This window comes from Colius striatus, chromosome 2 (assembly GCF_028858725.1).
Source record: "Colius striatus isolate bColStr4 chromosome 2, bColStr4.1.hap1, whole genome shotgun sequence".
NCBI lineage: Eukaryota > Metazoa > Chordata > Aves > Coliiformes > Coliidae > Colius > Colius striatus.
In genome coordinates, this window is record NC_084760.1 from 72,433,317 (window position 1) to 72,721,674 (window position 288,358).

The following is a 288,358-nucleotide window of genomic DNA, read 5'->3' on the forward strand; positions in this document are numbered from 1 at the left end:
TGGTCACCTATTTTCATTTCTGGTGACAGAGCTTCATGCCTCTTTACATATAGAAGGTAGACTTGCCCACTATATATCACTAAAGCGTTTCCCTCCTCCAGCTGAGGAATTCTCAGTTGTTCTTCCATAGGGTTGATAAATGAAAGTGGTAACATATTCTGATAATCCTTATTCTCGATATTGATCAGTGATTTTAATGCTTCTGAAACAACACTGTTAGATGACTTTACAATCAGAGTACACAATCTTGCTGGCTTTCTGTCGAGCTTTTCTTGTGCAAGCTGTTTCACTGGGGCTGTTTGGGAACAGTTGACATCCGCGATTACTACATCAGAACTAGAACAGTGTCTTGTTAAGTCTTGGCTAGTTGGTATAAAAGGCTTTTGAAAAATGCCCCTAATAGGGCTGGAAGTCACTTGGATCTTTATTACTGGCCATATATAAGTTACAGTTGGTATTTCTGTAGCTTGCCTTACTTCAGAGATATATTTACGTCTGGCTGACATTAGTTGCTGCACTTTAGGTGGGAAATAAGAAAGCGGTATTGATGTGATTTGGGCTTGAGGTGGTATCTCTAGATCGGGTTTTAAAATCTGTGCCCGAGGTTCTTCAGCAAGCTGAAGAAGTTCAGAGATTCCTGAAACTGATGCTGTGTCTTCTTGGTCAGCTCGAGTTAATAAGACACATCTTTGCAGACAGTACTTTTCAACTGAAGTTTCATTGCTCTGAGCATTAGAAAATCTCAAGAACTTTCCCCTCTCAGAATTGGTCATGTCAACATTTTCTAGCAGGTCAAAATTTCCAGTAGAAAAATCTTCTTTGCTGTTAAATTGCTGATCCTCTCGCATCATCTAGCAGTTGTAGCCATTGGCTTATGTCTTCAGAAAAGCAATATGATTTGACATAATATATTCTGTTTAGACAGACGAGCTACTGTGATCAGGTAGTTGTATAGATTGGTGAGGCTTCCAGAGGAAAGAGAATGCAGAAAGAGTTTCAGTGGGTATCATCTGTCTTCATCTCTTTCCTGATGGGCTTCAGTTAGGCAGCCTGACACACATAAAAGTTGATATAAATGTAACTGTGATTATACATTTGTAAATGCACAGAAAGAGTGTGGGGTTTTTTTCCTAATTAATTCAAATTAAATAGGTTAAAAACTGTAAATATATTTGTGGGTCAAGTATTAACTAAAACTCATCTACCCAGCAGGATTTGTATGCAGTAACAATTTGTGAGATACTTCCATTCTTGAATTAAATTGAGAGTAAGTTTCTGCTCGCTTCAGTAATTATATGCCCAGTAGTGCAAACTGCTGGCAAACAGGATCTATTTTCCTTAGATCAAGTGTTCTCTCATGTAAGGAGATGTAATCTTGGATACAATGCCATTAAAATCTATGCATATTTCTAATAAAAATGGGCTTGATCAAAGACCTTTAGAATCAATTTTGAACTTTTCTAGCAGAATTATTTGACTTCAGCAGTCACTCCTAGTTTTACACTACTCTCGGCTGTAGGAAAGTCAGACCAAGTATCTTTGTCATGGCTCTTAATAAAGATGTATAAAACCTCAAGTTCAGATGCTTATCCAACACATATCAAGACCTTCTTAATTGTAAAATGCTAACTGTAAGTACATACTGGAATTCACAGTAGAAGGACACACGAAATTTAAATGTGTATTATGATAAAGAAAAATAGCTAGATTAAGAAGAAATTGATTTTGAATTAACTGATGTTATTCCAATGGTTATATACTGCTAGGAATAACCTGCTTACCTTAGCACTGTAAGCTTGATTTTGTAGAAAATAAACAAACACACTCATATTACTTGCATGTCAATCATACAACTGTAAAGTGTTTCTTAGCCTTCTTGAATATCAAAAACCACAGTTCTTGCCTCCATAACTGAAGAGGTTCTACTACTTAACTTAAAAAAAGAAATGTAATAAAGACAAGTTCAGTGAGCCTCTGTTTAAGATCATGTAAATTAACCTTTGTGAGTCTTTGTAGCTAGTAAAAATGAATAAACTGAAGAATAAAATGACATTTCCTTCTCACCCAGACTGTACCTCCTGCATTTATGATGCATATATCTAGATGTAATCACATAATTCCAGGAGTCTAATCAAGAATACTTAGAAATAATTATATAAATTGTCAACAAATTATTTGAATAATCAATTATACATATAGGATGAGCGAGACCTTCTGTAAATGCAGAATGCAAATCCTTTTTTTTTTCCTTTTGCTTTCTCTCATGAGTGTTTTTTTCACTTGTGGTCTTAGGGATTCTATCTACAGGCAGCATTGCAATGTGATAAGTCTGGGACAGGTCTCCTGCCCCAGAAAGTCTCTTAATTGCCTCTGCATTAGCCTTTGCACTCTTTCAATTAGCCCTTAGTACAGGTCTGTTAAATATTAATCTTCCGCTGTGCAACCAAAGGAATGGTTCCTCCAGAGCGATTGCTGAGTAATAAGGAATTTACAATTATCTTTCCAGCAATGAGAGTGTTTTCACAATATCCCTAAACAAACACAAAAACAGAATCCCAAGCACATTTGTTTGTATCTTATAAAACAGAAAGCGCCAGGAACCCAGACACACAGTAATTAAACAAATGTAAAAAAAGGAAGAAGAAGGGCTTGTGGCTTCGAGGCAGAGAAATCTTGGTTAACTGTGAAACCAGTTTGAGAAAGACACAAATATGGCTACAGAAGAGAAAGACTCCTTGATTCTCAGAAGCTATAACACTGCTGTGAAGGCTCTGAACTGACCTGTGTAGCAACAGGGCTCATTGACATAGTCTCAAATTTTGCTCTGCAGTCCTACATGTCATTTAAAGACTTTCTAGCCAGCAGTCATTGCAAAACACATCCCAGGAAGAAAAGAAGAAAAGCAAACTAACTTGGCTTTACAAATCTGAACTATTGTGTTACTGTTGGAAGCAAGTTTCCTGAGTTCACAGACTGTCAAGGTGGCTCAGAGAGGAATGAGCTGTCCCATTCTTCTTGTAGGTGCCCAAAAGCTTTGTATCAACACTGTTAAAGCAGTTTAGTTTTCTAAAGAAAACAGACTCAGAAAAAGCACACTTTGTGTCACTGCCACTGAATAGTGCAGAGGACATATTTTTGCCATGTTCATCACAAAGATGCCAAGACCACTTTCAGGACTGCAACTGGGAGAGCAGGGAATGTAACCTAGAATTCTGACAGATTTTCATTGTATTGATGGTGCTAAACTTGTAGCCTGTGAGCTTGGTATCACACTGGAACAATTACTTTGGCCTGTAATCTGTTCCTTGTACCTTCGTTCCTATGAACCACCAAGGAGCTAGTAGCAGGTCCAATAGAATATGTTAGTGGCAGCATGCATCCAGCCACCATCTTCCCAGGGCAATTCAGGAGCACTCCAGGGCATGTGTGTATGTATATGCAGCACAGGTTGCACGTGTATTAGGCCTGCTAGTCCTAGGACTCCAATCCAGGCACATCTGTGGGCACCAGTCATCTTGGGCACATTCAACTCCTCCTTTGCCTTTGGGTGATGTTCTGTTTCTTGTTGGACCAGAAAATTTGGACATCAGTTCTCTATGTTGTCCCTCAGAATTAAAAAAGCAAAAAGCTTAGGTGCTTGACTGTGGTGATTCAAAAATAAGACCACCCTAACAATCCCAAGCATGACTGAGGACTGTGTTAATGCAAGTATTTAATACATTAATAACATCTTCAGCCCTCTGCCATGCACAGCAACCAGTAGACTGACCTTACCTACCAGCACTGCAAGAATCACGGAGTCTCAAATCCATCATTTTATTGACTGCAAACAGCAGCAAATCACACTGATGAAAAATGTATCGTACCTTACAGTTCTGGCAGAGCACATCTTGTTGTACAGCAGTGACTGTACCTGTGTAATGTTATTAGTCCTTGAGTTTAAGGGACAGCTACTGGTGTAATGGATCTCAAGGTCCATGATGCAATTTAAAAAAGAATTACTACATTCATATACCTTAAATTGTCCTTGTTACAGACATAAAAATTGTATAAATAATCTTCCTTTCTTCCTTCACCTTAAAAGTAACTGACTGCAGAACAGAGCTTTATACTTACGAAATAAGTAGAATGGATTCTCTTATTACTTGTAGTTTATGTATATGAATCTTTTCTATTAAAAGTAATCTTACAATCTAAATGTTATGATTGTGACATCATTTTCCTGGTTTCATCAGAGATGAAGACACCAAAGAATCTTAAAAGAACTTACAAAAATACTAAAATTCAATTATTTAAAATAAAAACATGTATGTGAGTATTGCAATTGTGAATGTATAGGAATATTCTGTTCTAATTAGTTTTTCACTTGCAAAACTTTGGTTGAGCATCTTTGTTTGGAATATTTCTTATCACATAGCAACAATTCAGGGGGAATCCAAGGCTATGCCTGAGAAAACCTGGATTTCCTGAAATACAGGTTTGACTTCTACTAGTGTGGCATTGACTATTTTTGCCTGGACTTGTTCTAATGTATAGCCAAAGTGCCTTTCCATATCTTTACCATATCTTAAGATGTAGCATCTGCTTGGATAAGTACAGTTGCTACAACACTAGTTGTGCATGGAGGTGTCACACAGCTCTATGAAGCAGCTAGCCCTTGCTTAATGAAATGTGGGTATGACACAGGTCACTAGATTTGCTACAGGGTTTAACATACATAGTTCCTTCCCTTTTGCAATGGGTGGACTGACAGCACTTGTCAAAATGCTGTAACATTCAAGGAGAGCAGTTTGAACACCTACTAAAATGGAAAAATATTTGGATGTTAGTACTCTGTTGAAACAATTACCTCAGTTTCTCAAATTACAAGAAAACTCTTTGGATGAAGTGCTGTTTTCTGAGAAGCATTGGTATTCAGGTTAGCAGCCTCTAAAGGGATCATGTCTTGCTGACAGCAATCCCTCCTCCAGGAACTGAATGTTGTATGTAAATTGTAATGGAAAATCCCTCTGAGTCAAAGCCTGACTGGCCCTCTGCCCTGCCTCCAAAGGCTATGAGTATGCTCTTTCATAATTTTTGTATCTCCCACAACCCTGCTTCCCTCTTGTAGCTGAGGTTCCTCTTGCTAGCTCGTTAAGCAAGGCTATGACTGGCACAGAAATTTGTGTTAATCTTCACAGCAGAAGGCTGTGTGGTGAAGGGGGGCATCAAATATGATTTACTTACAGCTCAGTGGTGCTTATGAAAGTTTACAAGAGCTGAATAAGCACCTCATCAAATGCATCATTGCACTATATACAGTTCACTGCCTTGCACTAGTCATGCTGTAGAGGACTAATTGCATACAATGTGAGCTAAGGGTCCTTTTTAGCTCAGTTCCTATCTTCAGTGGTGGCCAGAAGTGGAAGCCCAGCAATCACTTGAGAAGCCATGCACATGGTGTAACTTCCTTGAATGTCCCCCACCCTCCAATAGTCAGAGATGCAGAGCCTTCCTGAGCCAGCAATGATTTCTCAGTGGATTTTCTGCTAGCATCATGCCCTGCTGTCTACCACTACCCACATCCACAGCAGCTTCTATCCTGCAGTGGTGCTGTCTGGGTCACATAAAGCCAAAAAACCTCTTAAAGCCCACCGTTTTGGGAAAAAAACTCTAACCTTCCCAGTAAGGTTAGTGTGGGCTGTGCCAGGCCTGGAAGGGTAGAAGAGCAGGCAGTATAGTTACCATGATAGTTGGAGCACAGGTGCCACAGGTGCCACGCCAGAGGAGTCACTGTCAACTGCTGTAAGAACTGGCAGCTGTGGAGAACCTTCCACACCCAGAGGGGAATAAACTCTGGTACTGGACTCCAACTGCTGCTGAGCACGGTGGAGTTTCAACGGCTGCTTTAGCATCAGGTTCTCTTGACTCCAACAGCCACTGCTGCTGTCCACAGGCCCTTAGACTGAGCCCTGCATGGCTGCATCTGCCTCACCAATCCAACCAGCTTTCCTTCTATGCCCACCATTTCTCCCTGCAATGGGGAAGGGCCTTTTTAGCTATCTGCACTGTGGCACCAAAAATTATGTCCCATACAGGGGTCCATTTGGCCTCTGCAGGGCTGCTGCATGGGGTCCTCTCATGCTTTTGCCAGGAGCCACTTTTGCTTGATAACAGGGAGAAGGGGCTGCAGTGCAGGCCCGGAAAAGAGTTCTTGGACTTTTCCCTGGCTCTGGGGTTCAAACCCACCTCCAGCCTGGCTGGGCCAATCTGGTGCCTCTGTGATCACTATTTAAGGATGGAAATATGAAATGCATGGGAGGAGGGGGAAGGGAAAGGCAAGTTGGAGGTGACCATAGAATCATTTCAGCTGGAAGAGACCTTTAAGATCACTGAGGCCAACCTTTGTCCCAGCCCTATCAACCACTAGACCATTTCCCTAAGTGCAATATCCACCCGTCTCTTAAACACTTCCAGGGACAGTGACTCCACCACCTCCCTGGACAGCCCATTCCAATGCCTGACAATCCTTTCAGTAAAGAAATTCCTCCTCATATCCAGCCTGAACCTCCCCTGGAGCAACTTGAGGCCATTTCCTCTTGTTCTATTGCTTGTTACTAGGGAGACCAGACCAACCCCTGCCTCGCTACAACTTTCAGGTAGTTGTAGAGAGTGATCAGGTCTCCCCTCAGCCTTCTTTTCTCCAGGCTAAACAACCCTAGATCCCTCAGCTGTTCCTTATAGGAGACATGCTCCAAATCCTTTGCTAGCTTGGCAGCCTGCCTCTGGATCCTCTCCAGCACCTCAATGTCCTTCTTGTAGAGAGAGACACAAAACTGGACATAGTATTTGAGGTGCGGGCTCACCAGGGCCGAGTATAGGGGAATGATCACCTTCCTACTCCTGCTGGCAACACTGTTCCTGACACAGGCCAGGATGCCATTGGCCTTCTTGGCCACCTGGGCACACTGCTGGCTCATGTTGGTCTGTCAACCAACACTCCCAGGTCCACTCTCTGCCTGGCAGCTTTCCAGCCACTCCTCCCCAAACCTGTAGCACTCCCGGGTGTTGTTGTGGCCCAAGTGCAGGACCTGGCACTTGGCCTTATTGAAACTCAATGAACTGGCCCAGTGATCCAGACTATCTAGATCTCTCTCTAGAGCTTCCCTACCCTCAAGCAGATCGACGCTTCCACCCAGCTTAGTGTCACCTGCAAGCTTGCTAAGAGTGCACTCTATCCCCTCATGTTAAACAGGAGGTACCCCAGTATGGTGCCCTCGGGGACTGGCTGCCACCTGGAATTAACTCCATTTCAACCCATGGAGGTCATTGACAGGACTGAGAGCCACCAGCAGCTCTGGGTGAGTGTGCCTGTATGGGCAGGAGACTGTGTGAGGAGGTGGCCATGGCACAGGCCATGCTGGAGAGCCTGCAGGCCGCAGAGACCCACACAGGAGGTGGAGAGGAGCTGTAGCCCTTGGGATGTCAGAGAGACCCATGCAGGGCTGCTCAGCCTGTGAAGGATCCCGCAGAGGAGCAGGGAGGACCAGTGAGGAGCCCATCTGCCTTGAGGAGAGACAAGTTGCAGGAGCCATCGGGAAAGGACTGACTGAAATCCCCATTCCCTGCCCCCCTGAGCTGTTAAAGGGAAGAGGAGGTAAAGACACTCGGATCAGGGCTCTGAGCCTGGGAAGAGGGGAGGGGTGGGGAGCTATTAAAAAAATAGCTTGACCCTTCACTGTACCAGAACTTCTACCTCTCAGCTGGTGCATATCATAGAATCATAGAATCACAGAATGGTAGGGGTTGGAAGGGACCTTTAGAGATCATCTAGTCCAAACCCCTGCTAAAGCAGATCCACCTTGATCAGATCACAAAGGAACATGTCCACATGGGTTTTCAAAGCCTCCAGAGAATCCTGGATCCTCTCTCCTCAACCGTGGCACTTGGTACCTATCCCCTTGTAATCACTCATGACTTTGCCAACAAAAATATTTTAAGATGAAGGAAGAAGCAAAGAAATGTCAGCGTTTTCTCTTATGGGTTCCTAAGACTCTGTTCTTCTGGTAAGAGGGCTGCAAACCAGAAGGCTATGTTCCTTACTGGCACACAGCTTGGACAGGGGGGAGAAGGTCTCAATGGCAACCCTCTGTCTGCCTTTTTCACATTAATTTAAGAACAGCCTAATCAGAAAATAGTTCAGTGACAGAGCACATCACAGACACTGAGTAGATGGTAGGCTTAATCTTGATGATTTTTTGTGTGTCTGCACAACTGTTTTCTTTATACGCTTAGGCAAAAAATCCAATCTCAGTGTGTTCTGGACCAAGTCCTAGCATATCAAGCACTTGCTAATAATACACCTATGTTTATTTATCTGTTTCAGATGCTGATCTGTGACATATAAATACAACACACTGGAAAGAGATGGCCTCCTTCAGCTTGTGATAAATCCTGTCAGGGAGCAGTACATAGCCTCAAAAGGGAGACATGAAAGATGGGAAAAGGTAAGTACCTGTCCACAGCCTGTACAACCCAAGAGAGTAAGCCCTTGTCCCTTGCAGCACCAGAACAAAGAACAACACACAGACATGATCACAGGCTGCACAGGTCACAGAATAATAAGGAGTCTGCAGTGTTTTATAGGAGTAATGAAGTAGTGTGCCCTTCATGGCATCCTGGGGTGCATTAAGAACAGTGCAGCCAGGAGGCTGAGTGAAGTTCTCCTCCCCCTCTACTCTGCCAGGTGATGCCTCATCTGGAGTCCTGTGTCCAGCTCTGGGCTCCCCAGCTCAAGAGGGACAGGGAACTTATAGAGAGAGTCCAGCAGAGGGCTACTAGAAGACTGAAATATCTTTCTTGGGAGGAAAGGCTGAAAGACCTGGGGCTGTTTTGCCTGGAGAAGACTGAGAGGGGATCTTATCAACTTTTATAGAGGGCAGGTGTCAAGAGAATGAGGCAAGTCTTTTTTTCTGTAGTGCCCAGTGACAAGACAAGAGGTAACAGGCACAATCTCAGGAAGTTCCTCTTGAACATGAGGAGAAACTTCTTTCCTGTTCAGGTGAGGGAGCCCTGGCACAAGCTGCCCAGGGACGGTATGGAGTCTCCTTCTCTGGAGGTTTTCAAGACCCACCTGGACACGCTTCTGCGTGACTTGCTTTAGCTGAGGATTGAATTGTATGATCTCCAGAGGTCCCTTACAACCCCGACCATTCAGTGATTCAGTGAAATGCTGCCAGCCTGCCGCAGAGTGCGACGCTGGAGGACGTCAGCCATGTCGGCTGTGCCTCCGATGGACGCCAGCCCTCCAGCACAGCTCAGTGCGGCTGCACACCGCCCGCACCGCGGATGTCGGGCTTTGTCCTTCACCCTGAGCGCCGCAGCCCCGCGTCCCAGCTGGGAGCCGACGCTGTCCCCGTTCCTGGGCAGTTGTAATTGTCGGGGCTTTGCCAGAAGGTGGCACAAGAGACCTAACGGTCTGCCCCTACTGCCGAGCTAAAATGGACTTCTTCCTTAAAATGTCTGACTGGCTTCTGCCTAGCTCATGCTCTTGAAATCACCGTCAAGTGTATACTCCATAAACAATGAAAGTTCTCCAGATTTCTTAGGGCCTAGTAGTTTCTTTTCACACACACATAGAAAATTATTATATATGGATCAGGCTCTGGCTGGGTAATAGAAGATCAAAAGAAAAAGGTATTGAAATGCCAGCTCTTTTGAGAGCAAGAGAGTGATAGGATCCTGCTGGTGTCAGAAAGGTTTAATTTTCAAACCATCATATGCATCTTATGCACAGAAAAGTCACTCTTTCAGCAATTAAGTAGGAATCAGTGACATAGCTGAAAAGGGCTCTTAAATGTATAACTGCATAAATACAATTGTGTATGCAACCTAGCAGGGTACCAAGCAAAGCAGAGGCTGAAGAAGCTGTATCCAGTGAACCAGAATTAACTGGATGTGATGGTTTGACCCTGGCTGGATACCGAGTGCCCACCATGCCGCCCTATCACTCCTCAGCAAGCCAGGGAGAGGAGAAAATAAGATGGGAGTCTTGTGGGTTGAGATAAAAGCAATTTAACAAGGAAAAAGCAAAGCCGTGCGCGTGAGAAGCGAAGCGAAGCAAAATAAGCTGTTACTCTCTACTTCCCATCAGCAGCGATGTCCGGCCACCTCCCAAGAAGCAGGGCTTTGGTATGGGTAACGGTTGCTTTGGAAGACCAAAATGAACCAGGCCCCCTTTCCTGCTCCTCTACCCCAGTTTATATTACTGAGCTGATGTCATAAGGTATGGAATATCTCCTTGGTCAGCCTGGGTCAGCTGTCCTGGCCATGGCCCCTCCCAAGATCGTGCCCACTAACAGCTATTGGTGAAGGTGGGGAAGGAATGCTGGAGGGACAGCCTTGATGCTGTGCGAGCAGTAGCCACAACATTGATGTGCTATCAATACACATTTTTAGCTACCAACAGAAGGCACAGCACTACAAGAGCTGCTGTGGAAAATCACTACCACCCCAGACCCACTACACTTGATCTCATTGCATCCTCCAAAGCTGAACAGACTGATTACACTTCAATATCTTCCTTTTTAAGTAGGTCTGCTTATTCCAGTTGTTCGCTGATGCTTGCTCCTCATTGACTTTACATGGCTACAGTTGCTAGGGAGCTAGATCCTTCATGGTCAGCAGCTGTGTAATAAAGAGAAAGAAATTACATCTCATACGAGCAGACCCTTGGGTCTGTGTGTCGCTCTGAACTACTGGGTCACAGGAGTTATCACCGGCTTTTCATAGTAGTAAGTCCAATTTATTGTGCTTGAACACAACAGTACAGCATGACTCAGTCACATATAAGAGCATGGACTGAGCTAAGGACTGCTGTTGTAACCTCCCCTGTAGCCTGGGACACAGCAGGGCTTTGCTTTATCTGCATGATATGATTTCTAATCTTAGGAACAAAGCTAGCCATGCAGAAGTCCTGATGACAAAGAAGATCTGGAACAGCAGGGACTTGGGAAAAGGGAGGGAAGGACAACTGAGGGTGAACTGAGTACTACTAGTGCTGGCAGTTTCAGCAGTTCTGCTGTTCCTGCACCCCCAGCTCTTATTAACCCCCTAGAGTCTGTATCTGCCATTCTGGATTATTTCTCACTGAGCTATAGACAACTGTATTCATATACCTGTGCTTAAAGCTTTTATGTCTCCCTGGCATCTGAAAGACTACATACTACAGCATACCAAGAGAGACAACAGTTGTCAGCGTGACATCAAGATTATTCTGGCCTCAGGGAGCACAGCAAGATAAAGGATTTTGAAACAGCTACAAGAGTGAAGATAAAAGTCACATAAAGCTTTGCTGTCCCTCTCTGACTTTGTTCCTCTGTACTTCCACTCAGCTGAAATATAATGACTGTATGCTGGGCTTGGAAACATCACAGGAGCAAGAAGACAGTAAGGTTATGCCCAAGCATAGAGAAGTTTGGGCCTCCCCTCTGAACTTGAAGGCAACTGGCACCAGGGTAATGTTTCCTTGTAACATAATGCCATCTACTGGGACTTGCTCTTAGCAGATGAGGTAGTTCAAATGAACTTGGGATGCGTCCAATAGTGCTGGAAAACACATGCTGCCTCACAGCCATGTTAGTCCAAGCTGAATGCAAGTGCATTTTCAGTTAACAGCAATGTGTGGTTTAATAGAAGCAGTTTTTAGAGATTTTTTTCATTCCTTGCTGCCTAATACATTGCCATGGTGGATGACAGTGTATATAAGTCCTATGCTATGTTCAGGCTGCCTATTCCTTCTATCAGCTTTTCTCTCTGGAGTGAAAAACTGAAGATGTTGTGTCATGATAGGGCAAATGCAACTTACACGGTGATGCTGCCTGAACTACTACAGGTTGCCTGACAACATGCTTCCCCAAGGACTAACTTCTGTTAGAAGTAAAAATAGAGACCACGGTACCTGCATTCAAGGTTGTTTCTTGACTGCAAAGGCTGCCTGTTGCACAGGGACGTGAATGGGCACGTGGCTTTGTCATTGCTGGTATCATCTCAAAAGGGGGACACTGGCACATTGGCTTGGTTCTGCCATATTCCTCCTGATGTGGGGAGGGCAGCACAGGCTGATGTAGGGAGAGATGGCTGTCTATCTTGTCAGAACACCTGAGTTGTTCAAAAGAAGCTAGGTGATATGAGAGAGAGTACTCACTACAAGGGAGCTAGTTCAAGCCATCTTTCGATGCTGTGTGTGATGTGACAGTACAGAATAGTGTTTTACTTGATTGGGGAACCTTTATAATGTTTCATATGAATTAGCAAACCTGGGTGTCATGGTTTGACATTGAGCCATTTCTGGTAATGAGGAAGGAGCTGTAAAGATGGTTCCTGTAAGAAGCTGATTGAAACTCTCCTCAGCTCTGAGCCAGACCCACTTCTGAGGCTGAGCCAATTCGGTACCACCATGATCACTTTTTAAGAAGAAGCCAGAAGAGGAGGGTTCTTCTTGTTCCTTCTTGTTCTGTCCTTCTTTTCCATTTGGTGATGGTGAAAGGAGTTGGAGGAGAGAAAAGTGACCTTGGGGACCCCAAGACAGGAAGAGAGGAAGAGGTGTGCTTTAGCAGAGAACTCCCTGCATCCTGTGGAGAGGACTGATAAAGCAGAGATGTGCTTGCACTTTGTAAAAGACCCTGCATCAGAGGTGGCCATGTTCTATAGGAGGGACCCTGTATCCACAGAAACTGTAACTCTGGGGAAGAACCCACACCAGAGAAGTTCATTTAAGGACAGTGTCCCTAGTGAGGGACCCAATATTGGAGTTGGGGAAGAATGCAAAGAGTTGTTCTCCTCTGAGAGAAGCAGCAGAGACCATCTGTGAGAGACTGACCACATCCCCCATTTCCTATCCCCCGAGTCCTTTAGGGGAGAGGAGGTGGAGATATCGGGAGCAGTGAGCTGGGCCTGGGAAGAAAGGAGGGATGGGGGAGGGAGATCTTAAAGTGCTGGTTGTAATTTTCTCATCATCCTACTCCCTTTTTGCTTTTATTCCATTCTGTTTATTGTAGAACAAACTTTCCTACTTCCCTCTCTAAGTCAAGTACTGGAGTCTGTTTTTTGCCTGGAACTGTAACTGGCAGTGAGCCGTCCCTGCACTTGTCTTATTCCACAAGGTCCTTGGTTATCTTTTTCCCTCTCGTTTCACTGGGGTCTCCGCTATCCTGACGAGGGTGGAGTGGATGGGAGACACCTCGCAAGAGACTGTTGTGGTGCTTGATTGCTTGCTGGGCAAAACTACAACACTGGGAGAAAAATGCAGTTCCATTCTTGTCTCACAGGCTGGAAGTGGCATTTGCCCAGTCATTTATTATATTGTCACCTCTCCTTGTATTTTGCACCTGACCAAATACAGTCAAAGTATTAATGGAATGCAAGTATATTGTGAGTGTCGCTGTGTTATAGTACATAAATGGGGAATTTCAAGGCTTCAGAGACACTTCAGTTAAGTACAAGTCAGATGCTGGGCTCACTGTTGTGTCACTTGTAAGTCAAAGACGTATTTAACAGTATATTTGTCATTCCTGTGTTATCCCTGCAGTGGATAGAGAGTGGTGAGGATAGACCTGCCCAAAAAATTGGTATCTGACTAGCAAGTAGGATTTGCTACTCACTGAGATTCCCAAAGATATGAAACTGGAGGCATGTTTGTGACCTGAGTTAGCTGTTTGAGTTGAGATCACTTATATGATGGTGAGTGTTAAGATGGTGATGCCAGTCTTGTTTGAGTTCAAATCCTATCCTAACATACACCTGCCATGTAACATGAGGACAGATGTGGAGCTGGGAATTTCCCTGAACTGTTCTTGTGGAAGATTTGTTCTTATAGGCTGTGTATGATGACAACAAACTGGGAAGAAACTACCCTGAATACAGGTGTTGTGGTGTTTTTCTATTGTTAGTTCTTTTGGTCATGGGGAGGCATGAGTTTAGGTGCCTTGGATGTTTGGGGTTTAAGTTGAGTTTTTTTGAGTGTCCAACTGTTTCAGGGTGGCTGACTGGTTTATACCACTGCGTATGTTGGCTGCTGTGGCTTGGTTTGTGCCCCATTCATCATGTCTGGTACTTACACAGTGTTGTACAGGATGCAAATCTCTCTTCAATGGGCACATTATGCTGGATCTTGTTTGTTAACAGCCCTCTGGGAAATATGAGCTTTAACTGTTTCATCAGCCTCTTTCCTGCTTTTGAGTGCATGTGTGTTGGCTGGAGACTTAAATTCCCTTTCAAGTGTTGAGGTGGCAGGAGCCTTTGCAAACACACATTTGAGTCCTACTCAGATGGGTCTCTTTGACTGTTTTTTTGATACCTGATGTATCGAGGTATACAAATCTGGTTTGAAACTATAATGGATATGCTGAGATAGACGTTTCTTGACAATGGCCCTTTGACAATGGCAATTGTCTTGTTCTGAGTACCTATGTGATATATTCTTTTCCTTATTTTGGAATATCCTTTCACATTGGTGTGCCTCTGGAGATTCATGTCAGTGGTGACCTGAGTGATGCCTCACATTAACTTGATTGCTAGAGGATGACTGAATAGTCTAATATTCTCTGTAGAGGTTTCAGTCTCTTTCAAAGATAGGGCTTTGAATCTTATTCGTGCCATGTGGTGCCTACCATATTGAGATATACATAACATTTACAGGCAGTATGTGTTAGAAAAAAATATTTCAGTCCTGTAATGGATGTATTACTATTGACTGTGAAGATGATAGTTCTTTAAAATAAAACTAGGGATGACTGTGAATCTTCCTTGAAATATCTTTGCGCCCTGCAAATCCCATGGGAAGCATATGCTTTAGTGACTCATTCTGAGTGCTTCAGGTTGATTCGATCTGTTGTTTCAGGACAGCAAACAATTTGCTTGATAACAGCTTCATGGAGGTTGAACTCATTAAGAAAGAAAATACTCTTATAGCATCCTGTCTGGACCATTCTGTGGTGTGGTTACAGTGACCCTACAGGTATGTATTTGAATTCTGCTATCATCACAAATGTTAAATTAAGCACCTTGTTGCATTTATTAGTGAAGATCTGATATAGAAATGATCCAAAATACTGTTTAACCCATAACAGCATTCAGTGTAAGAATATTATTGGAGGCATGACTACATCTGGCTCATGAGTGAAGACTTAATGTACCTTAGAGAATTAAACTGAGATGTTTGCTCTGGAGAATTTATTCCCTAAGAATGTTGATACCTACCATACACCTTGCTCCTTCCTAGACAAATATGTTTTGAGTATGCTGACACAGATGTTGCAAATATGCTGGGGAAGAAAAATTATCTAGAAAAAGTTAGATAAGTAGAGACGTCCTTTATTTGACGATGTGCACCAGGGACACAGGATCATTCCCAAAGAATGTCCCACAAAGCATCAAAATTAACAGATATTTATACCAATATTCTTTTGTTCTTCTCTATTAAAAGCCTGCATATAATTGTTACGTTAAAGTTGCCCTTTACCTTGACTGGTTATTTGTTAATTTTACACATTACATCAGTCTTACAGATTGGTCCCTTATTGCACAAGTTATAGTTATTTATATACATTTTGAAATCACTTGGCAAACTAACTGATCTAAGCTACTGATTATCTGTTGTTCTGGACAAGAATGGTACTAATTATCTGGTGTTCTGGGTCAGAATGGTACAGCAGTTCAGGACAGTGAGCAGCTTAATGGTTAATATAACGAACTCTTTACTTCAAAGCAGTTACTCCCAACGTTGTTCTTGGATGTTTTATGGCATGCAGGTATATAGATCTGAACAGTCCACCTTGTTATCGCTCTCATCCTCATTATGCCTGACTTCTCATGCATGTTCTTCCCTTTGGGAGCAGCTTCTAATTTTGCTTAGTTATGCTAATTTATGTGTAAATTTACCTAAACCTATTTATTCCGTAAAATCACTTTAATGTTCACGGTTTTATAACTCAGAGCAATGTATTTATTCAGAACACTCCTCATTTTTTTGGTCAAGATCCATGATGAATATATACCTTGGCTACTTCTGTTTTGTGGCCATGCAGGGACAAAGCAATTAATAAATGACATTTCCTAGGCCTAACAGCTAACAGTCAACATTAATGCATGACAGTGTGAACTGCATTCATTAGAGTGCCAGTTTCACAGAATCACAGAATGGTAGGGATTGGAAGGGATCACTAAAGATCATCTAGTCCACTCCCCATGCTCAAGCAGGTCCACCTAGATCAGGTCACACAGTAATGTGTCCAGGTGGGTCTTGAAAACCTACAGAGAAGGAGATTCCACATTCTCCCCGGGCAGCCTGTGCCAGGACTCCCTCACTCTCACAATAAAGAAGTTTTTCCTTACATTTAAGTGGAACATTTTGTGTTCCAGCTTTTGCCCATTACCCCTAATCCTATCACTAGACACTACACAAAAAAAAGGCAGCGCCATCATCTTGACATACACCTTTTAAGTATTACTGAGGTCTCTTCTCAGTCTCTTCTCCAGACTAAACAGCCCCAGCTCCCACAGTCTTTCCTCATAAGGAAGGTGTTCCATACCCCTGATCATCTTGGTGGCCCTGCGCTGGACTCTCTCCAGATGTTCCCCGTCCCTCTTGAGCTGGGGAGCCCAGAACTGGACACAGTATTCCAGATGAGACCTCACCAGGGAAGAGTAGAGGGGGAGAAGAATCTCCCCCTCCCTTCACCTGCTGGCCACACTCTGCTTGATGCATCGCAGAAAGCCATTGGCTTTCTTGGCTATGAGGGCACATTACTGGCTCTTGTTCAGTTTATTATCAACCAGGACTCTCAGGTCTCTCTCTGCACAGCTACTCTTCAGCACTTCGACCCCCAGCCTTTACTGGTGCAGGTACTGGTACTGCTTCCTCCCCAGGTGCAGGACGCTGCACTTGTCCTTGTTGAACCTCATGAGGTTCCTCTCTGCCCAACTCTCAAGCCAGTCGAGATCTCACTGAATGGCAGCACAGCCTTCTGGGGAATCAGCCAGTCCTCCCAGTTTGGCATCATCATTGATCTTGCTGAGGGGACACTCTGTCCTGTCATCTAGGTTGTTGATGAAGATGTTGAACAAGACTGGCCCCAGAACCAATTCCTGTGGAACCCCACTGGCCACAGGCCTCCAACTTGGCTCTGTTGTTCATCACCCTCTGGGCTCTGTCATTCAGCCAGCTCGTGATCCACCTCACCATGCACTCATCCAAGCCACACTGCCTGAGCTTTCTGATGTTATGGGAGACAGTGTCAAAAGCCTTGCTGAAGTCAAGGTAGATGATATCCCCTACTCTCCCCCCATCTAGCCAGTCAGTTATGCCCTCATGGAAGGCTATCAGTTTGGTCAAACAGCACTTCCCCTTAGTGAATCTGTGTTGACTCATTCTGATTTACTTAAGATTTGCAAGCTCTAGGTAATTTTGTTGAGTCATACCAAAGAATATCAAAGATTTTTCTTTAAAGAATGCTGTTTTAATCCTACTGTCAAGTATGGCAGGTATCAGCAAATAGTAAGGCCTAATAGACAGGTGTTCCTTTCTAAACAAACACATTTCTGCAGTATTTGGGACCACTATTCTTTTCCTTAAGTCATTATGAAAGGTACCTATTTCCCACTTCATTTAGGCAGTACTTGCAAATGATGGGATAATATCTACCAAGGATATAGGTGGAAAAAAGTTGGCTTCTAGTATAAATTGTATGTGGTCAGATGTAGTTGTAGAAGCTTATGAGTAAGGCATACCCCATAGCTATTTATTATAGTCTCTCAACTATTAAATCAGCAGAGATTAAGCTGTGCTCTTTTATATGCCATGAGCAGTCCACAGGCTTTGCATTCACTCTTCACCAAGAAGTGAAAGGAGGCAAGCCCCAGCTGCTACAGCAAAGGCAAGAAGGCACAATATTTGTCCACCTGCAGCAGAAGCATCCTGTGGCCATGGGAAATGTGGGAAGGGATTATAGACAGCATGTTGCATGTGGTTTAGGGACTGTCACTCTAGTGGTTCCAGCCATGGAGATTAAATTAGGTCTGAAACAGCACATGGCATGCTACCTTAGTTGTACTGGCTTGTTTGATGTTCTCCATGAGATCTTCTGGAGTCCTTACTGTGGTGCATTAGCTCCCTTCTTAGTAACAGCCATATCTGTCATAGGGAGACAAAAAATACCAACCTTCAATTGTGTGAAACTTTATGTGTGATATGCAGATTGCTCAGATAAAGGGCAGCCTAACTTAAGTGCAGTATCTGTTACTCTTGGCATTTATTTCCTGCAGTTAACTGCTAAACAACAGCTGTCCCACTTTAATTAGCTTTTAAAAAAATACAACAGCTCATTATTTCTATCTTCTGATCAGGCCCATTTTAGAGGATCTCACTTAGCAGCACTTGTGATTCATGCCAAATGGAACTAATTTCCATGACTATTAGGATTATTTGCAGTGTTACGCATAATGCAGCACAGGTTTGCAGTGAACCCTTTCTGAAACCTCATTTTATTGCTAGTGATAGTCTGTATCACAGCAGCACCACGACCATCTGTGGATCTCCCTGCATCTGTGTGAACAGAAGCACTGTATAAAACCAAAAAGGTTAAATGAAAAGATGTACTGCTAACAGAGACCTCTTATTTCTTGTGAGCAGCTTCTCTTTCATGTGTGAACTCTAACTCAAAATTGCATAATGGCACGACCCTTTGTTTTGCCCCTCATGGGACATGCATACATAGATGTATCCCAAATAGAAAAGCCATTTCATTTGCTGGAGGAAGGTGAAATACAAGTCTGCTTGGGTGAGTTGGAAAGAATTTTTCTCTGAAATTTAAAAATGACACAACCTCAAGTTTAACTCTCCCTAACATGTAGCTATTTGTGAGTCAGGACAAAATATATCCACAAAAATAAAAGCATTCAGGGCTACCATTTTAGGACAGCAAATGCCATCTTAGGGCATTCATCTCAGTGTAGATTCTCATGCAGGGCTTAGCTGCCATCAGGACCATTACACTGCAGCTGTCACCAGACAGCTGAGGTGAATGTGACAGAAAGGTTGTATCTAGTCAAAAGTGATGTGTGAAGATATATCATTTTTGCAGCCCTCATTCATTGGTTTGAGGCATGTACTGTGAAGACTTTAATTTCACCTGGAGGCTAAGCACTCTGTGTATTTAAATGATAAGCAAAGCCAGGATTGCAAGTCAACACAGAAAGCAATAAGGAGGTGATTAGCATCATTAAAGGGGTTTACAAACTCAGGCTGAACTTTCTGCAATTTCTTGATGAAACAAATTCACTCCAGTTTCTGTTACATCTTGCAGGTTGCCTCAATCAAGATAATGAGAGGTGGGAATAAGCAGGGATTTATTTGGTCACTATTGTGGCAAGAGAAGGGGCAGTGAGCTGTGGTGCTAAACATGTGTGCTGAATTAAAGGGACTTATGACTTTTTGCTCATGAGAAAGAGAGGAAGGATGCCCTAGCTAACCTATTCCCTTCCAGACTTACTATGATGCACTGTGGCACTGGGACTGAATACAGGCCACAGATTTATAGCTGCAAAGGACATATGGCATTATCTTGGGCAACAAAAGATTTTTCTCATCAGTGTTTTACCTCTGCTTTGTTAGACTTTCACTGTGTTCCCCCTGAGCCTTCTGCTTGTGGTAATAGCCCTCACCAATGCCAGCTTTTCATTACACTTTTGTCCCATACACTAATATGTTACCCAGAGCAATAGCCTGAGCAAGTCTGAGGACTGAAAGAAGATCTAAAATTAAATCCCTGCAGAGAAACTGCCTTTGTTCTTTCCCAGCAAAATGAAATACACATGTATCATTACCAGAAACAAAGGAACCTGTCCTATAGAGAAACGACATTACTGCTGTCCCTGGCTAAGGGGATAGGAGAGGACCAAGTACGGCTCCAGACTGTGGGAGATGCTGGTTTGAAAAGCAGAAGTGACTGTACTTTGCTTTCTGCTTCCTTGCTGGGCAATGAAGGGAACATGAGAGCCAAGTGGCATTACCCTTATCCTTAGGACATCAGACAAAAATCAAGTTTCTCCTTTATTTACATTTCCAATTCATATTTCAGATCCAAAGCTTTTCCATAGCACGTATTCCTTTGTTACAGTGATGTGCATGCTAGGGCAGGTGGACTGCACAGGCAAATAGCTGTTCTGTGATTACCATTCATTTCATACACAATGTTTCTACCAGAAAAGCCATTTTTCAGCAGCTTGGCAGGGAGAGGAAAGGGCCAACAGACAGCTGAGTACAGTCCATTTTTTCCTCTGGCTTAAAAACTACCTCTTAGGAGACCTGCATTTTTTGACAGGAAGTAACTGAAAAAAACCCAAGCATTCACTCTCCCTCCCAGAGCTCTGTAACCATGGCCCAAAAGCACCAGCGTACGACAAGGACACAGCCCCCAGAACTGCCAGTCACCATTGCAGCAGGAGAAATCTGGGCTGTGCCAGCAACATGGCAGCACACCAAGAACCAGGCTTTGACCCACGGACCCGGCCCTGGTATGCCTCACCAGAGCCCACGGAAGGGCCACATGGGGAGGAAGGTGCTGGCAGGTGTAAGGTGGCTGGCTCTGTGTGCAGGTAACTGAGAGTGGAGCTGGGCAGGGCCAGGCTTCTGTCAGTGATGTTTGCTTGGGCCATGGTGGGGGCACAGGCAGAGGCAGGCGCCTCGAGGCCTAACAGCTGCCCCAGGCTGGGGGCTGTTTGGGGCACTGGCTGCTGTGTGCATTTTACACAGCTGGGGGTGAGCAGGTGTACCCAGAGACAGAGGTGACTTGCCTCCTAAATCCATGGGTTTGGTATTCTGAGTGTGTGTGGTAGTGTAGCTGACGCGCTGGAAGACCATTCAGGACAGAATACACTGTAGACTTTTATGAATCTAATTTGCACTGATCTGTGCAAAAAATGAGCCTGTTTTAACTAAAATGTTTGTGTCTCTCACGTTGGACTGTGCAGGCTTCGAATACTAAAGTCCTGTAGCTAAGTTGCCTTCTGATGTCGCTAGCTTTGCTTCCTTCATTTTGCCCAGCACAGTGGATTTCAACTGGGTAGAACCAACTTAGCACTTCCATTTTAGAGGCAAGAAACTGGGTTGGTCTTTGTATTTGAACCAGTAACTGACCTCTACACAAGACTACGTATACCCTATTGCAGAACTTCAGCTTGGTGGTTGCAATTGTTTTCTCTGTTCACAATGGTTGTGGTTGTGGAGTGAGTGGAGCAGCAGTGCTGAAAAATGTGTAAGTTTGACAGGCTTTTCCAGGGAAGAACTTGTGTGGCTGTCTGAACATGCGCTACTGGGATCCAGCAGTACTGATCTGGTCAGTGCCTAAACTGGAAGTTTTCATCTTAGCTTGGTTATAATGCAAGTGATTTGATATACTTTTGTCATTGTTCAGAAGCAACTTCACCTGGTTTTTTTTGCTCTTTGGGTTGTTTCAGAAGAATTGTGAATGTTTTGCTGATATCCAGGAAGCAGAGTGTTTCAAATGAAAATAAATAGTGGGGTATGTTCTGTCCAGTTTCCCCTTCTACCCCTAAGTTTCTACGTATGTTTGATGATTTGAATTATGTAGGAGAACCAGGCGTGAACGGATGTGAATATTAGTTACATTTCCTGCAAAGATACCAACATGGTTGCTTCTTTAATAGCTGTCGTGGTTTGACATGAAGCTTTTTCTGGTAAGGGGGAAGGAGCTCCTGTAAGAAGTTGCTCAAAATTCTCCCCACCTCTGAGCCAGACCCACTTCTGGGGCTGAGCCAATTAGATGCCTCCATGATCACTTTTTAAGAAGCAGCAGGAAGAGGAGGGATCTTCCTGTTCTTCTGCTCTTCTTTTTTTTTCTGGCTGGTGGTGGTGAAAGGAGTTGGAAGATGGGGAGAAGTGACCAAATGGACCCCAAGGTCAGTGAGGGAAAAGAGGAGGAGGTGTGCTGGAGCAGAGACTCCCCTGTATCCTGCAGAGAGAACTGGTGAAGCTGAGATTTGTTTGCATTTTGTTAAAGACTCCACATTGGGGGCAGTGACTGACTTTGCTAAAGACTGCACATTAGGGGCAGTGACTCACTTCATTAAAGATCCTGTACCAGGGGCAGTGACTATGCCCAGAGGAGATTGTGTCCTGTGTGAGGGACCCCATATTCACAGAAGCTGTAGCTGTGGGGAGGAACCCACGCCAAAGAAGTTTATTAAAATTATGCCCAGAGGAGACTGTGTCCTATGGGAGGGACCATGTATCTGCAGAAACTGCAACTGTGGGGAAGAACCCACACCAGAGATATTCATTAAAGACTGCATCCTGTGGGAAGGACCCTGTATCGGAGCAGGGGAAGAATGCAAGGAGTCATCCTCATCTGAGCTGGCTCTGCTGAGAGAGAAGCAGCAGAGCCAATCTGTGAGAGACTGACCACATCCCCCATTCTCTGCTCCCCTGAGCCGTTGAGGGGGGAGGAGGTAGAGATATCGGGATCAGTGAGCTGAGTCCGGGAAGAAAAGAGGGATGGGGGAGGGAGATCTTAAAGTGCTGGTTGTAATTTTCTCATCATCCTCCTCTCTTTTTGCTTTTTGTTCTGTTCTGTTTCTTGTAGGTAGTAGAATAAACTTTCCTTACTTTCCTGTCTAAGTCGAGCACTGGAGTGTGTTTTGCCTGGAACCGTAGTTGGCAGCGAGCCCTTTTGCCCTTGTCTCAATCCACAACATCCTTCGTTATCTTTTTTCCTCCAGTTTCTCTGCGGGCTCTGCCATCCTAATGTGGGTGGGAGTGGATGGGGGTCAGTGAGCAAGAGACTGGCATGGTGCTTCATTGCCGACTGGGCTAAACCACAACAAGTTACCTTCCTAGAAGCTCACCTCATGATAGGAATGTGGCTCTCCATGCAGTGGAGATACTGACAGGTGCTTGGAAATAGAAAAATCTCATCCTTTCTCTCATTTGGCTTTATTGCTTTACATCTGGAGCCTTCTGTATCTTGATTCTGGGGTAGTTTTCTCCTGCCCTTATTGTTACACATTAGAAGATAAGGGAGAACCTTAGTTAATCTGTACAAGTAGAGACTACAGTGCAAACTGAAAATTTCCACATTTTGCACAACGTTTAGAGAACTTGTTGAGGAACTATGAGACCTGGATATTAGTCTTTGTTTAGAACACGGTCATGACTGCATTATTTTAGGCTGTTTGATTTTTTTTTTTGTTTTTTATAAATGGCTTTGAAATCAAATTAAATGTAAAAAGCATTTTCATGGAGACAGGCAAAAGCCCAGAGACTGATGCCACATAGATTGCTTTCCAGCAGTTTTTAATTTGTAGCACCTTCTACCTGGTAGCCCTTTATAACATGGTAAATATGATCAGAAAATGCCTTAGGTCAGAACAGGTCTTTGTAGTGTTATTGCTGCCTTCTAAGAGCTAACAGGTGTAAAACCTTGGTGAAGGAGGGCACTTTGTGAAACTCTTTGATATTGGCCCTAGCCCTGTGGCAGGCCTGTGGAGGTGTGCTGACAGGTAAGCTGCTTAGTGTGGCAGCTGAAAAGTACTGTATAACGCTCTTCTTTGCTTAGGATTGGTCGTCACATAAGATGAAGCAGTATGAAAATACATGGTGCCAGGCTTAGTTGCAACATCACCATTCTTGTCAGGTTTCTTTATGTCAAATTCCCCATAATTTCTCACTGTTACTCCAGGGAGCAGAAACATACTGGAGCAGGACAATCAAAATGTCTTAGCAGATGCAGGATTTGAATTGGAGCTCTAATGAGGAGGGAGGGAGTCATTCCCTCCTGCAGAGCAAAGCAAAAGACCTGTTAAAAGCTACATGACACATTAGGTGATTTACACTTCATGGATTTATTGGCTGTGTAGCTTTTTTTGCTCATCACTCATGATCCTGCTGGTATAAAGTAATTCTGATTAGCTGTAGGTTTGCCTCTGCTGGAAACACCAGTAAATTTGAGGAAAAGAGCTTTATGAGCTATGTACAAGTCTAGAGCAGCTGGCAGAACACTAAAATCTCGTACTATGGGAAGATCAGGAGAGACTGAATAGATGAACCCCTTCATGTAGTTTCAGTGTAAAGCAAAGTGTGCAAGAACATCTTTGGGCCACCTGGGAGTACCTGAATACTTTAGCATGATACACAGTTCTGTTTGTACTGGACATGACATCTTGGTAATTCTTACACGATACAACAAATTGTTTCTTGTTCTGATGTTAGCATTTTGCAATTCCTTTTTCACAGCGTACAAGCATTTCTATTTTATTATTTGAAAGAAGAAACTTCTTGAAGTATTCTTGAGAGAGCTGAAGTGAGCAGTAAAAGCGTGCTCTCTGCTCCCATCTGTCTAATTACAGTCAGATGTCTAATGACTGGTACCATGAGACGTAGTCATTTTTGTTTGGGTTCTGATCTCGTGCTTTTTATGACCTACTGTAGCCCAGAACTGGCACAAATACATACATTAAAGGATGTGCTGTGAATTTATTCAGACTTTTGTCACTAAGTAATTTTGTAAAGGCAAGCCAACCTATAAATTCCAGATGTGAGCTATTGCTCCTTTGAGCTATGACAACACTGAATTTCGGCAATCTCTCAAGTGTTCGTCACAACAAACAATTCCGTAGGGCTCTGCCTCTGGAGGGGGCCATTACTGACTCGAACCTTGCCTGCAGCCACTGCCTTTATTGGAACTCTGACCACTTAACACAACAAACTAATGTTTTGGCCATTGGCCAAACTGCAACCCATATTTCATGGGACTCTTTGCTATAATATGTGGACCCAGAACGGCACTGTGATATCTGACTCTGGCAAGTGAAACCTCTCTGGTGCTTTGTTACTAGTAAGCATTTATGGGTCCTGTGGAAATGCTAATTAGTGTCAGGCCTAATCTTCACACTTCTTTCTTCAGGTCTTGCCTTCCTTAGAGAATCTACTTTTTTCTGAAGGAGACTTATGTGTACAACAGTTGCACAATATCAGGTGGGGAGAAGACCAAGAGGGATCACTTGGGCAGTATCTTTATATTAATTCTTCTCACTTCCAGATGGGAGCTCTTGATTCATTAATTTCATCATTATTAATATATTTCCTGTTCATTTCTCGTACACATTTTAGAAGCCATAATGATAGTAAACCCCTCTTCCATATTATTCATCTAACCAAGTTCAAACTAGGCTAACAAAACATAGTGAAATTGCAAATAAGCAACATTATAGGGTATATAAATAAAACTTGTGATAACTAACTTTTCTGTTTCTGACTTGTAAAATTAAAATGGAACAAGTTCCATCTTGTTTGAGCCTGGACTCCTGGCATTTCTTATTAATGTGATGTATCTTGCCACAGTGTGCAGAAGTCCTGACAATATGGACTTTTAAGTACTAAAGATTGTAATTTTACCATTTTGTTCATTGTTGTGTTTTATTTTTAGATTAATATATTATTTAACCTTGGGTTCCCAGGAAAAAACAGGCCATTGAAAAACATTTTTCCTGTAAAGCATACTTTTCAGTGGCTGTTCTGTTGCTTTAATTTGACTATGTAAGGATAAATAAACCAGTATCTTCAAAGTGTTTCACCCTTACGAAAATTTTAAGTCTCTTCTTCATCTTTTATTGTGTTGCATATATGGCTGTAGTCAAAATAGAAAAATAATTATATTTTGTAGCCTGTATCTTATTTGGCTTACTCCATCAAACATTTTAGTTAAAAAGCTTTCAGGAAACTTGGGGAAGGTTTCGGACGCCAACATGTTGGGACTTAAACCTAATGGTGGAGCGAATACCTGAAAGTGTTTGCTGGAGTCTGCCAAAGCAGCATTACCAAGATTGCAATTGCTGCTGTCAGATCACTAAGCAAAATGTTACTGCTGCTGTTCTGTGGTTGTAGAGCCTCATCTTGCAGTGTTTAGTCGTGTTTCTACTATCATACTCCCAGTATGGGAATGCACCAAAAAGAGAGTTTGAAGAAACCTCAGTCCTTCTAAAACTTGCTGGGATGTGAGACAGACTGGTGCTGGGAATTTTAATGATTCAGCTTTTTCATCCAAGTTCATATTTTTTTCTGTTTTCCTTATGCAAGCCTTCCATATCCATACCCTTTGCACTTATGGTGCAGCTTAGGATTTATCTTGATTTCCTAGTTTGCTCTCTCGCTGGTGTGTGACATGTTTGTTGCCCTGTAACAGGTCGGTTTTTAACTTGGCCTGTGTGAGTGACTTTCATCAAGTCACTGTAAAGAAGAAAGAATGTCAAGCAGCTCCCTTTGTAATATATATATGAATCATTGTGGAGGCATTAATTCTGCAAAGGCATTGTAACAGCAAAAAATGTGAGACATGGAGATAAATTTCACCCTTCAGTTTGAAAACTGACTTCTGCTGTACACGCTTAGGTCAGAGTTGGTAGATCAGTGAGTGGAGTACAGGCTTTTACTCTTTTGCACCGTTTCCTTGCAAGCATTGAAATACAGATCCAAAGAGGTCAAGTTGCAGCATTTGACTGTTTTGGGGGCCCCAGGACATAGCTGGATACACAGTACTTATTTAGAATAACCTTTTTATCCAAGTCAGATGAAAATTATGTTACTAAAAGATTATTCTGATGACAGTTGGATACTTAAAAACAAAATTGGGACCAGATTTTACAAGGTACTAGGGCAGCCACAGTTTGGAAGGCTTTTTTTCCTGTATTATTGTCATGGGTTTGTGTGGAGCTATCATTACAGCTCCTTCTCCTTTACTGGAAACCACTCCATACAAACCCATGACAATTATTTTTTCTTAAAGCCGGTGACATGGCCTTATCCATCTCAGTTTTCTGTGCTTCTAAATCAAAAGACACTTTTGTAGGTTTGAAGGGATTCAGGAGTATATTCTTGGACTGAAAAGGACTGGATATAGACTCTGTTGCTTTACTTGTATGTAAAGTATTTGCTGTGTTGCTAATATAACCAGTGCTATTATATATCTTTTAGTACTTTCTGGAATTATCCTATTGATTTAAGTGGCACATTTGGTTAGAAATGAGTTTGTATGACCAGCTGTGTACCTTTTAAGTGTGGCCCTGCACATATTCTTGGACTCTACACTTACAACAGTTCTACATGAACTCAAATGCTTTAAGCATTTATAAGCCCTTAAAATGAGTTTGTTAAGCTGATTCTGCTACAGAAGACATGAATTTTCTGGTAGCCATAAACCCCTTGGACATGTTTTGTTAGCATTTTGATGTCAAACTGAACATAGTCTTTGGGAATATTATATTACACAAGCAGTAAAATCCATCTAAAGACTTACTGGTTTTGATATTGGCTGTAGCCATAAAAGGGTCACAGGACTGCAACATGACTCTGGTACTGAACTGTCATTTGTGGTTTCATCATTGCATTATCCATTATATGTGTCTTAAAAGCATTTTAAATTGTAGGCTGAACAAGACAATGCAAGGACTGAAGAAAGCTATCCCTCCTTAGTCTCCAAACAGGAAAAGGTTGAGACGTGGGAGCCCTGCAAGGTGAGTTATTGCTGTTCAGTGTACACTTTCAAATTTATGTGTTATTTTGGGGGCACTCTTTCACCATGGGTTGTGAGACTGTAGGAATGGAGTGATTTGGAAGATTTATTGTACTAAAGTCAAACACCTGTTTGAGTTTCTGACTGTACTATTGAAGTCCATAATACAGTTCCATTGACCTGGATTACTTTAGCCTGAAGAAGCATCTTAAAACCTGGGCTACATTAAGCAGAGGTCTCTAAGTGCACCACAATTTTGTGTTGGGGCAACAGGTATACACAGTTCTGGAGTCATTTAACCAGGAACAAACTGTCTCAGCACATTATTAACATGTCATACCCCTCAGCTGTTTTAAAGACTGTACTGTTAGGAAACCAGTATGTGAAAGTGTCTTTTTATTTTTTTGTTACATCACTGAATGGCCAAAGGTGTTAGCAAAGTCCAAGAGCATACCATAGCTGATTTTTCTGTTGCACTTATTCAGCTACTTACATGTACTGTCACTTGGTGGGTTCTTCCAGTGCAGCACATTGCTTGAATACACGGCAGTCAGTGAGAAATGAGTATTGGTACTCAAAATTTAACCAGAAGCTACCAAAGGGCTCTCTTTCAGGATGGAACTGCAAAATTCTGAGTAGGAGAAGCCAACAGCTTTGGGGATCAGTGCCCTTCTTTAGTTGACAAGAGGTATGCCTTGCTTTGGAGATGAATATTAAGTCTGAAAAGAATGTATCCTTTTAACAACATTATACTATTGTAAGTAAACATCACCTCCTATACTCAAAATATGGCCTGTTTTGGATTAGTCAGTCTCATGAAAAGCATTTGTTCATTATATCCTATTGCATATGATTCTGAGTGGAGACGGGGGCCATCCATGTCACCAGCATCACTGGAGTGCAAACCCTGTTGGATATTACCAAAGGCAGAGAATGGGATAAAATCTATTCCTGCTCAGTGTATCAGTCCAGTGGTAGCGGTCTACACTGTAGCTGGGACACTTTTCGGCTGCTGGGATTGATTTTTTTTTTCTGATCTTCGCATGGAATGCATCTGAAGATTTCTGTGCATATCTCTCTAGAGAGAATGCATATTGGAAAGGAAATTTATGAGAATAGATGACATCAGCTGAATTTAAATATGGTGTATTCTGCAAACTACCTTCTTTGTGACACGGTGCATAGTAAGCAGTTGAAGTTGCCCATTGCCTGTAAACAACACTAAGATTTTGTTTCCTATTTCATATGATTATTATGAAGGTGCATATGTGAAAATAATATTGAGTTCTCAGATGCAGATTTTTAGCATGAAGTGTATACTTACTCTTCTGTGAAAATGGGCACTAAAATAATAGAGTAATTGTCTTGCAAAACACATGAGAAATGTGAAAGTGAGGTGCTCTGATACTGTTAGAATAAAATGAGGACTTAAGTAGCTTTGGAATTAAGGTAAAGCTACTCTGAATGGGAATGGATTCTTTCACCTTGTTCTGAACTCATTGCCCCTGTTGCATGTAGTGAAGATACCTGTTTGAGTTTTGTAGGTCAAACAGTGTAGGTCAAAATCTGGGCAGCTATCGTTTACCTCATTGTGACCACTGCTGTCAAAAGCTGCCTTTGTCATAAAACATAGAATAGCTTTAGAAAAGTACATGCTACTGAGGGCAGTGGTTATCCTAGGAATTTTTCCTTTCTCTCAGCTCAGTGTTTAGCTTTGCTATTTAAATGTTAGCTGGTACTTAAGTGTTCTCAGACTACAGGGAACCTAAGTCTCTGTCCATAAAGCATATTAGTTAGCAGTAGATATGGTTAGTTTTTTAGATGGAACTGAGAGGGGCATTTGTGTTCTTTTGTTTAGGACTCATGTGGTCTTAAGAGAATGTGAGGGCAGTCTCTCCAACAGAAAATCCCAGTGACTATGGCAGTCTCCTTGGAAATGACAAATCTAGGGTAGTGCCTGCTTTCCCAGATTCAAACTAGAATCTTACTTTGAATCCACTAGAAAAGGGGATTATGTAGCACAAGCTGCAGTGGTCTGGGTAAGTATTAGTTGTTGATCATTCTTCCTGTTCAGAGAATTGGAATTTGCAGCCTTCTGCTAGTGAAAACAGTGCTTCCTGGCAACAGAGGTTAGTGTAACACGCTATGGGCATCTTAGAAAGATGATCCTCCAAACAACATAATGCTTATCTGAAGTATTAAAATATTTGGAGTCAGCTTCCTAGCTGTAGTGGGGTTTTTTTTTACCTTATTTTGTGTTTTTCCATAGCCTATGTAACCCATACTTCGGTGGAAAGCAGACTAGGCTGTTACACAACATCCATTTACATAGCCAAAATTTCACCTCTCAGCACATACCTTTCTGTCCTTCATGGTAGACTTCTTTGTCCACAACAGCACCTCTTTATGGAAAAAGTTTTCCCCTCGTAAGCATCAATGTCTTTAGGCAGAGATTTGTTAGTATCATTGTTATTTCTTGGAACACGTGAGGGGACCTGGGCTATCTTATGTTACAGACCTTTTCCCTTTTGGTATGTTGAGTGTCCAAAGTCTGTACTGCAATTCAGATCTGGTGCAAGATTGGAAACCTAAATTAATATTAGAGAGTTAGAAGGGCAAGATTCTGGGCTGTGTAGCATACTGCTGTGTACATTAACTCAGGCTGTGTCATCACTTACGGCTATATCCAGAGCAAACTACTTGAGGATCAAAGAAAACAGCCTGTGTGGAGCACTGGAAATGAAAGCATGGGCAACACAAGCACATATACTCTGAGGTGGAACAGGCCAACAAACTACCATGTTCTGTAATAATCAGAGGAGGTAATAAACATGAGGCAAAAAGAAACTGCTCTTCCTTTTAAATAATTCTATCCAAATGTTGAAGTATGAAAATATTCTGTACATTTTTACACTGAAGGTCTAGGCACATGATTTTGTAGGCCAGGAATTATTCTGTAGAAGAATAATTACTCATTAACATAGAAACTGTATCACTGCTGTGTTACAGAAGCAGCTTCTTTCACATGAATTCTATAATGTACAAGAACAAAACTGGAAAACTCCAAGCCATATGAATGTCTCCTTTATTGATATCAGCTTTATAAGCTGAGCCACTCACATAACTTACTGCAGCGTCATATAATCATAGAATCCTAGAGTGGCTTGTAAGGGACCTTGAAAGACCATTTATACCAAACCCCTTGCCATGGACAGGGACATTTTTCATTAGATCAGGTTACTCAAAACCATGTTCCACCTGACCTTGAACACTTCTTGGCATCCACATCTTCTCTGGGTAACCTGTTCCAATGTGTTGCCACCCTCAGTGATAAAAAATTTCTTTTTGGGCAGTCCAGGATACGATTAGCTTTCAGGGCTGCAAGAGCACATGTCCAGCTCATAGAATCATAGAATAGTAGGGGTTGGAAGGGACTTTTAGAGATCATCTAGTCCAACCTCCCTGCTCATGCCCAATTTTTTCATCCATCTGGATCCCCAAGTCCTTGTCTGCAGAGCTGCCCTCAATCCATTCATTGTCCAGCCTGTATTCGTGCTTGGCATTACCCTGACCCATGTGCAGGACGTTGCACTTGGCCTTGTTGAACTTTGTGAGATTTGCATGGACCCAGTCCTCAAGCCTCCCAAGGTCCCTCTGGATGTGGCCTTCTTTCCCTCTAGCAAATCACCTACACCTGTCAGCTTGGTGTCATCTGCAAACTTGCTTAAGGTGCACTCAATCCCACTGTGCATATTGTTGATGAAGATACGAACTGGTACTAGTCCCAGTATGGACCCTTGAGTGACATCACTTGTTACTGGTGTCTATTTGGACATGGACTTGGACTATAACACTTTGGACGTGACTATCCAGCAATTCCTTATCCATCTACCATTTGTCAAACGCATACCTCCCCAGTTTAGTGGTAAGAACGTGGAGAACCATATCAAGGGCCTTACAGCATTCTGGGTAGATGACATACATAGTTCCTCCTCTATCCACTGATGCAATCACCCTGTTAGCAGAAGGCCACCAGATTAGTCAGGCTTCAGGTGCTTCAATTTTATTATTATACACAAAATCTATTTTTCTTCCACCTTTCTACTTTGCTTCCTGCTTACAACCCGAAAAAGTTGGAGCTCAAAGTGGAGAGTGAGGCTTGATGGCCTTGATTTTGCTCAGATTAGACAGACTTTAATTATTTCTGCTAAAAATTAACAGGTTCTGGTAAGCTGTCTTTTTCTTTTAGCATTTTCCTAGTGTTCCAAGACCTACTCTGATAAATACTATTTTTTTCTGATCTGAATAACGGGAAAGTGTTTCCAATAGTAAATGGTCCTGTCCAGACAGGGATGACTTGGAAATGTAGAGATGAATGGAGTTTCCCAATGTGTTCGAGTGTTCACAAGAAAACTGTATCCTGGAGAATGTCATATTTTTGTCTGGCAATGACTTGCTGCTAAGGTTCAGACTTGGAGTATGACAATTTTAGGAGTGTGAATAGTTGCATCTAAACAGTAAAAGAAGACAAGAGTTGTTCCTTGGCTGTACAGCTAAGTGATGCAGTGTGATTGACATCCAAGTGCTTAACCTGTCCTTATCCTCTTTTTTTTCTTTTTTTGGCACCGGGTAGCTATGGCCAGACTGTATTGGACAGTTACCAAGACATTTTGCCTCATGGTGCAGCACCTGGACACTCTCTGGGAGAGTGCAAGTTGCTGTGAGCAAACGTGAAGGACAACCGTGCTCACAAATAATTCAGATATGAGGTACTGTTCAAGCTTGTACCGTGCCCCTGTTCTATTTATAAATATAGTCAGCTTTATAGCCTGAGACTTTTTAATGTGGAAACACAGGATGGGTACAGCCTGGGTGATATAAAGACTGATGTGCCTAGAAGTGAGATTTAAGCTTAATATGTCTAAAGCCTAAAGAAGGTATACAGAAGACCTATGTTCCAACAGTTCCAGCTGTGAAGTTTGTTAGATGCTCACAGTCATGCAGTGCCAATGCTGCTCAGACACTGGAGAACCTTAGCTGGAGGCACTAGGTTGTCTGTTTGTGTTGCTGGGTGTATGTACAGAAGACTGGGAGCTAGGGACTAGTATCCGTGATTCAATGCTAATAGAAACAGACACAAATGGAGACCAACCAGAAAAAATAAGAAAGCATTATGTACTGAAACAAGATTCTTTTATTTCAGTGCAGTACAAAGTAATAGGAGTTGTTTTGCTCTGAATGAAAGTATTAAAACTAAAAAAGGAAGCAGATGAAATACATTCGTGTTGTACTAGGAAACCTTGGATATCAAAGCAGTGAAAAATGATAGCTATGATGATGCAGCATTAAAATAAATATTTATATAACTTTAAACTAATGTATTATTTCCTTGATTTAGTATTATATCACTGCTAATGTAGTTTCCATCAGTACACGATATTACCACTAACAATATTGCCTTGGACATCAGCATTTCAGCCAGTGATTTCCTTACGTTTTCCTTATGTTTAAAATGCACCTCTCTAAAGCCACCTCTCCAAAACCCCAGCAAAACCAAAGTAAGCCTCTTTTTTTCCTTTTCTTTTTTCTTCCAAAAGCATCAATCTGCTCCACTCTGTAATAACACTGTACTTTGGTTACATATAGTAACCAAAGTGTAAACACTGGGCCCAGTTCACAATCATAATACATGAACTCATATATTAAGGTCATGAGTAAGTATTGTATAAAGAAAAAAAAAACCCAAAGATTGCTACATTGTCATCCTGCAGCACCAAACACAATAGCTGCTCAGTTTCAGACTTTTTCAATTACAGCACTATTTTTCAACTTGAATCAGGACAGGCCATCTGGTTTTCTAGTAAATGTAGGTGAGTTACATTTTTAAAGGTATCAAAACATACTGACATAGTGGTTTGCAGCAGAGTCAATAGCCTCATTTACAGACTTAGTGATTTTTTTTCTTTCCATTTTTAAAAAGTAAACATTAATTACACAGGTATTGCTGTGAACCAAGCCCATTGTCTAAAGGAAGCACATTTCTTGCCAAATTACAAGTTTTTACATAAGAACATGATTTTGTAATGGATTTCAATAGCTGCTAAGCTATTTAAATCGTCTTCCTGTTTGCACGTTGTACTAACATAAAAATATGGATAAACATGCAGTAAAATGCTTTTTTTTTAATTTAGAAAATAATGTGTAAAAAAACATTCAGTATCTTATATTAAAGCATTTACACTGCATAGGCATTCATATAAGGATATAGTATAATAAAACTCATCAAATATACAAGCATGCAGCAGTTGCCTTATATTCACAGTTCTAGAAATGACCACACATTGATTTCCTCAAATATAAATTGGATTATCCAAAATACATTTTACAGCCACTCTCCTTTGCAGTGGCAAACTATGTTCTCATGTGCATTGCAGATACTGACCTATATAACAGGCCTAAGCTATGCTGCCGTATTGTACACATCTGTGATAAATACTGTGTTTTGAAATAGGAAGGATAACGAGAAGTTATCCATACTTCTCATAGTAGAACTTGGTGACTACGCAGTGCTTGTGAACTGAACAAAATATATAAGCGTGTTTATTGTATTCTCCTTAGAGAGTAACACTGCAACCTTGCCACATATCTAGCTACTGCATAAGCTGGCCATGCAGTTTTCAAAATAAGTTTAGACAGATTTTTCTATTTGATATTTTATTCCATTAGAAAAGGTATAGTTAGTAAACTTATATAGTACATGTCCTTTCTGCTCTGCAAACTACAAAGAGGACTCCTGCTACTTTTAAGACTGTGTAGGGAAGTACAGTGCAGTGCCAAAGTCACACTCGAGATTTCAAATCTGTTTGCAGAGATGTCTTCTTACTTCCGTTACTCTTTTGAAGGTAGTGGTGTTATATATGATGGTGAGCTTGGACCATCTTAACCGTCACAAGGTGACAGTACCCAAAATTAGACCCCTTCTGTGGCCGAATGCCACCTGGAGGCTAAAATTAGGGTCATGTAGCTTGAAGTTGTCTGTGTTTTTGAACTGCTTGTTATCACCTAGCTTGGCAGGTTAACCTGGTGTATGACGCCAGGACAACAGTGAGCAAAATATCTGGAGGCAAAGCTTGTATTAGTTCTGCAAGTTTTGCAAAATGGGCTCTAGATACAGATTTCAGGGATGTGCTGAGGTGAAATGGGATTGAAGAATATGAATTCAAACCCTTTCTCCATCAAGGCATTTTTCCAATAATGCCTGCATTCTGCCTTTGTCCTGACTCCCTTTGTCTTCGTACATAGTCATTTGTGTGTTTTTAAAGAATACGTGCATGTACTTCCTTCTTCTGAGCACTTCAGGTAAAGCTAGTGGAAGTAACCTTGCAGGATGTTACAGCACCAATGATGCAAGTTGCAGGGATTCATCCCTGCGTACAAAGCAGCAAAGGATTCAGAAAAGGCAAGTAGCATACAGTTTGAAAAGGAAACATTTGCCAATGGAAAAGGGGAATGAGGAAGAGAGAGGGCAGTGGTTGCTGCTCTGTTTAAAACAAAAAGTATAATCCTCTCTGGAATGTTTAAGTTCAGAGAGAAGCATTGCCCTTTGATTTTTATAAAAGTGAGTTTTGGCACTCATGTCATGTGGAAATGAAAAGGCGAGTGGATGGCTTCGGTATGTGCTATCGGAAATTGTTACATTAATGTACTTCTGTGCCACGCCAGGAGTTTACATTTTTTCATCAGAGTCTCTTTATGTATGCATATTTGTATTTTCTAGTACAGCATATGTAGCCCTTTCCAGAAAGAGCTGTACTGTTTCCCGTCAGCTGTATTTAAGAATAGGACAGCAGTGGAACAAGTCATTGTACTAGAGATGCTCCAAGATCTTCTGGCACAGATGCTCATTTTTCCTTTGAGGATGAGTCTCTGTGTGTACATGTGTTGGGAAGCCACAGCTCTGTGTTTGGAATCAGATATAAGGACATTAGGAATCTGAGCTGGATATGGGGGCATCAGAGTACTTTCATTGTATCAACTGGCACTTGGAAAATGGGCTTGAAGTTTATTTTAGTTGGCTTGCTTGCTGCCACAGATGTTGCTTTTCTGCCTTTCTCCACATTTGTTCACTAAAGATCTCTGTGGTAACATCTGAAGACACAGATACCATGAGAAGTGACTATTTTTTATGATTACTTGGCAGTAGGTTCTGTATAAATAATGGAACTCCACTGTTTTTTACCTGCCTTTTAAGCTGTATACATACATAGATGGACATAAGACTTTGAACGCTGAAAGCTTTGTACAGCATATCAAAGCTATTGGTTCACAGATTCTTCACTGCATCTGTCACACTAAGAGCAGCAGTTTACATGTGGGAACTGTCCACAAACATAACAGCATTTTGTTTAAAGTTTTCAACTTCATTATCCTGAGATACTGCACTAGCCTCTCATTTCCAATTCTCAATTATTTATTTAAATTTTACCAAAAATGAGAATGTGTTCTGGTTTTGATCCTGATTTCTTACACATTTTAGTATTTGTACTAGGTTCTTTGAGTTCCTCCCTGAACTTGCCATTCATTTTTCTTTCCACAGAAAAATCCTATGATGTAGTCTGGAATTGTCTTTGAAGAATCTGGAAACTGTTAAAAGCAAATGTCACAGCTGTTTTGAGTATAGTGAGAAGGAGGAGAAGGCAGTCTCCTGAGAAGCCTGACAGGTTGCCACAAAGATAGTACTAACCTGGGAGTCTCAAGTTCCCACAAGTTATGCACCATATTTGGGAATTAATACAAGCTGGCTGCATATGATCTTTGCTTTTTTTTTTAGAAAACTTATCAGTTCGATTTCTAGTAGCAACCTGGGCTATTTCTTGAAAAGAGGAGACAGTGTATTTTCCATTTTTTACCTGCCTCTTCTACCCATCTTAAAAAGTGAAGAAATTAATTTAGTTCCTAAGAATAAGGGTTATTTGATATCCCACATTTTCATGCTGAAGTTAGATGCACATTTCAGTCATTACAAATTTGTAAAGAGTTGTTTACAGTACAATAAAATGAGGCTGATAGAAAGGGTATTTTTACAATGTTTAAAGTTTGCTCAACATTCTCTCCCCTGCTGTTTCTTTCTCTTTCAAATTTTGCATATGTATCTCACCAGATGAACAATTAAGGGAAGCATCTGGAATTGTGTGTTTGACCTCCTATATTACGTTTTTTCCAGTATTACATTAGGTGAGGGATCTCTCAAAGGGCAAAAGCATGTTGAGCAGCAAATAGTTTTCAGAAGCAGCAGGTAACTAAAAATATTTTGTTTACTTTGCTTCTCAGGCAGTGACAAGGGAATACCTGGCCTGGGTTGCTAAAGCAGGAGGCAATGAGAGGACAAGTAAAAGCAGTATAGCCCTCTGACCTTTAGAAAGAAACAGGTATTGCTTCCACAAGCATCCTGCTTTTCTGTCAAGTTTCAAGGAAAACACTGAATTCAGGTACAGCGTCATTTGAAGGGAGTAATGTGGAGTAACTGAACACTGAGAAAATCTACTTGAAAACATTTGTTAGCAAGTCAACCAATAAAATATTGTTCCAGGCAATTCCATTTGAAGAGGTTTTAATTTCATGTGTTATATGCAGTCTTACTTAGACAACATTACTGAAAATAATTCCAGCTTCTAACTTATTTATGAACTTTATAGTTTGCACTTTGGGGGCATTTTTTTTTTTTTTAAGTCACAGAATCACAGAATGGTATGATTACTTTCTCTAATTTAGTTGCCTGACACTTGTGCTTGGTTGTCACCAGTTTATTAGGAGTTCAGTATGACATCTGTTTGACTTGACTATATTTGTATATTGAGAGAACATGTGCAAATGCTTCATACAATGTGAAAATTGCAGCCATGTGCTATGTTGTAAATCCTTGCTTGTATAGCACTAGAAACTAAGATACAAGGAAAGGCCCCACTTCAGATACTGCTTTCCTTCTCAGTATGGGCTACATAGAAATTGATATGGTTATAATCATGCTGATTTCTTTCTGTAATTGTTACAGGTTGCCTCCTCAATTATGAAAACAATCTCTCATATAAAGAAGAGCAAGGTGGATGCATAAATCATACAAGATTTTGCAAGGTAAGGAACAAAATGAGAACATAGTGCATTAATTTTTTCTGATTCAAGTTGGTTTGCCTCTGTAGTTATTTCCACCCCTTTGTTCATGTCTACACTTATTACATTTTTTGCAACGCCCACTATGTGTTCAGGCAACACCACTGTGATAGATGTAATTCATATTGTTCATGTTTATGGCCATGCAACATAAAGGAGCACAAAATCATCCTCTGGAATGTCACAGTTGTTGGCAATTTCATTATCTTTTCCTCTATTCTGTAGCCTGAATCAGCCATCAAACTTATTTCTGTTCTTAAAGGGAAAATGATCATCTTTCTTTTACAGGATTACAAAGATTTATTGAGTCTTCCTGTAAAATTGTAGTGTAGAATCTGTCATGAACAAAATAGAGATAACTCCGTTTTCTATAGCAGAATAATTTTCATCCAAAATGGAATTGGACGTTTAAAATCTAATTTTAACAATGTTTTCAGAAACAGGCCCCAAAAGCTTGATTTTTGTCCTATGTGTATTTTGAATTTTAGGGAAAAAAATCTATCTTTATTGTGTTAATGCAGTTGTAGCATATGGGTACGGAATAGAAATGTGTTTTCATGAAAACCCAATTTAAGTTACTGTGTTGAAGCACTCAATACAGCTGGATTCTTCACTCATATTCTGTGTAAATTCCTGATCTCAAGATAATTCAAACACAATTCTCACAGACTTTTTCTTTAAAGCCAGTGCAGGGCTAATCCAAACAGGAGATGCAATAGAAAGCTTCACTGCATTCTAACACTGGAGTTTATCTACTGACTTCAGCACTCAGAGTGTAAAGCGTGTGAGTTCTTCATTTCTTGTCTAAACTATTTTGAATGAGGTCTCTTTTACATGCTAGTTTGGCAAGCTTCTAAGGCATTTGTGCAAAGTGATGATGCAAGAGCAACCTGATTCAACATTGAGAAATTCATAAATAACATCCAGCAGTAATTAAGGTGAAAAACTACACCTAAGAAAAGCAATTGCTGTACAGTATCAGTTGAGCTACTATACACTGCAGCGTTAAAGGTGGAATATGTTTACTGGTGCCTTTAACCCTGGAGGTATCACTGTGAATTTTAAATATACCAAGCATTCATTCTGGTTTTTATATAGATTCAATTGGATTAACAGTGATTTAAAACAAAAGCATAAATATATATGTAGAGATAGGATAAGAATGGAAGAAAAACTCAGTGCCAGAAATTGCCATCTGGAAACATAGTATACATGTAGTCAGTATTTTTGTATAGAAAAGAATTTTGAAGTCCAAAATAGTTTTCAGGTAACTTACTGCTCTCTATAAGGCCATTCTTAGGAATCAAGTGCGTGCAATTCAAGATGGGGATAATTATAAGGGACTTCAGTTTTAAGAAGTGGAACAGACAGTTGATGTCTTTACCATCTTGAGAAAGTCTGCACTATTTTCAGTAAGTACATACTAAAGTCACAAAAACTCACTATAAATTCTTTGTATTTCTCCTTAGGTTAGGGTTAAATCGCAAGTAACATTCACACAGATCTTAGTTCCATTTTTACATAGGCAAAACTCAACATAACAACAGAATTTAGGTAGTTAGTAGTGTAGTGAATAATGTGTGGGTCTTAACAGCAGCATTTTGGATTTACTTGAAGAAGCGCTTGACTTTGTGTAAAACTTTGTAAAAAACAGCCTCAAATTTTTTTATTTTTTATTTTTTTGGAAAAGGTGAGGAGAAAAAAATCAGAAACTAAATCTGTTTCTATTGTTGTGCTGTGGCACATAATCCATAAATTTCTGTTCCTCAAAGAGAAGGTGAGAGTAGTTGTGGATAGCAGGTCATGCTTTAGGCAGGAAAAAGTGGTAGCTGACCCAAAGCAACTTGAGACTTTACGTGCATGTTGCCACTGTTTGGTTTTTGGATTTCACCCTCTACTTATAGGAATTTCTATGGTTATTCTTTTAATATCAGCCAGGTGTTGTGAAGATTCAGATTTTATTTATTTTTGCACCTTGGCAGGACAGAATAATTCAGTTGTGGACCAGCTGATAATAAAGACAGGAGTAATTTGTGAAATTTACTTCTAGAACGGGGCTTTGTTAAAAATTCTCAGGCTTAGAAGTGCTTGTGGTTTGGACCAACATGTCACATTAAATTTTTGTCTTTTTGTGACTCTAGTTTTAGGTACTAACCTGTAAACATCACAATATGTAGTTTTCTTACTAAAGAAGTTAGCTCTGTGCCTCAGTACTAGATACAAGATTTTTAGCAGGACTTCACACGAGGAACATTTAAACAAAAGCTTGTATGAATAAGGCACTAGTAAATGTTTGCAGCAAACAACAATTAGAGTCTATATTCTTTAAGAATAAAGCTGTTCTATTTAGGAAATTGCCTTTAATATGAGTTACCAATGCCAGTTAGAAGGGGGTTAGAGAAAGTGCATCTTTTGGATTATGTCTGTGAGAAACCACTGAATGCAAATCCGTATTAAGTTTGGAAATGGTCTGTGCAATGGTGATACTCAGGAGAGCTAAAGCAAGAGAAAACTGGTCTAGATGCTGAAGCCACAATCGAGGCTGCTGTGGCAATCTAGTTAAACAGTAATCTGGTATTTTTAATTTCTTACTTGCTGAAGTCCAAGGATGCACTTTATCTATTGGCTAATGTAACAGACCAAAGCCTTCTGTACTACTTTGGAGCTGCTGCCATTCTAAACAGTTATTATAAAATACCAATTCATAACTATACCAAATGAAACCTGAGTCTGCCAGTCTGTTTGTAGGATGACTGACTGCTATTTTGCACTAGAAGTTGTTAAAAAAAACCCAAACTCTTCCATTAATAAAACCATAACATGCTGCCACTTTTAAAATGTACTTTTACATAACAGCTGTTTTGGAGGGGGGAAGTTGAAGGATCAGAATTTGTTTATCAGGCCAATAAGAATGCATTTTTAAAATAATGGATTGGGTTAATATTCATGTTTGTATTTCCATGGGATCTGTCCAGTAAAACTGCTACATCTGAATAATTCATTTGGTATAATAAATGGAAGGTTGGTAACTCCACAGTCTGATTTCATCACTAAATACTGCTTTGTAAACAGATGGCTTAGCTTTATCATCTGACATGTTTCTGTTCCACTCAGACTTCCCATTATTTGTAAAAAGTATAACTTAAAAAAACTTTACACACTTCTAGTATCCATAATGCAGAGGGAAAAAATTACATAGATTCATTCTTGTTCACTGTGGAGTTTTTTTGTTTCCTTTGCATTTTTGTATATTATATAAGGACTTGCTATTAAGTTTCTCTCAAGCTTTAAGATCACCCACCCTGGGGGCTCCAGAAACTTTATAAATATATTAACCATCTTTTAAAAATGTGAGTTTTTTGTTGTGGGGTTTTTTAGCTTTGACTCGTAAGACTAAATTCATTGGTGATATACCTCAGCTGAAATTTTCACCAGAAATTATTCTGGAATAATATTTCTTTTTTTTAAACAGAACAAAAAACCCCAAACAAGTATATTAAGTGCTGGGGAATCTCTCTCCCATAGTTGCTATACATATTCTAAATTATATACAGAAGGAACAAAATACAGAAATTTCTCAAAGATCTTTCATTCACGGCAGCTCAGGAAACTTTTTTCTTATTAGATATTTTTTCTTGTATGAATGTCAGAAGATATACTTTTCTGTTTGTCTTGGGTGAGTCCAATAAATGGCATGTGTTTCTCTGGATATTAGAAAATTTTGATAATAGTTTACCTGGATATTAGAAAATATTGATAATAATTTATGTGATAGTTGGCAACTTTAATATTTGGTTTTATGACATTATTTTCAGTAAGATCATGTAAATCTTGGCATTGCAAAAGAGACAAACATCCTTTGTCAAAAGCGTGCCTTTTGCAGTCATAATTAGTTTTGTAGTGTGTCTCTAGCTGGCAATTTGAAATTGTGCCTGTGTTACCTTATCAGACTTTCCTAAGCTGTGCTTACTTTAAAATAAATTTGAACTTTTTTCTTAACCTTAGAAATGAAACTTGTTAAGATTTAAAATAGTACATTGGAACAGGGTTTTCCTTCCATTTTTGCCCACTGCTTTCAAAGTGTGCCTCCAGTCACATACAGCCAGGTGAGAAAAGTCTGCATTTTGGAAAAAAGTGTAAGAAAATGCAGAATGCATTTTGCTTCCATGGCCATATGTCTTCAACAGAAGCAGAGACATAGCAGTGACACATTTTTATTACAAAACTAAGCCATTTCAGCTCTACATGGAGAAAAATCAGTTGTTAAACATTTATTTGTACTTTTTTTAAAAAGAGGAAATTCATACTTTTACAGAACAATTGCTCCTTGGTGCAACTGAGTTGTGTTTGTAGAGGCACACTATTAACATCAACTGAAACTGTAGCCTAAGTGAAGGCACTAGATTTCTGTTGGTGCTGATATATTCACCTATATGAATGGCATTTTAACAAAAATGCCATTTCACAATTTAAGTAAAAATTAGGAAGGAAAAAGCATCCAGATGCAAAATCAAACAAAATTACTATATGATCATGTAACAATTATTGCATGGTTTTGTATAACCCTTGACCTTCCTAAAAAAGCAGTATGTGATTATTATATATACATTGGTTCGCTAATTGACTCAACACTTGATAAGTATTTAACTTGGGGAAGAAATTTTCTTGAGATCACAAAAAACAAACAAAAAATCCCCTAGTCCTAGGTCTTTGCTATTGATCCAGAGATTTTCCTTGTTCAACGTAATGTGTATAATTGGAAATAACTATTATGTTGAAAGGAATCACATTACTTTGATAAAAAAAATCCATTTATTTGAGAGGATTCAGGGATTGTGAACAATTTGAGGCCAACCTCAATCCCTCAAAACCTCCTCATACTTTTAGAAGAAATGTCATGTAACTCTAATGTATTTTAAGGCTAGTTAGAAGACACGGAAGAGGGATACTCAAACTAAATGCTAAAAACTAGAAAGTATTTGCATGAGTGAGTATTTATCTAAAGGGAATAATTTATATGGGTGAAAGTTTGCTTATTCCTTTATGTTTTGTATTACACTAAACCTACTATCTACTTGTATGTCAATAATAACTGATCTTAGAATGTTTTCATAGCTTGAATCTTCGTTTTGCCTCAACGTTCGTTCTAGACAGGATGGTAATTAAAGTCCTAAAACTGAAACAGAAAGATTGACACATGCTGTTAAATTCAAATGCAGAACATTAAAGTTGACATGGAAGCAGAAAATGACATTCAATGTCAGAAGTACCAAATTTGAAAGTCTTAAATAGTTCAATACAGAGAATATAGTTTAGATAGTTTTTATATAAGTGTGCTTTTTCCTAAAAACACCCCCCCAACCAAACTTTTTTTTTGCTTTTTCTTTAAGTCTTTTGTCTGTAAATATGAAAGAGGGCTACACTCCAATGTAACTCTTCATTGCCATACTAGACAGTAAAACAGTCTTTCTAATTCACATTGCTCATGGCAGTCTTATTTGATGGTGCTTTATTGAGTTTGTGATTAAAGCAGTTTGGGATTTTTGTTGGTTGTAAACTTTTGGCATAATGTGAATACCAGTCCCTTTCAAAAACAGCCTTGAGTTGCTTAATGATGCTTGTGCTGTTCCCCGCATCTGCTTGGTTGATAACAAGACCAGCTCCAGCATTCTGTGTAAAAGCATTTCCTACCCAATCAAAATTACCTACAAATAAAGGCAGGAATATACAGTGAGTTTCTAACATTAAAAAAAGAGAAAAACAGAAAAATAGAGAAAGCAATCCCTCTAGAGGCAATGCAGCATGATATAGTATTGTTTTCCCCAGCACCTACCTGGGCAGAGAATGAAATAAGTTTTCCATACTAGTAGGAAAGAAAAAACTCCATTATGTAGCAGCATGTAGTTTCTAGAAGCTTAACAACTCTAATCCTTCATAAGTGAAAACAGGGTTTTTTATTTATTCAGAACTGAAATGCTTGTCCTTTTGCATCTGTTGTTTTATTACTCCATTTACTTTCCCTCTTCGCTTTTTCAACGACAAGAGTGACAATATTTTTTTTGCCATATAAGCAATGGAAAGTGGGTGGGATTGAGAGTGGTTGCTCCATAATGCTGAGCCAAACCAATAGTTCTTTTACAGCTTATTCATTGCTAGATATTATTTCAGGTAAGAAAACCAGGTTTTTCTGGTTTATGCCAATTATTGCCTTTGAAATCTAAGGTAATGCATGAGCATTTAAAATCCTAGTGATGACAAGGCAAAGAGGATAATCGGATTAATGGAAAACAGGTAGAAACCAACTGTTTCAGTGATTTTTTTTTTTCACTATAACTGTAACTATTTAAGTTGTACATTTATAACAAATGCAGTATTTTGGAGAAAATATGCTGTTACCAGAGGTCGTCTTTTAAAACAATATCTCAGCATATATAAAACATGAAGATTCCTGAGAAATTTGCACTCTTTCTTTGAGCCTCATTTCAGCTACTTCAGTGGGAAAAGTTGAGATTCCTAAAACTATCAAGGATTGTAAATTGAAGCCTCATCATAAAGGAAAATTTTTCCCATACTTTCAAGGAAAAGATGTATCAGATCCCTAACATGCATTTGTATAACTTTCACATGGCTTTGATAATTTCTCTCTTCATTTATATCTAAGGATGTAAGAGCAATAGGAAAGAAAAAAATCCTCCATCTTGGGTAAGAATCTATGCTGTGTAGACAAGTTTAAGTTACTGAAATTTGATCTGGCTCTTGAAAGGAATTTAAATTGGAGTAAAAGAAACTATTTGGAGGGGAGTCACTAAACACTGGGGAGGTGGGAGCAGAATAAACTACACTATTTTAAGTGAAAAATAATATTTGGATAGTTTGAGAGATATGTGTGTGTTTACAGTCCATCAAGATGAGCTTTTTAGCTTAACTCTTGGTTATATGTCTGCCCTACTTAGGACTGTTGATTCTTCGTGTGTGCATGGGCATGCTTTTGGGTTGCAGCCTTTGCCCTCTCTCTCTGTCTCTGCGATTACTGGCTTTCAGCCCTTTGCAGTAAGTCAGGGCGAGGAAGTAAGCAACTGAAGCATCAAACTGCAGCATATTAGAATGCATGCATTTTTTCTCTTTTAACTCTGTAAAATCTCATGAGTAATTTTTTAATTCAGTGGCAGTTTTTGCATGGCTGTGCCTATCATGCACAGCTCAAGCAGTCAGAATTTTTTAAAAAGGTACTTTTTTAAAGGTATTTGACTGATAATGAACTTTTGCTAGGTGCCAAACGGTGCCTTTATTTTGGACCTTTAATCAAAAACACCAATTAGTTATGTATCTAATGTTAGGAGAGTACCTGAAATGGAGTAAGACCTTCAAAAGTTGAGAATGAAGGGCAGGTGTACAGTATTTACCAGAATTTACTGTAGCTTTAGTAATAACATCAGAAATGGAGAACAGTCCATCTTTGTTGGGTTGCAGCAACAAGAGAGTATGTTGATAATCCAGTTTATTCCTAATTCACAATTGTGTTGTATATGTGGTTTTAGTCTGTTTTTAAATACTGAAAGCAAAATGTTGCTTTTGCGAAACTGATTCATAGAGGAAAAGAAAAGGTTTTAAATGGGAAGAGCCTCAAAGCTCAGTCTTCATCCAGGCTCCCAAAGAAATAAACTATTAGTTTAACTTAACATACCATCTATAACTTCCTCATTTGCAAACGGGTGTTATTATGGGCTTTTGGCTACAAACTAGAATTTCTTGAGATGTGGTTACTTACCAATGTATGCAGCTCCATCAGTCACCATATATTTGTTACGATTTAATTTGGGAAAGGAAGTGTTCTTCTGCTCTTTAAGAAAGCATGCACTCTCTTCTTCGAGGTCAAAGAATTTCTGCCATAAAATACAATGGAGTGCAGGTTAATGTGAACTGTTCTGTAGTGGACAGAAAAAACAAGATTTGTTCTTTATTCTTCATTGAAAATGAGTCAGTGCTACAGAACGGCTTCAGTATTTTATAGCCAAGCATTAACTTTAATAAAACACTGCACTTTGTATTTCTTACTCAGTTCCTGTAGTTTGTGATATTTGCTATGCCTTGGCATTCTGAACTATGCAATACAGTGCTGGGTAGTAAAAGCTATGAAGTGAAGAAACAACTCCTCCATCCTTGTGTTCTGCATGATAAGAACCAGAAACTTTTCTTTAGCACATTTCCTCATTCATCAAGGGACACTGGAGTTTCAAGTCTGTGTCAGGATTTGGAGTGGCAGACACACCAAAAGCTGAATTAATACCTTTGTATTACACAGTGGATAATTTTCAACAGGAGACTTATTAATTTCAGAAACTTGGAAACTTCTCAGGATTAAATCTGATATGGAGATATCAAATTGATCAGACAAGAGGAAAATGCAACCGTTTTGCCCTAAAAGGTGAAGTCTGAGTTTAGGGTGTTTAGGTTTTTTTTTTTAATTCCTGTCTGCATCAGTGAGAGACAAAAATGAGACTTCCACTAAGTAGAGAATAACATGATGGAGAAATTAAATATTTATTGCCCGACTGGGAAGCTTGGATTGAGGTGATGGTGTGGATTATCAGAACAATTCACAGTATTACTGATGTGAAATGGCTATACATCTTATCCACTTAAGACATGGATAAATAGATAAATAAATTTTAAAAAAACCCCACCTCCCCAAAACTCTTTGAGCATGCTTGGGGAGTCTGTTTTTCAGAATGCAAAATTTGTTTCTCGAACCGATGCTCTCTCTGATACTAACATTAAAAGAATCCTTTTAGGTTATGGAGATGTCTTTCAGAATAATCTTACTATTTTGAAGACTCAGCTGGAAAATACTAAATTCGTTATTGAAATGTAGTGATCTCTGTGGTAGACTACATTATCAGTTTGATTAAATCAAATTAAGGTGTACACATAGCTCACAGGCAGTTATTTTTTTAGAGCATTCTTTACCTAGCTGATGGTGTAGGTAGGTTTCAAGCTGGTTTGCTGTAAACTGCTTGACTACTTTAAAATATATTGTTACTGATTACCAAGAATGCTTTAGAACTGTATATAAATATTCATTCATAAGAGAATGTCTCTTCTTAATTACCAATCTTGATCATTGTCACAGGTTTGTGTGGAGCCACATATCACCTCGTAACACGGGGAGGGGACTGCAGTGCTGGTCATAGAATCATAGAATGGTAGAGGTTGGAAGGGACCTTTGGAGACCATCTAGTCCAACTCCCCTGCAGAAGCAGGTCCACCTAGATCAGGTCACATAGGAATGCGTCCAGGTGGGTCTTGAAAACCTCCAAGGAAGGAGACTCCACACCCTCCCAGGGCAGCCTGTGCCTGGGCTCTCTCACCCTCACAGTGAAATAGTTTTTTCTTATGTTTAAATGGAACTTTTTGTGTTCCAGCTTCTTTCCATTACCCCTTGTCCTGTCACTAGATACCATCGAAAAAAGGGACGCCCCAACCTCCTGACATCCATCATTTAGATACTTGTAAATATTAATGAGATCCCCCCTCAGTCTCCTCTTATCTAGACTAAACAGCCCCAATTCTCGCAGCCTTTCGCCATAAGGAAGATGCTCCACTTGCCTGATCATCTTGGTGACCCTGCACTGGACTCTCTCCAGAAGTTCTCTGTCCCTCTTGAGCTGGGGAGCCCAGAACTGGACACAGGACTACAGATTAGCCCTCATCAGGGCAGAGTAGAGGGGGAGGAGAACCTCCCTCCACCTGCTGAACACATTCTTCTTGATGAATCTGAGGATGCCATTGGCATTCTTGGTCCCAGTGGGCAGTTCTGAAAACATTCCTCTGCTCTCAGGTGGACTCCACCTCAAGCCCAGCTGGGCCAATCTGGTGCCTTTGCTATCATTATTTAAGAAGGGAAATCTGAGCAGAAAAGGAGGTGTAGGAGTGGTACAAGATTGAGGCAGCTATGTGGACCTCACAGTTAGAGAAGGAGGAAGGAAGGAAGAGCACCAGACCGGAAACCCTTCTGAAATCCCCAATTTCTGCCCCTCTGAGCTGTTCATGGTGGGCTGAGCCGGGAAAGAGGGGAGGGGTGAGGAGAAGGTGATCTTAAAGGGCTGGTTATGCTCTTCATTGTACCACTCTGTGTGGTTTTCTGTTTGTTATATTTTGGGGTTTTAAGTTTTTGAGTGGTGATGGATTAAATTAATTTCTGTTTTCTTCCCCAGGATAAATCAGTCTTGTCTGTTTTGCCTGGGACCACAGATGGCAATTGAGCCCTCCCTGTCCCAAGGCCTTCCAAAGGCCCTTCAGTACTTCTGGCTGGTACGTACGGCCCAATACTTTGTTCCTAGATGGGCCAAAACCAGGACAATCCTTACATTCTTTTTTTTCTTGAAGAACTTTCTACTAAGTTCTGAACAGGCTTATCTGCAATTAGTATTACCAAACCTAGTTAAAATGGTGTAGTTGCAGCCAAAATGATAGTAGCCCAGAGGCTCTTGTTTGTCTAACACTTTGTGCTGTGGACTCTGTTAGAACCTCTCTTCCCTGCTGGAAAATAGATAATAAATTTCTATGTTGTTAAAGGTTGTACCAAAACTGCTTGAAAGGACTCTGTAAAATATCAACACTAGTTGAGGTTCCTGCTGATTCCAGCATTGAGAAGAGTTCATATTCTCATACTGATTAACACCTGCCCCCGCCTCCTCTTGGAAAGATGAAGTTTATTATGGCTGAAGTAAGTTTTTACTGCCTTAGAAATAAATCACAGATTGCAGTTTTTCAGTGCCCAGATACTGGATTGTACTGAAGTGCATTTTATGATTAGTAACTATCACAAAGTTGTTTCCTTAATCAGTGTCTGATTTTCCTGTGTTACCACATGCTTACTTACCTGTGAAAGGCATTGTTATTGTTATAGCTTATTTTTTGTAATAAGTTCAAATTATAGCAAAATTCTAAAGATAGTTTTTTGAATTTTTAAAAATAAAGCACAACATCCCAAACTGTTTGAGTGATTGCTTTATAAAGGGCATTGAAAATTTTATTCTATGTAAAACTGTAGTATCTGTCCTTTAAATGAATTTTATATTGCATTCTCACATCTAAGCTGCATGAGAAATCATACTTTTAGTTACAGGTTTTTAACATCACTAACCCTTACAACATTATACTTTTTAAAAAATTAAACTAAACCATCTTAGCAGATACAGTGTTTACTAGATACTAGGGGTTACTTCTTAGATAACAAGACTGCAACTGTGTGCCCAAGGAACTGCTCTACAAACATGCACTGACCACAGAAGGTAAGTATGTAGCAAGCCGGAGATGGATCTGAATCTTTCTCAAAGGGTCTTGAATTTTTGGATAAAGCCACAAGAAAATTATCATGTTTTTCCTGGTGTAACAAAACAGGAATGGACACAGTTTACAGCCATAGGGTGTCCATCCATGGTACTCCCAGTAACTCTTCACAGCAATGGGGAAGATACTGTGTAACTAATACTAATATTTTAGGGAATAATCTAAAACTGGCAAATAGGTAAATTATTCAATGCTAGGAAATAAAACATAACAAGCTGTCTTCCTGGTGTTATGAGATTTGTCAAAAAATTACATACCTTTATATAAAAAATATGCAAGCACAATAATCATGTAAGCCTAGAATTGTCAAATTGAGACAGGTTTGTCAGACATGCTGAACTGAAAAACTGTACATTAGCATTCTGCTTGTATAGTAACTTTGTAAGACAAAAGTTCAGAATCAGGCAGGAAAAGATAGAAGGCTTGAAAAGGTGACACATTCTCTAGCAACGGCAGAGAAGCCATTAATTCCTTGACAATACAGATACCAGTCGGGAAACCCACTTGCACTCACAAAGAGAATACACAAGTATAGCTTAGATGAACAAGTGGACCAGCTCTGGCATTAAGTAGTATACCTTCAGCAGAAGTAGTGTGTTAATAATACACCACCTTCTGCTAATTTCATTAATCTTTTCATAGAATCATAGAATGGTAGGGGTTGGAAGGGACCTTTAGAGATCATCTAGTCCAACCCCCCTGCAGAAGCAGGGTCACCTAGATCAGGTCGCATAGGAACATGTCCAGGTGGGTCTTGAAGACCTCCAAGGAAGGAGACTCCACAATCCCTCTGGGCAGCCTGTGCCACTGCTCCCTCACCGTGAAATAGTTTTTTCTGATGTTTAAGTGGAACTTTTTGTGTTCCAGCTTCATCCCATTACCCCTTGTGCTGTTGCTAGCTACTACAGAAAAAAGTGATGCCCCAGCCTCCTGACACCTACCCTTTAGATATTTGACAATATTAATAAGATTCTCCTTCAGTCTTCTCTTCTCTAGACTAAACAGCCCCAGTTCCCGCAGCCTTTCGTCATGTGAAAGATGTTTCAGTCCCCTGATCATCTTGGTGGCCCTGCGCTGGACTCTCTCCAGAAGTTTCTCTGGCCCTCTTTAGCTGAGGAGCCCAGAACTGGACACAGGACTCCAGATGAGGCCTCACCAGGGCAGAGTAGAGAGGGAGAAGAACCTCCCTTGACCTGCTGGCTACATTCTTCTTGATGCATCCCAGGATGCCATTGGCCTTCTTGGCCATGAGGGCACATTGCTGGCTCATGGTTAGTTTATCAATCAGGACTCCCAGGTTCTCTCTCTGCAGAGCTGCTTTCCAGCAGGTCAATCCCCAGCCTGTACTGGTGCATGGGATTGTTCCTTCCCAGATGCAGGACTCTGCATTTGTCCTTGTTGAACCTCATGAGGTTCCTCTCTGCCCAACTCTCAAGCCGGTCGAGATCCCACTGAATGGCAGCACAGCCTTCTGGGGAATCCGCCAGTCCTCCCAGTTTGGTGTCATCAGCCAACTTGCTGAGGGTACACTCTGTGCCCTCATCCAGATCGTTGATGAAGATGTTGAACAAGACTGGCCCCAGAACCGATCCCTGTGGAACTCCATTGGCCACAGGCCTCCAACTCGACTTTTCCATCCTTATTTTAGGAATGTAGAGCTTTAAAATTGAATTAGTGCTTAGGAGCAAAGGTTTAGTAGTTAATTCATAACTCTTTGTTTACCTGTAAGTTATTTCTGGCTCTCTGACAATTAGTCAAATGTTCAGTTTTTCCTTCCTCCTACCTTAGCAGGATAACTAAAAAATAGATTAATCTTGAGGCTTATGAACAAGTTGTGCTGTAGCTACATGTCTGTTCCATGCCAGCCTGTCCAGCTCTCCAGTTGTCTAAAGACATATTGTTCTAGTTTATACTTTCTGTGGGCTCTTCAGAAACGTGCAGCTTTTGCTGTTCAGCACTGCACCCAACAGAGCTGGCCTTTTTGTACCGCTCCTTTGAGACTCAGTCTGATCCTTCCTGGAGCATCAGATGCATTTAAAGGGCCAAGCGCACAAAATATAAGGATTACTGCAATTAAGATCCCCCAGATGCACAATGGTGAGCTCTTCATCTTGAGTTCACCTTTTTTGATTCAAGCTTTAATTTCGTGATCACATGTAGATGAGCATACAGGTTACCCCTTGGCATTTGGCTGTGTGCTTGTAATGTTTATTCAGTCCTCAAGCAAAGCTTTTTCTTTGTGACTTCTTCCCAGTCATAGTTTTTTCAGAGTACTTGAATTTGGACTCTCAAAGCAGTTTCAGTCGAATACAATACTTATTAGTGCTTATGTGAACCGGACTCTGAGCGAGATGCCAAGGAATGCATAATGAAGGACTAAGCATTGTCTGACTGCATTGGTAATGTTAATTGCCCAGTATTATGAAAAGTTTTGTGGCAAAAGAGGAAAAAAACCTCTGCTTCTAGATAGAGCATACTGTTACAATTCAGTGTTTCCAAACAGGCAACCGTGCCTTGCGGTCCCTGCCTTCCTGACCTTAACAGCAGACTGGAAAATCAGATGCACAGCAGTTAGCAGCTGTTTCTAATCAGGACACTGCTAGGTGTAACACGTTTGCACTGTCTTGTTTCTAACTATATACTTGGGGTTAGGCAATAACAAAACTTCCATTAGCCTGTTCAGAAACCAGAGGAAATGAGAAGAGATTCCCATCTAACAGAGAAATTATATCTGCACAGCCTTCTCCCAAGGCGGTCGTGTACCTCAGGTTGCTACCACTGCGAAAGATGAGAGCCATTGGCACTCACTGGAGACTTCCCTGCCAAACTGATCCTTCCATAGGTGTAAAAACCCCAAGAAAACAGCCATGAGAAGGCATATCATGGGGATAAAAAGCTGAATAGAAGTAAAAGATTACTGAATATGCTTCGTAGGACTCAAAAATGTTACTGAACATGCTTTGTAGGATGCAGGTATATTATCCCCAAGAGAACAGAAGAAAGGAGAGGAGTAGGGATGGAGATCGGCATTTTTGTCAGAACAATATTGAGGTACCGGGACAGCTTAGCAATTATAAGTATATTTTCAATCAGGATTTGTAACGTGAGGTTTCCTTAAATTTTCCCTGTTCTTGTGTATAAACACATGCAAACATTTCTGCATGACAGTGTTATCTGTATGGAGTTTAGCCTGACTTTATATTTTTTCATACCCAAAGCAGAACCAAAAGGGAGAAGGAGAATTTTCCAGTAACTCAAAAGGATTAAGTTTAGTTTTTACCTTGCTAGCCTATTCCTTTTCCCGCATTTATATGCATAATTTTGTTTCACACAAATCCTGGCCAGAATAGATGAACACAAAAGAAATACATTTTTAAAAAAAGTAGTGCTCTTCTATGTTATGTGAAGTTAAGAGTGTCATGATGCAGCCTGAGGCACAGTTTCAGCCAAAATCAAATAGATACCAGTAAACTCTCAGCCTTGGGTTATTACTCCTACCAAGGCTTACTTAAGGCAATGACTTACCAGTCTGTGAACATGTGATACACAGCACAGAGGTAACTGAGGTGTGTTGTACCTTTACAACTATTTAAATCTGGTTGTACTGGAAATTGTATTTATCTTTTCTAACTACAGAAATTCTAGCTAGACTGTCTACCTAGAACAGATGTCTGGAAGTATTTTTTTTTTCTCTTTAGCATTTAGTTTTTGACAAGATAAATTCTGTATTACAGATATTACCTGCTGTAAACAGATGGGAATGGATGTATATAGAGCATTAGGTGCCACTTAAATAAAAAATAATTTTAAATACACAAATACAATTTTGATGATACAGAACAAGTTAGAAGTTACTTGAAATTGAAATGGCTTAAGCAGTGCCAGCTTTTTGACTCAAAAACATGCTTTTTGCTGATACTTACCTAGAAAACTTGTGGTAACAGTGTACATCACCATAAAAATCCCTATTTCTAGATATGCATAAATACCACTTACTGTGTATAATGCAAATAGTGCTCAGTTTTTACAACTGTTGTTGACTTTAAGAAGCCAAAATTATTTAGTAGACTATTAAGAAATTAAAATAATTCAGCAGCTTGTTTCAGACAGTTATCTGCAAGAAAAACCAAAAAGAAATTGATCCAGGACGTCTGATTTCCAGTATGCCTCAATTTCATAAAAATGAACTGTATCAAACAAAGTAGTACTCACCATACACTCTGCTCTCTAATACAAATGTAACACACATGATATTTCTCACTTTCCTGTATAGAGTGTCTAATAGAGTTGCGTAAGGGTTGTTCTAGTCTTCACAATTCTGCATTTGTACCCTGAATCTCATGTAAAGTCTGTGTTATTTTTTCTGGTACTTTGTACTTGACTAAAGGAAAAAGTAGGTTCTCAGGGAGCTAAACAGAAAAGTTACAGGAATCCAAACAAACACGTTTTTGTGCTGTCAAATTTACTCTTACCAGCCAGTATAAACAAGACGTACCAGTATGGTTCACTCCATTAGCTTTCCTGAGAAAGACCAGATATAATGTTTTACTTGAGCTCTCCACTACACAGCCTGCCTTTTGGCATCAATCTATTTTCCTGTTGTAATTGCTATTAGTCTGTTACTACTAGGAATAAATTCAGTTTATTATATTACATCTCCTATGTTGTTCAATGAAATTTAAAGGCTTTGATACACTTGTGGCTTAGCCCCAGACAATGACTAAGCACCAGACAGCCCCTCGCTCACTACCCCACCACCTCACGTGTGATGGGAAAAGAATCAGAAAAGAAAACAAAACAGGATACTGAGATAAGGACCATGTTACATTTCAAAGCAATATAGATAATACTTACAACTTTCAAACTGCAGCTTGGAACTTCAGTGCAAATAGCTTTCAGAGACGAAACAAAGTTAAAAGTAAGAGGATCTGTGTCTCTGGAGAAACTGATGAGAAGTCGCACTTTAATACTTCGTAAAACTAATGCTTCTCTTATCTTCCCATCCAAATAAGGCCAGTATCTGTGGAGAAAGAATAAAATATATTCAGAGAACTTTCAAAAAAGTAGGGATTTTTATACATCTAAGTCTAGCATCGTAGAGAAAACTAAACACACTTTGCTGTCCATTGAATGTTTTTCTCATTTAAAGGAATTCTCACTAAAGACATCTGCCAGCATTTTTTTTGGTGTCATTCCGGTGTTTACCAAATCTGTCTCTGTGAGAAGAGTGAGGTTTTAAGTGGTTTTGCACATTTTCAATCTCTGCAGGTGCACAGAGAGCTGCCAAAGCCCTTGCACAACACACCTTGTGGCCCATAGCTGGGAGTTATTCCTATGTCACTCTGCAGTACCAGAGAACGAGCAGAATGAGCCACAGCTAGAGGGTGCTGCTAACCCAGCCCAGACAGAGGGACAAGAAAGATTTTCTATTGGTTACCCAAGTAGGGGTAACAGGGATCCCTTCCAGACTTCCATCCTGTTTTCCTCTGCACTGGGACCATACAGGCTAGGGACTGGAAAGACTTCCTTGGGAAAAGAGAGAGCTGCTGTTATGCAGGGTGCCTGCATCCTTCAATAGCAGATGTAGAAGATTGGATCATTTAAGGAGGATGCTACCTGTTCTGCTTTTCCTGATGAGGACTACATAAATCTGCCATGAATGGAAAGGTGGATTCCGTGGTGCTAGTCTCACAATTGCTCATTAGCTTTGTGTTCCTGACCTTTGGTCAAGGCAGGGAGAATGAGATCAAAGAAAATGCATCTTTTCTTTATTCCAGCAGCATCAAGGCATTAGAGACCTAATGAAATCCGAGGTCTACAATGCCAGAAAATAACATACAAGCAAGAACTGGGAGCTGACAAAGTAGAAAAGCTATATCAGCACTTCAAATGTAAGACTAGGATGTATGAAAATTTTTGAAGAATTCACACAAGTGGCTTTCTTGGATCTCCCTAATCCAGGAGACTTCTGAATTCTTCAGATATGAGAACAAAGTAAGGAGGAATACAGAAGATAACATCAAGTGCAGCACTGTGATGGCTCTACGTACCAAGATTCTTTCCAACATAATGGAGAAACTGAGGTTCCTATAGAGCTACCCATCGTTCTTTCACTGTGACAGAAGCTGTACACAATGAGTTTATTGGAAAAAATTGTCTTGTAGACTTGAAACAGCTTATGCTTGATATCAGTCAAATTAGAGGTTTCTTTAAAAAATTTGAACAAAACATCTTTAGTTGTGCAAAACTGGAAAAAGGCACATAACCACATATTTAGTTAGGCTTAACTGTGTTTAAATAAAGTACATGGATAGAATGGTGAGCTTTGCTAATTTCATTGTGAGTTGTATTAAGAAACAGAGGCACTACTAGATACTTGCCTTTTGAGGTGAACGCCTTTGTGGCTCCAGTTTTGGGTCATGAGTGGTTTTTAACGGCCCATATGAACAGGGTGTTAAAAAATTTCTTGGGTTGGTTGTTTTTTAGCAATTCTCAGTAACCAAAACATGATTTAATTCAAATGTAATCTATGCTAAATCTGGAATTTTCATGTGTATATGTATTTCAATAAAATAATGACATCTCCCACATTGTATATGAGAACTCCCAAAGTGTTATCTCTTAATACACACACACACACACACACACACACATACTCTCTCTCTCTCTCTCTCTCTTTCATGTTCAATATCTGTGATACTCATAAGATGCCAGTAGCTGAGGTATCAAGATTGTGAATATAATAGCATAAGAAATAGGATTCATGTATAAGCAGGTCATTGTATTCCTGGGTCCCAGTCACTTGCAGATGGTCAAACTAGACAATTTTTTATCTCCTTCCATAGGCAGATCCAAAGCTTAGGGCCCAGAACTGGAAATATCTTCTTAGGTCCCAATTCTGCTCCCATTTAAGTCAATGGCAGAACTCTCACTGATTTCAATAAGAGCAGAATTGGGCTCCAAGAAATTGGTCCACAGTAGTAACTAATCTCCTGTGGGTTCATTTTGTCCAGCAGTCCTTACTGGCATGAGGGTAACCTGTGAGTCCTGGACATGGACACTCACCGTTTAGCATTGGTGTCAATGACGATGGGCAAGTAGTCCATGACAGCTATGTACACAAACTGTTTTGCATCATCGATAACACTGTATATAGCTTCAATATCCAGGACTCTGTCCTTTGGGCAGAAGAGCTTAGGTGAATTCTGTGAAAGGAAAAGTTCAAATATGGCATTTAAAATATGTGATTGATTTTCCTTTCCCTTCACTCTTCCTGAGATGGCAAGTAGTGTCCTCTATTTTAGTAGAGAATACTGATACCTTCACCTGTCCTGCTAAGAATACTCACAGCTATCAATGAGAGGTATTTGCTTAATTTCCCCTTGAAAGCCTCACCATTTAGAGTAACTGTGGGTCAAATACAGAAGGCACAAACTTTAAAACATCCACTGTCATCAATGAAGTGCTAATTGAAGTTAACATTTCAGAGATTTTTTTTTTTTTTTCAAGGAGTCCCAGGACGGGTTGCTCTTAGACAGAGTAATATCTGTGCTCTTGCCAGATGAGCCTGATCCATCACTTGTGACCAGGAATTAAGTCTACCATGTCAGTTCTGTTTAAACTTCCACACAAAGTCACCGTTTGCTCAGTCATGGCTGCAGGCAGATGCTACAGTTGTGCAAGAAACTTATCTTTAAACCCTGTCTTCAGATCTAAAGTTAATTCTTTGTCTAGCACTAAGCTGGTAAGTGGTAAGCCCAGATTTCATCTTTTCTGGCTTGTATCTAGGGCTGTAAAATGTGTCAGTCAGCAAGGTGAAGCCAGCAGGAGTCATCTGCCTGTGGCAGAGAGGCCCAGGTCTTTCTGCAATTCTGCTTGGGCAGAGAGAGGAAAGAGGAACCACCTGCCAAGTTGATGGGAGGCAACAACACAGTTACTGGGAGCAGAGGTAGCTAAAGGCACTTTATCGAGCTATATCATGTGGCCTTTTCTTTACAACTGGCCCTGCCAGACCACTGCCTTCCTGCTGCTGTATAACCCTCTCGCCTTTGTTATCTGCTGGGGTTGCAGTTGATGTCTAGATTAGTATGAGTTTTTTAGGGACACATCCTGGGGTTCCCTTTATCTTTCAATATGCAGACGGTCACTGTGGTTTCTTAATCACTGACCACTGTTCTTAAGGATTTGCTACAACTAAGTTAGGAAAATATTAGAAAATTAACTGTAGCAGGATTTCAAGACCAGTGTTTCAGATCCATTCCTGAACACGAAGAGAAGCAACCAAAACCTCTTACATTTGATGAGTCAGCCTGGAGGACATTTTGTTGCTAAGCAACACTAAGCCATGACTCTCAAGTATAACAAAAGGTATCAGTGATTGTGTGTTACACTTGTTTTTTATACAGCACATTGAAAGTGCAATGCAGCTTCGAAGAATGAATTTTGACTCAAGAAAAAGCGTAAAGTGATTTTCTTAAATATTTTAATAGATATGATTTATTATCTGAAACTTTTAGGAGGCTGTTGCATTTGAGATTTTATTGTTACACTTGTACTATTTTCTTGAAGTTATAAGTTACAAAACAGCTAAAGAAAGCCATTCTTTTGCGTTGTCTTTTTCAGATGCATTCTATACAAGATCAGAAAGTGAAAAGACATTTGGAAGATAATTAGAAGAAAAACTTCTGTTAAAGCTCTCACTATTACACCTGTGTTTGTGCAATTCCACTTGTTACCCTGTGGCATGGCTGACCCCATTGTGATCGTAGAGTATTTTAGTGCTTTTCTGCATATCAGGTGTATAGCACTTGGTGTTCTAACCAAACACTCTTCACCTACCAGAAACAGGCCTTTATTCTCAGTGGGCACAGCAGCTTGTCCTGCCCCTGCTCAGGGGGCTGTTCAATTCCAGACCTAAAGGGAGTCAACATGGGGCTGGGGGAGGGAGTGGAACAGCACTGGGAAAGGGCAGCACCACTTGCCTTGCCCACAGACAGGCAGTGATGGCACAAAGTGAAGTGCCTGCCTCGTGGAGACTTTCCTCTTATCCTAAGTTCAGAAACACTCAGCGATGGTAACACTTGGTCCACCCACCAGGTCCAGTGCAACTGTGAGATTGCCTTCCAGAGAGGTGTGCCGCCAAACACTGAGAATTTGCTAGTAGGTGAGACATTTATTGAAAAGCCTGTTTTCAGGAAGGAAGAACCAACCTAACTTGCTATGTATTCAGATTGCTTTTGGAGTTGGACTTCACTGATCTGAGCTTCTGAGTACCAGTGACTCCTTCCTTTTGGATTTTTTTTGAAGTGGAATTTTAAGAGAAAGGCTTTAGTTGCCCACACAAAAGGAAAATACAAACCACAGGGAGGAAGTGAATATCCTGCAAACTTTAGAAGAGCAGTCTTTGTAGAGCCTCCCTCCACTTGTCTTTGTCTAGATCCCAGATTCCTTAAAGTTGACCTTACCCAGCTTTCCTTACTGTGTGCCCCTCCAGGACTAGCTTTCAGCAGGATTTCTCTGTTTCCTACAGATCACTTAGAAGACAGTAGGAGTTCATTTCACAGCTCCTTAGCTAACTGTCCAAAAGTTAGTCACTAATTTAAGCTACTCCTTAAGACTCTCCAGAACCAATGGAAGCATACGTCTCTTCAGATGGTGAATAATTATGTCTGTCTTAGGCACTTCCAGATTTTCACTCCAAAATAGTTCTCTGTCCCTCTGCTGACTGTAGGAGTGTGAAAAATTCTGGACACCTGCATGCTCCCTGGTTCAGGAAAATGAGGGTAAACCCCTGCTCTGTATAACTCCTCTCCACCAATATCCCGTGCTAGTGGCTTTGTGGTGTTTGAGGCATAAGGGGCTATAAAGCAATGAGGTTTGTCCCTTGTTTTATACAGAATGGTTAATCACTCTTAGCAGCTTCACTATATTCCTGATTTTGAAGGGGTTGTTTTTACTCAGATGTGATTACCTCCAAAATGAAAGGCACTCCACATCTTTCATAATTTCTATTGTTCTGTGTACTTTTTTCCAGTTTTGCTACATCACTGCTGAGATGGAGGACTGCTCCATTTCTTCCCATTAAAAATACACACACAGACAGTGCTTCCATGGGGATTGCTATTTGAATTTAACTTTTAAAATCTCATTTAAAAATAAAGCTAACGTAAATGACATTCTACAGAAGTATGAATGCTTTCAGTGAAACAGGGTGGAAAGGATTAATCCTTATAAATGATATCAATCAAAATGCAAGCTCTGATGTCAAGCTTATTCTGTATCACTTGAGATATCCAATTAACAGTTCATTTATTCCAAAGTAATTTGCTCTTTATCTACTGGTATAAATAAATAACCTAATCTGAAAGGCCTCCCTATTGGTTTTTGAAGGTGAGAGGAAAAGTGGTGAACATTACAGAGAAGGGGAAAAAGAATAATGAGCAAATGAAATCCTGCAGCATCTCCAGTCCTGGCAAACTGCATGTATGAACAATGTCACAGGAATCAGAATAAAAAAAAATGGAACTGTGACTTCTCTGTTCTGCAACACAGGAAACGGCAAATCACTTTTTCAAAACCCTTCAGTTACAGACTTTCCCCACAGAAGTACACCTTTTGAAATAACCATTTTCCCAGAGAAGAGATGACTTTTTTTTTCCAGCATTACAAGATTATCAAGCCAGTTCTGTCTTGGGTAGGTGAGAGCTGTCATAATCTTTTCTCTATAGCTGGGTTTCCAGTCACTCACATGGATCGCAATTTTAGTAGCTGCTTTTGGCCAAGGATGTAGTAGTGTGCATCGTCTTTGGTTAGGGACAATTTAGAGGAATACTTAAGCCTATGCTTGATTTACACCAGGTATGTTCCTTTTCATGGAAATTACTTCCCATGGTAATTCCTCCCCGGCATTATCTGCTGCAGCATTATGATAGACTTACTGCAGGGAGCTGTGAACATCCCTGTACCAGTGAAGAGATGCTTGAGATTCTTTCACAGATGCTGCTAACACCTACCTAACTCAGTCTCACCACTCTGACAGTATTAAGAGAGTGAGCAGATGTTAAATTTCCAGATCTTCCAAAAATCTGGTGAGTAAAGTAAGTTTCTCCACTCTCTTCCCCTCCCCTCTTCTCCCCTCCCCTCTTCTCCCCTCCTCTCCCCTCTTCTCCTCTCCCCTCCCCTCCCCTCCCCTCCCCTCCCCTCCCCTCCCCTCCCCTCCCCTCCCCTCCCCTCCCCTCCCCTCCCCTCCCCTCCCCTCCCCTCCCCTCCCCTCCCCTCCCCTCCCCTCCCCTCGCTCTCTGCAACTAATTTTAGAACTTACCGATACAAATGCTTCTGATTTTGTCTCATTCAGCTGCAGTGTCAGTTTATTTTGTGTATCGTATACTCCATATAGTCTCTTAGACCAACTTGGAGGTATTTTATTCTTGTATCTTAGTGAGCTGTAGAGGGCAAATATCCTTTGTAAATCCAGGACGAGGCAGCTACAGTTGTAAACGATGACACCAAGTTCCTTCATCTGTGAAATTAAAAGTTCACATCATTAGTGATAACTTGGCTAATGGATCTCTGGAAGCATGCAGCCAGAACTGCATGTCTGAGGGATGTCTTCCAGAAGCGTGCCTTGGGCTCAGTGGTAGTACTGTTGACTACAAGAATATTCCTAACAGCACTCTTGTAAAGGCAAACAAGCTAAATATTCATGGTCAAGAGTGGGCAAAAGCTGTAACAGGGTTTGTATGCTCAGTGTATGTCGGAACTGCATGTTGTATACCCATGGAGTGATACCCATTTGTCGTAGACACCATTTTCTATAGGTGCTGCCCAAGGTTTAGTACTCTTGGCTAGAGTGGTTTTTTATTATTATTATTGTATTTTTTTACAGGAAAAGCATCCTTTCTGTTAACAAAATGGAGAAGCACATACTGCTAGCAGTGATAGTTTCTTACTTCAGAAGCAATTTGTTTTCTCTGAGTTCTGGAAAAGATGAAGTTGTTTCTCTGCTGTAGAAGGAATATGATGGTCCAGCTTCAAATAAAAGGATGAAAAGCCAGATGCTTAGTACTCTTAGTAGCTAAATTTACCGTGCTATTACATCCAGCATGATCCAGAATATAGTATATCTAACTAGGACATAAAAAGGTTAGGTTCTTAACTCCTTGATTGCTATGCTATGGTACCTCACCTAGGGTACGCCAAATTTCTGTGTGTCAGTTTCTTCACATGTAAAAATGGAGATAATGATTTTCTTTTCTCATGAAAAGTACTCTGTAAGCACCAACATTTTCACAAATAAAGCATGAGGAAAAATAGCCCAAGTAAATACAGACAACACAGTACAATTGAATGCTTAAACCTTCTATAGACACAGTCTTGCTTCTCCATTTCAGTAAAGACTCTTGGTTATCATAAATCTTGGTTTGGCAAGATTAATTGTACATCCCTAGTACTTAAGTTTTTGACAGAATCTCATTTTAAAACATACTGACTACTTTCTCTAATCAAAGTGTAACCACATGCACACTCTCTCCCCCTTTTGCTCTGGAAAGCACTGCTGTGGGCACTGATGCTATTGACCTCTCATTATCTGCATTTCTCAAAGAATAAGGTGAGAAGAAAACCTGCATGTGTCTGTTGGAAAACAATATGTAGGACAAATATTTAAAGGATCCATGTTGTTTTTCTTCAAGCAAACTCTCTTGGTAGCACGTCTCTCAAGTCTGCCTGGCATAATAAAGAAAATAAGGGGAGTATGAACTCTCCAGCATGTTCATCCTTTGACATAAAAAAAATCCCCACTGATTTTATTCACTTAGATGAGATTTCCACAATCATATGGAGCAGTTTCTGGTGGAAGCATATTTTTCTGTAAAGCCTCTGAGAACTCTGAACCCCACACTACTACTATCTCAGAGCTTGTTCCTGCACAGTTCTCCCTGACTGCGGATGAGAGCGGCTCTGCAGGAGTGGGCAGAGATAGGGAAGTGAAGGATTCACCCACTTTCTATGGTGGATGAGAAAAAACTACAAATACCAATACCCCAAGGAGAAAGAAATTTGATAGGTGTCACCTTCTACAGATCTCCAACCTAGAAATGCCACATACATAAGAATACACAACGCTGAGTATCACATTCACAGATATTTGCTGAACAGTTGCAACTACAAGAACATTACCTCATAGTTTTACTGCCTAAATCAGAATTTCTCTGCAAGCTTCTTTAATTCATAAAAAATATGGAATTCTTCCATTAGCCTGCACAACCTGAAATTTGTGGATAGTTGGAAAACGGAGACTACTTGCTGCACTGCAGCCTTTCATTTATGGATAAGCCAGTAAACTCAGTTTGATGAGAAATACAATTGATTCTAAGTTATGCCCAACATCTTAGTCAACAGACTACTTGTAATAACATCTTTGAGGTTTCCCCTGGGTGCTGGTATCTTTGAGGATGATCCTATGTTCTGTTCTAGGCTGTCCCTGTAGTCTGTGCACTGTTCTGTTTTCAAACATTTTAAACTATAGATTATCACTGTTTTGACTATGTGCTGCCAATACTGCTCTCCTAATTACCAGACATACCATTGCAAAGGACACAGTAATAGTATTCTGTTACATGTATCTGCGTAATATGCTTTAATCGGCTTTTCATGGCTGTTAGTTGATTCTTAAATAATTATGTGGTTAGTGTTTTCATTTATCAGTCCCATATTACTATTCCACTTTATCCCTTCCATTAAAAGTAAAGATGAAATAGTGTCCTCACAGCACACCAGAAGCTGCCAGGATTGCATCTGTGTGAGCAGCTCTCCTTGGAGTAGGAGTGCTTGCGGTGTGTATTAAAGGATTGCCCTTCTGCTTAAGTGCTTCCTCGTGTACTGAGATAGGAAGCAGGCTGGGGGCACTAATGGGAGTTTTAAGTGATATTTTTACAGATCACCACCTAGCCTGGCTGTGAAATGAAGCACCAGCCGTGCCTTACTGCCAGCCTCTCCCCCTGAGCAAGAGCACACAGGGAGCACACAGCCTGTTTCACACAGGAACCTGACCCTCCGCAGATGCTGGTGCCACAGGGGCCTCAGAGGTGCCTGGCTGAGGCCCTGATGCCTGCCTGCTCTCATATGTTATGCTCACACCTCAGACTGGAACAAAGTCATTTTGAGGGGGCATATTTACATCGCAGTAATCATAGAAATGTTTTGGAAAAGACCTTTAAGATCATGAAGTTCAACCACTAACCTCACACTGCCAAGCCAACCATGTCCCTCAGCACCTTATCTGCACATCTTTTAAATATCTCCAGGGATGGTGACTCCACCACCTCCCTGGGCAGCCTGTGCCAGTGTCTAACAACCCTCTCAGCAAAAAAGTTTTTCCTAATGTCCAATCCAAACCTCCCCTGGTATAACTTGAACCCATTTCCTCTTGTCCTATCACTCATTACTTGGGAGAAGAGACTCACTGCACCACAATCTTCTTTCAAGTAGTTGTGGAGAGTGATTAGTGTCTCCCTCCCCTCAGCCTCCTTCAAGCTAAACAATCCCAGCTCCCTCAGCCACTTTTTTTAAGACTTGTTCTCCAGACTTGTCATCAGCTTCATTGCCTGTTCACTGTTAAGAACCACCACGAGTGCCCTTCCCAGAGAATGAAAGACATGGGAGCATGTTATCCTTTCTCATTCCCATGTCATTTACATTTGTGCAGCGCTAACTATTGAAGGCTACCAAATCATCATTTATCTTTCTTGACAGTAGGGCTTTGGTAATGCACTAGATAAGTTGATGGCTACATGGGACTCAAGAAACAGTGGCTTAAACCCACTGTTCAGTGATGCTCTAATTCCAGAAATCAATTAAGCTACAAAAAGTAGTAAATATGGCCTTGCTAGAAAAATAGTGATTTTTATGACAGGAGGAGGAATTCCTTACTAGACTGGACAAAGAGCAAGATTTGACAGACAGCAATTTTCTTCTGCCTCGTACACTTTCATCATATATGCAAAGAAAAAAAAACACAGGAAAAGATCCTAAACAGCAAAGGCTGCTGACCTGTAACACTGTAAGCTTCCTAAACTGAGAAACAATTTTAGCAACACTTTTCAAATACATTTGGATCATGGGTTAGACAAGGTTTATGATGTGTCCTTATCCTGCACTGTACAGACCAGACAGTGTGATTTATATGTACCTTGAGCTACACTCTTAAGAGGTAACACTATATGTGTAGACAAGGTACTACATGACCTATGTAAGAGTGGCACAATCTGGATCACAGATTGCAATATCTGAATTGTGGCAAATGTAGCAGGAGGCTTTAGAAAATTCTTTAATTCATTTTAAAGAAAAAGTTTTTAGTGATTGCTCACAATTGAGTCTGATCCTGAAAAGGACAGGAAACTCTTCTTAGGCATTCACTGCCATTTGCCCCAAAGCTCTGGCCACTGGCAAGTGTTGGTTCTCTTACCTGTGCTACAGAAACTCTGGATTTACTACAGGTAGTGTACTGCACACTAAATTTACTAAGTATATTTTTTATGTACAGGTCTGTGTGTGCATCTCCCATTTGACTGTGTCTGAAAATGTATTTAGTTATCTTTCAAGCCTCTGAGTTTTACTTTTTTGAATGAGCAATTAAAATGAATCCAAATCAATGACTGAGCAAAACAAGAATCTCAACAGAGTAGAACAACAGAATAAGAAAGAGCAAGCTACACTGATAAATCAATTACTAGGGCTTAAAAGGAACTCAGATTTTCATAGCTTCTAGAGAAAAATAACATATAATGCATTCATTATTGCCCTAAGGCAGACCAGAGATATTCACAGTGGTAAAATCATCTTTTCATAAAATGTGCTCTAATTATTTGGTTAGACTTCATTCTAAACATACGTTCTTTTTCACTTGGTTATCAGTCTTACCTGATCCCTACCGCAAACCTCCCTGATGTTTTTATCTGCTATTATTTAATGCTGAGTGAATCTTTTCCAGTCATACATAGCATCATCTTAAGGTCACCTTCTGTGCAGCTGTTTTTTACCTCCCACTAAAACTTGCCGAGCAGATATGTGTGCCAGTCCTATCTCAGGCATGGGCAACAGCTGAGTGGTGGCCTGTGGTGACAGTGCAGGAGGGGAAGGGTGTTCTGATGGGAGTGACAATCACCAAAAAAGAGAGAGAGAAAGAAGAGAGACAAAGAGAGACAGAGATTTGAGAAAGGTCAAAGTGTTTCTTTGAGCAGTATTGATATGACTGTTGTAGCAGACTTTGCTATAACAGCATTACAGGAGTAGAGCTCAGCACAAATTCTTTAAGTTTAGCAAACCCCATTCAGATAGCCATCATTTGGATGTAAACCAAAAAGGCTACCTGATGCTGAAGAGGCTGAGAAGGCTGCAACACTGCCTGGCTCTTCTCTGGCAAAACATGTGCAGCTGTTGAAGTCCACCAGAACAGCAAGAACATGTACTCCAGCTACCACTTCACTGGAAATTGCAAACTAGTGTTATGCATCTTCAGCCACAATCCTCCCTCCATGCTTGACTAGTAATACAGTGCAGAGGCTTCACATCTTTATTATATTAAAATCAAAAGTAGTTCAGTAAAATCTAAATCCAGCACAGTCCTGCTTCTGCTCAGGGTCCTACTTTTTCTTCGATGTAGGTAAGAAGATGGGAGCTACACTACTGTTGGCAAATACTAAATGGAAAAAATTAACACAAATGGTAAAGCACTGTACTCTCAGAAAGTTAGTAAAACTCCATCTTGCTAGAACTGAGAGTGAATAAATGCATATTTTAAACTAACAGCATCTTTAGATGTCAGATAGCATCTAGGGCACAATAAATGGTCTTTCTTGAATTCCCTGTTATTTTGAAAACCACAATCTGCTTTTGAAGATTAATTAAAGAATCCCAGCAGATTAAGTTCTGAGATGAACTATTTAATTGTAACTGTTGTTCTCATCTTCTAGACACTTTTATTGAATAAATGCTATTTTGAAATTCTGAGATTCAACTGCTAACCGTTCTCCAGTGAATCACTGAGTCTTACACATGGCTATCTCTTGTGCCTGGTGCACAGTTGTATAGGTTTTATGTTGCTGTTGCCTAAGGCCAAAGGTTAATTTTCTATAATCTTGGGTTTAAGTGATTTGAAAATAACTGACAGGAAAAATTTCTACTGAACTAGAAAAATAGTCCTTTCCACTTGATGTAAGAATGTAGTCTCAACCTGAGCTGACAACTCGATCCCACTAGTGAAAATGGAAAACTCATTCAAGCCACTGTGCTGGAAATAAATCTGAGTATGTAACCAAGAGGAGACAGTACATCCAGTAAGTGAAGGCACACTGCACTGGCACTGAATGTCAGTATAAAGCTGTGAGCCCTTCTCACTAAAAGAAAGGAAGGGATACAAGTACCCCCTTGGAACTGATAACATTTGAATTGGCAGCCACTAGCAGTCCACTGTTCTTCAATTCTCACCTTTAGAAAGTACATTTGACAGATTTGGGTCTACAGTCCTTGCAGAATAAAAGTCTCATGGAAGTTACAACTTGTATTACCTAATGTCAAAAAGTTGCCATGATAAGACAGAAGAGATGTTTTAGGAGCTTATAATTTTTCTGTCTTATTCATTTTTCTCCTGGTCCACAGTTCAAGAACACAAAACTGAACAATGATACTTCAATTTCCACTCCACCTTACATTCAGAAGATATTTTGCATAGCACTCTGATCTTCAGAAAACCCTGTTGAAAATAAAATTAAATTAGGTTCAGCATTTAATTTCTGCTAAAAGGTGCTGCCACCAAGGTGCAAAGTAAACTAGACACCCAGGCAGAAGGGGAACTTGTTTTAAAACAATGTGATTTAAAAAGAACTTTAGGAGGAAGAGGTTACAATTCATCTTCAAAGCAGAAAAACAGAAATACCCCATGTCCTTGTCACATTAGAAAAAAAACTCCAAACCAACACTGTTTTTATTTTTCAGCCATCTATTGATACAGAAAACTCAGCAAAAATAAATTTGTTCGTACAAACAGCACAGCTACATTTGTTTAAGTCACTGACCACTCTGTGACGATGTTTACATGGAACCTAACAGAAAACTGAGAGTGCAAGTTTGGGCTTCCTTACTGCTTTTTAAGCTCACTAACAAACAAAGCCTGACATATTGCTGCTTGTCAGAGCAAGCCAGAAGGCAGAACTGAATCAGTTAAAAATTGCTTGCTATATAGTCTATCAGCATAATTAATATCACTTGGCATAATCACAGCCTAATTTATCATTTTCAAATGACACTTCAGTTTACAGTTTCATTACCTCCTCAAAGCAAGTACAAGTGTCTCTTTAGGGGAAAAACAAGCTTCCAAATGCAAGAAACTATTTTTCCAGGATCACGTTTAATTTATTTCTTGTTTTACTGCAGGAAATCTAATTCATATGAATTCTAATTTGATTCTGTTTCTCATTTTGAAACACAGTTTTTCTTCCTTGTATCAAAGAAAAGTACAGGCGGGGAAGAAAAGGACCATGCTGTGCTGGCCTCCATCTCACTGCTGGCAAGCTGCATCACATTTCAGTACTGGTGTCATTCATATGACATTAAACGATTCTAATTGCACTTCCTCAGTGCAACCATAAAAAAATTCAAAAGATGAAGTGAAAGAGCCTGCTGGTTTCTGGAAAAGCCTGGATGCTCCTTTTTCACACACACCACACGCACACACACACACACACACACAGACACACACACACAAAACACATACATACACGCATACCTCACACACACACACACACCCACACCCACACACACACCCCCACACACACCCCCCCACATACATACACGCATACCTCACACACACACACACACACACACACACAACACATACATAGACGCATACCTCCCACTGCCTCTTTCCATCTTTCCTGCACCAGAGTCTGTCCTGTCAGCCCTTATCTTGCATCCTCCTCACACAGCTGGAAAACACAGCATGAGCTCTTCGCATTTGTCCACATGCTATGTAATCCTGCAAAGGGCAGCCTCTGTACTTCTGCTGTGCAACACAGAGAGCAGAGGGCAAAAGACTGACCTCAGAATAATGGCAGTAGCTATGTGTAATTCTTTCCCTGAAAGCACAGAGTTTCTTTGGGGCTTTCAGATTTGTAGGCTTCAGGGAAATGCAACAGCACGGAGCTGACTAATTAGATGCATTATTTATAACGTTGCTGACACACAGAGTGGGTTTTCTCTTTACAAACTGAATAGGGATTGGCAGCAGGCATGCTGTGGACACAAACTGGGACAATGACATTGCATATGAATTATTGCTGTAACTGTTGAGCCTTGCCAGACTACCTGATCAGAATTAGAAACCTCTTCTCCTGATGTAATCAGACAGACAAAGGTTCTAATAAATTTTTGGACTGAGAGCCTTGATTAAATTCAGGGTAGAGAACCTTGAGGTAAACTAGGAATCCAAGCAGTTTAGGTAGGTGAGGTAATTTAGAGAAACTGTACAGAGGCAGCCCCAAGACAATGGCTAGCCTGTATGAAAAATTGTTTCAGAAACCCATACTTGCCTTGCTCTTTATCCTGTTCTTCTGAGTAACCACCTTTGATATTTGTGGTGTTTCTGACTGCTTAAATATGGAAGTAGTGTCTACTAAAAATATATGGTCCTGGTATATGTTCCCAGGAAGAAAACTTGTAATTAAATTAATACATCATATTTGTACCTCCTGACACTAACAGTGAAATTGAGAACATATCACTTCATGTTTCCTTAATTTTCTCTTTCTGCTAAAGCACTATGTTGCACATATACACAAAGGTCATTTGGCTCATTGGAAAAACCTCTTTGTGCTTGAAATAGCAAATTCAACTGAGGTGTCATCTGGCTACTACTATGTGAACTAAAAATAATAATGCATGTTATGGCTATATCATCATGAGAAACAGGAATATTAATTTGTTTATTGCATAAAGCCATGTATAATGACATGGATGTTTTCTCTTATCTCAAATCATAACAGATGTTGCCCTTGTGGATATAAAAATTGTTTATTTCCAAACAATGTGTAGTACCTCTTATGCGAGAAACAGAAGTATTGTGTCAAACATGTCAGAGACTTAATACACTAATAAAAAGTCAGCGTAGCTCTTACGAAAGTTAACATGGAACAGAACAAAGAGGAAAATTGCATAAATAAAGTGAGACAACTTTAAGGCTTAATGCCATTGCCATCTGCAATACTTTGTAGGAAAAGGAAAGAAGTATCTGAAAAGATATCTGAAAACATGTTATTCCAATTCAGCATTAACACTAACTTCCAGTCTTAAAACTAGGAGATGGAATTTATTTCTCACAATTTGTGTTTAAACTGAGTTCTTCTATAGCACATAGAGTTGAAGGTGATAAAATGTAAGTCATAAAGACGATAAAAAGATGTTTTCAATACCTTTAAGCAGAACATAGATCAAGAAACTGTAGTATATGTTCATATACATATATGTGCATATACATATATGGCATATGCAGGTTCTGTACCTGTGCTGCAGAGCTACTTACAAAATTATCTGCTACCTAATCATAGAAATCTACCATACCACTAAATTGGAAAGAAATGCCTAGTGAGTCAATATACTTATGAGAACTTGACTGTCCAGTACAGAAATTCTCATGACTTCTGCAGTTCTCTGAAGATACGCCTCATGTTTCAGTTTGCATGCGCGGCCTGCCCAGTACGCCTCCCTCAAGCAAGGATTAATAGTTTGCTGCTGAACAGTTCCAGGCAAACATCAATGCTTTCACTGTTCTTGGTGATTGATTGCTGTTTACTTAGCAAAGTTAAGAAAGGTGACAGCACCATAACTTCCAAACTAGGCCTTGATGCTTACGATGACAAAACTAAAATCTGAAAAGGTTTAGCGTTGCCATTAATTCTGCACATTCATATGGAAGGAATGCTTTGTCAGAATCTGTTTTGTTCTGCTTGATGACTTATGGATATAGAAAGACAAGATTTTATACTGAACTGCAGAACCATTATTCTTTTTGTCGAATGACTGAAATGATTGTCCTTCCTCGCCTTGACTTGTGGAGATTTATGGCACAGTCAGCCTGATGTACTGTATGTCTTTTTCACAGGACAATACTAAATCCAGTTTTCCATGAAAGGATTCAGCTGTTGAAGTGGGAGGTGACAGGGCTGCTGCATTTGAGAACTTTTTGGAGTTGAGGCAGTTCTGAATGAAGATACTTATCTAGAAGGTTCAATATCAAAGTGTGTACGTGTGAGTGGAACTACATATTGGGAATACACTTTTGCGATTATTTTAATGTTGTTATTTCAATTGTTTAGTTGAAGAAGACTGATCTGATGAGGTATGCTAATAACTAAATCCCTCTGAGAGGAATCTGCCTCCATTCATTAACATCACTAACCAAGATTACTTTCCAGCAAACATTTGTAGGAGATGACAGAATAGACTGTGGTGCATTAGCTGCCCCTGAGAGACTCATCTGTGTTTTAACAAACAAGTTCTCATTCAGAACAACATATATCACACTTTTGGGAAAGTGGTGGGTGTACTGTCTTTCTTATACCCACATAATTTTACTTTTTGAGGCAGATCCTGGAACCCCTGGATCAGGTTGTATGGCCTGTATTATCTAGAACAAAAATAAAATGATTAAGTTAGACTTCATGATCTTCAGGCTCTTTTCTAGCCTAACATTCTATGATTGCAAAAGACCACACTGTTCTTAAGAGTGACAATTCCATAGGCAAGCCTACCCCTTAGCTGCCAAACTTCAGCAGTAGGCTCTGGCACAAAAGTGCAGCAGAAACAATCTGGCCCCATCCATGCTATCTGGCTTGGACTTGAAAACAGCAGTGGGCAGGCCAGGCAGGTGCAAACTGGTCAAGTTCTGCTACCCTCACTTTGTGGAGACTGTCTGCAAGCCAGCATTGGTGAAGGAGCCATAAAACCATTCTAATGCAGCACCTTCATTAATACACATTGCTGTCTCAGCATGTCCTACTATTTCAGGGTTTCTTAACGAACACAAGTGAAACTACAGGACTTACAAGGACAATTGGTTGGAGGACTTATAAATTAAAATTGAACCCTTCTGCCTTACTGATTGCTGTAGACAGGCCTTAGAGAGGTGTGCCTGGATACCATTCTCATCTCTCTGACCAAATTTATTTTCCTTAAAGCTGAAGACCTGTCCCACGGAAAAGGGCCTGGGGGTGTTAATCAACAGCTGTCTGAATATGAGCCAGCAGTGTGTCCAGGTGGCCAAGAAGGCCAATGGCAGTCTGGCTTGTATCAGAAATAGTGTGACCAGCAGGATCGAGGAAGTGATTGACCCCCTGTACTCTGGGCTGGTGAGGCTGCACCTCGAACACTGTGTTCAGTTCTGGGTGATGCTGGAGCATGTCCAGAGACAGGCAACAAAACTGGTGAAGGGTCTGGAGAACAAGTCTTATGAGGAGCGGCTGAGGGAGCTGGGGGTGTTTATTCTGCAGAAGAGGAGGCTGAGGAGAGACATGAGCACTCTCTACAACTACCTGAAACCACCTGAAAGGAAGTTTCAGTGAGGTGGGGGTTGTTCTCTCCAGCAATGAATGACAGGACAGGAGGAAATGGGTTCAAAGATGCACCAGGGTAGGTTTAGACTGGACATTAGGAAGAACTTTTTCACCAAGAGGGTTATTAAACATTGGAACAGGCTGCCCAGGGAGGTGGCAGAGTCACCATCCCTAGAGATATTTAGCAAATAGATGAGGTACTGAGAGATATGGTTTAGCTTAGTCATGGCCCTGGCAGTCTCAGGTTAGTGGTTGGACTCAATGAACTTGAAGGTCTTTTCCAACAGTAATGATTCTATGATTCTATTTGTGATACACTTTCTGGGAGTTCCTCTCAAACAGTTTTTGCAAATTTCAATAGCTTAACTCTACAGCTATTGAGTCTTATCTCTATGTCATGGAATCATGCAAGTACATCTCACCAGTGCTGTCCATTTACCGCAATAAATGCATTTACCACAACAATTGCCTGTTTGCTTCAGGATAGAAGTAGGGGTCCTTTAAAGCTGTTTCTAGTTTTACTCAAACTTGTATGGATGATTTTCTAGCCTCTGTGCAGCTATGTACACCGTGTTTTCTGCCACCAAGTTCCTACATGCCTCCAGATCCATAAACACTTCTAGAATCCATCTGAAACTCTTGAGTCTGATAATCCTAATGCACTAATATTATTTGTCCAGTGTTAGAAGGACTACTAGTAAACCAGAACCAGACACACTTTGCAACATCTTCTACAATTCTTAATTATTATTAAGATGCAGTGATGGCATGGCAAGTACTGAAAAGCAAGCAAACAACTATGAGATTAGTTCTGCTGGTGAAAAAACTTCCTCTTTTCCTTTTGATTGTGGAAATCCAGCTACCTGACTATGTCATGCTGCTTTGGAAAGCATATCAAATGGGATAATCCATCATTTTGCTCTGTAGATTTATTATTTAATGATTTACCATTTATTATTGATTACTCAAATGGAAGGTAAACCTGTTCTACAGAACTTTCATAGCAACTGAAAAAAAATTAGGAGTAGATCTGTAATTTCAGAGGTCATAGACAGCAATGAACATACTCTCACAAGCAACAGAAACCCAATAAAAAATGCAGCAAGCTGTACGTTGCCCTCTCATACATTAAATACAAACATATAATGTTGAAGATGCACGCAAGAATGGAGCACAACAGTGGGAGAAATCTGATAAACAGGAATATCTATCAACTAGGAGCTGAGAATCAAGTCTGCATCTAGAGAAACTAGCTAAACTGGTAAGGAATGAGAAGCCTTTTTGGCTCCAAGGGCAAGATGAATATACAGCGCCATGCTGTTTTCAGCCACAAGATCACAAAATAAGAAGCCTCTGTGAGTAAGGAGGAACCAAGAGCAATACCAGGCAGTAGTTACCCACATTCCTCTTGGGCTTTAAGCAGTCCTCTATCAGCAGTACACAGCAACGCTAGCAAGAGACAAACAACCCATTTACTTCACAGATTCACTTGTAAGTACTGGACGGTCTGAAAATAAATTTCAAGCAGAGTAAGCCTAATGAGCAAGACTGACTGTCGTGGCTTACTCGATGTAACAGAGAAAAAGCAGCCTGTCACAGTTAAAGAATAAAACAAAACATCAAAAAAAAATTACAAACTTTACACCATGATAAATGCATGCTGTGAGTTCTGCACACTTCCAAGAGCAACATGTCTTCCCTCTCCACCCCCTATCTCCCCAAAAATGAAGAGAGAGAAAACAAAAGTTGCTATTTTTGGAGATAGATAACAGTCATCATAGTGCCTTAGATTTGGTTGAAGATGAAGAACCTAGCCAAAGGCTCTTAGTGAACATAATAAATATATTTTATATTTTCGGCCATCTTTTGAAGGACAAGATGTAATAGTATGATAGCTGACTTCTGACAATACATCTAGCTTTCTATGCAGCAAGAAAAAAAGACACTAAACAGGTATTTAACTGTCAAATACAGCTCTGTACTATCTACTTAGACCTTTATTCTTCACATCTTGACTCATTCACCTATGCTTGAAGATCTGAGTTGCACTTTTAAAATATCTTTATAATAGCTAGTTCTGGAAATAAGCCTATTGAAACACATCAGATTAGCAGCATGAGTTTTTTACAGGATGGGATTATATGTCTAACAACGTGTCAAAGCTTTTTAGAAGTAGATGTTCTCTGTTGTATATCAGAGACATTACTTAATGCAGAAATATGAATTTAGATAAAATATACTGGTGTTGAGTTGCATCTACTTGGAGTCTAACATTTACCCATTTAATCTTGATTGAACTTTGCTGGATGATGAAGTTGAAAGAGCCTTGTTTCCTATTGTGGGACACTTGAGACTGTGCTCTAATTACTAATAATGATTATGATACTTGGCATCACTGGGACTGTAAGAAAATTAAGGAAATTATTAGAAGAAGATGGCAAGGACTGGCAATGGTCTATGTGAACATTAGGAGGATAACTAATTCATACCAGAACAACATTCTATCAAATGGAAACTCTCAATATAACTTTTGCTTGAGTGAAAAGATGTAATTCCACTAACTGTTGGACAAAGTATCTTATCTCAAAAGGACCAGATGCACCATTACATAACTTCAAGAGACTCATTTAGATTAAAAAAATGACTGACTGATTACAGTGTGCTTTTTCTTCAATGCAGTTGTGTAAAGATAGGATGAGAGAGACATATAAAAAGAAGCATGGGTTGCATTTGCTCCTGGCAGCATTCCAAAGCATCCTGAATCTTGGGAAAGTTTTGGTTTGGATCTCTGTCCCCAGGAATGGGGACCAAGAGATGAGGGAATAATCCCAGGATGAGTTTTGTCATTCTCTATGTGTAGCCTTAGAGCCGTGACTACTCCATGTGAGTCTCCTCAATACAACTGGGAGGAGACTTTTAGGTAAAGAACCATACGGATTGCTTCTAGCTCATTTTAGCCCCCACAAACAATTAAAAGGTTGCTCCTCCAGTATTCCCACAATCCCAAATTGCCCCTAAACTGCCCTTTTAGATGCATCTCTCAATACCTGAGATACAATATTTAACTCCCAACATTTGCCACCTCACAGGAAAAAGAGTAAGAGGCTAGATTTTATCAGGGTTTTTTTTTGGCACAGAAGAGGAGGAGAAAGTGGTAGAGAAGAATTCTTACTGCTGTTTTGTCTAATTTTTGTGCCCATGTTATAAGGAGAAGAGCCTCAACATCAAACCCTCAGTATCTCTCAATCCAGTTCTATCCTGTCTGGTCACAACAGGCAAGACACACTGCAACATTCCAAGTGCTCCCGGAGTCATCCTGCTGCAAGCCTCCCTATAGCTATGTCCAAAATCTGAATTCATACTAAAATAAAATATTGGCTCATCAGTTTTTACTCAAACTTGATACACACAAAAGGTTCATCTTTTGATAACTGACTGAGTTTTTCAATTGTTGTTTTGATGTTGTGCCCCCTACTCTCCCCTTTTTTTTAAAATAACTATAGGGTTCTTAATTTCAGAAAATTCAGATTCCAATATTCTTTCATTGTAAGTATGCACTAGATTGTTAATATTTATCATAAAAAGCATCACTTTGTTTATCTACTATATCTACACTTGCTTTTTTTATAATTAATAGTCATAGCTCTCAACATCTCAGCCAATTTGACTATTGATTCAACTGAATTATTAACAGAAAAAAAACCAAACTGGGCAACTTATTTCTTACTCTTCAAATGCAATTGATAATTTGTAACTGCTACAACTTTCATTTACTCTAGGAGTCAAAGAGACGAGTATGTTGTACATAAGAAAAATAACCATAATGAAAATTTAGTCCACAGAGAGTTTCTCATTCACACAGTCATGTCTTACCTTCTACAGTATTTTGTCCCTCTTGTACATTTATATAATATACAAGTGCATCATGTAAAATCCTAACTCCTCAGATAAAACAGGTCACAGTTTTCAAGCTGATAAACAATATTGGGACAGTTTATCTAATTTTCTAATTACCTTAAATTATGTAGATACAATCATCAGTTTCTAACTTAAAACAAGAAGAGAGTAAGAGGAGGATGGAAAAGAATCTTCCCAAATGGAAATACTGTTGTTTAGCAATCCTGTCAGATTCTAACTGTCACACGGAACATTTTTCTCAAGCACTCTAAGGCACTGCTGAGAGTCAGCAAGAACAAGCCATTGATCCTTTGCAACAGTGATGATTAGATAAACTTCTCCTACTCAAAATATTGCCCGAATTCATTTCATGAAAGAAGGAAGGTCAAAAAATTCTACTCATATGACCAATTTACTGTGAATTAATGTCTTCATAAATAAATACATTGGTGAAGACATCAAGTATTATTTTCCAATCATTCGCCTGATGTATTTTTAAGATGAAGAGAAAACAAATGCCTTTCTGAAGCCTTATGTGTATTGGTGAAATAAATCACACAAAGAATCCAACAGAGACATAAAATAAATGAGAAGATGAGAACAAGTTCATATGGTTGTTTTTTTGTTTAAAAAGCATGGTGTTTACAGCCTAGTGGTTTTTCTGTCCTTAACAAATTTGCCTCTTAGAGCCATTCAGCTTATCAGTAAAATGAACAATTAAAAAATACATGGATTTAATAGGCATCTTAAAAAGAAAAAAAAACTGTTTTCATACAGCTAACACAGAAAATCATGGGTCTGTTTAGGAAATTTCCTTGACATCAGTAGTATCAAAGTTTAAGCAAGACGTTTTGAGATAATGCTTTTAAGATGTCATAGAATCATGGAATGGTAGGGGTTGGAAGGAACCTTTAGAGATCATCTAGTCCAACCCCCATGCAGAAGTAGGTCCACTAGATCAGGTCGCATAGGAACATGTCCAGGCGGGTCTTGAAGACCTCCAAGGAAGGAGACTCCACACCCTCCCTGGGCAGCCTGTTCCACTGCTCTGTCACCCTCACAGTGAAATAGTTTCTTTTTATGTTTAAGTGGAACTTTTCATGTTCCAGCTTCATCCCATTACCCCTTGTCCTGTTAATATTTACTATAGAAAAAAGGGATGTCCCAACCTCCTGATACTCACCTTTATTTATGTTAATAAGACCACCTCTCAATCTCCTCGTCTCCAGACTAAAAAGCCCCCGTTCCCGCAGCCTTTCCTCATATTAAAGATGTCCCATACCCCTGATCATCTTGGTGGCCCTGTGCTGGACTCTCTCCAGCACTTCCCTGTCCCTCTTGAGCTGAGGAGCCCAGAACTGGACACAGGACTCCAGATGAGGCCTCACCAGGGCAGAGTAGAGAGGGAGCAGAACCTCTCTTGACCTGCTGGCCACACTCTTCTTGATGCATCCCAAGATGCCATTGGCCTTCTTGGCCATGAGGACACATTGCTGGCTCATGGTTAGTTTATTGTAAACCAGCACTCCCAGGTCTCTCTCTGCAGAGCTGCTCTCCAGCAGGTCACCCCCAGCCTGTACTGGTGCGTCGGGTTGTTCTTCCTGAGGCACAGGACCCTGCACTTGTCCTTGTTAAACCTCCTGAAGTTCTTCTCTGCCCAACTTTCAAGCCGGTTGACATCCCACTGAATGGCAGCACAGCCTCTGGTGAATCAGCCAGTCCTCCCAGTTTGGTGTCATCTGCAAACCTGCTGACAGTACACTCTGTCCCCTCATCCAGGTTGGTGATTTTAGTAGAGAAGGAATGAGTACATGTGTTCATGTATTTAAAAACTAAGGTTTTGAATGTTTACAAAGTAATCTGGAAAAGGGGATGATGTTAGCACATCAGAGAAAGTCTTGGCCAAAAGGATGTATTTTTAGTCAATCTAAGAACATATAGTTAAGGGTTTTGAATAGTTTAGAAAATAAATGCTTATACATTGTCTGTGCCCCGTGAGCATTTCATGTATGTCACAACAAAATAACTCTTCACATAACTATTTAGCTTATAGTAGTTTAGCCTTTGAAGCATTTTCTAATTGGGTTTTGAGAATGAGTGCAAATAAATGTGGAAAAAAAATCAACACATCTGCCACACAGATAATTATATTATTATGTTTGATGATTGTGTTTATAATCTTCACTCTCAAGCCGGTCGAGATCCTGCTGAATGGCAGCACAGCCTTCTGGGGAATTAGCCAGTCCTCCCACTTCGGTGTCATCAGGGAACTTGCTGAGGATACACTCTGTCCCCTCATCCAGGTCGTTGATGAAGATGTTGAACAAAACTGGTCCCAGAACTGATCCCTGTGGAACTCCACTGGCCACAGGCCTCCAACTCGACTCTGTGCCATTGATCACCACCCTCTGGGCTCTGTCATACAGCCAGCTCTCGATCCACCTCACTGTCCAGTCATCCAAGCCATATTGCTTGAGCTTTCTGATGAGGATGTTATGGGAGACAGTGTCAAAAGCCTTGCTGAAGTCAAGGTAGATGACATCCACTGCTCTCCCCTCATCTAGCCAGCTGGTTATGCACTCATAGAAGGATATCAGGTTGGTCAAACAAGATTGCCCCTTGGTGAAGCCATGTTGACTCCCTCTGATAACCATCTTATCCTTCATATGTTCATTGATAACATTCAGGATGAGTTGTTCCATCACTTTTCCAGGGATGGAGGTGAGGCTGACCGGCCTGAGGCTCGTCGTCCTTCCTTCCCTTTTTGAAGACTGGCGTGACATTGGCCTTTCTCTAGTCCTCAGGCACCTCGCCTGTCCTCCATGATTGTTCAAAAATGATGGAGAGAGGCTTAGCAATCACATCAGCCAGCTCCCTCAGCACTCTACGATTCATCCCATCAGGACCCATTGACTTATGAGCCTTAAGCTTGGCCAACAAGTCTTTAACCTCCTCCTCTTCCACCCAGGGCAAGTCCTCTGCTGTCCTGGCCATCCTGTTATCCTTGCTGGACTGGGCTTCCTGAGGGCCAGCCTTGGCCATAAAGACTAAAGCAAAGAAGGCATTCAGTACTTCGGTCTTCTCTGCATCCTCAGACACCAGGGCACCCTCTGTGTTTAGCAGCGGGCCCACATTACTCCTCACCATCCTTCTGCTGCTGATGTATTTGAAAAATGCCTTATTACTGTCCTTAACTTCCCTGGCTAAATTTAATTCTAGAAGGGCTCTAGCCTTCCTAGTTGCACCCTTACATGCCCTGGCAATGTTCCTATACTCTTCCCAAGAACCCAGCCCCTGTTTCCACCTCTCATAGATGGCTGCTTTCTGCTTGAGTTGTCCCAGCAGATCCTTGCTCATCCATGGAGGCCTCCTACCTCCTTTTCCTCCTTTCTTGCACATTGGGACACACTGATCCTGGGTTTGGAGGAAGTGGTGCCACTTCTATCTTCTAGAATCATATCCCATGAGATCCGTCCAAGTAGATCTTTAAAGAGGCCAAAGTTGGCTCGCCTGAAATCCAGGGTCACGGTCTTGCTTCATGGCCTGCCTCTTCCACACAGGATCTTGAACTCTGCCATCTCATGGTCGCTGCAGCCAAGGTTGCCTCCAACCTTCATATCCCCAACCAGGCCCTCCTTATTCAGCAACTCATTTTCTGGCATGTCGAGAGTCACACATTTCCCCCATTGTAAACAGTTTCCATGTTTAAGCACAAGCCATGAGCAGTCTTCTAACTTGTTTTTCTGTCTCATGTCTCTTCAGTAACTGGAGGATTCCAGATGTGCCAAACCTATTTAGTCCCAGTATTTACACTCAGATGCCACCAATTACAGAGAGCAAGCAGCAGGCTTCTGCTTGAGACCTTGAATGTTCAAATTTGGACACACAACGACCACACATCCACTCAACTACCTGCTACCTATTAGTATTTGTGATTTAATTGCCTACAAGAGTATTTAATATTAGCCGGATTCCACTTCCATTGAACACAATCAGACTAATTTTACTTGGTTCAATAATTTTCAGTAATAGAATTTTCTGAGGGTTGATTATTTGCTGCACATAAATTTATTTTTCTGAAGTGGTTCAACTGATCCATTACAGTTGTTTGCCCACTGGATTCAATTATTCATGTGTGAATAAAACTTTTCAAAAAACGTTAGTATGAAGAGCTCTAGAAGTGTTTCTTGAGCTGATTAAAGGTTCCGTCTGTACTGCAAACCTCATGCTTCTTAAGAGAATTAAGAAGATAATTGCATTTTCAAGCTTTGCTGAAAGTATTGGAGTCATGGAACAAAAGAAATATGACACTTTTTGTTAGCTCTTGCTCTGCATTAGTATTATGAATTATAACAATTTTTATAGTACAGATTTCTTTTATTTAGGTACATTAATAACCTACCCGATCAAGGAACGAGAAACTAGAACACAGCACCATGGTTGGCTCAATTGTTATTAGTTCAAACCATAGGCAAAAACTAATCAGTATATGTAAGGTAATTTTAGGCATGTTTGAGTGAATCCTTTTTCAGCTAAATATTTTAATGAAGATGCATGTATTTTTCTGAATTTTAATAGATTTCACCATGTCATTATCTTAAATATATACTGAATCAGGTTGCATGGCTATGGCCCAAAGATGTTACTTGACTTGTTTGATGGTTACAAGTCTAACTTACTAGGTGAGAGCCTGGAAAGTCTGGGAAAATTATCAGTTACCAAATGCAGGTCGGTGAAGTGGAAGATGGAAGTTGTACAGGTGACCACTTATATTTTCTATATGAAGTAAAATGTTAAAAATGTGATTTAAAATTTTATATTCAGAATTTTCCCCTTCTCAAATCTCATTTTGCAGGCAGAATGGCACCAAAAAGAACAAAAGAACATCTCTCTAGACATCTTTGACCATGCTAGTAAAGCTGTAAGATTTGGTTTTGCACCATTTTATCAGTTCATTAAAATTTACCAGGAAGAAACTAGATTAGTAGAAAAGTTATTTCACTAATAAAATCCTACACAACCTACTATATCTAAGAAAGTGGCATCTGTCTAAGAAAGTAGCAAAAACTTTGGATGTTCATAAACTTGGAACTTTCAATGGGTGACTTTCAATGGAACTTTCAGTTGGGCGATATTTGTTATATACAGATAACAGAGAAAAGATGCATCTCTGTCACTGAACTTTTTCAAGGAAAAGATCAAAATATATCACTGTTCAGGAAAAAACATCTGATTTTTGTAAAATTCTCTTTTCAGTGAGTTGAAACAATATTTTTAATTTGTCTGTGGGGTGTAATTCCAGATTGGAACAGATAGCTGACATAGCTGATTTCAGTAAAAATTATTAGAGTTTTGGCAAACTTAGAACCTAACTGAAACATAGTTTTATTTGAAAACTAATAATGTGCTGTCAGCCTTGCTCATAATTTCAAAGCTGAGTCTCTGGCAAGTATTAAAACTTCAACAGTGAAGGCACAAGGATATATACAACTTTAATGTTTATTCCCTAAGTAATATATGTAGCATATGAAACTCTCTCCTTAGTGCAGAAAATTAACTTTTAAAGGAAATACTAGTATTGCTTCTTGTCTGTGCTGGCAAGTCAAGAAAAAGTCTCATATGAGATTGATTTCTAGCATCCAGCTTACAAATGCAGAGAATAATCCTCCATACAGATTGTAAAAACAAAGCTGATACCTTTGGACATGTAAGTCCTGATGTTGTTTTCTAAGGAGCTGTTACAAGTTAAATTGCTATTTCAGCTTTAGACTCAAGTTCCCAAGAGAAGAATAGTGCTAACAGACTTTTTTTTTAAAAAAAACCAAAAAAACAAAAAAAAACCCCAAACCACCAGCACAGCGCTACAAAGGGACAAAATAGCAATAAAATCCAGTTATATCTACCACACTAACTTTGCATAAACGTTCTCTAGCATGCCGAGCTTCTATATGTTAAATGTTCTGTTCTGCTTTGTCACAGAAGTGTTTCTACATCTTTAGCCTCCTAACAAGCAAGTACAGGAAGGCTCTGGGACCACAGGTCATGGCGAAATACTGTAGAGACCTGATGCATCTCTAGTGCAAAAGCCACACCAGTCACATCAGTGAAGCTGAAAGGTGCTCCTACATGAATCACATAGCGTACTGGCATGAATGCATGGAAAGGTTCAGTATAGAGGAAACAATAAACACGCATGTACAAAAAATACAGGGGAAGGCTAGTGAAAAGATACGACAACTATACATAGTTAAAATCTTCAGCTTTTCGTTCGATTTTAGATATTATTAGAGGCAAAACTGAAAGCACTCACATAATTTACACTGGAACTGTGCTGCTGAATAACGAGATGTCGTTAGGTATGAGGTGACTGATTCAAACTGAATGTTTTGTTTGAGTGAGAAGACAAGTGCTGTGCTTTATAGGCCAAAGTACTGTATGCTTCTAGAATAGCAGAGACCTACTTTATTCTGTGATTTGCTGTCAACATCTAGTAATACTAACCACAAATTCTGTTACTCTAAAAGTCAGATGGAGTTGAGGAGGGGAGGGATCTGAACCCACATTTCCAGCTACAGTGAGACTCTGATAATGAGAACCGGTGGGAGATGCATTTCCCCAGTGATGACGCATCTCACTGTGGATTTTAAGATGAATTCCCATGCATGTACAAAGCATTTTTCCTTGAGGAAAGCACTCAGAATAAAATGACAGAGTCCTGTGCTTATCTTGCCTCTTATGTGAAAAGTTCAACAGAGATTATTATTTAAGGACTATATATCAGATCTCTTTGATAGATGCCCCAATATATTAATCTGAAACTCTAAGGTAAGGGATTGGATATTCATATCTAATGCCAACGGGAACTGAGTGTCTAATTTCTTTAGGCTATTCTGAAACCCCAGTGTACATTTCTCAACTAGATGAAAGTAGATTGTCTTTAACTGCAATTCAGAGAGATTTATTTTTCCTCTGTAAAAATATTCTTCTGAGCTTCATCGTATCAGTACATGTAAAAATACACTGTTCTATGACAATAATAAGAAAAAAATAAGTCCAAATGCATGCAGAGAAGAGAGTGATAAAATTAACAGAGAGGAATCACATTTGAAACACTGGCCTACAAAGAACTGGCATCAAAATTTAATATGGGTATGTTAAAAGAGTTAAAATTTACTTTAGACATATCCTCATGGAGGTAGAGTCAGTGCTCATTTATTAGTCATACACACTGATATTTATACAATAGTAAGAATTCAGGTGATAGTAACATAACATTAATTGGTTACATCTGCAAAGCAATATGTTACTTGGCACAAGCTAATTGGTTAATTGTTAAAGCTCACACTCTTAGTTTAAGCAAAATCTCAGTACAGCTGTGGTTAAAAATATCCTGCTTTTACTTCTCTCAGTTGCTCACTGTTTTCAGGCAGTCTCCTCCTGGCATGCACCCAAGGTCAAGCTGACCTGGCTATCTGTGTGAAAGCTTGGATTGTGCAAACATGCTTCTAACAAAACTCCGTGTCCTGTATCAGCAAGAAAGGGGCTCCCCAGCTCAAGAGGCACAGGGAACTGCTGGAGAGAGTCCAGCACAGGGCCACCAAGATGATCAGGGGACTGGAGCATCTTCCTTATGAGGAAAGGCTGCGGGAACTGGGGCTGTTTAGTCTAAAAACTGAGGGGAATACTTACAAATATCTAAATGGTGAATGTCAAGAGGTTGGGGCATCACTTTTTTCTGTTGTATCTAGTGACAGGACAAGGGGTAATGGGATGAAGCTGGAACACAAAAAGTTCCACTTAAACACAAGGGAAAACTTCTTTCCTGTGAGGGTGAGGGAGCCCTGTCACAAGCTGCCCAGGTAGGGTATGGAGTCACGTTCTCTGGAGGTTTTCAAAACCTGCCTGGATGTGTTCCTGTGCAACCTAGGTGGACCTGCTTTAGCAGGGGGATTGGACTAGATGATCTCTAAAGGTCCTTTCCAACCCCTATCTTTCCATGATTCTATGAAAATTGCTCTTTTTTGTTATTCAGGCTTTCAGCATCTCAGCTCAAAACAAACCTTAAAAACATAAACACAACCAACACACACTACCCTCTTTACCAAATCATTAGAATTTACACTCAAAATTATTTATATGTTTCTGAGATCTTGTTCCTTTTTAAAAATTAATAACTAATAACTAACTAATAACCAGGACTGCTTCTTTTCCCTCTGTTGTGCATATCAGCTACTGAGATATAAAAGTACAGGTTCCAATGTCTCAACATGAACAACAGCAGCCTCACACAGTCATTGGTACGTAGCAAAAATGAACATAACAGTTGTCCTGAGGCTGTTGCAGAAAGAAAAAAGCTACAGATATCTACAAGTAGGCAAATAAGCTGCATTACTGATTAATGAATTCTTCAAAATGGTCATAGACTGTAGAGAGTCCTCAGCACTGGTTGTTGGCAGAGGCTTTTATGTACATGCTTAAACTCTTGTGTCTATGAGGAATCAAAACATGGAATTCTCTCTAATACATATGACCTTCAAAAATATTACGCTACTTGATTTTCTGTACTCATAAATCTCTCCCTTCTGAAAGGTAGTGTGCATTTCTGGACAATATCCACTATCCATTTGGAAGATTATACAAATTTTTCTTTTCATATTTAAATAGTAAATGAGAAGAACTAGGTCATTTTCACAACATTACCACAGAGTTTCCATAGCACTTTGTTTTCCAACATGTTTGCTCACTTTTGGTTTTTTAAAAAAGGAAACTAGAACTTACAATCTTCAAATAAAAAAAAAAAAAGTAACAGGAATTAATAAATGTGATTTTTTTTTTTTTTACTTAACCCAAAGCATAAGTGCTAAGGATAGCTATTCAAATGAAAAGAAGTAAAATTTATAGTAATATACCTTTGCCAAAAAGAAGAGTCATCAAAACTGCGAGAGCAAAAGTTTTTTTACTGGCATTTTTGCCAGCAACCTATCAAAAAAAAAAAGCTATCCATCTCTATTTGCTGGTCCCAAAACATTACCTCATTATATCATCAAAGGGTATAGGATTACTTTTTCAATTAAATTACCTGTCCCAATGATCTCCAGTCTAGGCTGGCACTTCCAATGTACACGTGTTGTTTATCAACAATCCAGAAAGATGACTGAAGACGACCTTCATTATATGCTGACATGTTCATATACAACACTTCAGCACCTAAGGATTTAAGGATAAAATAATAAATAGCGTTGTTTAAAAGAACATAATTTTAAAAAAGAAATAACTTCAAATTTCAGGGCCTCATCTTCCAAAACTAGTGAGGGGTGTGATTATACATACCATTAAGGTTTAAAATCAATGATAAACAGTATTACTGTCCCACTATTTAAGATCTTAATTAACATATATTCCAGAAGAGCAGGTATGGGGAACATTCCCAGGTACTATATTGCTTACTTAATTTTCTTTCATTTTAGAACCAATAATTACTTTTTTTTTTCCCAGCAGTGTATGTTCCTAAAAATAGTTTCTTTTTAAAGGTCTCTTCTGTAACTCAAACGTTGGATATTACAATAATGACCTTTAAAATACAAACCCAATTACAACCTCTTTCTGCAAAGCAGACTCTGATCCTTTGCCTTGTGCTATGGTTCGAGCAGGTAGTCTATGATGGGCTGTTGCATGGAACAGACTCCAACAAGAGGAATATGGGTGGAGAATTAAGGAGTGCTGTAGTAAGCAAAGAACTAAAGTATGCTGAAACAGTTCTTCATCCTGCTAATCTGTGACATTCACTGTATCACGTTGAGCTGCACAGGTTTAAAAAGGATTGTAGGCCACTGAAATCAGAGAAGCTATTTGTCAGGTAAAAGCACATTGACTCCATTACATCAGTAGGAATGCCTTGAGTTGGCCCAATGGTTATGTTTGCAGGACTAAATCCAGAATATACTTAATGTTAGCTGATTTTAAGGGATTTCTCACACCATTATTGTTCTTTTAGTGTTTCAGTGTTTGTGAGATTCTGTGAATAATCTGAATTAATCACTGCTGAAGGAAATTTCAAGTAACCCACTCATCTTCCCATTTTAGTCAATGATAGTAACTGAGGAAGAGAAGTGACAGTAAACAGCAGCCTGGAGGGCAATAACAGTACCAGCCATCTCCCATTAAACACTCATAGGATCTTCAATACTATGAATTTCAGTAATGGTTGTTTATGAGTCACAGCTTCAAAAGAATTCCAGGATACCTAGAGGACTAAAATATATTTCTTTTAATCTAACTTTCTATTTCTGACCTAACAAACTCTTCACTCATAATTTTAAGCAACAGTTACCAGTGCTAAGCATATATTTTTTATTATGAAAACTGCAGTTGTTAGTTGAACACATGATTCCAGAACTTCAGACATTAAGAAAGGAAGAAAAATCAGGTAAGGTGCCACTTTTCATGAAGCACCAAACATGCAAAATTTGATTCACTGTACAATTAAATTTCCTACAACCCAGTTACCTTTCCAATTTCTTTCTAGGTATCGCCCAATCACATTCCTCTATATTTAGAAACAAAGGTATTTTCCAGTTTTCCTTGGAACATGTTGCTGCTGACATTAATGTGTTTTTATCCACGCATTAATGAATAGAACTGTGATAATTAATGAATAACTTGTGTGAAATGGGAAAGATATCAGAAAACACTATAGCAGATATTAAATAGTTTAAATTGTTTTCTGATGAATAAACAAAGCAAAAGCAACTCCTATTAGCTAAGGAAAACAAAGCACTAAACTTCTAGCTGCTTATCTGAAAACTGTGTTTAAAATCAAGTTTAACACAGCAGTTTATCTTGGTCATATTTTCTTTCTATGTATCCCATTTGCAACATTAAACAGCAGTATAAATTTAACACCCACAGCACACCTACATCAAATAGGATATAAATGAAATGTTAGGATTTTTGTATAGAAAAACTAAAACAGCCAGAAGCAACAATGAGCTTCCTTCTCATGGATGAGAACCTAAAATAAACAGTTAAAAAAAAATTTTAAAATATTCAGTGCTGAACAAAAATGCTCATTGCCAAAGTTACAACAGAAGGCTATTTAACCAGTAATACTAACAAAATAAAATAGCAGACATCATCAGTAAACTGAGACAAAATTCTACAGTTGTAAAACATCAGGATTTGTGGGCATGGTGGTTTAGACATTGGCATAGGCAGTGGGATGGGGATTATCATTCTAAAATATAATCTAGGTTTTAATTACCAAAACAGTAAAGAAAGCAGTGCATGAGGTATTGCTATCACACATACCATTAAAATCAAAACCTGTAAGTCAATTTCTTTTCTGGAAATAGCCAACTCAGAAGGGTGTAGAAATACTATCATCACATTAGTGAAAAAAAGTCATGTGTTGCAAACAACAGCTGCTCTGCAGCCTAATAATGAGCCCTTAACTTTTGATAAAAGAAAACTTCCATCAGTATTGATAATTACTGCTGTTCCAGAAGCCCTTAAGATGTTTTGTTAAACAGGCTTATCAAGCCTTCAACACAATTCATCATCCCTAGCATGGTCCAGGTCCCATGAGGAAATTAAATCAGACTGATCAATATGTGAAGCCATAACAGAACTCCTTTTATCATGCTGCAGACTCAATTACATAAACCTATGGGTCTACTGAGTTCAACCAGAAGGCAAAATTTGTAGGCTTGATGCTAATACAGATGTCAGATTCTTAAAAAAATATATTTAACTATTTTATTTCACTCAAGATGTAGGGTGAGATCTTAGAGTAGGAAAAAACAGTGATATCACTTAAAGTTCAAGTGGATTTGCCTGTCACACAAAACTGTGCATTCTAAAGGTTGGGCCAAATTGCCCTCTTTATGCAGGAAAAAAAAAAGACCACTGTTGGGATCAAAGTATGCTTTAAGATACAGACATTTTTCTGAGCTTTTTTTTTTTTCCATTTAGAAGGCTTTACACTCAATATAAGAGAGATGACTGATGAAGTCTGGGACAGTGGGGACCCTGCCATTGAGGGCCTAGACCTTCTCCATGTGATGGTAACAAAGCCCATGGAGCTGCCAGGCTGACTCTTCACCTCTTGCTTTGGCTCATAATGGAGTTGAAAAACAGAAGACATTAGTAGTATTGCCAAATGACTAATTTTTAATCCATTTCCAAAAGAAATGCCATTCCGAAAGCAATGCCAAAGAAGTACTATTTACCATTTCTAGCCTTGCAACACCATCCTGCTCAGTCTACCTACCTGCTCTCATGAAGGCTATAGGGCAACTTGACTTCAAGAACAGGAGCTTAAGGATAGGATCTTTTCTAAATATTTGAGTGAAAACATTACGCTGTTAGAAAGAGGCTTTAATCAAGAGCTCATCACAGACAGGTCTTGCCATGGTAAACTATATGTAAAGAGCATATGTCAGCACAACCTGTGTTGCAGAATATTTTAGCTGTGGATTTTACCAATGCTCAAGTGTGGTCACCAGGAAGCTACACAAACTAGGAGACTCTTTGTTGTAGGGGAATGCAGGATGCTAGGGCTCACTTAGCTTCCAGATCCAGGTTTATGCAACAGTCTGGAGAAGCTGCCCTAGAATGCTTTGGATCCAATGTCTGCAAGCAGTCTAGGATATCACAAAATGGTCCTGGCCAAGAAGGCCAATGGCATCCTGGGATGCATCAAGAAGAATGTAGCCAGCAGGTCAAGGGAGGTTCTTCTCCCCCTCTACTCTGCCCTGGTGAGGCCTCATCTGGAGTCCTGTGTCCAGTTCTGGGCTCCTCAGCTCAAGAGGGCAGAGAACTTCTGGAGAGAGTCCAGCACAGGGCCACCAAGATGATCAGGGGACTGGAACATCTTTCATATAGGGAAAGTCTGTAGGAACTGGGGCTGTTTAGTCTAGAACAGAGGAGATTGAGGGAGGATCTCATTAATATTTACAAGTTCATAAATGGTGGGTATCAGGAGGCTGGGACATCCCTTTTTTCTATTGTATCTAGCAACAGGACAAGGGGTAACGGAAAGAAGCTGGAATGCAAAAGGTTCAATTTAAATATAAGAAAAAACTATTTCACTGTGACGGTGACAGAGCCCTGGCACAGGCTGCCCAGGGACAGTGTGGAGTCTCCTTCCATAGATAGCTTCAAGACCCGTCTGGACCATGTTCCTATGCAACCTGATCTAGACTGACCTGCTTCTGCAGAGGGTTTGGACTAGATGATCTCTAAAGGTCCCTTCCAACTGTATCATTCTATGATTGTATGGTACAAAGGCAACGTCAGTGAGCCAATTCACCTCTCTGGTAGATACAGTAGATCATATATGTTAAGAAGATCCAGAAAGAGCAACTGTTTACGCTGCTATTATCACAGCTGCCTTGAAAGCTCAGAAACACGCAAATTCTGCCTGAAACGGTTTTCAACAGCACCAGTTACAGGCTAAATTCACTCTGGAGTTAGCAAACATAAAAAAAAACCCAGAAGTTGCATTTGTTTGTACCATGGCTAAAATTGGCCTTCTGTCTTCACAACTTTTTTACTTTCACTATAATGTTTTTAAAACAAGAGACAAATGGGAAAGGGGAAGGATTTAGTGATTAAGAGGAGTGACAGAGTTATCTGGCAAATTACAGGAACAGTGACAAGTGATTTGCAACAGGCACAGCAAGCATGAAAACAGCACCAATAGCCCCGACCTCATTAGCCCTGACAGTAGGAAACAGTGCTGCAGCAGCAAACAACATGGAGAAAAGCAGAATTACATGATTTGATGACATGTGTTGGGACTGGGCATGTGCAGAGCCCTGTGAGAAGGGGTTGTGGAGTCAGGCTGTGTTCTGCTACCTCCTGCTAGGAATGAGAGAATTGTAAAGGTAGAGGAAATGAACAGGGCTTTTGAATGCCTCTCCCTCCTCATCTCGGGGAAAACAGAGATTGTCAAGCGCAGGCTGCAGAGGCACAGCAGGTGATGGAAGGGGGAACACATTGGGGCAGGGAGAACTACACTGGACTGTTGGTAGGATGGGGGAGTAAGGACATTGTAGAGGGATTGCAAAGGAAAAGGGACAGCAGGATACAAGGAAACACTAGTGTATGAAATCAGTTTGGCCAGTGAAAGCAACACTGCTTACAGCTCTTTTGTATATTCATAGTCTGAACCTGACAAATGCTCCTGTACCACATCCAATCCACTTCTCATCCTCCACTGTCCCCTGCATCACCACCAAACTGGCCACGGTAGGAACAGCTGTCCTCCTCTTATCTAATTTTTGATATTTCTTCACTCTCCTTGTTACCATGTCCATACCCTTCACTCACAGCACTGGTTTTTCCCCCCTCTCCTAATTCTGTGTATTCCCAAGCAAATACTCCCAAGTAATGAGACCTTTAAAAAAACATTCTGAGAATGTGAGCTGTTGCCTTTTTTTTTTTTAGTTTATTCCACTGGAACAAACATCCAGGCTTTTCAATACCTTGCTCACAAGTGATAGAGTAGTTGTCTCATACTGGGTAGACACAAATGACCCAGGCAGAGAACATCTCCCCAAGAATTTTCATACTTTTTTTCGACTGATTGCAAAAAGTCTGGAGATGCTCCAGAAGCTTCATTAGTGTGACCTGTCAGCACTCAGAGGAGAACAAATACAAAAGCAGAGGAATGCACCACTTGACAACAAAGTTATTTTTACTACATTGCAGAATGATTAAAAGACAAACTAGACTATTTACTATTTCTGTGCTCTTTATGGAATATTGGATTTGAAATGCAATTTAAAAGTCTGTCTGTCTGCAGAAGGAATAATGATTCAGACTCAAAGAGAACACTCAAGGACTTTAGGGAAATCACTGATAGATATTTTAACTTTGAATCAGCTGTTTTGTTTACTTTGCTCTTTGCTCCTCACTCTCCTCCCCCTTCTTTTTAAAAACTACCAGGACTGAATCCTGTCACTCTGAGATAGTATATGTTATTCAACAGTCTGAGCTCATAGTAATTAAAAAAAAAAAACCAACAGTGTACAGTAAAAACATTGCTGCCTTTTCTTTAACAGCTCCATATGCAACTGCCACACACACAAAAACCAAAATCATTGTTACTCTAAAATATTATGTTCTAGTACAAGCCCAAGCAATCCCCAGCAAGCCTTTGCAATACCACTCAATGCTCACAACACTGCGGCCTGCCTTAAACTGTAGCACTCAAACTACCTGCATGACAAACCTGTCTTCTTTCAGAACAAATTCCCACTCACTTCCAATGTACCATCAGTCATAAACTGCTTGTACAAGCAGTTTCTCCAAACAACACTGGCTCCAAAAGTTAATGCTGCCTCTAGTAAAATCAGGTTGTTTCTGATACAGGTATCTTTCATACTCTTTATTTTGTAGCATCTGATGGCACTGACACAAAGACAAGTTTGAGGAAATCGGTGCACAGGAGAAGAATCTGTGTCTGTGTGGGTCCCTCTGGTCTGTCTCTGGAAAGACACAGGTGCCTGCAGCACTCACTGGAATTGCAATGGATGGACTCACATGCCTGGGGCTGTGGTGTAGGCGGCTCAGGGATAACACACAGAAAACACTCTCTGCCCCTTGCACGCTGCCATCACTCATCTCCACTGGCACACTCCCCGGCAGGCTCACATGTCCACGCCTGGCTGCAGCTTGGAAGAAAGGCTGCTACGAGAGAGCTTCCCTGAGCAGACGGGCTGCAGTCAAGGATCTCCCTGTGGAGCTGGGGGTGTGAGATGAGAGAAGTCTCCATCGCTGCTGGTTGACTTCCCAGCCCCCACTTCAGGCACTGAGCCAGCTTCTTGCCTCATTCCCTTCCCTCCCTAGCAGACTGTAACACACTGTTGGGCTCTGTCCTGCACAATCAGGGAGAACAAGTGTCCTCTACACTCACCATTTATTTTTTGCTTTGTTTTTCACTCATTTAGTGTATTGAAATAATTTCTGTGGGCCAGCAGAGCCCCAGAAACTGCTCTACCCACACAGCTGAAGAAGCCAAGAGCTGAGTGTGGGGACAGGAAGAAAAAGGAAATAGTGAGAAATAGGCATGACAAAACTGAGCTCTGATTGAAAACAAACTATTAAAAAATTGCAACTAGCATGGCTAAAAAAACCCAAAAAATTCCCCAGTAACAGTGTAATGGATGTAATTTTCAGCAAACCTCCTCTTTTCTTCCACTACCTCCTCCGTTGTGCCTAAGTAGCTTTTTGAGAGTCCAGGGAATTAAGTGGATCAGAAAATAGATACAGGTTAAAAATAAATACAAATAAAATATTTGTTTCAAATGTAGAACAATTCACTAGCCCAGCTCACCATGTGGTGGTAAACAATTTTTCTGACACTGCTGAAGGCACAGTGCAAGTGTGAGAATGACTGGCTTGTGGCACCAAGATGTAAAAACTGCTTCTGCCAGTACTGCCCTTTAAAAGTACGCCCACATAATGGCAGAGCGCTGTTCCTCTCAAAATCCAGTCTCTCAGAAATTCCAGGTGGCAAGCCCTGGTATTTGTTTGCATGACCATTTGCCTCGTGCAAACAAAGCAGACAGGAGGGCAATGCTGGCATTTGCCTGGGATGACTTCTCCCACGTGCCAACACAGGGGACCACAGAGACACAGAAGATCCAGAAAAGAGCTGTCATGGGATCCCCATGTGTGCAGAGCTTGCTCACTGGATACAGGATGGCAAATTCTTGAGAACAAAGGAAAGGTCAGAACTAATTTCTTTCAATTGCTTGTTTAACTTCAGTGATGTCTTGGGAGCTAGTTAGTTCCCAAGGTAACATTCATCTAAATACACCCTTACAGCAGATTTGAAGATGTCACATGTTGGCTTCTGTTGCTAGTCCAAGTAATCAACATACTGATTTCTCAGCTAAGTACCCTGCTGTAGACAGAGTTCAGTGTAGGAATGTTACAGCTCCCACACACCTGAACACATTTTGTGCTGCCCACAGGGCTATCTGTAGTTGCTCAGCAGAAAAAAATGGACTTATGACCAGAATGCTTCCCACCACATGCCACAGGTGAGATGAAACAGAGGCCTGACAATATTTCTTTGCAATACTTACCCACCCATAATTTCTGATTCACTGACAAAAAGCCAAAGGTCCATCTTAATAGCAAGGTGGGCAAACCATGACAAATAGAACAGCATAGAGATAAAAAGTCTCCTCTTTACCCACAGAACAGATACAGCACAGGCATACTCTACTTGCGCTTCATTCTGAACACCAGGTAGTTAAGTTGATTACTCACACATGGGCATGTTTAATTAACCTATGCACAGAATTTTAGACTACAAATAAGGATGAAACTAACTCATATGACTACCACAGAAATTCAATTTCCTGAGCATGGCTTTCTTGTTTTCATCCACGAGAGAGAGCTTCCATAAATCCATAAAGCACAAAAGTACCATAAGGAAAACCACAAAATGCAGTGTGGCCCACGTTAAATAAAGCCCTCTATTTAGAAACAGGATTTGAAACTTGATACCCCTTTCTCTAATGCAGAATATATAACAACGTTACTTTAAAAATTAAATTAACCTTGTTAAGCCCATGGGGTTTTACTCTTTGCACTCTAATATTTCCTTTCTTCTTACCACTTCTTTTTCTTAAACCCTGTGGTGTGTACTTGACTTTCCATTTAGGATTTTTAATTATTAACTGTGGAAATTTACATTGTATGTAGTCCACCAAAAAAATGTCAATTCTATTGTTAACAAAGACACATCCATGTCACCACGTCCTTGGGATGGCATGTGCCATCCAGCAGATATTTGATAAGCAAGTACCCTACAAATGAAAGCAGCCAACACTACAGTTCATGACATAGAATAAGACAGGAAAGCATGCTTCAACTCTGCAGTGTCCCACCAGGATTTGGTGACCTGAAGTTTGTGACTCTGTTCTGTATTTGCTACAGGAACCTTTACTATTTGGGACGAAGTTTAGGACTCCTATTTTAGTCTATCTTTGAAAACAAATATTACATTGAATCTGAATTTAGTGTAACTTAAACAAGGTCTAAAGAGCTCTTTCTTTCCCTTCAATAATTGTGTTTAAAGTAGCAAAGATTTCATGCCTCTTTTAACAGGTTTTACTGCCGATGCAGCAAAGTTGACAGACATCCTCATTTTGCACTGACTTGACTCTGCCATCAGTATTTTTCAATCAAATTTTTACTTCTTTTTGAGCTATTTAAGGTATTTTGTATCAATGATCATGGATTAGTTTAAATCAAACTTTGAATAATGAGAAAACTGATTGTTAGTTCAATTCTTTCTTCTTAGCAGAACTCAGCATTCCTCTAAATAGCATTTTCTGAGCATAAATCTGTTTTGTGAGTCTGATGATTCAGTTGACTCCATGAAATAACTTGCATACAACAAAGTTTGATAGAATATTTAAAAAAAAACCCACACAGTTTTTTTTGCCCTTCATTATTGGAGAGTAGGCTGCTCATTTACTAGATGAAGCTGTGAAAGTGATTGCTTTAGAGACTGGGAAAAGTAATTTTCTTAGTTGATTTGGGCAACAAAGTATATTACTGCATAAGAGAAGACTACAATACTATCAGTAAAAGCATTACTAAAGCTGTGGCTTGCTTTGCCTAATTATAATTGCATACATTTTTACTGTAAAGGAAAACTATTTTAAATATAATAGAGAGATTAGTAAACTTACACGCTATTTACCTCACCTCCCCTCAAAGGCTCTTATCTTGGATTAGCATTATGAAACACTAGATTTGTTTATATACTTCCTAGATGAAATATTCAAGAATTCAGGGACATTTTTTCATCTTAACATGAGGAATGAGAATCACAATCTTCTATGAATGAACAAGGCCAAATCCCTACAAAAAAAATTCTGCCTACCAAAAAATCTTTATCTTTCTTTTTAAATCATCAACATGATTTCATTCTGATATATCTATATTCCAAAGCCATCAGTATTGGCAATAGTAACTTCTAAACATTCTCACTAGCAATAACAACACTGGTGCATTCATTCATTTTGAGGGGTTGGACTAGATGATCTGGGGGGTTGGACTAGATGATCTCTAAAGGTCCCTTCCAACCCCTACCATTCTATGATTCTATGATTCCCAAAATGTGCTCCTCAGACATCTATAGGGCTGCTTTGGGTTCTCTTGATTTCCTTCCTGTGAAGGAAAAATCTTATTCTTTAAGGAGAGAAATCATTCTCCAAGGCAGGCAAATTGATGAGAAAGGTGTATGCCTTGTGAGAGGGCAATGTTATCTGGTTCTAAGCTACTACTTTATATCGTTACAGTACCTTCATAACAGAATCTATATTTTTTTCTCTACTCATTAGCTAATTCTCTGAGAAATCCTTGAGTATTATCTCCAGGCTACCAAAAGCCAAGAGCACTAGCTGACCTGGCCATACAAAGAAAGCAGAGGCACTGCCAGAACCAACCTAGATCTGACACACATGCAGCCATTTCCTTTTCCTACTTCCCTATCTGTCTTTCAACATCTTTCCCTACCTCTTTCTTTCGATCCTGTCTTACTATCCTGCCAAGTCAGCCTTTGACTTTTTTATTTTTTAAGATCATTCTTATCTCATTTCCAATTATTTTTTACTATGTTGTCACAAACCCACCAGTTTTCAACTTTTGCCAGCATTCTTTCTGATATTTTCCTAAATTATGTACTGTTTTTTGTTTCTGCCTTTTTTTTTCATGATTCATTCCTCCCTTTTATTTCCTTTTCCCCCACTACCTTCTCCTCACATCATTCTTCTTCCCTTTCCTTTGCTCTCTTCCCCTTCATTCACAGTTCATCATTTCAATCTTGCCCTTGCCCACTCATTCATTGTTTATCACTTATATCCATTCACTCCTCCACTCTCTAATTACCCGAGGAACATATTGTATTCTCTAACTACGTAAGCAGCATGATCTATTCTCCAAATCATGACAAATAAATTTGTGGAAAGGAAAAACATTTTTTTTCTTAGGAGTTTTAAGGACTAACCACAGCTTTATTGTTCCCAGTTTGGTCCTACTTTTATTTTATTTACCATGTACTAGAACTGCTGCTGGCATTAACTCATGGTGTACAGTCAAAAAGTAGACAATGATTGCTGATGGTTGTTGCAGACAGGAACTCCAGGAGTTTCATCCTGCTCTGGTTGTCCAAACAACAACTGAAATTGAGCTTTTCTCATCGTGAGAAGAAAGAACAAGACACTTTTACAGTCTCTTCTTTAAAAAGTAAGCACGTAGAATATACACTGCAGCAGACTGAAGAGTCTCACGGTTGTTTTACTATTCCTCTGCTCAGCCTGTTTGATGCATTTTTGGGGACTTCAGCATTCTGATTTGGTTACCCAGATACTTGATAAATTAAAATGGAGACCTTCTAAAGAGACAAATGGATGTGCCCCCATGTCAAAAGCAGAAAAATCCACATAGTGCAATGAGGAAAAATAAAAAGCAGGTAAAGAAAAAAGTGCTATATCTTTGAGGAAATACATAGGGGATACAAATCTATAGCTTGCCAGTTAGCAGCTTTTTAACACAGATTGACTTTCATCCAAATAGCCTGTTTGAAATGTAGGAAGCCAAATAAAAGGAAGCCAAAACTCCACAGATTCTATATTATTGGCTGGGTGAAGGACACACGAAATATACAGTCAATAAAAGTGACAGCACACTGAAATCATTGAGGATTTTTGTGTCCCAGAAGGCCTAGACCACAAGTGTCATTTCTCTAGAGTAAATACTAGCAACTCTAAAGGACAGGAATATGGCTATATTACTCCACTATGACATTTTGAACTGGTGAAGAGCCAGATCTGTAGGACTGCTTTCTTCTCCAAACCACACAGGACCAAGGACACTAAGAGACAGAGACAGAGCTATCTGGGATGGTAGCAGGATGCAGGACAAGGGCCGTGTAACGGGACTGCTTGTGGCTGAACACTGGGATCCCTATGAAAGCAAGGCCAGACAGCAGCATGTGCACTTCTAATCCCAATAATTGCCCTGTGGACTTGGTCCCAATCTCTTCAAGGCACTCCAAGCTTCAGGAGAAAGTGCTATCATTATTTCAGAAGCCTATCTGAAGTACCTATGTGGACTCATACCCAGGAAAGCCTGAGGAATGAGAGTGCAAGGCAGCAAGACAAAGGACGAAAAGGGAAATCAATTACATTTGCATTATAAAATGCAAGTAAACCAGAATTGATAAAGATTTAATGGTGAACGTGTATGAATGTTGATATGAAGTGTAGTGCATGCATAGGCAAGCAGGCAATTCCTGTAAGTAAACAGTGAAATATCTAAGTGAAACCAGTACTAGATATTAACACAGTCATATGAAGCAGAGCAGACAGTTCTGCCAGGTGGGAGGATCAGGTCCTTGGAATGAAGACTGAGGTTGTAGGAGATCTCTTGTCTATTAAAAAAGACAAAACGAACAGTGCATATAAGGCTAGGATTCAACAGAAAAAAAAGATAGTCTGATATTTTGAAACCACGCAGAACATTTGGACAGTAGAGCTGATGCTCCACAAAGTTTCTTTGCATGACAGCAGGCAGGACAGGGCTGGTGCACATGTCATCTTCTAATTTAGTTCAAACCTTTGGGGTGTAACTTGTTCACAGTAACACTGATAAATATTAAGTGCTAGACAGTGATAAATACTTTTTTAAAAAACAACCAAACCAAGCAACAGATTGTGTGTGCCACAATCTTATATCAAAATATGTAGATGTCTTGGCTCTTACCCATGCCTTATTTCTTAATCAATAAAAGAGAAGCTAAGCTGTTTCTCTGCTTCCTATGAGCATCATGAACATTTATTCTTGAATATTCATGAAGTACTCTTATTTCAGCATTACTACCAGAGGAAAAAAAGAAGGAAATAAATTAGTCCCCAGATGAGGTCTTGACCAGTGTTCAGTAAGCAAAAGACAAGGCAACACAACGAAAAAAAAAGTGAAATAAAACATTTTACACATGCTTCCTGGAGCATAAAGATCCTTGTCCACTAAATTTGATAGTGCCTGTGAGAATATTATATCATATTCAACTAATGTCTCTATCATAACTGCAAACAGCTTGATGGTACAAAAAGATATGAAACTGAGAATGTATTTTTACATACTATAAATGGTTGCTTCATAGACCAACTAGAGAATGCACAGACTGAAAAGCTACTTTTGCTATGAGTAATAAATAGTAGATTCAAGTTGCAACTATCAAACCTCCCCATAAGGATGACCACACTGTACTGCTCACTATCTTTCTAACAACAACATCTGCTGAAAAATAAAGAGAGTCTGGTTGGGAACATGAAGACTGGAGGCAACCTTGGCTGCAGTGACCATCAGATGGTGGAGTTCAAGATCCTGTATAGAAGAAACAGGACACCAAGCAAGGTTGTGACCCTGGACTTCTGGCGAGGTGACTTTGGTCTCTTCAAAGACCTGCTTGGAAGAATCTCAAGGCATAGAATTCTAGATGGTAGAAGTGCCCAAGAAAGCTGGTTGATCTTCAAGCACCACTTCCTCCAAGTTCAATATAGGTGTGTTCCCACAAGTAGAAATTCAGGAAAAGGAGGTAAGAGGCCTACATGATGAAAAAAGTACTACTGGGACTACTCAAGGAGAAGCAAGAAATATATATAAGGTGGAAACAGGGTCTGGTTGCTTGGGAAGAGTACAGGAACATTGCCAAAGTATGCAGGGATGAAACCAGGAAGGCCAAAGCCCTTTTGGAATTCAACCTGGCAAAGGAATAAGGGAAAACAAGAAGGAGCTTTTTCAAATACATGAGCAGCAAATACTTGAAAACATTTTAATACGAGCTCAGCATAAACTTACATGATTAGGAAAAGTAAATGGCCCTCTCTTAATAAGGAGATTTGAGTCCAAGTGAGAAAAGGAAACAGCGGGAAAGAAAAAGAGAGAAATAAAATTAACTTGGCCAATTTAAATGTAAAACTAAATAAAGCAAATAAAGAAGATGTTGAGGAAATACAGATATCGAAGTTGTAGAACACATTTCTACTGTGCGTAGTGTTTTGTGGATGGCAAAAATACAAGTAGATGCAAAAGTGATTCCACAAATTAAAGGAAAAAATAATCCAAACAGAACAACAGATTGATGAACTCCACAACAAGGTAGTTCCTAACCTACAAATCACTAAAAGGATATACAAAGCAGGGGGAATATCATCCTCCACTTGTTTCAGTTACACTGCTTCTGTAACCATGCAGTTCTGCTGACTCCACTAGTGCAGAAGATCAACCTTCAGTCTGTTTCCATTGTTTTTTGCCCACATTGCCTTTTGCCCTGTGACCCTTCGCTTAGGAACAGTTATTTTTTGAATTCTTGACATTGCAAACATCATAATGTTCTTTTAATATAATTTTGAATATTAGTATAGGTATTATGTTGCCCTATAACTCTGATAAGTTTATGCAAATAGGACTACTGAGATTAAAAGCATCAAGACCAGGGATCCGTTGTTTTGAGTCAACCAAAGCGACTGCCAATTTCAACACTACGTAATTACTAATACTTGTACTCTATATATAGTTAATATTTTGCCTGAAGGAATGAAAAGATGATGAATGCTCTTCATTCTTAAATGTAAGAATTTGAGACAATCACTCTATAAGAATGTGCAATAAAAGATGGAAATGATGGAGAGCAACATAGAGTTATCATTCTGGGAACTTTTCTTCCAGTTTAATTTAGAACAAGCTTAATGCAATTTACTTTCCAGCCTGTAATTTTTATATAAAGTTGTGCCTGGGTAAAAATTCATAAACACACCAAAGTGCAGTAGAAGCCTAAGGTTAATTTGCAAATTGATACAGAAGATTACCAGAAAGAACATTAATAGTGTGACAGTGGCAGCTCCTTGCTACAAAGACATAGCTTGGTAACTAATGCTTTATAAACTGGCAAGATCTGTTGCATTAGCTTACTTGGTACAACCGAGCTGTATGTAACAACCCGAGAGTAAGCAGAATGAAGTAGCCTTTCCGAAGTGTCCATCAAATGAAAAACAAATGCTATGAGTCAAATAGTCAGCTCATAGATACTTTTGACAACTTGTTACGTAACTTTGAGCACAAAATACTTTGATTGCAGGTTTGAAGCAGAAGTGACCGAACTAAGCAGCAAAGAAGATAGAAGAATGTAAAACCACACAACTTTAGAGAACTAAGTGTCTGTCACTGCAGATGATGGTCTTCTCAGACCTGCCCAGGTTTGTAGCTGTACTTCAGTCTAGATGACAAAAAAACCCTCGAACGAGGTGAGAGAAAAAAGACTCACCATCATTGGTAACGTCAAGCCCTGTTCGTAAACAGTACCAATCAAAACCATACCAAATCATACCAGCAAAACTGCTGTGAGTGACCAAGACACAGTTCCAGGAAGACAGTCAGGCTTCAAGTGGATGTGAAACATGTGGGAACCACATGAATAGACAAGACAAAATTCACCCACAATAAATTAATCTGGTTTCTTTGGATACCTATGTAGGACTGTTACCCTTCATCTGTTTTCAGGATGTTCTGGTTCAGCAAGGAGCAGCTTTTGGCTTAGTAACAGGGGGAGCGGGTTGCAGTGAAGACCCGGTAAAGAGTTTGCGGATTCTCCCCTGGCTCCTGGGCTCACACCCACCTCCGGCCCGGCTGGGCCAATCTGGCGCCTCTGCGATCACTATTTAGGGGACGGGAATTTGGAATGCGAGGCAGGAGGTATAAGAGTGATACAAGATGGAGGCGACCACGCGGACCCTTCAGCCAGAGAAGGAGGAAGGAAGGAGAAGCAGTAGACCAGAGACTCCTCTGCAAGCCGTGGCGAGAATGCAAGCTGTGCCCCTGCAACCTATGCAGATCCATGGTAGGACCGAGAGTTACCAGCAGCTCCATGTGAGTGAGCCCGGACGGGTGTGGGGAGATGGCCATGGCACAGGCCGTGTTGGAGAGCCTGCACGTCCCAGAGCAGCCCCACACGAGAGGCAGAGAGGAGCTGCAGCCTTTGGAATAAGTGCGCGTCGGAGCAGCCCGTGCAGGGCTGCCATGCGTGTGAGTTACCCCACGGACTTGGAGGGACGACTGGTGTGGAGTTCACCCGTCCTGAGGAGGGACAAACGGCAGAAGCTACCGGGAGCAGACTAACTGAAACCCCCACTGCCTGCCCCACTGAACCGTTCAGGAGGGGACAGGGTAAAAACCCCGGGATCAGGGCTCTGAGCCCGGGAAGAGGGGAGGTGTGGCAAGAAGGTGTTCTTAAAAAGGCTGGTTGGACTCTTCATTGATGTATTACTCTGTGTTGTTTCATTTTGGTTATGTTTTGGGTTTTTGGGGGTATGTTTTAGTTGATGTTGCATTAAATTGGTTTTTTTTCTGTTTTCTTCCCCAAACCAAGTAGCCTGGTCTGTTTTGTCCTGAACCTTAAGCGGCAATTAAGCTCTCCCTGCCCTTGAGCAATTCTCAGCCACTTCCGTACTCGAGGCTAATCGTGGTCTTTGTTCCCTGATGGGCCTAAACCATGACACAGGATGAGATAGTGTTAGCGCTTTCATGCACAAGAGAAAGCATGGGACGCCAACATTTCTGCAAAGAAAGCACAGCTACCCAACAAATGTTTTCTGAGCTCAGATGGCCCTGGCAGCTCCTACCAGCTCTTTCAGTAACTGTAGGTAGGAATTTGCATGCCATCCATATATTCTAAAAATGTCACAACTAATTTCTGCTAATGCCATCCGTATTGTTTCCTCTCTACTAACAAGTGTCAGTGACTCAAACCAGCTACTGCCATACAGGAAGAATCCATTCCAGGATGTAAACTATCAAATAAGATATGGAGATGATTCCTGTGATACAAACTTGCTACGTTTGACCTGAGTAGTTACTAGCAGACAAAAGCAATTTGGCTGTGCACAAGATGGCTGCATTACCGACACTCATAGTTTTGCTCCAATTGTGTACTATGAAATACAAAAGTGCCCATTTCTGCCAAATCCATGAATACATCCACATTAGTAACACACTCAAATGCAAGGACAATTGCAAACTGAAATTATGTACTAGAATACTGACCAATCTACCACAAAAGACTTTTTCAATTACATATTTAAAAGCAGAATTATTATATTGATTCTACTGAACACCTAGGACCTCAAAAGTGCCTTACAGTACATTTAGTACATTAATTCATCAAGAGAAAATGTAACATTATTTACCTATGTGTCTTTGAAACAATGACTACAGATATTGGAAAGCATGTGACTGATATTTTATAATGCAAAAGTACACATTACTAATGGGAGGGTACTGTCCCTGGGAACACAGCCATTCCTCTCAGCAGTTATTAATTTCTAAGTAAAGTCTACAGACACAGCTGCTGTAGAGCTTAGAATTAGAATTTATTGCTTGCATTTCTGGCTCTGATAAGCAAAGTGTTCGGCTTAAGTAAACCATTTTCCCTCTACCTCTTTCCAAAACAATCCAGTACAATCCAAGGCCCCGGCTGTCCTCATAATTTATGGTGAGGTTTTTGTGTGGCTTAGGTTTTTTTTTCTCCTCCTCTCTAATGGTTGTGGATGTGACAGCTTCATACTGCTAATTCTGTCATGCTAAAGAGCTCTGTAAGGCAGTTCATGCTTAAATCTTATTAAAGCTAGTGTGCTTCAGACTCAGAAGAGAAAATTAGTTGTTTCACATTATGATCGATTATCATTCTTAATTTGAGGATATTTGCATGTCTATTGGAAGTTTTATTTCCAGATTAGACTCATAGTTTTCTCTAGAATCTGTAATATAAATTGGACTATCAGAGAATTTTTTTTTTTTTAAGCTAAAAGATATCTAAACTAGGTAGCAGGCAATGTCAATGGAAGGTGAGTAGTTTACTCCAGTCCTTCATTTGGAATTACACAGAAGGATCAATTTTGCAATGAAGTTTCAAACTCCTGTCCTACAATCATGACTTTAAAATAATTATTTCAAAAGGAAGGGCTAGACATTTCTTTCAGAATATACCTGGCAACAGTAGAAGGAGAAGAAGTAGAAGTCAGGTTTCCTTCACATCAAATGAATGTGTGACTACTACAGAGTCATCTTTAAATGCAGACATAGGTTAGAAGATTTTCTGAAAACTGTTAGACATTGAATAAAACGCACTCAGGGAGTACCACTACAGAATACTCTCTGTACTTTCCAGTCCTTTGTGACTGCAAACTGTTTTTGAAATTTTAAGATTTTAAATACTAGTTTAAACAATTTGCTTTCTGTTGGGTAAGGTAGATAACTCTTCTTCTAGATGTCAATTCAGAAATCTTCAAAACCAGCAGGATTTTTAACCTAATGTTCTGTAACTTAGGCAGACGTTCTGTGTAAAAAAACATTCTATGCATCTCAATGTGTGTCTAAGACGTAACAAAAATGCTACCCACCTTCCAGCCACGTTTCATAAGCTTGGACATGGCTTACCTTACAATGCAGGATTTAGCTCCCCAACTGAAACAAGTGAGAAAAATTGCATATGAGTTCTTATGGGATTTAGGTATAAAACCAATGCTGAACATTTCCTTACTATCAAGGTGTTAAAGGACGTGTGCACACTTAGCAACATAAATTGAGTTTAGGTTACGTTAATCCCAAAACCAACCAAGTGGGAGTTTCTGCATGTTAGTGTTGCCTAGATGTTAGGTAGACATTTTAAATGCTAAATCTCTGATGCAAAACTGGTACCTGCTTCTTTCTTTTAGTAGAGATGTAACTATTTTTGCAGATTCTGCCCAGTATTTATCATTATGCAGAACTCCACCAAGTTTCTAAGAACTAAAGAACATCATGAGATCTTTAATCTTGGAACTGGCTTTAGGTTTGCTTGTCACTGGCTGAGAGTTTTTGAGAAAGTATCGGGAAACACTCTCCAGCAGCAACTAATAAAATTTAAATCAAATCATGCATTTTCTTTGTTGTGGGTACCCAAGGAGTATAAAATAATTATAAAAAAGGAACAAAGCCTGATTAATAATAAATCAAAACATAAAAATTAATCTAAAATCAGATGTCAAAGGCCTTGTCAGTTTAATACTCTTGTATTTTAAGGTATGTCTTAGGCAGAGTTTTAGGAAAATATCAGAATTTAAAATCTGAAAGGAATGTAAAGAGGGATTTCTCTCTCTCTGTTCACATCCACCAACTCTATGAAACTAGATTCAAAGTATTTTCTTCCTTCTGGAGATCTCGCCCCAAGCCTGCTGGTCCTCCCAAAGGATCCTGCCTACTTATTCATGAAAAATCACAGGGAAAAATTAGTCTATTTTTTGTACTGTTGAATTTCAAAAGAGCAGCGTTTTATAACATCTTCAACACCCTTCCCTCTTACTGAGTCTTAGAGACATCAGCCAAGGAAAGACTAATGAAGAAAGCAATGGAGCTACAACTCCATTCTATGTCTTACAGAAAACCATCAACTGAACTTTATCTCTCATGAGCACTCTATACAGTCCTATAGAACATACACCAAATAATATTAATTTTTTTGTACACTGTGCAAAAACTGGTCATTTGGAGAGATGGAAATCTCTTCAAGACGGAGTTTCAGGATTTCAGTTTCCCATTGTAGGAGTGCAGTGTATTTTCTTTTTTGTCTTTGCAGAGTTTTTACATTGATTCTCAACATTATCTTCACATGATGAGGAATTATAGGCTTACTTAGAACCAAATAAAAGCCCAGGGTAGAAGGATTTTTCAGAAAACTATCTGGTTCAAAATTTTGTGGGAAAGAGAGCCTAGATGAGATTATCTAGTTACCCTGTCCAGTCACATCTTGAAAACTTCCAGCAACAGCGACTCTATCATGTCCCTGGGGAAGTTGTTCCAGTAAATAATTGTTCTTACTGCAAAGAAGTTCTTTCTTATGTTGAGATGATTGTACTTAAACATTTAAGTTAATATTCTCCTTTCATATATTTATGGAACTATTAAAACTGGTTTTGAAATCAATCTAGACCTTTACCATACATCTGAGCCATATATGCATGAGGCCATTCTTCACAGATGCTTATCTTTCTTTTTTAAATTGCCAGTGATAGCGCTTTCATAATCTGCTCACAGTCCACTGTCCCCATTTTTGGAACATTTTCTCTAATACTGCAACCAAATATGCTGGGCTGAATATAAATCAATGTCATTATGGTTCACCCTACCAACAACTTCCACAAAGAATAGTCACCCAGAATCCAAACATCTTTTAGGCCCAGAGAAACTTACCAGGAAATGACCTCTCTTACTCCTATAGCTTTATTTTCTCCAGAGAAAATGGCAATTTCTTCCAGATGATGAACTCCACATTCCTAGAGTTTGCAGCACACAAAGGCTCTAGGTTAAAAAAATGCTTAACTCACTGCTTGATTCTTAAGGAGAGCCGGACTGATGTTACTAGGTGATCTCCATCTTTTCTAAGGCATAACACAAGTTTTTTAGTTCTTCTATACCACGTTAAAAATATGACATTTTCTTCCTACTCCCCCACAACTAGACAGGGAAAGGGAACATGTCTGTGGCCAGAGTTAAGAACAACTCATGAACCAAAGCACCACAGCTCTAAAGCTATGCAGCACACCAAATGTGTCAACAGAAGCAGACAGATATGGGACTAAACACATTTTATCTGATAGGTAAATCATATTCACTATTACTGTCCATCAAGAAAAGATTTCATTAAAAGAGAAGCACAGGAAAAACCCAAACCACTAAAACTCCCTAGGTATTACATGAAGTCTGAGCTTTCTGATGCCATGGCAAATCAAAGCTATCTAATCCAGTCTCCAGTGGTCCTGCCTCCTCCAACAAGCCCAGCCACATATTTCCTATATCTGTACTGTACCCAGCATTTATGCTTGTGACATCATACACTGCAAAAACATAATGCTAATTACAAATAATCCAGATTAAAAAAAAGCAATCTGTAGCGAAACCAGCCCTCGGAACTATCTTACCGTATGACCACTGGTGCAAGAAAGAACAACATAAAGTGGGGAGAGCAATGAGGAAGCTGGGATCACGCAGCTGCCCCAATATAAACTGATTCAATTTGTCATAGAATGTTATATTAGTATTTGCAATCTAAAGTGCACAAATAAAAGCATAAACAGCGTCTAGACCTGCACCTTCTCCTAACTTCTTTGTCTCCTTGCAATGATATAACTTATTATTTTCTCTGTTTTGGTTGAATCTGGTCAAGAGAGAGTATAATCCTGAGCAAATGTGCACAAACTGCTCAGTGAGTAACAGCTGTACATGTGATCCAGTGATTACATCCTGCCTTAGCACAATGACTTCATATTATTCTCCAATTTCATTGCTAAAACTCAATAGCTATTAGTTGAGCTAGCTGATTTTTAAATTTTTTTAAAATCACATTGTCACATGGACTGACTCCTCTGCCCCAGCCAGCACTGACAAAACAAATAACGTTCCTTGCAAATATATGAAAAATGATTCATGAAAAGAGGAGTATTGGGGAAAAAGGCGAATAGAAAAGGAATGAAGCAATGAAATTGAAGAAAGGAAATCCACTGGAATGTCTTAAAAAGTATTAACTAACATTGTCAGCTAAAATAAGATCGCAACTGGTAAGAGATTTAGAGTCTGTACATGTAAGAAATAATAACCTGCTAATTGGAGACAATACTATTCAAATGTTACTGAGAAACAGACTGATACATAATTATGTGCAAGGTGTGGGAGGGTTACATGAAATGTTTCAATCTATTAAACTGAACCACAGCTGAGAAAAGGCTAAAACAATAACCTTGAAAACAAGAATTAATAAGTTACTGTCAGAGCACAAGAAGGATAAAGAAGAGCACGTTTGTTTACACAGTGAGCCAAATGTTGCCTACAGGCAGATCTGCCTTTCACAAGAGAGTCACATACACATATACACATGTGGAAGTGAAACATAACTTTAATAGTAACCATAGAGAAGCAAGATTTCACACCCTAGGACTGCATATTACACACAGTCCTAGAAAAACAACATCATACTTTATAGCCTGTTTAGGAGAGAACTTATATACGGTTGATACTTTAAAAATATCAATATACTTCCTTTAAATTATGACTATAGCAAACAAATGATCAGATCTGGCTTCTGGTGCCTGTGCTGCCACTAATAATCAGCAGTTGTCCCTCAGAGACAGAGAGAGCAAGCAACCTCACCTAACAGTGATGTTGAAGAAAGGAATTCATTAATACTGAATCTGTGGAGCACTCAGATATCACAGTGAGAAGCAGCATGGAAAAGCCTGTGAGGAAATTAATCATTCTGCATTCAGTGCAGGATATAGCAGATGTGCAATAAAGAAAGCCTGGAGGCATACATTAAATATGGAGATAAAAAAAGATTCTAGCCATTACCAGCAGAAATAATATCTCTTGAATGTGCATCACTTGCCTTAGGCATTACATGTTTGATGTATTCTCATTCAGCATAAGGGAAAATCTTCTGATTAATGTGGTAAGATTACAGCAATTACCAGTCAGGTATTCTATCCAAAATATAGAATCTGATAATGTAATTAGAGTACATCATAAATATATGTTCTGGGATGAGTATTTCCTCATTTCCATGTGCTTCATTTTGCAACTAAATAACACTCATACATTGCAGCAATTATTAGCAAACATACATTATCTTAGTCCTCAGGGGCTCCTGTCACTACAGCTCTAGGTATGTTATGTTTTAGCGCAGTAAATCAATCCATGTTTCACACTGCAGCTGCTAGGCTGCTTCTGTAATCAAGCTACCCTGTTTTACAGATAGCTCAATAGAGTCAGGATAGAAAATACGTGATAAAAAAGGCATAACAAGGTTCACACTGTGAACATTGTAAGTGCAAATTACTAATTTCATTTTATTCTACATCAGTTCTATTCTGCTCTCCCATCCACATAAATTATACTTTCTCTTACCCCATCAGCTCCAAATCTGAACTAAAATGTCAACTTTTTCCTCTAATAATCAGTAGAAATAGCTATTGGAGAGGAAGGATGTGTGGGGCAGACTCTAGGATACATCCCTGGGTTGGAAAGGGTCTATCAAAGCTGCTTTCTACAGTACTTGAGAAACAGAGAGAAGAAATAAATGGTCTTCATACATGCCTGTCTAGAAAAATTAACAATGTGCTACAATAATCTGTCTGAAGAAAGAGTTTCAACATCTGTGCTGACACGCAGCCATGCTGTAAGATATCATAGTTCCTAATTTAAAAAAATCCCACCTCATTGCATGAGACAATATGTGTGACCAAGTATAGTTCTTCAAGTAATCAAGTATAAACCCATACCGCTATGCAGAGAATGTCTACTTAAGTCAGAAAGGGCACACTACCTGAAGATGCAATGTGATGTAGGTAACCATAGGATGAGGAACTGCAGCATCCTTAAAGTTTCCTAAGCAGTATATCAATGGCTACATCCTAGGGCTGAAAGCCAAATTATCCCTCATCTCAACCCCAGGAACCAGATCGCATAGCATGGGGATGCAGCTTATAGGTTCTGATCACCCAATCTGCTGAAAAGAAAGGCAAGGCTCTTCCACCTTCTCTGTGCAACAGCAACTGTCTCTCATGTTTAGCAGGACAGCCCACTACCTGCAGAAAGTCTGTCTCTTGCACTCAATCTGTCTTGGAAACAAGAGGCTAGTCTATGCTTAGCAGCAGGCTCAGGAACATATGAAACTTCCAGAGACCCACAGGCTATATATGTGCTTTCACTGACCTACTATTGTCCCTGGCTTGCACTTCAGGGATATTTTCTGCTTAGGAATCATCAGCTCAGTTTATTAGCTGATGAACCCACAAAGTAGTGCTTGGACCCTCTTCTACCTAATTTAGATAGACATCGAAAATATGAGTTTGGGTCTGTTTAGTCAAATGTATTTGGTTCTCCATCCTGAGAATCTTCAAAATTTGTGTGAGCTACTGATGTATTTATTGCTTTCCTTCCTACAAGAGGAATACTTGTATATTTGTAATATCTGTGCACAGTATACTCTCTAAGAAAAATCTGAACACATACAGGGGGAAAAAAAAAGTTATCTTAATGAACATATGAGTCTCACTGATGAAGTGATGTTCCCTTTCAAGGATCACTTCTGACTTATTTCTGAGGATGCAGGTGGTCAGTGCTTTGCAAGCAAAGAGATTAATCATTTTAGTTGACAGCTTTTCCAGAATAGCAGAGCAGATGATATGTTTGTCCTTAACTAAGAAATTGTCCTTAACTAAGAAAATAGTAGTAACTCATTTTGTTCTCCAACGGACATGAAAAAGGCTAACAGATGCATTTTCCATCTACTGTGTTATTAATATTATTGAACTAATGGAAACTGGTGTAGCTTTTGGGTTTTTTTTTAAGCTATCCTACCAGTTAGCCTCTATTTGTCACGAGCAGGACATACCATGAATGCTATTCATAGACGGTCTGCTCATTTCAACATAAAATTAATACAACTAAATCTGACTGAATGTTAAAACTAAATTATCTCTTCACAGGAATGAAGAACCAAATGAAGATTTACCTAGCTGTTGTAGAGATAAAAACCAAACAAGTGAAAGACTTGAAGCAGAGCTAGCAATCACCATGTCATAATCACCATGTTACAATCAAGACATTCTAACAAAAAAACATCAGAATTTGTAGAAATAAGCAAACTAAAACATGGAATGAGAAAAAAAAAATCATAGTGAGAAAATCAAGAAGTTCTAATACTGCTCTTTGCCAAAGACCACAAGTACACAGTGATATAGAATCATAAAATTTTTCTGGTTGGATATCTAAAGCTAGAGAGTTAAAAACCTACACCAGTAAAACTCACATGAATTACTATATAGATGTGATTTTCTCCAGTTCTTTGTAGCTCAGAGCACTCAAATATATGGATCACATCATTTGAATCTTCAAAAATTTCCTATCTTAGAAATCTGAAGAAGGCCTAACAGAAACTAAAGCTAGTAAAATTGTAAAAGCCTACGTTCTGTTTGTTCAAAAAGTCATAGATCTGATTAACTCCCACATAAACAGAAGAAATCAATGATAAACTTTACTCCCTTTTCTATGAAAATTTTTTCCTAATCTTTTTTTGAAGAAAAGATAGTTTTTCATACTGGATATTCTAATCAAATGATAGCTAAAATATCTATCACAAGGTACATTACTATAAATCTACAGGCCTTACCTCTGATCTCCTCTAACTCATGGGAACTTGGGACATTAGAATTGCAGGGAAAAGAAACCAGCTTGTCAAAGATAGTCTCACTGACATTGATATTATAAAATAACTATCTCTTTTTCAACACATTAGAAAAAGATAATTTTGTACTTCACAGACATCTGACAAAGCTGATGTGTTCTTACTGGTTATCAAAGGACCGATATCACTTTTGGTTACATAACGGAAATAATCACAGCCCTGGAATAGGCAGTGTTGTGAAATGACAAGTCTCTCTAGTTACTACATTTAAATAACATGTCAGTTTTGACCAAAAGATGATATCTTTAAGGGACTAGGACTTTAGTAATGTTCTTTCACTAGCCCAGTGAGAGGTTGCAGGGAATTCAAACAAAGATTTCTGTTGGTAAAAGGTATTCTTTACCATAAACGGACATGCTATCTTAGGGTGCCTCTACACATAGCAACTGCTTTGCTTAATTCATTTTTAGAATTCCCTTTGTGAGCTGTATAGTAAACTGTTTCAAAAACAATCACCATCAAAATATATAGGTTCTTTTTGCCCTTTAAAAAATGTATCCTACCCTTAAAATCGTGCTTTCATCATCTATGTAGACAATTGACATATTATTCAGAAGAATGTGTATGTCATTGCTAAAACTAATCTGTTTCAGCATGTCTTAAACCCTCTTTGCTATTTTCCCACACAGTTTTACACAAAGCAAGTTTAGTTATGTAGTGCCTGTGTGTAATCTCTTTTTGGATATGGATTTTAAGCCTCAAAACAGGAAAGTAGGCACCCAATTAATATGGATAGCACAGAAAACCTTATTAGTTGGCTAAATCTGTCAGTCTATCTTCCCATTGCTCCAGAATATAATAGATGTGTCAGCTTGTTAATTTATTTTGCCTTTGCTCAAAAGAGGAAACTACCCTGTCTCACATGGTATGACAGCACTGTCTCAGGTTACGTTGCTTACCAATAGAATGGCTATAGCAAGTTTAAATATCTGTCTAATCTCTGCACTATCTTTTTAGTCACGTGCAAACTGCAATCATGAACTACTGTAACAGACTATTCAGAATTTTCTTAACCACGAACCAGAGAAAGCTGATTACAGATCAGCTATCAGATTATAGGGTAACAGTGCTAAACCAGCAGCACATATTTTATACATCATCTGAGCAGAAGGAAGATTATGTAGAGTCAATAGCATAACAACATAAAGACCTTGGTCTTACCCTTTGTTTTCAAGTCGTTTAATACCTTTGATTCCATGGGCAGTATATCGCTCACTAGTTTGATTTCAATATTTCGGGACGCCAATTCAAGCAGTTTTTCAAAAAGACGTTGACCCTGGGAAGAACATTAAAGAAAAACAGAAGTCAGTAGACGTGGAATTTTTCAAACAGCATATCAACAAATTCAAGACACATATTAAAACAACAATATGTTGTACAACAGCTGAGGAAACACCTAGGTATGGTTAAATTTACCCTAAAGGTTATCAACTTGATCAGTTTTTTCTTTGAGAAATACTGTTTTGAGGGCCGAATTTGCACTTTTCTTTTCCTAGATTCTGCAATATCATTGATAACAGGTGATATGCTGAGAACTTAATCGTACTTAGGTTTTTTTATGCTGCATTCTCTTTTCATTAACCACTTTCTAAATAATTACATCTGTTAAATCCGGATAAACAGCGCAAGGAGAAGAGCTTGTCACACTTATTCCATACTGAATGACTGTTTTGGTAAGTGGCATTAACCACAGTAGCGGTTGTGTGCTCATCTTACATGAGCTAAACCAGGAAGGAAATGACCCACGTGTATTTCATGCTTTTCCTTTTTACACAATCATAAACTTACTATTTAAGCCTTCTTTCTAAACACAGAACAAAACAGGAGACTCTCATGCTGAGCTAGATACATGTTAAAACAGACATCAAGACATTTGTTTCACACAAGAAATAAAATTTTTAATTGCCATATTTTTCTGTATCCAAGAAACAAAATAAAAGTAGGCCTTCTGAATGAATAGAAAATGTTTTATGTTTAAATATTTTAACTTAAAGAACAGTGCTCAGTTAGAAACATCTAACTACACAATGCTAAGAATAAAATATCCAGTGTATCACTTGATGTGTTGTGTTATTACAACCATAGTTAGAGTCCATTCCCTTGCTGCCATTCTATCTTCGTATAGCAGATGCCAATTACTGTTAACAGTCAAATACACAAGGATTTTGCAATTAAGCAGCTAAAAAAGTGCTTGCCCTACCTACACCATTCACTTTAGATTAAATATAATGCTGGTCCCAAGGTAAAGCTGAAACAAAAAAAGCAACGGCCATATTAGCTTTCAGGCAAACAGCTAGAAGATAGAATTGTACACAGAACCATTTCAGATAATTCTCCTAACAATCTTCAGACGATCTGAGTATTCAACAGAAATGACCAAAGCAATATGATGATGCAATCTGACATGGACTAACAAAATCTCAGACTGAAGCTCTCCTCCCATATCAAACCCAGAAGCAGTGGAAAACCACCCCTTTCTGTGTAATTGCCTGTACAGACTGACAATTTGAGCCGTTACTGGGCCTTCATCATCAAACAGTCACAGAAAGGAGCTCTTCACTTGTCTACAGTACAGACCTTTTTTTAAATATTCACTTATTTTGAATATATGTGCCAAAAGAAGAATACCCAGTCTCTTAAAAACTAGCTTTCTCAAAATTACAGGGCAGTCAGAGGCTGCAACAGAAACACACAGATACTGTTTACATTTTATTTTTGTTATATATGTCTGCTTGCTGGCTCAAATCCACAAGCATAGCTCCTTGCTCATCCCAGGTCTCACAGGAACTTAGCAGCCAACACAATACTCTTATAATGAAAGCATCAGTCAAACAGCTAACAGATCAGGAAAACAAAATCATGCTTTGCATGAAGCTCCAAATGCTTATTGGATTCAGCATTTCTTGAGGTGACTAGGTAGTCCCATATGTAAGAAAGAACACTCGTGATTTAACTCACACACCCAAAAGCACTTACTGAGTTGCTGTGCGAGTCAAGGAGTGACTTTCTCTCACATTCCTCATGAAGCTAAAGGAATCCTTAATTCTCACATCAGTGATTGAATTGGTTTATTTTAAGAAGAGGAGGGGCAGATTCTATCATAGTTAAGAATAAATGACACATTAACATGGAAGGGATGGATGCTGCAGTTATGAAGCAGCTCCATTATGATCCTAAGGGGGCAAAGGGGCACTGACTGGTATTCCTGGGTACCCTGCTCCCTCCAAGAGTGTCTCTCCTGCAATCGCTACGGACTGACACTGCTAGATTCTAACCAAATCTGGGAACAGGAATCACTTTGTCGTTGTCTGCTGAGTTCCCAACCCATGCCTTGCCCAGTCTCCCAGTTGCCCAAGAGAGACACGCTCCTGACATGCCAGAGCTCAGGTTGCCTTGAACTGATTTCTTCCAGGTCCAGAGAGTGGAGACATCAGAAATTTTGATTTTCATTAGTTTAATCTTTGCAAAAAGTGAGGAGGGAAAAGGAAGGACTAAAAGACTTGCATGACATAAATTAATTAAGTATACACACACACACACACACACATATATATGTAGAGAAACAGCTTCTCAGAAAGGTTCTATGTGTTAATCTAATTTACTAGGTAGAAAGACAGAGACATGATGTTTTTGAGTTATCTGTAAAACCTGATTTCGACTAGAAGCATAGTAGAAAGCTTTAGCATGTAAAAATAAATGAGGAATAAACATTCAAAAATTGAATGTAAAGTGGTCTGCATTATCAATACGAACTAATGCATTAACTGCTGTGCCAAGGAACAACATTAGAAAGCTAATGTCTAAAGCTGATAAAATTATTTACATCAAGAAGAGTTCTTTACCTTTTTCCCCCATGGTAATTACTTTTTGACATTACCGCCACCTCTAACTGCACAAGATTTTATTTACACATGATTAACGAAAGCTTTGCTAAACAAGCCTGGACTTTCTGTATTAATTTTGGTTTGGACAAAAAAAGAAAATGGAAGCATTTCTTGAGTTTTACTAGACCTCAGTATGCCCTGATGCAACTGACACAGTATCCCTGACGGACCACCTGGCTATCTCTTACAGGCCATGTTGCCAATTGAATGGCCCATCATAAAGGTGAAGAGATTACTTGTAGTGCAGTCCTGCATTCCAATGAAGACACCTTCTCCAAAAATACCCCTCTCTTCCTATCAGGGACACCACAAGCTATGCATTTATAACATCCTTTTTTGTCTAATTAAGTTCGCAAATGGTAAAATCTGAAATAGATAAAACATTCAAAGCAATTCTAAGTAGCAACAACTAAGACCAGGAGTGCACTCACTACAAATACATGTCTATACGGGTATACAAAAAACACCACCCAGTGCCAGAACTGGAAAGAATTCTCTCTATCTCTCTATCTATTCTCTCTATCTATCTCTCATCTCTCGCTGCATCATCCCTCAGCAGGCATTCATATGCTTACCAAGGCTTAGTCTAGACGCTCAAAACAACTATAAAAAACTCACAGCTTTCTTTTAAAAATCTGTACATACTATTGTAAAAAGTAGGGTACTAGAAATTCTTCTTTCGTTGATGAAGAATCTGCCCTTCTTCCCCATCAATATTAATTTGAAACTCAGTTTCTATACTTTCTGACATGTTTACTTGCAATTTTACTATTTTGCTCTATGGAAAGGAAAAAAGACAAGACAGAAGGTCTGAAGAGTTTTGTCACTGCTGTCAGCACATTTGAAATGCTTCTGTTGAATACAAACCCTCCTGCTATCATTCAGACCACATTCTCTTAGTGAGACAATACCAGGCTGCTGCGCGACTACGTGACAATTATCAGAATCATTTCTATATACCCAGCCCACGAGTACTGAGAGATAGTAGCAGCCAAGTGCTATCAAACTGCAGCATGCTACCTTACACCATATCTGTCTTTTAACAAACAATAACATCCAGAAATCTACCTACCCTGATAAAAATATTCTCTTACATTTTTCACTGGGCTGTTTCAAAAAAACCTCCTAAAAGTTACAAATTAGGATGTAAAAAAGTATTTATTACATGATCAAACCATGATTTTCATGGTAGCTTTCAAGAACCATACATCTGAAACATCACTCCCAACTGTACCTGCCACAGTCACATGGTAAATTGGAAAAAAAAAAAAAGTTATCATTACCAAAAGGCTCTGAAACTGCCCTCAAAGCAATTACTTAGTCACTAGGCAGACTTATTTTAGTCTGGCTGATTTCCCTTGCCTGCTGTTGTGTTTATCAGCATGTGCTCCTTATTAAAAATAAGATAGAGCACATATGAACATGAAAATGCTTTATTTATTTGAATAATCTAAAATTGAATTATTGTGCTCTTCACTAACTTAGATTCCTGCAGTTTCCCCCAGAGAAATAAAACTGATTACTTCAAGAATCTTCTTCTGGATTTTTTCTGCGCAACTCTACTAACATTTGTACAAGTTGTCCTATGATCAATCCTCTGGATATATCTAAAAAAAGTCACAAAAATCATAGCACACTGGCAGAAGTCAATAAAGCAGGAAATCCTAACTTCTGCTATTTAATGCAAAACAGAGAAACTCAAATGCTCTCCTCACATTCTTCTAAGCAAAACAGCTAATGAAAAGGGAGGGAATGTGTTTTCATTTTAAAAACTCTCCTTTTAAAATTTCTTTTCTATGCATCAGCCTGTACCAGCTGCATCAGGAAATGTCACCACCTGAAGAGGTGAGATGTTTGTGTAAAGATGAGTTTACAGAAAGGAAAGCAACTGTGATCTGTATAGCTGATTGTAACCTATTTCAGCTGGTAGTTGTTAGGTTTGGAGATATGCTCTTATTCATACTTTGCATTTCTTAATAATTGTTCAAGGATGGGTACTTAAGCTAACATTTGTCTACCAATCACTTAAGAGCCTTGGGCAATGCATGTCTGAGTGGCATACAACTCAGAGATTCACTACAAAGCTGGACAGATGGCTTACATGAGACATATTACCAGACGGAGTGAAAGACTTCTCTCATCATTAGTGGGAGCTGCGCAATAAATAGGTAGGCAAATAAGAGATAAAAGTCAGAAACGTCACTGTCATTTGATTTGGTTGCTGTAAAGAATCAAATGCAGATGTACCCTTTGATCATTTTAGGGTCATTCAAATATTCATTCAGGAAGAACTGTGCCATACTTATGGCAATACCAATAAGGCATTTATTCTTATTTGTGAAATATAAAATGAAATTTGTGAGGAAGGACTTGCTGGAACTATAAAAGGTCACTGTAGATTAAAGTTTCTAATCATGAGATGAGCCAGAGGGAATGAATTGAAAAAATCATGAAATTGGCATGATCTTATGTTACTTCTCTCTTCAGTGCAAATGAATTAAAAGCTATCCACAAAAAAATGTGTTTCCATTGTCCTCTGATATCTCTAAACATCAGATTGCCACAGGAGGTATCATATGTTCACATTCACAAACATCACAAAGCCATCACATGACAATTACCTTGCTATCTTGAAAATGCATGGATGACAACACAAAGTTGTCCAAAACACATGGTTTTCTTCTGAATGAGAAAAGCAGGTGTAGAAAGCCTGCTCCATATCTTGCCAAATAAATATTTGTTTACTTGACTGCTTAATCTGTAGAAGCACACAAAACACTACAGCATCACGTGTTTGCACTTGGAGACATCAATTTAGCAAGACTCATGAACTCAGATGGCTGAGCACAGCAGTTGTAACCTGGGCAGCTCAGTCAGCTGTGGCTGTTTATTTACTGTTTATTTAGACTGAGAATAACAAAACATGGACAGACAACTGTCAAGGGCACTAGGTAACATAACCCCAAACAAAAAAGAATAATAATACAGCAGGAAGCTCTGCAAGTTTATAAATGCATGTATATACACAAATATATAGGTATGTCCAATATACTTTTGGACAAAACAGATGTTATGTGTACATATGGATGATATGTATAATTGACATACATATGTATGTGTATATATAAAATTGCAGAATTTCCTGCTGTATTTTTCTTCAAGTGGACATACAAGTTTATATATGTATGCATGTGTGTATGCAACTGCACAAACATACACAGCAAACATAACTAAACCTTGTAAGAAAAAGCAATCTAAGCCTACTCAGCTTTTCTCCTGCAAAAATCCATGTCTGCTGAAGTGCTTTTGTAGAGAATCTTGCTTTGCAATATGCCTTGAATATTTATAAAATGGAAATTGCTAGTTATAGAGCAGGATGTGGATCTATATGGAAAATGGTTATGTCCTTAGTTTCTGATAAAAAAAGAATCATTCAAAGAACAAGTAGAACTTACCCACTAAGACCATCTTACCCCTTTACCTTTCATAATGCTTCTGCTATTTTGTGACAAATTTTGCTAGACTCAGATTGTAAAGACGTGAGGACATTTGGCTTAGATGACAATTACTGAATCTCCTCTGAAACCTCACTTTGTTTTTAGAAGAGAAGAAAGCAGATATAATGGAAGAAGTTTTCCCCCCTTTCACACAGTAAGATTTGCATATGTTCTCTGGGGCACCGATTTGCTAGGAAATGTTGCCTCTTGGCAATTTCTTTAGTACTTAGATTGGCCAATAACAGTATAGTGTTTTAGCATGAATAGACAAGCTTGACAGAAAGATCTATCAGCTGTTCAACCCACATTGCTGTACAAATGAGGAAACGACTGGAATATTAATTGCCTTTAAACAGAAGTAATTACTCACTTTTGTATGACTACTAGCAGGCACAAATAGATAACTAGAATAGAATATTATGAAAAATGTTTCATTTTTCTGGCTTTAACAGTGCATTTGAGGATGAAAGACCAAATGCACTTCTTAAATCTCTTCTTCCTTTCCTTCCTCTAACATTCAACAGCATTTTACAGTTTTTACTTTGCATGAGAATGTGAAACAGTGAATGGGTTTGATGCTTAACTACTGAAATCCCAATTTTCAGTTTGCTATTTTTTTCCCCCTTTTGGAATTTGTTAGGCTCTGCTGGTTTCAAAGCAAATGACATGTTGAATTTTTTTCAGACAAAATATATTTTAAAGATTCATGCACATACCCATTCATGCACATCCTAAAAACAGTTAAGGCACTATTTCTTTGAATTTGTCTGCTTGAATGACAGTACATGAAGTTTCTTAGGCAATAAATTTAAATAAAGCTTAGCTGTGTAATTACATCATGAAAAACCTCAATATTTTGATACTTAATAAATTTATTCACAAACCATACTCTAATATGTATCAACATTCTAAAAGGAAGGCTTTGCTCAACATGTTCCTTTTGGCTGCTCACCTCAGATTTTCAGTCTTTTAAGTGGACACTCAGCAGTTTTATTCTGAAGAAAGCTTAATGTATGCTGTTCAACTAGGCTACAGTCTCTTTCAGAAGAAGTAGAATCCAGATCATAACTTGAAAGCACAGGCTATTTGCCGTATTTGTCTATCATCTACCATAGGGTTTATTTTTTTTTTTACTGTTACTTGGCTATCATATTAAGCCCATTTCAACTCATCTGGGCATCTTCTTTCAGCAAAGAATCCATTTGGTGGAAAAAAAAAGGAGATAGTCTCTGCCTAAGTGATATTAAGCAGAAGCCTGTCATTACCATATTTGTATGAGGATCATTGTCAAGAATAAAGTTTTTGTTGGTATAGCATCCTTCTAACTGTCTCATTCACTATGAGTTCTGTTTTTTCCTACTCCTCTTAATTGTAGAAGCTCCCAAGACTCATTTGGAAAAGATATTATGGAAAAGAATTATGTCCATCTATTTGTCTGCTGAATTAATCCACATGCTTGCCTTTTTACTTCCTCAGTTGCACCAAACTGAAAATAAATGTACAGATTTATGAATATCACAGAATCACAGAATAGTAGGGGTTGGAAGGGATCTTTAGAGATCATCTAGTCCAATCCCCCTGCCTAAGCAGGTCCACGCAGATCAGGTCACACAGGAACGTGTCCAGGTGGGTTTTGAAGACCTCCAGAGAAGAAGACTCCACAAAATATGTGAATGAATTTAATATAGGTATAAATTTGCAGGTTTAAAACTATACAACAACATCCTTTCATAAGACGGAAGTGATATGAGTATGTGTTAGATGTTTTATCTAGCACTAGCAGGTCACCATTCTCACAAAACTACAAACAATACAATGGACTGGGAGGAAAAAAATCCATAAGAAAAGAGGGGTTTAGACTACCCAAACCAATAGGTCTGCTACAGGAAAGGGTTGTAGTTCTAAAAATGAACAGCAAAACAACAAGAATAGATTAGATCCCATCCTTTTGTTAGGCTAGAACATACCTGGCATGCTGATGGATGACTGTGATTGAGGTCCCACTGAGAAGACACTATGTCAACAGACTTTTCAGCCATATTAAGCAAATTCATCCAGCCTTGGAAAAGAGACAAATGAGATGGTGCACTGTCTGAATAGTTGATCCCTTCGGGAATATTTTCCACAAGAGCAACCCTGAGAATAGATAAGGAAAGAAATAGCCACTTAACAAAACCACTTTTATTTATTAAAAAGTTCCAATTATAAAGAACATCTGGTTTTGGGCCTGTGGTTCAAAATCTGCTCCCAGAGGCTGTCATCAGTGTGCCACACACTCTAAAGTTGCTGACTGTCATGCTTGCACTCCTCAAAACAATAAAATGTTGACATGACCTACTGTTAATGCATCAAAGCCAATTAAGCTTTTAACGCACTGCAAAATCAGCTCAAACGTGGAAAACAATATTTCTTATAACACAGTAATTGGGAATCAGTCCTTAATGTGAGGATGGGAAGAATGAAACAACCTCTTCTTGCTTTGCCACTCTTTTTTTTGCATTTCTTCTTCTCCCTAAGCAATGCAGTAAGACATATACTCCTCAGCATCCTCTCAGGTCTGCTTCACAGCTGACATTTTATTACATTGCAGTCTCTATATATAGAGTCTTCCTTCCCAATTGCTCTAAACTACTTTTTTTTTTTTTTTTGCTTTTATTTACCTGTGTAAGGGTCTAAGTGGAATCCAGTGGATAGAAATTATGCTCTATTAATTTCCTATTTTTTTATGGAACGCTGCTTAATCTTTTTGTCTATATTATTCAAAACACTTGCAAATTACATTATATATATTCACATGTATCCAAGAAACCAAACAAACATTGTAGTATATTGACAGTTCAAAACACACTCCTTTGCTTCAGGGAAATGATGTGTTTCATCCAGCATACTGCCTTACTGCTAGATATCCTTAAATTGCAGCAAGTAAAGCCCCTCTGTACACTCAACAGAGAAATTTTAAAAAGAAACACAAGTCAAACAAGTTTCCAATTCTATCTTTAAGTAAACAGATGACATTTTCAAATTATCCAAGTGCACTTCTACAAGTACCCCCAACATCTGCCACTTTTACTGGGAATCATGCAAACCAGATTTACAAAAGCTGTAGTAGGGACTTGGAGAATACTCCTTTTAATTGTATCAAAGCACATCAAGTATTTCCAGACTGGTTCTGTACTTATTAATAGCACTAATTATCAACTCCAGCAACATGAATATAATTTGTAAACTTTTAAAAGTAGACCATTAATACAAATCTCTAGTGTAAATGAGAATTCTACACTTTTTTGACTTAGAAAAACAGGTTAGTGCAGTATCGTCTATTAATTCACTTCATCAGGACCACTTATAGGGACACTTAGAAACCATTACAGCTATTTTCAGAATATTAAACATATTTTTGAAGTTAACCCATTAAAAGACTGAAGTTTAGTATTCTTTAACAGTGTAAAGAAAACCAGTAAGAATTGTGATAAAGTGAGCTAAGGGTAATTATCACATTCTTACCCTGCTGACACAACAAAAAATCCACCCTAAACCAGAATAGGTGCAGCTTCTCCTTTCATTAAACATTCATATATGCTATCTTTTTCCTTCAAATCTGTCAGATATCATACATATCATTAAGCTACAATTACTGATGAAGTTCTCCACAACAGACTTTGCACATACTATTCTATTCATTAACATTAAACTTAAGTCCATTACTGTAACAGAGTTGTAACCCTAGTAAATTATCAGTAAAAGGTTAAAAAGACAACTTTATTTTTTAATGTCTCTGGACTATACTTCATTATAAAACATTTTACCTACCTTGTTTACAAACTTTTCAAAATAATGAGTGCTCAAAAAAATTAATGCTCTTACTAGGCTGTTAGCAATGCCATGCTTTTTAAAATAAACTGTTTCATTCTCCACTCCAGGTTTTAGAGTTATTTGTGCTGTATCTAATCCTGTTACAGAACTTAACAAAAGTTCTCTTAGATCTTAGCTTGGTTAGTTCTTTTCCAGTAGTTAACATTACTAATCATATTGCAGCTCACAGGAACCCACAAAATCACTGACAGGATCGAATCTGTCACATTCCCTTCCAGTGGCTTGTATTGTTGTTTCCCATGTGCAGTATTCAACTGCTGTCTCACTGGAAAGCATTAGCTTATCTTCCATTCTTTCTATCTCTGTCTTTGGTGAGTGGAAAGCTGTCAAAAAAGCAACGCTGTCTCAGAGTCATAAAGCGCTGAGATGATCTGGAGATCATGTAGCTCACTCTCCCTTGTTAAAGCTGGGTCAATAACAACAGGTTTCTCAGGACACTGTCCAGTTGTTGAATATGTACAGGACTTCCAAGTCTAAGAAGCTTAACATATTATATTTGAGATTAGGGCCCTGATCCAGCCAAAAGCATACATATTTATTTCTGATACATCGACTTCACGTTATTTAGGTCCAAAGTAGTGAAAAATCTCATTATAAACCCAGATTCCAGAAGTCAGTGGAAGTTAAACCTTAAAGTGTAATGTAGGAAGAGCTGCAGATGTGTGTCACTGCTCTACAGGTACATTTGGGTACAGATACCACCAAGACATGCAAGAAATTGTGCTCTTCCTCTTGTTCCACAGGTTAAAATCCTTTTCTTTTTAAAAGAAAATAGCAAGGCAAATTTGCTGTGCAAAAGGAAATTAATTTCCCTCTTAAAAAGGCCCTCTTCAAGAACAAAGTGCCTCTTGGTATGGAAGTTTGTCCTGACTGTTGGGCTGAACTTGTCTCTTCATTAGCAGATCTGCTCCCAACTTTTCAAACTGCATACCATTCAGCAGGCTACAGCACTAGCATGAAATAAAGAATGTGACTACACAGGTCTTACCTTTTTACAATTCGTAACAGAATCCAAATGCATTACAGTTAGTAAAACTGTTTTTCAAAACAGATGTTATCCGTTAATGCATTTCCTAATCCTTTGTTTAATCAAATAGTAACTACTTCATGTTCTTTAGCAGACAAAGACATTTCATCTAGTCAGGGCATTAGTTAAAATGTTGTTTTCAGAGTTTAGATTTCCCTTTAATAATGAACCAAGTCTGCCAAAAATCCCCAATATATTCTCCTACCCACTCAAAAGCTCAACACCAAGCTCAGACGTTAGAAAAAAAATTCAACCACCACATTTCTAAACGAAGCGATTTTTCCTTTAAAATCTTCCCTTTTTCTTTGGCACAACTGCAAATCATAGAATCACAGCTTCAGTGCTTAGTCAAGAAGAGTTTTATTAAATCTTCTGTGCAAAAGTTTGAGTTTGCAAGCCCCAATTCCATTGATTAAAAACCAAATTTAGCTCTCTTTTTCTTCCAACATGACCTGCAAAGAGGTTTTTCAAATATAGTATAACAAAAAATTCCAGGAGAGAATGTCAGTCATGGACCTTGAGGAAGATCGGACATGGTGACTTTATTTATTCTTCAAAAATGACATATTAACAAAGCAAAATAGAACAATTATTATTTAAAAAGACTTTTCTTATGGTCAAAATTATTAGCAGATAACCTTACACGTGTTGGATGTGGCATCCCTCTCTTCCCTGATTTCCTGGTGCTCTAAGTATTCCACCTGATTAATGCCAGCAGCACAGGCTAGCCTCCTCAGTTATATAGCTGAATATTCTCAAAACTATCTGTCACAGTCTGAGAAACCTGAAAATAATGTTACACAATTTCTTTGAAGTTATATAGAGAGTCAAGGGTCAGAGCTGAGATTCAAGCTCTTCAAAGCTAAGAGAAATGTGGTAAGCAGTAGAATGGTATTTAATGCCTACCAAAGAATAGACCTTGACCTCAATAATAAGACTTTTCTGACCTCAGCTACATGACTTGCATATAGCAATTTCAAGTGAATTCTGTCCCAGGCTAAGGGTTCTTCTTCATCTTTGACAGTCCTTTGGTCAGAAAGTGAGAAAGTCTGTTTCTGATCTCATACCAATTTTTATTTCTGACTGAAACAGAGACACTCTTAATTTAGCATCCAGGTTAACTGGAATAGAAAGAGAAGTGAAAACAGCAGAGGTTATATGTCTGTCTCTTGAATAAACCTGGGGTTATTGGAAAAAAATAAGCTGTAATGATTACACAAGTCTAAAAGGAAAGTTATTTTCATAGATCAAACTTCACACCATATTAAAATATTAATTTTATAACATTCAATTTAGACAAACTAGAATGAATAGAGTCATACACTGAAGAAAATTCAGGTTATATGCAGCTGGGCTTCTCTACAACATCTGAACTTACTATCAAAGGGAAGAAACATGATAAGAAAACACTGCAATGATTTGTATGAAACAATAAATAAAGATGAGCAAAGGTTAGCTTTGTCATAAGGCTATTATAATTCAGACAAGGGAGATAAAAAAAGAGAAAAGTTCATGAGTCCTGCCCCTGCACTAGGGTCCTATAGATGATCTTTTGTGACCCTTCTCTCTTTCTTAAACCAGAAGACCTGGAACGATCAACCCTGTCCTGAAGAATCAGAACTCTTCACAGAGTTCCAGATCCTCCTTTATTATAACCCCAGAGCCTTAATATCTATTCAAAACCTACCATTTCTCTCAGATCAATCCTTTCAACTGAGGCTTTTACCCTGTCACCAATCAAGTCCTCCACTTTGCTATACATGATATCACTCCTACTATTCTTCTCCCTTAGATCTACTCATTAGCTGCCATGCTGGCCAAGATCATCTTCTCTTAAAAGAACCATAGCTCCAGTTCTTGTTTCTGAAGGTGATTAAGAAATATCTTTCTAAACAGTGTATAGTTACTATTTCAAAAATATGCAGAACAAACTCTCTTTTCTGGGTTCAGAGAAGTGGCATCTTAAAAACCAGAAAGTACAGCACAACATATCAATATATTCAGATACTCCCCTTACAGTCAGTGGCAAGGATTTAGAAGATCAAGCATTATAATTCTACTTGAGATCAGACTCAAGAGCATAAAGGTATAAACTGTATTTGGATAATTACTTGTCATATTCAGTAAAGAAAAAAATTAAATGGCACATTACATGTAATATTTACTCTGTAACTAATTACATGTAATTCTTCCAGTATGCGAAGAGAGCTATCACATACTTATGCTGCCAATTTCAACTTTAAATAAAATTATACTCATGACAGGACACAATGACTAAAGGTGAAATGGAGAGTAGATAAAACTGAATTTGAAATGGATTGTGAACTCAAACCAAGTACTCAAAAGCACCCAGGTTATTATGTTCTATACAGAATGTCACAAGCGCCTAACACTGACAATCTCAACTGGTGAGGCGTTAGTATGTGCATTTGTACACACACACACACACACACACATACACATAGTACATGCACACTCCAAAAGTTCATTGCTGACATTTATTTCTTTGCCTTTTGAATTTTGTTCATGAAGACTTTGATCTTGAGAGACAAAATCTTGAGATGTTGAGTGCTTAGTTTAAGACCACGCTTTGAGTTTAGATCTGCAGTGAAAGCAATTAAGTTCAGATTTATGCTATTAAATATATTTTTCCACAGATATGCAACATTGGGTTCTAGGTACAGAGCTTTATTTGAACATCTCTGAGTATATGATAGAGTAGACTAGTGTGATGTATCAATTGAAAAGCTGCTCTCACTGCCTCCCTGATGAATACGTATTTTCAGTGTGATTCCGGGCATTCAATGATAAAACACTGCAATGAGCTTATCAACGCTTATTATTTTAAGAAATCAAACCATGCTGGAATTCGAGAGAAACAGACCCTGTTTTTTAGGGATGATTTTTCATCTCTTGATTGTCTTTATATTCTTTATTCTTAGCAAAACCAATGTTGTATAGGAAGTCCAACTAGATGGTCTTATGTAGAGCCGCTTTTTGCTTGGTAACAGTGGGAGGGGGCTGCAGTGTTGGTCCCATAACATCCCCTGGCTCTGAGGTGGACCCACCTGGTGCCTCTGACATCATTATTTAAGAAGGGAAATCTGCTACGGAAGAAGAAGTGGAGGAGTGGTACAAGATGGAAATGACCATGTGGATCCCACAGCCAGAGGAGGAGGGAAGGAGGTGCACCAAATCAGAGACCCTTCTTGAGCCTGTGGCAAGAAAGCAGGCTGTGCCCCTGAAACCCGTGGAGGGCAATGACAAGGTTGACAGTTGTCCACAGCTCCAAGTGAGTGCGCCCAGATGGGCAAGAGATTGTGTGAGGAGGCAGCCATGGCGCAGGCTGTGCTGGAGAGCCTGTGGGCTGCAGAGCAAACCCACACAGCAGGTGGAGAGGAGCTGCAGCCTTTGGGATGAATACACATTGGAGCAGCCCATGCAAGGCTGTCTGGCCTATGAGGGACCCTGCTTTGGAGCAGGGAGTGTTGCAAATATGCTGGGAAGAAAACTTATCTACACAACTTTAGATAAACAGAGATGCCCTTTATTTAACAATGTGCCACAGGGACACGAGATCATTCCCCAAAAATGTGCAACAAAGCAGCAAAATTCACAGATATTTATACCCAATATTCTTTTGTACTTCTTTATCATGCATATAAAGCCTGCTTACAATCGTTACATTAAAGTTGCCCTTTACCTTGACTTTACATATTACATTACTTTTATAGATTGGTCCCTTATTACACATTCTATAGTTATTCATATACATTTCAAAATCACTTGGCCAACTAACTGATCTAAGCTATTATCTGGTGTTCTGGGTCAGAATGGTACTAATTATCTGCTGTTCTGGGTCAAAATAGTATGGGGGTTCAGGACAGTGAGCAGCTTAATAGTTAATATAACAAATCCTTTTCTTCTTCCTTTGAAGCAGTTACTCCCAACGCTGTTCTTGGATGCTTTATGGCTTGCAGGTACATAGATCTGAACAGTCTACCTTGTTACCACTCATCCCCATTGTGCCTGATTTCTCATGCATGTTCTTTCCTTTGGGAGTGGCTTCACAAAGGAGGCCTAGTTTTGCTTAGTTATTCTAACTTATTTGTAAATTTACCTAAAACTGTTTATTCCATACAGTTAAATTTTCATACTTTTATAACAGGAGGAAGTCCTCCTGCCCTGAGGGGAGACAAGTGGCAGGAGCCATTAGGCAAAGATTGACTGCACCTCCTATTGCTCGTCCCCCCATGCTCTTCACAGGGGCAAAGAGGTAAAGATAGCAGGATCAGGGCTCTGAGTTTGAGAGGAGTGAAGGGGTGGGGGGAAGGTGATCTTAAAGGGTGGGTTGTGCTCTTCATCATTATGTCACTCTGTGGTGTTTTCTGTTTGTTATGTTCTTGGTTTTTATATTTTTGGGTGGTCTGTTTTCTTCCCCAAGTAGAGCAGTCTTGTCTGTTTTGCCTGAGACCTTAAGTGGCAATTGAGTCCCCTCTGTCCTTAGGGCATTCCAAAGGCCCTTCGGTACTTGGGCCTGATACTGGACCCTTGTTCCTAGATGGGCCTAAACTAGGACACATGTGAATTGCAACCTAGTAGGATAAAAGGTGAGTGATTTATCAAGGTTCACGGCGCGCATGCAAATGGGACTAGTAGACTGTTGTGTTGGAGCATATCATGAGACAGAGATATGGCTACAGGGTGCAGAAAAGCAGTTTACCTTCTAGCCATGCTGCCTTAAGCCAAAGAGACCTACTAGTCCTGGGCTTCTGTTCTTCATCACATCAGTCAGTCAGTGACATCCTGCACCTCTTGCAAACAGTTTGACAGATCTCCTAATCAGCAGCCTAAATTCCATTGAACACCAGCTGTGACTGGACTCAAGAAGACACAGGCCTCTTCAGTCAAATAAGTGGCCTGATCCTATTTAACATGCAGCTGCAGGAGGTGGCTGTGGCACAAGAGTGGGAATAAACAGCCCTGCCAACTTCAAGTGTTCACTGAACTCCAGCCCTAGGCACATCAGCCAATGCCTAAACTTAGACTTTCAGCTTTGCCCTTCTATGGCTGCTTCTTCTTTGTATTTAGTCTCCTTTCAATTTTTCTTGCTGATCCACAGAAGTCATTTAAGTATGCTAACTATATATCAACACATATTTTAACTCCTCACCACTTAGGTCTTTTTACATTTTCCATAATCAACTTGGAGATCACTTTGTTATTGCTATTCCCACATCATTGTTTTGAGCCCACTCATCATGATGCCTATAAGCCAAATATAGTGTGCAGACATGCACAATATGTCCATCAAGCTTGGCAGATTTTATGTGCCAGATTCTTGGTTGGTACAACATTAAAAAAAAAAAAAAACCAAAAAAACCCAACGAATTTCAGTCAGCAGTTTTGTCAGTGTAACAATATTGGTTTTTACCAGCTGCAGATTAGACTAATTTCTTTGGGTCTATAGAATAAATAATGAGAAGTACTCCAGGAAAACCTCTTCTCTTTGGAGTGCCCCATGGATTGTTATGCAAGGAAAAGGTGATTTACTCCCTCTCATACTATCATCTTCAGAAAAAAAACTTACCAATAATAAAATCCCACTGTTTCAACTTCCCTCAAGTAACAAGCAGCACAAGATTTATATTGTAACATACCATAGACACATAAGTTTCAAAAGAAGGACAAAGCCACAAGTCTTAAACTTGTGAATGACTTCTGATTAAATGTCTTTTAGGGGAGCAAATGAAATCTACGCAGCTGTATCTTAGATGCAGCTTTCATTTCTCAAAGGCAAAACTGCATCCAAAACAGGAAAAGAACTGCCCAGATGTTTTACAATGTCATTTCAACCTAACTGGGGACAGTATTTCCCCTGTGCCAAAGCAAGCTTGAGCCTTAGTCACAAATTTAGTCTAATCCACAAGAATATTTTAAAACTGGAACTAAGACAGCACAGTCATATAAAGTATCACATGAAAAATAAGCACAGATGTGAGGAGGAAAGAAGAACACAGGAAAGAATAAATCACAAGCATTAAATACGTTCATTTGTTTGTACTGACATGACTAATATTTGCCTTGGTTTAAAAAAACTATATAAATAAAGTGCAACCTAGCACTGAGCCTTTAAATTGCGTTATTGATTTTCTTAGGACTTCTCATATGCTTGATGCAGACTTAGGCATTTTCTTGAATTATACAGGTCATTTCAGCTCAATACTCCTATTTTCTCTCCATTATTCCATACCCACATAATCCTTATCAACTGCCCCTTGTTCCATAAATAGGATGCTGAAATGAAAGTTGTTGGTTCCATTGTGTAAAACTATAAAGACTCAATTACAAATCCCTCATAAAAAAAGGAAAAAAAAATTAGAATGCAATTGAAAGGGGCAGACAAAATATGTGGAAAATACACTTCTGGAACAAAAATAATGTGTGATTTTGCTTCAGATGGCTTTGCTTTACATTTCTATCTCTGTTATATTAATCCTGTACAACATTAGCACACCTGTTGAAAAATATCTAGACAACCTATATATTTTCCAGTTATTTCAAAAGCAAATTCATGTAACTGATTATTAAAATCAAGTCATAAGTAAGCAAAATAAAGCTAAGAACTAGCAATCATTAACAGGTTTCATCAGCTGAGACCCTGAAATCTCTCAGCCAGGTAGAATTAACATCATAAGAATGCAGTGGATTAAAGAAATCTTTGATTTACTGAATTTACTTTAATTGACTGTTAATATACTAAACAGTTAGGATGTGGAGTTTAGTCCTCTAGACTTCAATCTGGCATTCAGATGAATATGCTTACGATTCAGTGTAGTGCAAAAATGTGACTGGATTGTTTGATAAGGCCACTAGAGGTGTCAAAAAACAGTAGTTGAACCAAATCAGCACAACAGTCATCTGACTCTTGACACATTTTGATGGGAGCTGACATTTAAAAATTCATTATCAATATAAAACACACCATACTCCACATTTCTAGATTCCTGCAATTTTTACTTGCTGTCAGAACTTTGATTTACACTCTTTTTTAATGGGATAATTCCTATATTTTAATCAGAAACAGATTTCTTAAGGCTCAAGTAAATCTTATTTTACCAAATAATCACTTGTTTGAAATACTAACAAATTTTTCTCAAATAAAACAGAGACATTTTTACGTTAAAGCAACAGTTTCTCTAGACACTAATCATCATTCATTTCAGAGTACACTGTACCTGAGTTTCACATTCAAGAAGGCACAAAAATACAGAGGTTAAATGTTGCAGTGTTCTGCTCATGGCTCTCTTTATATACAGCTGATATAAGCCTTGGGGATATGTAGGAAATTTATTTAATGGACACAGACTAAGAATGGAAATTGTCATCTGTTCCTCATATATATTTGGGCTTTCTTTAAGATGTTTCCATTAAGCTATTGTTAGGGTATGACAAGTCATAATAAAAAGCAGTAAAATTTGGCTGTGACATGTCTCTGTCTCATCATATCTAAAACAGGCTACAAAACTTTTTAGCCCCTTATCATGTCCCAGAATAACTTCCTTTTAGACTGCAATTTCACCATAGTGCTTAAAGATAATGGGGGGAAAACAGCTTTCACTGTGATCTTATTAAAAAAAAATTATGATGGAGGATGTCATATTAACGTTTGCATATGGTTGACATTTATTTGGAGTCACAACAGCACTTCTTGAGCTCACATCTGATCTGCCAAAATTCAGGTAGCACAACAAGCTTCTTCCATCAAAACTTCACTCTGACTACCACAACTTCAGTCTTTCTCTTATTTCTCATCATTTTCCTCCCTCTTTTTTTTCCCCAGATGCTCAGACATCCATTCCAGCTCATTGTGAGGCGTTTATGACAGGGAACAAAGAATTTCCCTCACAGTTTTTAGGATGTTTCATACAATGAAACTTAAACTTTGCTGGAAAGTGCTCAAAATGCCTCATTTTGAATGGATCATTCGTTCTTGGGAGACTTTCTTTCTCCTTGCTCTTGAGAACAGAAATGCTAGGAAAACGACAGAGAGGAGTCAGCACAGTCCTTTTGTGAGGATCATTAGGCTTTCTAAAGACAATAGGTTGACTCCTGTATTTTTTCCTGGACATGCCCTGCATCCAAACAGCTTGCTCAAACTATGTTCCCCCATGCCCTCACCTCCCCCTCCTTTTACTCAGGTTATTTTCTAATTTGAACTCTTCCACTTCCCTGGTTCTTCCTCCCCTTGCCTCTGTCTTCTGTGTATTACAACCTAGATAATCTCTTTTGCTTTTGTTTTGCTCTTCCGAGTTATTCTTCTACTTGTCAAATATCTTCCAAAAAAAACTCAATTGGAAGAATATACAGTATTGTCATTACATCTGCAAAACATAGTTCTATGCGTTCTGTCTTGTTCCTCCATCATATCTAATTTGTCTAGGTAGACTGAAAGCTCTATAATTGGTGGGACTTGTTGTTACTCTAAGAGTAGTGACAAACAGAGTGTGGTCCATCTTCATTAAATTCTGAGAAATTACTGCGTTAGGAAATAGCAGCATGGGCCTCTGAAAATCTCCACTTCAGGGACATACTTTTAAATTCTGATGTCTAGCTTGTCATTAATCTAACTCTTTACTTGCACGAGGCAAGTTTAATTTGGCTTACTGTTTTGAGTAGGATTTTTTGTATGTGTGTTTGTTTTTTCATATATTGTGTTTTGGTTTCGTTTTTTTTAAAGGGAATTTATGAATAACTTTGTGGCATCCCAATAACAAGCAGCATAGCAGTAACAACTAAGACTTCTAATTTCATTTCTAATGATAATTCTTTGAAAGTCTGCAGTTTACCTTCAGCTGCAGTAAATAAAAACATGGTTACCTTGCCTACCTGCAAGCAGCTGACAAGGTAACACAGGCTGTGACTATGAACAGTGTGTAGGAAATCAAGCAGAAGTTTCAAACTGAAATGGAAAAGGTTTCCTGGGTGATGAAATCCCCGTCCTTACTACTTCAGGCAATCTTTGACATGTTTTTATTCTTAAATTATCCACATGAGGAAAAAATATTAGAACAAGGAAGAGTTTTTGATTCTATGATTCTATGATTTTTGCCACCACTTGTCATACTGGAATATTTTTATCCTGCTGCTTTTGTAGGCAGGAATCTGCTTCACTTGATAGCCTTTTACCTGCTCTATCCTTTATTTTCAGTAATCCAGATTCCACTCTGGAGTTTCTCACTTCTGGAAGATTTTTATGGTGACAATCATTTTTCTACCAAGCTTTCACCCTACAAAGCCAAGTGCTTTAAGTCTTTTTTTTCAAGGAATAAGCTCAGTTTGTAGAACCTCCTCCTACTCAGCATGAGTTCAACCTTGTTGTTTGAACTTACTTGATGGTTACTTACACACAGTATTCCACATTAAAACTTATAAATGCCTTTTGAAATGGTAGTTATCCTTCCTTTACATTTCTGGTTACATCTTGTTTGATGCAAATATGTTACATCTATCTCTAAGCAATTCTGTGGGGTTTTTTTATACAGTTTCCCTAAGGAATAGCTTTCCTTAAACACTGTAAAGATGGAAAATCTAGTTAGATTACAGTTAGGCTACTGCCTAAGAGTGGCTAAAAATCAAACTGTTAACCAAAATTTTTTGTATAAACCCGTAAGAAATGAAAAGATGCTTTTAAGTCCCTTATAACCTGACAATTTTTTAAAAAAATGGTTTTCCCATTCTCAGTCTGAGGAAAGGGTATTTTTTATTATTGTATTTCTTTTTTGCCTTCAGATCACATAATTTCTCATTGAAATTTAATTTTAACGATGTCTATGACGCAATGTTTCTTAGCAAGCTCTACAGTTACCTGTTACTTTATTCACATAAGTCGGAAAACTGACTAAACTGTCATTCCCCAATTCTGCATGACTGCTGTAATTTGTCAAGTTCAAAGACTAAAACAATTTAAAAAGTACCCAAGACTAAAGAAACAGACTAATTAAAAGCCATAGGACTGCTAAAATACATAAAAGACTAAGAAAAATCTTTTTCCAACTCTTTTCTGAAACTGTAACACGTTACAACAAAACAGTTTAGGTAGCTTAATTTGTCTCAAAGCTGCTTCTGAGGATGTTTTACTATTATTTTCAACTAATCCAAGAACAGACTAACCACAGAACCTGGAAACTCCAGGAAATACAAAACACAAGAAATGTGAAGCTGAGAGGACAAAAAAAGGGGAAAATACAGGAACTCTGTAGAAATCCATTTTGAGGTGTTAATCCATTCCCTGATAAGAAATTGTACCATGATTAGGATCTGCATAAAAAAAAAAAAAACCAAACCTTTAAGAAATTCTACTGAAAGACTCGTAATTAACCCTTAGCAAAGATATTAGAGATTGCCAGAATCACCTACATCATACTGACATCCCTCTAAGAAGTGGACAAAAGAAGCTCACATAACCGTAAGGAAGAACATCAGTGAAGAACGGAATATGGAGAAAAAACAAAACAGCAGAAACTTACCATCAAATAGTTCAGGTTAGAAGTAACTCCTGGAGTTCATCTACTCTAACCTCCTGTTCTAAACATGTTGTATATATCAAATTGCTCAACAGTTTATATGGTAAAGTGTTGAATATTTCCAAGGATGGAGACTACACAATGCTCTCTGGGTGCCTGTTTTAATATTTTACCACTCTTCACAATGGAGAAAAGGAATCCCCAATCCATGCACTTTACTGGAATTTCCTGTGCTACAATTTGCATCTGTGGCCTCTTGTCCTGTCACTGTGCACTGTTAAGACAACTATGGTTCTGTTGTCTCTGTAACCACCTGTAAGGTAGTTGCAGGTACCACTAAGATCTCTCCTTCTGTTCTCAATGCTAAACTGTTCTGTCAGCCTCTGCTTCTACTTTGTGTGCTCAAGTCCTCTCCATTCTAGTAAAAATTTACTAGATCTGCTCTAGTATGTTAGTGTCTTTCTGGTACTGAAAGACCCAAAACCGGACACAGTACTACAAATGTAGCTTCACAGGTCCTGAACAGATGGCAAGAAGAATTTCTCTTACCATACTGGCTACACTCTTGCTCATAAAGCCTAGCATGCAGCTGCTCTTCTCTGACTAATATTGGAGTTAGCTGTCAACCAAGAACCCTAGATCCTTTTCTGCAAAGCTATCTTCTAACCCCTTGCACAGTGCCATTCCAACTCAGGTGCCATTTCACATTTGCCCACATTGAATTGGTACTGATGGTCATAACTCTCTGAACCCAACAGAAGAGTTGATGTTCAACCCAGTTCACACTGATGAAAAATAGTAACACTAACAAAAACATGAACTGAAGCAAACAGAAGAAACAGCTTCACCATAAGTTACAAATGCAGAGGTCTTCTTGTCTTTATATGAGACACCAGTATTGACTGATTACTCATATCTACCTAACATCAAATGCAGCCTGTACCAACAACTCTTCAAAATTATTTTGCTATTTACAGCAGCAGGATTTACAAACTACAGTCCTTTAAGAGACTGCTGCTTGCACTCACTATCTCTGAAATCCACGGTGCCATTTTGTTAACTTACTACTACACAACATGAAAGTTCTATAAAGGCAACAAGGAAACTGCTGTAAAGGGGAAAAAAAAGGAAATAAAAATCCTATGTTAAAGGTTATTAATTTTACTGATTTCAAATGACCAGCATCCTGAGAAATCTGATAAAGCTTTTTATTTATACCTAGACTATTAAGAGTCAAATAGTCTATGTTAAATACCCTGCCATAGTGTCTCCAGTTCTTGTTTGGAGCAAACTACTCTTTGTAGTACTAACTCCTCTGTAACTCCAGATATTGGATGTTACTCAATTCTTTTTGCAGAATTACAAGGTTCCTCCTAACATGAACAATATTTCTCAAACTAGTTTTTAAGCACAAAATACACTACTTAAAATATGAAATGGTATTGATCTTGAAGATGATTGATTCTTGAACAACATTCCTGATTTTACAGTACTCACTGTTGCCTTTCCTTGTGGCAATTTCTTATTCACCAAATGAGTTTGCTTAGATCAATACTGCCTTACCTTGTTAAAGTTATCACTAGAAATATATTAGTCTGACATAACCTATCTTTTATGAAATCAAAGGAAACTTTTATCTCTCCTTCCAACATCTCTGTGCTAAAACATTACATAACACCGAAGTCAAAATTACAGACTGGGTTTTAGCAAATTTTAAAAAACTTCTTTTTTCCTTCCTTCAAAATATAGGATCTGTTAAATTACAAATAGTAGCTGAGAAAGTATAAAACTTCAAGTAACCTATCCCAAAGAAATCAGGCTTTCATTGTAACAGAGGAAAACAATTTTACTAGACTTAATCATACATTATAATGAGTAAATTAAAAAATAAAAAGCAATACAGATGGGATGTGGAAAACTCACTTGCTAGAGTGAATGAGATATATGGAAATGATTGCTTAAATTATTATAGAAAAAGATCAACTGTAAGACAAGAAAGGTAGGTCCATAAAACCAAAAGTAAAGCTTATTTCAAAGAAACTTCAATAGAAACTCTAACCAGTAAAGCAAAAATATTCCCTAACACACTCCAGTTTAGTAGGTCTGCTTATAAAAGGGTTTGGACATTTGCAGGTAGAAATCTCTATGTAAAAACAGGTTCAAGGACATAAAACCACAAATTGTTCTATTATGTGATTTGATATGAAGCTATCTTATGGTTCCAAAAACGAAAAATTGTCCATGTTTATTGATTATCTATTACTCCATGTTTATTGATTATCTATTACTCAAGCTACTCCTTTTCATTTTAAACAAGCTCAAAATTAATTTATTTTCACATATCCAGCATTTTGTGGAGCTATACTTTTGCAGTTAACATAACTAAAGGTTGGTTTATTGAGCCTTCCTTAGCATCCATATTGACTAAAATACCACTCATTTTTTATTCAGTTTATGGTATTAGAAACAATGTCCTACACCATCTTATGGGAAACAATTTACCCAGGCTTACTACATGAATCAGGACTGACAGGTTTACATTGCTGAAATTTTATTTTGATGCTGCAGGATAGACTCATCTGATGAAAACTTTGGAATATTTTGAGACAGGAATTGCTTTGCTCTCTGCAAATCTTCTCAGGAGCTCCACCCATTCCCTCTGGTGGCTATTTTAGAGATACAATGAAAGGTTATTACATCTAACTTTCTTACAAACTCAAGGCTAAGATCTTTAGGATACAGATTGTGTCATTTCATATTTTTGTGCAACATCTAACATATCCTGGACAATAATATATTACAAACCATTTCAGGACTATATAAGGATAGACAGATGTAAGGACAGTTAAAACCAACAAGCTACAACTGAATTAATTTATTGTTCTTAACCCCTAGTAACGGAAACATGTGGACCCTCAACAAATAACCTGCAACTCAGAGTAGATTCCTCCCACCTTATCACAGAATACTTCAAAATCCCTCTTTGGGCCTATCCTTACAGAAGGAGGAAGATGCTTTGAAAAGAGGATATTGGTCTGAAGATTTTACATGATTTCTGTTAGCTTGGATGAGCCTCATGGATGAGAAGGAGCAGAGGTATTTGTTTCTGTGAATGGATACTTTAGTTATAAATGATTATTAATGTTTTTTAAAAAAGCACTCCTGAAAGAAGAATTCCTATGACCTATTTGTCTTTAATGGAGAAATTATGGCAGGAGAAAAGTATTCAAGTGTGTCTTTGTCCCTTGGCCCCAGCGATTCCCAATAAATAAAACAAGTAATGATTGGGACATACAGCAACTTCTAAAGGAAGTCCCCATTACTGATGCTCCAAAGACAGAAACGGGGACAAAGCTGTAGAGAATAAGAGACTCTAAAGATGTTCATATTAATAGTAATGGCAGAGGGAAAGACAGTAACAAAATATCAGCTCTTTGTCTCTCTTATTTGTCCACTGGTAAGTAAAGGCCCCTAAGAAAATCCCTTGGTTTCCTCTTGGCCTCCCAGGTGCGAGCCAACTGTTTACAGAAACTGTACGCTTCCATGGATCCCCGCATGTCCATCAGCTGAGGAAGCAGATGGTGAATTGTGGTGAAGCAAAAGAAATTAGAAACTGGCCTTGCTAAAGCAAATAACAAAATTCTTAACAGTTCAGTTGGAATAGAAGTTAGCTCTAACTTAAAATTACTAAGTAATCTCCAAAAATGCCTATACATAAGGGATTCAACAGTAGTTGACCTCTCAAACACATTAACTGTCTGTTTGTTCTCATTAATACTCAACTTTAGTTAATTCTGGCCCAGTAATTTTCTGTGCCTCATGAGTTTATGCATTTAAAAAAATTTTAAAAAGAAGAAAAATAATTAGTATGCAGAAGACTCACAAATGTCTCAAATTGCAAGGAATGAAAAATGCAAGTGAACATTTTTAACTCTCAAGTTTAAATGGTTACTGATGATCAAAAGCATTGTAGAAAAAAAACATTCAATGTTGTTTAATATCTACTGTAAGGGCCAGGATCCACTGACGTTTCTGTCACTAGTGGTCATACAGACCAAAAAAGAAATAAAAATCACATTCTTCTTTACCGTTACCCTGTTTTTCTAGTTTTCATAGTTATTCTATGGGCCCTGTGAGCTTTGCATTGTTTCCTATCCAGTTTTCACAGAAAGCACAAACACACCACAAAACACATACCTGGCCATGTCCCAGTATTGTGATTAACATATCTTTCTGAAAGGGAAGATGCAAAGAAAATCTTACAGCTCAACGTTTCTGCTTTCCATCTACTGCTCACTCTAAAAAGATAGGCACCAGCATTCTCACCTGGAATGGCTCAGTTGGTGTGAGCCTTCCTTGGTTCATTCTGAACATCTCTCACAGTTCTATAATTACTCAGAGGAATATATTAATTGTGGATCACAAGTTTGACGAGGGATGAGATAGGGAACTTTGATAAAAAGCAGTGTTAGAGTAGGAGAAACATTGCCTGATTTGAAGTAGATTCTGACTTTTAATATTTTTTTTAAACTACATATTTTTTATGGTTTATTTTCTGTGCTTCAGTCCTCAATTTCTGCCTAATTTGCATTTCAGCACACAAGGTGTGGTTTGGGAGTATCTACATCATTTTTCAAAGGAAGTCATTTCCAGAAAAAGTTACAATAACACAAAGTGAAAGGACAGAATCATCATAAGCAGTTTAGAGTTCTCAAAATCATTTTTAAAAAATGATACAATGCTGATATGACAACATAAGCATATTGTCTGGCCTGTTCTAATTCTAACACAATTACATGGTGAAGAATTTCGTAGCTACAGTAGTCACTAGGTGAAAAACCAAGACTGATAGAATTTCTTCTAATTTAGCTAAAATAGTTGTTTTGGATAGGACGTACCTTTCTGTCTGAGGAAATGTGTACTGATACTCCACTAACATCTTTTAAAGGATCAATATCAAGTCTTTGGTAAACAGAGTTTTCCCTGTTCTTTTGAGTACTGCACAGATAAAAAATAAATTATTTACAATACTTTTTTCAACTGGACAGTTTGCTTTCTAGTAGCTCTGTCCTCATTAAACTGTTTTCTGACTCAATTCATCACAATTTTTGTGATGAACATTTATCAATACCTTTTTTTATCTTACAACACGTTCCTAAGTATTCCACTATGAAGTTAGCATCTCTTTCTTAATTATGGCTTTTCCCCTTTCCTCCCAAAATATGTGGCAACATAACTTCCTTTCTTATTTTTCCTTAATCCTTCACCCTCACTGCTATGTTTGATTATATAAGGTTTTGAGAAGCTCATTCTGAAAATCTGTCTTGGATGAAAAATGCACTTTAGTTAAACACGTGCCTTACTGTGTTTTAGTGAAACATAAAAGTAAGCAACTTAAATAAAACATTTAAATAGGAAAGGAAATAGATCCCTTTCTTACTGTCCAGTTTCAAATACTAGCCAGATGAAATAAAAATGGTTTATTTGCCACTAGTTCAAATAAAATCAGAAAAATACTTTATAAAAACAAAGCAAAACATGTTTATAACATTAAGGGTTTGAAGTTTTTTCACCTTACAAATGTACACAATAAAATAATTAAAACAAAATAACTAAATCTTTGAGAAACTAGTTTGATCCTTAGAAGAACAAACTGAAAGCAGATATGAAATGCAAAAGGGTTCCCCAAGTAGCATGTGTATTCAAAAGGAACAATGAAAATCAAACTGCAGAATGATAAATTCTAATGAAGGTTAGCAAAATACAAAGCAGGACCAGCAGGACTCAAGACAAACACTACTACTATTTTCACTCTCCCAGAAAAAAATTCAACAACCCAAACAGGCAGAAGGAACGTGAGAAGACAGAGGTGCATTCCCAGCTGCCATAGAACATTCAAGCTTTCAAATTTGGGACAGACCTTTTAGGTAATGTTACTGGGAAACAGATTTCACAAATTCCTTTTAGTCTTCTCTCTTCAGTGTCAATGCAAACAAGTTGAAAGCACAGAAATATGAGATGCAGACTCAGGATAATAGCAATGTGAACAACAGAAGATACAGTTGGGCACTATTGGTCCAAAAAGTCCTTTTAAAAAATAATATCCCTCTTTCAATAGCAAATAGACTCCTTTGCCACAAAGAAAATGTAACGTGCTCTGCAAGATTTTCTGTAGGCCTCATGAACAAAACTAAAGGAGGATTTTATATAATGTAATCAAATTAATTGAAAATATTGTTTAGAGTATTATTTGGGGTTTTTGGTGTTTTTTTGTTTTTAGGGTTTTTTTATAATATGACATTCAGCCAAGAAGGAATTATGGAACAGAAGTGAGGTGCAGAGTTGGTGGCAAATTAAAATGAAAAAAAAAAAAAGATTTTAAAATAAAAAAACTTTGGGGATTTTTATTCACTTTGTTTTTTGAATTTTAATGAATTCTTTCCCTGCTTCCAAAATAGAATAGTAGTTTTCAGTATAAACTGCAAGTTCTTAACCTGCTTCTGCAAGGGGGTTGGACTAGATGATCTCTAAAGGTCCCTTCTAACCCCTACCATTCTATGATTCTGTGATTCTACTTTACATTGATGCACTCTATGTATGCTAGACAATCTTCCCTCCTTATCTCCATTATTGCTGAATTTTAATTCAGCATTTAATAATTGCATTGCAATTATAATTTCAAGAGCTTTGGTGGAAGAAGTTATAGATATTAAAATTAAAATAACAATGGATCTTTCACATCTTATGATTTAGACGACTACAGTTTCTAGTCAAGTTTTCAGCCTTAGAATCTGTGAATTGGAATACACAAGAGTCACATCACTACTGTAAATCCATTTCTATTAAAACACAGAAACATGAAAAATTTACACATTGTTATATTCTGTCACTTCAGTTACTGAAAACCAGAAGTAATAGCAACCTAACTTACAATTATAGCATAGTTATAAAACACATCAGCAAGCCATAATGATATGATCTCATGAAAAAGAAATTACTTCTGCTTTAAAGCACATGAAAGACAAAAAATGCACTGCTCTCTTCTCAGCACATAAACAGACTGTATGATGAGGGTGGGACTGTTTATGATAATCAAACACTTTCTGTGATCACAAGCTTTCTATTAGAAGTCAAATAACTCAAAGGCAATAGAGTTAAAATAAAGATCAGAACAATAAGTTACTTGTTAAAAAACCAAATTCATAACGTATATTTTTAAAAGACACTAAGAAGCTTTTCTGACATAACAATCTTCACTGAACAATTCCACCACCTGCCCACTCCTGAAACAAGCTCTGTACAAGTTAATGAAAAGGGGATTTTTTTTTTTTCAGTTTTCACATAGCTTAATTCTGTAGCTGATAAGATGTCAAGACAGTGTTGGACTGCACTTGATTGACTGACTGACCGAGACTTTTTCAGTGGCTTCTTTTCCAAGCATTTCAGAAGGAAAGAATTTACAAAAAAAACTAAACCAAACTGTTGTAGGTAGAAGACATCAACTATTCTATCAAAAACAATCAAGACCCCAAACCCAGAAACCACATACACAAAGCAGTTTCTTGTATAAACCTCAATAAATGAATAATTAATTTTCACTACCTGAAATGTTGTCTTTCTATTGGGCTTCAAGGAGCAACATGAATGAATTCACTTCATTAATGAAATTAAATTACTCTAAGTTTTCAGAAAAATATTGCTAAGCATTATCAGAAATGTTTTTCTTCTAGATAGTAGTCATACACAAAATAATGGCATTTTTAATCATAAAATAACTTCGGTTAGAAAAGACCTTTAAGATCATCAAGTCCAAGCATGAACCTCACACTGTTAAGCCTGTCACTAAACTAAACTACATCCCTCAGTACCTCATCTATGCATCTTTCAAATATCTCTAGGGATAGTGACTTCACTACCTCCGTGGGCAGCCTGTGCCAATGCTTAACAACTCCCTCTATAAAAAAGTTTTTCCTAATCTCCAATCTAAACCTCCCCTGGTACAATCTGAGGCCCTTTCCTCATGTCCTAGCATTCATTACTGGAGAAATTGATGACCATCTCACTACAATTTCCTTTCAGGTAGTTGTAGGGAATGATCAGGTCACTCCTCCGCTTCCTCTTCTCTAGGCTAAATAATCCCAGCTCCCTCAGCTGCTCCTCATCAGACTTGTTCTCCAGACCCTTCACCAGCTTCGTTGCCCATCTCTGGACATGCTCCAGCACCTCAATGTCCTTGTAGTGAGGGGCCCAGAACTGGACACAGCACCTAAGGCGTGGCCTCATCAGGGATGAGTACAGGGGGACAATCACTTCCTTGGCCCTGGTGGTCACATTATGTCTGAAACAAGCCATTGGTCTTCTTGGCCACCTGCGCACACTGCTGGCTCATATTTAGATGGCTGTTGATCAACACCTCTAGGCCCTTTTCTGCTGATTTTCTGAAACAAAAATCACTTTTCCCAATATTGTATTCAAATCCATACCTAGATTTCATCTGCTTGAAAAGGCTTTCTAATGCATTGTTAGTTCTCTTTAACTCAAAATGGGACATATTTTTTAAAAAGTAGTGAATAGCTAATGAAATGGGATCATTTGTGTTATTGTCTACTCATTTAGCACCATGCCAAAATACAATCTTCCAAGTAGTCTTTAATTAATTACAAATGTTTTGCATATGAAATACATTTTAGATTAATCTGAACTTTGTTCTTAATGAGATAAATGTTGTTACTAAAAATCTTCTTTTCACTCTCATATAATTAAAAAAACAAAGCTAAGTATTTAAAACAGGTGAATTTGGAAAAAAATCTGTACTTGGTATGTAGAAGTCTTACACTAATTTGAAAGAAACCTGCGAGGTAGACTTTCTTTCTCCAAATGAGAGTGACCAAACAGCCATCAGATGACCAAGTGGAAACTCAATGTTCCAGTATAGCCTTGCAGCAGTATTTTCAACTCAGTAGTTACTGCACTAAATCTCATTCAGAGAGGTAGCAATACTCCAATAGAGAGACTCAGACAAGAAATAAGCACACAGAGGTTGCAGGTGGAGACAGTGTGCCCTAGCTCTTTGCTGGTCCAAACAGTGATCACAACTCATTTGCCTGGCTACAGCCGCACTTCCCTCCTTTATATGGCATGCTACAGAAGACAGCTTTGAGAAGCAATTAAAGAAACAGTTTTACAAATAAGCAAAATGTCTGACAGTGAAAGGACTAAGAGGGACATAAACAGTGATGATCGTTTCAGTTAGTAATGTGACAGAAGATTCAGTTATTCCATCTCCATGCTGTATTCTTGTTGATTACCACCCTTTCCAATACAAAAATGGTGAGAACATGACACCAAGCCAAAGAGAGGCGAGCAGTGCTTTGCCTTTAAAACTACTAAATTGCAGCAGCTTAATCAATATAAAAGAGCCTTCCTGGATTTTTTACAAAATAATTGAAAAAAAACCCTTACAAAAATATGCTCCTCAGAAAACAAGCAAAGACACTTTCATTATCTTTTCCTGTTTCCAATGCAGAGATGGGTAGCTTCATTTACAATATGTCTAATGCAATCAGGTATGCTGCACAAACAATTTCAAAGCTGGCTATTGTGCATGCAAAGCGATTACCTTCTAGTACACATTAGCTTTCTAAAGTATTGCAAAACAGGACAAGGGAAAAAAAAAAAAAGTCATGGATAAGGGAGCTCAAAGTTATAATGGTGTTTTGACCTTGAACAAACACAAACACAGAATATTTCCTAAGGACTGAGAAACAATAGCCAAAGGTTAGTTGTATTTCCACTCTACCTCCTGCTATCTTTTACTCCTAACCTGTCACTAATGTCTAGGATGAGTCTCCCCACACTAAAGTAATTTTTAATAAAAGGCCAATTAACACTCTTGCCTCACTAGATGGCAAGAGCCATAGGGAGTCTAATAAGCTTGAAATACTGTCAAACAAATGTCCCTCTTCATTGACATACTATTAGTAACAGCATAAGGTCAATGAATTTTTATTATCTGAAACTGGGAAGATGGAAAATAAAGGTTACATACCATCATTGTGATGGATTGCTGGAGAGCAAAGGAGAGGGAGAGAAAAGATGCAACAAAGAACCGATTGCTCTGAAGATCACCTACTTCCAATATAAATTAAGCTAGTTTTAAATAAAAAGTAGCATTTCGAAAATGTGCATTTACATTTTCAATTTTTTGGTACTGATTAAACACTGCAACTGTATACCTCCCAAAGAAGTTAAAACCAAACCTTTTATCAACCTTTGGGGATAAATTTATGAGCTTGGTTTGAAGCTTTATTATCTTGAGTGGATTTTAAAAATAAACTAGTCTTCATTATAACTAGAAACAACAAAGTCAAAATTTGGGAGTTAAACTCTAAACAATTCCAGTTTATTTCCAGAAGAAAGATATAACAAAACCAATTAAAATAGAAGTTTTCACTAAAGAATCTAAAATTAACTCTTTCTTAGAATTTCTAAACATGGGTTAGTGATCTAGTTAGCTATTGCGTGCTAGACTAATATAATTAAGGCAAGTGGAAAACTTAGACTAATATATTTTTGCTTACAACACACAAATATTTTACAAGTATATTGGGGCAATAATTAATACATTCAACTTTAACGCTATAATACAGATAACTAATCTTTGATCGGCTCCACTGATAACCCCTTTATCTTGAAGTATGGTTTCTCACCTATAGCTTGAAAATGAAGAAGTTTGGTACACTGACAAATTATCCAGCTAATAGGCCTTTGATTACCACAGGATTACAAAAACCCCAAGTCTGTGGTTGCTGAGATCTCACAATGTGATCCTATTCTTTTGTAATTTGTGCATACTTTCAGGGTACATTTGTGCCAACACCACTGAGTCTCTCAGTGTTAGATGTCCTACTGAAATTTTTAGGCTTCATTCCCCAGTGGGAGAGTACAATGTCTGCTGCTTTCTTTATATTTTGCTCCTATTAATGAGGCTTTTCATTGTACTGAACACTGCAGACAGCTCTTCGTGACCCAGATTTTTCTCAGAATAAATTGTAAGAATCTCCAAATACATTTGTATGCCCCTTTCATGGCTTTTCAGAGTAAAATTAGAGAATATTGAAGTATATATATTAATTCCCCATTTGCGTACTGTTAAGATCACTACGGACACTTTACTACAGAGAGCCAATATTTCTTGATACTGCTGAATCAAGCAATGCACAAGAAACACTCAGTATGCACTTCAGTAGTGCTATGAGAAAGTATCTGTAAAAAATATTGTTTTGGCTTATTAAACATTCTGAAGATGATAGTGACACTCCTCAGAGGAAGCAACTTGCTGAACTGCAAAGGGCTAATCCTACCTTTCTTCATTAGGTATCATTTGATGTAAAACAAAGCTAAAAGGAAATATAGCAATGCAAGTATAGTACTTCAGTATAGGTGACTGCACTTCAGAGAATATGTCATGCTCATCATGCCTGAATGGCCCATACGTGGCAAAGGAGGACTAAGAGAAGATGGAATTATTGTACTGTAGAGACAGAAAGTACAGTATTACAGGAAGAAAAAGTAGAACTATAATCAACTCATCCCCTTTTTCAGCCCTGGGTTAAGCGAAACAACATCCTTTGAAACAGTCTTATATATCAAATATTATGCAGTCACTATCTTATTTCAGTTGAGAGATGGAAGAAAAATAGTTTTAAAATTTTCTGATCAATGACCACAGTCCATTCCAAAATCGGGACAAAGCACTAGTCTTCTATTTTTTTCACAACAGAAAATATTATTATTTTCATTAAATCTTGCTTTTTAAAAAAAAATAGCAAAGCAATCTCTCCAGCTCAGTACTCCACTGACAAAGTCAAGGGCACAACTGCATTTCACTTGGCGACAGCTCTACAGAGCATCAATACGCATAAGAAGTTAAAATATCTGTTGAATGAAAGCTGACTCTTCCATCCTGGGTTTTCCTGTAGCGCTTCTAAGTATAGTGTTTCAGCAGATGAAGACACTGTCAGTTTGGAGATTATAAGGCAGTCCTTCCTTTGTGTATCAATAGAAGAGAACACCACCTCTTAGCCCATTATTTTCTATCTAAAAAAGTAAAGAAAGCAAACACTCTGTGCCAAAGTCCTGAAGTTACTAAAGAAACAAAATACTAGTAATCTTATTGAAGGCATAAGCTTCCCTCTCGTTGCTTAAAACTCTGCGTTCTAGCTGTATCAACTCCCCTAAAAGCTTATTCAGCAGTGAAATACTTTAAAAGCATTTCTTGGCATCTTGCCCTTCAGTAGAAGAAAATTTGCATTTTTACAGCATTTCTGCCTGTCAACACTAAAACACTCTAATGGGCTTTGCAGCTGTGTGGGGATAATTGAGAGACGGTCAGCGGATTCTTATGCTAGACTGCTGGGAGACAAGTGCCTGAGGGTGCTGAGGCAGGAGAAACCAGCTGATCTGACCAGTCTTTACACTCCAGAGAAAATTCAAACAGCAGATTTCACCTCCAATGAGCATGCCAAAACAAAAACCCTTTGTGATCCATCATCTCTGTGTGGCAAGGAACATTAAACATTAAAATCCTTAACAAAAGAAGCAGCTTTCTGTAAGAACTCATTAAAGAGCAAAAGTATAGCTAATTGCAAATCAACTCTCAAAAGCTGTATCTAGCATACACAGATTTTTATGCTGTAACTACTGCATGCACTTTGAGAAAGCAAGCAAGAGCAAAACCAGAGAAACACAGTGTTTCACGTTTCTACTTGGAGAGGATAGGAGCAGTGTGTCTGACTTAAAGTGTTTCTTCAAAGGACATTACCTGTATGTAGAAAGAGAGAAGTGAGAGGCAGCAAGAATATCAGAAGCTAGTCAGTACATGCAGTCTCTAGAAGAGTTTCAGGCTGAGGTGGTTGGTATAACAGAATTGCAATATCGACGAGCTGCCGTTCCTCAGGGGAGCCACAAGCACTTGGACACACAGTTTCAAGATGTGAATTAAGTCTGGGAATCCATGGAAGGTGTTAAATGCCCTTTCCCCTCAGCTAAAAGCATAACAGCATTCTTTATCCATAGTATCTCTTGGTTAAACGTTAACCCTACATATTGCCCCTAAAATACATCACTTGGCTAGACCAAGAAAAGCCTGCCTTGCTGTTTCAGTACACCTTATTAAAATCTACTAATTGCAGTTGCATAAAAAAAATAATCCTTCAGAGGACTATAACAAGTATTTTGATTTCAATTCTAATTAAGCTGAGATCATATAAGCATATTCACTGGATTAACTATCTTATGACACAGTCTTCTAATAATTACATCCAAATGTTTCTTAACTAATTAGACTTTTTTTTTTCCATTTAGCTATAGTAATACATAAAACTGTGGATTTGTTTGAGAATTGCAGCACTGTGGCCAACACAGATTTATCCTTGATACACTCTGTAACTCCAAATATAGACTCAACATAGTTCATCTAGGCAGGGAGTATGCATAAGTGTAGGAGGGAGGCTGAAAACATTCCGAAGAATGGAGTTTATGCCACTTTCTCAACCACCGTGGATAGGGTAAGACCACAAAAAAGCAGAAAAGCCCAAGGGAAGTGCAAGGACACTGTAAGAATCTCACAAAGACAAGACAAGATAAGGAAAGACAGAAGAAAAGAACAGCCACAGATGTCTGTCAAAGTGAAAGGAAGGAAATTAAATCTGCTATAAAAATAAGAAAGCAATAAGGAAACACCTTTATTGTATGACAAAATCTTATCAGAGTTGTAACCCAAGAGAAAATTAAGTCCATGTGAGCAATAACACCAACTACTTTATGTCAGAGTTTGTAAGTAGAGTATTAACAATTTAACACACCAGTAATCACTATTCAAAACATTCACACTCACACTGAAATGTCTTGAAATCTGCCTTGCTTCTCAGATTTTGAGTTAATGAGAGGAATAGTATTCCCCATATTAATGCCTGACAGATTCCGTCCATGCAACACAGCCACAGTGCCTCTGTCGTTTTCCTACCATCAGGTGTTATATCACTCAGTGCCATAAAAAATTAAAACCTCATCCATGTAATGAGTATATCTGTAACTCACATTATCACAGTGTAGACAGCTAGATGCAACATTGAAGGGTAAAGTATGAAAACATGAGGATCCTGAGGATCTAGGGTGAATTGAGATGAAGATCAGATATCTATTACAAAGTTCCCACCAAGAAAAGAAGCAGTGTGACCCAGTTATGTTGAATTTAAAATAAGAAATTTATCTGGCACTGCTGTTTATTATCTAGAATGACATATATACCATTAAACAAGAGACACTGTATCACTTAGTTTTCTCTGTTCACTACTGTACTATAATTGAAGATCTACAGGATATGCCTATCAAGAAACTCACACAATTGTCTTATCTGTGTATTTGAAAAGCTCATGCTTAATCTCTAGACATGAAGGGACAAGGATACCATCAGAAGAGAAACTTCTTTTAACCTCCAATTTTAGTTTTATAAGTACTATTTTTCCCTTTCCACTTTTCTCATAAATTTGGGAGAAAGCATCAGCCTAAATAAATTTTGGTTTTATTTACTATTTATTTTTTCCCATTAGATTGCTACTCTCTCATCAGAAAGATACAAAGGTTGGGTTTAGTTTTACTTCTGTTCTTCTAAATATCTACATTGCACTTTGATGCCACAGTACTACTAAACTAGACGCATAAAAAAATTCCTACTGAGTATGTTTTCTTAACAGCTTTTTTGTTTATATGTTCATAACTCTGAGCTATCTATAAATTTTGTTTAGAAAGAGTCTTTCAAATATAGTAACACAAACCAGTTTGCCTCATAGCATGTGCCTGATAGTCACTCCAGGCAATATAGCTAAATGGTAGCTGGTGAAGCTCTGCACCCTAGTCTGTCAGGCAGTTTCCTTTCTAACAGAGATGAGGATCACAAGGTGCACACAGCTTGGATGATGCTGCCCTTACTGCCCCCATCAACGCATAAAGAAATCCAGATGCTTTTCTTGGGGTTAACATTGCATTTTTAAATTCAAATCTGTGGGTTTTTTTCTTACATGTTACAGTATGCATGCCACAGAGAACACCCTGAATATACATCTGTCAGGAATTAGGAGTTGAGATTTCCCAACATAACATAGCAAGTGCTGACTCAGTACCTGTTTAGTCACTGGAAAGAATCACAGTCTCTTTCCTTTGTCTGCAACAGATTTAAGTCCTGGGTAAATACTATTGCCTTGATTTTCAAATTCTAAAATGTAACAGCTGAGGTGCTTAGAGTCCTGTATAAAGCTGCACAAGTCCGTCATCAACTTGGGTTACGTCTATTCAACTCTTTTGAGTAGCAACCTATTCACTGTTTGACCATTTGTAAAACACAGCAAAATATCATAACATCAACTTTACACAGTGTCACAAAAGATCAACAAATATTGTATAAATAGCCACTGTCATATACATTAGTCAGCAAGATCACAGAATCACAGAATGTGAGGGGTTTTTTTTCATTTTATTTCTACATTCAGCTTGTGACCATGTGTGTTTATAAAATACCTTTTTATGAGACATAAGTATCGCAAATACATATATAGGTATAGGTATATATAAATATAGGTATATTTATTTTTTTTAAATGAAAAAAATACAGAATCATCAAATTATGTAGTTTGGAAAAGACCTTTAAGATCCTTGAATTCAACTGTTAATGTATGTTGTCTTTTTATTGACTTCCACATAATCCGTGATCATCTTATATGAACAATTTGTTCACTAAAAACATTAATTTGGACTGAATAATCATATATCAATACATGAGTGGGAAAACAATTATTACCTTCTTTTGTCTTGGCCTATGCATCTTTGTAAAAGGCCTTGATTGTCATGGTATGACTTGAGGTGGAGTAGCTCACAGTTGCAGAAACGACTCAAGAACAAAAATATTATTTTTCCTCAAAGAAGCATGATTTTATGGTGTTAACAGTAACTTAACGAGAGTCTTCTAAGTAAGAGCTCTATTTCACAGAATAGGAACAAAAGGATATTCTACGATGTCAACATTTACAGAATCCAACAATCCCTTAAGCCTAATTAATGCCCTTCCTGCCCAAGAAGAGCAAAAAAAAACTACTTTGCAAAATGGTGAAGGAAAATTCAAGGTAAAACCTTTAGTCAGCAATCATTTGAAATCAGCACTGCAAATTCAGCAGATATAGTCAAGGTACGAACAGTAATAAAAATCCATCAATGAAAAGAATAAAGTACTCAAAGTATCCAGTCGCAAAGGACATTGCCAATACTCGAATTACAGAGGCAAGATTCTATGGAAATATTCCAGTACACCTTAGGAGTGCTAAGATTTGACTGTTTGTTGCTTTTAGGTATCTATATTTCTGGTGCTTTGTGACGTGCATTGTTTTGGGTTTTTTGTTTAGTTTTTTTTTCTGGGTTTTTGTGGTTTTTTTTAAAGAGTAATTAAGTTTAGTCCATGTAGAATTGCATCCAGATAAAATTGCATCTGTTAAAACTTATTGCATCTAAGCTAAAATTTGAGTGTCTGTGAAAACGGATGGGTAAATTGCTGGACAAGATGAAGAAAGTGATGGGACATCTTTCCAAAATGGATACAAATTACGTAGTTTATTGATAAACTAGTATTTATCTTTCTACCAAATGAATGTTTTAATTCTGATGCCTTAAGAGTAAAAAAATAACAACCCATCAAACCAAAATGAAGCCAGAACCAAATAAAACCAACAAAAAAAGCCCCACTCTTCCAGATTTTAGAAAACATTAACTGAGTTATTGGTAATCACTCTGCACAGAGAACTTACAAATACTCATATTTTGCAAAGCTATTGGTAAAACTGCATTTTTCCCAATACTCAGAGAGTAGAAGTTGATCTCTAAAATGTATTATTTTAGACACCAATTCAAGTCGACTTGAGTAGATATTTTATAAATGACAACAAAGAAAATTAAAATGACACTCTTCCTAACAGGCTTTTAAAGGAAATATTTTGAGAGATGAAATTAGATCATTTAGCTATATACCTGCCGAATTGGCAAAAGATATCAGATTATAATCTGTGGTCATACGTATGAGTAACGTATCTATTTCCAGAATTCCAAGCAGACCCAGAAAACCAGTAAGCATCCAAAGTCAACACTTTTAATGTGCCATTAAATACCTACCAGAAGTTTAGTCTGAGACAAGACATATCCTCCCCCTCATATCAGAAAGCATACAAATTACAAGTGGCTCTTAGAAGAGTCATCTCAGAACTTAATATGTGAAGGAGTCAGATTTAAACATCCCAAATTTTGATCCTGCCAGTCATAAAAAAACTCTCAGCTGTACAATAGTTCTGCAGTAGTCTTACTTGCAAAGAATGTGGTCATTAAAAAGAGAATAAATGACAGATAAACAGAATTGGGTGTGACAAAAACCAGACAGATAAAGAACAGGGTGTGACAAGATGGAGGCAACCACATGGATCCTTCACTTAGAAAAGAAGGAAAGGAAGAGGAGCACCACACCAGAGAAGCCCGTGCAGCCCAGGACAAGAATGCAGGCTGTCCCCCTGCAACCGATGGAGGGCAATGGCAAGACCAACAATTGTCAGCAATTCCAAGAGCATGCCATGCCAGAGGGGATGAGAGTCAGACACCCCATATCAGAAGGGATGAGTGTTTTGGACCCCAACCCAAAGGAGAGAGAAGGTGAAGCCCTTGGGATGACCTCGTGTCGGAATGGCCTGTGCAGGGCTGCCAAATGTATGAGGACCCTGCAGTGGAGCAGGGAGGATCATCAAGGAGCCCACCTGCCCTGAGGTGAGACAATCAGCAGTAGCTATTAGGAAAGGACTGATGCCCGCCTGCGCTGCTCAGGGCAGGAGGAGATAAAGACATCAGGATCAGGGCTCTGAGTCCAGGAAGAGGGGAGAGGAGGGGTGAAGGGGATCTTAAAGGGTTGATTGTGCTTTTCATTATTTGCCCCACTCCTGTTGAATATTTCTGTTTGTTATGTTTCAATCGGCAGTGAATTAAATTAAGTTTCCTTTTCTTTTTCAAGTTTAGCGGTCTTGTCTGGTCTGCCTAGGACGATGAGTGGAGAGTGAGCCCTCCCTGTCCTTAGAGAGTTCCAAAGACCCTATGGATGATCGTGGTCCTTTATTCATATAAGGGCCTAAACCAGGACACCTTCAATGCATTTTTTTATTCTTGGTCAAGACAATTAGATGTGGCTGAGTTGAATAAAGGAGGCAAGCTCACACTTTCCCAGTTAGCAAAGGTCATGAACAAAGGTTCAACTGCCAAACACACAAGAGTACTTTGTATCTGTAACGATGCTGTAACTAGAGAGCCATGGACAGAGGAAGACCTTATGAGAGACCACAGAGAGGCGCTTCTGGCTCCATCTATGTATGAATACTTCACTCAAGTATATCTTCCTGAAATACACAGACCATCTGAAAAAAACAATCCTAGCAAATGTCAACCAGCAAGTCGTCTCCCAGCATGGCCTTAACACCAAGAACCACTGCTATCTGACTATGACCTCAGTGCTCTAACTGGGAAAGTGTGCTGCATGTCGTTGAAAAAAAATAGTCAGCATCAGCTCGCCCAGGCAAACAGTACCAACAGCTCTGGCACAATGCTTAGGCTTCAGTGGTCACCATGACTGCTTTTTCTTAACTGTTTCACTGCCCTACTGCTCTGGAAGGTAGACCCAATCATGTACTCAGCAGGCCACCAAAGGGAGCATCAAGCATGTTCGACTTGTACCCCCTAAGGCGTGTCAAACCACAGCAGTTGAGAGGATATTACAGTACCATCAAAGGATTAGACACTGAACTCAACACATCTACTGTAAGCGGAGATGATAATGAGTACCTTTTCTATATGCTGTCCTGAAGGTGGAGAGGCAATTAGAAGTAAATGGTGTCACTGGAATGCTGGTTTGCTAGGATCTGATGCAAAGACAGCCCTGGCTGAATGAAAAACTCACCTTGAAATGAAGCACAAATGCAGACAGTCTACTACAAATTTTATTTACTTTTAATGCCTTTCCCATGGAGGAAAGGAGGAACAATTTAACAGGGAGCTTTATTAAGCTGGATTGCTATTTTCATCAGGCAGAATAAAAACCTCTCTGAAATGTTGCAGATAAGTCTTGAAGATCACAAGAATGACCATTAATTTTAGATTTAATAACTCTGTTTAGAGTAGGCTTAAAATCTGATAAAGAAAATGACCTTGAGAATCTTACGAGTCCTTCTGGGGTGAACTAATTTTGGTTTTTTGAAACATGGAAAAAAAGAAGAGAGAGGAGAAGGAAAAGGAATGTATTTGATCACAGAGAAATCCCAGCAAACTACACAGGAGAAAGGCTATTCTAGTGCATGAATTATTCTTTTATCCCACCTAACTTACTCAGGAATCTTAAAGTAATTGGAATTTGATTTCTGTTAACGCTGGAACATTTTCTAAGATGTGAGTTCACAAATTTTAAGCCATGAAAGGAGAAACAGACACATACTTAAATATATAAATGCCAAGAATACAAATATATCAATCTCTATATTTAATCCTAAACAACGCTTAGCATGACAGGAAAAGCTGCCTTAAAGAGACTCTAAAGCACTCTGTCCTAAACTTCAGACAAAATCATTAGATTTATCTGAACAAGAATGGTTTGTGCATTTGGACAAAATGAGTTGAATTCCAGACCTCTAAAATACAATATAATTAATGATGCACTATCTATTGGCAGTAATGCAAACAGAATAAGATTAAAGAGATCATGAGTTTTGGCAGTCCTTTTCACATTTGTGAAGACACTCTTTATAACTGAAAGCAAATGCCAAGCAAATAAACGACCCTTTCTTTTTTCTTGTTTTTTTTTTTTTTTGGTACCAGTGCAGGAACAGAGAAAAAAAAAGTATTTTGTACAGATACTGAGAAAACTGTTGATACAATATGTTTCCACTGAAGTAAATTTTAAAAACTGAAAAATAAAGCGTAAGAAATGTTGGTACTCTGCAAGCTTGATGAATTATTGATTTCCATATCTGGCTCAGGATGTTAAATGTCTTTGCAGGAAGTCCACCAGCTCTTTGCAGTGTTCAGCCACAGAATCTCCAATTGCAATGGTATTCCTTCTTTTAATGCAAAAATAAAAGTGATTGCAAATAAGGATCATCTTAAAAATTAAGTGGTTTTATAGCTCATTCTCTCCATGATCCCAAAATGAAAGGACAACAGTCATCACTGAATCATAGACTCCTTTAAGTTGGGAAAGATCTTCAACAGCATTGAGTCCAATCATTAACTCAGCAGTTGCCACATCTACCACTAAAACATAATCCTCAACAGCACATGTACACATATTTTAAATACCTTCAGTGACAGTGATGCAATCACTTCCCTGGGCAGCCCATACCAATTCTTGATAACCCTTTCAGTGAAGACATTTTTCCTAATATCCAACCTAAACCTCCCTTGGCACAACTTAGAAGCACAGATTCATAGAATGGTAGGATTGGAAGGGATTTTTAGAGACCACATACTCCAACCCTTTGCAGAAGCAGGTCTACCTAGATCAGGTCGCATAGGAACATGTCCAGACACATCTTTAAGACCTCCAAAGAAGGAAACTCCACAACCTCCCTGGGCAGCCTGTGCCAGGGCTCCTTACCCTCACAGTAAAAGTTTTTTATTTTATTTAAATAGAACTTCTTGTGTTCCAGCTTCATCCCATTACCCCTTGTCCTGTTGCTAGCTACTACAGAAAAAAGTGACGCCCCAACCTCCTGACACCCACCATTTAGATATTTGGCAATATTAATAAGATCCTCCTTCAGTCTTCTCTTCTCTAGACTAAACAGCCCCAGTTCCCACAGCCTTTCCTCGTTTGAAAGATGTTTCAGTCCCCGATCCATCTTGGTGGCCCTGTGCTGGACTCTCTCCAGAAGTTCTCTGTCCCTCTTGAGCTGAGGAGCCCAGAACTGGACACAGGACTCCAGATGAGGCCTCACCAGGGCAGAGTAGAGAGGGAGAAGAACCTCCCTTGATGTGCTGGCTACATTCTTCTTGATGCATCCCAGGATGCCATTGGCCCTCTTGGCCACGAGGGCACATTGCTGGCTCATGTTTAGTTTATTATCAACCAGGACTCCCAGGTCTCTCTCTGCAGAGCTGCTCTCCAGCAGGTTGACCCCCAGCCTGTACTGGTGCTTGGGGTTGTTCCTCCCCAGATGCAGGACTCTGCACTTGTCCTTGTTGAACCTCATGAGATTCCTTTCTGCCCAACTCTCAAGCTGGTTTGAGAATGGCAACACAGCCTCTGGTGAATCAGCCAGTCCTCCCAGTTTACTGTCATCTGCAAACTTGCTGAGGGTACACTCTGTGCCCTCATCCAGGTCATTGATGAAGATGTTGAACAAGACTGAAATGATCCCTGTGGAACGCCACTGGCCACAGGCCTCCAACTCAATTCTGTGCCATTAATCACCACCCTCTGGGCTCTGTCATTGAGCCAGCTCAGTCCACGTCACTGTCCACTCATCCAAGCCACATTGCCTCAGCTTTCTGATGAGGATGTTATGGGAGACAGTGTCAAAAGCTTTGCGGAAGTCAAGGTAGATGACATCCACTGCTCTCCCCTCATCTAGTCAGCTGGTTATGCACTCATTCCACTTAGTGAATCCATGTTGACTCTCCCTGATAACCACCTTTTCCTTCATATATTTAGTGATGACATTCAGGATGAGTTGTTCCATCATCTTTCTAGGGATGGAGGTGAGGCTGACCAGCCTGTAGTTTCGTCCTTCCTGCACTTTTTGAAGACTGGAGTGACAGTACCATTTCCTTGATCCCATTTCCTCTTATCACTTATTACTTGGCAGAAGAAACCCACCCTCATCTCACTACAAACCCCCTCCACCCCTGCTTTCAGGTAGTTGCAGAGAGTGATTATGTCACTCATCAGCCTCCTCTTCTCCAGGCTAAATAACTCTAGCTTCCTCAGCTTTTCCTCGTAAGACTTGTGCTCCAGACCCTTCACCAGCTTTGTTGCCCATCTCTGGACATGCTCCAACACCTTAATGTCCCTCTTGTAGTGAGGGGCCCAGAACTGAACACAGTATTTGAGGTGTGGCCTCACTAGTGCAAAGTATAAGGGGACAATCATCTCCTTGGCCCTGCTGGCCCCACTATTTCTCATACAAGCCAGGATGCCCATTGGCCTTTTTGGCCACCTGAGCACACTGCTGGCTCACATTTAGCCAGCAGTGTGCTCAGGTGGCCAACATCACCAGGTCCTTTTCCTCCAAGCAGCTTTCCAGCCACTCTGCCTCAAGCCTGTAGTATTGCATGGGGTTGTTGTGGCCCAAGTGCAGCAGCTGGCACTTGGCCTTGTTGAACCTCACACAATTGGCCTCAGCCTATCAAGCCAGCTCCTCCAGATTCCAGGTCCCTCTGAAGAGCCTTTCTGCCCTCAAGCAGACCAATACTCCTACCTAACTTGGTGTTGTCTGCAAACTTACTGAAGATACATTCAATTCCCATGTCCATCATGTTGACAGAAGGCACTTTTATCCCAAGTGGCATAAGTGTTTTTTAAATAGAAACCTTCAGTTGCTCTTTAACAGGCTTGTTTTAAAAAATCTGAGCATCTTGTTCTGTTTAGACATTTAATTATTAGCTTGTCATAGTTTGTTTATTAAATAGTAATCCGTCAGTATAAACCTTGCTATGTTCAGAGCCCACGCAGTGCAGAGAAAATCTCCCCCACAATCAGCCAGGGCCAAAGCACTTCCCAGGTGAACCAATGTGCTGCTTTACGCTTAACAGAGCTGCAAAATCCTACTTGGTGAAATAGCAAAGAGGAGTTGAAGGAAAGATTTATAAAGCAAGTTAAAAAAAGAATTGTGGGCCCTCTCTCAAAATCCAAGAATAAAGAAACATCTAATGAAATTGAATGCAACACACGTAACTGATCAATTTCAATATTAAAGCTGATCAATACAGATAATCACTGCATACAGCTAGATTTAATCTCTGGAATTCAGTGTTACAGGGTACTGTGGGGATCCAAAGCTTAGCATTTCAATAGGAAGATTCATCTCCCCTGCAGAATATCAAAATTAGCAAGGACAGATACTCTTACTCAAAACCATCCACACAATTTCCAAAGCAAACGCAAACTCTGCCTAAGTATCACCATGTACTTGCTATAGGGCAGAATTAGTCAAAAACTCCCTACAATCACCAAGTGAACTAAATAGCTTTGTCACTCATGTTGTACAGATATGCAAATTCCTCCAAACACAAAAGAATGCAAGCCCTCATCATACATTACTCTGAAGACAAGAGACACAATCAAAATAGCAAAATTGTGCCCCTCAAACAGAATGCAAGATAGAATTCACCTTAAACACCCACGCAAAACAAGAAAATCCTCCAACTTTCATCAGAGAAAAAACAAAAATTACAAGAAAAGCGCAAAATCCACTTCAGTGTGACAACAGTTTTAGTATACATGAGAAGCACGGAAAGTAGCTACTATCACTTCCTTTTCTAACTTGCTGTTCTTCAGCCCCTCACAAAAGACAGGGCCAAACCCACAGCCAGAGGCAGGAGCTATGCCTGCTGCTACTACTGCTTCAATGGACATTGGAAAAGCCAGTGAAAAGAGGATAATTAAGTACACGTGCAAGCTCTGTAGGAACTCCAGTATGACTATCAGCAGCAACAAGCAGGAGAAGAGGTATATTGAACAGCTGAAGTTACCAGTAATAAATCAAAATTACCTTGGTTCAAACACTGGATAACAGAGACTATTTCTTAATAGCAATAATTTCTTCTATTTCCCAGATTGCCATTTTTAGACTTTACCAGCCAGTTTGAACAAAGACAAGCCTTGATCAACATTTTGTCAGAGGCAAGCCAAGATTTTTTAATAAATCGGCCATTAGAAAGCACTGTTTTCAAATTACAATAATCTAATTTTATAGATGCAATGTCTAATGGACCCACAGCAAGACAAGGCAAAATTGCCAGACTGCTAAGCACATCCTCTCAACCAGTCTCATCCATCAGGGCTGCCTAACAGTATTAATGTAGATGTCTCAAGAGAATTATTTGTATCCCAGACCAAGTACAAACTGAAAAAAATTAAATTTTCGCAGTTGTTACTGCTCTATTTATTCCTTAAATGTCAATCAGTTGACATTCTTCTTAATAGGAAGGGTCTAAAGCCATTTCTATTTTCTAAGTCCACCATTCTGAAACAAAATTTTGTGGAACAAGGCCAAGAGTGTATAGTACCTTCTGAAGTGAGACGCTGCCTCTAAGCACACCTGGTCCAGTTGTAAAAAGCAAAATAAAAAGTCTGCTTTAGGCAGCCAGTCTCTCCACATATAATTCACACTGCAAAACTTATATGAGACAGTGTAAATAAGTACAAACAGCATTACTTTGTCTAAACCAATACAGTTTTTCAGTCAGTAGAATTCAGATTCTAAATTCAATTCTGAAGGCAGAATTTTTCTGCCTGATGTTACCAACCCTCTCCCATCTCGCCTCAGCTCTTTATCTGAATTGCAATGTATGTATCAGTAGAAGACACAGTAATTTTTACAGCAGTGCTTGGTAATTAATCTAAGTCCATTTTTTTTGCCCTCAATTATTAGGACAGGGTCTGAATGATTTTAAATTACGTAGTTGTATTTTTGGATTACAATATGCCAAGCAGGAAAAAAAAAAAAACATTTTTGTAATGACATGTCAAAAAAGAAAACAAAAATTTAAAAATCAGTCACTTCTTAGTTAAACCTCAAATAGTTGAATTCCTCTTGAATATTCTACTCAGTATTATTCAATATCAAGTTCCTCTGTGTAACAAACAAATGGGAAATGCTTTGCAACTGGAGAAGACATACAACAAAGCCTGCATTTCCACTTCCTTGACTTGTTTTTGGTACAAAGCCTCCAAGAGATATAAATACATGAGTAAAGAGGAAGGCTTTTTTAGCAACATATGAAATAGGCATTCCTTATGCAACAAGAGTTTAAGGAATGATTAATAGAAGAGAAACCTCATGGTCAGTTACAACATGCAGATAAAAAACCTGCATTTTTACTTGTGAGCAACAATACAATCACAACAATTAAAAAACATGTAGACTTTATTCGAAAATACTGCTTACAACATACCACAATGATTTCTCTCTCAGGCTAGAAAAAGCTCTAGACTTCTAAAACTGTCTTCTTTTTTCTTTCTCCCTCTCTCTCATTTGAAAATTGTCACTTGCTATTGTTTTGGCACAAGTGTTAAAAATTTCTAGCCAAAGAATTATTCTGGACTATAGATCTATTACAGACATATTTCCTTTAAAATAAAAAGACATAAATGAAATTGATTTTCAGAATATGAAAGCCTTTAATAAACCATCAGTGTTCTTCTCAAATCAATACCAAGCTTCTTCACAAATTTGGTCAATTAAAAACAAAAAAAAGAATTTTAGGATCATACACGTAAATTTGCATTTGAAAATCATTTCATCTAAACAAAAAACCAAAACCCAAAGATCCCATATATTGCATCTCAGCACCTACTACAAATGTAACTGCCTGTTCCTGAATTTCAGTAAAGGTACTCACATAGTACAAATACAAGAATTCAGTAATTCTTGTCTTATTGAAAATGCTTACAAGTACTAAATATATGTCACAGGCAGCAATTGATCTTATAGCACTTTAGTTAAGTCTGCAATACATTTAACACATAAAGGAGCACAGTTTCATCATGTGGAGCAGGATTCAATGTTAGCAGGTAGCAGCTGCCAGCACTTAGATACTGTTATTAGAAATGTTTTAAGCAGTTTATACACACAGCATTGATGTGCCTTCTGGTTCAGGCATTAGCAGCTAGATCACGCACTTCAATCACTCTTTGAAAGGCATCTTAAAATAGAGCTGGGGTCTGAGATCACTTTTATCACTGTAAATGCAGAACAGCTTCATTGACTTTTATGTTTAAAGTCAATCTGTTGAATTTACTTCCAGGCTCCTTTAATATAGTCCCAGAGACACAATAGTGACCAACTAACAAAAAAGATTGACCATTCTTTAGAAGGTCAGATTGGTGTAACCCATACAAAGTGACACAGTAATGAATATCTTACACACGGAAAAGATAATATCCCAGTTTTCCATAGCACTGTATGTTGCTAACACCCTGATTTTTTTTCTCCTATTGGAAGAATACAAAGTGAAGAATAAATTCTTCCTTAGCTAGGCCTATGCAGCAACTCAGAACAAAATGGGAGTTATCTGTTGATACAACTAACATGGTGCAGTAGTTATTGCATGTGTTGAAGTCATGTGCAGCACATTGAATCCAATGAGCACAAAGACTTCCCCTCATCTGACCTAGTTCTGTCAAAACTCGCACATGGAGATAGTGGGTGTAGAGGTGACACATGCAGTATCTTAAAATTTTGGAAGGCAGCAACTCACAGGGGAGAATTCCTAAAACGTTGATGAGAAAAGGAAAGCTTGCTGAACTCTAGAAAACTCAGGCAAAATATTAGAAGGCTGCTCAGAACTATAAGTGTACAAGAAAAAGAACAGATGAGGACCAAACCATTTTTAAAAACCAAAAAACAGGTTTCTGTTACAAAAACAGGTTTCAGGACAAAGCTACCTGGTGCTGCAGCTATGTTCTATTTGAAAGAAGCCACAAATTTAAAAAATCTCCACCCCCATCCCTTTTTTTTTAAGCTGCATGTAAAAATACTGTAAAACCCCAGCATAATTGCAATAACATAATCCAATTTGCTGGATTGTGAATTGCTGCTGACTGCATTGTGATGGGTGTGCCATAGAAAGACACTGTCCCCAAAGAGTTTTTACACAAAATCAATGAAGAATAGCAGAAATAAGAAGCTGCTCAAAGAAACATCAATTTTTAACAAGATTATTTAAAAAAAAAAAAAAGAAAATTATCTCTAACTCACTGTATACCTAGCTATTGGTAGCTGAGTAGGTTCTGTACAAACAGTAAAACAGGTTGCCCAAGAAGGCTTTGGAGTCTACCCTGGGAGCTATGCAAAACCTGACTGTGCACATCCTGGAGCAATTTGCTGTAGCTGACCTTGTTCTGAGCAAGGGAATGGACCAGAGGATGCTCAGAGGCCTCTTCCCACTCCAGCAATTCCCCGCTGAAATTATAATGGATTTCTCAGAAGTTATTTAAGGATGACTGTTTTTCCACAAAATGAATCAAAGAGGGTGCTCTATATACAAGTTAAAGACTTGAAAAAAATTAGAATACAATTGTGAATGAAGTCTACAAACACTTGTTAAAACCGCTTTACTGGTGGACAGAAGAGGACATGTGGCAATACCATGAAAAAAAAGCACTGGTCATCACTGAAGAACAGATTAATGGAGAATACAACAGTGAGAAGAGGAAAAATTAAATTCACAGTCTGGAAATGAAAGGTGTCCAAAATCTAATCACTTACTTAAATCTAGAGTATTTACAGAAATGACAGATGTCTGAGGCAAATCTTCACACAACATAGTCAATACCCCAGTCCTTCTGACAGCATCCCTAAATTTTCTTCACAGTTCCTAGGAAAGCCACTGTGCCAATTAGAGGAGTGCAGCAAAGAGGAATATATTTAAGACCCGCCGGCATAAAAGGGATAGCAGTCTTAAGTGAAAAGTGTTAAGTGATCTTCTTGGAGAAAGAAAAAAAAAAGGATGAAAGACAGACATGCTAGAATTTCAAACTATGAGCCACCTCAATACTCATGTACTGAAATTTAATGGGCATTGACCCAGGCTTCCAAAATAATTGAACTAACACAAGAGTCTTGCATCAAACATATCACCAAAAAAACTCTTCAGAAAAAGTATGCTTTATTTTGTCAAATCAATCTCTAAAACCAGAAATTCAAAACAAGAAACCACTTCTTTGTCTGTTACCTACCACTCCCAATTACACCACCACAGTACTACTGTAATTACTTCATGCCATTATATAATACAGATAGGTTTTTGTCCACCCCAAAAGAGAAGTTTTTTTTGTTACCTCTTACCGACAGTTATTTTGACAGTTCTTTTCTGAGAGTCCATCCTCATCTTCTCCCATAATATCCACTGCCGAAAATATCAGTGCAACCAGAATTGCAAAGCAGCATACCAGTGCAAAGATCACAATGCATCTTTGCTGGGACTGAAAGAGATTAAGATTAAAAAAGTTTTAATGGTGTGAGCACATTCCAGTCAATGACCTGAGACTCTAAAACTTTTACATAAGATCTAAAATTCTTTGAAGCTCTTAACTGCCATAGCTGTCAACATGAAGCACATTTCAGGATGAAAACATTCACAAAACAGTCCTTCAGGTATCACCTTGAGATGTATTTTAAATCTCTCATACCTTGTTAAATAATTCATGTCACAAATAATATTGAGAATTCAGACTGCTTTCTGTTTGTATCATAAGGAAACTATTATGTACTAAAATAATAGTTCTTACATTAAACATGTTTCTTCTGATTGTGCCTCACAGGTAAAGTACATACTTAGGATGCCATTCAAAAGTCTTGAGAGTTTTGTTGTGTTTGGCTGTAATAAAACACACTATTGCAAGAAAACTGAAGAGAAAGTCTTTTTAATTGCTAGACAAAGTAACTGACATTGTTGTTGTGATTGTTAAAGGAACTGAAACACTTTGGCAAGTCCTTGCCCCACAGTACTTGTAGCATAAGGAAAACAAATTCACTGTTAGATGGGATTCAAGGAAACAATGGGAGACACTTGATCTCAGTATGATAGACAATGACCTCTGCACCTCAGATTAAATATCAAAACATTGTATAGTACTACATTATTCTACAATATGAAATCCTGCCATACTAAGTCAGAATAAAAGTGCACGTGAAACCTCCTAAGCACAATCTCCTGACACGCAATTTACATAGCTACAGGAACATAAAGTATATTTTATTCTGAAATCAACTGTTCAAACAAATACGTGTATTTTGCCATTGAAGAGAACTTGCAGAAACCTACAAACAAAAACCATAAAAGTCTAACTTCTGTTACACAGAATCACAGAATCTTAAAGGTTGGAAGGGACCTCAAAAGATCATCTAGTGCAACCCCCCTGCCAGAGCAGGCCACACACGAACTCATCCAGGTGGGTTTGGAATGTCCCCAGAGAAGCAGACTCCACAACCCATCTGGGTAGCATGTTCCAGTGTCCCATCACCCTCACAGTGAATAAATTCTTCCTTGTATTTCTTTGGAACCTCTTATGTTCCAGCTTGTAGCCATTGCTCCATGTCCTATCATTGGACATCATTGAGAACAGCCTGGCTCCATCCTCCTGACACCCAGCCTTCTCCAAGCTGAGGAGGCCCAGCTCCCTCAGTCTTTTGTCATCATAGTTATTTTCCTAATTTTCATTATTCACCTGTAATAAGATGCCACATAAAGAAAAAAAGCTTTATAAAGGAATGGGAAATTAGAAAAGTACAAGGGAAAGCAGGAAAAGTGTAAGGGAGGGAAGCAACATCATATTTACAAATGAAAATCTACTTCAGCATTGTTCCCGATATGTTGTTATAAGAGGTAATAAGCTTCAGAGTAATAAAGAACATTTTCCAATATGCATAAAGGACTGGGTTTTTTTCTTTTCAATAGGCTTCAAAAACTTCCAAACTAGTGCATAAACCAGATAAAACCAGCTCATGCATTTAAAAAAACCCCAAATATAAGCATTTCATTTCAATCTATAAAAATCTACAGCACAGTAAATTTGTTCAAACAAACATAAACAAGTTTTCTGAAATTTAGAGATAAATATATCCTTCTACCTATAATTAACACTGAATATGCTGCTTAGGTTATACACATATTTTAAACATAATGCATATTAGGCAATTGCATACCTTTCAAATGTATGTTTAAATCTATGTTTTCTAATATAGTACCTAAAATCTTATAAGAATGCAGCACAAACAAATCTTCTTCAACCATTTAAAAATCCTACTCCTGAAATAAAGAAAATTTTGATCTTTTTTATTTCTCCTGCTATGTATAATCATGGCAATGTCTGAAAAGAATTAGAAATTATTGGACTGGGTGTCCAGATCTAAGGCTGCAGTCAGACACATGGTAGGACTTTTGAGAAAGAGGTTAAAACCTTGCCTTATTTCCTCATGCTACTGGCAAGAAAAATTTGGAACTGACAAAGAGGCATTTAGGTCTGGGACACTGCTTTATGCCATTTCTTCATCAGGATGGCTCACACTCTTGCTAAGATGACCACTGTCTTATGCAGGTTTTTACAGTTCTGTAAGTGTATTTGCAGAAATTGTTTCATGGAGCTTCTTTCAAGCACTGTGCATATCACCATGGCAGCAAGACAGCAAAGATACTCTCATAACAGCAAGCCAAATAAAGCCAAGGCTGGTTCTCTAGCCCCTAAAAGCAGGGAACATGACCCAGCAGAGCTTGCAACACTAACATTCTTTTTCTTCCCAAACCAGGAGAACTGCACCATTCTACTCACTGGGAACAGTCCCAAGTCTATATATTGAGCAAATTTTTATCAACAAGCATCCTAGCTACCACAAAGCATAAATGGCTTCATGACATTGCTCCAGGGAATAACTCCCATCTTCTTGCTGCATTGTCATGCAAGCAGACAAAGAATTACAGATGCATCAGTACACATGGAGGTAACAAGAGACGTTTCTTTAAAAGGAGTCCACATTAACTCTATCACACAGCATAAATGTGGTAACAGCCTGAAAAGCCCTTTGAGCAGCTTAAAATGTAGTTTAAAACACACTAAAAGCTACTTAAAATCTACATTGTATCAAAAAGTATATGTTATCACAAGAAGGAGGCAGAGGAGAAGGAAAAAAACCCAATCAAACAAAAACCAGCAGGGACAAGTTACTTCAGTATCAGGAAATTATACGGTAGCAATTTCTAGATGGTTATGTTCAAGGAATATGGAAAGAAGAGACCAAAATACTTCTGAATGGATCTTCTTAATCTAGCCTTAATTCCCATTCCATATAAATGTGAGGAACATATTCAAGGCTTGTTGACTTCTATGTTGTAGCTGAAATTTGTATAATGTTTAAGTCCTTGTTCTTTTAGTTCTGCATGTGTAAAGATTGTCACGCGCTGCAGTTAGATTGGCTGGTTCTCACTATGAGCAGCACAAAGTTATTAATGTTAGCAAGACTACTTCTATTCTACCAGTACTAAGATAAAGACAGAACTACACAAATCTCATTTACTGCTCTTATCTACACAGATACTTTATAATATGTATTTGTCTTGGACACTTATAATGGATTAGTTATTTCACCTGTTCAAGCTGGTACCAGCTTGAAAGCATTGTTACGACTAGTGTGGGGAACCTTTTAAATTCAAACATATAAAAGAACCACCTTATCAAACTCTGGCAATATTTTTTTTTTGCTCCCAATTTCCACAGATTTAGCCACAGGTTTGAAAGGTCCGGTAAAGAACATTTTTTAAAAAAATTACAGTTAGTAGGGAGGAATTTGAATGGTTTTGCTGTTATCTTGAAATTAATCCTGCTGAGTGGTGATTTTTTGATTGTTTTTAAATCTATATTACATTAGAAATGAATATTTTAATATTGCTTAGATCCAAATTGATGATTATACTAGAAAATAAAGAATTGAACGCAGCTACTGGCACCAAACAAGTCTTCAGAGCCTTTCTTTTGACAGTGGTAATAAATTTTAATTTTCACACACTAACAACATAAAGTGGGTGACTTTCTAATAGGCTTTTCTAATTAAAATAGATTAGAATACACTATGTCACCATTCTATCATATCATCAATACGTGCCGATGTGTATGTGCGTGTGCGTGTTTGAATCCCAGCACGCTTCTTGAAACAATCCAAAACAGAAGAGCTCATGCCATCGGTTACAAGCAATCAGTTAGATTTGCTCTTCAGGCTTGAGATGGTGGGCTTTGGGCAGACTGTTGCTTGATCCTATGTTATTGCATACCCCCTTAGCAACATGATCCCTCACAGCTTATCAGACCTATCCTCCTGGTTCCGTCAGTAAATGCCTAAAACTCTTTTGTGTTTAAGCTTTCAGTCTTCCACATTTAATTAAGGAACATAGAGTCGGAAGGGATCTCTAAAGCTTAAGTAATCTATCTATCCATATACATGGTTAATTTACGCAACTACTACTTCTAACAGATATTTGTCTAACTTGTCCCTAAAAATCTCCCATTGAAAGAGATTCTACAGTGTCTTCAGGCAACCCATCCCACCTGCTAGTACCTTACTGATGCCTAACTTAAGTATTTAATTCTACAATACATATATTTTTCCTTAGATTATTTAATTCTTTCCTGCTGAAGTCTCTCACATATTTGAAGACTGATAGATACTAAGACTCAGAGCATCTACTAGCTTGACTGGATCTGTCAGGGGACAACAATTGCTGAGATTTCACTCTTAACAGTGTGGAGATATCCCTAAGCCCAGAAATTCTGTTGCACCAGAGAGAGGTGTCTTCAGAGCCTATGGAAGACTGGGAAAGAAATCCTTGCAGGAATGAGGACTATGCTGCTATTTTCAACTTTATGAGAAAAAAGAGTTTCTTTCACCTGCCTCATCTAGCTTAAACAAAAGCTACATTAAAACAAATCCACCCAAACACTGATTTTACTAGAACAAAGCATGCTACTTTTCATGTTGTTAATCTGCTAAGGTAGAGAGTGGGAAAAGGAACAAATACCATACAATAGGTAGGCAGTATAGTACCGGATAGTCTGCACCTGTTAAGTTTGCATCAGAGCCTGAGATAATTAAGCAGAATTGAAAATGAGAACAAGAAAGAAAAAAGACTCCATCTTTACTGCACCCTCATTGCTCAAAAGCTGTTAAAAACACTTCAATGGCCCATAAAGTTTTCCGTTTTTTCACAAACAATAGGCATCTTTGTTACACACTAAATTCAATCAGTAATTTACTTTCCCTCAACTTTCTCTCCCCAATCAGAAGTCATGAAATTGCAATGTTGTTACTACTTAGAAAACTAAGCACACAATGACAAAACATGTCATGGCTTTCAACCAGTGCTTCATTTTTATACCTATTTAAGGAATAAATGAGGTAATATTTAAGTAGTATACTAACACAGAGGTCGTATCTTCTTGTCAGAACCACAGAGGCTTTAAGAGGTATATTTTCACATCTTAATCGTATCAGTAGTCTGCACTTTCCTGAAACGAGTCTGACTAGTGTGAGAATAAAAGTAATATGTTGAAGAGCTCTTAAAATTCTGCTTACAGGAGGGGTTTTCTGGCATGTTACAGTACATTTGCCAAAGACAGCAAGGAACTAGACTTCAAGAATTAGCAATCATTCTTGGATTAACTTTGGTTCTCAAAATCATTATGTGTGTTATTAGAGAAAAACATTCCTATGACAACAAAAATTGCACTTAAGGAAAAACTTCTTTACTGTGAGGATGAAGGAGCATTGGCACAGGCTGCCCAGAGTGGGTGTGGAGTCTCCTTCTTGGGAGGTTTTTAAACCTGCCTGGATGCGTTACTGTAGGTGGATTTGCTTTAGCAGGGAGTTGGACGAGATGATCTTTAGAGGTCCCTTCCAAACACTACCATTCCATGATTCTAAAGGCCCCTTTTTTTCCATTAATCTAGAATCTACATATGATACTAATCTTCACTGTAGCCTCGAATCTCCCAGTTATTATTATCAATCAACACTTAAGTTCCTGCTACACAAAAACAGGAAGGAACTGATCTAAGACTACAAAGTTAAATATTTTCAAATTGTCTGGATCTAATGAGCTTTATCCTTGGATATTTCAGGTGCTGGCTTAGGCTAACAGAGAACTTTTAGCATATACCTCTTAAGACTCACAAGCATAACTTAAATATCAGAAGACTAAAAAAAGCAAAAACGTTACTCATATTTAAGAAAAAAATGGTAGGCAAAAGAATTTGGGAAATAATAGTTTAACTTCCATCTCTAGAAAATACTTGAAACAGTAAGCAATGAAACTATTGTATATAAACACTTAGAAGATAACAAGTTTTGTCAAGAAAAAAGTCACATCAGTCAATTTTGATTTCCATCATTCCTTGTCATAAGCCCTGTTATCCTTCTGGAGAAGCTGAAAATAACATATGTTTTGATCTTTAATAAAAACTTTCTTACCAACTACAATGTTCAGATTATTATAGGAGAAGTATGAAGCCGGGTGGAATATCGTGATCATTTTAAAAACAGAAGACCATTTTTAGAAAAGATTTAGAAGATTCTGTTGCTTATCTGTTTTCTTCATCTCTTCATTAACAATTTGAATTATAGACTAGAAATTAAATGTGTTTTTAAGTTTACAATGAAAACTAAAGAAACAAAAATTGAAAGCATGCTGGAAGACTTGACAAAATTTCAAAATGTTATTGACAATTTAGGGGGTGTGTTTAGCAAACAGTTTCAAATTCAATTAAGGAAAAGAGTTACCAGCAAGTAGGAAGCAATCTGTTACACCGATGCAGGAACTAAAAAGCCAGTAGGAAAAACGACAATCAAAATTATAAAGAGGCTGGAGCAGATGCTTTCGGAAGACAGGTCAAAAAGGGGTAAGAGTCCATAATTTGGAAAGGGGAAGAAATATGACCAAGGGTTACAAAATCATCTCAGGAGCACCAGGTATAGTGAACACAAATCCAAGCAGCACAATATGATAAATGTTTGTTGAAAATTACATGATTCAAGTTTCAAAAAGATAAAGTACTTTTTTCAAACTGTATATTGAGTACTTAGAACTTGTTGCCTTGAGAAGCAAACAACAGGTTTAAAAAGAGATTAGTCAAAGCCTTCAAAAACATGTCCAGAGCAGATTCTGGAGAAAACAGGCAGATATATGCCCTCTGATAGAGATGATGGGTAACATGCTGTTGCCACTGTTAGACATAGAGAATGAGGTTAAATATGCCAGGAGTCTGCACTGTAGAATATGTTTTCTACACTCTCAAATTGTTTCCTTTTTGAAGTTTTATGACTTATAGCAGAGTACAACCTGAGCATTAATCAACCATATCACACCATAAAGTTGGTTTACATCTCTACATTCTGGTATAATGTTTACACAGCATACAAGGCAAAAAATAATCCTTACCCTCCCTCTACTTCAAGTTAGCAAGACTACACAGAGACAGACAGTTTAGATAACATAAATATTTGGTTCTACAGTTACCCACAGAAAGAAGATAGACAAGAGTTAATTCTTCAGACAACATTCTTTAATTTCAGTGTTTTCCAAGCAAACAAGGCATATCAAGACACACTGTCTGCCCAGCTTCTTTTGAATCAGCATTTGAAAGAAAGACTTATAGAAATGTAGTTATCAAAGACATTTTACAAAATCTAGTATGTGGGTGTACTTGGCTGAAAGACCCAAATTAGTGCCTCTCTACTGAGGGAAGGATGGTCCAAAGTTTCTCCTTCCAGCACACATAAAGCTCCATGCAGCCTCATGGAGACAGTGATGGGATGAATTACTGCTCTGGTGGTATACAGTGGGTTGCAGGCTCTAAGCATGCACCCACAGCGAAGCAGCTGCATTGGTTTCACTGCTCACTGAACAAATGCTTCATCCAACAGGTCAGGCGTATAACACATGAACAGACATGTTACTATAAATAGAAAAACAATAAAGTACTTTGGAAGAAATCCAAGGCTTAGGAGATATTTATCTGGACCACCTCCACACAAAGTGCTATATTATAGAAAGCTATTAGAATATGAGCTCTGTAAGAAAAAAAGAGTTTCTAGCACACAACCAACTAACCTCTAACGCATTTTGTTGACCAGAATTGGTACAGGAGGAGTGAAAAGCCTGAATACATTTGAGAGTTCATGTGTCATTTTCCAAAAATTGGGCCCTGACTTCTAAACATGATATATCAACCCAGTCTTCAGCATAATGCAAGCAGTATTATGGTATGATAATGTACAAAAAAAAAAAAAGAGCCATTGTCTACCCTAAAAATAAGTCTACTCAAATCCTGTGTCTCCTGCAAAGAAAGGAAAAAAAAACCCCAAAATATTGAACAATCTGAATCTGGCCTGAACAACTAATTCTGTACACTATTAATATCTCATTAGTAAAAACTGTCTTAAATAGGTTTTCTATATCCTGATATGTCTTTACATGTCTTTAAACCTGAACCCTCTAAGTAAAACTCTTACCACAGCTAGCATGAGACCCATTTACTCCACCGAGAATACTGAAAGTAAAAATTACTGGGCTAGAGAAAGGTTTAATTGATCACTTTTGGGATCAGCACTTCACTCTATAATAAAAAGACAAAGTACCTTTATAAACAAAACCAAACAAACAAACAAAAAAAACCCAAACCAAAACAAACAAAACCCCACCAAACTCAGACCCCAGAACTGATGGAAACAGTATTGGATTAACATTTTGGGGTGATCTAAGAAAGAAAGTTCTTAAAGTACACTGAAGGGAAAGGTGGAGAGGAGAAAATAATAAGGAGGGGTGGGGGAAGGCTGAGGAATTTTGTCCATTATGGGGAAGAAGCCCCAACAACAGAAGTCCATGGTTAACAAAGGAAAAGTTGAAAAAAAATGAAGGAATCAGAAAGGCAAGAAAGAATGAAGGAAAAAAAAATTACAACAGATAGAAGCAAGACTTAGAAAGAAAATCCATTAGGATTGGAAGTAAATATATAGAATTGAAAAAATACTAAAGATATAGGAAAAAATATAAAAAGGTAAAAAAGTTAAGATTAATACCTGAGAGTCTACATACTAGAACACTGCAGCTAAAAAATGTTACTAACACATATACACATATGGTGCTTGGCTTTATATAGTAGATCTTTTATGTACAGATGAGACCTTGTATATAAAACTTTAGTTCATAAATATAATTAAAAATTGAACTCAATCTACTTCAGAAATCACATGAAACACTTCAAATTATCTCTGAACAAACAAATGTTTAAATGTCTGCTACTTCCCATCAAGAATTGGATCCCAAAAGGCAACATTTTGAGAAAGAACGGAATTAATAAATATATCAAGATGAAAGTTATTTAATGTATTGCAGAATGGTCCATTTAAAAACATAATCATCAGAGGGCAGCTGGCTGGAAGAATCTAGCAGATGACAGAAAGACTGGCCTATACTCTACAAGTCCAGGTATCAGCAGGTGCTGTGATTCTCCAACTGCTAGCAGAAAATGCTCTTTGCAATTTCACACCCTTTATATATCACTCTGGAGTCTACTGCATAGCAGGAGAAGCAGTAAGAAAGCTCCAAGTAGTAGTGCTAGTTCTCTGCACATATAATTTAAAGTTGATATTGGTAGTCTTAAATTCTAATGGAAAACTATACTGAAATATCAGAACCTCTACAAAGCAGAATCTTCTGTGGATACAGAAAAAGAAACTGCAGTAACATGGCATAATGCATCTGCATCTAGCCAGCAATTCTCTAGTTCTCATAATAAACAGAAAAATACAGTAGTTTGTATTACTACTATCTTTTCCACACCTTGTTTGCATTCACATAACCCCACTTTTCTACTAACCGAGATTCATCACTTTCTTAAATCTTTTCTGGAATGAACTCTTTCATTGTATAATCACAATTTTTAATCTAGAGATTAATCGCTTTTCTACTAAAGTGAAAGGGAATATTTTAAAATATAAAGGGGAAAATTACAACTTTTCTTCTTAGTTGCTGGTAAAACAATCTTGCTCAAAGATTCATTTTTTAAAATGTCATGACAAAATGATAGACATTCCACATTTGAAGTACTTCTGCATTTAACAGGTCTAACATGGTTTTATTTCCATTTGGTCACCTTTGAACACAAAAATGAGTTGGAGCAATGAAGTGTCAGTTCAGCTACAATGACTCCAGAGTGGTTCCATCTCACTTAACTATGCCAGTCTAATGCACACTACCCTGGCAGCAAAATTCCAACCCAAACTAGGCAGGACTGTCATAACCAAAGGTTCTAAATTGTAACATCAACCCTGTTATGCTATTAAGGCATATTCCAACCTAAGGACAATCTGTTTGATGGTAACATGCAGCAATTCAGAGCACTTTAACAGTCTGCATCCAGGACAAGAAGCATTTGTGGACATGAGAGGTTCTGTTCTGGCTAACTATAGTATTTAGCAATGCAACATCAAAGAATTTGAGGCTGCCTGACAGAGGGAATCAGCAAAATGCTGGACAGTTATTTTGTGTACACACAATAAACAAATTTTTATGTGCAAAGTACTTTTTAAGAGGAAGACAGAGTAAGTCTAACAATATCAGTGCAAGTATGTCCATGACAGATTGTTCAGTATCACTCTGGCATCCAAAAAGAATGTAAATGTGTTTGTGGGTTTCACCCATATCTATGTCACGGTCCCTGAAATCTGAGAGCTTTTGGAATGTAGATTCTCGTTCCAGAGCAGTTATTAATTTTTTGTGCGTGTGTGTATATGTATTCTTAAATATGTATATATTTAAGAATATGTGTATATTTGTACACAAAAACAGACACCCCATATATATAATAATGACTGTTAACAGCCAACACAAATCTGTTCTGTTTCTAGTACGCTAACTAGTATGATAGTTTCTGTTATATATGTTTATTTGGGAAGGCAGATCAGTCTATATACAGATAAATATACACTTGTGATCTCAAATTTACAAATAGTAACTCTTCCGTTATGCTTAAAATTAAGTATCATTTATTTTATCACTTTAGTAACTGTGGAAAGAAAAATACCAGTGACATTCTTAGTTAAGTAACCTAAAATTTGCTGACAGCATAGCATCAACTACAAAAATCACAGTTTTTTCAAGGAAGTGTTTCATCTAATAATGCTGCTAATAAGGCTTTAAGATAAACTAAATGAAATGTAAAAGTCATGAAGACTTCTTTTTTTCCCCAACTTTTGCATATGTAATTTTTGGCACATTAAATAATCAGCTCAAGCTTCATGCATAGAGTCTTTCATTGTTTTTGTTAATGGTACCTCTTCAAAGTAAAAAATTGTGTCTACTGGCACATAAATGCCATCATCAGATTTTTAGACACAAATTAGAGCTTCAGTGCAGTTCTGCAGCATTAACAAACTCACCATACTACCTGTGCACATTTTTTCTTAGCTAAATTAGCAAGACAAAATACACAACCTTAAACTTTCCCACTGAGGTTTAAGCATCTCACCCTGCAACTGGGACAAGCTGAGAGTGCATGTGTCATCAATTACAGCAACATCTCATGAAGTCCCAACAAAGCAATCATTTTACAATGAAAGGCAGGTAGTGCAACTCCACCTCAAGATACTAAATTTGTTACCTGTTTCCTTTTCATAAAGTGTAAAAATTAATTTAGGAAAATTTTATTTTGTTTTTTCTTAATTTTAGTTGCTAGTTTATACTCATTCTGATGAGACATACTTGAAGAAAAGGTTTTATTAATACTGTTATAAATTGACACAAGTTCATGACATTATCTCATTTATCTCATATGGGAAACATTTATTTTTAGCTCTTTCTGAATTTCTAACTAAACTGTGAGCACATGTTGAAATAATAGTTTTGCCAGTCAGCCAAGGAGGTTAATTCCACTGTCACAGAGAACACAACTAAAGTGACATTCACAATAGAAATTCCACTTTAGAGAGAGATAAAGGAAAATGAAGAGAAGCTTACGATCCATAGCTAATCCGAAATATAAAGGTAAACTCATCAATTATACTGATTAAGTGTATCTGATCTATGCTTTCTTTCTTATGACAGACTGGAGAGTTATTTAGTTACCATGTTTTTCATCCTGTACAATTCTGTATTTGAATTAAATGATAGTATTTGTAACCTTTATATCTTAAACAATCATCTTATAAAATTCTATATTTGAATTTAATGACAGTATTTGTAACTTCTATATCTTAAGTAATTCTACTTGATGGGTAATTCCTTTACTAACTCGAAAATACATAACATTATGATTAAAGATGGGACTGCTATACTGACTATAATTGGCTATATTTGGCTATATTTGGCTTCTGGAAACTCAAAATCGTATACACAAAACTCATTTCTGTTATCATTTTTGGAAATAGGAAACAAACACATTTGGCCTAGATCTTTCTTTGCCTGGCCAATGTTTTGAAAAAATTCCTTATGTCAAGTTCCTTGAATTTGTGCAGAAAAGGAACAAGAGAGAAAAAAAATCACCCTCCTCGGAATCTGACAGTTGTCTTTGATTCCAAATGACACATTTTACAGTGAGTAGAGAACTGAAGAGTGGGATGTCACCAAGAGCAGCACCTTCTCCTACTCTGCATAAAAAGTTCCAATGTGAAGAAAGCCAGGCTGGAATTATTCACTTTTACATGCATCCCACAGAGGCAGCATCAAGAGAAAAAAATTCCAAAAGCTACCTTACCTCCATATTAATAAGGTCAGAATCCATCTGGTATGTTTGGATATTAGGATGTCCCGATTTACAGCCATGTTTTTCTCAATTATTACCTCTGTGGAAAAGGATTGTCATACTCTTAGTCTAATAATATGTTATAGGACTATTCTACAGAGTTTAGTTTATTTCCCATTGGTCTATAATCTAGTTGAAATACTTATTTTGTTTTTTCTTACTCCCTTTACATGAGAAATAAATTAGTTTTTAAACCAATAACCTCCACAACATTATACATATTGATCGATCAACATCATATAACCAACTGAATGTACATAACAAAATGTTAGCTTGGCTTCCAGTATTTTAATTTTTTTTTTAATCTAATTCATTGAAAATCCAGGTAAAACAAGAGTCCAGTTATGTCAAACATTTCCCTTTACTAGATGGTAGAGAACCTGCTTTTTCCCTCAACTCATCATCAATTTTCATGACCGCTCACTTTAAAATCTCTTGAAGACCTTCACCTTTCTGTTATAATTACTTGAAGTCAGCAAATGAATTTAGAAGTTATTGAGAAGGAAAAAGATGTGTGCACATGAATATATATATTTACATACAAAGCCTTGATTATCAAAGCCTCAGTTTAATAGGGAACACAGACCTAAATATTAACTATAATATCTAATATGTATGAGTGATAGGTTAAATAACACTTAAAATATCCATACAAGTACATGGATATTCCAATGAAAACCATCAAGTGTTCTGGCCCACCTGAGTTTATATCTAGTTTCACTACTGCTTTCAATTGAGTAATCCCTACATATTCTTGTAATCACTGACAATTTAGAATTCAATCATTTCATAAAATAAAACATGGAATGAAGCTAATGTGAAGTTCTGGCTTTATTCTCAATATGTAGCAGAAAATCCCAATAAAGTAAAAAAACTGAGAGGGATGAAGATGAACCTTGAATGCAAAATAATCACACAGCAAGTTGACATGGTGGAGGCACATCATCCCTCACTGATGTTTAATGTTCCTGAAAGGAGAGGAGGTGTATTGCACCTCACCAACAGAAGTGATGATGTATCAGAGAAAGTTCCAGGAAAGAGTAACTGCATGCCAAAGAGTGTCACTAAATGTTGTCACCTTTCATCTGATTGTGAAGACCAACACTTTTCTGGAGCTTTTCGTGTTTCTTTTTTTCCTCTGCAAAATAAGGCCCACCTAAAGCTTTCAGTTAAGCATCAAGGCCCTAATACAGCAAATGTATCTAAAGAAACAGAGAGATTTATTTGGGAAATCTCAATCTCAGGACAGCAGCTTCACGCCTAATCTAAAATTAAGAATAATTTATTAGAAGCATTCTCTCAAAAAAAGAAGCCATTTTCCTGTGGTCTATAAAGTTTAATCTGCCACACTGTCAGAAACTTTTATATAATAAGGTTCCAGGGCTCTTAAAAGATGTAAATTTGCTTATTTCGCAGAAAGAAGCAAAGTGTAGTTGCTAGTATTTTGGAAGTAATTTGAGATACGTAGATCTTGTAATGTCATATTATATTTATTTGCATTTTCAGTTTTCTCCTGAAAGCAATAGCTTTTAAACGCATGCACAATGCACTCATGAAAACACACTTAGAGTTTAAATAATTCTTGTATGCACTACTTAAGGCTGAGAGGTATTTCACATGAATAAAAACCAATTCATTGTTTATTGTGTGTTCTGGTAAAATAATAAATTAGGTATACTTTTACTTTCTGAATGTATAACATTTTAACAAGTATAATTTTAATCAATACACGTGAATACTCTACTACTGACCAATAATCGATAATATAAGTTGGTAGCATTTCCAGATTACTCTGTTTCACCATGTGTTCCTATACATACTTGTTGAGATAACAGTGGTTCTCACAATTCTTAGAGATGCCCTCTCTATAGGAACTGTAAGCCTCATGGCAACAGGCTTGCTTTTCTTACTTTCTTAGCCTTTTATAAAGAAAATTAATAAAATGACCAGTAGTATAGATACAATACCTATATGGTTCTTCCAGAGCATATTCAAACCAAACTATTTTGATTTTTTTCTGAGATAATATACAATATCAGAATGGGACAAAAACAGCTATCTGAAAAAAGCTATCTGAATATGCTTGGAATATGCTCATCCTATCAGCTGATTGATACTCTATGTTAATGTCTACACAGATTTTATGTGTTTATTCCCATATACATCTATATGATATCCACAGAAATAGTTACAGAAAGTATTGGTTCAGAAACTAAAAAAAAGTTTAATTTCTTGATTGATATGCACTAAATGAATTAATGGTAGCCAAGCAAATTAATAGATACCTTTGCTGGCATTTGTAAGAAATATGCACATATATACATGCATGTCCTACAAAGCTTATTTCTGGACAAATGCTATTGTATATCAAAAGCATAGTTTAGTAGTTCCGAAACCTTCTGTGTCACTGAAACACTGCCAGACCTCAAGAGCTATAAGAGAAAACCACAACTATTTACCAACAAATTGCAATTGCAATAAAAGTGAAGTAAATAGTAATATTTAATATAGTTTAGTGGGTTACCTACGTATCATCTGCCATAATTTTTGTAGGTCATCAGTGCTGTCAGGACTACACCTTACAAAATTTCACAGACAAAGAGAGCATAACAATCTAAGGTGAAAGCTACCTTTTCCTATAGTGGAGAGCTATAGGGAAGATGCACAGACTCCACTCAACTCTAACTCTCCAAATGTGCAGCAGAGATGTTTGGAATATAAATTCCCAATATATAGCAAAGGATAAAATTTTGTAGCAGCTTTGAGCAAGCAATATATGTATACATGCATTATAGACATAAATGTCCAAGAACACACCAAGATGTTTTATCACTGAAAATAATAAATGCTTTGCAGTAAGCTTACCAAATAAGCCACATTTATTAGTATTTAGTAAGGAGTTACTGGAGAGAAGACTGCTCTGAAACATTATCCACTAAGGAGCCACTAAGCTTGCTAGGACACTCCCAATGCAGATTTAAGTCACGGTATGAACAGTTTCTCATGTTCCCTATTTTTCTATCAATAGCAACTTTCCATCTGCTCCTGCCTTTGCCTACTCCTCACCTTTCTCTTGTACCAAACTTGCTATGGGCTTTGAACAAGCACTGTGTATAACAGTAATTTTGCCATCATCTTTAAATGGAACAAGGCTTAACTGTATCTTCAAAAGGCATATATAATTGCTTTTATATTGCAAAAGCCAAAATTCCACTTTGAATAAAAATGTGATAAAGTTCTTTCAAATCACAAAACTGTAGCCTTTCTCTTCCAAGTGGCATTAAACTGAAGATTATGGTCACATAATAGTCACTCATTCAAACCACCTTCTAGGACCTAATTGTTAAAAACCTTTGCTTTTTCTTCAGTTCACTCCATCGGGTTATGAAAGCTCCAGTATACTGTGGACCCAAAGGCATAATTAGATATATGCCTAAGCCAAAACTCATCTCCTTCACTGAGTTTAAATTCTGGTGTTGATAAAGACACAAAACAGTGGCTGTAATACACAACATTCATTTTGGCATGTTCAGGATCTACAGCCAGGTAGTAACCTGGCTCAAGATCTTCTGTTTATCACAGTCCTCTATTAGACAAACCTCTTCATCTCATTTTGAGTTTACACTAAATATAGAAAGAAACACTATCATATATGGTGTAAAGTCATCAACTTGTTTTATACTTTGAACATGAAAGACTTGATAAAAATTTAATAGATGATTCAAAGTATCTGGTACTTCATTAAATATTCACATATTATCCTACTACATATTACAAATAAGAGATGGCATTTTGAGTTTCCTTTGTTGCTAAGACTTTGACAGATTCATAATTTTCTTTGTCCCTTTCTTCTGTGCCATTCTTTAAAGGCCCTTCCACAGCATGCAACAGTTGTAGATTTTCTCTCTCGTGACAATTATGCTCCTCTAGGGAATACACCAAATCACATAAAATCTCACGTCTGCTAGGACTGCAAGGCTGGATTTGTTACCAACTGAGAAAAAAGTAAATGAAGCCTGACAGTAACTTCTAATGTTTGCAACTGTTTCATTATCATATACATGCTCCTAAAATAACCTTACTAAGTTCGCTGACTTTCTTAAAAATTTACACTAATACAAACATGAACAGAATTTGGCCCTTCTTAGCTCCTGCTCTACAAAGTCATTTAGCAAAGATGAAAATGTTTAAATACAAGTCATTTTATTTTTCTGTTCCTTGTTTGTCTTTCAGCTTAGTTCTTACATTAAAAAAAACCCAGCAGGTATAGTGTAAGGTTGCTCTCTCAAACACATACTAATAATTTTGTAATCAACTGAGATACTCTGTCAAAAAAAATAGTATGAAGCTCAACAATTTTGACTGAGAAGCATAGAAACTGTTTTGAGACATGAAGGGGAAAAAATATTAGTTTCCATCTAAGCCACGATAGTTCAAACTGAAGAAAATCACCTATCAATTTATAAATTTAATAACTATGCCTGTCCTTATATAAAGATCTCTTCCGGCATATTGAATCTATTTGCTATATTTGCAGAAATTATTATATTCCCTTCCTGATGTTTTGTAGCAGTGCAAGTTACTTTGTGGATGACAACTTCAGCAATTTATTTCTTTCCTATATAGGAATGGGCTCAGTCTGTAGATGATTACTTGACAAACAAGCATCTCTGGATTTTATTTTTTGTTCAATGCAATAATTTCTCAGTGCTATGTTTTCTGCTAAGACAATCACAACTTCTGTAGAAAGCTGAAAGAAAGTACTCAGGTAAACTTCCAGACTGAAATTAAGATCTACAATAAGGTTGAGAAAAATAAATTCTCTGAAGCTTTAAAAAAAAAATAAAACCAAAACCCAATTTTAAAAAATTTTGCTGTCATCTTATACTTATTTTAGACAAGCATAGGCAAGGCACAGCATATCATCTAACAGTTGTTTAAAACATTGTTTCTAAGGGTTTGGATGGTACCATTTTTCAAAAGCAAGCTCTGTCTCCTCTTTTCTCCAGCTTCTATGTTGTCATCCTTCAGCTTGGCTGCCACAAAGCTAGCAGGGCTACTTCACAAAGCATACCTAAAGTGCAAACTAAGCCACTCAGATGTGACAAGACAGGGGAAGGGAGTAGTCCTGCCCTGTCATTATCCTGAAAGCTCTAAGGTCTACAGGGCAACACCAATGCCATCAAAATGAATTAATGCTCACTAGATGATGGAATTCCAAAGGCAGATGAGGATAATGAGGTTGCAGAAGTTGTTTAAGGCCACTTTTTTCAACAGCAATCTTGGCACATTGTACAAAGTGCTGAAAACTGAGTTGGCAAATAGCGGGCTGCCTGTAACAGCCAGTGCTAAGACACAAAATTTCAAAACTATTACTTCTCCAAGGTAAATGGAGAAGTCAGAAAAATCAGAAATGTGGTTCTGTTAATGTAAGGATCCTAACTGCTATTTTCAGCTCCTCTAACAAAAGAAAGCTCTGTGGATTGGTATGAATCAGGTCTATGGGCAGAAGGACAGAAAAGGAAAGCTGGAGCTCACCAAACAGTGTGATGAGAGAGAGGAATTTAAAGGACTACTGTTATAAATGTAAAAAGACAAACACTAAAAAATATTACTGGTATGTCAATTTCCCTAAAAATTGACTAACAAGCAAGTCTAGAAAAAGACCTAGAGTCATCCATAACAGTAGCTAGGTTGAGTGCTCCACCACTATCATAGTTACTATAGCACTTGTGCTCACCCTCTGTGGCCTTGATGTTGGAGCAGAGAGCATAATGAAGAAAAAAAAACATGTCATGGTTCATCTGATATTCAGAAACCCCTTCCATAATGTAACTGTGCTCAAATTCCTTTTATTTTTTTTCCCCTTCCTTTACCATCCGTCTGGCATATCCAAAGGGCAAGCTCCAAATTTTACGGCTAACAATAGCAATATATCTTGGTTTTTCTTCTGCAATAATACTATCATTTTGGTACCAATCATCAATTTGTCCTCAATTTCAGCAAGTTCCCTGCTTCATCTTTGAAAAGATAACTTTGCAATGAAGAACAAAGATGCATTTAGACTTTGTAGCATGCTCCAATACCTTCACTCAAAAAGCCAGGGAGGCTACAGTATGTTCTACAAAAATCTTTTGACTGCTGTCAGAAGTGTCAGTAAACATCATCAAAGTCCCCTGAGAATATGGGAAGTGCCAAAACATAAGGAGCAGCAGAAGCAATTTCCATCTACCTTTTTAGATTGTCTTAATACAAGCTTAGAAACCTTCAATAGCTTCACCTTGTCTCAGCCTGTGACCATAGCAAATAGCTTATTACTGCTCTTAGCCCAACTTATTCCACCTATAATACCATATAAGAATCTATGCAACTGCAACATCTCATTCCAAAATACCCATACTAAAATACTACATGCTGACTGCCAGGAAGACGTCCCTCCTTTCTTCTACCAGTACTTTTTCCTGGCTTTATTTACAAAGGTACAGAGAGTTTTACCTTCTCTTTGAATGCTACACTGAGTCCTCCCTTTGCTGTATGGAGTCTTCTTAACCCATCAATAACATTTTTAAAAAACTAAAAATATTTCAGATAGATTTAGTAAATAAATGCATTGAAGATATACACAGATAGCATAGAGAAATAGTATACTAGGACCATGGAAGAATTTTCTCTTTCATTTTAGTCTTCTGGCCCAAGTCCTGCCTAACATTATAATTTATAGTCTTACTTTCAGTAAAAAAACCCAAGACCAAACAAACAAAAAAACAATGCACAGAGATTTGTGGAGTTTTTTTTTTTAATTCAGGGAGTTCTCAAGATTGTAAGCTAGTAAAAGCACTGATAAGCTAAACATTTAAAAAGTGGTGTTCAGCTAAAAATATAAAAATATCAGAAATAATTTATAAAGTCACATCAGTGCATGTTTGATGAATCTAATACAACAGCGATTTACTAAAGTCAAGATTTTTGAAGTGCACTTGCTAATATTGGGGTAGGAAGAACATTCATTACTGCTTTTGTTGGTCATTTTCTTAGTCATGTGATAAAATTTATCCTAGTGGGCAGACAGTTAGCTGATGACACTAAGTACACACACAGATTAGTAAAAAAGGCAACCAAATACAAGCAATGGCAGTAGGGCCTACTGATGGTGAGTGACTGTACGGTACTAGAAAAATATATAGCTGTATATAACATAGTACACATAAGCACACATGACATTTCTGATTTTATTTGCCTCAAAATTATTTTTAACTGAGTATTACCATTTATGAACATGACCATAGTACACAACCTTATAGAAACATCAGAAATGTCTGGAGGTTAAGTCAAACTAAATTACTAGAAAGGGAAGAGACTACTCTGCCACAGGCCCTGCTGAACTGAGACCACCAGCAGCTGAGTGTCAATCACCAGGGCCTCCCCTCAGCTGCCCTTCCGCTTGGCTGAGGTGATGGGATGGTCCCTGGCCACCAGGTCCTGCCCTGAGAGTCCCCAAGAAAAGCACCACTCCTATTGGACTCTATCCCCCAGGGAAGCCCCTAGTCCACATGGTACTCTGAGCAATGGTGCCCATGGCACAAAGAAGCCTACATCTCCAACAGCAAGGCAAATGAATTGCTGGAGAAGGAGGAGGAAAAGAATTTTACCACTGTTGTTAATCCCTCAAGGGACAAAAAGAAGTGTTACTCCATTGTGCATGGGCTGCTCCCACTTAGGGACTCAGCATTACTACAACCAGGTGATTGCACATAAGCTGTCCTAACATTTCAAGCAAATAATGACCACATGATGTGATTCTGTAGCTATTTAATTAACATACATAAATGAAATCATGCTATTTGTATGCCCTTAGATTGCAATAAACTGCGTGTTTAATTGAACTACTTGTGTTTACCCCAATTTCAGAGTGCATAGGTATAGTAACCTATAACCTTTTCCTGAGCCTGAACTCTCACCATTCAGGAGAATTTCATTGAAGCATTCTATCTGGAAGGATTTCTTCAAGGTTTCTTTCTTCTTATATTTCACCACAGAGTGAACATTTAACATTCATCTGTCAGCTTTATCTAGTCACCATTACAAAGGAGATGTAATACTTGAAAAAAATGCAAATCTTTGGGCTGCTCAGTAAATTTTATTCATAGCATTGGGATGAAGACTGAGACACTCCTTCGTACAAAACTATCAAATTTTAAGGTCATTTGTACTTGGATTTATGACAGTAATAACATAACTTGTGTTGCTTGAGTTCATTAAAATTAATGACATCAATAAAAACAACAGTAATAGCTACATACAAACAGCATCATCATGGATTCGGAGAACTTGTTCCAATGTCAAAAAGTAAAGCTAGTACTAACACTGTCTGTTGTGACAGACATCTGATTCAATCTATCAAAAAAATAATGCTATCAACTTAAACCCAGTAATATATCAGTCTTAGCCTTCAGAAGCATATACATTTTCTTTGTTATTATACAAGACCTTGGACCACCCCAGTCTAACATATTGACAAGTATTCTGTGTTACAAGCACAGCTTCCAGATAGTAAGTACACTAGATTAATGAAGACAGTAATTTGATTTTCTACTTTCTTTTTACCTTAAGAATTTCATTTATGAAGAAAAAGTAGTACTTGTCTAGGAAAAGAACAGTTCTCAGATTTATGGATTTATGTGATTTCATATGTATATATTTCTTACAAGCAAGCAGCAATGCAAATGAGTCTCCATAACTGCATTCACAAAGGTATTGTGTACTTTAGCTATACAACCTGCTCATCCTCCTCAAACAATAATGGAAGATAAATTAATTCTGGCAGTATCTCACAGCTACCTGAGAAGTCTAGTCCTCAGAAATTCTCTATTTTGCCTTTAACACACATTTTACTAAGTCAGTTTTGCCTGTTTTAAACAGATTCTAAAAAATGTAGAGATATCCATCAGCAAAAAAAGAGGTAAAAAGGATAGGTTTCAAGCTCCCTGAGTAGGTATAATTATAAAAGATTTGTAGGACTCTCACTAAATAGGACGAATCATATACTCAATGTTGGTGAGTGAAGATCCACGGAATTTAATGGAACTGGCACAAAACTCCCTATGTTGAGATCACTGAAGAAAATAAAAAAACAATTCTGTTAGTACAACTGGAAATTTTACAAGGTTGTAATCGATAAAGACTTCTACTATGGAATTAACAGCTAATAAACCACAAATGGAAAAAAAAATCATCACCTTCTTACAGCTAAGTATAATGTGTCTATGTCTGCTTAATACAGAAGAGAAACAAATACAGGAAATCCATTGCACCTGGGAAATTTCTGGCAATTTCTTTGGCCAATTTCACCAGAATAAACAAGAATCCAATCTCTTCTGCAATTTGACTATGCTCTAAATCTAGTCTCTTTCTTCCTTATTCAGGTTAGAGGAATACTTGCAGTAGGCAAACTACTCAGCAATAAAAATACATAATGTACATAATTTTTGTGAATAATTAAGAGTTTATCAGGCCATGATCCTAGAACCACAGAGCCAGCTATGTAAAAAATTAAGTTATTCAAATGAGTGGGACAAAAAAAGAAAATTGAAAATCAGTTGAAACTAGTAAAATAAGGTTCACTAGGTTTCAAAAGTGATTTTTTTTACAGTGTGACAAAGCAAGATCTCTTACAAAATAATCCTAATTTATAAATATATTATAGCATTAATGTAACAGACTCAAATTCCTTATACCTAAAAATGCAAATCTACTATGAAATTATTTTCTAAATTCCTGGCTTCTAAAATTTAAGAACCCCTAATAGGCATAGAGACAGCAAAAGATGGTGCTCCTTGCCTTCTAAAATATTGATTCTTCAGGTAGGAAGAATACATTCTAATTCAGATGAAGAATGAGATGTTCTCCTACTTTCTCCTATGCACTTTCCCATCTTCTCTTCATTTAAAGATGTACATGTTCGAGACCAATACTGATTGCACAATTAGAGTTACATTAACATACCACTAATTTCTCAGAGTAACATTAAAAGCAGCAATGAATCTTCAATTCAGATACAGAAAGAGTTCATAGGTTTAGAGCATCAGTAATGTATCTTTGTAGTATATTCTGCAGAAGGAAAACCAGTAGAATTTACAGCTCTTTCTCAGAACTTAAGTGATGAAATTATAACCTAATAGAAAAAGCTATGAAAAATTATTCAGTAATTCAGAACAGCATTCAAAGAACAAGAGTCCTTCAAATGACTTTCATGACTAGAGAATAAATTCCACTGTTTTCTTTCATGCTCTCAGTGCTCAGTCTGACATTGTCATCTCATTATTGCTTAGCAATACTCTAGCATTTATGAGCCAAATCACAGATTCCTTGCCAAGTCAAAGTCTACAAAACTGTCCCCTGCAGCAAGTAATGTCTTCAGCCCCCAAAAGTCAAAAAAATCTTCAAGCAAGCAACTCCTGGAACTGATTCACCATAAGTGATGGCACTGGCTGGAGGAAAAGGATTTGGCTGCATGGCCTGAGGCAGGGCAGCAATATGTAACCTGGACTCTTTCAAGCTGCCTTAAAGCACAGCTTGAATAGAGATGGTCTTCACAACTCCCTGGATAACCTGTCTTGTAACTACAGCTGCTGCACAGAACAACAGTAATTATGAAGCACTGTTAACTATTAAGCCAGATGCTTGAAGTTAGTTCCTTCTGTGCTTCATTTTCATTGTCTTCTTATTTTTGTTGAAAAATTTGTTAATTCACAGTGATCACTAACGAACAGTAGTATGACTCTGTCAGTGATCTTTTCCATGATTTTTACGCTACTAACTGAACCAGAAGGCATGTAAAACCTTTGTTAAAAAGACTGACTGCTTTCTGGATGATTTTTCTGGGAGTGCTAGGTAATTTGTTTTAGTATTTCTATTAGTATTTGTATATATCTCTCTCAACAAAAATCATCACCAAGATAAACTGAAGTAATAAACTATGAATACTCTGATAAGCACTTGGAAAGAGAAGCTCAACTGGTGGCAATTTTTAAAATATGAAAGTAAACTTCCTCCTTCCACTTCTAAGTTGCAAATATAATTCCAGGACTTTTTGCTGAAGGCTTCAGCACTATAACTGTCTGAAAACCCTTTTGCCTCAGCATCAAGGAAATCTCTTTTTACTTCTTGAGATCACTTGTCAACTAATGTCAAGACAGGTTATAGGTTTCCAGAGTTTAAGTTCATCCAGTTTTTAGCTGCACTGTTTTCTAAGCTGGAAGGAAAATACAGGTCATTTTTCCTGACAATACTCACATGTTTTGGTGGCAAAGACTTGATGGTACAAGAACCTTACCTCCTCTCCTTCAACTCTTCCCCTCTCCATCCCACCCACACCCCCCAAAGAAAAGTTGTAGCACACTGACAAAACAGCATGAGGAAATTTGGACTGTCACTGTCTAGGGAGCACATATTCCGTGGGCAGGCAGACTATTTCATTTGCCAGAACTGTCAAGACAGCCTTTCTACAAATACTAGCTTAAGATAGAATAAAAGAAAAATGATAATAAAATGTTTTAAAAGCTGCATGCAGACTGCTGAAGCAAATGCATAGTAATTAAACGGTTTCCTGGGTAACCAAGGGCAAAATGATCAAGTCTGCCTGCTTAAAATTAGATTCTTAAATTTACATTTAGACATTAAGTCTAAACTCACTGGAAGTTAGTTGCACAACTTGCAGGTGTTCTGAGCTGCAGCTGTTTTGATTAACTGTACCTCTAGCAAATCATCCCAAGAGTCAGTCCACAGTTTTGGAACAGAAGTCAGTAAGATTCCTCTTTTCCACTTGTGACTTCAGTACAAAGTATAGAAAGGGACTGATTTGCCAATGTGTCAACACTCACAACCTGTCACACTCAAGTGACCTTTCAAAAATCTGAACAAGGTAATAATCCAAATTTAAGCATTAAGACTAGAGATATCTGCCTACTTAAATAAAGCACATAACACAAAAGGACAGCTTAAAATTCAAGTCCCTGATTTAGAGGGGAAATTAACAGCACAAACCCAAAAAGAAAGCTTGGAAAATTGCCTTTCCCATCCCTCTTTGTATATGTCTGCATTTCTTGAAAGGGGCAACAGGGAACCAATACAGTAAAGTGGTTAATACCCTGTATAATCCCCTGAATTATTCCCCTTACATGATGGACTTCTTGTCTTGAAAATCTCATATGGGTGCTATTTGTCAGAATTAGCAAGTGTGAGATCTCTGTAATGAGCAATGATTTAAAAAAATTGTTATTTACCATGTGAAAAATGAAATGCGCATCCTAGCAGGTGGGCAATCATGAAAGGGATTTTGGACCATCTAAATAATTTTCCTTTCAGGAATAGACAAGCTCTTGTGTGGTTTTCTAAATGAAGGAATCACACATCTGGAGTCTTAATTGTCATAGCTGAAAACTTGGGTTTTTTACAGCTTTTTTGTGCATCTTTCTGCATGTGGGAGACTGTGCATGGGAAAAAATGGTATTCACCAGCTGATCAGTGGTTTCACATTACAAAAAAACCCCAAATACTCACTTTTCTCTGGTTTGCCCAACAATATTGGCCAGTTCCTGGTGTAACTTAACAAAACAATTGGACTCCCACTAGGTATGCATTTGTCCAGGTGAGTTATAATTTTGCAATAGAAGTAGTATGTGCACATAGTTCAGTAAAGCATTCAGTTTTCAGATTCAGAAAACAACCTGCTGGGTAAAAAAGGAAAGAAGAGTATCTGTCTGCAGTTCACTCCTTTATTTATTTATAAGACAGAGAAAACGCTAGCTCTAAAAATGAAAAAAAAAATGACAGGTGGTAAAGAAGCATCTGAATTACGTTTCAACTCTGCAAGGAATTGACTCATAGGAATTCTTATCTTTCAAAACAATTTGAAATCTTCAGACTGTTATTCTCCATGGTGTTTCCTAGAAGCTTTTCTTCTGTAAATTAAGCAAGAACAAACATCTCTGAATATTAATCAACTGTCAGGTACATCAGTTTATATTCCAAGCCTCCTCGAGGAAACAACTATTTCTGAATTTATGACAGAAGAGTGTTTATATCACAATAAATAATACGCTTCTCACTGCAGCATACTAACTATCTTTGTTCTTCTCCTTTCCCAATGAGTCCCATTTCTTTCTTAATGATTTCTTCCTCTTTTGTCCATCTTTGGGGACAGCAATCTGACAGCTCAGGTCATAGTCCTGCTGCAACTGATAAAAAGCCACTTCCTGCAGCTGAGCATGCTCCGGCTCCGAGAGGCTTTGAATCAGAACTGACTTCAGCTGAATACTTAATTCTTAAAAAAAAATCTTAAATTAAGCACAGTCTTCTATATGCTACATCTATTTCCCTAGACTACATGTCCATTCAGAAATTATACTTCCGATTTAAAAAGAAAAAAAAAAAACCAAGCTCCCTATCTGCACTTACACAACAGCTTGAGATCAGACACTTAGCAGAGAATACACATACTACTACAGAAATTACAAGAGACATAGGTAAATTCAAGATAGGTTCTCTATATCTCACCTTTTAAAAAATACTTGCTTTTAGTTTTAAGGGTTAAAGTCAGATAGCTACATAGGTTTAGGTTATAGAAAGCTCTTGTATCTTCAAAAACTTAAAACATAAAGCCAAACCGGCAAGAACACTCAACACCATTTACTCAGAGTTAGTTAGAGCATTGCAATATCCTAAAGTAATTCCTACTCAGTAGCAAAGTTTACAGTAAAGACAACTGGAAAGAGACAGTCTTTAAAATAGAGAATAACTGGTTAACTCCCATTTTTCGGTTAAAATAGCATGGATTGCACTGTCTTGTTTTTTAAATAATAGTTGAGGAAAGTTATTTGATAGCTCCAGTGAACCCTTCCGAAGGGCAAACTACTATGTTAACTTATTTTCACTGTATACTTTCTATTGTACTTCTTCAATTGGGCCCAGAAGCAAAACGTTACATAGCAATCCTTTTTGAAGCAAAATATTGACCAGCAGTGTGCACATGCAGGAGTAGGGTGGTGAACACCAGCCTTGGCCCTAGCCCTCCCATCAGAGCTCCTAGCTGAGGGCCTATGTACAGAGCATCTTCAGGGAACTTGAGCTCCTCCCGCTGAAGGTTTCTTTGGGCACAACTAGGAGTACAGCCCACAATGTGTATTTTTGACTAAGAGTTTGCATCTAAGCTGTCCATTCTTTCAAAAAAAATATTACACACACAGCCTACAGCTTTGTTTGGAGACAGTTAAAACAAAGTCCAGTGAAGCGTTTTTCTTTCCATAGAAAATACAGGTGTAGCAGGGAGGAGGAGAGGGAATTGCATTTTGTGTTGTTTATTTAGGATGCAATTAATCCAGTAAAAGTCACAACATATCATACTCAGCAGTCAGTGCTTGTATCATTTAGTCCTAAGTGACTCTGTTTACGTTTCTGATGTCTGACTCACTTCTGAATTACTTTCTAAGATAGTATTTAGCAGTAGGTAAATTAATATTATCACCTCTTCTGGACACCTTTAAAGAAAGATAGGTATGAGCCACAGCAGTGGAAACCATGCCCACAACATAAATTGTAGGAAATACACAAGAAAGCCTACATCTTTTGAAAATTTTCATAGTAATCATTCTTACTAAACTCTTAATCAATCATGAGCAAGTATTTTTAAGCTATTCAACAAACCTTTACAGTAGTGGATTGTATTAGTTCTGTATTAAAATTACAGTGTCAAATGCCCAGTAAAAATCTGTATCTAAAATTCTGAAGACACAAAGATTATATAGAAAAAATACTGTGTTACAAATAGAAGACAAACTACTCAGAAAACTTTTACACCACTGGTAAATTTATAACTCATACTATCATTTCAAAGAAGTATTTTTTCCCTATAATTATCTATCTCTAAAAAGTACTTTCTCAAGAAGCATCGTGCAGGTATGTTTTATATACATGCATTTAATGATATTGTTCATGAAAAACCTTCCTACTCCCTTTCCATCTCTGACTGGAAGCATATATTATACGTGCTTCCCCACGATCCCTGACAGAATGAATATTGCACTGATTTTGGATCATTAAAATTATCATAGAATCACAGAATCTGAAGGGTTGGAAGAGGTCTCATTAATATTTACAAATATTTACAAATATCTAAATGGTGGGTGTCAGGAGGTTGGGTAATGACAAGGGGTAATGGAAAGAAGCTGGAGCACAAAAAGTTCTTTTTCAATATAAGAAAAAACTATTTCACAGTGAGGGTGATGGAGCCCTGGCACAGGCTGCCCAGGGAGGGTGTGGAGTCTCCTTCCTTGGAGGCCTTCAAGACCCACCTGGACATGTTCCTATGTGACCTGATCTAGGTTGACCTGCTTCTACAGGTGGATTGGACTAGATGATCTCTAAAGGTCCCTTCCAAGCCTACCATTCTATGATTCTATGACCTCGAAAGATCATTTAGTGCAATCTCCCTGTCAGAGAAGTATCACCTAGAGTAGGTCACAGAGAAACTTGTCCAGGTGGGTTTGGAAGAGAAGGACACTCCACAACTCATCTGGGCAGCCTGTTCCAGTGCTCTGTCACCCTCACAGTGAAAAAATTCTTCCTTGCATTTCTTTGGAAACTATTGTGTTCCAGCTTGTACCCATTGCCCCTTGTCCTGTCATTGGACACCACTAAGAAGAGCCTGGCTCCATCCTCCTGACATCCACACTCATGGTCATCCTGCTGTCCACCAGGACCCCCAGGTCTTTTTCCCCTTGTTCTATTCTCTAAGAGTTTGTTCCCCAACCTGTACTGGTACATGGGGTTATTCTTTCCCAGATGCACCACTCTACATCTGCCCTTGTTGAATTTCATTAGATTTCTCCGTGCCCAACTCTCCAGCCTGTCCAGGTCTCACTGAATGGCAGCACAGCCTTCTGGTGTGTCAGCCACTCCCCTCAGTTTAATATTATCAGCAAACTTGCTGACAGTGCCCTCTGCTTCCTCACCAAGGTCATTAGTCCACAGCAAGTGTACTACCTTCATAAGCTTACACCAGAGAATCTATAAGGCCACTACAACTGACACAACTATTAAGTTCATTCTATGTCAACGTGAATTTGCAGTCTTTTAGCCTTTATTCATCCTCCAGATTCTTCTACAAATACATTTATGTTTCCTTTTACTAAAAAAGATACTCCGATAAACAGTGAAGCCAACTTGGTTAATAATTTTATGAAACAGATACAGAATTTTGGGGACTAGTGGTATGCTAACAAACTAAACACAACTCCAAACATCAATGTAACAAAGTAATATACATTTTTAAGTACTGTATATTAAACTTTCTTATATTAGACAGTTTAAAAAATTGCATTATAACTAATTTCTCCAGTCAGATTGCTTGTGTTTGCCATGACTTTGAGGAGTTCCAAAACTGATAAAGATTCATGTTTATCTTGGCATACTCTTAGGTTAGTTTATTCTTTCAAAGCACTTAACTAAACATTTATGAATCCTATTAGATTGCAGTACTGCTCCCTATATGAAGTAAAATACCTAAATATACACTTGGTAGAAGTTATAAATATTAACCTTGTAGAGGTGTTTTGGTTTGTTTTTCTAAGAACAAACAACGGGTTTGTACAATGGCACACACTGTAAATGCTGTTACTGCCAGCATCAGAGGCATGAGCTCCTGTCACCTTAGAGAACATCCATCCAAAACTACATCCATTTTAACAGTTTCCCAGTATATTTTTTTCTTCCAACAAATTTTTAACCTAAAATTATGATTACCTGCTTTCTTGGAACCTAGCAATACCAGGATCACCAAGGCAAAAGGTTCTTTCACGACTCAGTCTTTCAAGCATGCCTGCAACTTCCTAGAAGTCCAAACTGAGCAATTAGGTTTGAATGATAAATACATTAATGACCTTGAAACACAAGGTATACATAATGTTCATCTCAGATGGAGATGAGGGAATCCCTCATCACTTGCTGGCTACAGGACTACTACTTCTTGACATTTTTGCCAAGTGAACGTCCAGTCTCAGTCATCACCTGACCAAATAAATACTCATTATATGGCCAAAATGAAGTTCTCCCTGTTACTGGATACACGTATGTTCAGTCACAGGAAGGAACATGTTGGCACTATCTAGCCTAGCAGCCTGACACACATGCATCACCTCTTATCCTGTGACAGGGAGAATTACCACATAAATGTCATATAATGAAAGCCACATCTCATCCCATAGGGGAGAAGAGGTTGCAACACATGGTCTCAGAACATCTCTGACCTTCCCAAAAGGGTAGCAATAGTGAGTTAAAACGATGACTACTAAGATATCCATCCTACTATGGCAACGGAGGCAGAAGTTTTGTGACTTTCAAAACAGGATTTCATCTACCCTCTTCAACTGAATAAGGATCTACATCAAAGGTTGCCAACCTTTTGCTGTGAGTCTCCTTCCGAAACCTTAATCAATTCAAAAGCTTTAGTTGTACACCTGAACAGAGGTGGTGAACAGAGAAGTAGAGTCTTTGTCACAGCTCTAGAAGAACAGATGGCATTCATCTCCAAGCTGTCCACTTTGTGAACTGTCATGGCTTAGCAAGGAGCAGCTTTTGCTTGGTAACAGAGGGAAGGGGTTGCAGTGAAGACTGGGTAAAGAGTTTTTGGACTCTCCCCCGGCTCCTGGGTTCACACCCACCTCTGGCCCGGCTGGGCCAATCTGGCGCCTCTGCCATCACTATTTAGGGGACGGGAATTTGAAATGTGAGGCAGGAGGTGTGAGAGTGATACAAGATGGAGGCGACCACGTGGACCCTTCAGCCAGAGAAGGAGGAAGGAAGGAGGAGCACCAGACCAGAGACCCCTCTGCACCCCATGGTGCAGGCCGTGTTGGAGAGCCTGCACACCGCAGAGCAGCCCCACACGAGAGGCAGAGAGGAGCTGCAGCCTTTGGGATAAATGAGCCTCCGAGCAGCCCGTGCAGGGCTGCCATGCATGTGAGGTACCCCACAGACTTGCAGGGAGGACTGGTGTGGAGCCCTCCTGCCCTGAGGAGAGACAAACAGCAGAAGCTATCAGGAGCAGACTGACTGAAACCCGCACTCCCTGCGCCTCTGAGCCGTTCAAGGGGGGAGGAGGTAAAAACATTGGGATCAGGGCTCTGAGCCCGGGAAAAGGGGAGGAGTGGGGAGAAGGTGGTCTTAAAGGGCTGGTCGGACTCTTCATTATTGTACCACTCTGTGTTGTTTTATTTTGGTTATGTTTTGGGGATTAATGGTTATGTTTTAGTTGGTATTGCATTAAATTATTTTCTGTTTTCCTCCCCAAGCTGAGTAGCCTGGTCTGTTTTGTCCTGGACTTTAAGCGGCAATTAAGCTCTCCCTGCCCTTTGGCAATCCTCAGGTCTTCGGTACTTGAGGCTAATCATGGTGGGCCTGATGGGCCTAAACCCCAACATGAACAGATGAATACAATAGGACTGGCTCTGCAGCTGTATCTCCAGGTGACATAACAACATTGGAAACACGTTTAAATAAAATATTCTTAACATCAGGTTTACATTAAATTGAAAACTCAAGTGCTAGAGAACTCCTCTATGTGAGTGAGCCTGGAAACCCAGAAAAACTGTGCATCATGTCTCCCAGCACCACATATTACACAACCTCAGTTCTGACTGTGTCCTTCAGGGCACAGCTTCATAAGTGACTTTTCTTACACTTGCACACTATCAAGTGGGTTTAAAGATGTCAGTATCCTTCTGTCTTCTCCAAAACTTTTTTTATGTAAAAGGTCCACAGTAAATATCAACCTTAATTGTTTTCAGTACCCTCAATATCGTCATGAGGTGTAAGAATGATTAAGTGCTGCAAAACATCACATTCCTGTGAGAGTCATAAGGTATATGGACAGCAGCTCTTTGCCCTGATATTTAAAAAAAATGTAAATGCTGCAATACTAACATTAACTCAATGCAGAAAATTATATATTATTCAGTCTCTTCCTCACTTTAGCTCTCCTTCTCAGGAAGTTGCTGCCATCAATTATTTCATGTAGAGACCAGACTGACCTTTTCCCCTGCCTATGTTTTCTCCAACCTTCATTTTTGATAGAATGATAGGATAGCAGACAGACAGGCTAATCCTAAAAGCCTCCATTTAAAATAGTTGCTTTGTATATCACATGGGTGAAGGAATAAAACCCTATCTTGAACACAGATGCAGCAGACATGCTCACATTACACAAATTGCAACGAATAATATATAACTTCCTGAAAGCAATTCACTTTAAATCATACTGCCGAAGTACTGGATCAGTGTAAAGATAGATACCAGATAGCAAAACCTGATCTACAAGGTATATTGATAATGAAAGGAAAAAATGTTTCAAAACAATTAAAAAAACCCAAACCCCAAATTACTACTAAAAAACTATGTCAGTTTAGGAATCCTTGCATAAACCTTGCCTGCTGTCCTAATTTGTTCACTGAAAGTATTCAAGTTCCATATACATAGATGCTGAGATTTCAAAACACAAGCTTATCTCATTAAGAATAAACTAATATATACTTGGAGATATTTCAGCATTTCATTTCAATTAAAGGACAAAGTGTGTATCTCTGTCCTTCACAAACTATATTTATGGAGCACAAAAGTGTGTATTTCACTCTAAAATGGTGTACAGACGGGCTGGTGTGGTAAACAGCTTGTCACACTGCTATGACACATCACCTGAACTAAACTGTGCCAAAAGTTAGTTAAGGCATATAAATCAGTAGTAAACAGACACACAAAACCGGTGAATTCACCGAAGCTGTACTACATCAGATTTCTTCTAAATCCTTCAAAACCTTTTCAGTAGAAGCATTGAGAGGCAGCATGACTACTTTTGAATGAATGAACTCTATTTTGTTGCCAAAAAAATTGGCAGGAGAACAAAGCAAAAAAATAAAACAGTAAAACCTGAGAATATTATTGTCTTGAATCAACTTCATAGGAGATACAGTGCTACTTTTCCTTTCCCTAAACATACTTTATATTACATGTAAGCTACATAGTTTACATATTTATAGTATACCTCTTTAAATACAGAGTTATATTTTCAGGTAGATCATCAGACTGAATCAGTGTCATTAAAAAAGTATTTAATCTAAATTGACTTGTACGAATCATGAATTGCTGAGTAGGCTTCTTTTAAAAGTTTACACCAGAAAGACATTTAAACCAAACTTTGCCATACCCAGCATCTCTTGCACTAATCTTAGATGATACTTTATTAGAATTTTGCACTGCAATAGTCATGTTTGCAATTTTTCAAGTAAGGCTGGTACATTATGTATAATTTTACTTTCATTCCTTAGACTTATTAGAAAAAACACTTGGAATAAATAAACCAGGTATTTACAACATTTGACAGCTTACAAGTCTGACAACAATGTAAGTTTACCTTGGCTTAAACTTGATCAAGAGCAAATATGTGGCATTACATGAATGTTCTTTCTAGGAGGAAATGTTTTCTGTGATTTGCACATCTGTGTTATTATTACATAGGAACCAAGGAATCACACATCTGGAAATATATATAACCCCATTTGTTAAAAACAATTAACGTAATAGCTATGTTTACAACAATGAAAGGTAGTCAGGACCTCCTGTCTCCAATGTTTTCCTGTACTAAAATTTAGATGCAAGATAATACTAATTATGAGCATATTCTTTTCCGACAAGAAAGAGCAATATATTGAAGTCTCTTCAGTACCACGGCAGTATTTAATGAATACTGAACAGTGGGCATTTTTTCCTCAAGAAAATATTAAGAACAGTAATAATAACTGCCATGCTTAAGAGTCATAGTAAACATCTTTCTAAGAAGCTTACAGCCTAGCTGCCATTCAGTTATTGATTTTGTAGTCTAGGCTGGGTGTTGAGAAGAAAAACGTAAAACTTTAACACATCAAAGTGCATTTACAGACATAACACAGAATACACAGGCCAAGACATGATTTACTATTGACTGCATTTCACTGTTTTATTTCTTGCCACTCAGTGAAAGCATGTAGAAAACGAAAAGATCAGGAGCCATTCAGTGATAGTTTCAGCTCTCGTGTTCTAATTTTCATACTGCTGAGCAACCACAAATACACAAGAAAGATAAAAAATATAAAATCAGACTTAGTTTCACATCTGCTGCACACTTTTCAAACTCTCATAGTTGCTCTTTTAAAAATCTCCTCCTCCATCTGAATCAGAAAGAGAATAATTTCCCACACATCAGCTGGGCTGTCAAGTAAGCATATTTCAGTACTCTTCAGATTTATTTAGTAATTTGTTTTCCTTTCACCCTGATGTGCTGTAATTTAATTATCAATGTATTCCTGGACTTAGTATGCACTTAAGATGAATGGCTGAGTTCCCATACAGTAGGTTGAAGCATCTTTAACTGAAATATGCACCAAGCTCAGTTTTGACAACGAGTCTTGGGAATAAATACTCGCAAGATTTGCATCTTCCTCTCCAATTGTTTAATACTTAGAAAACTACTAATAAGAACATTTTTATTTTATTTTCAGGCATTGCTTAAACTACTAATATCACTGATATTTACAATATTTTTCAGATTTTATACTTATGTGGTTTATATTTTTCTTCTGTTGTTTTAATATTCAGATCCAAATATTCAAATTGTTACAAAGAATAAAATCTCTGCATTAAAAAGTTTTTGTTGGTTATTTTTCCTACCAGTTACAACCGAGAAACACGGTGCGACTAACAGGTCCTCACAGATGGAAAACCCAGAAAAATAAAAACTTCATAGCTCCCCAAAAGTCAAAAGGTATGTACAGAGTGTCTCTGCTTCTTTCCAACAAACAAAACCAACCCCAAAATCCACAAAACTCACCAAAAAAGAAAATACTTAAGCATAGAGCCTGCATAAGTGATTAGCACATGCTTACTTATATTTTGTATGTATAAAGTCTGTGTCTATGATTACTAATGCAAAATTATTTTAAAAGCTCATGCAGCTGTCCTTCTGCAATAAAACAAGTAGACAGGCTCACATTTCACATCAAATTCTAGTCAGCAGTGTTTCCCACTTTTAAAAGATTTTTATATAAGCTGTACAACATGTTCAGTGCCAAAGATATTTGTCACCAACTTGCTTTGCTGATTTCTTCCAGCAAAACATTGGTAATGCTACCGTATCTTACACAGTGTTTCTTGGTTTAAATACTCATCCTTACTAATTTCATCATTGCCTTTTAAACATTCTTTTCAAAGTAATAATCTAGATCTGGTGAAAAGTAAAGAGCTTCTTACCATTCTGATCCAATATTTTCCCCGTCTCTGGAGTCCAGCAGCAAGGAGCTGTTGCTGTTGCACTGCTTACTAGAGACACAGGAGGCTTGGGAAGCAGAGAATGTTTTATGTGGTTAAAATGTATCACCACTGATTATATTTCAGTCCTCAATTCCTAGCATTGATGCTCTGGAAATTAGCCAATCCAAGCAATTTGCAACAAGAAGTTGCAGAATTCTCACAGCAAATGCTTCACAGAAATGTTTTGCTTCTTGATACTTGTTTTTTATAACTACTAAATGTTAAAATAAATCCTGGCTCCTTCTTCCCTCCTCCTCTTTTTTTTTTTTCTTCCCTTCACAAAATGAGATTCATATATTGTTCACAAGGGACTTCGGCACTTGCTACAGCTAAGCACAGTGCAGAAAGGCATCATGCCAGATTATGCATGTATCTCTGCCAAGATACCTGATTTTTGACTAACCACACACCCTGTTATTCTAAACATGGATCTTCCTTCACCAAAGCTCCTACTTTTGCCAACATACACAGGCAGACAAATGCCCTTCAGATTAGATGAGGGCATCTTTTATTTGCAATGTGGTTGCTGTTTGTTAAGGTGTTAAGTTCCAAAGAGATGAAACAATCAACTGGCACTTCTACATGCTTCTACCCCTACCCATCTCAAGAGTATATACCACAGAAAATGTTTCTGCAACATTGTAAAACTATGATTACTTACCTAGTTAATATTATAACTGTCTTAATGTTCTCAGTGACAACCCAGGATGCTGCTGTGCTGGCTGTGATACAAAACACAATCGCCTCTGCAATGAGTGAGAGTTTCTAAAGGTCTAGAAAAGTAAAGAACATGCTCTGTACAAGGAAAAGAAATTCAGAAGAAATGCTCATAGCTTTCTTCTCTTCTCTTTGCAAGAGTATACAATAACAATTTTCATTGAATCTGTATGAATGGGTACGGGTGCAGTGCTGACCTGAAGCAAGCAAAAGAAGAGATGCACAAATCTCTAGGAAGCTTGTTTAAAGGTTGAAGAGCTGGAAGTTTTAATTGTTTGTTGAAACAGCAATGAATTTATTTTAAGAAACTACATCAAGAAATAAGATTCAGTCATCAATAACACTGATTATGCTGTTTCTGAACTTAGAAGAAGGACAAAGTAATAAATGTTATGGACATAAAGGCAAGATTAGATTGTTTTCCAGGGTGACAAGTAAGCAGTAGTTAAGGCAGTCTACAGGAGGTCTGCTTTAGACATGTTAAATCATAGAATCATTATGGTTGGAAAGGACCTTTAAGATCATTGAGTCCAACCACTAAACTAACATTGCCAAGGCCATCACTAAACTAAACTGTATTCCTCAGCAACACACCTATGCCTCTTTTCAATATCTCTAGGGATGGTGACTCCACCACCTCCCTGGGCAGCTCATTCCAATGCTTAATAATTCTCTCAAGTAAAAACGTTTTTCCCAATGTCCAATCTAAACCTCCCCTGGCACAACTTGAACTTGTTTCCTCATGCCTATCATTCAATATTGGAGAGAAGAGACTGATCCCCACCTCACTACAACTCCCGTTCAGGTAGTTGTAGAGTGATTTTACCTCCTCTCAGCCTCCTCTTCTCTAGGCTAAACATCCCATCTATCAGAATAGGTATCAGATGTTAAATACAAAGACATGAAGTAAACTCTTGCCCTGTGTGTCCTTGTATGTATGGAACGTGGCAATACGGCCCTATGCACACATGCCTTTCAGTCAATGAAACTAGAATGCTTCCATTTTTTACTCAAGAATTAACTGAATGCACACAATTTTCAGAATGAATTCTGGTCTTCTCATATTTAAAACACACACATCTCAAATTCAAGTGCAAATATCATCTAAATTCAGCTAAAAGACATTTCTATATAGAACAAGTACCATCAGTACAACTACACAGGCAGGAAAAATAATCACTCAAGTCAACTGACTCAATAGTAGTATTAGCACTCTTGCTTCAAAAGAAGGCCACTCTTTTCAATAATTTTAAACTATTTTCAACACACACACACACAGAAAAAGGAGTACCCACCAAGTGAAAGAATTGTGTACTAGAATAATTGCAACAGTTCAAATTTGAACTTCAAGGTTTATGTCTACATAAGCTTTAAGGATTATTCCCCTCACCACCCCCAAAGGATCCAGAAGCAAAGGGAGCTTGAATTTTTCAGACAGGTCTAGAATTTCTCCTCCTTATTAGAAAACATGTTCCTCCCAAGTTTGAGTTAAAACCCTTATTTTAATCCTTGCTGACTACTTACAACCCTCTCATATAGCAGTAGGTATTCACTGACAAACTTTACCCCTCTCAGCAGACTAACTGTCATCAGGAGCTCTGTGCTTTAGAGACTATTTAAAAAATAAAAAGAAAGCTGTCAAAGGCATCTGATCACACTCTTTAGGCACCTGTAGAAATGTAGCTAGCAGCTACAGTTTAAACACTTTAATTTAGACAGATTTTCTTAAGCAGTGACATAAGGAAGTCCTTGAATGCTCTAAATGATCAAGGAATGCAGAATGAGTCTGTACAACTGAAGGCAGGTTACAAGCAATCTGTTTTTGTGATGAAAACTGGCCTTGCTGGATCTACTCTACTTCACACAAGCATGTTCTTTACAATACATAAACCTTCACACTAGAGTCCTCATCTGCAACAATTGAGAGGTATCAAACATAAAGTAACTGATCAAAAAATTTATTTTTGCCCTGGTAGAATATCTTTGATTTTGGAATTTGATTGCTGTCTGAAGACAGGACAGAAAACCAAAGTATTTCCATTTTTCATTAAATGAAAAGTCTTAATAAGTTTAAATGTAGAATTGTTAAATAATTATGAAGTGCCATGTCCTCTCATAGGCTGCAATAAATAATGAAGAGATCTATGAACAGCTTACTATAAATAGTTAAAAATAAATTACTGCTGTAATGAGTAACAAGAAAAAAGCATATAATAATAATTTGACATCACAGAATGAAGATAAACTAGGCTATGTATGTCAGCAGGAATTCTGAAATGCAGCAAACTGAAACAGATACAAAATCTCAGAAGCCTAGACAAAATACAGAATTTATCAACAAAATATCTTAATTCTAAAAATTATTTGATATTTCACAAAATATGTATTTTCTCCCCATTCTTTCTCCAAAATATCCACTCTCAGAAAAGGTCTAAATCCATCATGATAGCTGTGATCTATACAGAATAATAAAATGTACTTTCTCATTTTATGGATATTTCATTCCATCCAGGAATGGGGAAAGTAGTAAACCAGGGCTTTTTAGCTTTCTGTATAGAAGCCTGGTAGATGACCAGAGCCACAAGATCTACTGCTCTGTGGGAGGAAGATCTGTATCCATATTTCATTCTACTGCGGCATTATCTTCATACAACAAAAGTCAAGAGTGCACTTCAGATAGCATCTCCTCCATTTGCTTGTGATTTTTCACCAGGCCCATAACTTCAAAATAACTTCTCACTAACATCCCATCAGCTTGTTGTGTATTTTGCCTGTCATTATCCAAACTGTGTTTCAGAATCACGTTGTTTATTTCTTAAAAAATAAGCTCCTGTGAAGTACAGCTATGAAGAAATATCTCCAACATGCATTCTGTGTGTAAAGTGGTGAAGTGCTGTACTTTGTGCTACAAAAGTAATGAACGTACTTAAAAACACGGGAATTCTCCATTCCTTCAAAAATGTAACTAACACAGAAACTCCAAAGATGAATCACAACTGTACAAGTCAGTATTAGTTTTTTAATGCTCATCACTTTCATTGATGATGTAGAAAAGCAATAGAATTTGCAAGAAAAAAAAAAAAGTTGTTGGAAAGAGAGAAAGAAAGAAGGGGAAAGGAGATGGGGAGGAGGTAAAAAACAGAGAGGGGAAGAACAGCAAGGTATCTCAAACTGTTCCCTCTTCAAGGATTGCTGGATCTACAAATCAATAGCTAGAGAAAAAACACAGCAACCAACACCACCAAAATCAAAGACATCACTTAGTCTGTTACTCTTCCACGCTTACAATAGTATTTCACCTTGCAGGAAGCTTTACCAAAATCTGATGTGAGCGACAACCTGAAACTCACTCACAATTGATACATTCATGTCAATGAGACTTTCCAGTGCAAAGCCCTGAGGACTAATATAAAAGCACAGCCTCAAATACTTAAATGATGTTCTGAGGCAAAAATAGAGGATTAAGAAATTCCTTTGGCCTTGCAGAAAATAATTTTTTATGGAAAATTCTGCTTGTGGAGATTAGGACCTTGCACTAGAAGGAATGTAATTTCAAATCAGCATAAATATATACAGATGTTATGAAATTGGTACAGTCATCTGTAGAATAGCAGAGGCTACTTACCAATTAAGGATTTTTAAACCACACTACTCATCACTAGGCAAAGGATGAAATATGGCCCTAAACGCTTAGGTCTCTTTTAAAGACTGTGTGCATTACTCAGCCCTAAACTGATGTGTCAGCTCACAGATCATAACTGGAGCATAAAAGTGTCCCACAGTATGTGGGACATTTTTAATATTTAAATAGGCAGGATGAATACACAGAGGATGCTGGTTTTCACTGCCGTCAAGACCAAATATTGCTTATAAGTGTCAAATAAATATTTTTGCATTATTTTGTGAAAAGCTGAAAGTGAGAGTTGAAGGTAAGAATAGTTGCAGAAGAAATGTAATCACATTTAAAGTGTTTTATTAAAAAAACCCAAACAAACAGACAAACAAAAAAAGAGAGATAAAGCCCTCTTATCTATCATATGCAGTTGAAAAAACATATAAGTGCTGCCTCCCAGAGTCCAGCTGCCTGGAAACAATTCTTTCTGTCTTGCTGTAGTACACTGATTCAGCATCCAAGGAAACAATCTCCAAAGACTGTGGACAATAACTGGACTCTGTTTCTGGCAACCACTGTACCAAGGGAGTCACACTGGCCCACCCCAGCTTGAGTCTCACATAGACTTTCATTTCTGTGTTGCTTGAACAGCACAGTGAAGTAATACCTTCAAAATGAAGCTAAATCCATCTCTCATAAGGACTGAATGCCCACCCACACAACCTCATAAAGGAAAACAGTTCACAGACCTGCTCTCTCCACAGACCCCAAGATTGCTACCTATGTCTCCCATCACTTCACCTCGAGCAGAGAAGTGGGCTATAAGAGCCTCTTTAATACGCTGGGGAGATGGCTGGGAGAGGAGAGGCATGGGAGTACAGTGCAGAGCTGCACAGAGAGGGTGGGCAACTCCCACCTCCTGTCATCAATATTGACAGAGATAATGACACTGTCTATGCATGCTGCAGCCAAACATCTCCAGCTGGCACGACATTTCTTAATCTAACCACTGAACTTAGCACACAACTATAATCATATCCTAAAGCAAGAAGTTTAAGGAATCCCATTGAAAGAACATGATTCTAATATTTCAGCCAAAAGAAAAAAAAAAAGCTTCTTTTCATATTTGGTAGTGAAAATGGGACACAGCCTTTAAATACTGAAATTACTCTCAATGTAATACCTCGCCAGCAAATAAACCATGCCTGTCACTAAGAAACATGGTTAATGGTACAATATTTCTCCCAGTAACTTCAGTTCCTAAGGAAATACTTGCCTATTTTCAAAATGGGAAGAAAACACATCAGAGTGGGTATAAAGTAGCAAATCTCTCTCATTTTGGTGTTGCTTTCCAGACGTTCCCTCTTCCTCTCCCTTTCACCACGAGAGGGAGGTGCAGCCTTGCTTGGCCCCACTTGCCGGGAACGGAATTAATACAAACCGCAGAAGTGTATCATTATCTTACAATAACAACTTGAATTAACTTAACCTAAGCAAGACTGATCACAATATATGCTATTGAGTACTTGGTAAACAGGTTTTTATACAAAAAGCCTACATAATGTAAACACTAAAAAACAGCCAATTTTAAAGTCAGGTAATCATTAAACATACATTAGTATTTGGCCTCCTACATGACATTAGCTTTGTTGATGGAATTCAGGTTTTTTTCCAAGTGAAATTGCACAATATATTTTTTCTAGATTATAAGACATTTAATACTGCCTAACATCAGTCTCAAACCTAAAATAAAGGAGAGAAAGTTCCTGACACTAAGTTGAGAATAGTTTGAGACAGAAGTGAAGAAATGAAGCAGTACTCAAGGAGATATTTAGGGCTTGGATGTGACCTCAGGACTGCAATACATTAGGGTGACCTACACCTGTTGGACTTCCATGATCATGATGCCCCTCCCAAAGCTGTTCTCAGAAAGCCAATATAGAGATACACGCTAGAGATGGATGTCTCTGGAAAACTCCAGATGAAATACAGAGGCACTCCAGATTGCTATTGTAAGGTCATATAGAAAAGAAAATTGTCAGAGAAGCATTGGATGGACAGAGCATACACTCCTGGATGACACCGTATCTGATAGATGTGGTGGCAAAATCCCAAGTAAAAGAGCCAGGAGAGTGCCAAACTATTCCTATGTAATCAGTTCAATAACAAATTCAAACTACATTAAAAATCAACACATGAACTTCACTAATTGTTTCTCAGGGATCATCTTAAGAAAGAACTGAAAAGTTGCTCAACAGCTCCAGCATTTGTTCAGGTACCAGACACTGCAATACGAAATGAAGTAGGCAGTGCTGATTAAACCCACCATCAAATGAGAAGAGACGTGAGCAAGAAATTAAGCAGGGAAATGACTGCTCCAGATTTGTGAAAACTTGACAAGTGTAGGTGTATACAATATGCACCTCCAGCACAGGCTGAGCAGGAAATAGACCTGCATTATGCTAAAAGACATATGCAAGATCAGGATTCCTTTTACCATGAAACAGGGACAGTAACAGTAAGAAATACCTTAATGTCAACACATACTTTGATTTCCAATCTATGAGCCACCATTCTCCCCACTATAGGCTCTGTGAGAGAGATGAACTAGGAAGACACAATGTGAAGAGAGCGACAAGCTTAGAAAAATATTGAAATAAGATGCTGTGGGATTTGACCCTGGAATGAATCCTAAATGGTAGTCATGTAAGCTGCACTAGAGAGTTATCAAAGAAGCCCTAGATATCACATCCAGTTTCCATCCATGCAAGGCGAAAATAGAAGAGTAATAGCAAACAGATGCTATCAAGTAGCCATATACTATCGTGCTGGTGTACTACAGACACTGCAAAAAACTGAGAAAGTGGGTAACAAACAGAAAGAACTGCCTCAAAAAAACCCAAAACAAACCAAACAAAAAAATATCCCAAAGTCAGAACAAGAAAAACCCTAAAATCCACAAATAAAAAACCAAATGTTACCCAAATGTTACCAGTATTAGAGTAGAGATTAACAGAGACACTCAAAATAGGAAAGACAGAAGGGACAAACACTTCCATACTCCAAAGATGTGATGCTCTGAGAAAATGAGTTTCTGCAAAAGTGTTTGCAGCATTACCAGAACTTTTACCAAAACAATGACCTGTTAGCAAGACCTGTTAGCACCTGCTGGAGACACAGAACAAATCGACAGACAGTAGAACAGAAACAATCTCTGGAAAGGACATAACATCTAAAAAACTGATGATAGTAGTAATAGATGATAAACTGGCACACTTGCAGCTAAGCACACAAGAAAGAAGAACATGAAAGTGTTGATTTTAGTGACAAGGCCTTTGAAAGACTTCTCAATAAACTGCACAAGCTTCTGAACTAAATTACTTAACCAAAATCCTATCCATGTTAGAAACAGGAGAAAACTGCTTCCTTCAAAGACGGAGGGACAGTGCAGCTGAGGCTTTGTCTTAAATTAACTGTAGTCAAATAGGGTGAGATCAATAGCAAAAGTCCTCCGCTCATTTTAGTAAGTCCTGAGTGGTATGAGGCTCCTACCTAGGAAAAAGTGAAGCAGAGTCTCACAATAAACTCTGCAAATCAACAGTTTTAAAATTTAAAAAGTTATTCAGAAAAAATAGGTTACCTCACTCTGGATATTTGTCATGGTTTGACATGGACCCATCTCTGGTAATGGGGAAAGACGGCTCCTGTAAGAAGTTGCCTGAAATTCTCCCCAGCTCTGAGCCAGACCCACTTCTGGGGCTGAGCCAATTGGGCACCTCCACAATCACTTTTTAAGACAAAAAAGCTGGAAGAGGAGGGCTCTTCCTGTTCCTTCTTATTCTGTCCTTCCTTCTTTTCTGGCCAGTGGTGGTGCAAGGAGTTGGAGAAGAGAGAAGTGACCATGTGGACCCCAAAGTCAGCAAGGGAAGAGAGGAGGAGGTGTGCTGGGGCAGAGAATCCCCTGAATCCTATGGAGAGGACTAGTGAAGTAGGGATTTGTTTGCACTTCATTAAAGACCCCATGTCAGGGGTAGTGACTATGCCCAGAGGAGGCTGTGTCCCACATGAGGGATCCCATATTCACAGAAGCTGTAACTGCTGGGAAGAATCTACATCAGAGAAGTTCATTAAGGATGGCATCCCTAGTGAGGGACCCTGTATTGGAGCAGGGAAAGTATGTGAGGATTCGTCCTTCTTGAGAAGAGAGAAGGGGCAGAGCACATCTGTGAGAGACTGACCACATCCACCATTCCCTGCTCCCCTGAGTCGCTGAGGGGGGAGGAGGTAGAGATATCAGGAGCAGTGATCTGGGCCTGGGAAGAAAGGATGGATGGGGAAGGGAGATTATAAAAGTGCTGGTTGTAATTTTCTCATCATCTTGCTCTCTTTTTGCTTTTTGTTCTGTTTCTTGTAGGCAGTAGAGTAAACTTTCCTTACTTTCCTCTCTGAAAGTTTTGCCTGGTACTGTAATTGACAGTGAGCCCTCCCTTCCCTTGTCTCAATCCACAACAACTTTGGTTATCTTTTTCCTCCCATTTTGCTGGGGGCTCTGCCATCCTAACGACAGTGGGGATGGATGGGGGGCAGTGAGTAAGAGACTGTCGTGGTGCTTCATTGCTAGCTGGGCAAAACAATGACAATACTGATGGCCAGAACTACAAATCTGATGGCCAAAAGCTTCAAAGCAAATATATATGCAAAACAGATTGTCAATCTGCTGTTATGTATCTAATTTGGACCTAATAGGCACACAACACTGGTGTCTGGACAGCAACATTGCTTCTTACTGCAGATCTACAAATGATTTATACTTACATAAATCACTGTGGTGGGATGAGTCTGGTCAGAAGACAAACACCCATACAGCTTCTCAATTCCCCTACTCAGTTGAGAGAATACAAAGAAGAAAGCAAGAAAGCTTGCGAATCAAACAAAGATAGCTTAAAGGTGAAGGAAAGAGGGGACATCGCACCCCTAAACCAGCAAGTAATTAAAATGAAATCATTCACTGCCTCCCACAAGCAGATTGATGCCCAGACAGTCTTTTAAGCAATCCACAATGGAAGTTGCTCACTCATATCCTTCTTCCTCTATCTCCAGTTTTTATTGCAAAGTATAATCCCATAGGGTACAGAATATCCCTCTACTCAATTTGAGTAAGCTGTCCTAGCTGTATCCTCTCCCAACCTAATCTACTCAATTTGAGAGGCAGGTGAGAAACAAAGGCCTTTGTACTATGCAAGCACTGTTAGCCAAAACACTAGTGTATAATCAATACCCTTTTAGCCATGTATCCAAAACACAGTACCATACAGTACTGTGAAGAAAATTAGCTACATCCCACCTGGACACATTAAAACTATTTTTGCAACAAAGTTTACTGTCATGCCAGGAGACAGGAAAAAGGGAGCAACCTTGGTAACATGGACAATTTCATGTCCTGGTGAGGTCTTAACATGAGAGAGTGGTGGCGTTTGCCTGAAGTCATTGTAGAGAGAGTTCACGTTAACTCAAAAGGCACTATGTAGAAGTAAATTATTAAAATCAAATATAACTTAACACACAAATATTCTCAGCTTTGCTTTTTGTAGCCAAAAAAATTGCTTCCTTTTGAAATTAAATGTTTCTAATGGTTTCCTGGAGTCAGCTGGTAAAATGACATCAATAGCTACACTTAGGAAACAAGAGTGAGAAGGAGCTGATCAATAAGCTAGCAATAAAAACCCCAACCAAAGCAGTTTGACTTCTCTGAACACATCTTCCAGATTAAATATGATCATCTGCTCATAAGGCTGTATTTCTCAGGCTATCAGGAAGTGATTGGACAGTGGAAGGGTAGTTGAGCAGCAAATTTTAACACTGTACAGTGAAGCATGACACAGAACAAGAATATACTATTTGCCTAGTGCATATAGCCATTATACTGCACTGGCAGAGGAAGAAGGGAATAATATGCATTTATAGTAATTTAGACTAATAGCCATGTTTTTTCAATGTAGCTGTAAGCTACTGTTTCAGATATTTAATGTTGGGTAATGAATAACTTAATGAACTTATTACCGGTCAAGTTGAACTGAAGGCACAGATTAAGTTCATTAATGGCTTAATCATCTAATGATTTTAAGGCATCAAGTTCATTCCAAGAGGTAATGAAGGTCTGGGTATCCTTCCCGGGCAAATTCTTTACTGCTGTAACACACATATAAGCCTGAGTAATTTCAGATGCGTTTCACTTGTTGCTGTGTTTCACTTGTTTATACAACTGGAAATATGGCCTTGGTGAGTTTGAGAGTGACCTCAGCTTGACCTGTCAGGAAAAAAAAAATTAAAAGAATCACTTTTGAAAAACTAAGGGCTAAGGAATACATAGAGAATCTCAGACACTGCAGTATGAAGTCTTAATCTCTCCCTTTCATCCTTTGAGAAACAGCTCTTCGGATGACAAAACCAAAACCCCTTACATTAAAGAAGCTCTGATGCTATTTTCTTACCTGCAAAACAATAAGATCATGCCTTCCCAAGTGATGCACAAAACTCTGCAGAGTAATATCCAACTCTTCTCTCTGAAATTTTACACCTAAATAACTGCTTTCTGCTATTGACTCACACATCTGCACTCCTGAAGTGGTGGGTTAATTCTACTGGATTTCAAAATGCAGACAAGAGAAAACCACATCTGAACACAAAGAAGAATGACTCACAAAGTAGTACATACCAAATATATATAATTCATGTTGAATGCTCTTTTCTGCCAGATTGACAGCATTGAGTGGAGCTAAGAAAAGTAAACATATTTCACTTGTATACAAAATAAGGGTCACAAAGCACCCCTAAACCATGAAATCCATCAGGAATGAAAATGAGATAAAATTCTGCTCTGACAACATGCAAAAAGTATGACTACTAACATCAGAGTGTACTAAACAGCAAGAGTAGCATCCAGCAGTGCTCTCCATGTTACATTTGTTGAGTGGTGTGATCTTCTCTTCAGTCTCATGTGGGTAAGTTTCTGTAGGAACAATTCCCAGTAACCCACACAAGGAGCTCAAGAATCTACAAGACAGACATCTGAATAGTAAGTACATGGTTGGAGCCACCTTCACACTGCAGCTGGTCACTCACACTGCTTTACAGCATAGAGAATGTTCCTTAAAAAGCATCACCATGTCCTCAGACACACATCTCTTTTGAAGAATCTGAACAATCCAATGCTCATATTTAATTGTTAAATCAATTAAAAATCTATATCACACAAAACATTTTCTAATTCAATAATTATTTTTGTATGAGGAGAGTGGGAAATTTTGCTATTTCCACAATTCATGAAGACTACACTTATTATTTCCATAGTCAACAGAATAAAGCTGCTGAATATATAAATTTCCTTGAGACAACAGCAGTCTTTGAATCTGCTGTAAATAATCTGACCACTAATTGAAGATATAGGCACTGCAGTTGACACAGTTTACAGAAACTATTAAAAAACATGAATCATCCTAGACTGTATTGCAAATTTATGTCCAAAGATCTAAAGAAGGGCTTTTTTTCTTTAATTTTTGTCATTTTTGTATATTTAGCATTTACAATTAAATAAACTATATTTGGATTATATTCTGATCTCTTAACATTTGAAGGTATTTGTTGACACCTCTTTTACATTCTGTCTCTACCTTTCTTTAGGGCTACATTATCCCAGCTTTCAGGAACTTGATGCTTTTCTAGATAACAGACTGCAACTATGAGAAGCACATGTTTTCATCTTTCTTCCAAAAGTCACATGCCACAGTATCTGCAGTACTAACCAAAAGGACCTCATTGGGTTTACACTTAATCTCAAAGCAAAGAAGTTCATTCCTTCACGAAAAAAACAGTCTCGGATATAACAAACTTGGATATAGTCCCCTTGAAAATCTTTCCTGACTACTTTTCAGTAGGCAACTCTCAAACCTCTGAGCATTGGAGAACTTACAGTTAATTCAGTCCTGACTTGAAAAGAAAAGAAAATCCAACAAAATGAAGCTGTAAGATCTACTATGCATATGTAAGCCTTGTTTTCCTGAAAAGCTTAGTTTTTTGCCTATTTGATGCATATCTCTAAATTGGCATGTTAGCTTGCTTCAAAAGTAGTCTTTTGTAAATGTGCAAGTGTCCTGACTATCCCTGTCTTGTACTAGATCCCAACAAGCAGTAACAAAACATTTAACTATATATTAATATACCATTAAATAAAAAAAGTGACAGTAACTAGAGAAAAATATCTCATGTCTCTTCTGATGCTAGAAACTCCAATATGATACAGCATTAGATGGACCTCTAGTCAGGATATTAACTGATCTCCATGGTGAAGCTAACCAATTCTACGTTCACCTGCATTCTTCTACGGTCTTGTTTACAACACAAGTTCATGTATCACTGATAGCAATCAAGTCCTGAATACAGAATAGCTTTGAGGAGCATCTTGGTGGTAGACTCCAACATTTTTATGTCATTAATAAATGAACAGCCCCTCGGAACAGGTAGAGATAATATCTGCACATTGATTGAATGTACATCTCTTAAGTAGCTAGATGAGTCATACTACATTCACATGATAGGAAGGAATACACCTGGATTTGCTATCATGTAGGATACTGACGCTTTCTACAGTAGCTTTCTGGTCAGTCACCATGATCCACACTTAAATTTGTTTCCACAGAGTTATCATGTATTTCAGGAGTGCAACTAATACTCAAAAACTGCTAACAGGTGTTCAGTCAGTGGAACCATACTAGAGCTAGTCCTAGTTAAACCTCCCAAATGTGTACAACATGGGCACTCAATCTTAGCACTAAATATTTTCTTTAAAGATCTGCTTATATTGGTCTGGACTCTGCTATTGCAGATATACAGTCTGTGCAAGTGCCAGGAAAGATGAAAACTGAGGCCAGAGTGTCTCATTTTACAGATACCTGCAGTAAAAGAGACAACCCAGAAAATGAAATGTAGCAGCTAGGACACCAATTTAGGAGTCAGAGAACTAATTTAAATCCAAAATCAACAAACTGAACACGACAAATTGAAATTCTGTACCTTTATTTCATTTCCCTAGCCTTCATGTCAAGGTCTGTGTCTGCATTGCACAAAAGGTTATAATCTTGATAAAGAACACTAAACCTTATTAACATACATTATCCTGTTAAAAATAGAAAGGGGACCAGCAGCTTTCTCCATATGCTCTCAAATAATTTAATTTCTGTAGGATTAGTATACGTTCATATTTTTTTCATAAAGTATGACCACGTCACACAGTGAGCCTGGAACCTGAATAGCTCTGTCCCTATAATCTGTGAAGCCAGTCCAAGCCTCTGAATAAACATTCTTAAAGTAACCCCATAATCAAGTCTCTGCATATTCACTGCTAATAGAACTGCAAAACTGATGTTAGATACCTATATGTCTTCAAAGGTGGAGTTCGCCATATGTAGACTACTCAGTTTGAACAAAATCAACTTTTCAATTTAATGAAAAAAGCCCAAAAGAACTTCACCAGAATAAGCAGATGCTCCAGTGCTATACTTCACACTTTCCAACCACTGAATACTTGATATTCTATAAAGTGGCTATTACAGTCTTCTGAGCCAAGTGTATTTTCTTAGGTTGGCGATACAGTGAATCATCAGAAACTGTTTATTTGGATTCTCTTTCTAATAAAAATAAAGACATCTTTTTTTGTACTGTTCTACATGTATTTGTAAAATTATCCTTCAGATACCTGTCATAGCATATCTAAATCTGTAACTATATAAAAGCCCATTAAACTCTATATTACACACACACATATTTTACATGTATTAAACAAAGGTATAACTTCATCCTTAAAATAAATAGGAAGAAAGAAGAAGACTATAGCTTGAAGTAGTCTGAAGATATTTCTAATGAGAAAAGAATAATTGTTTTTGCTTACGTGTCCACACAGGGTGAAATCAAAAAAAAAAAAAGATTCCCCACACAAAATGGAACAGCAACAAAAGTTAAAACCTAACCCAATCAGGAACATAAATAGGTGTTTTCTGATATACTTTGCAAGCAAAGCGTACTTATTGTAATCTTTCACCCAAGATAGTCAATCAGGGTATGAATTACTGTTTTCATACATTTTCACCTAGTTTCTGTCTTACTTAGACAAAAACTACAATTGCTGTCACATAACAACAAATTTTTACCAACAAAGTTGCTTTCTCAGCATCTATCTTACTGAAAGAATGTTGACCCAATGGCTCTGATTTTCTGAAAAACATAAACAATAACATTAGCTGGCTGAAGAACAGGAGTGCAGCTATCACAATGACTCTTTGACTATAGTCTGATTTATACTATCTCCTACTGCACAACTACTGTCTATTCTGCAGCACTAAAATCTGTAGGCACCAAAAACATCAGGATACCAAGTTGGCAAGCAGTGCAGAATCTAAAGAGGTTCTAAATCACTCAACTAGCTCAAGGGAGGTGTTAGAAAGAGGTGACAGAAAGGCAGGACAGTTAATCTTTGTGACTGAAATTTTTGTTTAGGAAAGCATGAACGAGTACTTCCATCCTTCAGCATACAGACTCACAGAAGCATAAAAGTATTGAAAACTACATGCCCTACTTGCACCAAAACTTCTTTTTGATGGAAAATAACATTAATTTTCTGCAAAAATATCATGTAACATGTGAAGTTTCTGGTTTACAGCCTTACGTAAAAAGCAGCTTTCTGTTGTTATTATACAGTGTTCCATTTTACTAGAAGGAAAAAAAAAGGTCCAAGTACAAGGACCTTGTACTTGGTACAAGTACTTGGACCTTGTCCAAGTGGGTTTTGAATGTCCTCAGAAATGGACACTCCACAACCCATCTGGGCAGCCCGTTCCAGTGTCCCGTTATCCTCACAGTGAAGAAATTCTTCCTTGCGTTTCTTTGGAACCTCTTACGTTCCAGCTTGTACCTGTTGCCCTTTGACCTATCATTGGACATCACTGAGAATGGCCTGGCTCCATCCTCCTGACACCTGCCCTTTATGTATTTGTAAACATTAATGAGGTCACCCCTCTGTCTCCTCCAAGCTGAAGAGTCCCAGCTCCCTCAGCCTTTCATCATAAGGGAGATGCTCCACTCCATCATCTTTGTAGCCCTATGCTGAACTCTCTCCAGCAGTTCCCTGTCCCTCTTGAACTGAGAGGCCCAGAACTGGACAGAATATTCCATATGCAGTCTCATGAGGGCAGAGTAGAGGGGGAGTAGAACCTCTCTTGACCGACCAAACACAGCCCTTCTAATACACCTCAGGATGCTATTGGCCCTCTTGACCACAAAGGCACATTGCTGGCTCATGCTCATCCTGCTGTCCACCAGGACCCCTAGGTCCCTTTCTCCTACACTACTCTCTAACAGTTCATTCCCCAATCTGTACTGGTACATGGGGTTATTCTTTCCTAGATGCAAGACTCTACACTTGCCCTTGTTGAATTTCAGTAGATTTCTCTCTGCCCCACCCTCCAGCCTGTCCAGGTCTCATTGAATGGCAGCACAGCTTTCTGGTCTGTCAACCACTCCTCCCAGTTTAGTATTGTCAGCAAACTTGCTGACAGTGTCCTCTGTTCCCTCATCAAGACCATTAATGAATAGATTGAACAGCACTAGTACCCCAACTCCTCACACACTTGTAACACAATAAACTTACTAAGAAAACTTCTCTACTTAAAACCATACCAGACTAAAGAACTTTAAAAACAAGTCAATATCTGTGCTGAATATACCTCTAGAAATGAAGAACAGCTTAAAGCCTTCAAAACAAAAGCTTCACTGTAACCAGCACTACATAAGCCATCAACATTTCTTCGTGAAGAGCTTAAAACTGAGAATTTTAAGGCCTTGATTCTAAGTTCATTGTGATTAACAGAGAGTTTTCAATGCCTTTGGATTATGTCCCAGAGACATAAACAGGCATGAGCAGACAGGAAGATAAGTCAAGTTAGCAGAAAAACACATTAACAGTAAGCGTGAGCTCACTTTATGTTCTGAGAAACAATTTGCACAACTGCTTTATTTCAAAATAAATAAGCCACTATTTTCATTCTTTATCCCAATGCTTAAAATACAACTTAATTCACAATCAAGTATTACATTTAGTTATAATTAATGCAGTCCAGGGGCATAAGCATGGACTATGTGACTTAACCTTCCTTTCAGTCCTATTTTTTTCACTTGAGAGGAATACATTTCATGGGTATACTTCCAGTGATCCAACTATGAAGCATATACTGTTGTTAGAGATGATAGCAAGTATATATGCACTATATTACTAAATCACTTTTCCACATTTCCCAGCAAAGCAACATCTATATTCAGAGAAAAAGTTGTACAATTTCAAAGGGAAGTGCAAAGTCCTGCACCTGGAGAGAAACAATCCCACTAGTACACAAACTAGTATATGCTAAGGACACCCATCCGGAAAGCAGCTTTGCAGAAGATGACCCGCGGATCCTGGTGGGCACCAAATTGAACATGAGCAGCAATGTGTCCTTGTGGCAAACCAAGCTAACAGCATCCTGGACCACATTAGAAGCAGGTGGAGGGAAGTGATCCTTCCTCTCCACTGTTGAGGCCACAGCTGGAGTACAATGTCATGGCCTAGGCTCTCCAGTTCAAGATATGGAGCTACTGGACAGAGTCAAGCAAAGTGCTATGAAAATGGTTAAGGGACTGGAGCATCTCTCCTATGAGAAACGGCTGAGAACTGGAACAGTTCAGTTCTAGAACAGAGAAGGTTTGGGGGGTTGGTAGTGATGGTGGCAGCAGGGAGCCCATCAATGTGTACAAATATGTGAAGCAAGGCTGTCAGTAGTGTCCACTGACAGACAGGTCAAGAGGCAATGAGCATAAACCGAACCACAAGAGGGTTCCGTATGAACATCAGGAAATATTTTTTTACTGGAGTCTTCCCTCCTTGCAGATATTGAAAAGCTGCCTAGTCCTGAAGAGTCTGATCTAGGTGATCTTGCATGAGCATGGGGGTTAGACAAGGTGACCTCCAAGAGGTCTCTTCCAACCTCAACTGTTCTGTTAATCTGCAAAGGCACACAGATTCCTGATCAAAGTTTTGTATGTTTTCCTTATGCTTCTCCAGATATTTCTGGAAAAGATATCTAGCAGAAACTTGTATATTTTACACTGTATATTCTGAGGGCAGAACCCATGTAAAAAGCTTGACTATGTTCAGTATTTTCCTATTCAGGTATCAAAAAGCTCAAGTATAAGAAAGAACAAAAATTATAATGCTTCAGGATTTTTATGTTTGTGGAGATTCTACTTGTTTTAAAAGCAGGAGTAGCATGACATTATTCTTCACAGTTAGATCAAGCAGATCAGGCCAACTCAACTTCCCGTGTTCCATTTTTAGATCATTTTTTCCATCTAATACTATGAAAACCATACATCATGGAAGCAATTTTTAGAACATCCACTTCTTGACATAGTTATTTTATTTCATTGTCTCCAACAATATCCTGTATTGTTTATCCAAATATTCGAGGATAAGCCTCCTAACTTGCTGTGAGAAGGTATGGCCACACCAAGTGTGAAGATAATACTAAATCACAGAATCACTGAATGGTAGGGATTGGAAGGGACTGTTGGAGAGAGCACCATGGAGAAATGACAGACACCAATATGGTTGGGTCATAACTTAAATTTTACTGAAAAGCATCAGACTTTTATAATCAGCAGCAAAGCTAGCATGTTTACACTACTTCTAACTGGTCCTTTCTCTAAAAGCCAGCTGCGCTTTTCTGTGATAAGCCTTTCGGTTTCACATACTGCTTCAGCCTCCTCCTTGCTCGAGCTTGTTATCATGTAGGCATTCTTTCTTCTTCTTTTCTCACAGTCGAGAGCTGCTCAAGGACAATCTGCACATTAGTTCTCAAAGCATGGGTTGTTCACTGTTACCAGGCTGTGGCCTCTTTCAGACAGAACTTCCTCCACAAGGGACCTTTAGAGATCATCTAGTCCAACCCCTCTGCTAAAGCAGGTGCACCTAGATCAGGTGATACAGGAATGCTCCCAGGCAGATTTTGAAAACCTCCAGAGAAGGAGGTTAATGTTATGAAAGAGTTATCACAATGTGTGTCGTGTGTCTATGTTTTAATAAGGACACTCCTTAAAGGAAATGATAAGCCTTTTATGTGGGAAATTAAGAGACTGGTAAGTAACATTAGGAACTCATACTAGCAACACAAGTTTAATAAAAAAAGTCAAATAACATACACCTCAAAATTTCACCCTTCCTAAGAGGTAACAATAGCTAAATCAGTATGCCAAAATACTGAAGACATATTCTGAAGCTGCATAAAGTCACATTAAGGATCTCTGAAGCAGATTTTATTATTAATTGTTCATAGTAATACAGACTTTCAAAACCTGGATCCAGATTGTCCTTAAGCTCAAGCTCACCTTGCAGCCAAACACATGTTCTTGTTCAGCCAAACAGGTCCTAAGAAGGAGCCCTAGCAAAATGCTAACATGTAATATGATGGCATTTAGGCTTCCACCTGTCAAAAACATCACGATATACTTTCAGTTTGCTCTTGGTCCCAACTTCTGCAAGGCAGTGAGGACATACTTTTTAAATTCAAGAACTTCCAAGCATGTCAGAGCCTTACCTCAAAAACAAGAAGGCCAGCCTAAAGAAATAACCAAGGTTTATAATTTTGGTAAATATTTTCTCTGCAATGCTTTGGATTTGGGTAAGTAGAATTTTACTTTCTGAAAGCTACCTGGATAATGCTTAATGTTGATGTTGACATGGAACAAGCAGGTAACTGAAGCAATCTGCCTACAAATATCACCATCTATTGCAACAGCCCTTCAACCTTGGGATGCCCCCATCTAGACTCCTGTTTTGAAAAAGACAGATACCTACAAAGAATACTATGTAGAGGCCATAATGGAGTTAAATGCATCCCTAAAGACACTATTTTGCTTTGTATTTCAACCAATCCAAGTGTATTAACTATCAAAAGGAAGTTTCTGATCAGCTCCTCTCCTCCTAACACATCCTTGCACCTTCTGCTACATTAAATTCATCTCATCCTGCAGTAAGATGATGGTTAGACCAGCTTATCGATCTGAAAGTTACTAATTTCATTTGGGAAGAAAGGTAAGTATATTTTCTGTAAAAATCAGCAAGTTGATCACGAGCCTCTTGCCAGATGATCAACAGCAGCAACACAGAAGACGGCAGATCCTACAACTCAGTAAGCTGGGCATCCTTTCTTACTATCAACCTGCCACTAGACCAGATGAGACATGTATAAATTGCATCCAAAATTGCCAGTGTACCATCTATTCTGAAGACCTGAAGAGAAACGTTTTATCATTTATCTAAGCTATTCATATGGTTTAAAACTTGTCCAAATGAATATTTTATCGTCTTCACTTGATATATCCTAAAAAACCTTATAAAAAGATGAGTAATGCTATTAGGTCATTATACATGCAGAGAAACGAGTTGCAATGAGAGTACAGTATCTTGCCCAAAGTCACACAGAAAACAAAGTCTGGTTTTACTCTATCTTTAAAAGGAGTAGTAGGTCAAACACTGTCCTGAGATCTTATTCCCTATCTATGCCCAAAACATTTCTTTAAGTTAAGCCAAATTTAAGAGACTCAATCTCTCCTATGAGAAAATTTCTCAAGGAGAAAATGAATATAAACTCATAAAGTAAAAATTCAACAACATAGTCCTCTGCTTAGCTCAGTTCCATTGCTTTTTCAAAGAGTAGCCATCTTCAGGCTATCTTCAGGCAATCTTCAAGGAAGTTTAACCTAATTTTGCCTAACTTCTGGCAGATAAGGAAATTTAGTCAACATCTTGAGTCTCAAAGTAGCACTGCTGCTGTTAGATATTCCTGTCTCTAACACACAAAAAGAAGTTATAAATATTGTCTGAAATGTCTTAATCAGAGTAAACAGCCATTCTAATTGCAGACAGCTTGCCCTGGAAGTCACCCAGTGAAGGTAATAGACAGATGTGCTAAAGAGAAGGTACAGGGGAGGAATTTACACTGACTTCTTTCCTAGAGTTGGAAGTTGCAAACATTTCCCACAGTCAAAATAAGACCAAGCTCAGGAGTCAGCCACTGAGAGGCCAAATAGTCAAACCTTTCATACTCAAAAGAGGGAGGGAAGGCAGCAAGTGAAGAAGGTGACATGGACATTTATCAAGTGCAAACTGTATTCAACTACCCTGAACGCCTTCTGCATAAGATGACTGTGGACTGCATGGACTTGAAGAAAGCATAATATTTTGCATAGCTTGACATTAGCAAGGTTTCTGACAGTCTCCCATATAATCCTTATAGAGAAATTCGCAAGATGTGCGCTGGATAACAATTTAAAATGGGTTGGAAACTGGATGAGCCATTTGGTTAAATGGGTTGCGGACAGCACAGAGTCCAGTTGGTGGCCAGATACTACATGAGTATCTCAGGAATCGTTACCAGGTCAGAAGTGTTTAATGTCTCATTAATGACCTGGACGATTGGACAGAGTGACCTGTAGATCTTTCATAGGCAACACAAGGTGCAATTCACACAGATTTGAACAGTCTCAAAGAATGGGCTGAGAGGAGATCTGTGAAGGTCAAGAGTAAATGTGAAGTCCCACACTGGGGACTTTACTGAAGAATGCACTTTGTTTTGAATAAGTAATCAAAATTAGTCCACAACAAAAGTAAATGGATTAATCAGCTGGCATTGATAAAGCATTGCACAGACAGTCATGCAAAAGATGATGTTATATTGTCTACAGATTCAGAGAAAAAAAAAAACCCATGACTTTTCTGCTAAATCCTTTGCTAAAGCATATAAGGATTTTATTCTTCTCTGATCAAGAGTAAAGAGAGTGTGGTCCTGAAAAAAGTTAAAATCAAAGATCCTTAAATCCACATTGAATCAGCTAACAACAACAAAAAGGTATCTCAGAAACAGGTTTCCAAGCAGTATATAACTTCTCCTGAGGTCTATCAGAACAAAGGATCTGTTATTGCCTCTAGAAAAAGAAAGAAAAAAAAACAGTAATATGTTCAAGCTCCCAAAAACTAAGAAAACCAAAAATTCAAACACCTCCATATCTTGTCCTGATATCTAGGGACAAAGGACAACAATCAGCTGTAAGTAACAAGGGCCTTTGGAAACCTCTTGAGGACAGAGGGCTCACTCATCATTTCTGGTCCCAAGTAGCCAAGACTACTCAACTTGGGGAATAAAATAAATCTTTATTTAATATGCCACCAACCAAAACACCTGTAACAAGCAGAAATACTCAACCAAAACCAATCTCACCTCCTAAAAGGATGACTACTTGACAGTTCTCCCCTGCTCCAGCATGAGGTCCCTCACATACCAGGTAGTCCTGCAAAGACCGCTCCAACAAGCATCTGTCCCAAGGCCTGCAGCTCCACACTGCTTTGTCTAGCAAAGGGTCCTCCCAGAGTCCTATCAGTGCCCTCCATGGGTCACAGGGACACAACTGCTCTCTCACCACCGGCTGTAAGGGAGTTTCCAGCCTGGCATTGCTCCTCCCTTCTTTCTTCAATGACTGCGGGGTTCACGTGGTCAGTTCTATCTTGTCTCATTCTTCCATCTCTTCCTACACATTACAGATTTCCCTTCTAAAATAGCGATAGCAGAGCCACCAGATTGGCCCAGCCAGGTCAGAAGCAGATCCAACTCAGAGTTGGCAGAAGTTTAATGAACTGCTTACGTGGACAGCACTGCAGCCCCCTCCCCTGTTAAAAAGCACAGACAGCTCCACACAAACCCATCACATATCCTCACAGCCGTATACAGTTTGAACATGAAGTAACATCTCCTCCTCCCCTTGAAATTAATCCATACTGAGTTTTCCATTAGGTTCTGTACGTGGTCATCAATTCATGATTGAGAAATTGAAATAACTGTCATTATATCAAGTGCCCAGTAGTCCAATGCTTTTTATGTGCAACAGGAAATTAATTTTATCAACAATTGAAGTCTAATGAGTCATTTAAGAATTGAATCTTTTGCTATTGTTATACCTCATATTAATACTGTACTTGGAGGCAACTCTGGGTCATAAAACATTTGTCCTCACTGGACCTGATGATCTTATCTATATTCTTTATGTCTTTCTGTCCTAGAATACAAGAGAGATGAAAGAAGAAGAAAAAAGAGCTGCTTTTTTAATCTGAAATATCCACGTTTCCCACATCAAGTGAAAGTGTTCATGAAATACCATGAAAAGGAAAAAATTTCAACTCTGGAAGACAATGCTGTCACTCAAATGACTCATGCATAGCATGCAATGGGTTATTCATATGGAAAAAGTTATGACTGAAGTGACAGTTCTTTTCCATACGTGCTTCAATGAGGCATAACAATCTTACAGATTATATGGTAGCCAGTAACTAAAAAAACCATTATTTCATTTCTATAGACTTGGTTTAGAATCCTCGGGAAGATATTCAGTATTCCACTTTCAACGTAGTTTTTCTTTGCAAAGCAGTATGACGACTGCTTGAATCTTTACATAAATCAATGACAATTTACCTGAGAAAGAAACTAAAGCTCCTGCATCTCAGAATAAGATTGTTAAAACAAACCAGGTGAGACCATTACGTACAAAAATCAATATTAAAAAAAAAGGGCCTAATTTTTATTTGATTCCTGTTTTCAGGTGATGTTCATCCATGCAGACATTTGGAGTGGGCTTTTGAGGGGTTGAACAGAAGTTTGCTGCAGAAACAGCTATGTAAACATACATTTGCAAAGGCTTATGTCAAAAGCATAAGCATGGCCATCCAGGAATTACTCATGTGCCTTCTCTGCAGATAGCAAACATTAAAAAAACAAAACAAAAATCGAGCTGAACACAGCTTGAATTGCAAATAAAAGTGTAAAATTTAAATCAATAAAAACTACCAAAGAACTTGTCAGTTGCATAAATTTAACTCAGAATTAGAATATCTCCAGCTTTTGGAAAGCAGGAGTGGTCCCTATTGAGTTCAAATACTTTATATTCCCCTTTTTAGCAGTTTGTGTCACTTCCACATTCCTCCCTTACATCTATGTAACACAATCTAGTTAAGTGAGTCAAAGACTCCACACAACCAGGGTAGACATTGGAGTCTGTAGTTCAAATAAACATTTATATATTCCAATTAAAAAAAAAAAAAAAAGAAATATCTGAATCAACACTGATGTATGTTTTTAGACCCCACTATTCCAGGGAGTTCATCACAAAAGGTGCTTTTTTTGTTCTTGTTTTGCTACAATATTTCACCAGTTTCTATGTGGATATTCATGACGGAGTTTCATTTCAGCCAGTTTCATTTTCAGCTGAGCATACCAACTACAATGACTATATCAACCAGACAAAAAACCAAACAGCAACAGAACAAACCACTGAAAAACCAAACAAACATAACCAAACAACAAAACAAAAACCCACTACCTCTCAGTTTCTAATTACTAGCACAAAAATGTTTAGCTAATAACCTAAACCTACTTCATGGAAAAAACTGAAAAATAACTTTGTCCCTATCGTCTTGCAAGGCAGGTCTTCTCCTCTGATTTGGCTGTCTTGCAAAGGCAGAGTTGAACACTCCTCATGTTTTTACCTTCATAGCCATAAAAGAGCTTCTATCTTTCTGTCATCATCCTACTACAAGCAAGTTCTCTCCACCTTTTATAAATCATCTAGCCTACAGTTCCCTTCAAGCATCCCAGTTCTTCTCCTTCTCTGCTTGTCCCACCTCCAGCCTAAAAGCTTCTCCAGGCTTCATGGCTCAGTTGCTCTGAAAAATTGCTAATCTCCTCCCTGCAAAACACAGCAGCCAAGACAATATAAAAAAGCAACCTCCCTTTCTGCTGCAAAGCCTTTCTTTTTTTTTTTTTTTTTAATAAAAAGGGAAAAAACAACACAGTGTCTAGTAAACATGCAAAAAATACAACTAAACTAACCTGTTACAGTATCAATCTCAATAAATACATACACATATGTAGACATGTAATTGAAGTTAATTACGTAAAGCTAAAACAAGCTACTATAAATCCAATGTAGCTCACAGAAGAGAGCCCACTATCAGTAGATATGTTTTTTTCAGGTTACATTACTATGTCTCTAATTAGACATGCAATTATTATCTAGAATGGTATTCTGGGAAGGTGTTTCTGTGATGGTGATAATAATGAAATGCTCAGCAGCAGATGGCTCCTCATAAAGCTATTCTACTTGAGTCAGAACTTCCATGCTCAGTGCCTGAAGAAATTAGCCAGATATGCTATAAAAAATTAATGATGTCCAGAAATAAACTGAGAACATCTGATGCCAAACAGAATCATGAAATGCATAAACAAAGCAACAAGTATTTGCAAAGGTTCTTATAAATAAATATTAATCTTCTAAATACTGAAGTAACACGCATAAAAAATAAATAAATAAAATATAAATAGCTGTTGGGGAGAGACTTTGATAAAAGAAGTCATAGAAAGCAACAACTCAGATACAGTCACCAAATACATCCTAACAGGAAGAGATCTTAGAGTCTTTCAAAATATTTTCCCCCCCTCCCCATTTAAGTAACGTATTAAAAAATAACACAAACACAACATATAAGGGTAACCTGAGAGCTAAAATACACATAAAATTAAAATACTCCATATATGTCTTATATTCTGTGGCCTGTAAATCAGAAAGTATTACCATACAGTGGTGCTACTATAATAAACAAGCATTTCTACATCTGCTACAAATTTCTCTCTAGATCAAAGAAAATCCTATTTACTACCTGACACACATTAACTTCAAAAGATGTACTCTTTCAGTTGTCTGTTTCTGAAGAATAAACATAAATGTGCAAATCCTTGGAAAATAGATTCCATGATACTGAATTTTTCCATCTCTTCATAATGGTACAGTTGCTCGTGTTTCTCTGTATTGGAAACACCTGAGCTCTCACTTAATTACAGAGAGAGATTTTGAAAGAAAATGCTGCTGGCTGACACTGATGGCAAAAACTTGTTGTTCTTAGTACAATCATTGTGGTTTATATTATTAGATCTATAAACAGCACTTGCAAGGCTGTTGCTCGACTTAAACTGTCATTCAACTCAGAAACCTTAAGTTTTCATTATAACTGCAGGGTTTTTAAAAGCGCATACTCAGAACTTAAGAGCCTATATCACTTAAGAACTTTAGAAAGTGTTATCCTGCCAGTAGAAAAATGATGTTTAAACCTTGTAAGAGAATTGTATTTTTGCAATTACAACATAGATTTTGCTTATCATATATTCCCTGACAGTTTCACACAAAGTGCATTGCAGAAGGTGGTATGCAATACCAAAATAGGACTGTTGTGGATTTGTCTGAGAATTTCAGGGGGACAGGGCAGCAGCATGGGGACAAGGGAATAAAGAAAAATCATTTAAAAACTGTCATGAAAGAAGTAATGAGATGAAATTATAGAAAAGAAAACAGAAAAAGCAAAGGCCTTGGCTTGAGTATGTAAATCCTGCCTTGGAGACATAAAAAGAACCAGTTGTACAGTATGGTAGCTTTTAAATATTAGATATGAAGCAACAGTTATTTAAAGCCAATCAGAATTCTTTGAACAGCTCCAGCACAGACAGACTACAGGAATACAAGTACAGAAAGTGAAGAAAATTCATTTTTTTTAAGTTGAAATTTCCAGCAGTCTAAGATTTCAGCTGTCATATGGTTCCAGAAACAAACTAATTTAGGCTGATGTGCATTAAGGCCATATACCACACAGCCAGACAACACAGGTCGGCTCATTCCAGCTTTCTGCAGTAGTACTTTGATGAAACTAAGCCAGGACAACAAAGCTCAGAGAGAATAATACTGCATAAAATGAGATAAAATAACACAGAAAAGGTTAGGTGTTATCTGCCTGCCACACGCCCAATAGGGAACGAAAGAAAAAGTCTGCAGGGACAGCAGCTCACACTGGCAAAGGAAATTGCTTTGTTCAAAAGGGTAACATTTTCCAAAACATTTAAATTACTTTGTTTCATGCTAGACCCAAAGGAATAGTTGTTGTTATTCAAACAATAAATCAAGCTCACTGGAAAGTCCTGAAACAGCATTTGGTGTATTGACATCTTTTGAAACTGATCACATTCCCAAATAAGCACCAACCATTCTTTATCATCACTGATTTGGTATAAGTCATATTCTACAAACAAGTAATTTAAAAAATAATTTGAAATTGTAAACAATTTCAAAAATGTTGCATTTTCATTCATCAGTGTTCTTTTTCCTTGTTTTAAGCCACTTATTTTCAAGTTGTGTTTTCTTAGAACCATCCCATCAGCAGCACCATCCAGGGTGGCTGTGTAATCTTTACTTACGTAACAGGACTTACTCAAAAATTGCATCTTCTCAGGGAACTAAAAATCAATAACTGATAGAGGCAGTATTAAATATACTTCATCCCAAATAGTTTTAAGCAGCATTTATGCACATGACCATATGCGTGACTACAAATAACTTTTTATTTAGCAAATAGCACTAATAGCACAAATAGCACTAATAGTTCTGTCTATTCACAGAACATGCTAGTTTTCCATGGCAAGATACATAGACAAAGAATGGTTTAGCAAACACTTCAAACTGTGGCTGAATCTATGTCTAAATGATGTGAAGGATAGGCTCACTGTCACGCCAGAACTTAGCATTATGGATCCTGTTGAAAATAGGGAAATTGCTTTTCCATCAGGCAAAGATCACAAAGCTCAGTAGAGGACATACTTTCAATATTAGAGTTTAAAAGACTAAACATACTGCTGCAGGTCATAAGACAATTCTTTCATAAGCACAAATAAGTTATTGATTACACTTATTTAAGGGAAGTAAAGAAAAAGTGTAACTGTTACCTCCGCCAACCCATCGGCTTGAAACCTTCGAACTACTTTATTCCAGAAGGTAACAATGAATGGGCAGCACAGGGTTAAAAATGCACATCAACTTCTGTTTACAAGACAGAAAACGCTCCCCTCATCACACCACATAGGCTCTTAGAGCTGTTCAGGTCCCAGAGAAAACAGAGCGAGCTTTAGCCCTAACCTATTCTACTCCACCCATCTTCCCAACCTAATTTATGCTGGCTATTTTATCCCTGCCCATGAAGAGACTAAATAGGGCAACTTCTGTAGGAACTATCAGAAAGCCACAGAAAAGATTCTGTTTCAGAACTTCTATGCATTCTCTAATCTCTAAATAACAGGGTTTTCTTAGTGTTTCAGGAACACAAGGCTTTCTAGATGATCATTTGTTCTCCCCAATAAACAACTATAGGGAAAAAACTGAATTTGACAAGTCTCCACCTTGACTGTGGCCACCAGTCAGACAAGGTAATATGTTGGTTTTGAGAAGTTTTTTTGGTTTGGTGTTTGTTTGGTTTTTTTTTTCTTCAACTATGATTATTAAAGCAGGTACACATTTCCACTTAAACACAAAACATGAAAACAGATGATGCCTGCTATCATTAAACTGAGATCATATTCCAGTTTAGCTTTGTATTTTAGCACGATGAATATTTTTTCACCTACTCTTTCTAATGAGGAACAACAGTATTTTAATTTGGAGCAAAGAAGTCATTTCACAGGTAGCTTTGTTTTTCTGAGTTTTCTTCAGCTATCCATTCATTAGTCTTGGCAGATAACTGAAGTTTCAAATACATCTGTCTAACTTCCTTTCTTCTGTGTTCTCCATTCCAAAACACATTAAGGTCTATTAAAATGGTAAGCAATTGGATCTACATAATTTTTTGACCTTAGTTTCTTACATCCCATCATCAGGATGCCTTCTGTCCTTCTCATAGCCTGTCAAGAATTTTTCACTGTGCTAACTGCAAAGTATTTTCAAATAAGAGTATGCAGCAATTAGCCTGATAATCTCCAGAGACTTAAAACTCAAGAAAAGTTGAGGACTCTGAAACTGATTTTTCCTCCAACTATTTGTTTTTTGTTCAAAGCCCATGACAGTTGAACTAATCTAGTCTTCTCTCAAGGAGTTCAAATATAACTTAAATCCATAGGAGTGAAGTCAATGGAGATGTCACCAGGGCTCTGGAACAAGATCAAACAAAAGTGCACAAACTGCATTGAGGAAGCAAGGTTCAAATCATTGTCACATTTAACACCATTTCAATAAAGAAGGAGGTGGCCTCAGTGGAGGTAATGCCTCAAGTTTGTTCAGCACATGTAATGCATGTTCCCTTATCAAAAAACTCCTGCCTAGAAAGGATCACTCACGGAGCTTAACCTTTTTAATACAAAAAGCACTAGTGAGACCTGCCATGTTTACGGTGGCTAGAAGTGCTGAAAGTGTTACAAACTTCTACTCATTCAAGTGTTCCAAATCAAATACACATCTGCTCATTATGATAGGTTTTTCATAACATACACTAGCTCTTAGAGAATCAAGTTAGGCTCTAACCTCAGATAAATTCACCTTTATTGCAGTAACAACAGGATCATGAAAGTTAAACTGGTCACAATCACTACCTCAGCACTACTCAGATTTGGTTCTGCTCCAAACAGTTTAAAATGCCCTGGGGAAATCCAGCCTATTTAATGTATCAGTGGCTGGAATTATCTGAAACATCCTTTGTTTTACTAGTATCAATTCTCAAATACATTACCCTTTTTATTCCATTAAACATTTCATTACAACAGTAAACAGTGAAATACAGATGGCAACAAAAATTATACCAGAATTACTATAATTGTGAACTGCAACAACTATATAAATTCTAAAACAAACTGCTGATTTTGTTGAAATCATGCAGTCAGAAATGGAACTTCATAGTTTTTTTTTTAATTCTTGGGTTTAATCAGAAAAATTAACCCAATGCACAACTGCATTCACCTACAGATACTGCATGTAGCAAAGAGGGTTTACAGGCTATGGAAAAGTGGATAAAGGTAAATTTGTCTTCAGAGAGTAAGGCAAAAAAGTATTGCTAAAAATACCACTCTGTTTTTTCTCTGTCCTATGATAGTGTAGCTATTATCTACACAATCAATTTACACAATGCATTCACCAAAACAAGAGAAACAAAAATTCATAAAAAACCACTCAAATTCTATGTTATATGTGGAATGTCTTTATCGAAGTAAAAGAATTCTGAGAGGATGACCTTAATTTTTTTTTTTAAAACCCCAAAGCCACAGACTATGCTTTGATGGACAAGCATCCAAAAAACCCTAAGGATAAGTTTGTGATCTATTAAAATTAATTTCCAAATAAATAACTCATTGTCATCAACGCGACATTCATTCTCTCTCTTCCTCCTCCTCCTCCTGAACTTCTGAAGTTCTCCTAACTTTCTGCACTCATTTCTTCACTTTTAGCTGAGTGGCCCTTCTGTTTACTGAGGCACAGCAGATAGTCAGACAATCACAATAAACCTAGTATTTAAGTCACTTTGAGGGAACATTAGGCTGTGTTCCCTTAGAATACTAAACACCAATGAACCTCAAGTGCCTCAATTCTCAATAAACACCTGCCCACCATATTATTCCTAAGTACACATTCAGTTCATTGCTTCCCCATTCTGGAAACTTGGCCATACAGCTCATGAGCGAGCAGCATCACAGATCCGTGATTTGGCTAATTAGGGGATATGGATCCCCAGCATGTACCTATTGCCTAATTCAGGTATATCTTCAAATAATCTATTCCAGTTCCCAAGAACTGCGGAGGACAGATTGCAAGCAACTTGATTGTCCGCTCAGACTATACAGTGTTACAGACACTACAGCTATCATCTAGTAACACAAAGATATTCTTTTAAAAAATAATAGGCATACAGATCTCATTTTGAGAAACCTTCTAGATTCTGAAATTTGACTGAGACAATACTCAGTTTAAGAGCATATACAGACCTTCCAAGGCATTATATGATATTTCATTAAATTACACAAAAGCCTCAGAATCAAAACTTAAATAATGTTACAAAAAGAGCAAGGCAAGAGGTGGGCAACCATCCACACATCACTCAGGAAAGGGCCTTATAAGAGGACACAGATCTAGGGAGTCTACTGATAGCACAGGGCTTTCCTTTTTAGGAATGATTAACAGTATATGGATTCACATCGTGAATGACAGTGAAGTGGGTTTTATCAGTCATTGGCATGAATTGGTCCGTTTCCGCCTTTGGATAGTCCGGTAAAGGATTTTCACTGCAGTATTTTAACGTTCCTTTTTCTGGAACGGAAGAAGGCCTAAGTTATCCATACATTCGGACACAGACACTAGCTGCTTTGGGCATCCTCTACAGACAGTGAAGTGATTGCATTTGTAAGGAGATATTCATTAAGGACAATTTTCCTAGTGTGTTAGTATTCCTGCTATCTTTAAAAATGTTACTGTCGATTGTCTGCTACAAGACCAAACCACTAAAGACTGCAGAATATGCATTTGTATAACAAATCGAAATTAAGTTGCAAGTTTCTGAAGTCGTTATTTCAAAATCTTTAAACAAGGATGATCAACACTGCTAAAAGGAATGGATGACAGCAGCCAAAAAAATAGTTTGGATTTTCCTTAATGCTGGCAGCATGAGGAAAGGCACAGTACTGAAAACCACTCTTCCCATATATTCACTGAAAATTAGCATCTGGAACAAACACAGCCTAAGATTTAGGTCTTTTGTTCAGAAACTAGAAAACTTAATTTCTAAAAAGTCTAGAATGAGTTGAATTAAATTTATACATGCATGTATTAATGCATGTATTTTAACATGAACTTCAAGATGCTTTGTTTTCTTGTTCACTAATATGATGTCAGGTCACGATAAATTAAGTCTGTTACAGTGACTATGCCCCTCAAATGTTTTAATTTTAGCTTTAGAGATTTGGACTTTCAAAGTGACTGACGCTGAACATCAGAACAGATGCATTAATGCAATTTTGAGAGTTTTTCCTCACATGTCAGAGAAAGAAGAGTAGCTTCTAAAACTAATGTATTGGATTTACATGGCTTGATTTTGATAGAGGTGGGGTGCTGTAGAGGTGGCCTCTGCAAAACCAGAGGCTGTCCCCATGCTGGACAGTGCCATTTCCTGCTGGCTCCACAACAGATCTGCATTTGCCAAAGCTAGGTCCATCAACAACGATGGTGAAGCTTCTATTGGTAAGACATGTAAGAAGGGATAAAAAGGTGCCATGCAAGAGCTATGTGAGAGAAGCAAGAAAAAACATGAGTTAAACAGCCCTGCAGACATGAAGGTCACTCAAAGAGTATAGAAAGGAAGTGTCCCAGGTGCCAGAGCAGAGACTCCCCAGGAAGACCACAATGAAGCAGGCTATCCCCTTGCATCCCATGAAGGACTACACGCTGAAGCATGTGGATGTGACCTGAAGGAAGCTGCATCTGGTAGAGAACCCATGCAGGAGCAGGGTCCAGCAGAGAGTGTGGCCTGTGAAAAGGAATCCATGCAGAAGATGGTTTTCTGGCAGGAACTACAGCCCACAGTTGACCCATGATGGAGCAGTCCATTCCTGAAGGACTGTACCTCATGGAAAAGATTCATACTGGAGAGGTTTTTGAAGAGCTGCAGCCTGTGAGGAAGACCTGTACTGAAACAGTTTGACAAAGCCTGCATCCTGTGGTAGGGACCGCATTCCACAGCAGGAGAAAAGTGTAAGTAGGAAGGAGCTGCAGAGACAAGTGCAGTCAAGACTGACTGCATCCTTCATTTGCCAACATTCTGTGCCACTTGAGGGATTGCTGGGAAGGAGGCAGAAGAGTCAAGAATGAAGGACTGAAGTTAAGCCTGGAAAGAAGGGGGAAGGGAGGAAGATGGTTCTAGTCTTGTCCTTGTTTCTCTCTATGCTAGCCTATTTTTAATTGGCAATGGATCAAAATTATTTTCTGTAAGTTTACCTCCCCTCGTCCTTTTGAGGAGGAAGGAAAGAGTGGCTTGGTGGGCAGCCGATAGGTAACCAAGGTTAACCCACCACAGCTACAAACTGGTTTATGTTTTCTGCCCTAAAATGCTAGTCAATATTTTCTCAACACTGTTCCCAATTATTTTGTTACCCTTTTTCAACCCATCTGAACACTTATTTTCTCTAATTATGTTTGTCTACAAAACATTACTAGAGAAAGACACCTTCAAGGAAAGCAGCACTTCAACAGAAGAATTCCTCCACACACAGTCTGTCAGCAGTGAAGCAAACTACATACAACTACTTCAGCAAGAACCTCAACACATGCTAGTGTGCTAGACAATGACACATATCAGTCTTCTGTCAAGAAAAAGTCAAACTCCCTCTACTTAATGGAGTTTGTTCCTTTGCTTTTAACGATGAAATCTAAATATAGATATCTGTCTCCAGGACCAGTTAGACATTTGGAATGATGTAACTGTGCCATCAAAGAGCTCCAAATGCTGGAACCAAGGCTTTAGAACTCTCTGAAGTAACTTATGTAACCTTCATACATGGCGCACTCCACTCTTTCTGGTATACAACATTGCTCCAGATGACAAATTATTTATACCTGCTTAGCGCATAAAACTCTGTCAAGTCCTTTAACTCAGAAAACATGTCTGCATTTACTGCAAGACAGCAGCTGCTTTGGGAATGTATGTAATGACTTTTTGAATTCTGATTTAGATCCTTTTATTACTCTACCTTAAGTTAAAGTTGTTGGCTCTGTCCAGCAGCTGATTTGGCTTGACCATGTTCTACTCCTGTTACTCACTTTACATTAAACTATGTCCACTCTCTTCGTTCATGTATTGCAGGTTATAGCTATGCACATGGTGTCTTCTGCCATCCTTAAAACATCAAATTCTAAAGGCTATAAATCTGTGCTGATTTACAGGCAAGAGCAGAAATGCAATTTTAAACTCTCCAATGGTGTTTTTTTCAATAATTTCTTGTATTGTAAGAAAATAAAATAAAAAAAAAAAATCACAAACTAAACCACTATCTTTTGAATAATAAAAATGAATTGGTGGAATTGAATTTGGGATTTCAACTTTTGTAAAGACGTTATGACAGATGTATTCAATTTGCATTTCTGATTTAGTCATGAGGCTCTGAGAAGCACCACAACTATGCTTGTCAGGTTGCATGGTAACTTGTCTTCAGTCTAACACTTGCATGTTAGATATTTGCCTCTGTTGCCACGTGACACTGCCCACCTACTACCTCACAACCTCTCTTCTCTCTGGGGAGCAATGCTATCAACAGGATAATGGTATGTTGATTAACTGTGTAACATCAACTGGTCAAGTTGACCCTCATAACAGCAAGAGCACTTCGACTCCTAACACCCCAATGTTATCTTTGCTACTGATCAGAACATCTGCAAAGGGACGATGCAAGAATTTTCTTCTAGTTATTCTTTTAACTTCTTCTAATTAGAATACCACCAAAGGTAACAAGATTGAGAATCTCCTGGAAATAAAATTGTTCTGATATCAGATCTCTCAGGAAGTTACAGTGTTGAAGAAGTTTCTTAAAAGACAATTTTCAGAATGTTTTAATGTAATTACATAATTAAAAGATGTTAGAAAAAGATCGCCACCACATCTTTGAGAAGAAATACTTGTATTTTTCACACACAAAAAAGAACATATGATTGAAGCATACCTGTTATAGATTCAAAATAAATGTCTTCTGCTTTAAAGTTTTGATTACTTAAGTTCTCCAGAATTCTTTGCTGAGGTACTTGTCATTACTGAAGGATACACAGAGATGATGGAGAGCTGTTGTAAATTAAACCAAACATAAGTAACTCCCACCAGCTAAAGGCTATCAGGTTAGCTACTCTTTCTTCCCATCCCTACGTCCTCTTCCTCCTTTTTCTCTTAAATAAATTACATTTCATTAAAAAAGCAATACCAGAAAAATAAAGAAAAAAATACTATACAAAGGAGATTAAAAATGTTTTACACAACAGTTTTCAATCCTAACACTTCCATTACCATGTAAACAACTTCACAAAAAGGCACAAGAAACCATCTGAAGTGGATACACAGAATCTGAACAATCTCAGCTCTGCAGGAAGATCAGACAAAGGTCTGCAACATCACTGTGGCATGTCTGCAATGTCAGAGTTCCTCACACCTCCAAGTAATTTCCTCTATTAGAAGTATGGCTCTTTGACAGCACACATGTACACTGAGGCCTCACTTCAGTACGAGCTCCTCATTATTCTGTCTTTAAACATATAATAGCAGATCCACTTAATCTTAAATACAGCATCTGAGTTCACTGAGGAAAACAGTTCTGTTCAGATCTTGTATGTCCCTAATTGTATTACTGACACTTGAAAAGATATAACCTACATAAACAACTAACCAATGAGAAGACATGCTATATTAGGATCCATTTGAAGAACAATCAATTAGTAAGACACCAGCAATATGTTCCAGATTTGTACTTCCTCTACGGTCAGTCGATAATTAAGTATTGAACAATTTAAAAGAAACTGTATCATATTCGTTCATCTGAACTTGCTCTGTGCATTTGGAAGAGATAGGGCAACAGATAAATTTCAAACCTCTTTACTACACTTTTCAAATTGAGGTCTATTTTAAAGAAATACCCAAACCAAAAAAAAACACAACACCAAAACCCACAACTTTGTTACAGTTTTGAAATCTAAACACAAATTGTATGAGTATTTGAGAGGTCTTTTAGTATAAACAATAGGATAAGAATTACTTAAGAAGATACTTTTTTTATTCCCTCAAACTACATATGGATTAATAACAAGTTTTACACATGAGTGCATCATGCTACTCACTTTAACCAAAGTCAAAATAACTAGTGTGATCTACAAGGATTTGCTGGAATTAGTGTACAAAATACACTGGTCTCATTTTATCCCTTTTATAACCACATTGAAATCAGTTAAATAAAAATCATTTCAATCAAGCAAAACCCATTCCCCTTCACAAGGCCTAAGAGAACATCTGAAACTTCAAAATCTGTGTATGCATATCTTCACTTACGCTTACTATACACCCTTCTTCTACCTATATCTGTCAGTATATAATATCAAATTTATCATGACATACTTTCAAAATCCGTGCCTCCTTGCATTTTGATTTTCTTTGCAAGTATCAAGTAACATGACTGTATCAGAGGGAGCTGCAATGAAATGTTATTCATGTCGTCCATCCATCTCTAAGTTTGTGTATCTTCATTATCCAACACTGGCCATAAGTTATCATATGTCAATGACTAAACCATTCAAAATTATTCAAATTTATTGGTTTGTCTTTTGGAGTGGATGAGTGGAGTGTAGGAAATAATATCAAGAATGTCAAGAAAACACTTAAAACCCTACAAGTTTTATCTGAAAAAGAAAAAACCACCTTGCTCCAAAATCATGTAAGCTAGATTGTATTTTGAAATTAATATTTTATTTACATTCATTAAGGTGAGCTATGCAATAACTTGTCTGTTACAACACTCATGAATAATGCAGTTGCTTTAATTCATAGAAGCAAAGTATTTTCACATGTATGCTGTTGGTATATCTTAGGTACTGCAAGGTATTAATAATAAACATCAAAATAAATTCTTCATGGCAAGCAAGAAATACCAATATTCAATTTTATTTTTTATTTACATTTTCTAATAGGTTCTGAGAATAAAAGGGACTGGCTTGAATGAGAGGTAAACCCCAGAAGAACATGTATTCATACCAAACTGATTACAGAAAAAGCTTTTCACACCAGTGCTGCAGGGTTACTGAAGATTACTATTGTGACAAAACACTGACTTCATCCAAAAAACCCCAACCAAACCAAATGCAAAATAAAGGTTTTGCACTTGTAATCGTCAAACAAGTTAATGCCTATTTTCCATGCCAATATCACGGTATGATTAAAATACAGGTATCAGAATGTGATAATATTCAGCTACCAGAACAGTAGTTTGCCATCTAATTATTGACAGTTCATCCTTCCCCAATTATTAATCATTCATTTGATGACACATATCAACATGTAAGCACATGGAGCAAAAAAACTGTTACAAAAGCCAGCGCTCAGATTTCTGTGATTCCTACATGTTAGCTGTACAGAGATGAGGTACTGACTTCTCTTCTTGATTCACAAAGGGAGAATACTCTGCTTACAAGCTTACTCTGTGAAGTCTTGTTGTTAGTGTAAAGAATCACAAAAACATGTGAGAAGGCAGACAAGATCCAATACCTTCCTCAACATTTGAAATGTGATATTTCCAACAGTTCGTCAGTTCTTGACAATTCCCAGGAAGTGTTAACAACTCCAGTTTAAGATTTCACTAACAGCGATAAAATTCTCTACAGGTTAGTGAGAAGTGAGGGTAATGCTCCATGAACTAGTTGATAGAGGGGCTTTTTATCAGGTTTTATCTTTAAAGGACTCTACTATGCAATCTAGGATTTTCATACCCTTGTAACAAGACCATTTCTATCCAAAGAAACTTCAGATGGCTGTACCTCAAAAAATATTTTCTCTGTGCATCTTGAAGTCAGTGTGACTGTGATTACTAATGTAAAGAGCAGCAGACTGTTGCATTATGCAAAGCCATCCGCATTCTTTGCATCCCTGTAAATGCAGCTTCTTTCTGTGGTTTGACTGTACTGTATACTGTAACAATGGGTTTCACCTAATAAGCTATTCATAAAACTCTTACACAGTATGCAGGTCATTTCAACTCATTTCCTTGCTGTTAGAAGCAACATGAAAAATGCTTTCAAACATCATCTGAGGCAGAAACACTTGGAAGCACCTTAAATTCTCATAAAGTATTCAGTAGAGCTATCCACAGAATCAGTTCTATTGTGGCCCCAAACACATGTACTACTGCTGCAGGAATAGATATCTTGAAGGAAACCTCCTCCACCTCACATAGATCGAGTATTTTCAGAGACCCATACATAAAGAAGAAAAAAAGAAGGGGGAAGGGAAATCACAGCTAGAATTTAAAAAAGCTATTTTCTTTTAGCAATTCTAGAACTAGATTATAATCACCATGAGATACATGCTCTAACCTCCATCTGCACCATCCCAATCTTTCTCCTCCCACATCAGTGCTGAATTTGGGGGAAAAGAAGAATGGATAAGCTGAGAACATAAAAAAACCAAAACAAAACAAAACAACAAAACCACTTCTTCCAGTTAGGAAGAGACTTGCATGTAGTTTGTGTACAGTACTGACATTCTATGTACCTCAGATTTTACCAGTCTGGGACCTCTAAGTAGCTTCTTTCCCTATCACTTGGGAAATGCCATGCCCAATTGCTGAAGCAACACTTTTCATCTGGAGTCCAAGGTGGTACAGATGTAGACTAATAGAGTACCTAGACAGAGATCTAAAAAGAAAGGAAAAGAAAATGGGTAAATAGAAGCTGGCTTACGTGCTCCAGTTTGTCTTTCCTCCTCAGCCAGACACTGGCACTGTAGTCCTGCTGCTTGACAGTGCTGTAGAAGTTTGCACCTACTCTGGTGAGGCTTGGGGATGGCTCCCTGGGTCTGCTCTTCAGCCTCATCTGCTCAAAGCCCTCATGGGGGGATGAGGAGAGCCAGTCATGCCTGCCTTCCATCTTGACATGACAAGGCAAAGTCCAGAGAAAAAAAATCAGAAGAAATGAAGAAATTAAGAGGCACTAGATGGAGAGGGTCCAAAAAGAAACAAGATGAAGGAAGAAGAAAGAGAAGGAAAGCAAAAACATCCCCCAAATACCATTAAATGGTAAGAGAAAGGGGACAAAAGGGGAAATAAAAAGGTAGGAGGAGTGGAGGGAGAAGGAAAGGCTGCAGGTAGAGAGAGGAGCGGACTGAGAGAGAAGAAAGGGCACTCGGGGAAGAAGACGCTCCAAGATGCCGCTGCTTGTTGCCCTCGCCGCCAGCAAGCTGCAGCCCAGCACCGACGCAGGGGAAAGCGGCTGCTGCGGCTCTGCCCGGGACAGCGGCGGGGGGCGGCGCGGCCCGCGCAAACGGCGGCCGGGCGGGGCCGCGCTCCCCCCGCCCGCAGGTTGGCGCAGTGGAGGGGCCGCCGCCCGCCCGGGATTTAGCCGGCTCCTCCCCCACCTCTCGCTCCCCGGCAGCCACCTCCGGCGAAGCAGCAAGCGGCACGGGGGAGCCCCGCTTGTTCCCCCTAGGAAAGCGGCCTCCGCCACCTCACCTCTCCCCGCTCCCTGGGGGGACAGAATGCACCCCGCGCCCGTGGGGAAGTTCAGCCGTCCTCTTTCTCCCCGTCCCGGCGGACGCCGACCCGCACCCTGCCGCGGGGTCGGGCTGCCGGCCGGCTGCCACTCCCTTTCCTGGAAGCCTTTGTCCAGCATCCCCAGCGCCGGGGCTCCCTTGGGCTCCGCAGCGGGGAGCGGGAGGTGCGGGGCTGCGGGCGTCGGGGCCACCGTGCCCTCTCCCTCTTTTTCTTCCGTCTCTGTGTCGCCTCCCTCCCCGGGCAGGGGCTCACGGCGCTCACCGAGCTCCTGCTCCTTTCTCGGGGCAGGTAGGAGCGCACCTCGCTGGGTCGGGAGGTGAAAGCCTCGGCCCAGCACTCCGGAGCCGGGCACAGGATGTTGCGGAGCCCCGGACACGGCTCCGGATACCTGCTGGGAAGCCCTCACCCACCTCAGCGGCTCAGCCAACGCCAGACCTCGGAAATCAAATCTCTTCTATGCTCCTGGGAGGCCCATTATCTTTACAGTGCCCACACCTGAGACACTAGACACTCTTAAGTATTCGCCTCAGAAAATGAAAGACCTTTTGGGGTGGTTTCTATAGTCCACTCTTTTAGTAGAAATTGGTGTGTGTTGCTATTTAGCTCAAACTTGTTTCAGCAGAAAAAAAGGACTTTTCCTTTTTTACACTATGAAAAGCCACCTCACTAATTGCCCACACACTCTTCTAAGCTATATTAGACATAGACAAGAAAACTTTTTCATATAACACCATGAAATAATTATTGGAGCTTGAAAACAACATTCTGTTTCTGGCGAACAGCTGTTGGTAGACAATTTGTAGCTTGCCAGAGAACTAAACTGTTGTAGAAATTCAAATAAAGTGGTATTGAATTGAAAGTCTACACTTGAATCCAGTTAACTGTAAAGAGCCTTTGAATGATAACACAGGTCATTCAGACTAGTTGGTGAGAACATTGTAGAAGAGCCCACAGCTAACCATTTGATCTAGAGTGAACTCTATTCCATTTGATCAAAAGGCAGATTTAAAATATCCTTACAGTTGGGTTCAAGGTGTATTACTGTAAAATATCTTTCAGAAACCAGACAGTGTTTTTCCTTTCAAAATCCAAAAGGCAAAGGCAAAACTCACATCACAACTGATAATGGAAGACTGTTAATAATAGATAATACTAGGATCTTCATGGAATGCTGAAAAAATAAACTGAACGGTAACAGGGTTAGGAACATAAAGCACAATATTTTCCTCTAAAACTAGAAAAGCTATTTTGTAATACCTGCTTAAATACCACCAGGAAAAAAAGTGCATAACATAACAGCAACAAACAGAACCATTAATGTTATATGCAAAACACTTCTACTAACCAATATAAAAGGCTTACGGCTTTCTTTCTAGTGTCTTCCATTAGCAAAGTAAATCGTGTTTTTTCCAAGATCATCAACACACTTTCACGATACCTGGAGAAAAATGAGGCACGTGTAACTCTCCTGTGTGCAAGGCACACCTGAAAGCACTGAAATTTAATGTATGGCACATCACAGTTGCAGTGGGTTTAAGCTCACACAGAATAACATGATCAAAAGCCTGCTGAACTGCACATTAGTTGCAGATGCCCTTGTGTGAGTTGTATATGTTCATAGATACACCGAAAGATACTACCAAAGAACTGAAATACCCATAATCAAAACAAAGCCTCTTTCTTCAAATATGCCATCACAATGATGTTCTTGGAAAAAGTTTGCATGTGCTGTAAGTAAGGACAGCCTACTTTATGCTGGTTTTATATAAGTTTTGTGTTGTTTCTATAGTGTTGTATAAAGTACTTCAACATTTTCCTTATTCCTCTGGACTTCCCTGTTTAAGTTGCTTGCAAGTATTTTTAAAATAGGTTTTTAGCAGTACTCTGCAGCTACCACCTACTTCCCATCCCTTAATACTATGACAGATCAGAATCAATATGCCACTGTACTTCAGTGGAACACTCTATCCCATTCCTCCGTATACGTTGTGTTTGGATTTTTTTACATGTAGGCCCATCTTTTTTGTAGACATAGCTTACCTTACTTTCCCAGGCTACACTACCGACAGCCTTCTCAACTGCCAGATGAGCTTCTTTCTGCCTATCCAAAACAATCACAAAATGGAGTGCTGAATGTGCTTCAAAGCCCTAGGTTCATAGGCTATGAAGTGGGCTTGCTCATCCTTCCAAACACCTTCTTATTTAGCACTTAGGGGTGCTATGTCTGCCTTTAGTGCTACTGCTGCCAACATTAATATTGCCTCAGTCCTAGTCTGAAGACTAGGAAGAAAAGAGAAAAATTAAAAAAGAAGCCCAGAACAAGTTTGTTAAAATCATGTGATCAAGCTATGTGTACAAAGACTGTTGCTGGCTAACCCCAAACAAGAAACAAGATTTTGAGTGGGAAAAAGTAGTCTAGTGATTATGCTTTTTTGTGTTTTCATAAAGATTTCACTAAGGCAAAGTAACAAGAACCCAATGTCAGTCCCTAGGGAATACGTGGCCATTAACCTAATGTAAAAGAGTTAAAGAGCTGTTTCCCAGATTTTGTCTTCCATCTTATTTCTAGTTTGGACCTAAAAAAAAACCAAGTTTGTTCAAACCACAACCGTAAGCCTACCAACTGGCTTAATTCACAGGTAATTCAGCTCATTAAAATTCAGTCAATTCAATCAGTTCTGTAGTAGGTCAGCAGTTCCAATTGGCTGTATGAGCTGGATTAAACTGCTGTCCTTCTCTTCCATGCAATTTTCAGAATTACCCAAACACCTGCTCCTGTCAAGGCCCTTTACTTCCATAGCCAGGTAACTGCAGCAGCAAGAATGACTGAAATTACAAACATCATACTTACACGTCATTAGCAACAGATGCAAGTCATGCATATCATAACATGATTTTACTTTACAATGGTTTATGCTACAAATTTCTCTAATTCATTGCTCCTGTCAACATCAAGACTCGGAGAAACCCCTTCCAGGCAGTCTACAGAACTTTCCATTTGCTATACCAACAGAATGAATGCTATAGAGGGCAGAATTGACTCTAGCTAATACAAAAAAAATAATCACAAAAGAAGTGGAAATATGTAGGTAAGGATACAATTAGGGGTTTTTTTACAAAGGAAAAAAAAACACCATAAACTAAACAGCTGCTTTTTCTCAAAAAAAAAAAAAAAATCTCATTCAGACAAGTTTTAAAGGAGTTACTCCTTGTGCCCCAGATTTCAAAACTTTTTTTTTTTTAATTAAGGAATTTTATCAACACAGCATATACACAAGAGCAATACACCTTTTACCCACAAATGGCATATACCTGGAAATACAAAAATTCCTATAACAAACCATTGTTATGTCTGGATAGCTAATACAGATGCATGCATGGACTTGTAATAAATTTCAGGCCTCCTTATAATGTACTGCAGACAAGCCTTGGCCCACTTTTTAGGGTTTACTACACCAGGCAGCAATTGCCTGCAGGCTTCAGCTGGTGTCCAGTCAGAGGACTGTGACTGACACCAGCTTCAAGAGCAGTACTGGGCCCGGCAGCCAAGCAGTAAGGTAGCTGTCTCCTTCATACCCAGAGCTCGAGATCTTTATAACCTCTCAATAACATTGGCACATCCGAGATTAAATTATCAATCTTTCCAACAATTTTAGAATCATCAAATCATCATCTCCTGCCTGGCCACCCAAATTCTAGCAGCCTACAAAGCAGAAACCCATTGCAGTGGTATATTTCCTCTACACTGACTGCCTTACCATGCATATCTGTAAGCCTGTCTGCTCCTTCCTTGTGAAAGCATTTGCCAATTACTGAAACACAGGTTTGCCATTGGGAAAAAAGAAAATAGTGTGATCTCCTACGGTATCATGCATAGGATCATAATACTAAAACTTAATAGATGCAAAGTAGGAAAACAGTAAGAAAAAAGCAAAAAGTGCTACATAGGATCTTGGACATAATTTCTGCCTCCTTACTTTCCTAAATTCGGTGCAGCATAACACACAACCTTTGTACAGAATATCTGTACTTTCAGTTTATGGACAGGAATTGAAGTCACAAGCCTTTAATGGTAGAGGGGATGCTAAGGTTATAGTGAAGGTTTCAAGTTGGGGGTATTTCAGATTTCAGGTTAGGAACTTACCAGATACCTACCTCAGAAATAACATGGAAACATAGTCTAATATTGATAGTGTTCCCTGCTTTGGCCTCCCCATCTCTTTCTGCAGTCAGCTATTAACCAAAGTCTTCTGTGTCTCCTGACTCAAATTTTAACCCTGAACTCTTTTTTCTCTGCATAATCACTGATTAAAAAAACCCAAAACTCACACACAAAACAACTGCCTGTTAGGAATATTATTACTCTTGAGACATATTGCCTCTGTGAGATTTGATTGAAATCAGCCATGTGTTTCAAAGTGTATCACTCTGGGACAGGCGGACAAATAGTATAATTGTATAAACTTTATTTCCTTTAGAAACAAAATAAAAACATCTGAGAGATTAACTAATCTATCTCCCACTTGAAGTAAAATATTACCCTGTAGCTATCATCCAAATTTCCAATTAACCTAGAGCTCCAGGGCTAGAATTTTTCTCCTATGACCTCCACATAATCACCTCCATATAATCTAAGAGAGCATTAAACTGGCCCCTTGGGTCCATCATGTGCTGAAAACATACAAACATGGACTGGAATGCTCTCACTTTCACAAGGTGTTGTTACAGAATATACGGTATCTTCCATCTCAAATCCAACTCTACCTTTTCTCCTTTTCCCCTCTTTCATCTCTCCTTCCACACCCATCCACATTTTGATAAGGAACATTTTCAGTTCTGGGCCTCAGTAATCTTGTCCAGACAAGATTTCATCCTACACCTTAAAATAACATTCATTAATGGGACATACTAATGGGGTCAAATTCCCCTCTATGTCCCCACCAGAGTCACGAGACAAAAATAATTGTATAATGAAGGTTTAACCAGGGGGCAAAATTTGGCCTACATTTCTTTAAAATAAATCTGCAGCAAGTAATGCTTGTCCACCTCTCCTGAGAATAAGTCCCTTTACATTTGCATGAAGGATGATTTCTTTTTTTTTGGTTTCCTGAGTAAGTTTACATCTCTCCCAGCTAGGGTTCTAAGTAACTCACTCTGAATTTATCTGTTTGGTGCAGCTAAAGCACCAGGGGCTGCTGACCTGATCTAAGCTCTAGAATAGTTTTGCTCTCAAGTGGGTAGTTAAAATTGTTCCAGAGGAATGGTAGTCAGCTACTGTAAGGGACAATGTTTTTTGCAATGAACTGGTATAAAAAGCACAGTGGGTGGCAGATCTGTACCAGAAGAAGGAGAGATCACCAGGGATAGAGGAATGCTTTTTCACTTTTATTTTCAAACACATACATTAATTATGTTTGATAAAAAGGGATATATTTTCCACAGCTGCACAATTGGAAGTGTAGGGAGAGAGGAGAAAGAAAATTTCAGCAACCACTCATGGATGTTACTATATAAACAGCACAGAATTTAAAGAAAAGAAAATTGAATTATAGGGTGATGGAAATAAAAAGATGGTAACATTTGTTAATATTTTGTGTATGTGTGTGTGGCTAGATTGAAGGGGCAGTACAGGGAGAGATGAGGCTCTAAATTGGCACTCTGAGATTTTCCCCAAGTATATTCTCACAATACATTAATATAGGAAAAAAGAAGAAGTATTTTCCAAAGAGGATAAAATGGCAGAAAGATTTTTAAAATTCTGTTTATACTTTTAAACAACAGAATATCTCCATAGTATAATATATGTGTATAAGTACAAATGAGTATATTTGTACTTATTCAGGAAAATTTTCATTAAAATTGCATTAGATCAGGAAGTGTCTAAAGAGCTTTCTTACATGCAACTTCTTGTTTTGACCATACAAAAGAGTATATTTTGAAATTATCAAAAATCTTTTAATACAGAAATTTGCATACCTCCAAATTATTCTTCAATATATTCTACCGAATTTCATAGCACAGAAATTTTTTTAAGCTTAAATTATAACTGCTCTTTGGAAATTAGTTCAAAAATTCCTACTCAATAATTTCAAGCTGCAAGCTTCAGAATCAGAAGCTTTACCACAAACTGATTTCTAATACTAATTTAACTTAAAAGTGATTAACCTGTATTTGTGCCATCCTGTGTACTATCAATACAGTAAATTTAAAATATTTTGCAATTAAGTGTTTATAAGCATTGGGATACTGGCTTCCAGTGAAATACACATGGAAAGATCATTATTTACTGAAATGTTTCCCACTGAGAGCAAGCAGAAAGTTATATCACAAAAGTCATAATTTTTTTTCCCCACAAAGACATACATCACATTACATCAGACATCTGACTGACTTGTATTACCAGAAAAAAGTTTATTGGTCACAGCATCTAAAAGAAGATTAAATAAGATCTATGAGATGATATGTCACAAGTTCTTTACCTTCATGCTTATCTTTTTATTCTGATCCAACTGATCAAGAAGCATTTAGGGTTATTTTCTTTCAATCAGACCAGCTACACATAAAAAAGCAGAATGGGAGGACAATGTTCAGACATGGTACAGAAGAGAAAGATAGGCTGCAGCAGTCTGGTTTTATTTACAGAGAACTATGTCCTTAAAAGTATGTGTACCTTTTATAAAACTTGACTGACCTATAAGGATTGCATACATGATTATCATTTCAGCATAAGCTTTCTGAAGGTTAGTATTCATCAGTGACTAGCATACATTACAACACAGGTACAATATAAATAAATTACAGACACTGTCACATTCAGTTTTGCTATGGCAGAGAGATCTTGGGGCTTTCTGTGCAAGGTTTTGCACAGATGTATTTTAAGTCATACTCTTTGCGTCTCAAGTTCTCTGTGTAAATAAACAAGACAGAGTTTGGAAAAAGAAAGGAAACAATGTTATTCCAATTTAGCATGTATAATTTGAGATACAAAGACTGTAAGTAACATTCTGCAAACAAAAGTTTTTAAGTAACCTACAACAGACCTAAAGATTGAGATAAGATCTCCTGTAATTCATTCCACTATTTAGCTAGAAGATACATCATTCTTTTCTGTTAATCAATAAACAAGTGAAAATAGGTGAAATTTTGATGATTGGCTCTGTAGTAAAGAATTTCACTGTGTTTCTTTGCTAAAGCTTTCCTACCATACCAGTGAGGAAAATACCGTACTGAAAACAGCGTAGACATTTTGTCAAACTAGTATGTCCTCAACTGGACTTGGCAATGTTCATTACACAATTTTGACAGTTGCATTACAGACTTCCTGAAACTTCTGATTACTTCACAACCCTGATACTATTTCACAAAGAAGTCTGAAAACAAAGTAATACAGAGTGAAGGAACAGTGGGATACAGTCAAAAAAGAATTCAGAATGTGTCAAGTGTTGCTTGTAAGGAGGGGAAGAAGTGGGAAGGAATAACTGTTGAGAGCAAATGCTAACAGGAAAGAGCAACTTATAATAAGACAGTGATAAAATTCAGGGAATATGGACTAGTTTGTGAGCTGTAACAATACAAGGCAAAAATAAAAATGGTGTTCAAGTACTGGTAAAGTGTACCTGTCTTGACAACAACGTGAAAACTACAAAACTGAAGCACATTCCTAGCCCAAAAGGAGGCTTTTACTGTTGAGGGCTAGAGTAGTTTTCTACCAAGATAAAGTAGTTTAAGAAAGACTACAAATTTCAAAACTCAGTATTAGGTTTTTCAATGGTGTAGATCACCTCAGCTGGCTTAACTGTGTTGCTTGCTATATTAGGGGCCAAGGCTCAAAACTGCCAACACTCTATCTCTGAGAGACTGTTTTCCACCCAAAGCAGCAGTAGTTGCTTTGAAATTAAAACAAAAAAAAATAGATTATGTCTCACATTTTCGAAGAATGGGGAAGAATGAATGATGTGGTCTTTTTCCCCATCCTAAAAGCAAGTTACGGTTTTTTTCAAGGCATATATTTCTTTTGCCTTTAACACATTCAAAAGTGGACATGCTGGAGCTGGGCAGAGAAGCAGGTGGTTCATACTTAATTTGATGCATTTGCATATGCTTACTGATGTGTAATTGTATTAAACTTATGTGATCAATACTTTGCTGAATATTCTAATCACTCTCACTCAGAAGGACAATTTCCTTGTGAGCTCCTCAGGACATAGGGTAATCTTAAATTTTATGAACTTCTGGGTTGAGATTAACAAAATTAAACACATTTTGCCTTTAGAGCCACAGCTTTAAAGCATCAATCTTAGTTTAACCTCACTTGGAGGACATAGTGGCAGAAGAAGTCTAAAAGAGGGAGTATGGATATATATCCCTGCAAGCTGTGCTTCTTCCATTGTATCCTATGGTCAGGCCTTTGTATGTCAGGAGCATAGCCATAACTCCACTCTGTCACAGTAACGAGACATGCTCCTGTTGAACTTTGATGACTTCTTTCACAAATTAGTTTTGTTCTAACAAAATCCATAGGAAATTTATTCTAAGGGAAAAGTTATTTTTCCTTATTAATGGTCTCAATGGCCTAAACCAAGTCTTTGTGAGATTAAAAACTGCAGCTCCTGTGAAATTGAAAAACTTCATTTCTTAAATAAAGTCGTCAGAACTGCTGTAAATAGGTGGGGAGGAACTACAGTCATCGCATGTTTTCATGCTTTAGAAAGGAGAAAATCCAACTTTCTTTGGGTAACATAAAAATAAAGTTGAAAAAAAAATTGCAAAGTGAAATACTGATTATCTGCAAGGTCTGGAAATTACTATGAATGTTCAAGATATATTACATTATCCTTTCCTGAAAAGTAGTTGTGGTGTGTAAGGTCTCTTTTTATACTGAACAAGAATGATTAAAGTAATTTCTGAAATGTGCAGCAAGTAACTCACTGATGCATAGCCTTGCTTTAAAGATGAGGATATATGACATAGACATCTACATATTTTTCTTTCTTCTGTCAATAAGACTTCCTCATGCAGAAAATATTTGCAATTGTGAGAGTCCAGAGGAAAAGTTAGGCAAGATTGATGTAGTAAAAGGTAGTTTGGTATTTAGTAGGTATACTGGGTTATTTTTCTTGTTTTCTAGTGAATAGGTAGCATTCCACTTTCCTTCTATAAAATATTTAATTATTTTCATGTGACAAAAATGTGCTACTATAGGTAAGTTCAGCATATACAAAATTAGAAACTTAAAAACCTGAAGAAGTTACATAAAAGCCCAAACCCTTCAAATGAGTTTATCTGGCATTCTAGAATTTACAAACTCAGATACAAATTCTTGAAATGTTAAAAAAATACCAGCAGAAGGCTAAATTTGTGTACTGTCAAAACTGTACCATTTCAATGAAATTATACCAGTTTTACGCTTGGGCCATAAAAATCTCCTTTCCTTTGGAGGCATAGTGGAAAGGGAAACACGGAATGCCACTGCTGCAACCAGTCATTAGGGCCTACAGTGAAACTGTCACAGAATCACTGAAGTGAGGGGCAGGAAAGACGTAAGTGATCATCTATGTCTTCCCCAATAATAAGACCAGACAATTGTCTTAGATTCCCTTTAATGTAGAGCTTTCTGACCTCCTTTTGGTGAAAGGAGATTCCATAACCTCTCTTGGTTGCCTTTGCCAGTGCTCATAATTTAAAAGAGTTTATTGATATCTAGCCTGAATCTGCTTTGTTATGAATATTCTGGGTGGTTGTGGCTTTTTTTCCAGCAAATGCATAACAGTAACAGTGTAACTGGTCATTGTTCTTTTTCTAATACTCTTTCTATGTTGGAAGAATGACTGCATGTCTCCTTACCACTGGCCTCAGTTCTCTCTTTTAAACTAAACGGATTTTAAGGTTTTTGTTTTTTTTTTTTCTCAAGGTAGATGTCTTCTAAACCTTATTTTCTTACTACTTTCATTTTAGTTACTTAAGTTGGTCCATTTCTTTCCTAATATCTTCTACAAAACACCTGATGTTATGCTACAGATGAGACCTCATAGAGGCTAATTACGATAGAATTTTTTTCTCTTATTACTGGTATACAATTCTTTTTTCTATAACCAATGCTGAGGTTCATTCTTCTTGAACTAGAATCACTTTGTTGTGTTATACTTCAATCATGGATTCTTATAAGCTACCTTATAAGCTTATAAGTTACCTTTCATTCTCTGCAGGATAGTAGCATAGCCAGTTAACACAAATATTTTTTGACATATTTTCCAAATACAAAGCCTTATTAATTTAAATTTTTCACTTCAGAATACTTCTCCAATTTATCAAGACCCTTTTCAATGCTGATCCCATCTCCCACATCAAATACAAGTCTTCTATCTTCCACAAGACTGGCGTGGCAATCTGCACTCCATTATTCCTGACACTGAAAGAAATACTGAATAGGACTGAGCATAAGGCAAATCACTGTAAGACACTTGTCATCTTCACTCGATCTGACACCAAAACATTGGTATCTGATTTTGCAAGTTATTTTTTTCAAAGAGTTGTGCCCCTATTCTATTCAATTCTCTCTATTGTTTTTCGGAAGATGATTGCATTTCTGTGAGAACCTAAACCAAGCAATCATCTTGTCATCAAGTTTGCATTTGCCATGCAAGGAACCTACTCCTTCCCTGCAAAAAAACCCCCAAAACTTAGAGAACCAAAATTGAAAGAGGTTGAAAACACTGACACAGTGCATTGTTTTTCAAGTCTGGTTACAGGAATATCATATGGGATGCTATTAAGGTATCACCAAAGTCCCGATTCACCAGGTCAATTGCATTTTATTTATCCCTCAGTGAGTTAACAAATAAGGCAAAAGTGCAGTTCTTCACTGAGGTTGCCAGGCACAATTATCCTTATTAGAAAAGATTCTCAGGTTAGTAATTTGGGCTTAAGTTTTCCATTCTGATCTCTTTGGAAGAAAAGTAGAGTTTACAAGGTGTTGATTTTGTACCCAAAAGGTGCTTCCTCATTTCCTTGTAAAAATCCATTGATGATTGACCCTATTGTACTTTCAATTAATCCAGTTTGCTTGTTATACACTTCTTAGAGCTCACATGAAGTTCCAGGAAACTACGTAAGTAAAGAATATCACAATATCCCATACTAAACAGAGTCTTTCCAAGTGTCTTTCATCTATATTTCTTGTGTGAAGTTGGGAATCAGAACTAGAAAAGGCTCTCCTGTGAACTTCTGTCTTGCAGTAAACCACAAAAAATAAAATATACAAGAGTCTATTTAAAAAGGAAAGGAAGGTTGGAAACGGAATATCATCTCTAAGAATGGAAAGTGCAAAGTGGGAGTTAATTAGAACTAGCTTTCTAGGAATTAAGGCAGTCACTGACTTTTCTCCAGAAGAGACTAGAGTTTGCTTTTAGAGAATACTGAGGCTTGTCTTGCTGCAGTTCAGTACACCCTCTTTTGGGACTCCTGAGGCAATCCCAGAAATTCTATATCCGTATAATTAAAGTGTTGATTAAAAAAAAAAAAACAAACTCTTTCCGTTGATTGAATGGATACTTCTTCAAGAGCTTTCCCTGTAACTCCAACTGTACGCAAATGTGGTACTGCCTGGCTAGCACTGTCATAAAAGTAATAAACTAGCCTCAGTATTATACTGAATTAGAAAAAGAGAGAATATCTCAAGTTGGAAGGGACACATATGGATCATCGAGTCCAACTCCATGCTCTTGCAGGACTACCTAAAACTAAACTATGTGACTAGAAGTGTTGTACAGATGGTTCTTGAACTCGGACAGGCTTGGTGCCATGACCACGTCCTGTATAGCCTGTTTCAGACCAACCACTCTCTCAATGAAGAACCTTTTCCTAATAATCATTCTGAATTTCCCCTGATGCAGCTTCATTCTATTTCCTTGTGTCTTATTGCTGGTTACCAGAGAGTGGAGATAAGCACCTCCACCTCCGCTGCCCTCCTTGAGGATAAATCTCATCTAAAGTAATGAAGTCTTCACCAAGTCATACCTTACTAATGACTGTGGGACCACAGTGTGAATGGCAAAGAGGATGGACCACCTTGATGTGGCTTATGGAACTTGGTAACTGGACTCAGGGCAAAAGGGACTTTCAGTGAACAGAAAGTCTGGGGAGAATAATGTAGCATTTAGCTGTGTGCCTGCTGTGTAAAGATCTTCCTAAAAAGAATTTCTTCTATTCAAACCATAATTAATCTTTTTTCAGGCTGCTATGAGGGATGAGAATGTCATTACTTACATTTGATTTGAGAAATACATCCTTCAATAATGTTTTAATATACTTTTAGTTTTATCAACTAATAAGAAAGGATAAAAACAATCTGTAAGAATTTTATATTTAGTTTTCTCTACCAGTAATGTAGTGAAGCCAGCTTTAATATTTATGAATATGTTAGGGAATCCATTTTGAACAATTCTTCACAGAATAATTTCTTCAAAGACTAGGTTATTAATAATGAATATGTCTTACAAATCTAGTAAAGTAGTCAACCTATATAATTTCTTCTTAGAAGCTGTAAAGCAGTTTAAAATGGAAGTGAAATAACCATGCTAAAGAGTTAAAAATTATGGTGATATTATAGTTATTTTAATTCTAACATTTAATCATAGTATTTTTATACTAAGGTGTTCTTGCATTTTGGGTAGGCAGCTCAGCACATTTTCCAAAGTCTTCTCCTTGTTATGCTGTTATTCTTTTCTCTTATCACCTTTACCTGGACATTTCCCAATGTTTTGCCTGTTTTCTCTCTTACTCATAAGAATGGACAAGACAATTCTAGCAGGATGAAAAGTCCCTTTGAGCTCACTGTGTCTTTCTAGCATGGTTCATATTGTTTTTAGCCTAATTTCAGCTGTAATGGGTTACTTCACCTTCTGGAGTCACTTCTTCACACAGAAGAACCTATGACTTACATGTAGAAGCCAAAATATGGAAAATATAGTGAATGCAGAAAATTTCCTGGTATGTCAAAGGGATCTTTGGGAGAAGTAAGTTTTGGAATCTTTACTATATGAGACTGGTTACTATACACAAACAAATAACAAAGATGGCTGAGAGAGTAATTAATATTTAAGTTGAAGTCCCATACTTCATTATTCCAGAAATCAAACTATTGTGTTCTGTGACAGGCTTCTGACAAAATGTATGCACATGAAAATGTCTAAATACCCTTGAGTGATAAGTCCTAACAAGTTCTGTAGATCAGAAACAGAGAAAACTCTGAAGAAATAAAGATGCATTTGTTTATCTTTCTGAAAGAGAACTGAGAAAATGTATCCTACAGAGGCTTCCTATGCTGCATGCAAGTACCTCTTTTTCTAATCTATTAATACCTGTTGCTGGCCAGGATGTTACTCACTTTACTTATTCTTAGAGTCCAACACCTCATATGAAAAGAGTAAGATCTGAATCATTTTCCATTACCTTAGGGCCAAATTCTACAGAAATGTCAAGACCTAATGCATCTGGATCTGAACTGCAGAATTTTATATTGTTTCTTTACCTTATGAGGTCAGTTGCTCTACCTATCTCTCTTATTTAGAATGATCCTTCACTATGTAGTTGTCGTAGTTTGGTCCAGCTAGTACAGAAGCACCACGACAGTCTCTTGCTCGGTGCCCCCATTCACCCCTACCCTCGTTAGGATGGCAGAGGCCCCAGCAAAATGGGAGTAAAACAAACAAGGTTGTTGTGGATTAAGACAAGGGCAGGGAGGGCTCGCTGCCAATTATGGTTCTGGGCAAAACAGACTCCAGTACTCGACTTAGAGAGGAAAGCAGGAAAGTTTATTCTACAAGAAACAGAACAGAATAAAAGCAAAAAGGGAGTAGGATGATGAGAAAATTACGACCAGAACTTTAAGATCTCCTTCCCATATCCATCCTTTCTTCCTGGGCCCAGCTCACTACTCCTGATATGTCTACCTTCTCCCCCCTCAACAGCTCAGGGGAGCAGGGAATAGAGCATGTGGTCTGTCTCTCACAGATGGGCTCTGCCACTTCTTTCTTCTCAGATGAGAACAACTCCTTGCATTCTTCCCCTGCTCCGATACAGGGTCCCTTCCCCAGGACACAGTCCTCAACAAACCTCTCTGGTGTGGCTGTGGCTTCTGCCAATACAGGTTCCCTCACACAAGAATGGAGTCCTTAGCAAATATCTCTGGTGTGGGTTCTTCCCAGCAGTTGCAACTTCTGCCAATACAGGGTCTCTTCCACAGGATGATTATGCCTCTTCTGGGCATAATTTTAATGAGCTTCCTTGGCATGGGTTCTTTCCCACAGTTACAGGTTCCGTGAATATGGAGTCCCTCACATGGGACATGGTCTCCTCTGGCCATAGTCAGTGCCCCTGGCATGAGGTCTTTAATGAAGGGAATCACTGCCCCTCATGCAGGGTCTTTAATGAAATTACTGCTTGACTAGTCCTCTCTGTAGAATGCAGGAGAGTCTCTGCTCCAGCACACCTCCTCCTCTCTTCCTTCACTGACCTTGGGCTCTGCATAGTTGCCTCTTTCTCTCTTCCCACTCCTTGCACCACCACCAGCCAGAGAAGAAGAAGGGAAGAAGAAGAAGGAATAGGATGAACTCTCCTCTTCTGGCTTCTTCTTAAAAAGTGATTGTGGAGGCTTCTAATTGACACAGCCCCAGAAGTGGGTCTGGGAAGAGTTTCGGGCAACTTCTTACAGAAGCCATCTTTACAGCCCCTTCCCCCTTATCAGAAAAGGCTGTCATGTCAAACCATGACAGTAGTTTAGAAAATCAAATATAAAAAAATTAAAATTAGATATATAAAAAGGAATTACTTATCCTTTATCTCTAGAGCATACTCCAGGGGACACTATATCTCACACAAGCAAATCTCATAGTTCTGTCATGTTTTTTAAACCAATCTAAGGAATAGCTGGTTAAATCCATAGTTTGGAAGACTATCTAATGTCATTACAAATATTCACTAAAAAAACCCAACCAAAAAAAAAATCTAATCCAAAATATTTTCTGCAAACAAGTGAGAATTTTCTATGTTGTACATTTAGGGGGAGAAGTAACCTAGATTTGTAGAAGAAATCCTGAAAATATGACCCAGTTGTACTTTACAGTTCTAGAAAAACAGAAGGCAGATAAAAAAGGTCACTTCAAAAGATCAATTTTAACAAGAATTATGGCATCTTGGGGTGTATTATGCTGCATTCTTTTTAACTTATTTCATTTATCAATAATATTATACAAGATTTTTTTTTCAGGACAGCATACAGACTTCCTGAGCTGCTTGCTTTTGTCATACTAATTATACTATTGACAACAGTTCTATCAATGATTTGTGGTTTCCCAGAGTATCTTTTTAGAAGTGATAAACAATACCGTTACTTTTGCCATTCATGGAATGGCTTGTAAGTACAGCTTGGAAATCAGCTGCAGTATTTGTGGCTGATGTTTGTAATTATAGTTTCTGTAGTTTTATACGGTATCATAGCTTGTAGAGGCACACTTAAAAGCTCAAACATTTGTCTTCTGTTTGGCACTATTTGGATGTTTGGCATCAGAGAGGAAAAATAACATACTTAAAAAACAAATAGAAAGAGACTGAAAACTAGGGTGGAAAGTTTGGAAAAAAAGCTAGTGATAGCAAACTTCTCTCTGGGACAGCAGTAACACTATTAAGCATATCTTACATGCTTCTGTTTTGTGCAATCCATTCTTTACAATACAGAGGAAGAGGAGGAAGGGATGACAAGGCAAGGCAAGACAGGGGAAAGGCAGGGAGGGCGGAGGAGAGGCAAGAAAGTGTAAATTCGTTGGACTCCTCTATGTTTCTAGACAGATATGAAGAGCAGAGAGGATTCCTTAATAGCCCAGAGGATAAAAGCAGTAACTGCATTGTATGCTTGTCTCCTATATAGAGAAAAATAGCACTGTATGTTTAAGTTCTGTCTACCTCATGTATTCTCAGTAAGAAAGCTGACAAAAAAAGTGGAAACAAGGGAATGAGTACAAGGACTAAGTGATTTATGTGATATTGAGGGGGAAGATCTGTGAGAGTGTGTTTGACTTTCAGAAATAATTTAGCCAAAGGGCAAGAGCATGCAGTAATACATTGTATATGACTACACCAGTGATGCTCATACATCATTAAATACATCTGAATCATGTGAAATGATTGTGTGTGCATGGGTTTCTTTTAAATCCTTGCAAGGGGATTTTCAGTCAGTTCTATGTTAGAAATTTTTCCAGATAACTACAGCTGCTTGGTGCTTAGCAATTCTGAGGCAGTTTCCTCTGTTGTTTTTTTTTTTTTTTTCTTTAATTCCACAGGAGGTAAATCATATACTATCATACTTTTACTATCATATACTTTGCTATTTACTACGAGTCAAGCTATGTTTTCATGGTGTTGATTTTTTTTTTTCCTTTTCATTTGACCAAAGTAAACAGATGTGGCACAGTTGAAGAAGGCATTTTTGTAAGAGGTAATGAAGAGACAGACTCCTCTGCATCAGTGGAAAAGAAAAGCTATCTACCACAGCTCCTTATAGTAATATAGATGGGCTCACAACTACAGATATACTAAGCATTCTCTTGAACTCCTAGTGTGTTTCCTGTACTTTGGAACAACAGACTGCCTATTGTTCATTAGATTGGATCTTCTGTACAAGAGATGGACCAAAAAAGAAAAAAGGAAGAAGGGCATGAAGAATAGCAACAGGAACACTTTTTTATATGTGTGTTGCTGAGTTTTTCTTCCTGCAAAAGGAAAGCAAATGGTCTTTTATTCCCATTACTGCCTATGGCACTTTCCTCACTGTGGATCCCATTAATTTTAACACACTGGTCTTGCCAGTGGTGTATATTCAAGCTCTCACCTCATTTTTGGTGTCTTTTGGTGTCCTGAAGATTTGTAAGAGGAAGCAGGACATAGCTTCACAGGATAACACAGGGCAAAAGCTCAAAGTGAGAATTTTCTGCAGAAATTGTAGATTGCTGACAATATTGTGAAGCAAGGCAATACATTTGCCTTCCTTTCTACATTCATCTTCATTCAATTTACAGTCAGCAAGGGGAAAGGTTTTTGAGCTTCTTCCCACATTTTAAATGGTCAGAACTTGTAATGATAAATAAAATTCCTATTCAAGTAATTAAAATGTAATTTGCAATCTTAATGGAATTAAAAAAAAAAAAAAGCAAATGTTCCTTTGCAGTTTTCTTCAGCGACTTTCTGGTGTTAGAAATGTTCTTCTTTCCATGCTTAATAAATGTGACCAATATGGCATTTAAATAGGTGTTCTGTTAGTTAATATTGATGATCAATGACTAATAACCGTAGTTCAAGAAACACTTCAACAGTTTTATAATAGTAACACACGATTACATATTAATTGAAATGATTGAGTTCTAAGCAATCTCTTTTTCTAGGTGAAAAGTCTTTTTTGTTTATTCCTGGTTCCTAATATGCAACTTAACATTATATTTTCATTAAAATTATATTTTCAATAACAGCAAGTCAGAGCAGTTGAGATTTTAACCCCAAATTTTAACTGCTTTTCCCCGAGATTGCACAGGACTATAAATTATGCTGAGTTGAAAAAAGTGGAAGAAAAATATGAAATATTACTCTGCATAAAACTCCAGATTATTTTTTTATATTTGATTAGAAGTATTCTTTCAGAGTTCACAAGGGGAGACCTCCTGTACAGAATGGAGCACAATTGTATTTTTATGGAAATCAGTACAAATAGGCATTTACTGCCTTTCTGTGTTACCCTCAAAGACTTCAAAGATGTGATCTCTGAATGTCAAATACTTTTCAGATCACCAGAAAGTAACATATGCCATAAAAAATTAACATAAACATTCATTATTTAAACTGAATATAATTTAACATGAACATTTTACAAACTATTTTGCATTCTGCCAACCACACACATCTCTTAATTTTCTGAAAGAATATGCTTATATTTTCTTTTAACTTCTGTGGCATTTACTCCACACAATTCCAAAGATAAATAAAAAGATAAAATCCGCCTCCTCTAAAATTAATTATCAAGGAACATACAGAGTTAACTCTCCCCTCCTTTTTCTTCCTGCCATTTTCCATCCTGCATAGTTCCTTTAACACTTGAGGAATTGGGAACATCTCTAGCCATAGGGAAAGAATTGTGCTTGTGAGAGAGCCATGAAAACCTCAATTGTTCCATCACCTTTTATGAGGGACAAATTATAACTCATAGTGATATTTCTAAATTCATGAAAAAATAAAACATTTCTCATACTTACAGCAGTTATGCTCAAGAAGTGATGGAAGCAGGGATGGCTGACCCATCCATAGCCTCCACATTATCATTGTTCCATAAATACATGTTTCTGGTCACATGACACATGTTCCACTCCATCACCATCCCAGCATGCATATTGTATCTATACTTACCGCTCCATAGGAAAGAGTTTTAGTTCCCCAGTCAAACAACCCACACCACTGAAATGATTATGCAAGAATAATTTGCAAAGGTAGCTCTTTTTTTTATTATTCTATATGGGACCAGCTAAAGTTCAATATCTACTTCAACTAGTTAAAACAATGTTGCTAAGCTATATTCCAGTTAATCATTCAGTAATACTAGCCTCATAAATATGATTGAGTTAAAACGCCGATGAATATATCATTGGTATTTCTTTGATGCATAGTATATTACATCTCAGTAGGTTTTTATGCAGTTCTCCTGCCAGCTGAAAAAAAGATGGTAGGAAAATATTCACTAAAATTGTGTATTAGTTAATTTATGACTCTGACAGTACTTGACATCCTTCAACAATTTCTTTACTGGCTTGCACTTTACAACCAATTTGTAACAAACCTGATTTCATTGCTGATTTGTGATGTTTATGAGGAAATAACAACAGAAAGTGAGAAGAAGCTGTCATTCTTATGATGTGATATAACTACCTGTACATATTAGGTCCAGTTTAATGAACTGCTTCCTGATAAATTCTTGTGTATTAGAAATTACAGAGCATTTTCCATGTGCCTCAGGAACTAAATGATTTTTTGTTTTTCATTAATGATTATTAAGCAACTTTCATAAAACACATTCAAAACGCAGTTTGGTTTCTCCTAGTCAGTAGAAATGCTGAAGATTTTTCCATATCAAGTGACTCAAGCACAGCAAATATCTACATTAGAAAGGTCATGGATAATTCTTTGATGTTTTCCCTAACTTTTCCCTGACTGATGATGATTATCCTGGTTTACCACAGACCTTTGCATGCCTGAGAACACAGCAGCTATGTAACAAGCTCAAAATCAATTGCTACAGGTTCTTCAAAGAGCAGATGTTTAAGTGGAAATTTTTGTGTTCCAGCTTGTCCTGTTACCCCTTGTCCTGTTGCTAGTTACTATAGAAAAAAGGGATGTCCCAACCTCCTGACACCAACCCTTTAGATATTTGTAGATGTTAATAAGATCTCCCCTCAATCTCCTCTTGTCCAGACTAAACAGCCCCAGTTCCCGCAGCCTTTCCTCGTATGAAAGATGTTCAGTCCCCTGATCATCTTGGTGGCCCTGCACAGGACTCTCTCCAGAAGTTCCCTGTCCCTCTTGAGCTGAGGAGCCCAGAACTGGACACAGGACTCCAGATGAGGCCTCACCAGGGCAGAGTAGAAGAGGGAGCAGAACCTCCCTTGACCTGCTGGCCACACTCTTCCTGATGCATCCCAGGTTGCCATTGGCCTTCTTGGCCATGAGGGCCTTGTTTATCATCCTTGTTTATAAAATATCTCAGTATATATCAAAATGTTACTTTAGTTTTTCCAAATCTATATAGTGTTATCACCACAAACCAAGCCTTAGGGCATTATCATAAGCTAGAAATGAGGCAGTAATAATGGCAGATGTACAAGACAGTATTTCAAGAATGGCCTAAAAGTTGCTCTTACTTAAGTGCAGTTCTAGTGTCCAACTTTCTGAGCTGCTATCCGCAAAAAAGATAAAAGAATGGAAAGCACAGACTACTTCATACAGAAAAAATATGTCTTTTGGCAGGAAAAACAGGCAAGCTGTAGAATACAAAAACATCCCCAACAGACTGGCACTTATGTTCCAGTAATAGTGTGAAATACATTTTTTAAAGTACTTTATCCAGAGAGGGTACAGTATATAATTATTATCTGATAATGATGGATTTTTTCCTTGATAATTAGTGACCCCAACACTGATCATCTCAGTCATCACTTTGTTAGGAAAGAAGACTCTCACTCTGTACCTCAAGCCTGTATTTAAATGAGAGAAAAGACATCAATGTCTGGTCTTTGAATTTATCTGCTATACATGATTCATGACCAAAGTATCAGCTGTAATTATAGCAATCAGTCAAAAAGAATTACTTTGATAACCCAGAGACACTGTATATGTGCATTTTCTTATTAAGTAGAAAAATATTAGTAGTATCTGGAGTAAAAACCCCTATATCTTAATTTCCATCTCATATAAACCCAGAAGTGTTGCAGATGGGGATCAACAACCCAAAAATATTGCTACTGACAATACATTAAGTATGATGTTCCTGTTTTCTTGACACAAGTTTGACAGCTTCTTCACCCCTGTTTAGTAACCTTGTAATCTTTCCAAACTCCACAGGGGATATGAATTCTTTACCAGGCTTAAGTCATACTGGAGTAAATTCAGGAAGAAGTCCAAGCTGCTGTTTGTATTAATGCCATCAGCCACATCTATCTAGTAATGCTACATAGAGCAAAAAATACATCATGGAATAAAATTGAGTGAGAAATTTCTTGCTGTTTCTGTGAACATTGATAGTTTCTAGGATTATTGGCTAGATTTTGCATTCATGCAAGACTATTTCTTCATCTCTCTACACAAGGGAAATAAGCAGCCTAGTGACTCTGAAGTCTATTAATTGCTTACTCTAGACTCCTGTGCAGAAACAGTTCAAGATTATTCTTTGTCTTTTTGTAATCCATTTAATCAAATAAAATCAGGAAAACCGACAGGTTTCATAGCTGAGAGACGCATTTGGTCACTTAGGAAAAGCTGTGCAAGGTTACTAGGTAATTCTTTGCATAGCCAAATAAACTTTTACATTTGTCATAATACAAGTTTGGGGATTGTCACTATTATCAGAAAAAAGAAATAAAATAATTAGGAATTCTTTTAAAATACACTCAGAAAATGGGTAAAACAACACAAATACATTTAAAAAAAATGTTATTACTATACTGAACTGCTCCATCTAGGATCCAGTGAAATAGCTTGAAATAATTTACATTAATCAGTCCAATTGATGTAGATTCCTAAAGAATGATGCTACTTAAAGTTAATACAAACACCATTCTCAGAAATAAAGGTCAAAACATATTATATCAGTTTTTATCCATAGTATAATTCCACTTACTTTGCTGTGTTTGCAACAAAGAAATGCACCATTACTTAAACTGCAAATAATAAGCTACTATCATAAATAAATCACAGATCATTCTTAATGTAATTTTCCTTGCCTATAACTGATTAATACAGAAGTATTCTCTACCATGATTAACAATACATCATATTTAATGGATTTTGATTGTTTACCAGATATTTTCTAAGTATACACAAGAATTAATAGAAGTGTCTGAGTCAACATAATCTGATCTGCTCTCTGACAAAGATTTTATCAAAGTACTTTGCTTTCTATTATATGGAGAACATGTATTTGCAATAATGTACAGAAGCAGAAACAAGGCTTACAAAAACTTACACTCCAAAATCTTCAATTAGCACTCATTGCATTTACAATTACAGCATTTCGTTTATCAGTAGGAAGTCCCTTCATAGTAATAACTTCAGAATATGTGTTCATCTGGGACACAATGCCACAAATGAAATTCAAACTGGAGAGAAAAAAAAAAATCTAAGTCCAAAGTTGTCAGAGAAAAAAGAGGCATTTTAATCTGAGAAGTCACCTCTGCTATATTATTAAATACTCAGATCTATTCAATATTGCAGTTGTAAATTTGAACATAGTCAGAAGGCCAGATAGAAATTTCTGCAGATCTTTCCAAAACAAATAATAAAAAGGGTCCTCTCATTTCTCTTAGAGCTGCAAAGAAAACTGAATTGAAAAAGGGTGCTGCAGAGAGTGCAGGAGAAAAGGTAAATTTGAGAGCAGTTTTTAAAAACAAGCTTAGCAGGGAGTGGAGAATTAAGGTTCTCTTATTACCACAATAGGAAATGCTCAAAAAATGTTATTCATATTGCCTTATTGGTCTTTTACTTATGGTCAGTACAACACTAGGGTAATACCTGATACATTGTCTCCTGTGACCATTTCCCCACTGGTCTTGAGACTGTTTCTTAAGTTGTCATCTAGAAATTTTTTCTTTCTCTGTTTTTATTCTGGAACATCACTGTTTCATTTCACTCTTACCAAAGTTATCAAAAGAGAACAAGAAATAAATTATCAAAGGATATTATCTATAAACTTGTCCCTCTTACACTCTGGAAGGAAGTTCTGAAAATCACATGTTGATGTATTATTTTAATTGATAATTATTTCTTTGAATTTGTCTTTCAGTTAGAAAATAAGACTGTGAGGACTCTCTGTCTGTGTCTATAAATGCTATATGAGATTCTCTAAATGAGAAAGAAGACAGAAAAACCATAGTCATTTAGCAATAGCGTACTTAAGTGAGACAACGTTTCCTTACTCTGTAACCTTGCAATTACTTTGTCCTTCATGAACTCCTTGTCCAAGAGTAATCTCTTAGTGACTTCCAACTTCTCCTTCTGTAAGATACATCCTCTCTCCGTGATTCAACTCTTGCTTTGTCTATTTTACCTCTATTATAAAATCGACAATCAAATGAGATGCAATGCTTTACAAATGTGTGTTTGTATAGAAATGTGGGCAGTGTAAAGTCAATGCAACTGCTCTTTTGTTTTTTCTTTCTTCTTGAAATGGCTTAACAGCAACAGCTGAGTTCATCAAGGCTGGATCATTGGTTAAAGGATAGACTTAATAAGAGAACTAAGCTAAGAAACTGACAGCTTAGGTGATCAGCTGTGTGAAGATGCTCATTACTGCACAGTAGCTTATATTTAGACATTCATATTATAAATATCTATATCTATCTGAAATGATATCCACCCCCAGAGATGGCTTTAATGAAGTTTCACCAAAGGAGTTGATATGCATGCCCCCCGCCCCCCCCCCCCCCCCCCCAGATCTCAAATTCTTCTGAAAGCAGATAGTTCTGCTAATGTATCTAACCACCTAAAGAAGATAGTTTTAACTGCAAAACCAATGTAAAACAACTAACAACCTGAAGCATGCTCTAAATTAAGAAGTCAGAGCCATAGAGATTTTGGCCTTCTGGGCTACCATAATCAAGAGAAAAAATCCATTCAGGTCACCTAGTTAAAAGGATCTGTCTTAGTTCTCAAATATGAATGCTGACGTACAAACACGTCATTTCCCATCATGCCTTTTTTAATCACTCTTACTAAAGGTGAAAGATATTTCTGTACTTGTTTTTTTCTTGAAATAAACTCCATTCAGATTAATTCAGTTTTCCCTTGGAAGAGTTATATCTTAATTGAGGGTAGATAAGTTACTTACCCTCAGCTTCACTATAAACACCACAGAACTCAGTATGTTATCACAGGATATTATTCCATCTTTATTCCAAAATAATTTAGAAGTTAGGTAAATGCTTGCCAACAAACTACTGACTCTTTGTCTTTCTGCTTTTTGTTTTTTAAACAGATGAATTCCAAATACTTCAAAATACTAAAATAAAATTTCATGGCCCACACATTTGCTATGTGAACATAAATGGACAATTACTTGGAATTCTTTTCAAGTGGAGTTTAAATGTAGAAAAATAGTAATAATTTGGATTTTGTATTTTAGGAGCCAATTTTGGGCAGCTGTACATTCACATGGGAAGTCACTATTTCTGTTAGTGTAGTTCAGTTCAATAATGTTTTTGTGTCAGAGAATAATTTTCACCCCATATTGTATCTACCCCCATGAGAATAAGTATTTAATGGTAACGGGATAAATGGTTTTCCATATCCTTAATGCTGCACAGATGCCTAGAGGAAAAAAAAAAAGAAAATAAATTGGATAATTATATTTGATAGTTGTGATTATTATTGTAAAATAGGTATATGCTAAAAATCTCTATAAAAATCACAATTCAGATAAACATACTTCAGAGGGTAAAAAGGAACATTTCTGTTAAGTTTGTTGAATTCCTTATTTTAGAGAACATGTAGAGAGCAGCAGAGGTAGTTTGGAATGGATTTATCAATTATATTAGTCCAAGCTATCTTCTCACTGGAAAATGCTGAGGGACAGGTGAACTATTCAGATGACTCAGGTCACAGAAACTACCTGTTCTGACTTGGGAGGATTAAAAAATCCTTTGGATCCTGCTTCAGGAAAAGGCAAAACATGTGACATTCTCCATCTGAGAGTGTGATCAAAATGAGTCCATCAAAAAGTAGTTACAGTCTGTAAGTGCTTTCACAATGGTCACAGCTGGAAGCTGAGCTGTGTATTTGTAAGTTAAGCTTTTACACTTATTGCTAATGTGGTATGCTGGCGGATTCTTTTTAGGCAATGACCTAGATTTAGTTTAAACGTCTTTTTGGAGGGAGAAAAGTCTGTCCTTCCTTATATTCTAATTCATGCAATTCATTTAGTCTGGAAGACTCTGCAGCCAGTAGCATAAGAAGATGGTTCAAAGCATCAAGGGAATACACTAAATATGAGCATATCCCAGTTTCATCACCTCTGTATGACTGACTGCAACAAAGATTATTCTATAACACTATAAAATCACGATTCCTGTGAGCTATTCCCAAAGGACTTCAATCAAAGTTTCAATCTCTTGAGAGCTTTTATCTTTTTTAACAAATTGAAGTTCAGGATGATGATTTTGACCTTCTCAGAGCACCTCTAAATCCACAGAAATGGAGATATTTATCATGGGCACTTATTTCTGTATATCCTGCAAAGAGGCTTACAGAAATTTTCAACTGTATTCACCATAAACTTGAATTTCACTTTTCCATGGTACTCCTTATAAAATTCTTTTTCACATCTAGAATCTCAAAAAGAGGTAAGACATTTACCACTGCTCTCAAAAATTTCCTACTAAAAATCTACCAGTCCTTAAAACAACAATATCACATTTGATTGATTACCTTTCTACTTAAATCTTTCTGTTTGTAAACAACAAAACAAAAACCCCACAAAACCCCTACTGTGTTTTTCTTATTAAAAGTCTGTGCACAGCCTTAGCTGGCCTCAAAGGTAAGAATGATGTTCCCAGCTACACAGGGAGTTTGTGACTTTCTGTACATGTATATAGCTTCAACCTTAACCCTTTCCAAAATATTAAGAACTTTCTTAATCTCAGGATTGCTTGTATCACATAGTGTTCTTACTTTTAAAATCTCTGAGTAGCTATCTAGCAGAATACATCATTGGAAACAAACATATTTGTTAATATTCAAGACTGACAATGGCTGACAATGGTCTTCCTAAACTATCATAGTGCAGTGATAGTTTTCCAGAATAACTACTGAGCTTAATTTTTTTAAAATTCCTGTTCTTTATGTAGTAACACTTCCTTTACAGAATGAAAAACTAAATGAGATTGAGTGACAATCATGAAATACAGGCTTTTGTGAACACCTTGTTACATATCAATGTATTAGGACTCAAAATTATAAAGACAGTGCTAAAAATTCCTTTGTGCACAATGAGGATAAATTATAGTATAACTTACCAGTGGGAAAATTGGAATCAGTCCAAATTTCTATTCCAACATACATATTATTTTTCAACATCATACATTGGTCAACTCATTGCACGCTTCTTGTCTCATCTTTGCACTGAAGATGGTCCTCTCACAGGTCATTGCACTAATCAATCTGAATTTTTCAATAGGTATGGAAGCCATCAAAATGGCTTTCAAAGGCAATTTCCAGAATATTTTCAGAGGGTTCTACACTTGCTTTGAGTTCTATCCAGGAACGAACATCTGAAATAATAAGTATACACAGGAAAATCAATTGTTTGAACTCTGTTTTTTCTGTCTTGGAAGATACTTGCATTAGATCCAGAAGACAACGGAAACTAATGGAGGGGAGCAATCCTTATACTTTGTGTGTCTGAGTTTTAAAATGCATTTCCATCCCATTGTTATTTTTCATGCCTAAAACCACATTCCTGTACTTACTGATACTTGGCCATTGTCTTCCTAGGTATCTTGTGTTTCATAACTATTGCTAGTCAGCAGTGTATATGACTTAATTTCAAGGCAATCTCTAACAACCTGAAACACAATTCAACCTTATAGCACACATGAACAACATCAAATGAAGCACATTTTTAATCCAATTGTACTCTATTTTTTGATGATTCTAAAGCTGTACATAATCATCTAATCTGTTTCTTTTTTCTCTTTAACTTAACTCTCATCTACTAGTTTCAGCACTGTGGAAGATAGTATTTTTTTTACATATCCTGAAAGGCTGCATTTATTTTCTTACTAATAACATCACTGAAGTTGGGTTTTTTCTGTTTTTAAGAAAAAACATAATGAGGCTCCAAAGACATGAGAGGAAACACATTGCAGTTCCTTCATTCTGAAACTAGAATTAATTTTACCAATTTAAAGAGAGAATATTTTAAAAATATCTAACCTACTGTTCTATTCTCTTCAAAGTTATTCATACCTGTAACAAAATCTGTATTTTGGTATGTTAATCTGTAAACTATTCTGTTCTTGAATTCTGTTTGTCACACTGCCAATTTATACATTTTCTTGAAGTGTATTTTTTAATCTAGCCTTTTCTAGTTATAAGTAATATAAATGGCACCTATGTGTTCAACCAGCTTAATTAGTATGTAATTCATGCCTGCCTCATAGATTGTCATTAAATGTATGCAGTGAAATTGAGGGCAGAGGAATTTCCAATGTGTAATTTGTAATTATCTAACTGAAATGCTAAATGTAGTCATCTTTGGTTTTCTTTTGTGGCCAGTACTGAGCAAGAAGGCAGTTCAAAGTACTTAAAGTAGGCTTCTCCTTTGTTTTGCCAAGTGAAAGTTAACTATGTAGGAAGTTTAAATGTGATATTTGTCTGACTAAAAGCAGATAGGATAAGCTGAGAGGGAGAAATAGGGAGTAAATCTTCTCTTTCTAAACTGCTTGTCTGTAATAGGCCTAATGAATCACTTTCTGATTCTCCCATTGACCTTAAAGACAAGCCTAAAGTGATTTGCTTAAGTGTATATGCCTATAGTATATGTTGTGAATCTCTAAAGTTGGGTGAGATTAGTTCTACACTAGCCTCCTAATTTAGATTATTAAATTTAGCCAACAACTTCATGTGTAGCTCTAGGGTATCTAGTAATAAACTTTTTTTCCAAGTGTACTGTTGTTGTGTTTCAGGGACAAAAGATCATGGTTCGAATCAAGTACCACAGACTTGAGAATTCCTAAAGGGCAGGGAGAGCCATAAATCCCCAAAACATAACAAACAGAAAACAACACAGAGTGGTAAAATGATGAAGAGCACAACCAGCCCTTTAAGACCACCTTCTCCCCACCTCTCCCCTCTTCCCAGGCTCAGAGCCTTGATCCCAGTGTCTTTATCTCTTCCCCCACTGAACGGCTGAGGGGGGCAAGGAATGGGGATTTCAGTCAGTCTATTGGAACATCATTCATACAAGGAAAGCCTGCAGGAACTGGGGATGTTTAGTCTAGAAAAGAGGAGATTGGAGGGGAAATCTTATTAACATTTACAAATATCTAACTGGTGGATGTCAGGAGGTTGGGGCATCCCTTTTTTCTATAGTAGCTAGCAACAGGACAAGCTAGAACACAAAAAGTTCCACTTAAATATAAGAAAAATCTATTTTTCTGTGAGGGTGACGGAGCCCTGGCACAGGCTGCCCAGAGGGGTTGTGGAGTCTCCTTCCTTGGAGGTCTTAAAGAACTGCCTGGACTTGTTCCTATGCAAACTGATCTAGGTGAACCTGCTTCTCCAGTGGGGTTGGACTAGATGGTCCCTTCCAACCCCTACCATTCTATGATTCTATTCATTATAGCTTCTGCCGTTTGTCTCTCCTCAGGGCAGGTGAACTCTGCACCAATCCTCCCTGCTCCTCTGTGGGGTACCTCACACACACAGCTGCCCTGCATGGGCTGCTCCAACATGCGTTCATCCCAAAAGTTGCAGCTCCTCTCTGCTCTTTGTGTGGTTCTGCTCTGGGGCCCGCAGGCTCTCCAGCACGGCCTGAACTATGGCCGCCTCCTCACACAGTCTCTCATCCATCTGGGTGCACTCACCCGGAGCAGCTGGTGGCTCTCAGTCCTGCCATTGCCCTCCATGGGTTGCAGGGGTACAGCCTGCATTCTCACCACGGCTTTCAGAGGGATCTCTGGTCTGGTACTCCTCCTTCCTTCCTCCTCTGACTGTGGGGTCTGCGTGGTCACCTCCATCTTGTACCACTCCTACACATTTGCCCCAGCACTTCAAATTCCTGTCCTTAAATAGTGATCTCAGAGGTGCCAGATTGGCTCAGCCAGGCTGGTGGTGGGTCTGAACCCAAGAGCGGGGGGAAAGTCTGAAAACTCCTTACTAGGTCTTCACTGCAGTCCCTTCCCCCTGTTACCGAGCAAAAGAATCTCCTCGCAAAACCATGATAATTATTTTCTTTGTTGCCTCGCAGACTTCAAAACAGTTCATCTTTAGTTTTCAGGTAGCAAAAAGAATTTAGCAAATACATTTTACCCCAAAACTCATCAGTACTTCTTCCATACCTGTAGCTCCCATTCCTTATTCACATCATATAGCCATCCAAATGCATGTAGCTAAAGGTATTTATCTATCAAAGAGTTTGTAATTTCTGTTTAATGCTTGCAAAATTCATTGTTACCTGACAATGTAAATGTATAGCTCTTGTTCAAAGGTTACAGCTGGTCATCTTAATCTCACTATACCATCCAGAAACATTTTAGTTATATCAAGCCTTGAGTTTGAATAGCTCATCCAGATAGTTTCAAAATGAAGTTCTCAAGCCAACAGTGTATCTTTCTGTTATAAGAGGCATCCTGGGATCAACAAGGAGACAAGACTCAGTGGTGGGGAATAGCTGAGGGAGCTGGGGTTGTTTAGCCTGGAGAAAAGAAGTCTCAGGTTAGGCCTTATCACTCTACAAATATCTGAGAGGAGGTTATATTGAAGTGGGTGTTTGTTTCTTCTCTCAAGTTACAAGGAATAGGAGAAAGGGAAATGGCTTCAATTTGTGCCAGGGGAGACTTAAATTTTATATTAGAAAAAAATTCTTCTCTGAAAGGTTTATGATTCTATAAACCTAACAATGAACTAGGTAGGAAAATGAAGAAAATGATAAAAGCTCAGTTAGGCCAAGCCTAAGGAACAAGAAAAAGCAGTGGTGCAGGGAGGCTACAGCCCAAAGCCTGATATAACAGCTTTTAACAAATGCTCTAGATTCCTGAGATATACCAAAGCCTGATGGCTTTGCAGTTCACTTGCAATGTCCACATGGTCAGAGCTCTCAGCAGGACCATAACTGGACGAATTTTTGGATGCAATAGGAAAACATTAGTGCATAAAAAGTGCATAAATACTATAACTATACATTACTTTGCCTGGAAACAAGGAAGATCCATGGAAAAATCTATGGAGATGGCTGCTGGAGACAGTTCACAATAGTGTACAAAACTGGATAATCACACAGATGCTAGTGGTGGCTCACAAAATAGGAACAGAAGCTGAGAGGACTCTTATCTGAGCATTATGAGAGAATGTATCATCTTTTCCTAATAGAGTTCTGCCTTGTCTCAGAATCTGTAAATTTTGGTTTGTATCTCCTTCCAGTGCATATCTGGCATAGCAGCATACTGGTCAAAATGAAACAGAAGTTTAAAAAAATTAAAATTATATATTTTTGTTGATATTTTGTAAGTATCATCATAATATACTTCTAACATTTTAAAATAATTTTGACAAATAAGAGATCACTGTTTCTCAGTACAACTTACAGTGGCTCCTTCTTGGCAATATATATCAACAATCTTCACTGATTTTTTTTTTCTTTTTTCTTCTTTTCAATTATTCATAATGCTCTACTACTTGGGACACCGTTTTCTTGTTTATAGAACTATACCTTAAAAAACAAGACAGGAATAAAAATATATACTTATAACATTTGAACGGCCAATGCTTCTACCACTAATGCAAACTTTTTTCCCTGATTTGAATTTTACGTAATCAAATGACACATAATTAAAATAACATCAATTCAAAACAAACTAACTTTTCATCTGTCTGGAGGAAACAGTTTTCCCTCAGCAGCTGACATCATATTTAGAAGCAAGACACACTCGCTTTGTGTGTGTGTGAAAGGGCAAAATGAAAATGTTAATGTTTCTTAACTGCTGTCATACCAGAGCTGTCTAAGCAGGAAAAGTGCAATCCACATGTGTGCATCACAGTATCTTTTGTGGGTTGTAACTTCCACAGGTATTGGCAATGAAATCCCCATGGAACAGTGTCATCAAAGCATTTACACAGAGAAGCATTCAGGGCTGTGTTGCGGTTTAGCCCCAGCTGGCAACTAAGCATCACACAACCACTTGCTCACTCTTAGTGCAATGGAAGAGAGAATTAGAAGGTTAAAAGTGAAAACACTCATAACCTGAGGCAAAAACAGTGTAATAGGTAAAGGAAAAGTCAAGCACACAAGCAAAGCAAAACAAGGAATTCCTTCACCATTTACCATGGGCCGGAAGGTGCTGAGCTATCTCCAGGGCAGCAGGGCTCTGTCACGTGTAATGGTTTCTTGGGAAGACATATGCCATCACTCCGAACATCCCCTCCTTCCTCCTTCTTCCCCTGGCTTTATATGCTGAGCAAGGCATCTTATAATATGGAATGTGTTTTTGTTCTGTTGGGATCACCTGTCCCTGCTGTGTCCCCTCCCAACTCCTTGTGTCCTCCCAACCCACTCGCTGGTAGAATGAGGAGCAGAAAAGGCCTTGATACTGTGTAAGCATTGCTCTGCAGTAGTGAAAAGTGGTCTGTGTTATCAATGATAGTTTTTAGCCCCATGCTAGCTACTATGAAGAAAATTAACCCTCTCCCACTCAAATCCAGTACAGGCTGCAACACTGCAGCTACTCTGTACGCAAAGTTCCCACATAGTAATTGCTCACATCTCATTGAAGTGGATAAGTCAAACTTCTTTCACTGCACAAAGTGTGTGCTGCCAGGATGATGAGAGAATCAGTCACTGTAAGGACCAGAAGTTTTAAAACTGTTTATCACAGCAGTAGTAACTGCAGCTATTGCTCTAGACCACCACCTTTAAGAAAGGTTGTTTCTACTGTAGTACAAGCAGCTCAGAAACTGCCTGGCTGTTTTAATATGTAGGTAAGGATGTTGTACAAGCCATAGTACTGTTGTGATACAGTATGCCTTGATTAGCTGAAAGATTGAGGTGTGGGTCTCAGTTTGGGGAAGGAAAGTAGGATTCTATAGGAGGAGTAAAGGGAAATATTAATGACTGTGAGCTACAGACTGGAAACACTGGACCAGTGGCTGGATCAACAGGCCAAGGCCAATCGTATGAGGTTCAATGAGGTCAAGTGTTGGGGTTCTGCACTTGGGCCAAAATAACCCCAGGCAATGCTACAGACTTGGGGCAGAGTGGCTAGAAAGTTGTCCAAAGGAAAAGGACCTGGAGGTGTTAATCAGCAGCTGGCTGAACATGAGCCAGAAATGTGCCCAGGTGGCCAAGGAGGCAAATGGTTATCTTGGCTTGTATCAGACATAGTGTGACCAGAGGGAGCAAGGAAGAGATTGTCCCCCTGTATTCGGCGCTGGTGAGGCCACATCTTGAATACTGTACTCAGTTCTGGGCCCCTTACTACAAGAAGGACATTGAGGTGCTGGAGCATGTCCAGAGAAGGGCAACAAAGCTGGTGAAGGGTCTGGAGAATAAGTCTTACAAGGAGCAGCTGAGGTAGCTGGGGATGTTTAGTCTGGAGAAGAGGAAGCTGAGAGGAGATGTAGTCACTCTCTACAACTCCCTGAAAGGGAGTTGTATTGAGGTGGGGGTTGGTCTCTTCATCCACGTAACGAGTTATAGGATGAGAAGAAATGGCCTCAAATTGCACCAGGGGAGGTTTAGATTGAAGATTAGGAAAAACTCTTTCACTAAGAGGATCATTTAAACACTAGAACAAGCTGCCCAGGGAGGTGGTGGAGTAACTGTCCCTGGAAATATTTAAGACACACAGATGAGATGCTGAGGGACATGGTTTAGTTATGGACTTGGTTGGCAGTGTTAGGTTAGTGATTGGACTTGATGATCTTGAAAGTCTTTTCCAATAAAATTTTTTATAGTATTCCATGATTCTATGATTCTAAAATGGTTAAGAAGATAGAAGATAGCATGTTAAGTTGATGGATTAACAGGCAGAACCCACACTGGGGCTAGAGAATATATATATATAAAAATATACATACATGTATGTGCAATTTTTCATATTTTTTGCTATAGAATATTATTTTCTTTGAATAGATTTGTCAATAGTTGTTAGAACCATTCAGTAACATTCTTCTTTATCACACAAATTAAAAATTGTATCACCACTCAATTACTATCTCTTTTAAAATCTGCTGGCCTGACTTGCAGAACAGTACAGAAAATGCAAGATTACACAGACTTTATTATGAACTGTAAATGAAATGAGGCCAACTTTATACTTGAGTATTGCACAACTCAAAGCTAATGAACCAGCCACACTGAAGAACATCTCCGGTATAAAACGTATTGCAGTGTGGAGGCTGATATTTTGAGAGCTTGAATGTTTTTTTATCATCTACTTTTCCATCAGCTTTGCAATAGTAATAAGCATAGAAAGATGGCAAAAGACAATGACTAATTTTTAGTGTCTGTAAACATGAGACTGTTTAATTTAAACAATCTTTAATGTATCAGTTTAATATAAAAATATTGACATGACTTGCTAAAACACAAATCATGAAGACAGAAACATTTCTAAACACCGACACACTAAATTAAAATATGAGAAAGGTTCTTTCTGGTTAAAGATTTTCACTTAGATTTTTCATGGTTTACATACATATTCCAGTGTACCCTGCTGTCTTGGAGATGGCTGAACACCTGCCTGGTGATGGGAAATAGCAAAGGAATTCCTTACTTTGCTTGTGTATGTGGCTTTTGCTTTACCTGTTACACTGTCTTTACCTCAACTTACGAGTGTTCTGACTTTTACCCTTCTGATTCTCTCTCCCATTGCACTAGGGGAGAGTGAGCAAGTGGCTGTGTGGTTTTTAGTTGCCAGCTAAGGTTAAACCATGACAAGATGCCATAATGAAGTCTACTCTGCTTCTGAAGTCAGGATGTACCTGATACTGTGAACCTTTCCAATCTGCCATTTCATCTTGCTTCAGTTCCTATAGGGCTTGCACAGCTTCAGCACAACTTTCTCAAGCTGCAGCCATGAATGCATTTTAAAACTAACATCTTAGAAGTGCTAGGGAAAATATCACTCTCCACAGCATTCAACACTAGTCTAAAATATCTGAATTCTTCTGGAATTGGTGAAGTTTGTACTATAGCTAAATTTGGCTTTGTTTTGTAGAAACAAAGGTGATTTGGGTAGCAAACATGGTAGAAGTTATTCAGAGCTTATAGTTCTACTTTAGTCTATGTAAGTCTTATTGTTCCTGTCATGCTTGTTGTTTGTCACTGAGGATATATAAATTTAGTCACAATTACCAGTTTTTCTCTATTATAGTATTTGTAGAAAAATAATTTTCCCCCAAATCTAATCCAATGCTGCTTGGAGGATTCTCAAGAAGTGTACCAAGAAATTTATAAATGCAGTTGCATTTCATACAAGTGCAGGACAATTTAGTGCCAAGCAATGATTAGAGACTATACCTGTAATCTAATGACCTCCCTGACACCGGCCATGAATGTATTAATAGTGGTGATGTTAATTATGTGTAATGGGTTGTCTCTCTTTCTTGCTAAATTCAAACCATTACAAAGAACTGATATATTAAAAAGCATTATTAGCAAGTAATTAATCCTTAATAGCAGGATGGCAAATAACTAATAGAAATAATGAAGGAAAGGATAACTTTACCAGAATATTGATGCTTTGCATTTTAAATACAAAATAGCAATACAATCTACTGGACTACACATCTTTGCTGGCATTTATGGAAATTTCAATAAATAACAGATCTTTGTTCTTGTTCAACACTGTCAGTTAAAACATGAGAAGTATATTTTAAAAAATCTAAAATCACAGTGTTTCAGAATTTAAATAAATTTAATCTGCATTCATTCATATTGGCATCTTAAAATACTGTAGTATTTTGTGTAAGTCAGGCTGCATTTGCATCCTCAAAAAAGCCAAAAATTAGACTAGGCTTTGAGCTCAATTGATTGCAATAAAAGATCTGATTATGTAAAGAGCTAAGCATAATTCACAGAAGTCAAAGAAGGTGCACTCTATCCACACCCAACTGCTGAAACATAGAAACGTGTTATAATCTAAATTGTGATTCCTTTGTAGCATCTATAGAAAAATATACCTAGAATCATTCTGTTTTGTACAATGGTTTACAACTGTGTTTCTCTTTCAAGAAAACTCAGTCTCTGTTTAACTTCAAAGTAGTAGTATAATCCAACATTTTTTCTTCATCTAAAATGACCCAATTATATTAGGTATTTTTAAACTGAAGATTATCATTACAAACAAGATGAGGATGAAATATTTTAATTGCATCAATTATGTTAAGTAATATATTAAAATGTCATAATACTGACAGATGACACTCTCCAGAGTTCATGCACATGTTCTTTTCATTGCTTTATTGTTTATTTGTATCACACATAATCATTTTATTCAGCAAAGATGATTTTGTGTGTTTGTAAGAACAATGAAATATTCATTGTTTCAGGGCACATAACATCTGAAGAAATTGCACACAGACCTGAAAATCCATTTTTTATCTTTGTTTTCATTTTTTATGAAAAGAAAAATCTCCTAAAGAAATCACTGAGAAGCCACAAGCTATGTACTCTACTGTTTACCAGTCTTCAAAGAGCATGCGTTTTAACTGGTTATCCTGTGCTCCATTGATTATTTCAGTTCACAACTAAAGCCTCTTTGCAAAGGTAATAAACTAAGTCAATAAAATATTAACACTGCATACGTTGATTATATCAAAACCCGGTAAAAGAGTTTGAAATGAAGGGGTACTTTGAAATGATAATCAAGCACAATTCCTGATTACCCGACAACAATCAAATCAATTGATTTGATTTCAAACTCCTTCCTACAGGAATTTCATCTTGGTGTCAGACTACTTCACATTTTTACTATTGACCTGTTTTTTAATAACAGGTAAATTAAGAAAGTGGTAAAAAATGAGGCAGCCTGCAGGTAGAGTGACACTTATTTGGTTAATGGGACACAATCTTTAACTCATTCTTCTATATAAAATTATGTGTCTAAAACAAGAGTGAGGTGAAACCATTACTGAAGAGATATCTCCATCCTTGGAGGAAGTGACGAAAAAAGCTTCCTATGATCAGTAGATGACAAGATAAACATGTGCTTCTGGTGTTTTACTGAGTAGTCAAAAGAATTACTACATATACCAACAGTTTCTGAAAAAAGGAAAACATGCAAGAGGAGAGAGATTATACTGGTGCATCTGAGGTTAGAATACAGTTTCATAGAATCATACAATGGTTTGAGCTGGAAGGGAACTTTGAAGGTCTTACAGTTCAACGACCCCACTATTGGCAGTGATATCTTCAACTAGAACAAGTATCTCACAGCCTCGTCCAACCTGACCTTGAATGTTTACAGGTAAGGGATATTTATCACCTCTCTGGGCAACTTGTTCCAGAGTTTCAACATCCTCATTGTAAAAATTTTCTTCCATATATGTAACCTGAATCTACCCTTTTAGTTAAAAACCATTAACCCGTATCCTATGACTATAGGCTCTGTTAAAAAGTCTATAATTATCTTTCTTTTAAGCCCCCTTTGAGTATAGAACAGCCTTAACAAGGTCTTTCCAGAGTCTTCTCCAGGCTAAACAAGAGGTCTGTCTGTTGTCAAACCTGTTGATATGGACTCAGTTCCAGAGCTTGTGCAGATACCTCTTGTAAACTGTGTCACTCAGCTGGGGATCTTTAGCAAATTTGCTGAGGGTGCACTTGATTCCATTCATGTCAGTGATTAAGATATTAAAAAGTACTGGTCCCAGTGTGGGCCTCTGAGAGGCACTACTCATCACTGGTCTCCATCTTCAGAGTTTCCACTTCTTGAGTGCACATATGAAGAATTCTGGGGCATGGAAATAGCGGGGAATTGGTGTCTCTTTGGATTAAATGTCATGGATGCTTTTTGGAAACTCCTTCAGCTCTGACTTACAGCCAGTTGGGTTTGTTGTCACAATTATAATTGGTAGAATGTTCTAAAATCTCTTTTCGCAGATACACAGGATAAGAAGCCTTACTATGGAAAAATTAAGAGATACTTAGGAATTGTGGATCTTTTCAGCTTAATCAAATGATGTCATAATTAATAGTGCATAAGGATTTTTCTGAGAAGTATTTTTGAAAACAATGTAATTAGCCTAGTAGATGAAAGCATAAGAATGTTCAAAGGATGAAAGATAAAGCTAAACAACACTAAAGCCCAAAATTACTTATTTTCAATAACCTAAGTGGTACCTGAGACACTTTAGAAAATATTTACTTTTTCCCTCACAAATTATGTCTCAGGGTTCACATTCAAGATATATTATGTAGAAATTAATATGTAGAATGTGGGGCCATTGAAGCATGCAAGACAGAAGAGAAACAAATACCAAGTCATGCAAAGGCTCTGAAGCTGAATCAGAAGGCTGAGAGAAAGTTCCAAACAGTCTTTATCCCGTATTTTCCATAGAAAATATGGGAAAGAAAAGAATGTACTCAATGAAATTCTTCACTGTCTTCAGAGCAGAATATGATTCTGTGTGTGGGAGATACAGGGATCAACCAAGAAAACAGTCTTTAGGGAAGAAATTGGAAAATGCTAAGCTCACAGCTGTGGTATTTCAGTTTGCACTGAAATGGTTAATTCCTAATAATAAACGTAAATTAAAGAGACAGAGATGTGATTGAGACTTTCAACTTTCTAGGCTTGCACACTTTGCACTTAGCAAAGGTTATTTGTTATACTATAAATGTGTTTCAAAAAGTGCTTTCATTTGAAAATTGACATAACTTGAAACTGTGATAATTGACATAACTTGAAGGTGTTTCACATCATCATTTCTCATTTGTTAATGGCAGAAGTATCTGTAAGTGAAAATAACTGAAATTCCCAACTTTTCCACTTCTCTATCACTTCCTCAAAGGCAGACCAAAGACAGACCCATCTTAATGTAAGAGTCATAATTTATGCAGTTTTCCGACTCTCCAGTGGGTCTTTCCATACTTCTAGAGAAGATGGGCAATATGAGAGCGGGATTTGTTCCATAGAATCATAGAATGGTGGGAGTTGGAATGGATTTTTTTATATATTCTAGTCCAACCCTCCAGGCAAAACAAGTTTTCTTAGATCAGATCACGCAGGAACATGTCCAGGCAGGTTTTGAAGACCTCCAGAGAAGGAGAATCCACAACCTTCCTGGGCAGCCTGTTCCACTGCTCCATCCACCTCACAGTGAAATAGCTTTTTCTTATGTTTAAATGGAATTTTTTGTGTTCCAGATTCTTCACATTACCCCTTGTCCTGTTTCTAGATACCATCGAAAAAAGGGATGCCCCAACCTCCTGACCCCCACCATTTAGACATTTGTAAATATTAATGAGATCCACACACAGTCTCCTCTTCTCTACACTAAACAGCCCCAGTTCCTGTAGCCTTTCCTCATATGAAAGATTTTCTCTGCAGAATGATGAGGAATACAATGAACTTAAATTTATGAAATATCTTCGGTGAAAAGAGAGTGTTTTTGGAATCAGTGTCATCAGGATTATGATAAAATGAGTAGTATGTGTAGTTTGGGTTTTTTTTTTAATTAAACACTGCAAAGGCATGGGAATACATAACACAGACCATTGTATTTGCAATATTTGTTTATAAATATATATAAAATAAGTAGCAAGCTCAGGATTCTTAAATTTGCTTTAATAATTCAACATTAAAGAATTCCTAGAAATTTCACATTACCAGTGAACTATGAGGACAGTAGAATTTTTATTGGACAATACTGTATCAAAGTATCTGTGCCCTGAGTGACCTGACCTAGATGGACTTACTGTAGCAAGGGGATTGGAACAAATATTCTTCAGAAGTCCCTTCCAACCCTTACCATTCTGTGATTCTGTGAAAAACATAGCTGATGAAAAAACTTCTAGTATAACTAAAGAAAATGTTAGATGAGACTATGCATGCAACTTCTTTCTTGCTTTACAATTACAAAAGGAACTAGAAGAAATCACAACATTTAGCCAGAAATAGACATATTTTTTTGCTATACGTAATCTTCATTTCATTCAGATAGTACATATATCAGTATCAGAAGTATTATGTCATCTAAATTGCTAATTCTAGGCAATTGTAAGAATTTTAGAAAACATGGGTCTATGTTATGTGTTGAAAGAGATATTTTTATTATGCTATCCAAGACTTGGAAAGTTGTTTATTTAAGAATTCAGGAATATTCCAGGTTTCAGAAACCACAAAATGTTAGTTTATAGATATCTGAAGTCATTTTACAATGTCCAAATGGTTAACATAAAGAACAAAACAAATCAGTGACCATTTGAGTTTGTTATCATTCAGTTGTGCACTTGTCATAATCAGGAGTAAACTACTTTTATTACATTTCTGCTACTACAGTTAATTAATACAAACAGCTATTAGTTTAATGATGCTCCAATTGTATATACAACACATGCAGTCATTCACAGAGTACCATATGGCAACTCCACATCTAACTAATCTTTTGGTCTCAAAGATTACTAATTATACTTTAGTTTGTAAAGCGAAATGATGCTTTGGTTGAATTGAAAACCACCTACTGGAAAACTGATAAAGCTACTAATGTGAATCTAGAGTATTTAATCAAATATATATATGTATATATCTCTAAGAAAAAGGAAAGAAGAAAGGAAAGAAGTCTGGCCTAACTTGGAGCATCTTCTTATTGCCTGCTTGTAGTGAATGCCTGATCTAAATTTAATTCTTAGAGACAAGTACTAATGGATCTAAAGGGGAAAAAATGGACAAATGCTTCCAAAACTATCACCTGCAAACTACTGTGTTTTAACTTGGAGATAATCCGGTTTCCACAGACATGTGAAAGATTCAGTGATTGTATCAGTTGATTTTACTGCTGTCTCCAATATCTGGGAAAGATACTCTAGCTAGGCTGATTTTGGCCTCTGTGAGAAATGTCTTAGGTATTTTAAAGAAGTATCAGTTAAGCAATATTATTACTAGCAGCCTGAATGTGCTACCGATAACCATTCAGGGATTGGAAAAGGCAATCTGAGCCTTGCATATGACTAACATTGCACTTTTGCTCAGACAGAAAGGCTGGATAGTGTTTATGAAAGGATTGCTTGCCTCAGATAAACATTAGCAAGCTGTTGATGGCATTTGTCTAAAATGGGCCTTTATATTAGGAAAATGTTACAGGACAATGAAGATTAATAAAAGTTATGGAAAACTATAATGGGTTTGTGCCAATTCAATGCAGTCCTGTCAAAAGTCTTGTAACATAGCATCAATCTTATATAAAGGACCATCATATTTCATAGACTGACAAAAATAAATTTTTTAGTTCACTAAAGCAAGCTGAACAGTTCAAGAAAAAAAATTAAAATCATGAATGTTATTGAAAAGTGTTAGAAAAAAATCTTTTAACTGACTTATCTAGAAAATTAAATTTAAATTAATTTAAATTAATTTACAGCAGTTGCTATGCTTTTTCATGATCAAAAACAACAAACATATTTGGTCAATAAGAACTCTGACCTTAGATTATTGGAGATGTGAAACAGGAATGAACAAATAAAACGTGCACTTGGAAAGAACAGTTTTTATCTCTTACGTGCTGCTTCCCATGAAAGCAGGCTTTGAAGTTTCCAGGTGGAGTACAGTCACATAGATACTTGGTTGTCAAAGCAAAAATAAATTATAATTGCCAAGTTATATTATAGTTTCATGAAAAAGGTTTCACAACAGCTCTGGAAACACTCTTAATGTTCTCTCTAGATATTGCTCATCAGCACACTAAATTTTGCTTTGGTATTTAAAAAAGCAGTGATTAAGTTATACCCTTTGTATTAAAAAGCTTACCGAAATGTAGTGTCATAATGGTTTCTTATGGTCATAAAATTTATATAGAGGTTGGGGTACTCTGTATATATAATGTAAGTAAAAAGGAAACATTGTGATCTCAGAAAATGAATACACCAAAAAGAGATGTTAAAGTTAGTTGAGATCATCAGCTATATGTAGAATTCTAAGCATTCAGGATTTTGGCACAGGTGGAATGAAATGATAAAGGGAAATAAATAAGTTTTTAAACAATAGAGTGAATAATTCTGATTTCAGGTATAGAATTGTAACTAATGTTTTTGCCAATTTCCAGTAATTACTTTTGGTCTATATAGCATCTTTTTTAATGAGTTCTATCTTCAGATTGTAAAGCTGTTCACTGGAAGATTTTATTTGTGCACATGACCTGTGCATTACGAAACCTGGAATGCTGAGATGAAAAGACAGAAACAAATTAAAATTATTTAAAAAATAGAAGTTTAATTCCATACAGTCTTTATTTATACTGTAAACAAATTAGGATGTCTCTTCAGATCATCTCCTAACTAAAATAAAACACAGACAGAAGGTCTGTGAATGAATTCATTTTGAGATATTAATTTTGAGATATGTCATAATATGTCCCACGAAAGCCCTGGGAAAGTGCATTAGAGACAGGGATTCATAGTCCTGCAAAAGTCACGATATAGACCATGAACTCTTTGACTTCTTTCCATAAAAAAAATGTATTATAGTGCTGCATAAATTATTTTATTCTAAGATGTGGCTCAATATATGTTATAGATTGTGAAATTCTCCTTCATACTTACAAAATATATTCACTAGATACAAAAGAAAATTATAATAGCTGCTCTCTTAGAGGTTTTCGTTTTCATCTCTCAATCATAAATACTTGCTCTCTTCTCTCTAACTTCAATTGCCTATATCTCATTTTCACATTTGCTCTTGCACCATATAAATTCATTGGCATTTGTGAAGTCATTCAACTTACACTGGTAGTGTTTCCATTAATATTTGAGTTGAGCTTGTGTGTGCTTTTGAGGTAAATCTGTTTATGCTCTGTGTGTCATACTTTGGTTCACATCATAGAGCAGCTGTATTATATATGAGACATACAAAACTGAACTGAAAGATGTCCTACAGGAATGCACATCCAGCACACTGGGCACGGAGTCCTCAGCACCAACTGTTTTTCCCTACATAAACACTCCTATTGGGTTGCATTACTTAATTCCCACTGCAGTTTGCAAAAAGCAACAGATCAAAAGTGTGTTAAAATTCTTTATACACAGAGATGAATCCTTTTGTAATAAAAGAATGTGATAAGGGATGCAGCTTCTTGACACAGAAGTCAGAGATGAGGCAGTTTATGAGCATGATGTGAGATAGCAACAGATATTTCATACAACAGAGTGACAAGCGCGTGTGGGGAAAAAATCATACAAGATGTGCATTGACTGCATCAGTGATGGGGAGAGCAGGGCGAACCTCATGTCTCTCTTTCTACATGTATCTTACTTCACTAGCCTTTCACTTTATTTTTAATGGTAGTCTTTAAAACAAACTAGTAGTAATAAAATTGGAGTAGAAACTGGAGGGGCAGTTGCCGGTCAAAGCAGTGTCTGTACTTGTTACTAATACTAATGGAGAAGACAGGAGGTTGGGATCCTTTCTAACTGTGATTGACATGTTGAAATAAGGACAACGAAGAGACCATATGATTGCTAATTCTCACTGAAGAGATTGTCATCAAGTCACATATCTGGCTAGAAATAACCTAAGCTGCTTCTTTATGCTGTTAATTTCCTGTACTAGACAGTGTTTCCCTAAGATTACACCAAGGCTGGGACTTCAGCATTATTTCTGAAGTCATTGTATTTACACTGAGCCATCCATGCTGATATTTTAATCTTTCTTGGGGATTCTTTTTAATAGCAGCTGGTTTCATTTGCTTGGATTCAGATGTGGTTTTGAACAAACTTCAGGGATGTCAGCTGGAGTGGTTACAGGTTGATTCAGAGGAGCAACAGAGCTATCCAAGTGGTGGAGATCTGCAGGTTGAACCAGAAAACTCCAACTTGAGCTCATCTATGAGCTAAATGTTTCATGCTTATGATTAATGACAACATTTTTACCCTTGCTCTTTCAATGGCTTCAGCTCAGGTTTCAGACTCTTCCTGTCATACTCCATCTGTTGCGTTAGGATACCGTCAGTGTCAACATAAAGCTGTGTCTAAGCTCGTCTATCAAGTATAGCTTGAATTCAGTTGACCTAGTAATGCCGAAAGGGAGGAAGAAAGCCATCAGAATACATATCAGGTACATCAGAGGTCTAGTTAGTACTGAGATTAGTCACAGCTAACTAGCAACACTTTTCCTTAGCCTACTTCAAGCCCAGGATACCCTTCTTAACAATAGTTAAGCAATCTTCTAGACGTTTGCTGGTGATTTGCATCGCTGCATTATGCATGGGCAGAAAACACAGAAATAAAGTACAGGGAGCAGGAAATCATTGTGGTGGCTTTAATCTGCAAGGTGAGATCGAATTGCTGTGTGTAGACTCCCTTTAATGGCCCCTCAATTGGTAATTAGTGTTATATTATCATCACATATCTTTAATAGAATATTGATGCTGTTGACAGAGGTATAATCCCAGTGTCATTATGGGATTATATATATATATATCTCTATATATATCGCTATATATACATAAAAGTAACATGAGAACTCCTGCTATCTTACTGCTCCTAAACACATCACTTTATCCTAATGCTACTGCAGACTAAATTCTCACCTTCCTCCAGTTGTATACAGATTTCTTTGCAGAGAGACTTTCCTGCCTCCTTTAAAACCTCATTCCATCCCATGAGCATACCTTGCTGTGCCCTTTTATAGTTAGCTTCCCTTTTGCTCCTATCTTGATTAATTCTGTCTCTTTTTTCTCCTTCTGCGCTCTTATTAGCGCATACTTCTCTCTTATACAATCTATTTGGCCGTGTCCTCTATTTATCTTTGTCTTTTTCTCAAGCTCTCTGCATCCTGCCTTCTATTTACACTCTTTCAAAAGGAAAATGTTTTTCCTTCCTGTGTTCCATTCTTCTTTCTTCCTTTCAATATAGCCCTTTGACTGTGCTCTTTTGCGAAGACTTACTAGAATAGATTTCTCCAACAGTGTTCCCGACCTTTTGTTTTCCTAAGTTTGTCTGTAAAACTGCATATCAGAGAAACCTCAAGGATACCTGCAATGGTAAAATGAAAAGGATCAAGCCTGAGTGCTTGTACCCTGACTGTGTATAATGCTTAACTGTTGTTTCTCCCTCAGGCTTTGTCTGGACAGTTCAGATCAGTTTTCTCCAAAGCATTCCCACTTGATTCAAGCATAATGCATACCAGAGGTCACACTGAGAAAGAATAAGCATTAAACTGCATTGGTTTTGTCTCTCCACCCTATATAATCCTCCATCACCCCACCTTCAGCAAAGTAAGAGCCTCCTGTCAAAAACCACATGGTTCCCAAGTGTTGAAAACAACATTTTGGTGGAATGTAGAACATCTCTCACATGAAAGATATTGTGTTTTACAGCTACAGGAATACCATATAGGCCAAGTACTAAAAAATTCCTGTGCTCTAGAAGGAACCAGCCTGAAGGAATGTAGACATAGGCCCATCCACAGAGTTTGGCTTTAGGGACAGGGATCTTTTCCTACCCCTTTTTATTTCACTGTATAGATCTATTCATCCCCATCACCACCCCCCAACCCCACCATCCCCAGTCCAGCTATGGAACGACTAGGTACATATCATTCTCAGTTCTTTGTAGACATAATCTCATCCTCTCCATCGTCACAGCTGTGGCACCTCAAAGCTACAACTAATACTCAAGGCAGATATTTCTTTCTTTTATTTGATACTTTTGCTGTTAAAGTAGACTGTACTATCTTCATACTCAAACACATACACATAGTATATGGGTGAAAGAGGGATGCTGACTTTTCCAGGTGCCAAATTTCCAGTTAAACTTCCTTTCGTAGCTAAAAAGAAAGTAATGGCTGACTGCTGATGCTTCATCCCAGTGCCCACAGATTCCACTCTCGTTGTTAGGTCATGGTCTTACTCTAAAATTCATAGAATATGGTAGGACTGCCCAATTTATTACAAACTGGATGCCAGATTGTATTTCAATAGTTTGTTCACTGGCCAGATGGCAAATAAATCTTTAGAGGTTATATACAACTACTACTGGAGGAAGAGAGACCAGATGGAACTGTCTTGCTGGCATCCAATTGAATAGTCCTGGTTTATATGATCATAACTAGATTAGGGCAAAAAAGGTCATCTCATTTTTACCAAAATCAGTGAAGGTCTCTCCATTAGGAAAGAACATGTGGAAGTCATAGTTTGAATGGATAAGCAATGGGGATGATTTTTAAATACCAGCTGATATAGATAGAAAAAACCAGACAAGTATTTTTGCACAGGTTATTTTTTTTCAGACAGAAAACAGAAACAACAAACTTCAAATAGCTTATGAAAAATTGCTCTGAGTATAATTTAATTACACTAATCAGTCTGAAAAAAAAAGACGTAGGAGTTAGTAGTCATAAGATAGGGTGATATGTTAGCAAAGGATGGAGGAGAGAAGTTCAATAACTCCTGTGTGAATACAGAAAAAGTAATTATCACCTACAGAGCAATGAGGTGTGAGTGATGTTTGGCACTAGGGAAATTGTAAAACCTTGATCTAAGTATATAATTTTTTGTGTCTAAAAATTATGAGCTTCAATTCTTAGGCTTGCCTTTTAAAGATATTTTGAAAGTCTTCCTTGAGGTCAAAGATGTAACAATTGGTTTGTGAATACTTTGCCACTGGTAACAGAGTTCCTATAACAGTCGTATTAATATGCCTTGCATGGACTCTGTTTGAAGCTTCCAGTTAGGTGGAAGTCATGAATCTAAGAAACTGTACAAATGTTGAATATTCTGCTGGATACATGATAGATAAATTTCATTGCACATTCAAAGGATGATAAACAAGATAAAATGTAAAGAAATAACAAAATGTTAAGAAGGGCAAAAATAGAGAGAAGGAGCGTGTTTCTAGAGAAGAGTGGCAAAGGGAAGAGAACCCTACCTCCTACTCTTCCTCATCAGAGAAGAAAAAAAAAACCAAAAACAACATAAAAAAGGAAATTAGACCAAAGGAAAAGATAAACTAGACAAGTTCTTGATCTATAAGTGATCCCTAATTTATGTTAAAGATGTAGTAAGTCTGAGACTTCACAATAAAGAGAAGCTACACTTAAGGAAAGAAATTCTACAGGCACTCATTAATTACTACCTTACAACAACCAGCAAAGGAATGTGAAGTAGTATATGACTTGGAAAATGCACCCCATTGTCCCACGAGGCCAATGAGAAAAAAGTAGCAACTTCATTATTTTTTTTAGACTAGACAGTTTGTCAAAGTTTACTGAGAAGTCCATTTGAAAATGTATGTATATAACTCATGCAGACTATATACTGCAAAAAAGAATTTTTCCTTCCTAAGCAGTCTGTAAGATTACATTCAAAGTCTGCATTTAGCACTTGATATTGCTCACTCGTGTTTTTTTGTAGTTCATTAGTTGTTTACTTGCTTTTTTAAACCTTCATTCCAAGGCAGGTCACAGAGTGAGTACCTTATCATATATCAGTAGCACAGCAATGTAATAATCTGGTAGAGAGTGAATTAAGTTGGGGGAGGGGGGTGGAATTAAAAAAAAAAAGACATTTAGTTGTCTTACTTTGCAGCAGCATCTAGAGTTTAAGCTTTCTGAGAACTTAGTGCCCTTTATACACAGGTAAGCAAGTCCTTTCTCTCTGTTTTCTCTCCTCACCAGAACCGGGGATTGATAGAGCTTCTGTGGACTTCCCTTCAAATATTGTTTATGAAGGAATTTTGTGCTTTTGAGGCTAGAAATATACTGAAGCATTTGTCACAGGAAGAATATTCAGGAGGTTACAAAAGTCCACTGGAACTGGATGCAATGTTGGATGTAAATGAGAGAAGTGTTAATACTCTCAAGGAAAAGTATCCTGGATCTCAGATCATGGAGAAATCCAGATGCTGTACTGGCTTGATGACAGCAAACTTGAACCCTGCTGTTCTTGTTCCCTAAGAAATTGTCAACAAGCAATATTTACTCTTTCATCAAGTATGATACTGAATTCAGAGAAAAAAGAGTGCAACATTAGACTAATAAAAATAAAATCCTTATAATGAGGATCTTAATAAGCCAGAAACTCAATTAATTAGCTTTAATCAGATTCTAAAAAAAGAATCTTGGTTTTAAGTGGGACCTGAGATTACCTAATTAGTTAATGTTTGCAAAGTATGGTAGATATGTGGAAAGAAAGGAAGTTTGTTCTGTAGTGCACCATCTCTACTTAGCCTAAGAGAGTGCAGTCTCAGTTGAGGCCCTGTTTTGAGTCTAGGTTTGCATTCAGGAGGCAATACAATCTGATAATTGCAGTCAGTTATTGTCAAAACTTCTTGGTTCTGAGTTGATCTGTGCTATTGACATACACCAAATGGGAGCAAATCCATTTTGTTCCTCTAAAAAGGAGGAATGCTTGAAAACTTTGATAGGACACTTTGATAGTTCACTTAGTTCACAAAATCATGGAATCTCAGGGTTGGAAGGCACTTCAAAAGATCACCTAGTCCAACTCCTCTACCAGAACAGGACCACCAGTCATACAGGAACTCATCCAGGTGGGTTTTGAATGTCTCCAGAGAAGGAGACTCCACAACCCATCTGGGCAGCCCATTCCAGTGCCCATCACCCTCACAGTGAAGAAATTCTTCCTTGTGTTTCTTTGGAACCTCTTATGTTCCAGCTTATACTCATTGTCCCTTGTCCTATCACTGGACATAATTGAGAAGAGCCTGGCTCCATCCTCCTGACACGTGCCCTTTACATATTTGTAAATATTAATGAGGTCACCCCTCAGTCTCCTGTTCTCCAAGCTAAAGAGTTCCAGCTCTCTCACCTCATCATAAGGGAGATGCTCCACTCCATCATCTTGATGGCCCTGCACTGAACTCTCTCCAGCAGCTCCCTGTCCTTCTTGAACTGAGAGGCCCAGAACCGGACACAATATTCTAGATGCAGTCTCACGAGGGCAGAGTAGAGTGGGAGGAGAACCACTCTTGACCTTCTCAGTCATGAGGGCATATTGCTGGGTCATGGTCATCCTGCTGCTCACTGGGATCCCCAGATCCCTTTCCCCTACGCTACTCTTTAACAGTTCATTCCGCAACCTGTACTGATACGTGAGGTTTTTCTTTCCCAAATGCAAGACTCTACACTTGCCCTTCTTGAATTTCATTAGATTTCTCCCTGCCCAACTCTCCAGCCTGTATAGGTCTCGTTGAATGGCAGCACAGCCTTCTGGTGTGTCTGCCACTCCCCCCAGTTTAGCATTGTCAGCAAACTTGCTGACAGTGCCCTCTGTTCCCTCATCAAGACCATTAATGAATATATTGAACAGTACTGGTCCCAGCACCAAGTCCTGAGCCCACTAGATACAGGCTTCCAACTAGACTCTGCCCCATTGATCACAACTCTCTGCCTTCTTTCCTTCAACTACTTAACAATCCACTTCACTTCCCGATTATCTAGCCCACACTTTCTCAGTCTTACTGCAAGTGTGCTATGGGAGACGGTGTCAAATGCTTTACTGAAATCAAGATAAACCACATCCACTGCACTGCCACCTGGTTTCATCTTCATAAAAGGCTATCAGGTTGGTCAAACATGACTTACCTTTGGTAAAACCATGTTGACTGCTCCTAATGACCCTCTTGTCCTTTAAATGCCTGGAGACAGCACCCAGGATAAGTTGTTCCATGGCCTTTCCAGGGATGCAGGTGAGGCTGAGTGCTATGTAGTTACTCAGGTCCTCCTTCTTGCCCTTTTTGAAGACTGGAGTGACATTTGCTCTCCTGCAGTCCTAAGGAACCTCTCCTATTCTCCGTGACTTACTGAAGATGATGGAGAGTGCTCTAGCAATGACTTCTACCAGCTCCCTCACCCCATCAGGGCCCATGGATTTATGTACATCCATACTGTTCAACTGATCCTTTACCCAGTCCTCATCAACCAAACTCCTCCTTTCACCTGACTTCCTCTGGAGTCTGGGGCTCCTGAGGACAGTCTCCAGCAGTATAGACAGAGGCAAAGAAGGAATTTAGTAACTCTGCTTTCTCTGTGTCCTCTGTCACCAGGGCACCTGCCTCATTCAACAATGGGCCTACATTGCCTCTAGCATTAGCTTTGTCTGCAATGTATTTGAAGAATGTCTTTGACCTTCCTTGCAAGATATAATGTCAATGAGGCTTTAGCTTTCCTAGTTGCCTCCCTAGATCCAATGACAACAGTCTTATATTCATCCCAAGCGGCCATTCCTTCCTTTCATCATCTATAGACTCTATTCTTCCACTTGGATTCGCCCAACAGTTCCTTATTTAACCATGCAGGTCTCCAGGCTACCTTGCTTGATTTCCTACCCACTGGGATGCTCTGATCCTGATCTTGGAAAAAGCAAACCTTGAATACAGATCAACTAACCTCTTTATTTTTGCCATAGTTCCCCAGCACCACGACAGTCTGTGCTCAGTAACTCCCATTCACCCCACCCTTATTAGGATGACGGAGGCCCTAGCAAGATAACTTCTGGTTATGGTTCTGGGCAAAACAGGCTCCACTACCTAACTTAGAGAAGAAAGCAAGGAAACTTTTATTCTAGAATCTAAAAGAAACAGAACAGAATAAAAAGCAAAAACTGAGTAGGATGATGAGAAAATTATAGTCAGCACTTCAAGATCCCTTACTCCATCACTCCATTCTTCCTGGGCCCAGCTCACTGCTCCCAATAACTCTACCTCCTCCTGCCTCAATAGCTCGAGGGGTTAGGGAATGGGGGATGTGGTCAGTCACTCACAGATGGGCTCTGCTGATTCTCTTAGAGGAGGACGACTCCTTGCATTCTTCTCCTGCTCCGATATGGGGTCCCTCCCACGGGACACAGTCCTCAACAAACATCTCTGGTGTGGGTTCTTCCCAGCAGTTGGAACTTCTGCCAATACAGAGTCTCTCCCACAGGACACAGCCTCTTCTGGGCATAATTTTAATGAGCTTCCTTGGCATGGGTTCTTTCCCACAGTTACAGGTTCTGTGAATATGGAGTCCCTCACATGGGACATGGTCTCCTCTGGCCATAGTCAGTGCCCCTGGCATGAGGTCTTTAATGAAGGGAATCACTGCCTCTCATGCAGGGTCTTTAATGAAATGCAAAGAAATTACTGCTTGACTAGTCCTCTCTGTAGAATGCAGGAGAGTCTCTGCTCCAGCACATCTCCTCCTCTCTTCCTTCACTGCCCTTGGGCTCTGCATGGTTGCTTCTTTCTCTCTTCCCACTCCTTGCACCACCAGCAGCCAGAGAAGAAGAAAGGAAGAAGAAGAAGGAACGGAATGAGATGAACTCTCCTCTTCTGGCTTCTTCTTAAAAAGTGATTGTGGAGGCTTCTAATTGACTCAGCACCAGAAGTGGGTCTGGCTGAGAGCTGGGGAGAGTTTCAGGCAACTTCTTACAGGAGCCATCTTTACAGCCCCTTCCCCATTACCAGAAATGTCTTTCATGTCAAACTCTTGCAAATCCTCTAGTACCCTGTCCCACAGGTTGTCCCCTAGCAATTGCTTGAAAAGGCCAGAGTTGGCCCTACTAAAGTCCAGGGTTGTGATCCTGCTTGGTATTCTGTACCTACCACACAAGATCCTGAACTCCACCAACTTGGGATCACTGCAGCCAAGGCTGCCCTCAACCTTCACTGCTTCAATCTGACCCTGCTTGTTTGTGAGCACAAGATCCACTATTGTTCCTCTCCCAGTTGGCACATTGACCATTTGCATCAAGAAGTTAACATTGATGCACTGAAGGAACTTCCTGGACTGTAAGTGCCTAGCCATGTAGGTCTTCCAGCAAATGTCTGGGTAGTTAAAATCCCCTATCTTTGTCTCAGTATGTGCTGCTGCATTCGATTAGAGGCTTTCCTTCATTTGGAAACAATTATTCCCACATCTATACTTCAGTATGTCATCAGGTAGAACTCAACAATGCCTAGAAATAGCATCTAACATGCATTACTATGTACATGTCAGCAATTAATTTAACCTTTTGTCATATTGACAATTTATCTACCTTTTCTTCGCATCTGGTCTTTAGATCTGATTAATCTAATTACTCTTTTGTCTTTTATAGCTGAAAGCAATTGGACTCATCTGAGAAAACCAGGACCATTGAAATAGTAATGTACAATGAAGCTGGGTAAGAGGGAAAACAGGAAAACAAATTAAAATTGCTTTGGTACCCTTTCCTTGAAATTCTGCCACCTTATATTTTTTGGTTTGTATCTCAGCCATGTTCTGGCACACACTCAAAAGGAAAATTATGCCATTTTAAAAGAAAGTAGTCATTTACAATTTGTAATCATGATGATTCATACTAGAAACATCAACGAACTAGTTTCAAGAAAGTACAGCAACATCAGGGATCTTTACTCCTCCCTGTCCTAAAAATGAAACACGTGACACTTGTAGTGGTTTGATGTGAGAGTGACATTAGAGTTTGACTGTCTCCTTGTGCAGAGACATGAAGCTGAGTACTTATTTTGCTTCCTAATTATGATGAAGGTGAATCTGCAATGGGTTCACTGCAGAAGGAATGGCTCACCATATCCTAAAGTTCATACATTCCCAGATGTGAAGTTCCCACTTAAGGACAAAAACCCATACCCATAGTTTCTACAACAAATGCAGAAGAGGGACCAACTTTATGCCCTCTCCCTTGCTATGCTTTTTCTCTTCATATAACCTTCCTCCTTTCGTCACAGAATAAGCTCCTCAATCCCTACCCATTTACTGTTGATATCTCCATTTATTTGTCCGCCTTGGCTTTTGTACTCCTACTGATATTCTCTTTTTTTTCGGTTCATCATGAAGATATTTACATGCATCTTCTAAAAACTCTTCTAAAAAAAGGCAAACCTCTGTATCTTTCCTTCAAAGAATTTATCACTCATTTTCTGTTCTGTGGCCACCAGTTGCACCTGGAAGATGCAAAGAATCTGACAAAGACAAAGTCAAACACACTGTATATGAATGACAGATGTTTTCTTTTGATTGTCCCTTTCTAACAATATTAAGCATTGTTTGGAATTAAGAGTAATTTTACAAATTAAGGAAGAACATTGATTTTTGAAATGGCATTATCTCTTTAAATGATTCCAGCTTGCCTTTAAAAGACAGTAGAAAATCTGATAAAATGCTCCTAGTGTGAGTTATGCTGTCAGGGGACCTGACAATGATGAGTTTTGAGGAGAAAGCTCAGATAAAGAGTTCTGATGAAGTGGAACACATTTTCCTTGTTTCTGCTTAATTTGATTCAGCAAGGGATATAAATATGACTCTTGCTATCTGCATTCAAGCAAAAAGAGCATAGCAATCTCTTCTTCCACAAAATGAAACTGAACTGAACCAGTATTTCCATATAGATCTGGAAGTTTTGATAATTGCCTAATTTTTGTCAGAGATATGCTTGTCAACTCCACGTTTAGATCAATTTCATCCCATTTTAGTTTAAATGTGATAAGCAAGAAAATTTTTTTAGGAGAAATAGAAGTCAGGTTCAAGGTAGCTTTGGCTTTTTTTCCCTCAAACAGGCAGCTTTTTGCTAATCTCCCAAATATTTTGTCTGTGATACAAACATACATAATTTTTAAGTGCCTCATCAGAACAGACCCAAGGACAAAAAAAGAAGAGAACAGTCACATGTTCTACACTGTCAGATGCATAGTAAAAATGATTTATGCAGGCTGGAGGTTGAATAATTGTATTTTTTTTCTCTTACACAGAAATGTGATGTTATCTCCTGTCTTCCATGTTACAAGTTTGGTTTAGGGAGTAAAGAATTCATCCTCATTAGCTATTGTGTTAAGGGGAAGATTCTCAATAATTCTCAAGATGATGTCTGGGCAAGAATAATAATGATGTACGTTTCACTTCAGATGACGTAATTTAAAACACAGACTGTAAGAGCTTTAAGAGATTAAAGAAAAGAAGCATCAATGCATGAATTCTTTTTAAACTACTGAAAATATCCACTGCAGACTAAGGAGTTAACCAAAATTAGCTATCATTGTTTGTTACAAACATTACTAATTATTAATTAAAAATATCCATGTAGCTAGTAAAATGAGCACACTTAGCAGACAAGTCAGATATTGCAAACAAGGAAAAAGGATCAGTAACTATCTAAACCATATAATTTCTGAGCTAATGCCATGCCCAATTTTTGCAAAAGGCCCTTTTCACTTCTCAATACGAAGCTGTCAATATCCTGCTTCTTTAATTGTGTTCTTTTCAGAGAATCACTGCTTTCAAAAACTACCAGGTTTAAGCTGAAGCTGTGCTTATTCATGGAAGAGAGAAAACACAGCAACCACATGAATTAGTCCTGTAAGTCCAATGTTTGAGGGCTCAGTGCAAGAATGAGATGGCATTTTAAGCTCCAAATCTAAGCACTGTTTGGTCCTTTGCTGAGGCTGCCAACAAGCTTGTAAATTAATGCAAGGGAGAGAAGATAACCTGTCTTCTGGAAATCAGAAGCAAAAAGGCAGACATTTAATACAATCCAATATTACCCTAGCCAACAATTCAGCTATGCTGATTGAATATTCCCCTATCAACCTCATCTTCAAGGAAAGAAATTCTCTTCTACAAGAGGAATGTCCTTGCTATGGCACAAAGCAAGTGCATAAAATTCCCTGTACCACTTATTTCATGTATGGAAACAATTTAAGGATGGAATAGAAATAGAGACTAACTTGAACTTTCCTTCAAATTTTCTCAACCTGTTAGTTAATCTTAGCTGAAAAGCCTTGAAGCTCTAATTTACTTATAGGGATCCATTCTACTGCAAATCTCTCTTCTAGTGTTGGCTGCAGGCTTCTGATGGAACAGTGTCATGGTTTAGGCCCATCAGGGAACAAAGACCATGATTACCCTCGAGTACAGAAGTGGCTGAGAATTGCCAAAGGGCAGGGAGAGCTTAATTGCCGCTTAAGGTTCAGGACAAAACAGACCAGGCTACTCGGTTTGGGGAAAAAAACAGAAAAATAATTTAATTCAGCATCAACTAAAACATACCCCCAAAACCCGAAACATAACCAAGATAAAACAACACAGAGTAATACATCAATGAAGAGTCCAACCAGCCTTTTTAAGAACACCTTCTTGCCACACCTCCCCTCTTCCCGGGCTCAGAGCCCTGATCCCGGAGTTTTTACCCTGTGCCCCCCTGAACGGTTCGGGGGGGCAGGCAGTGGGGGTTTCAGTTAGTCTGTTCCCGATAGCTCCTGCCATTTGTCCGTCCTCAGGACAGGTGAACTCCACACCAGTCCTCCCTGCAAGTCCGTGGGGTAACTCACACTCATGGCAGACCTGC

At 38.2% G+C, this 288,358-nt stretch overlaps 1 protein-coding gene across 1 annotated transcript; it reads right to left on the reverse strand.

Annotated features, from left to right (window-relative positions):
- Positions 1–43,196: 43,196 nt before the first annotated feature.
- On the reverse strand, positions 43,197–233,729 carry PLD5 (phospholipase D family member 5). The gene is given in 12 exon segments (XM_061990364.1): positions 43,197–43,432; positions 45,496–45,610; positions 53,934–54,099; positions 56,145–56,284; positions 60,400–60,597; positions 84,657–84,784; positions 111,099–111,213; positions 119,286–119,454; positions 160,878–161,014; positions 195,704–195,733; positions 195,735–195,788; positions 233,544–233,729. Coding segments are annotated over 12 exon segments (1,674 nt in total).
- Positions 233,730–288,358: the final 54,629 nt, after the last annotated feature.